Genomic DNA, 288,358 nt, shown 5'->3' on the forward strand with positions numbered 1-288,358 from the left:
TCAAACCATTCAGTGATCACTTGTGCCCTGTGGATGGGGGCATTGTCATCCTATGTGTGCATAGCCATGGTAGCCAAAATAATGGCCTGCCCTAAGCATGATGGGATGTTAATTGCTTAATTAACTCAGAAACCATGTGTGGGAGCACCTGCTTTCAATATACTTTATATCACTAACTTACTCAAGTGTTTCCATTATTTTGGCAGTTACCTGTGTCTTAGCTAGCATGCCTACTGGCAAGATTGGTAGACTTTAGAAAAACAAGCAATAACTAGTCACATTAAAGGGTTAGAGGAAGGGTTAGCTTAAGGGTTAAGGTTAGGAGAAGGTTTAGCTAACATGCTAAGTAGTTGCAAAGTACCTCAAAAGAAGTAAGTAGTTGAAAAGTTGCTTATTAGCTAAAATTGTCAGTGATGAGATTCACACTCGCAACCTTTGGGTTGCAAGACATTTGCTTGATACAGCTCCCATCCACCCGTACTTAAATTGTTGCCTTATGTAACCATCTGTCTTGTGTAACCCTTCCAAGCTTTACATATCATGCTAATTTGAGTGTCCTGGATTGACATTTACTATGTTATTTCTAGTCTATCAGACCAGGCTGCTTTGAGGGAAAATATCAAAGTACACACTGTCAGGGAATGGTTTGAAGTTGGTACATTGTATTGCAGTTAAAATATATATTTTAGCTTATCGTCTAGACTTGGGAATGCTTTTGGTGGTACTGTTCGAAATTAAGGCCACATCAGAGGATTTATAAACAAATGTTAGACAGATGACTGTCAAAGGTTCAACTCTTTGTAATTACCTGAATTTAAAATGTGCTGTCCTTTCAACGGCTATTGTTATTGTGTTCACATCATGTATCTTTCGTGATGCAGTTCAATATTCAGTAGGTCCAAAGGACATTTCATTTCATTGTGAAGACAGTAAAGACATAACATTTACAACAGTTAATAAGCATTGACAAAAACCCTTTGGTGTCTGAAGGCTAAAGTGAATCAGTAAATCAGCCCTGACAGGGGGAATTCCTACCTCCCCCACCCCCAAATCTTCTCTAAAATGAAAGTAAACTCTGTCTCAAAATTTCAGTACCACCTAGTGGTGTAAACCTTCACCACTTTTCAGCCCAGTATGAGGCCAGGCCAGGGCCTCTGCTCCCTCCGTGGCTCCAGGAAACTAGATAATTAGCCCAGCCTCTCAGTCTCTCTGGCCTAGCCTAATGTGGAGAACAGATCTCAGTGCTGAGGTCATTGTCCCTCCCATCCTCCAGCATTTCCACTTTCCCACACCCCACCATGTCCCCTGTGAAAGTCTACTCCAGAGAAGGCCAGAGGGGGAGGAAAAAAGGTGGGGGGGAAGGGTGGGTGGGGCTTTTCAACTTGTTATTATTCCTAAAAGCTTTGTCGGTTATTATGGATTGTTATTGTGAGTGACATATCTGTGGATTGACAAAACAAAATTAGGTTAGAAGTACAGCCCTTATTGAAAAATGATCTTATGTGAAGTTAATGTGATAACATAGAACAACACGTGAAAACGTTTGAGCACATCTGAAAACACGATCTCAGGCGTCCTTCCTAACTCAGTTGCCGTAGAGGAAGGAAACCACCATGAGGCCAATGGTGACTTTAAGACAGTTACAGAGCTTAATGGCTGTGATAAGAGAAAACTGAGGATGGATCAACAACAATACTAACCTAATTAACAGAGTGAAATGAAGGAAGCTTGAACAGAATAAAAAATATTCCAAAACATGCATTCTGTTTGCATTAAGGTATTCAAGTAAAACTGCAAAAAACGTTTTGTCCTGAATACAAAGTATTATGTTTGGAGCAAATCCAACACAACACATCACTTAGTACCAATCTTAATTTTTTCAAGCATGTTGGTGGCTGCATCATGTTATAGGTTTTTTAGGATAAAAATAAATGGAATAGATCTAAGCACGTGCAAAATCCTGCAGGAAAACCTCATCCAGTCCGCTTTCAAAAAGACACTGGTAGACACATTTACCTTTCAGCAAGACAATAACCTAAAACACAAAGCCAAATATACACTGAAGTTGCTAACCAAGACAACATTGAATGTTCCTGAGTGGCCTAGTTACAGTTATGACTTAAATCGACTTGAAAATCTATAGCAAGAAAATGGCAGTCTAGCAATAATCAACAACTAACTTGATAGAGCTTGAAGAATGTTTTATTTTTTATGTGCAAATATTTTACAATCCAGGAGTGAAAAGCTATTAGAGACTTACCCAGAAAGACTCACAGCTGTAATTGCTGCCAAAGGTAATTCTATCATGTATTGATTCTGAGGTGTGAATACTTATGTAATTCTTAAGGCTAGGGGGCAGTATTCGGAAGTTCGGATGACTGACGTGCCCAAAGTAAACTGCCTGCTACTCTGGCCCAGAAGCTAGGATATGCATATAATTGGTAGCATTGGATAGAAAACACTCTGCAGTGTCTAGAACTGTTAGAATAATGTCTGTGAGTATAACAGAACTGATATGGCAGGCCAAAACCCGAGGAAAATCCATCCTGATTTTTTTTTTTTTTTAGGTCACATTCCATTCAAATGCTTGTCTATTCCTCCCATATTGCAGTTCCTATGGCTTCCACTAGATGTCAACATTCTTTAGAAATGGTTTCAGGCTTGTTTTTGAGAAAGTAGTTAGTAGTTGTAGTTTTTCAAGGTGGCTCTCATTTTGACTGTAGTCTTGTGGCGCGCGTGGATGAGGGGCGCACTTCGTTATTTATCTCCGGTATTGAACATACTACATTCCGTCTTAAATTGTATTGTTTATTTTCATATTAGGGTACCTGAGGCTTGATTAGAAATGTTGTTTGACATGTTTGGACGAAGTTTATTGGTAATTTTTGGGATTCCTTTGTCTGCACGTTGAACAAGTGGAACTGGTAGATTACTGAATCAAACATGCCAACTAAACTGACTTTTTGGGGATATAAAGAAGGACTTTATCGAACAAAGCAACCATTTTTTTGTGTAGCTGGGACTGTTGGGATTGCAAACAGAGTAAGATCTTCAAAGGTAAGTGATTTATTTTATCGCTATTTCTGATTTTTGTGACGCCTCTGCTGGTTTGGAAAATGTTTTTAATGCTGGTGTATGAGGGGCGCTGTCCTCAGATAATCACAAGGTATGCTTTCGCCGTAAAGCCTTTTAAAAATCTGACAACGTGGTTGGATTAACAAGAAGTTAAGATTTTAAATTATGTAGAACACTAGTGTATTCATGAATGTTTAATATTACAAATGTTGTATTTTGAATTTCGAGCTCTGCAATTTCACCGATGTTGTCGAGGTGGGGCGCTGGCGGCATGCCTAGCCCAAAGAGGATTTATGTAAATGTGATATTTCAGTATTTCATTTTCAACAAATGTGAAAAACAATCTAAAAACATGTTTTCACTTTGTCATTGTGGGGAATGGGGAATTGTGTGTAGATGATTGACAAAAAACACACATTTAATCCATTTTGAATTCAGGTTGTAACACAACAAAATGTGGAATAAGTCAAGGGGTGTGAATACTTTATGAAGGCACTGTACATGTGAACGGATGGTTTCACATGTGAACAACTGACCTCACATGTGTCTCATTTGTGCTCAATATGTGAAAACAGCTAGGCCTAAATGTGATTTCACATGTTTTGTAAGGGGAGTAATGACATGGTATGGGGGTTTTAAGGTAAGTGGTTAAGCTGTTCATCTAAAATAGCGTAAAGATCTTAATTCAATGTGTTTACATTTGACATGATCACTGGCTTTTCAATATGACTCCACCTGGGATTTGAATTCACGACCTCTGGATTTGGGGTAGGCTGATCTTTATCAGTTAATCTGGCTATTCTCTGATCATTGATGTAATTGACTTATTTCAGGAATTTGAGGAATTTTCTGTATGGTTGTCTAACGTTGATTAGGCATATTATTCTGTTTTAGTGTTACTCCTGAATCACTATAATAAATATTATCGTTTTTCTTGAGTGTATTTTTAACAAAGCTGAGATTTACTTTGAAGTCCAAACTGTAGGAATAAAGGGGAAATGTGTTATTGACACAGCCATGGTGGCGTAGCAGGAAGACTGGAATGCCTTAAACCAACAGGTTGTGAGGGTAATAACTACTGTAAAAATAGACATACGTCATGTACAGTATGTCAAAGTGTGTCAAATACAGTATGTACATTGGAAACACCGGAGATGTGTGATGTTCCGGGGACATCCTAACAACAAATTTTTGTTTGCAGGGCATCACCTGTGAAATCTCATTAAATATATCCACGTGAAACTTCATGTGAAATACCATCATGTGAAGTGTTCCAAAACCACATTGTTTCATATGATTTCACATGTGAAATCAAATTTTACATGCGCAAAACATGGGAAAATGTCACATGTGAAATCGTGTTTTTTCTATATCCTGTTGTTGCAGGAATTTTCTAGGAAATGCAAACTTGTATTGTATTCAAAGTTAAAAAAGGCTTCTCAAATCTGTAATTTCCTGACTTGATTTGCCCTAAAGATACAGTTGCAGTCAAAAGTTTGGACACATCTACTCAGGGTTGTTCTTTATTTATAATAATAATTATAATAATGAAGACATCAAAACTATGAAATAACACATATGGAATCATGTATTAACCAAAACAGTGTTAAACAAATCAAAATATATTTTATATTTGAGATTCTTCAAAGTAACCACCCTTTGCCTTGATGACAGCTTTGCACACTCTTGGCGTTCTCTCAACCAGGTTCATGAGGTAGTCACCTGGAATGCATTTCAATTAACAGGTGTGCCTTGTTAAAAGTTAATTAGTGGAATTTCTTTCCTCCTTAATGCGTTTGATCCAATCAGTTTTGTTGTGATAAAGTAGGGATGGTATACAGAAGATAGTCCTATTTGATAAAAGACCAAGTCCATATTACGACAAGAACAGCTCAAATAAGCAAAGAGAAACAACAGTCCATCATTACTTTAAGACACTGAAAGTTTATTCAAGTGCAGTCGCAAAAACCATCAAGTGATATGATGAAACTGGCTCTCATGATGACCGCCTCAGGAAATTAAGACCCAGAGGTACCTCTGCTGCAGAGGATAAATCCATTAGAGTTACCAGCCTAAGAAATTGCAGGCCAAATAAAAACTTCAGAGTTCAAGTAACATACACATCTCAACATTAACTGTTCAATGGAGACTGCGTGAATCATGCCTTCATGATCGAATTGCTGCAAAAAAAACACTACAAAAGGACCCAAATAATAAGACTTGATTGTGCGAAGAAACACAAACATTGGACATTAGACCGGTGGAAATCTGTCCTGAGATCTGATGAGTCCAACCACTCTCTCTCTGTGAGACACAGAGTAGGTGAACGGATTTTCCGCATGTGTGATTCCCACCGTGAAGCATGGGATAGGAGGTGTGATGGTGAGGGGGTGTTTTGCTGGTGACACTGTCTGTGATTTATGTAGAATTCAAGGTGCGCTTAACCAGCATGGCTACCACAGCATTCTGCAGCGATACGCCATCCCATCTGGTTTGCGCTTTGTGGGACTATCATTTGTTTTTCAACAGGGCAAGGACCCAACACACCTACAGGCTGTGTAAGGGCTATTTGACCAAGAAGTAGAGTGATGGAGTGCTGCATCAGATGATCTGGCCTCCACAATCCCCCAACCTCAACCCAATTGAGATGGTTAGGTATGAGTTGGACCGCAGAGTGAAGGAAAAGCAGCCAACATGTTCTCAGCATATGTTGGAACTCCTTCAAGATTGTTGGAAAAACATTCCAAGTGAAACTGGTTGAGAGAATGCCAAGAGTGTGCAAAGCTGTCATCAAGGCAAAGGATTTGAATAATCTAAAATATATTTGGATTCGTTTAACACTTTTTTGGTTACTAATGATTTCATATGTGTTATTTCATAGTTTTGATGTCTTCACTATTATTCTACAATGTAGAAAATAGTACAAATAAATATACTGTAAATATACCAACCTCTCAAAAAAAAATCTATTTATTATAATTCACATGATAATTCACATTTCCTGTTGCTGCAAGATTATTTGCCTGCTGTGAGAAACTGGGTCAAATGAAGATAAGGCATCTGTACTGATTACTGATAGAAAACATGATTTTCAGAAGAAGCATTAAGCCGTTTCTGGTGAATGTCAAAAAGCAAGCGGTGCCAAGCACAGCTAGTATTGAAGGAAACAAGAAACACATGGATCTGCTCAATCTTGAATTAAGTGGACTCAAGGGGAAGGGATTCAAAAGGAGCTAAATAAAACCAAAGATCAAATGGATGTCTCTAGGTAGGTGAGCGCTGTGATTTATGGATTTGGATTTGATTCCGTGAAGTGGCACATCAACAGCACCTCGGAACAAAAATAAGACCAATGACAAGACGCACACAAATCTCTCCGCAGGCAGGCAGGCAAGCAGGCGTGCAGGCAGTTAGCAACACAGCAAACACTTTGTTGTATCGAGCTGTCATTACTCACCTATCAGCTATTTGTAACATAACCTTCCGAGGCTCTGCTTTCCCTCTCCGTCCATCTATCCTTCTATCAATCAGCTCTGCTGCAGCAGCAATCAAGGTGATGTCACAAGGAGTTATGGCTTTTCCAACCACCCTAGGACAGAATACTTTACTTAGACAGGTTTTTAGGAAAAAGTAGCCCAGCTCACAATGCTCCAGTATTTCACCACATATTCACTGATTCATTTAGTACTTTCTTTTCTGGGTAAATGTTGCATATGCAAATGTAAGGTAGCCTGGGTTACTGGTAACTTTACCATGTTCATTACTTTTTCCGAAGGAAATAATAGATCTTGGTTCCTCGTGACTCACAGACATGATTAACCACACTGGCACATTCCATTATGGATTGTAGGATAGGGTACCCCCCTCTCACTGGACACATGGGGCTGACTAATGTATCTGTGGAAGCATCTGGAATCAACTTTTTTTCTCTCGCTTCAATGGAAAAAAGGAGCTCACTCACATGGCCCTGCTATAAAAGTTTGACATCAGCTGCATGCACATTAGTTTTATACTTAGTGATTATCCTGGCTTTTTGGAGGAGTGTAAACTATACAATAAAGGCTATACAATAAAGATGTAGGCTATACAATTAGATTTAGCCTAAGGTTTTGGTTTAGAGGGCAGAGAATCCTCTGCCAGTGAATGTTCCCAAGAACCCTGGAGTTTGGATTTGACCTCATTGATATGGCTTTATTACCACAGTTCCATGAAGCCTTAAGATTTTCTGCATCTGTTTGCAGAATTCTTCCTCAACTTGTGGCCACATGGGTTTGGAGGAACACGATGTTTGCCACTATGCCAAAAAACCCTAATTGCTCCCAGTTCTTCAGAATAGAAGAGCAGGATAGTCTGAGTATGTGCTGGGATCAAAGCAAACCACTCAAACCTCTGCCATTACTGAGGCAATAGAGATTGTATTCATTTTTTTGTGTTATTTGTGTGCCTTTTGAGCCAGCTTGCTACAGCAGGAAAATAATCCTGTAGACACAGGAAATATGGATTATAATTAATGGACATTTTTGTAGGAGTTTTTGTAGGAGTTGATACAAGTCTGAAATTTCTAAGTGAAAAATGCAAACATTTTAAACCTCAAAGACACTACAAGTTTTACATTTCTTGCATTGCAGGAAAGTTCTCCTGCAACAGGGTGATCAAATTAAGATCCTACATCTGTATGAAGTCAAATACCATAACAGCGCTTTATGTCCCATCATGACCATCTATCATTGTCAAAATCCTTTCTGCATGGTTAGTCTTTTCTCCTCTAGGGTTTAGTGTCAGATTAAGTTGAAGGATATGAACTTGAGTATTTCTTCAACTTTTCAAGTCAAGTCAGTCCCCTGTCAAATATCAGTAAACAGAAAACAGATAGGTTGCTTGCCAATTTCCTAACAGTCTCTGACAATTCTATTGGAAGCCTTGAGGACATTCAAAGTGTGTTAAGCCTTTATTAAATCCCCCGTTAGAACTCAAAAACATGTTCATTCCTGCTTTTCATGAATAGCTTGTAGCAAGTTTTTTTAATGAAAGTAACAGTCTCCTGCTTACAGCACTAACAAGTGATACTGTTTCAGAATAGTTCATATTGTAGGCCTACATACTGATTCACTGCTGTGTCATGGTTGTTGCTGTTTTCTTCTTAATTGCCTAGTATTTAGAAAAGTGAAGGTAAAATGTTATCAAGGCAAGACCCAAATGCAGACACAGGACGCAGATGGTTGGAGTGTTACAATGTTTATTAATCCAAAGGGGTAGGCAAGAGAATGGTCGTGGACAGGCAAAAATATCAAAACCAGATCAGAGTCCAGGAGGTACAGACATGCTTGTGGTCAAGGCAGTCAGAACGGTCAGGCAGGCGGGTACAAAGTCCAGAAACAGGCAATGGTCAAAACCGGGAGGACTAGAAAAATGAGAATGCAACAAGCAGGAGAACGGGAAAACCGCTGGTTGACTAGTAACATACAAAACGAACTGGCACAGAGAGACAGGAAACACAGGGACAACTACACTGGGGAAAATAAACGACACCTGGAGGGGGTGGAGACAATCACAAGGGCAGGTGAAACAGATCAGGGCATGACAAATGTAGTTTTTCTTTATCAAGCTTGTGGATATACTTGTGTTTCAACTGAGCAAAAAGTACCAAATTGTCATACTTGAGTAAAAGTAAAGTAAACTTAATTGAAAATTACTCAAGTAAAAGTGAAAGTCACCCAGTAAAATTCTACTTGAGTAAAAGTCTTAAAGTATATTTAAAACCAAATACTTTAAGTATCAAAAGTAAATATAATTGCTAAAATATACTTAAGTATCAAAAGTAAAAGTCTAAATAATTTAAAATTCCTTATATTAAGCAAACTATTTACGGATAGCCAGGGGAATGCTCCCACACTCAGACGTTATTTACAAACAAAGCATGTGTTTAGTGAGTCCGCCAGATCAGACACAGTAGGGATGACCAGGGATGTTCTCTTGATAAGTGTGTGAATTAGACCATTTTCCTGTCCTGCTAAGCATTCAAAATGTTTCAAGTACAGGGAAAATTTATGGAGTAAAAAGTACATCATTTTCTTTAGGAATGTAGTGAAGTAAACATAAAAGTTGTCCAAATTATAAATTGTAATGTAAAATACAGATACCCCAAAAAACTACTTAAGTAGTACTTTCAAGTATTTTTACTGAAATACTTTACACCACTGGTAATATCCCACGTCCCTTGTGGTGAACACGCCAGACATCTCAACAAAGATTTGGTTGAGTTCGCTGAGACTGTAGCGGTAGTCAACATTTCCCAGTCTGTTGCTCTGCAAATATGAACCATGCACTGTCTCGTCTGTCTCACAAAACATGATGAAACTCCACATGTCTTACTCCTCTGAGACAATCATGTTCCTCAATAAAATATTGGCTGGAGTGACAAAGACCAACTATCATAATTCTGCATAGATTATGCATGTTTTTTTTTACTACAATAAAGGTTTCTTCCATTTTTTTCTCAAAGATATTTCCAAGATCTATTTTCTTGCATGTCATGCTCCTTGACTTATACGACTGTGTGATAAGGCCAGCATAGCATTTGTTATACATTTAACAAGACTGGGCTAGTGCTTGAGCTGGAAGGCAATGACAAAACCTTTCCTGCTTATTACACTGTACGTCCTACATAATGCAGAATATGTACACCCCTACGTACAGGCCTAGCTTAAGCTGTAGCTTAGTGCTGACCCCAATCTCTGAGTCAAAGAACCCTGAAGAGTCATGTTCTTTTGCCCAGCAATATGGTTTCCCTCTTTGAGCCTCCTGACTAGACTGCATTATGGTTTCGCTCCTCGAGCCGACACTGTCTGGAAATTAAACAAAGGTCTCAGTCCAGCATCGAAAGACCTGGACGGCCCTCCATCCCCCCTCTAATAGCTGGGCAGTGAGTCATACTCAGTGGTTCCAACTTTCCTCAAGTTTTCCACAAGGTGCAAATCATTTCCCTACAACCATGTAAAACAAATTGTACATGTGGTTCTGAGGTTTAGCGATGTGAGCATTTGAACCAGTCTCTTCTGCTCTTTTATGTTCGTCAAACTGAGACATTTTGCGCAGCTCTCATTTTCAGCCTTAATGTATTAGTTTTACATTGTATTACCTTTAGTCCAGTTTCCATAAAACTTTCAGTTCATGATTGATGAAGGTATTCTTTGATCTTTTCATGATCTTTTGGAGGAACCATGTCTTCTCTTATAATTGAAGACTTTGTGCATGTTCTTTTTTTGTTTAGAATCATTCGTATGTGTAGGAATCTCGCATGTATAGTTCAACATAGGCATAGGATTAAGTTAATTAAGATAAACTAAGATGAACAAAAATGCACTAAGATTTCCTCATCTGTCACTGCAGACAGCCTTAGAGTCCGGTCTGTTTGAGAAGTCCTGTTTGGATGAGCTTCAAGGGCTCCAACAGCTCCATGAAAATCTGTTTTGGGTTGTCAGACCTCAGGTCAGAAGAGACTCACGTACTGTAGGCTACTTACTTTGTATATAGCAATTCCATGAACTTAATTGCAGTTTAAGATGAATATTCAAGGGGGACTCTTTTGGCTGTTTAGAAATACACTTACCACTAACCTATTAAAGGTAAAGAAAATATATATAAAATATATTTTTAAATTGCATAAAAAATTAACATAATATTGACAGTTAACTTACTCTTTGAAAATAAATCATTATCCGTAGCTACATGTGACAGAATCCCAATTTTCTTTATTTTTTAAGCCCAAAAACAAGTGGTGGGTAGTTTAAGAACAGTTTGATGGTTCATGAATTGCTGAAAATGCGCAGGAAGTTGCGCCTCGGTTCAGGAGGAAAGTTTAGGAGGAAGTTTTAATTTCTCATTGGGGAATTGTAAGTCAACGCTGGGTTCACTGAAGCAGGAGGTGTTCATATGTGGGCGCTGAAGGCCCCCATGTACGTTGGGGCTTGGGGGGCTTCCCCTGAACACATGCCTGACAGAAACATGCCTGGCAGGGGACAAAAGCAACATAATGGATGAGTTTCAAATTACATGATCAAAGCAGCCAATGAGGCAGAAAAACATTTTCATCTTCATCAATTACAATGGGAAATGCAGGTCACGGTTTCATGTTTACAATAATATTGGTTAATTATGAACTTGTGCATGTTCTTTTTTTTAGAATCATTCATGTGTAGGAGTCTTGCATGTATAGTTTGCTACTTTCGTGAGAACTTTGTGTGAAACATGACATGAATTAAAACCTGCCACAATCATTTACTTTGCGCCTTAGGGCCTCCATAGTTTAAGGATATTGGAAAAAGTAAGAACATACAGTTACAAAAAAATGTATGGGAGACTCCCCCCAAAATGTTGTGGTGTATGTTTACTTAGATACAAACCAAGGAGTATAAACAGGAGCACCTTGAAAATGTATTACTCTCCTCCTACAAAACACCTTCTTCCGGGTATCTTCTGTTTTTGTTCACTCATTTATTGGCCACACAGGTCCTCCGGGTTAAGGAGGTAGATGTCTTTCGCAGATGAACAAGGCCCTTGACACTTCATTTTGAAAGAGGGAAAGCGATTATGGTCTTGTTGGCAGGGCAGCTGGGCCATGTGTAGAACTGTTTCTGTGAACCTGGTGTTGTTGTGGAGGGGGTTGCTACAGGCAGGAGATAGCATGAGGGAGGTTTCCTCCATCGGAAGTCTGCTCACAGCTTACAATACCATGGAGAATGACCAATCCTACAATCCTTGCTGCAAGGAGAGACTATTTTTCCCTGAAACAAATGTTGTTGTTTTTTTACATGTTAGCATTTGTCACAGAAAGAGAATGTTTAATTTAAAAGTTTAAGAAACGGGGTTTTGGGGCACATTTTACAAAGGACAGGGTATGCACTCTGCAAAGACGATTTGACAATAATGTAGTAAAAAGTTGGTTACGGGTATATACAGTTTCTTCGGAAAGTATTCAGACCCCTTGACTTTTCCCACATTTTGTTACGTTACAGCCTTATTCTAAAAATGATTAAATAGTTGTTTTCCCTCATCAATCTACACACAACATCCCATAATGACAAAGCAAAAACAGGTTTCTAGACATTTTTTAAATATTATATTTAGATATGTATTCAGACCCTTTTACTCAGTACTTTGTTGAAGCAACTTTGGAAGCGACTACAGCCTCGAGTCTTCTTGGGTATGACACTACAAGCATGGCACACCTGTATTTGGGGAGTTTCCCACATTCTTCTCTGCAGATCCTCTCAAACTATGTAAGGTCGTATGGGGAGAGTTGCTGCACAGCTACTTTCAGATGCACAGCTATTTTCAGCTACTTTCAGATGTTCGATGGGGTTCAAGTCTGGGTTCTGGCCACTCAAGGACATTCAGAGACTTGTCCTAAAGCCACTCTTGCATTGTCTTGGCTGTGTGCTTAGGGTTGTTGTCCTGTTGGACGGTGAATCTTCGCCCCCAGTCTGAGGTCCTGAGTGCTCTGGAGCAGGTTTTTACCAAGGATCTCTCTGTACTATGCTCTGTTCATTTTGGCCTTGATCTTGACTAGTCTTCCAGTCCCTGTCGCTGATAAACATCTCCCACAGCATGATGCTGCCAACACCATGCTTCACCGTAGGGATGGTGCCAGGTTTCCTCCAGACATGACGCTTGGTATTCAGGAGAAGGGTTCAATCTTGGTTTCATCAGACCAGAGGATCTTGTTTCTCATGGTCTGACAGCCTTTTGGCAAAATCCAAGCTGGCTGTCATGTGCCTATTACTGAGGAGTGGCGTCTGTCTGGCCATTCTACGATAAAGGCCTGATTGGTGGAGTGCTGCAGAGATGGTTGTCCTTCTGGAAGGTTCTCCCATCTCCACAGAGGAACTCTAGAGCTCTGTCAGAATCACAATCAGATTATAGGTCACCTTCCTGACCAAGGCCCTTCTCCCGATTGCTCAGTTTTGCCCGGGCGGCTAGCTCTAGGAAGAGTGATGGTGGTTCCAAACTTATTCCATTTAAGAATGATGGAGGCAACTGTGTTCTTGGGGACATTCAATGCTGCAGAACGTTTTTGGTACCCTTCTCCAGATCTGTGCCTCGACACAATTCTTTCTCGGGTTTCTACAGACAATTCCTTCGACCTAATGGCTTGGTTTTTGCTCTGACATGAACTGTAAACTGTGGGACCTTATATAGACAGTTGTGTGCCTTTCCAAATCAGGTCCAATCAATTGAATTTACCACAAGTGGACTCCAGTCATGTTGTAGAAATGTCACAATTATGATCAATGGAAACATGATGCCCCTGAGCTCAATTTCGTGTCTCATAGCAAAGTGTCTGAATACTATTGTAAATAAGGTATTTCTGTGGTTTTGTCTTTTTTTGTCTTTAAATGTGCGAACATTTATAAAAAACCTGTTTTCACTTTCTCATTATAGGGTATTGTGTGGAAATTGCAGAGGAAAATGTTTTATTTAATCCATTTTAGAATAAGGCTGAAATGTAGCAAATTTTGGAAAAAGTCAAGGGGTCTGAAAACTTTCCGAAGACACTATTTCCTGTACATGTGTTTTCCATCTGCTGTATAAATCCTCTGCCCAACATAATGCATGTAAAGGAGAAAACAGGAGTCAAAAGAACCTTTGAAAATCTTTTTTTTGCTAAAAAAGTATTTGGAAACAATGCTGGTTTCTTGGTAGTAGACTGCCACAAAAGTGGGGTAATAAGTCACTTCATGATGGTGTGTTAGCTCTGGTTGGAGAAATTGTTTATAGCTATATTTGGCAGGCGTTCCCTTGGAGACCTAGCTAATTATTTCCCTTCTCCATTCAGGTCGCCTAGCTGAGTCTAAAGTTGTTTCGCCTCTAGCAAAGAAGCCCACTATAAAATTCCCAAACATTTGATCCACATGAGTCAACCATTTGTTGGAAGGAAGTATGGAATTTATGTTCCTAGGATTGAAGATACGTCCTACAGTAGGAACATACATTCTCACATACCTTTCCTGCAGTCAAATGACCAAATCTCCATTCATGGCCTCAAGGGTGGAGTGTTATTAATATTATTAATAATTTTAGAATTAATAAACATTCTTTCAAAAAGCCCACCGGAAATACAGTGTTTTTATGTCAAATGGTTTTGATATATTTCAGTCTATTGAAAAGTATATAAAGTGTAACATTGGGATTCAAACTAAAAATGTTGAACATTTCAACTCTATATCTGACATGGTAAAGGTGTTTCTTTTTTTTAAGACCATAACCATTTTTGTGAAGAATATACTTTTTTTTCAAAGTGGATTTGTTTAAGATTACCAAGGAACACTCTGTGTGACCCGGATTTACCCCACTGCAATAAAAGGTTTTAACGTAGTTTGCAACAGTAAAGAAAACAAAAAGTCAAAAAAGTTACATTTTAGGACATCTTTTAAGAAAAAACATTTTGGGGGGAAACATCTTTCTCCAGAAATCTTTAGGTTGGTAAACAGGTGCTCAATCTTCCACCATCTTGGAGCTTCCTTACAGTAAGGGGAGGTGCTAGATTGTAGAACAACCAATGGAATTAAGTGGTTTCTCCCGCTATTACCATTGGTATTCTACTTTTAGGGGCAGTTATTATGGGAGGATTCAGATCAAGGATGCAAGTCGAGCCCTATCATAGTTTTCATAAAATGCTTCCCTAATCTATCTGTGAAGGCTGGATGGGTGAAGATAGTATGGCAAAAGCTCTTCCTAAGACAACAATTTGTTAGCCTAAAGTATTGTTAGTGTTATCTATTGTTTTCAGCACACACTATTATTTCCGCATAACCCGTTTTTTCAAGTTGGTAATGGAAAGTGATTTTATGTTGCCTAACACTGTTCTCTCATAAGGAAAGGACAGGAATTTTTGAGAAAATATTAAAGGAGAATGCAAAGATGCATTATAGTTATTGACTAGGACTGCTATATGGGTTTAAATATCCCAAGATGTAATTGTAAACAAACACTGTATAGCCTCAAAACATGGTTAAAACTATACTTTTTAACTCATGGATAGTCAGTCAGTCCTTGCATTCATAGCCACATTCGTCACTGCACCCCTATCTCCATGCACAAATTAGTTCAACTAACCTGTACCCCCTTGTTATTGTTAATTTATTGTGTTACTTTTTATTATTTTTTACTTTAGTTTATTTGGTAAATATTTTCTTAACTCTTTCCTGAACTGCACTGTTGGGTAAGGGCTTTTAAGTAAGCATTTCACGGTAAGGTTCTGCACTTGTTGTATTCGGCGCATGTGACAAATAAAGATTGATTTGACATCTTGAAATTTGAGAGTGGTTACATTTCTCCAGCCCGTCCCTAAGCTGTCTATCTAAAAAAAAACGTGGCGGGGTGCCAGCTTTGTTGTTGTTTGAACAGCAGATTGCCCCATTAAAATGTAAAGGTACCACTCTCACAATCCCAGGACATAAGCATGCTCTCCTACATACAAAATGGAGCCTCTCCTTTGTAGCGGGCAGCATGGTTGGTATTTGTCCATATTACAGTCTCTTTCACATGTCTTTTCATCACATGTATAGTACAGTAGAGTGCTCTGCACAACCTGTCATGCTCAATGGAAATACCAGGCCTTGCATTTTTTTCTGGACATTGTTCCAACAGGTTGTCCTTCTACTGTATATTGACGTAGACTGTTCGCTCCTGTGGGACGACTCTGGGGACTATTTACATACAGGGCCTTCAGAAAGTCTTCACACACCTTGACTTTTTCCATATTTTGTTGTGTTACAGCCTGCATTTAAAATGTATCTAATTGAGATATTTTGTAACTGGCCTACAAACAATACGGCAATAATAGTGTTTTAACATGACCTTTTAATGACTACCTCATCTCTGTACCCCACAGATACAACTATCTGTAAGGTCTCTACAGCCGAGCAGTGAATTTCATACACAGATTCAACCACAAAGACCACAAAGACCAGGGAGGTTTTCCAATGCCTCGCAAAGAAGGGCACCAATTGGTACATGGGTAAAAATGCAGACATTGAATATCCCTTTTAGCATGGTGAAGTTATTACATTCACTTTGGGTGCTGTTTCAATACACCCAGTCACTACAAAAATGCATGCGTCTTTCCTAACTCCAGGGAGAAAGGAAACCGCTCAGGGATTTCACCATGAGGCCAATGGTGACTTTAAAACATTTACAGAGTTTAATGGTTGTGACAGGTGAAAATTGAGGATGAATAGACAACATTGTAGTTACTGCACAATACTAACCTAATTGACAGAGTGAAAAGAAGGAAGCCTGTAAAGAATACAACATATATAACTAGGCACCAAAGTAAAAATGTAGGAAAGCAATTACATTTTGTCCTGAATACAAAGTGTTATGTTTTGGGCAAATCCAATACAACACATTACGTAGTACCACTCTCCATATTTTCAAGCATACCAGTGGCTGCATCATGTTATGGGTATGCTTGTAATCGTTAAGGACTGGGGAGTTTTTCAGAAAAAAATAATAATTGGGGTGGAGCTAAGCACAGGCAAAATACTAGAGGCAAACCTAGTTAAGTCTGCCTTCCACCAGACACTGGGAGATGAATTCACCTTTCAGCAGGACAATAACGTAAAACACAAGGCCAAATCCACATTGAAGTTCCTTACCAGGAAGACAATGAGTGTTCCCGAGTGGCCGAGTTACAGTTTTGACTTAAGCCTATGGCAAGACCTGAAAATCAACAACCAATTCGACAGACCTTGAAGAATTTTGAAAATAAATGTGGACAATGTTGCACACTCCAGGTGTGGAAAGCTCTTAGACTTACCCAGAAATACTCACAGCTGTAATCCCTGCCAAACGTGCATCTACAAAAGTATTGACTCAGGGGTGTGAGTACCTATGTAAATGAGATACTTTTTTTCATTTGTAATACTTGTTTTTTTATGTACTTGTTTTCATTTTATCTTTATGGGGTATTGTGTGTAGATGGGTGATAAAACAATTTTAAGTAATCCATTTGGAATTCAGGTAGCACAACGTGGAAAAAGTCAAGGAGTATGAATATACAATATGAAGGCAATATGAAGACATCTAGCAGAGATGCTAATATTGACAGACAAGAGAGAGAGACAGCACACAGCACACTAGATGTCAGTTACATGACTAGTTTTGATTTACATTTAGTTGAGTTTTCAACTAACGTGAATTCAATAAAAAATGTCACCATGTCATTGTTTTTGGTGAAATAATGACAAAATGCCCTAACGTTGATGACTTTCTGCAAATCCAATCAGTTTGATTCAACTTCATCACATTGATTTGTTGTGTTGAGATGACGTGGAAACAATGTCGATTCCACCAGTTATTCCCCAGTGCGAGACAGGTAGGCAGGCAGACATTCAGGCACATACACTTACACAGACATTCATTTAACATCTTTGAACTTTTTCAACAAAAGAGGGCAAAAAAAATATTTTAGGCATTTGCCTTACTTTCAGCAATCCATTGCCAGACAGCCAGGAACATAGAGAAGGAGGGGAGAGAGGCCAAGATTCAGACTAATGTCTGCTCCCTGTGCAGCTACAATATAGCCTCCCTCAGGCTATCTTCTCTGATGACAGGCCTATAACAGCTGCCTTTCTCCTCTACTTCCGCCACAGTCCCAGTGGTTCACCACACATCCAGTCCTGATGGCAAGTAAATCACCTGATGCTTTCTACACCTTGAGAACACAGTCCAATGCTTTTCCTCTCATTAACTACCCACAACGTAAAACACAGCCAGGAGACTGAAGTGTGACTGTGACAGAGGAACTGTTACACATACAGTTGAAGTAGGAAGTTTACATACACTTAGGTTGGAGTCATTAAAACTAGTTTTTCTACCACTCCACAAATTTCTTGTTAACAAACTATAGTTTTGGCAAGTCGGTTAGGACATCTACTTTTTCCAACAATTGTTTACAGACAGATTATTTCACTTATAATTCACTTTATCACAATTCCAGTGGGTCAGAAGTTTACATACACTAAGTTGACTGTGCCTTAAAACAGCTTGGAAAATTCCAGAAAATTATGTCATGGCTTTATAAGCTTCTGATAGGCTAATTGACATCATTTGAGTCAATCGGAGGTGTACCTGTGAATGTATTTCAAGGCCTACCTTCAAACTCAGTGCCTCTTTGCTTGACATCATGGGAAAATCAAAAGAAATCAGCCAAGACTTCAGAAAACAATGGTAGACCTCCACAAGTCTGGTTCATCCTTGAGAGCAATTTCCAAACGCCTGAAGGTACTACATTCATCTGTACAAACAATAGTATGCAAGTATAAACACCATGGGACCACGCAGCTGTCATACCGCTCAGGAAGGAGACGCGTTCTGTCTCCTAGAGATTAACGTACTTTGGTGCGAAAAGTGCAAATCAATCCCAGAACAACAGGAAAGGACCTTGTGAAGACGCTGGAGGAAACAGGCACAAAAGTATCTATATCCACAGTAAAACGTGTCCTATATTGACATAACCTGAAAGGCTGCTCAGCAAGGAAGAAGCCCATGCTCCAAACCGCCATAAAAAGCCAGACTATGGTTTGCATCTACACATGGGGACAAAGATCATACTTTTTGGAGAAATATCCTCTGGTCTGATGAAACAAAAATAGAACTGTGTGGCCATAATGACCATCATTATATTTGGAGGAAAAAGGGGAGGCTTGCAAGCTGAAGAACACCATCCCAACCCTAAAGCACGGGGATGGCAGCATCATGTTGTGGGGGTGCTTTGCTGCAGGAGGGACTGGTGCACTTCACAAAATAGATGGCATCATGAGGAAGTAAAATTATGTGGATATATTGAAGCAACATCTCAAGACATCAGTCAGGAAGTTAAAGCTTGGTCGCAAATGGGTCTTCCAAATGCACAACAACCCCAAGCATACTTCCAAAGTTGTGGCAAAATGGCTTAAGGACAACAAAGTCAAGGATTGGAGTTGCCATCACAAAGCCCTGACCTCAATCCTAAAACATTTGTGGGCAGAACTGAAAAAGAGTGAACGAGGAAGGAGGCTTACAAAACTGACTCAGTTACAGCAGCTCTGTCAGGAGGAATTGGCCAAAATTCACCCAACTTATTGTGCGAATTTTGTGAAAGGCTACCCGAAACGTTTGATCCAAGTTAAACAATTTAAAGGCAATGCTACTGTAACAGTATAGCTTCCGTCCCTCTCCCCCGAACCAGGGACCCTCTGCACACATCGGGGCGGCAGTGTAGCCTAGTGGTTAGAGTGTTGGGCTAGTAACCAGAAGGTTGCAAGTTCAAATCCCTGAGCTGAGCTGACAAGGTACAAATCTGTCGTTCTGCCCCTGAACAGGCAGTTAACCCACTGTTTCTAGGCCGTCATTGAAAATAAGAATTTGTTCTTAACTGACTTGCCTGGTTAAATAAAGGTAAAATAAATAAATAAACATAAACAACTGACACCCACGAAGCATCGTTACCCATTGCTCCACAAAAGCTGCGGCCCTTGCAGAGCAAGGTGAACCACTACTTCAAGGTCTCAGAGCAAGTGACGTCACCGATTTAAATGCTATTTGCGCGCACCACCGCTAACTAGCTAGCCATTTCACATCCGTTACACTACCAAATACTAATTGAGTGTATGTAAACTTCTGACCCACTTGGAATGTGATGAAATAAATTATATTGAGAACACATACATAGGTAAGACATAACTGTTGAACTTCAGAACAAAGTATGTCTTGCTGACAGCATATTCCAGCACCTCACTCCTCTCTCGACTCAAGACACTTAAGGGGCTAGTGCTGAAAATCTTATTCACATCTGTTCAGCTCTTGAAAACCATAGTAGACATTTTACAGTAAATATAGTTTGTCACAGAAAATGAATCAAGAAAACTTTTCCATTTTCAACTTTAAATGAACGAACTCCATGGGGACAATATTTTACCCTGAATTGATGGTCATTGGGTCCCATGAAAACTTCTTCTGAGTTAAACAAATAATGAGTTTAATAAAAAATTGCCTAGGAATGATCATAGCTCATCTCAATATTATGCTAATTCCTGGAAAGGTTACTCCCGGTTTGTCTTGAATCTGACAGACGAGGCTCTACCAAATACAAGTGTAATATGCTCCTCTGATTCCAGGCCTGGTCCAGAAATATTTCCTCCCTCCTAATCTCAGCACTCAGAACCAAATAAGCTCAGGCTGTCTCAAGAGACTACTCCCTCCAGTCCCTCCCTCTTTGAGGTTTGCAGATCTGAGGGAATCAAATAGGTGAAAGCAATATGGCAGAGGCTTTCCAGAGCAATGAAATGATTCTCTTGCTCCATAAGGTTGTGTGACAAATTGACAAGGCTTCCCCTTCCCCTATCCCTTCTGTAATTTGCTGAGCCTTCTGAGTTCCATCTTGGATACAGCTGCTCTGCCACCTCCTCTACGTTGATATTAAAACCTAACATTTCAGGCATAGAAAGACTCTTGAGTGGATTTCCTGCTTCAGCTTTTCAGGGGAAAATGCTGTATCCCTGAAAACCGGATGTTAGCCTTTTCTGGCGAGTCTGCATTGGCTGCTGTTATTATAAAAGGAGAATCAAACTGTTATTCCTTTCATTTCTGAGGGCCCATCAATCAAAAGTCAAAGGGACCTGCCTAAGAGCATTTAAACAACGTTATTACATGTTTTCTGTTCAGATTTCCTATCACCTTTCGACAATGATAATGTTCCATGAACTCTATTCTTATTCTTCTAATAAAACGTTGCCTTTCAGACCCTGCTAAGTTTGGTGCCTTGAAGACAATAAAACAGCACTTTAACAGTCCTGCTTAGCAACCACTCCAGGGAGGGTGTGGGGAGGGAAGAGCAAAACAGTTTTAAACAAACAAAGCTTTTCTTATCTGTTTCTTCTCATCTTTGCTCTAATTCTGATCTTGTTGTTTAAGTAACAAAAACGTATCATTCATCATTCAAAAGATGGGAACAAGGGTGTAGTTTTCAGAGCCACAAATGCCTTTGATTGGATGGTTATGAGAGAGGACTGACAAAAGGGGGAGGAAAATTAGGGTTGCCAGCATTCTTCTCACTTAAAGCTGTAACTACCCAAAAAAGCACTCGTGCAGTCTGGGTTGGGTCTGCCTTGCTCGCTGCTTATTGGAAGTGTTCTCTGGCTACATGGTACAGTGATAACCTGGGCATTTCTCATCCCTTTTTTCCCACTTTGTGCACAAGTAGAGCCCATGTCTTTGTTGTAGACATGATGAGCTTTGTGCATTCAAGGATTTGCCTTTTTCTGGTTGTCTCTGTGGCTCAAGTTTTGTTTGTGAAATGCCAGGATGGAAACAGTGGTAAGTACATCCTTGTTAGTTTATTTGAACAATGAATTGCTGATTGGTGTAGCATTAAGAGTGTGGCTGTTGGTTCCAAGATGAGTTGAACTTTAAACATGAGCTTGTTGGATTAGGACTTGATTTTTTTTTCTGTTGTTGAATTTGAACATTTATCTGTGAAGAGCCTCGTTTGGTTCAAATTGTTGGATGTTAAGGTAGTTCTGGAGTGTGTTCTGCTAAATACAGATAACAATTAAACAATTAAACATAAAGCATGAATAATAATAATAGTGTATTACATTCGTAATGCACTTTTCATTATTCAGTGTTTTTGTTGTTGTTACCAAATAGAAGAAAAAAATGTTTATTGAATTGGATCTGTTTTTGCCAAAGTAGATAGCAAGGACAGTGTTTTTTTTTTTTTTGGGGGGGGTCTTTTTTACGTTCTCATGAATAGCAGCTGAAGACACAGTGAAGGTATGGAACATGTAAGATACATGTCTGTAAAGGATGATTGGCACAGACCTTAGCTGGCAGAAACTCAAAAATGAATTCCAGTTTTGGACGAGAGTAACTATAGTGTGGATTATCTTAAAGTGGGAAATCAGCTCTCAATCATATACTGTACTGTCCTGCATGGACATACAGTATGTCAGTGATTGCCAGTGATGTTACATGTTAATCTAAGGTGCTAGAAGAAAGCCCTGAGAGAGAAAAGAAGTGCCAGAGGACTAACTTTATTCCTCATCTCTTGTTCATTAAGTGTTACCAGCAACCAGATTTTTTTTCTCTGCATTCTACATCTGCCTAGACTATTTCAACACCATGTGTCTCGGATGGAACATAGCTTGCATTCTAATGCAGAGTCATTGGAGCTCTCTATAGGTAGCCTACAGACTAGCGACCCAGCACTTAAAAACCCAGAGCTGAGTGTTACTGTTGTAGTGACTTTATGTTTTTTAAATGCCATGATGTCATGGAATATTGTTCAGTGTATGATGTCATGAGGGGAAAACCATAAAGCAGACTACTGAAAAGGATCTTTGTGGCCTTTGAGTGGCCCCTGTTTTCAGCTCAGTGAGCTGTCAAAACAATATGTTTGATTTGTAGCTTAAGCTCAATTGGAGTTTGTTTTCCAAGTACCCATAGATACTGTATTTGTTAGATTTTTTAAAAAGTAATTCACCCAAAACATGACATCGGTGTAACCTAGACAGGGAGCCCTCTTGTGGTGGAATGAACAGGAACTTTAAAATGCCTGTTTTACGTCTGTGCATGTATGAAGTGTAATGATGTTCAACATGTCGGCACATTTTGTGTTGAGCTAATTACCGTTATTACAATGATGTTGCTATAGAGCCATCTCTTCCATAGTATTTATTACATTAGCTATTATAGGAATATATGGCCAACTGTGAAGCCTGACAAGATGGGAAAATAAATCCAATACTCTTGAAATACGCCATATTTAAGTAGGGCCCCTGACCTAATGCCTCTTCAAAATGGACAACTGGTGATGACTCCTCAGAGGAAAATTATCTTCCTCACATTTTATTCCATTTCAGAGCACTAGTCCCAGAGGGTCTATAGTTTTCCCCTCTGCTCTCTGTGGATGCAAGGGTTTCCATATTTGTCCATATGAAACAAGGCACTGAGAACCTGAACTCATGTTCCCACAGAACATTGACAAATTATGTCAGCACAGGGAGAAGACCATCAAAAATGTATTCCTGTCAAAGCAGCAGAATGTTGACTCAAATTCTTGCAACTAAGTCAAAAAGGAGTCAACTGCTTTTGAGGGATGTTTTAGTGTATGGCTTCATTAAATTACTATGTTAAGTATAGAGAGTTGGTCAGTGTTGAATGGATTACAATCTAAGCCACTTTACATCATTATGAGCAGGAAGGCATAGCCATCCAATTTTCCAAGGTGTTTATGAGTCCTTAGAACGTCAGCAACAAACCCTGTATTTAGAACTTTGTCATTTCAAGAACCCATCAAACTCTGTTTGACACTCTGAATCAGAACCAGACTACAGATGCAGTATCTTAATTTGGTCATACTCACAGACTAGGCAAGGAGGGCATTAATCGGAGAGGCAACAAAGAGACCAAAGATAACCCTGAATGAGCTACAATGCTCCACAGCGGAGATTGGAGTATCTGTCCATAGGACCACTTTAAGGCGTACACTCCACAGAGCTGGGCTTTACAGCAGAGTGGCCAGAAAAAAAGCTGTTGCTTAAAGAAAAAAGTAGGGGAAGACTCCCCAAACAAATGGAAGAAGGTACTCTGGTCAGATGAGACTAAAATGTAGCTTTTTGGCCATCAAGGAAAACGCTATGTCTGGTGCAAACACAACACCTCTCATCACCCTGAGAACACCCTATCCCCGCAGTGAATCATGGTGGTGGCAGCATCATGCTGTGGGGATGTTTTTCATCGGCAGGGACTGGGAAACTGGTCAGAATTGAAGGAAGGATGGATGGTGCTAAATAAAGGGAAATTCTTGAGGAAAACCTGTTTCAGTCTTCCACAGATTTGAGACTGGGACGGAGGTTCACCGTCCAGCAGGACAATGCCCCTAAGCATACTGTTAAAGCAACACTTGAGTGGTTTAAGGGGAACATTTAAATGTCTTGGAATGGCCTAGTCAAAGCCTAGACCTCAATCCAACTGAGAATATGTGGTATGACTTAAAGATTAAGGTACACCAGCGGAACCCATCCAATTTGAAGGAGCTGGGGCAGTTTTGCCTTGGTGAATGGGCAAAAATCACAGTGGCTAGATGTGTCAGTCTTATAGAGACTTACCCCAAGAGACTTGCAGCTGTAATTACTGCAAAAGGTGGCTCTATAAAGTATTGACTTTGGGGTGGTGAATAGTTATTCACGCTCAAGTTGTCAGTTTTTTATTTATTTATTGTTTGTTTCACAATAAAAAATATTTTGCATCTTCAAAGTGGTAGGCATGTTGTGTAAATCAAATAATACAAATGCCCGCTAAAATCTATTTTAATTCCAGGTTGTAAGGCAACAAAATAGGAAACATGCCAAGGGGATGAATACTTTCGCAAGCCACTGTAATTATAATCCACATAACATTTCACATTTCCTGTTTCTGCAGGATTATTTTCCTGCTGTGTGAAACTGACTTTAAATTGAGATCTGTGTATTGCAATTATATAAAGATTTTATGAAAAATAAAGTCTCTAATGTGGTGACAGCAATGAGCTGCTGAATATGTTGAGGTGTTACTGAGGAAACTCTAGACACACCCAATGATTCATTGTGCTCTTTTGCACATTTTAAAGGCTCTTTGTCAAAAGTGTAAATGTATTGTATAATATTCCAAGATTTGTTTTCAGTTTAGTAAGCATATAAGCATATATGATCTATAATATGCAGTGTGACTGGGTTTAATTTAGATTTTATATGGAGAAAATGCCAACTTGAAGTTCGGTGTGGTTGAATATTGATGATAGTGAATAATTGGAATATAACAGTAATATGTATCTGTTCTGGAAAAAAGACTGTAACCGTGAAGAGGACGATTGTGGAGGGTATTAAAGTGTTTTTTAAAATAAACTGGCTATATTTCTGAGGGAGAGACTTGGAAAGAATTTGGGAGAGTTCAAGATGTACCTTTGAAGGCTGGAAACATGTTTAGAGCAAATGTTTGAAATACAAATGTTGAGTTTTACAGTTTTAGATGAATGTCATACTGTATGTGTATGCGCTTGTTGGAAGTTTGCTTGCTGAAGGGTCTCAAACTCTTGATAGTCTTGTGACAAACGAGTGGTGAAAACTTGGCACACACATGCAAACACCATCGTTCCTCTGACAGGTAGATCTTTACTGGCACAATACAAGATGTCCTGTAAGTCTTTTTCTGAGTATATACTGTGCAAGGATCACTGTCCCAAGTGACCAAAAGCAGCAGTTCGTGCCCAGCAGTAGAGCTGTGAGAAGCCATTCAAGAATATGTTAGTGTGTGAACACTCCCCCTCCCAAAGGGCAGACTGATTTGCCTGCAAACCATTTTCAAAGATGGCCACTTAACACTGTACATCAAAGGGACTTCACTTTTCACATTAAACCATTTTAACCTTTGTGGAACCTTCTTTTCATTTACTTATAACTGTCTTTATACTAGATTTGTTATTTTTTTGTGAACCTTTTGGTATTTATTTAGGACAAATGCCAAAGAGGCTGATAACTTTCTCTCTCTCTCTCTGCGGGTAATTTGCAACAGGCAAACAAAGCTGGTATTCTGAATCAAGAAACCTATAGAGTATGAGGTAACTTTGACTCGCAAATCGGTTCCAGGTGTTATTGCCACATCAGTTTCAATGCATCAAATGGACGGTTTTCTCAGCAAACACTAAATGTCCAAACTTGAATTCAACCAGGTCCACCAGACACGACACTGATTAGAACCATGTGCTGCCTTTTTGCCATATGACTTGATTACATGCATCTTTTATTCCCCGTGTTGGACTAAAATAAATCCAGATTGTACTTTGTGGGTTACATCTCAACCAGAGTGCCAGATATCCTTGTTTTATCAACTGCCTGGCATGATAGCCCATGGCATTGAACCTGGGTGACTCAGCGGCACCACAGACTGACGGAGCAGATAGATTTTTAATGCAGCTCGTGCCCAAGAGGCCACTACTTATAAACCAAATGATGGCAGTCAGCAAACGGTGGAGTGGAGGGGGGATGATTTCCAGATGTTAAAATAGTTGCTTTGGCAGTATTTGGAAAGTATTAAAACAAGCATTGGCTGAAAGGATGGAGGCTGGGGAGGAAGTTATAGAGCTGATGTAAGATGTGGTGTGTCAGGGTATGGCTTGGGGCCTAGGTGATGTGGAAATTGTGGATATGTAGGTTCATTGCTTAAGGGCGGGAGCCCCCTCTCCTCTTTCCAGCTCCCAAGCCTCCACTGTTTTAAAGTGAGAAAACATCAATTTTGCACATGTTGCGTCAGCTCTGAATGGCACTTCGTTCTCAATCGTCTCTGTGATCCATTCAACAACCTGTCCAGACAAGATGGTCTGTTAGCACCTGCTTCGTTCAAGAACACAAACTGGCTGGCAAATGGTGTGCGTCTGTCGTTTTGAGTTGCCTTTGCAGGTTTTGAATGTTTATACAGCTGGTTGTATTTTGTCAGAGGAGATCAGGAGGGGTGTCTGCCCTCTGGAGTTGATCCACTGGAGGTTGGCAGTCTTAAATATACTGTTCTCTTCCACTAAGCGTGTTCTCTATTTGTCCCCTGGTGACCATTTCAAAGCCTGCGTAATTGGTTTAAATCGTCCAATTTCATGATATGTCATGTCACATTATGGGAGGTTCTGCCATGCAGGTCCATTGCTTGAGACCCAGGTAATGAGTCAGCACTACATACCTGGGTTAAAACCGTATTTGTTTAGCTGTGCTTGGTTGAGCTTGCCTGGCATAATGAAACCAATAGAATAGTCCCAAAAGTGCCCATCTGGCACTCAGGCAGAAGTCAAATATTTTAGACACTATTTGAACCCAGTTCTGCAGCACAACTAAACATATACTTTCCTGAATTGATCATTGCAATTATTAAACCTTGTTACTATACATTATACTCTTTAGATACTGATTGTATGATGTCAGAAGTGGTTTCCTATAGGTTCTTGTCTGTAGTGTGCCTTCTGTGGGCCACGTGCTGCCCGATGTTTGAGTACATGTGGCCTGCACAAACCTAAATTCTAGGCTTGATTCTGTGGTTAAGGTCTATGGTTGCTGCTTGCAAAGACTAGTATGTGGCAATGGTCATGTTGGTCATGTTTAGGTTCCATGCTCTTGTTGTGTAGGAAACTTAATTGACAGCTGACTGGGGTTAGAGGTAGGTTCCTTCCATGTGCACGGTCCTCCTCTCGTGTGTCAACATGGAACAGTTTTAAATCGGTGGAGGCTGCTGAGGGGAGGAAGGCTCATAATAATGGCTTGAACGGCGCGAATGGAATGGCATCAGACACATTGAAAACATGTTTGCTACCATTCCACCTATTCCACTCCAGGCATTACCACGAGCCCGTCTTCCCCAATTAAGTTACCACCAACCTCCTCTGTTTTAAACATGTCACACATATGGAAACCACATTTGACTCCATTCGATTAATTCCATTCCAGCCACTACAATGAGCCCATCCTCCTATAGCTCCTCCCACCAGCCTCTGCAGAGCACTTACCCAGAAGAACATCTAGTGACTCAGTCAGGTACATGACACAGTATATGACTAATGAATAAAGGAATGGAAGTCGAATGGAAGTCAGACAGACTGATATGTGTTAGCTCCCTTTAAACTCAGCTTGTCCCCCCCATGTTTGCTCAATATTTAAGTATTAATTTTAACAACTCCATTCAACTATTTAAATCAGGTGCCAGTTGCTCGTCTGTTTCCTTGCCTATGTAGGGCATGATCACATTTTTTCACAGGTAAAAGTTCATGGGTGAAAGTTTACTGGCACAAGTGAAAAGGGTTCCAATATTGTCAGTTAGCATGGCAAATATATGACCCTTCCATGAGTAGTTTAGATTCTTCAATTACCTGAATGATTTTCACTGAAGCACTATTATGTTGGCTAATTTGCTAATGTGGACATCAAATGTAAACTCTGTGTGCATGACTTTGAGACCCAAAGAGCTATATAGACAACATAATTAGGGTCGGGACGATACCAGTATCGCAATCAATTTCGTGGCAAGGAAGCAAAACATGAAGAGGATTTAACTAAATTTAGGAAAACAGCCCTAATGTTGGAAACAAACATCATTATTTTGTCATCCAGGGTCACATTTATTTATTTCCCAAGCTATAGTGCACAACATTTTACATATAGCAGGTTTTTAAAGGACCAAAGAGTAAGGTCTGCTTCGTGTTTTCATTTTTGCCATGGCAAAACATATTGCGTTGCAGATTGCATGGTTCTAGAGTTCCTGGTCAAATACCAGAACAGATTTGCCAAAGGGATGTTTCGGGTGATTTGGAACACATATGTTCAGAGAATTTCTTGGCATTGACTCAAGCCAAGGATTCCAACTGTTCTGTGTCTACTGTACTACTTCTGACTGCTAAGATTCTGGTAGGTTGTCTGTCTGTTGTTAGGTGTCATAATGGTCCAACAGCAAGTGCAGAATACTTTACTTCTTTTCCAGTTCCAAGTATGACCGTTTCTGTAATGTCCCTCGCAATTACACTCATATGGTAGGAAAAGCAGATCCATTTCAGACTCAGCACAGAGTTAAGTACTGAGTGCTGTGACATGTAGGTTATATCAGATGTGGTGAACAGTGGGATTTTAGATCCATTTCTGGCTCTCATTACTATACAATGGATCTGTTAGTTGATTAACTGTTACTGAATGACACTACTTCATACACATAATCATGAATGTACAAATGTACGATCTTAATTTGATCACTTATTGCTGAGATATAGGTCAAATTAAGATCCTACATCTGTAATGATGCACACATGCACATATGCACATGCACAAACACACACACACTCATACAAGGCATGAGAGATCATTATTTGGGGAGATGGTGTATCAGATATACATGTAATAAGGGAATTTAGATTCTGCAAAACTACACAGCAATTTAAATGAAATAAACAGGATTCAACACCAGGAGTGTTAAAGGCGCTACATGTAGAATGTCTCACCCATGTGGAAGCTAGGTGAATTGCAACAACACTAAAGCTAAATATAAACAACTCTCCTCCGTCCCCCCCATCCCATTTCCCAGCAATACGGAGGAAAGGTTCGTGCTATCCGACATCCCAAGATTCCATCTAGCATGGACAATGGTGGAGATTATTTTACTTTCAGTTTCGTCCACCAACTTCAAACAGCCTGAAGAATTATATATTTGTTGTTGACAGTGGTGGGAAAAGTATCACATTTTCATACTTGAACAAAAGTAAAGATACCTTAATAGAAAATGACTAAAGTAAAAGTGAAAGTCACCCAGTGAAATACTACTTGAGTAAAAGTCTAAAAGTAGTTTGTTTTAAATATACTTAAGTATCAAATGTAAATGTAATTTCTAAAGTATACTTAAGTATCAAAAGTAAAAGTATATATAATTTCAAATTCCTTATATTAAGCAAACTAGGCAGCACAATTTTCTTGTTTTTAAATTGACAGATAGTCAGGGGCACACTCCAACACTCAGACATAATTTACAAGTTAAGCATTTGTGTTAGTGAGTCCACCAGAACAGATGCAGTAGGGGTGATCAGATGTGCGAATTTAACCAGTTTCCTGCCCTGCTAAGCATTCAAAATGTAAAGAGTACTTTTGGGTGTCAGGGAAAATGTATGGAGTAGAAAGGACATCATTTTCTTTGGGAATGTAGTGGAATAAAAGTAAAAGTTGTACAAAATATTAAAAGTTAAGTAAAGTATAGATACCACCCCAAACAATGACTTAAGTAGTACTTTAAAGTATTTTTACTTAAGCACTTTAAACCACTGGTTATTGACAATTCGATATTAGTCCTGTATTGACACTTTGCCTGTTTGATGGTCGTCGGAGGGCATTGCAGGATTTCTTATAAGCTTCCGGGTTAGAGTTTGCTCCTTGAAAGCGGCAGCTCTAGCCTTTAGCTAAGTGGGAATGCCTGTAATCCATGGCTTCTGGTTGGGGTATGTACGTACGGCCACTGTAGGGACGACGTCATCGATGCACTTATTGATGAAGCCAATGACTAATGTGGTGTGCTCCTCATTGCTTCGGGAAGAATATTCCAGTCTGTGCTTGCAAAACAGTCCTGTAGCTTAGCATCTGCTTCATCTGACCACTTTTTTATTGACCGACTCACTGGTGCTTTCTGCTTTAATTTTTGCTTGTCAGGAGGAATCAGGAGGATAGAATTATGGTCAGAGCTTTGTACACATCTCTGTGTGTGGAGTAAAGTGGTGTATAGTTTTTTTCTCTCTTGTTGCACATTTAACATGCTGATAGAAATTTGAGAAAACAGTTTTCCCTGCATTAAAGTCCCCGGCCACTAGGAGCGCTGCCTCTGGATGAGCATTTTCCTGTTTGCTTATGGCCGAATATAGCACATTGAGTGTGGTCTTAGGGCCAGCATCGGTCTGTGATGGTAAGTAGACAGCTATGAAAAATACAGATGAAACCTCTCCACATTGGTTTCTCAACTAAAGATTTTGCGAGTATGCTGCGGTACTTAGAGGTAATTTGTGGCTTAGTACGGTACCCTGCATCACCACTTCATTGCTCCAGACCAGCGCAAGGGGGAGTTAGAGCACTGATTATGCTTTTGGGGCCTACTGTGTCTCTAACTGACAATGTATGGGTGACATAAACCTAAATAGAAACTGATAATTGTGCACAACTTCAGTATTATGTAGCTCACACCCGACCAGTCATGTTGTACACTGCCTGAGTGGCTAAACGGTGTAAGAGACTGCATAGCAGTGCAAGCTGTGTTGCTCCAGATGCTAGTTCAATACCTGTGCTTTCCTCGACTGGGACACCCATGAGATGACTGTAGGATTTTGGTTTCCCTCCCTCTAAAAACAGAAATAAATAATTCTAAATAGTAATCTGGATTTATTTATATACAAATTAGTAACAATGTCTCACCCCATATTCAAGAATGGGCTTTTTCTCGCTCATTTTACGTTATTTGAAAACAAAATCACATCCTTAATATATATATTTTTAAACAAAGCAGTTATTATTATTATTAATTTAGAATTATATAAAAGCCCCTTGGATAGTCACACAGATATATTATTAACCCTGTTATTAGCAGGACAATATATATTGGTCATATTGGTCATGGCTCCCGAGTGGCGCACAATGGGAGGGCAGGGGGCACGGGATGGGCAGCAGAGTCGCGCACAGAAGAGTGACCTAGCCCATGGGGAAGGGAGGAGGAGGAAGGGAGAGGGGGGATGGACACCCACCCTGCCACACTGGGTAGCACAGACCAACACTTTAAGGGGCATTGCACTAAGAATGGCGCTGACTAGGGAAACGTTCCCTCTGTTCTTATTGCCAATCTGCATGTTAAAACTAAAACAATGTAATTAAGGATGGCATCTTTATGCTTTCGTTAATAAAATAATGATAAAAATACTCTTTCAAAATGCCGATGTTTATTTGGCTATGGATCCATAACGAATTACTATGTGATTAAAGTTCACTGAATTACAGAAATATCCTCCAATCCTCCAATCCTCTATATGTAATTATTGGAGGAGAGGCACGTCATATTTTTCAATATACTTTAGGCCTACCGTAGGTGACATGAGTCTCACTAGTGTTGAGTAATGTGCTGTTAAAAGTGGTGTAGGTCTTATTTATTTAAAAAGCTAATTGAAGTTAGAAGCATTACCCTACAACTATTTTAGTACCTTTTCACACTGCTCTGGGACAAGCATGGGGACTGGTCTTGATAAATCAATGATCATTGTTATTTTCACTGAATCTCAATTTGGGTAGGCAAGTCAGTTAAGAACAAATTCTTATTTACAAGGGCAGCCTACTCCTTCCTCCCCATTGGGGAATTGAACCCCAGTCTCCCTCATGACACAGGGATTCTTTAGCTAAATTGCCAAGTACTGTAGTCTACACCCGGCAGTCACGTTGTATAGTGCCATATCTTCCATTCCATCCTAATGGAAACCCAGAAGGTTTTTTGTATTTCTTGGAATCGATACACCAATCAGTCCCATATACTATGTTCTTACAAAAAAAGGTTTTACATTCTCTAGTTCAGCAACAATTGAAAGATATCAAATTATTCTCAAAGATGCCCTCTGGTGGTCGAACTAGCACTAACTAGCATTAGTGGTACCATTGGTTAGCACTTAATAATGTGCCATAGAATTCTGCGGCCCCACGCAAGCTATGTTTCAGTACGCTGCAACTTTTAAAGGATGAACCACTGTAGGTAGATAGTGTGGTCTACAGCTTATCATGAGACACTCTACCTCAGGCAATCAAAACCTTGAGACTTCCTTAGATATTGTGCACCAGCTGTTGTTTACATATATGCATAGTCCCTTGTCTTACCAGACGCAGCTGTTCTATCCTGCTGATATAACCAGCATAATGTCATCGTTCAGCCACAACTCCATGAAGGATAAGATATTACAGTTTCTAATGTCCCATTGGTAGTTTAATCTTCCTCGTAGACCGTCGATTTTATTTTCCAATAATTGCACGTTAGCTAGTAGAACGGAGGGCAGAGGTGGTTTATTCCATTGCCTACAAATTCTTTGAGCAAATGATGGGGATCTGGGCCTGTTTCCGGGAAAGCAGTATGTTGTTCATGTCGGGCTCGTCGAACTCGTTAAAGGAAAAAAAAGCTGTTCGCTGTTCTGATGTCCAGAAGTTATTTTTAGTCATAAGAGATGATAGCAGCAACATTATGTGCAAAATAAGTTACAAACAACGGAAAAAAACAAACTCAAAAACACAATCGGTTAGGAGCATGGCGCCGTCTTCCCTCATCTTTGTATCTGTGCCATTATAGCATCCGTCACAGAAATGGCAGCGCCATTATGGTTATCTACATTTTATAGAATTCAATTTTCTTCTTCACGATTGGCTGATCCCTCCTGATGGCCCAGTTGGAGATGACTCCAACAGGGTCACTGGGAGGGATCAGCCAATGAAGTTGGAAGCCCCACTGAGTTAACTACATTAAAATGGTGGAAGCCTTTTGGCCACTAGAGGCCTCTATCATTCTCTATTCGCTTGCCCCAGTATGCCATTGTTAGTTGTGCTCGAGGGGTAGATGACCACACTTTATAGTGATGCAAATATAAGTGAGGGAAGGTGCCGTTGTGAAACAGAAATTTGCATTTTAAATTATGATTTTGTATTGGCCCAAAAAGTTATTGTGAAACACTTTCATTCCACTATTACTGAAGATATATTATGGAGGTTTTCTGAAATTACAATGCTAAAATTCTACATCTCCTTTAAAATCAACACTTTCTTAGTGTTTATATTGATCTAGGTGTTATGAAATGTAAATTTTAGCTATGTTCATATTTGAAATCAACACTAAGCAGTGTTGTGCTCTTAACACTCATGTACTTTCTTACAGTGTTAATCCATATACCAATGACACTTTTCAGTGTTGTCAGGCGTAACTCTCAGGGTGTTGGGAAATTAACATTTATAGCATATTTTGGGGGGATGTTGTTTTAACACTGTATGTTGAAAACTGATCTTGCATATTTCACAGGGTGCCTTTTCTTTCCGAGTGAATTGTAGAGTTTCCACTCATGGTTGTATTTATTAGTGACAGAGACATGGTTATGGAATTCTTATGGCTTTCACCAAATGAGTACCTAGGCAAATGCTATCATTAAACTGTAACTTGATGATTTCTACATCAGGTATTACTTTGATTGGCTAAATTGTATGTATAACAGTGGTGTTAGTAAACTACTGGTTTACAGGCCACATCAGGCCTGCAAGTCACATTATGCTGCTGTGTAATTCCAACTGCAATCCACCCGGAGTTAGGATATCTAACAGTTAGAAGTTATTTTCACCTGCAACCTGCATTCAGAAAGTTGATAAGAAGACCTAAACCACTTAAACTGGAACAACCATTTCAGTAACGGGCACAATATATTTAACTAACTGTTTGGATTAGTTTAGAAAATGTAGGATATTTATTTTTGTGTTGCATGAGATGAATCAATCAATTTACATGCAAAAACACAGATATCCCCCTCCCACCAAAAAACAATGCAGTAGAGCATGTTGGGGAATATGATAATGATGGGAGTTGTTTTGATGGGACTGTTTTACCTTCCAAAGTATAAAACAATAACTCTGGTTATTAAAACCAACACTGAGTTTTTTTTACACCGATGAGTGTTGTTTCACGAGAAATGTTACACTAAAATATCAACACTGACCAGTTTAGCATGCTGCCAGTTTGAATCTGGGTCGTTCTCGGTGGACATTTTATTGCCGTTTTAAAGCAAATCTCCTGCAATTCGACACATATTGCCATGGGGCAAAGAGAAAACTATGCAGTTTTAGAGCTCATTTCCTGCAATTCTACACATTTTGCCATGAGAATGAGAGAACATTTAGCCATTTTACAGCACATTTCATGTAATTCTATATATATATATATTGCCATGGCTTATGATGTGTTCAAATGCTACCCGGTGAGGGGGGGTACTTTTTTTGCACAATGTACGACTGTTTTGTTAGTCACAAACGATGTCCATTCATCTCCCAACAAGCAGACTACACAGTAAGCCAGACCAATGTGAATGTCTGACCATGGAAATGTCTGCAAGTTTCACTGTGAGTCATGGGTACTAGGAAACTAAATTGGATGATTTCACCAGAGTTGCTATGATTTGAAAGAGCCGGGCTGTTAACTGATACGTTTGGTTTGTTTAATAACTTTGAAAACCTCACAGGCTATGTTGCCTTTTCTTAGGCGGAGATGTCATATTATAACTACTTTATATGACACATGATACATTAGATGTGACATTTAACCACATGACATAGACTTATTAACCTATACAACAGCCATTAAGAAAGATTGATGGCTGTTTTCAGCGATCAAACATCTGAAAGCAGTCATTTACTGGCAAAAGAAAAGACTCAGTGAGTGAAGTATTATTGAGTGCAGCTTTTGGATGCCTGCTGTAAATGTGTGCAGTGGTCAAAGCGGTTCCACATGTTTTTTCTGTGGGGAACAATTGCTTGCAAAATTGCCTCATAATTGCCATCGTGAAAAGACAAAACTATTTACATTTTCCGTTCAAGCTTCGCTTAATAGGCCGTGGATAATCTCTAGTTAACACAGCATCTACACAACCGTACAGGGTTTCTGGCTCCAGTCAGACAAATCTTTATTCACCCACCCAGACTCAGTGAGGCCACTAAAGTAGTTGATATCTGATTTTAATGGTTTTATCTGACTGATGACGTGGTCATGCTGTCTTTTCCATCCCCAGTTATGTGTGTTGGCAGGTTATTAAGGTGTGTGTGTGTGTGTGTGTGTGTGTTTGGTTTTACTATCCTTGTGGGGACCAGAAGTCCTCACAAGGGTAGTAAAACAAGGAACATTCAGACATTCCGCTGGTTCCCACAAGGAAAAAGGCTATTTTAGGTTTAGGGGTTAGGTGTAGGGTTACAATTAGGGTTAGGGCTACAATTAGGGTTAGGGTATTAGGGTAAGGGTTAAGACATAGGGTTGAGTTTAGGGTTAGGAGATCAGGTTAGGGTTATGGTTGGGGTTAAGTTTAGGGTTAGGTTAAGGGTTAAGGTTTAGGGTAAGGGGTTATGGAAAATAACCCCTTAAGTCCCCACATGTTAAGTCCCCACAAAGATAGTAAAACAGATATGTGTGTGCGTGTGTGCATGTGTGTGTGTGTGGTTTTACTATTCTTGTGTGGACCAGAAGTCCTCACAAGGATAGTAAAACAAGGAAAATTCAGACATTTTGCTGGTTCCCACAAGGAAAAATGCTATTTTAGGCTTAGAGGTTAGGTTTGGGGTTAAATTTTGGTTAGAATTAGGGTTAGAGGTAGGAGTTAAGGTTAGGTTTAGGGTTGGGTTGGGTTGGGGGGGAGCTGTGCTTGTGTGTGCATCCATGCGTGCATATGTGGTGGGATAGCTCTGTGTAGCACATGTTGTCCAGGGCAGATTCCTTCTCTCTCAGTCCAGTCTCCTCCCCACAGGCTGGGCTAGCTCCATCACAGGAAGCCCTGTCACAGCGGAATTTCCTCTGGAAGAGTTCCGTGCTTGCTCTCTGGGATGGGGCTATTCATATCCACAGTCGTTTATCCCCCTGTAAATCCTTGGAGAGATAAAGGAAACGTTTATTTTGGGTCTATGCAGATATGTGTTAAGAGGATGTATTACTTAGATTCTATAATCTAGAGTTCAAGCATTCTGTTTGATTTAAGCATACCATTTGGAGCATGATATTATGGGCATACCAATCATGTTGTTTTGATTGCAACAATGTTAATGCTATTGTGAGTGGGTGAGTCAACCATTTTGGTGTATATACTGTACCTCAGCATCAATAGGATTTATTACTGGTTATCCATGTAATTAGGTCTATTTCTAAAAGGCGATATGGATGAACTCTCCCTTTAAAACTGAAGAACATACTTGTTTCCTAATGGGAAAAGGTCCACCCTACTCTGAATTCAGACCAGACATTTTAGAATTGTTGAAGCTCACACAGCTGCTGATGACATATTCAGAAAATATGCAATGGCTGCTGATAGAAGGGAGGAGCTGCAGCAAACAAAGTGGAGACAACTTGCCAAGAATGAATTCAAAGTTTGGCAGTAATACATTATATTGAGAGAGTGGTTCACTAAGTAAGTGGTGGAATATATTGATTGATTGAATGCAAACTTTACAGTTAAGAATACTTTTTTACTTTTCATAAGAGGAGAGGAAAAGAGACATTTCCTGGCCTCCATTGAGGCAGTTCTCTTTAAGTTAGTATGTTTGGAATGTAACTTTCATGTCACTTTTTTACCTTACTTTCACTATCAAGAGGTCAGTAGAACATATAGTTTAAACTGTTCCACCCACAGCTCTCACTCCTAGAACTCCTAGAACTTAATGCCAGTGTGTTTGTGACTTGATGTCAACATTTAAATTATGACTTGATTTGCTCTCAAAACATGAAATTCTATTAAGTCCTTGTTTTGTGTTTTATGTATATCTTGAGGCTGACTCTAGTCAACATTTTTGGGTCTCACTACTGGGAAGTGAGAACATGTACTGTATCTTTATGCTATGTGGGATACTGCAATTGCAGAATCCGTTAATTATATTGTTTTAATGCAAAAGAAATGTAAGCACCAATTGTGTGCTAGTATTTTAAAGAGAGCAATTTGGAGTCTCTGATACTCTGTATCTACAATAACATTATTTTGACTGCTCTAGATCTGTCACCACGTTTAACAGAGATATACTGTAGGACGCCGTAAACTTGAAGGGGTCCATTTACTAATAAAGTGAAAACCATACATTATGTCACTCTCCCACCCCAGGGTTTAATTTGACTGATGTCACCAGAGGCAAGGGGGGCTATCACTAGATTGTGGGTTGTTGTTCTTACAAACTGCCTTCTATCTCTTCTTCCTTCTTCCTCTCTGAGTTTTGGTCAGAATTCCTACACAACATATTCCCCAGTGTTAAATGAACACTGAAAGAGTGGACCCTTGTAGACACTGAACAGTGTTGAATTAACACACTGCTTACTGCAAACCTTCATTTGCATATTTTCCTAAAGTGCTTACCCTTTCGAGTGAATTGTAGAGTGACTGAATTTGTTAGTGACAGACATACATTTTCAGTCCTAAGTGAATATGTTATCATTAAAATGTTATTATAATTATGAAATGTAATGTACGGGACTGTTTGGATGACTCAACAGCTGGGTTGCAGACAATGGGTCACTTAGTTGGGTAGTTTTTTAATGCTGGGTTATTGAGATATGACCAAGCGGGTCAGCTCAAAAGACCGGAGGCTTGGCTTAGTAGGGGTGTCGATATCGGTAAATGTCATTCTGATTCATCTGTCAGTAGAATTGCTATCACATGTTATGGCCGAACACAGACAATTTAGTTGCTTTAATAAAGCTTACAGTAGTGTAGGAGTTCCTTAAATGCCTATGTAGATTCCAATTTGAAATCCCTCATCGGATAGTAACCACTTTGGTGCAATATTTAAATAATAATGGTAATTCAGTATTTTTGTATTAGAGTATGTAATGTGTGTACGAACCTAACATGATCAACAGTAATTACATTTACTCGCCAAAAAGAACTAAAACCACACTCGTAATAAGCCACACCTCCTGAAAAATTAACCCACATTTGGGTAATCCAAACAACTCAACATGACGGGTTATTCACGCAATCTGTCAAATTATGATGTCGTGCAAAATGATGTATGATTCCTATTGAAATCCAGCCAGAGAGTGGATATCCAAACTTGATCATTTTTAATCACCCGCAACCTGCATTCAGAAAGACTGCCAGCATTGAGAAGACTGAAATATGAGACTAGCTAAAGCATCTAAACTGGAACACCATTTCAGTAACGGATGCAATAAATCCAAGTAACATATTGGATCAGTTTAGAAAATGTATGTCATTTAGATTGGAGAAGCATAGATTAGTGAATCAGTCAATGTAAATCCCAAAACATAGATATTGAAACAAACAATTCTTAAAAATCAACCTGCAATAGAGCATGCTGTGACATTTGATGTGGTTTTGGTTCAACTGTTGTTATCATCACCAACACTGGGCTTATTTTACACCAGTGAGTGTTAATTAAACACTTACAGAGGTAACTGTTATGTTTAGAGTGTAGGCCTTTAAGATAATGAAATACGCATTGCATTGTGTTCAATAATAACATTTTAATGATAACATATTCACTCAGGATCTCACTTGGTGAAGTCCATAGGACTGAAAATGGATGAATGCAACAGCCATGTCTCTGTAACTAACAAATACAATTATTAGTAGTACCGCTGCATTTCACTCGAAAGGCAAGACACTAGGAAATAAAGCTTTACACCAAGCAGTGTGTTAATTTCACACAATTTCAGTGTTCATTTAATGAATGAATCGTTTTGATTTAACACTGGAGAATTTGCTGTGAACAAAAAGCATTCCCATTCATTCCTAGACTGTGCATGACTAAAGTGCATGACTGAAGTGCATGAACGTGAATGACTAAAGTATGCACATTTGCGGTGCAGTTGTGAGATGTAAATATTTAGAGCACATCTTTGCCTTGCCCTAGGTTGTTCTGAGCAACACACTGTAATGTAATTCAGTGTCATTGCAAACCAGCTGCATCAACTCTGCTAGCTTTCAGACCTATCAAACAAAGAGAGATGGAATGGAAAAGAGGGAGAGAAAGAGAGAGCGAGACCAAGATAATTAGCATTAGAAGGAAACACCAGGCAAGGATGTTTCCCTCGCTAGGGAGAGAATAGGGGTCAAACGAAAGGTTGTGAAAGTACACTATATGTTCAGATTTCATCTTTTGACTGGAGTTTAGCTTATTCAAGGTTTAAGAAGTATAGCCAGATAGAGGTCCAGCTTGAGTACATTCTCTGCAGTTGTAGTTCTTTGTTCCAGAGAAGGACAATTACGAATCCGCACAGACACTTAGACAGCTCTGTGAACAAATCAAGTCCTTTGAAAATGTTTTTTAAAAACTCTGATTTGTTGTCTGCTTTGTGGCATGCATAAAGAGGGTTTGAGGTCAGCTGGAGCTGCATTACCACTGTAAAAATCTATGATTGGTTTTATCCCAAGCATCAATTAGATGGTAATTACACAGTACTTACTATGTTCTTAGTTCAGGGAGGCCAATGATCTGAAAAACCCTATTGTAGAAGTAGGCCTAATCGAAGACAGGGGAGCAGTTTTCTTGGGGGATGAGTTGCAAGAGCTGCTGCTCTGTTATAAACACGCTGGTGATTGTTTACTTTTCCTATTGTCACTGATGTTTCTGGGTAGCATGTGAGCCATTTTGGTTGGTGTCAGTTGACATATTATATCCTAGGATGCGGGACATCAGTTCCCATGACTGACATGTTTTCTTAGCCATTCAGTGTTATTGTGTCATTTAGAATGATATCACCCTGAGCCTGATGACATGGTGCTGGTAGTGCATATTCATTATATATATTTTTGTGTGTTTCTACTGTATATCAACTAAAGACATTGGGATGTTGCTAAATAATAATCCCTGGTAGCCATAATGACTTCCCAACTGACATTTAAAATGGGACAGATGACAAACTATATGCTGTAGAAAGAGACCGTTATAGGTGGAGTTGTTAGGGAAGGATCAAGTGAAGACAGGATTATCTTTCAATGATCAAATCATGTAGATTTATGCTTCTACCCCCCTCAGTTGTTCAAGTTCAGTGAGTTGTTTCAGTGAGTGTTGCAGTGAGTTGTTGCAGTGAGTTGTTTCAGTGAGTTGTTTCAGTGAGTTGTTGCAGTGAGTTGTTGCAGTGAGTTGTTTCAGTGAGTTGTTTCAGTGAGTTGTTTCAGTGAGTGTTTCTGTTAAGATCTTCATTTATATCAAACATTTACTCTCACTCCATTTTTTATGTAAAAAATATGTGCAACATCGCGGTAGACATCCCCTTACTGTTCCTCCTCTTCGCTGTAGAGCAGAGAGTTTATTCTCCCACATCTGGATATTCACTTAGTTGATATAAAACACCAGGATCCCATGACCTTGTGTATTTGTTAAAGTGCCGGCTGGTAAACTGGAATGTTGTACGTCACCATGCAAAGTTTCCTTTGCATTGTGGGTTGTCCTCATTTGGCTGAAACTGAAACTGGGAGGAGCTACCTCCAATAAGAAACATTCATTTAAATGTTCTGTTCCAAAACGTTTTTAAAAAAAGAATGAAAAGAAAGTCTATTACAAGCCCTAATATATATGAACCTGGTGTGATGTATGGACTGGCTGGGTTCTCATGCATGCAAGATGGAAGGAAGAAATTGAGCTTGAAATCACTATCGAAGTAACGAGGAAGTTCATTCCAGCTGTGTCGTAGTCAATGAGGTGCTTGTTATTGGTTTTTAAGGTGTACATTGTGTCTGTTGATTTGGTGCTTGCAGTCTTTGAGGCTCAATTGACACCAAATGAATTATTGTATCTGAGTTTGATTCAGAATGTCTGTTACAGGATAGCCTGTATGTAATCACAAAGAGAGAAAACGTGCCCAGCTACACTTAAAGAGTGTCAACATGTTCTGCTTGGTTTGATCTAGTGTACGAGTGGACCCACCTGAGAGGATGTGGAAACCACATGTTTTACTGCTAACCCGAACACTATAGAAATAACACATGGTAACAAATCAAACAGGTAGTCTACACCTGTGGAAACAAAATAACATCTTGTACCTGTATATGGTTCACACCAAAAATGTATGCAAATGATGATATGACAATGATATGACAAATTGTAAGATATGCCATTTAAGACCACTTTGGAGTGAAATGGAAATTGATAACAGTAATAGACATGCAAAGTATAGCACAGCTGATTCAGGTTATGGAGTGTTTAATAAGGGCTTTTACATAGAGATGAATTATATGCTTTGATCTGGAATTCTTCTTCATGCCTGCTTTTATGTGCCAGGTGTGTTATAATACCATAAATTATATGTTATATGCTCAACATCATTGGCTTTGTGGTCAGAGTGCTGTAATTCATCTGAAAGGGAAAAAAGCAAACACACAAACCATACACGGTTACAGAGCTAGCCAAATGCCATCGTGAGGTAAACCACATGGCCAGATAAGGTTGAAGTCAAGTTGATGACTTGAACATTTGATTATTTTCAGCAACAGGCATATTGTTGTGCCTTGCTAGTAGAAGTGTATACATATTTATTTATTACTATTCTCCCTTTTGAGCACTACTGGTTTGCAGTTGGATGGTTTGCTGTACATTGGTCTAAACTCACTGTATTTTGCAGAAAGCTAGTAGTGCAAAAGAGAAAACCTAGCTTGTTACTGTAGCTTCCAGTCATGTTTGATATGATTATGTGAAGGATTAATTACCATACTGATCTTATCCCACAACCTTCCCCAGGCGCCATTACTTTCTGTTCTGGCTTGCTAGGGCTGTATTTTTAATCCAGTGAAAGTATGTGTTATAGCCGACTAAATACGTTTTCCACATATTATAGTTACTCGAGCCATCTTTGGACACCACAGTATTACTGTAAATATTCTGCATCTACTTAAGAGGGACATCTCAGTGTGGCAAACCTGGGTTCAAATAGTATTTAAATCATTTCTAAGATTTGTAAGTCTTCGATCGTTTCCTTGAGCCTGCTTGGAGTGCCTGGAGGCAGGGTTTGCGCTTTTAGGACCATGCCATTTTTCCCAGGGAAAGCTCAATGAAGCAAAACACAAGTAAATTGTTAGATTTCAATACTATTTAAACCCAGGCCTGCAGTGTAGATGGTACTTGACCACAGACGAGCTCTGTGGAACAAAGACAATTGAAAACTAGGAGTCAGTAGGAGGGGGATAGGAGTAATTTAGAATGACTGCATCCTCCCAGGCAAACATGGTTGGAACCACTCGAGGGTTTCATTTTTCTTTAAAGGAAGCCCCGGCCATCGGGGACAGCTCCAGAAGAAAAAGAAGCACAGACATGTAATCAGCTACTTATTAATTTAACTCCTCATCCCCATCCCTACCCAAGCCTAACCTTGTTTGTGGAACGGAAGGGAAGGTGAAGTGCGTGTTCAAACCAGAAGCAACAGTGTTCTGTTGTGCCAACAAGGTTTCCCTATAATCCCCAGCTCTCATACCTCACAACTTTGGAATATGAAATAATGTTGTCTTTTTTTACACACACATTACTTCATAAAATGTTTTTAACCTTCTGAAGGGAGGCAACTCCTCTGCACACCCCTAACAAAGCTCAGAGGGCCAGGTATCATAGGGTTTATGTGCACTTTGAACTGTTTCTATGTAGACACTTTTTGATGACAAGACATTTCGGTGTCCTCAACACCAATTTCAACACTGAAAATGCAAAGGCAGTTGTTGGTTCCACTTTACACACGGTATATGTAATTTAAGTGATAATCCCAGAGAAGCCAATGTTTGGAGGATATATAGGCCCGAGACAAAGTCGAGGACCGACAAACCGTGCCAATATATCCTCCAAACACTGGCTTCGAGGGCATTATCACTTTTATACAACGGGTTACCAGCATATTCAAAATAATGATAGACATATTTTCATCAAAAAATGTATTTGTATGATTTTATTCATACTATTTCATCTTTCCACAAGATATAGACCCGACACAAATCTAGGGTTGCTACCCAAGCCAGCTAGTCTTTCATTCTATTGGTTCGGTTGCCAGAGACGCTACACGTTCAGTATTTTTTGTTCTGTATCCAGTCGTTCGTTCTAAATGTTCTATTGCCATACTGGCTAGCAATGTTCTTATCCCTTGCTTGCTAGCAAGCCAACTACGGCTAACTTACAGACACGTCAAACACTACCGCCAGAATAACAGAAATGTAACTGCATTTGCATTTGTTTAAGCTGTTTTCTCGTGACATTTATTTTAATACATCCATAACAATGAGCTAATGATGCGATATTTCACCTGGCATAGAAAAGTGCTCTCTCATCAGGACACTGTTGTTCTGAGCAAGCCAACATCACAGCTAACACAATCACTTCAAACTGAAGCTGGAAAGACTGCAAACTAGCTGCATCTCATTTAGTTTGACTTGTTTTCTATTGCCGTTTCTTTGTATATATCCATAAAAATTATTCTGATTCATGATTTCGACTGGCTGAGAAAAGCTGCCTATCTGTCTCGTCCCGAGTCCCGACCCCTACACATTCATTACTATGGGACAGTTGGAGATTGAATTTCAATATTTAAACAATGTTGCAAATGTCAGGGAGATAGACAGCAAGGTTTATACACATTTTTGCTTCTGAAAACCCATTGCTAGTCTAAAAGAAATGGGAGAAAATGTCTAGATGCTTTTTACAGTGGGGATCAAGTTTATTAAATTGCCTGGCTGGGCTGATGAGACAGTGGATTGTACAGTGAGATGGAATAGAGTAAATAGGCAACGTCATCGCTTTGGCTGGTGGTAATTTGGGGATTAAACACCGGCTGAAATTTGATTTTAACCAATCAGCATCCAGGATTAGACCCACCCGTATAAAAAGGCTTAATGAAGCCTTCCAAAGCTGCACACATAATACGCCATCTGCCACGTGGCAATAATGCCAGGTGTAAGGACCTGTCATATCGCCCTTTATAGTATGGCATTTGCTTATAAATTATTTGTGAATCATCTACCTAGGTGTTAAAAATGGTTATGAGCCTTCAATAAGCTTCATAGATACAATTGTGACCCAGTTGTTTGTGACCAACCACTGTCCTGGATAGCTTTTTCAGTGAACCAATGACAGGAGGGTGTCAAAGGGGAGGAGGAACTTGGAGATTTATGTAGGCTCTGACACCAGAGGGTTCAAAGCAGGCACCACAGCAGCCGCAAAGCCACCCAGCATCTGTAACTCATCTGCATGACTTGGAAAAAGCAGGCAGTACTCTGACAGTATTCCTACAGGATCAACACTGTCAGCAGGAACACTCTGGTCTTCCCAAATGGCAGATCTGTTCAGGCCTACAAAGAAAACCAACAATAATAAAATGAGTAAGTCATATCAAAAGGATTAGGCTGCTTTTGGATGCGTCTGACACCTGACAGAGAATTCGGGACACCTTGCTATTTGAACAAGAGTAAGCCTACTATCTGAAACAGTTTGGCTGGCATTGAGTCTTTTTTGCTCTTGGGAAAGAGAGAGTTGAGTTTAAATAACTCATTGTTTCCATCAGGTCATTTTGTAACCTCTACACTTCTGGCTGTACTAGTCTACTCCCCAAACACAATGTGTTATGAGTATTTCCACGTTAGCCAAGGAAAATCCATGAAGTAACCATTCATGTTAACCTTCTGACAGATTCACTGGAATTTGATCATAGATGTTTGACATTGTTCAAGTTTGGATGCTGCGGTTCACTTTTAAGGTTTTATAAGGTTTTAATACTTTTAAGCTCCACTCCATTGATCTACAGCTGAAGTCGGAAGTTTACATACACTTAGGTTGGAGTCATTAAAAATCGTTTTTCAACCATTACACACATTTCTTGTTAACAAACTATAGTTTTGCAAGTCGGTTAGGACATCTACTTTGTGCATGACACAAGTCATTTTTCCAACAATTGTTTACAGACAGATTATTTAACTTACAATTCACTGTTCACTGCTCACAATTCCATAGGTCAGAAGTGTACATACACTAAGTTGACTGTGCCTTTAAACAGCTTGGAAAATACCAGGAAATTATGTCATGACTTTATAAGCTTCTGATAGGCTAATTGATTTCATTTGAGTCAATTGGAGGTGTACCTGTGGATGTATTTCAAGGCCTACCTTCAAACTCAGTGCATCTTTGCTTGACATCATAGGAAAATCAAAAGAAATCAGCCAAGACCTCAGAAAAAAAATTGTAGACCTCATCCTTGGGAGCAATTTTCAAACGCCTGAAGGTACCACGTTCATCTGTACAAACAATAGTACACAAATATAAGCACTATGGGACCACACAGCCGTCATACAGCTCAGGAAGGAGACACGTTTTGTCTCCTAGAGATGAAAGTACTTTGGTGCGAAAAGTGCAAATCAATCCCAGAACAACAGAAAAGGACCTTGTGAAGATGCTGGAGGAAACAAGTACAAGTATCTATATCCACAGTAAAATAAGTCCTATATTGACATAACCTGAAAGGCTGCTTAGCAAGGAAGAAGCCACTGCTCCAAAACCGCCATTTAAAAAGCCAGACTACGGTTTGCAACTGCACATGGGGACAAAGATCATTCTTTTTGGAGAAATGTCCTCTGGTCTGATGTTACAAAAATACAACTGTTTGGCCATAATGACCATCGTTATGTTTGGAGGAAAAAGGGGGAGGCTTGCAAGCCGAAGAGCACCATCCCAACCCTGAAGCACAGGGGTGGCAGCATCATGTTGTGGGGGTGCTTTGCTGCAGGAGGGACTGCACTTCACAAAATAGATTGCATCATGAGGCAGGAAAATGATGTGGATACATTGAAGCAACATCTCAAGACATCAGTCAGGAAGTTAAAGCTTGGTTGTAAATGAGTCTTCCAAATGGACAATGACCTCAAGCCTACTTCCAAAGTTGTGGCAAAATGGCTTAAGGACAACAAAGTCAAGGTATTGGAGTGGCCATCACAAAGCCCTGACCTCAATCCCATAGAATATTTGTGGGCAGAACTGAAAAAACGTGTGTGAGCAAGGAGGCCTACAAACCTGATTCAGTTACACCAGCTCTGTCAGGAGGAGTGCGACAAAATTCACCCAATTTATTGTGGGAAGCTTGTGGAAGGGTACCGAAACGTTTGACCGAAGTTCAACATTTTAAAAGCAATGCTACCAAATACTAATTGAGTGTATGTAAACTTCTGACCCACTGGGAATGTGATGATCTGCTAACCATGTGTATGTGACAAGTTACATTTAATTTTATTTGATGAAAGATATAACAGCTGAAATAAATCATTCTCTCTACTATTATTCTGACATTTCACATTCTTAAAATAAAGTGGTGATCCTAACTGACCTAAGACAGGGAATTTCTACAAGGATTAAATGTCAGGAATTGTGAAAAACTGAGTTTAAACGTAGTTGGCTAAGGTGTATGTAAACTTCCGATTTCAACTGTAAGTGCATGTGCATGGGTGGAGTGGGATTTTTGGAGCAGCGGACACCTTTTGGAAACATGATATCCTCACCAGTCCCACTTCCATTCACAAGGGGATGATAGCAAAGTTTTGTTGTTGTTGTCATTTCATTTTGTGAACGCACGGAAGAGTTGCCTTCCCTTGCTGGGACACACTTTTCACGTCACTTCGATACAAAGTGATTTTCTTAACAGGTTAGGAGAGAATTTTCCTTGACCCTAACCTTAACCTCAGTCTCCTAACCTGCTACATGAATTACCCTAGCTAGCTGCATAAGTTTTCCTATACTGCTAAGGAAAATTCACTTCAGTATCGAAGTGGCATGAATATAGTGTTTCCCTTCCCTTGCCAGTAGTAGCTGGATAGCAGCCTGTCTATCTGGCTTCAGCCTGGCTAAAAATATCTAGCCTTATTAGCTTCCCACATCTCCATGAGAAATAATCAGATGTATAATAAAATAATATGCACTGGCAAATATTCTTATTCTTGCTGGTGTAACCTAAAACATTATCCCAGTTTGATGTGCTGCTGTGTATTACTTCCCATATCAGCTACAAATAGAACGTCATCATGTATTGGTCACGGAGAAAAAAAATACATGGCTAGCTAGTTGGCTACAGCAGGTTCAACCATTTCACAATAGCCTGGAATCATTCGTTTTTACTTCAAAATATACCTTTTTGGGTGGATTCTTGTTTGGTTTACAGTTTGAACAGTCGCTGAGATTATATTTGGTTCAATCAACCAATGCAAAATTGTGCATTTTATTATTTTTTCATCAATGCAAAATGGACAACTTTGATGAATAGCCTATAAAGCCTATTGATCAGATCAAGGAACCAAGCGCCAACACTACCCCCCACGGCTGTGGAAGGAATGATACATCGAGTCTCAATTTTCAGGTAGTACAGAAGTATGTTGAATTCTGGATAGTATTTTGTGACACAAAGACATTGCTACACTCCGAATCTTGCGTCTCCATAGAGCTTGTAGTAAGCTTTATCTGGCTTTTGTTCCCCCTGAGGTAGTTTAACAGTCTAGGGAGTCTTACTAAGAACACAACTAAACATTCTCTCATTCTCTCAGTAACCTAGAGAAATTCCATGTTCTCAAACAGGTGTGGTCAATCTGAGTGAGAATACTAGTGGGAAATACATTAGTATTCAGACGAACTCCACAAAAGGGGGGCAGCATGTTTTTTCACTGTTAGCAGGTTTTTACCTGTCTGAGGAAAGTATGGAACCAGCAATGATTTAAGCTTGCATTTTCCAAGCTCTGCACTGACTAGACCTGGCACGCACATATGTCCGCATATGCCATCACGCGCATGTTGATTTTGTCTGTTGCTAGCTAATTTGTCCTGGGATATAAACATTGGGTTGTTTTTTGACCTAAAATGCATAAGGTCCTTTTTTCTGGACCTTTTAGAATTTTGACCCATGTTGAGTCACACAAAATGCGATGCATGATCTCAACAATTAATCCATCGTTAAAAGGGGAAACATAGTTAGTTTCTAGTAATCTTTCCTCCATCTTTCCTCCATCTTTTTCTTTTTCTTCTTCTTCTGTGGATTTTATATGGCAGTTGGCAACCAACTTTAAGGTGTATTACCATCACCAACTGGACTTGAGTGTGAACGTAATTTCATCTTTCAATCATGCACGTGGGTATATGCTCCTAAAAACCAATGAGGTGATAGGAGAGGCGGGACTTGCAGTCATAGAACCAAGTTCTATTTTAGAGCCTGGCTACGCTAACACTCATTGACGCGCACGGGCAGTTTGGATTGAATAGCATGTATGTGTACATTTATTCTACAACGCTCGCGCATGTAATGTGAGCGGTGTGGTCAACATGTCAGTTTAGATAGTGATAGCGCTGACATCATCCACGTATTCCTATGGAAAACCCTCGATGGCACATGAAGCTGGAAGTATTTGAATTTGAATCATGCCATATTGCTGAATGGGGCTGAATGGTACCAAAAAATTGCTAAGGATCATGGTGAAATTGGCCTTAACTAGCAAAGGATCATGGTCGATGTAGTTGTTTTCTTCCTGCCTGCAAGAGTCAACCCAATGCTGCTGGGTACACTTGCAAAGAGCGTTTATGAGGGCACGAGTAGGCCGGGCTCCAGGATGAGGTGCCTGAGAGGGCATTTTAAATTTCATCTTTCAATCATGCACGTGGGTATTTGCTCCTAAAAACCAATGAGGTGATAGGAGAGGCGGGACTTGCAGGGGGGGGGGGGGGGGTGCACAAAAAGTATTGCTTTAGCGCTCAAATAAAATAAAACAAGGTAGATTTGCCAAACTGCTGTTCAGATATTCAAAAATGGATCTGAAATGTACATCTGAACAACTATTGTTTTACATAAAAACACAAGAAAAATATCGGCCTCACTACAACACACAAGTGTATCCTTTTTTGCGCCTACCAGCACTCACCGATCAGCTCGACAGGATGAGCACAACTAGGCTATCAAAAGACTCTTACATGCTCCATAGCTTAAATGTCATTGATTATAACTATTGGCTACATATCTGTCATATTTGTGACATTACACAATGAGTGTAACCTATAGTAAGCCAAGCCGCCATATCTCCAGTTGCGCAATACTTTCTGTGGGAGAGTTTCAGAAAAGCGAACTAAATCAAACTATGTGCATATTTTATATAGCCGATGTGAAATGTCCTACATGACAGTAGGCCATTTCAATCTGCCGCAAATAATAATTATACATCTGCAAGGTTACAGAAACACAGTAAAGACATGGGGACAGGAATCCAAACCAAGACCTTTTCAATCAAAGTCAGTTACGGCAACAACAACAAAAATGTCATTGTGCTTTGCAAAAAACATCTTTGATGTATGAATTCATGTGAAGATGAGTTTCTTCTTTGTTTGTTCCAGTGTTTTATTGATTAAATTGATCCAAATGTGCATTCTCACAGAGCAATAGCCTGGAAACGGGTTATCATTGACGAAAGTCACGGCTTTAGTTATGGATGGTACTTGGAGGAAAGACAGCAGAGCTTTTAGCAAGCAACTTACCCCATCCCGGGACTTTTTAGACTCATCAGATGTTTAGAACATGGACGACCTAGAAACTTTCTTGAGGCCCTACTGTTTAAGTAGCCTAGACCAGTGTAGAGTGAACGGCTGGTTCCACAGAGAGGTCCAGAGATAACGAATGGAGACATGGTAGAGGACCGGCTTTACGGATCAACGCTGCCACGGAGGGGGAGTGATCCACCACCACCACCGCCATACGGCTTTCTGAGACATAAGGGTGGGTGTCGGTGGGGGGTGGCTGTGTGTGGCGGCTGATGGGGGCGGTATGACTCATAACCACAGAAATTCATTGGGGCAGGGGAGAAACCTTTAATTCTGCCACAGTCAATCACTTAAATTGACTTACAGTATATTTGATCATGCCATATTGTAGCTGGACAAGACTGTAGTTCCTTCTAATTTGAGATAGCCAGGTGGTCCTCATTGTGTCTTGTTAAGGCATAAGTGATTGATGGTATCAGTAACATCATCTCACTGGCTTTCTACGCGGTTATCATGGACTTATTTGCCTTTGTTTGATCCAGTTTCCAGAATAAGAGTCTTAGTTTCTCATTATCTGTTCCGTCTTCTTGTTGCTGAGTAGTCAGCACAGCACTGTAAAGTCAGACTCTTTTACACACTATCTTCCTCCAATATAGAAAATAAGATCCTGGTGAATCAAATATTCCAGGATGATATTTTTGTGTATGGTTTTTGTCATAATCTTTTCATACTTTTGTAAAAATGTTGGTCAAGGTCTACGACATCCATTTTAGGGAGTCTGATTTCAGGGAAAACACTGCCTGTGGTCATTTTGTATATGTTGTGGAGTAAACTAACACATGGTTCATTTAGAAGATTAGCTTGGATCTGGAATGATCCATTATCCCCACAATGCCAAAGTGATGACATAGCCGACTGCTCAGTCTGTTTCCTACCAGTCAGACCTCACAGCACAGGTTTCACTGAAGAACATATATATATATGCATGGAAACATTTGACTGCTATAAAAGTAGTATCTTGTAAGAGCTGTTGGGCTGGTAGACATGTTCCAGGCAGTCTGGCACTGACCAGTCTGTGAGGTGTGTTCTTGTCAAGGGGTTACCTATAAAGCTCAGGGGTGCCACCTGGTGTTGACAATGGTAACAGGTAAAGGATCTGCATGCCACTTCTACTCCATGAGCTTACAGTACTTAGCCCTTTGATAAATTAGCTTGTTTTGTTTGTCAATGATCATGATTACCTAGAAATGCTAATGCAGCTCACAGTACAGTACAACCACTCTCCTTTCCCCTGCATCTCTTCATCAGGTGTAGCTGTAAATGAGAATGTGTTCTTCTCAGTCAACATACTTACCTGGTAGAACAGAAGTTCAATAAGTAGATAAGTAGATAGAAAGATAAATCATAATGAATAAGTATTTGGTTGTGACTGTGGATACATTGTGTTAAAACGTATGGGAACTTATCTTGATATAGCCTACTCTCTGCTGCCTTTGGAGTAGTTAAATGAGGTAAACCTATGAAGATTTGCTGTAAATTCACATAAGAATTCAAGACGTAGAGTGTAATAAAAATGTAATATTTTAATGTTAAACAGTACATTCGGGAAATATTTAGACCCCTTGACTTTTTCCACATTTTGTTACGGTACAGCCTTATTCTAAAATTGATTAAATTATATATTTTCCTCATCAATCTACACATAATACCCCATAATGAAAAAGCAAAAACAGTTTTTTTTAAAACATTTTTACAGAACAGACATACCTTATTTACATAAGTATTCAGATCCTTTGATATGAGACTAATTTGAGCTCAGGTGTATCCTGTTTCCATTGATCATCCAATACAAAGTATTGAGATAAACTTTTGTTATTGACCAAATACTTATTTTCCACCCTAATTTGCAAATAAATTCATTAAAATCCTGCAATGTGATTTTCTGGATTTTTTTTTCTCATTTTGTCTGTCATAGTTGAAGTGTACCTATGATGAGAATTACAGGCCTGTCTCATCTTTTTAAGTGGGAGAACTTGCACAATTGGTGGCTGACTAAATACTTTTTTACCCCACTGTATATACAGTTGAAGTTGGAAGTTTACATACACTTAGGTTGGAGTCATTAAAACTTGTTTTTCAACCACTCCACAAATTTCTTGTTAACAAACTATTGTTTTGGCAAGTCGGTTTTCCAACAATTGTTTACAGACAGATTATTTCACTCCAACCGACGGTCACCTTTTCCAGAACCTTCTTTTCCCTGCAGTTGAACTGAGATTTTATCCAGTACCAAATGGAAAAGATATGTTCCACATTAATGCTTAACGCACCGACACAGTTAACTGTTGTTGATTTATGATCATTTATTTTTTTACCCCCTTTTTTCCACAATTTCACGATATCTAATTACAGTCGTGTCTCATCGCTTCAACTCCCCAATGGGCTCGGGAGGGGCAAATGTCAAGTCATGCGTCCTCCGAAACATGACCTGCCAAACTGCACTTCTTAACCCCCGCCCATTTAACCCAGAAGTCAGCTGCACCAATGTGTCAGAGGAAACACCGTTCAACTGACAACTGAGTCAGCCTGCAAGCGCCCAGCCTGCCACAAGGAGTAGCAAGAGCACGAGGTGCCAAGGAAAGCCCCCCCCCCCCCCCCGGCCAAACTCTCCCCTAACCGAAATGTGCTGGGCAATTTGTGCACCGCCTTATGGGACTCCTGGTCACAGTCGGTTGTGACACAGTCTGGGATCGAACCCGGGTCTGTAGTGATGCCTCAAGCACTGCGATGCAGTACCAGGAGGCCCTGCATTAACTCTTCTGTGTTTAAAGTGTCCATTTGGGTTTGTGTAATTTTGTTGTTGGTGATACTGCATGATAGCAAAGAAAGCAGAAGTTTTAGCGATGTCAGAGTCTAGGGAGGAAACCTGTAATCTATTATAAAGCTACATAGAAAGCCAGTAGGAAATGAGCTATGAGAACATGTCTGAAGTATAACATTTAACCAGGGCTTTGCTTTAAATGACTAATTTCTTCATGTTACTTGCTCTTTTTCAACATTTAACATCTAGCCTATCTTAATATAGTAACTCAGAACTGGGTATCCTCTGTGCCATCTCCCTTTGGTTTGGAGCATTTAGCTATAACATATTGTAAAAATGAAAAATGACACCACATAATCTTTAAAGTGAATTTCAAGAGCAGTGGTCTAATTTTGAGCGTTCAATTTCTTCCTGTCTCTATTCTCATACATTTTTTACACAGAAAAGCAGATCTCCTTAATATGCTCCTTCCCATCAAAGTTCCTTTGAGTTACTCACTTTGACTTTTTAATATAATTGTTTTTATTTATCTTTCTTAAAAAAAAAAGCTAAACATACATATGCAAATGACAACACACAGACACACACAACCATCAACGACATCACACCTCCCCATTCCCCCATACCCACCCTCCCATCTCCAGCGCCTGCATCACTCTCCGCCACATGATCTCAAACTGCACCGTTTTGTTTCTCTCAGTCGCCCACTCACTTTCTACATTTAGATAATTACGGATTTTACCTTTCCATTGTGTTAACGACGGTGGATTGTTGATTACCAATTTTTAAGTATGCATTTTTTCAAGATGATTGATGGGAAAGGTATAGTCCATCCCATGCCTCATATGCCATATCTTGAAATATGCAGACAGGTGAATAAAAATTACGTTTACATTGGAATACTTCTGACAGCCAACTATTCTAACTCTGCCCATAACTTTTGGATATTTTAGCATTTCCAGAAGGCATGGAGTATTTTCATTTTTATTTCACCTTTATTTAACTAAGTAGTCCAGTTGAGAACAAGTTCTCATTTACATCTGCGACCAAGCCAAGATAAAGCAAATCAGTGCGACAAAAAAACAACACAGAGTTACACGTAGGATAAACAAAAGTACAGTCAATAACACAATAGAAAAATCTATATACAGTGTGTGCAAATGGAGGTAAGGCAATAAATAGGTCATAGTAGCGAGGAAATTACAATTTAGCAAATTAACACTGAAGTGATAGATGTGCAGATGATGATGTGCAAGTATAAATGGTGGTGTGCAAAAGAGCAAAAAAGTAAATAAAAACAATGTGGGGATGAGGTAGGTAGTTGGGTGGAATATTTACAGATGGGCTACGTACAGCTGCAGTGATCGGTAAGCTGCTCAGATACAGTAGCTGATGCTTAAAGTTAGTGAGGGAGATATAGGTCTCCAACTTCAGCAAGTTTTGCAATTCGTTCCAGTCATTGGCAGCAGAGAACTGGAAGGAAAGGCAGCCAAAGTGGCTGTTGGCTTTGGGTATGACCAGTGAAATATACCTGCAGAGCCAGTGGGTCTGGCAACGAATATGTAGTGAGGGCCAACCGGCGAGAGCATACAGGTTGCAGTGGTGGGTGGTATATGGGGCGTTGGTGACGAAATGGATGGCACTGTGATAGACTGCATCCAGCTTGCTGAGTAGAGTGTTGGTGGCTATTTTGTAAATGACATCGCCGAAGTCGAGGATCAGTAGGATAGTCAGTATGTTTGGTAGAGTGAGTGAAGGAGGCTTTGTTGCGAAATAGGAAGCCGATTCTAGATGTAATTTTGGATTGGAGATGCTTAATAGGAGTCTGGAAGGAGAGTTTACAGTCTAGCCAGACACATAGGTATTTGTAGTTGTCCACATAGTCTAAGTCAGAACCGTCCAGAGTAGTGACGCTAGTCGGGCGGGCGGGTGCGGGCAGCGATCGGTTGAAGAGCATGCATTTAGTTTTACTAGCATTTAAGAGCAGTTAGAGGCCACATAAGGAGTGTTGTATGGCATTGAAGCTCGTTTGGAGGTTTGTTAACACAGGGTCCAACAAAGGGCCAGATGTATACAGAATGGTGTCGTCTGCGTAGAGGTGGATCAAGGAATCACCCGCAGCAAGAGCAACATCATTGATATATACAGAGAAAAGAGTCGGCCCGATAATTGAATCCTGTGGCACCCCAATAAAGACTGCCACAGGTCTGGACAACAGGCCCTCCGATTTGACACACTGAACTCTATCTGAGAAGTAGTTGGTGAACCAGGCAAAGCAATCATTTGAGAAACCAAGGCTGATAAGAATATGGTGAATGACAGAGTCGAAAGCCTTGGCCAGGTCGATGAAGACGGCTGCACAGTACTGTCTTTTATCGATGGCGGTTGTGATATCATTTAGTACCTTGAGCGTGGCTGAGGTGCACCTGTGACCAGCTCGGAAAACCGGATTACACAGCGGAGAAGGTATGGTGGGATTCGAAATGGTCAGTGATCTGTTTGTTAACTTGGCTTTTGAAGACTTTAGAAAGGCAGGGCAGGATGGATATACAGTGCCTTGCGAAAGTATTCGGCCCCCTTGAACTTTGCGACCTTTTGCCACATTTCAGGCTTCAAACATAAAGATATAAAACTGTATTTTTTTGTGAAGAATCAACAACAAGTGGGACACAATCATGAAGTGGAACGACATTTATTGGATATTTCAAACTTTTTTAACAAATCAAAAACTGAAAAATTGGGCGTGCAAAATTATTCAGCCCCTTTACTTTCAGTGCAGCAAACTCTCTCCAGAAGTTCAGTAAGGATCTCTGAATGATCCAATGTTGACCTAAATGACTAATGATGATAAATACAATCCACCTGTGTGTAATCAAGTCTCCGTATAAATGCACCTGCACTGTGATAGTCTCAGAGGTCCGTTAAAAGCGCAGAGAGCATCATGAAGAACAAGGAACACACCAGGCAGGTCCGAGATACTGTTGTGAAGAAGTTTAAAGCCAGATTTGGATACAAAAAGATTTCCCAAGCTTTAAACATCCCAAGGAGCACTGTGCAAGCAATAATATTGAAATGGAAGGAGTATCAGACCACTGCAAATCTACCAAGACCTGGCCGTCCCTCTAAACTTTCAGCTCATACAAGGAGAAGACTGATCAGAGATGCAGCCAAGAGGCCCATGATCACTCTGGATGAACTGCAGAGATCTACAGCTGAGGTGGGAGACTCTGTCCATAGGACAACAATCAGTTGTATATTGCACAAATCTGGCCTTTATGGAAGAGTGGCAAGAAGAAAGCCATTTCTTAAAGATATCCATAAAAAGTGTTGTTTAAAGTTTGCCACAAGCCACCTGGGAGACACACCAAACATGTGGAGGAAGGTGCTCTGGTCAGATGAAACCAAAATTGAAATTTTTGGCAACAATGCAAAACGTAATGTTTGGCGTAAAAGCAACACAGCTCATCACCCTGAACACACCATCCCCACTGTCAAACATGGTGGTGGCAGCATCATGGTTTGAAAAAAATTTCAGTCTCTCGATGTGCAAAACTGATAGAGACATACCCCAAGCGACTTACAGCTGTAATCGCAGCAAAAGGTGGCGCTACAAAGTATTAACTTAAGGGGGCTGAATAATTTTGCACGGCCAATTTTTCAGTTTTTGATTTGTTAAAAAGGTTTGAAATATCCAATAAATGCCGTTCCACTTCATGATTGTGTCCCACTTGTTGTTGATTCTTCACAAAAAAATACAGTTTTATATCTTTATGTTTGAAGCCTGAAATGTGGCAAAAGGTCGCAAAGTTCAAGGGGGCCGAATACTTTCGCAAGGCACTGTAGGTCTGTAACAGTTTGGGTCTAGAGTGTCTCTCCCTTTGAAGAGGAGGATGACCGCGGCAGCTTTCCAATCTTTGGGAATCTCGGACAATACGAAAGAGAGGATGAACAGAGTAGTAATAGGGGTTGCAACAATGGCTGTAGATCATTTTAGAAATAGAGGGTCCAGATTGTCTAACCCAGCTGATTTGTACGGGTCCAGGTTTTGCAGCTCTTTCAGAACATGAGTTATCTGGATTTTGGTGAAGGAGAAGCTGTGGAGTCTTGGGCAAGTAGCTGTGGGGGGTGCGGAGCTGTTGGCCCGGGGTTGGGGTAGCCACGAGGAAAGCATGGCCAGCCGTAGAGAAATGCTTATTGAAATTCTTGATTATCGGGGATTTATCGGTGGTGACAGTGTTACCTAGCCTCAGTGCAGTGGGCAGCTGGGAGGATGTGCTCTTATTCTCCATGGACTTTAGTGTCCCAGAACGTTTTGGAGTTAGAGCTACAGGATGCAAATGTCTGTTTGAAAAAGCTAGTCTTTGCTTTCCTAACTGACTGTGTGTGTTGGTTCCTGACTTCCCTGAAAAGTTGCATATCGCGGGGACTATTCAATGCTAGTTCAGTACGCCACAGGATGTTTTTGTGCTGGTCGAGGGCAGTCAGGTCCGGAGTGAACCAAGGGCTATATCTGTTCTTAGTTCTACATTTTTTTAAAGGGTTATGCTTATTTAAGATGGTGAGGAAATGATTTTTAAAGAACCAGGCATCCTCAACTTCCAGGATACCCAGGCCAGGTTGATAAGAAAGGCCTGCTCGCAGAAGTGTTTTAGGGAGTGTTTAACAGTGATGAGGGGTGGTCTGACCGCAGACCTATAATGGATGCATTATTGTCACTTCAGACATGATTCTACCGTTGTGCTGTAGAATTTGTGCATTTTGTCTCTTCGGTTCTATATTTTGGTTTATACTGGATTAAGCTTAGATTTTCATTTCATTTTCGTTAGATATATTCCAACATTCCCTCCATTTTGTGCCAATATCAGTTATTTTTAGTCTTAGTGCCAAAGGTTTATATTTTTTCAAAGAGATTGTCAGTTGGATATGCTCTCTGCAAGGTTTTGTATATCTTAACTATCATATGAATATCCTTTTCTGAATCAAATAGGATCCCCTTAAGATTGCTCTGATGTCCAAAAGATTTCAGATAAAAATGTTGTGCATTTATTTGAAAATATCTACATCGGTCAGTCCAAAGTACTACTAAGCTATATGGAATTGTTTTAAGACGGTCATTCCAAGGATCATTTTTCTATTTGATTTTGAATTTTAAGACCTCTTGACTTATCAAAAAAATATATTCAAAAATTATTGGATGAAAATATTTATTTGACCTTACTGTTATTATGCCATATAAATGCATCAATTAACAGAGGAAGTACATGGAACAACAGATAGACCCAAAAGGAAGTTTGTTCTAATGTGTCTATCCTATATCTAAGAGATTTAAGAAAGATCGAGAAACCTTTGTTTGATTTTTTACATGTATGTAACCCCTTATTTTTATTACTAAACAGTCTCCATATTCACTACCGTTCAAAAGTTTTAGAACATCTACAGTACTCATTCAAAGGTTTTTCTTTATTTTTACTATTTTCTACATTGAAAAATGATAGTGAAGACATCAAAACGATGAAATAACACATATGGAATCATGTAGTAACCAAAACAGTGTTAACCAAATCAGAATATATTTGAGATTTGAGATACTTAAAATAGCCACCCTTTGCCTTGATGACAGCTTTGCACACTCTTGGTATTCTCTCAACCAGCTTCACCTGGAATGCTTTTCCAACAGCCTTGAAGGAGTTCCCACATGTGCTGAGCACTTCTTGGCTGCTTTTCCTTCACTCTGCAGTCCGACTCATCCCAAACCATCTCAACTTGGTTGAGGTCGGGGGATTGTGGAGACCAGGTCATCAGATGCAGCACTCCATCCCTCTAATTATATGTAAAATAGCCGTTACACATCCTGGAGGTGTGTTGGGTCATTGTCCTGTTGAAAAACAAATGATAGTCCCACTAAACCCAAACCAGATGGGATGTTGTATCGCTGCAGAATGCTGTGGTAGCCATGCTAGTGTAACGGATGTGAAACGGCTAGCTTAGTTAGCGGTGTGCGCTAAATCGCGGTTCAATCAGTGACGTCACTTGCTCTGAGACCTTGAAGTAGTTGTTCCCCTTGCTCTGCAAGGGCCGTGGCTTTTGTGGAGCGATGGGTAATGACGCTTCGTGGGTGACTGTTGTTGATGTGTGCAGAGGGTCCCTGGTTCGCGCCCGGGTATGGGCGAGGGGACGGTTTAAAATTATACTGTTACACTGGTTAATTGTGACTTGAAAGCACCCAACACCATAACACCTTCTAGTTGAAGAATCTCAAATATAAAATCTATTTTGATTTGTTTAAGTTAAGTCTACCCCTTCCTTTTTCGAACATTCTGTTAAAAATCTCGCAACTTTTCAGCGTCCTGCTACTCATGCCAGGAATATAGTATATGCATATGATTAGTATGTGTAGATAGAAAACACTCTGAAGTTTCTAAAACTGATTAAATCACGGCTGTGACTATAACAGATCGTGTGTTTCATCGAAAAGCGCAAGAAAAACTGCTCTCTGAAAGCTAAAAATTATTTCCATGCGTCACTTTCATGGGTTGTTAAAAGGGCACAAAATTAATTATCGACCTGCATGCAATTCCTACAGATTCCACACGATGTCGCCATTGTCGTCATTTTCCAGGGACTTTTTTCTTGGTAAATCCAACTAACTGGATTCAATTTCTTCCGGTCTCCACCAGGATGTTTTGAATGTGCACATTGGCAGCCATTGATTTGAAAACGAGGAGCTATTGAATATACATCGCCCTTTAATCATTTTGATAGATTATAAACGTTTACTAATACCTAAAGTTGGACTACAAAAGTATTTCGAAGTGTTTTGTGAAAGTTTATCGTCAACTTTTTTAATTAAAAAAAATGACGCAGCGTTTAAAAACAATGTTTTTTTCTGAATGACACAGCTTCCATAGAAAGCTATTTTGGGTATATATGGACCGATTTAAACGAAAAAAAGACCCAATAGTGATGTTTATGGGGCATATAGGAGTGCCAAGAAAGAAGCTTGTCAAAGGTAATGAATGTTTTATATTTTATTTCTGCGTTTTGTGTAGCGCCGGCTAAGCTATATCTTTGTTTACATCGCATTCAGTCATTTTGGGGTGTTGCATGCTATCAGATAATAGCTTCTCATGCTTTCGCCGAAAAGCATTTTAAAAATCTGACTTGTTGGCTAGGTTCACAACGAGTGTAGCTTTAATTCAATACCCTGCATATGAATTTTGATTAACGTTTGAGTTTTAACGAGTACATTTAGCATTTAGCGTAGCGCATTTGCATTTCCAGGTGTCTACTTGAGACATCTGCGTCTCAAGTAGGAGCAAGAAGTTTAACACTTTTTTGGTTACTAAGTGATTCCATATGTGTTATTTCATAGTTTTGATGTCTTCACTACTATTCTACAATGTAGATAATAGTAAAAATAAAGAAAAACCCTGCAATGAGTAGGTGTTCTAAAACTTTTGACCGGTAGTGTATAATTCCTTAATTTTGTTTTGACTGGTACCAGGGGACCATCAGATGAGTCTTGTGAGGTCAGTGGGCATCCTACCTTTACCTAGAAGGGTCATTTTACTATGTAGCTCAAACCGTTCGAACGCTACAGACAGAAGTTGGCAGATCGGCCTGTACCGACTTCAGACAATTCCAAAGACGCTTGTGGGATTCGTAAAGCAAAAACGTGTTGATGAGAGTCTCATCTTTCCAATAGTTTGTAGGCCAACAGACAAAAAATTGTGAGAAGACTTATTTTCGGGATGTCTCATGTTCTTACAAGCACTGCTCTAGCTCTGTCACCTTTCACCGCAGATGCAGAAGTGTTACATAAGGGGATGCAATGAATTGAGACTCATCCAATGTAAAAAAAAACAGATATTTAGTTTAAACTGATGGATTTTTATGGGGATTTTTTTATATTATGCTAATTCCATTCCCTTGGTGCGTGAACATTGGCCTTATTTTTATTTGATTTTTATGTTGTCAGCTTTATCCTTTGAAAATATACACTTAAAAAGATTATGGGGACAAGCATGCGTATCTTCAATATGTACCTATTGTTCCTCTTTAGTGCATTTAACTATATTTCAAAAGTAAAAGCATTGTGTGGTGAGTTGATACAATTCCATGTCTGAAAGCTTAAAATTCTAGACTTTTATTTGCACATATAAAGTCTGTTATGACCGAGTATACTTTTTAAGGAATGTGTTTGCTGGGGTCATTGCTATTAAAAACTTTGGGAGCCATGCCTTTCTGAAGAGTTTTATTCTACATAGATTTATTGGAATTGTGTTCCATTTAATTAGATCTGCTTTCATATTTTTGAGAAATGGGATAAAGTCATCTTTATATATTTGTTGTTTGTTGTCACTTTAAGCATCCCAAGTATTTAATGTTTAAAAGATTTCTGTAGAGCATGAGTTTTTCTTTTTCTTTTTCCTATTGCCATTATTTTGTATTTTTCCACATTCATTTTATATCCTGGCATTTGAGACTATTCAGAAAATATTTTTAGGAAGGGGGCATTAAGTTTGACTTTCCATGGCTGAACTCTGACCTTTGTCTGACCTGTCCTGTCGGTCCCGCCTTCCACAGGAGATGACGCGGGCTGCACGGTTGATGGCCAGGTGTACACCAACCGAGACATTTGGAAACCAGAGCCATGTAGGATCTGCGTGTGCGACAGCGGCTCCGTCCTATGTGACGAGATCCAGTGCGATGAGCTGTCCAACTGTGAGAAGGTGACCATCCCCGAGGGCGAGTGCTGTCCCATCTGCCAGAGCGAGGGCGGCTCAGACACCACTGGCAACGGCAGACCCGGTGAGTTGTCGGAAAGCGTGACCTGAAATTTGTTGTGACCCCAAGTCATGAAAAACATTTCTTATGAGAGAACCCAGTGTGAACTGTTCATGAATGTGTAACTATTAATGTAACTACGTGTGAACCCAGTGCTTTGCTATGAAGAAAATAAGAATCAACTCCCCTCATGACAATTAAGTCATCGTAGACTAGATGCTTTTGTGACTTGATTCTTTATGTCTGCTATGTTCTGTCATTTTCAGAAGGTGGCAGAGTCTACAGGGTAAGCTTAATATATCATTGTGATACATCTTTATAATATCGTATTACTAATTTAATTTAAACGGTGGAGCAACTTCTGCCTTCTTGCTCTTCGTTTGTAGGGTCAGAAAGGAGAACCTGGAGAAGTGCCACAGGTGACAGGGATCAGAGGTCGTCCTGGGCCTATGGTAAGCTTATAGTTCACTTTGTTTTCAAAGTCTATTATAAACTGAGTTTATGATATGGAACTTTGTTGCGATTCAACAACATACAGCTTTGTTGGTGCATGTAGCTTTAACCAGCTGTTTCTCAGTTGTGGTGTTGGTTTTGTAAAACTCTTTGAGTCGACACTAGATGGCAGAAGAGAACAGTTACCTTTGACTTGACCTGAAAGGATTCCTGTGTAGTACAACTGTATTTGACAGAGCATCCGGAATGACTTTACTCTGTTTCTATAGTAATGATATTATCATGAAGGATTTATGAAGGAACATTATTGTGCCTACGCTATTGTGACTTTTTCATCCCTTCTTTTTGTCCTAAAAACAGGGGCCTCCCGGATCGCCAGGATTCAGAGGGGACCGAGGACAGAAAGGAAGACCTGTACGTTCCAAACATGACTCACAGAGCAAATACATTATGCTTTAGCAAGGCTTGAGTTCTGTACTGCATAATTATCTCCATTGGCACATTGACAAAAAAAAAATGTTTTGATTCAAAAGGGATCTTTGCCAAATCTCAAATCCTTTATCATTCCTTGTCCTGGGACTAAAGCAATAGTGACAGCCCCTCAGAAGTAGTATGATCCATGTGGACCCGCCTGTGCAGTCAACACAGTGACTATCTTGTAAAAACATTGATTGATTTGGGAAAGGCGTTTGAGGTAAAGTGCATTCAGAAAGTATGCAGAACCCTTGACTTTTTCCACAGCCTTATTCTAAAATGGTTTAAATAACGTTTTCCCATATCAATCCACACAGAATACTCCATAATGACAAAGCGAAAACAGGTTTTTAGAAAGTTTTGCAAATGTATAAGTATTCAGTCCCTTTGCTATGAGACTCGAAATTGAGCTCAGATGCATCCTGTTTCCATTGATCATCCTTGACACGCATTTACTTGATTGGAGTCCACCTGTGATAATTTCAATTGATTGGACGTGATTTGGAAAGACACATATCCCACAGTTGACAGTGCGTCAGAGCAAAAACCAAGCCATTTTTTTACTTTAATTTTTATTTTATTTCACCTTTATTTAACCAGGTAGGCCAGTTGAAAACAAGTTCTCATTTACAACTGCGACCTGGCCAAGATAAAGCAAAGCAGTGTGACAAAAACAACAACACAGAGTTACACATGGGGTAAACAAACACAATAACACAATAGGAAAATCTTTATACAGTGTGTGCAAAAGAAGTAAGGAGGTAAGGCAATAAATAGGCCATAGTGGCGAAGTAATTACAATTTAGCAATTAACACTGGAGTGATATATGTGGAGATGAGGATGTGCAAGTAGAAATACTGGTGTACAAAAGAGCAGAAAAACAAATATGGGATGAGGTAGGTAGCAATCGGTAAGCTGCTCTGACAGCTGATGCATAAAGTTAGTGAGGGAGATACTGTATGTCTTCAACTTCAGTGATTTTTGCAATTCGTTCCAGTCATTGGCAGCAGAGAACTGGAAGGAAACGAGGTGTTGGTTTTGGAAATGACCAGTGAAATATACCTGCTGGAACGCGTGCTATGGGTAGGTGTTGTTATGGTGACCAGTGAGCTGAGATAAGGTTGAAGGAATTGACTGTAGAGCTCCTAGACAGGATTGTGTCGAGGCACAGATCTGGGGAAGGGTACCAAAACATTTCTCCAGCATTGAAGATCCCCAAGAACACAGTGGCCTTCAACATTCTTAAATGGAAGAAGTTTGGAACGACCAAAACTCTTCCTAGAGCTGGACGCCCAGCCAAACTGAGCAGTCGGGGGAGAAGGGCCTTGGTCAATTAAGTGACCAAGAACCCGATGGCCACTCTTACAGAGCTCCAGAGTTCCTGTGGAGATGGGAGAACCTTCCAGAAGGACAACCATCTCTGCAGCACTCCACCAATCAGGCTTTTATGGTAGAGTGGCCAGACAGAAGCCACTTCTCAGTAATAGGCACATGACAGCCCGCTTGGAGTTTGCCAAAAGGCACCTAAATGATGAAACCAAGATTGAACTCTTTGGCCTGAATGCCAAGATCACGTCTGGAGGAAACCTGGCACCATCCCTACGGTGAAGCATGGTGATGGCAGCATCATGCTGTGGGGATGTTTTTCAGCAGCAGGGACTGGGAGACCATTCAGGATAGAGGGAAAGATGAATGTAGCAAAGTACAGAGAGATCCTTGGTGAAAACCTGCCCCAGAGCGCTCAGGACAACGTTCCAACAGGACAACGACCCTAAGCACACAGCTAAGACAATATATCAGCCCCTATACCACTGATATGACAAAACATTTATTTTTACTGTTCTAATTACATTGGTAACCAGTTTATACTAGCAATAAGGCATCTCAGGGGTTTGTGGTATATGGCCAATATACCACAGCTAAGGGCTCTATCCAGGCACTACGCTTTGCGTCGTACATAAGAAAAGCCCTTAACCGTGGTATGTTGGCCATATACCACAACCCCTCAAGCCTTTTTGTTTAAGCATAGCACAGCCTTCATTTTTTTTCTTGAGGCTAATCAAGCTGAGACATGATAATAAACTTACTTCTTAGTCTCTATTGAATTAGGATATTTCAAAGAAGCAACTACTTTATGTGATAACTATAATAGAATTAGATTGATTAATTTATTAATGGCTTTTATTGTCATGCTTAAATATAATACAATGTCTTCAAAGATAATGGAGACTACATGACTTGAAGATAGTTCAAATTGATGTGCTGTGCACTTTCTGGAGATTTGTCTCTTTGATGAATTACGTCTTGATGATCAAGAGATTGCGCAAACAAAAATGGACAATACATTAGCGTTATTAGCATTGGAAAACATTCCGATAGACCCATTCCGTAAACGTATGTATTTTGTTTAAATTCAGTACACGACAAAATAATAAATTATGCATTTATATGCTGCCCTCATTGGAATGCTGATCATATTGAGGGCATACATTAAGCAGAATCTTATTTAGCAGAACAACATTAGTCTTTATGATTTATGACATATGTTGCTGGTCTGCCTCTCATATTATGTTTAACACCCTTGATTCAATTTATCCGTTTTGTCAAGCATACACTGTAATCATTTTTTTCTCTCATTTTTGGCCATTTTCATCATCCACTGTCATTGCATATCAACTAGAAAACATGCTTTAGAACCAGAAGGCAATATGAATGTCTACACATATATTACTAAACCTAAATGGAGATCCGTAACTCAAGTGTCACTGATATCAATACATGGTTTGAGCAGAAATGTAGGTCGCACATCAAGTTATGATTTGGCACATAATGAATGACACCATATGAACCTGTAATGCATTACTTCGTCCTGTTTATATTAACATGACATTATCTAATTGAAGGGGCTACGTGGAGCAGCAGGATATGACGGAGAGCCTGGTGTGCCTGGAAATCCAGGAGAACCCGGACCTGCAGGAAACCAGGGTCCACCAGGGGTAAGTACTACAATACCCACCCCTCATAAACAATGTATAATGTGAATTAGAAACTGGGTGGCCCTGAATGCTGATTGGCTGACAGCTGTGGTATTACACGGGTATGACAACACATTTATTTTTACTGCTCAATTAAGTTTCCAACCAGTTTATAATAGCAATAAGGCACTGGGGTTTGTGGTATATGGCCAAAATACCACTGCTAAGGGGTATATCCAGGCACTCCACATTGTGTTATGCATAAGAACAGCCTTTAGCCGTGGTATATTGGCCGTGTACCACAGCCCCTCGTGCCTTATTGCTTAAATATACACTACCGTTCAAAAGTTTGGGGTCACTTAGAAATGTCCTTGTTTGACCCAGACGTCTTGCTCTTCATTGTAATCAGAGGGCTAATATAAATACAATGCATGCCAGTCTCTATTGGCTAAGAGTTGAGGAGAGACTGACTGCATCAAATCAAATGTTTACTTGTCACATGTGCAGAATACAACAGGTGTAGTAGACCTTACAGTGAAATGCTTACTTACAATGCTTAACCAACAATGCAGTTTTAAGAAAACGACCCTAACCATAAAACATTAGCAGATTGATTATCTGGACATTATCTGGCCTAATTGAGAAACAAAGTATGGGGACAGGACAGCACCCCTGGCTGTTAGCTGTCCCATTGAGATGCTGAGTGTTCTCTGAGTTGCAGAATGCATTTCCAATACTCTAAATCACTGTTCTGTTTCTCCAGGGACTGGGAGCTCAGATGGCTGGAGGCTTTGGGGATGAGAAATCTGCCGGCCAAACGGCCATGGTGCCAGGAACTAGTGTAAGAAGCAGTGACACTATCTTGGGTCACAGAAGTCTTGTGTCATATTTCTTTGCTCTGGCTTGGATAATTAAACTTTTGTGATGTATCAAATATTGAGTCTGTGGGGCCATACTTTTTAAAAGTAATGATTGTGTGTGCAATGATGTTATCTGTGTTTTAGGGGGAAGCAGGAGCAAGAGGACCTCCTGGGCCAAATGGAAACCCTGTAAGTTAAAAGCAACCCATGAAGAAATCATTTCAAACAACTTTATTTGGAGTTAGCCGTTCACCAACCTCTCTCGCTCACTCTCTCTCTCAGGGCCATGCTGGACCACAAGGACCCCCTGGGGAAGTCGGTGATCCAGGTCACATGGTATGACATTCTCCTTGTCACATGTCATGTTTCTAGTCAGGTGTTCCCTGTTTGTTGCAACAATTCTCAACAACGTGTCTATGAGAATAACACCTTGAATCATGTTGGCACCACAGTAGTCACATTCATCTTCTCAAACAACACAAAACTGACAGATTGTAGAATGTCAGAAGGCATACATTGTCGTGGACACAATTTCTGTGCAACTGTTTACGTTGACCATTTCATCTCCTGGTCACACTTTTCACAAAGCAGACAGGTATAATAAATGATGATGCAGTTCTAGTGCATTGTAGGGCTTGTCATAAGCATGTATAACCCCTTTATTCAAGGTCTTATAATTCTCTTCTGTTGCAGGGTACATCTGGACAAAGGGGACCTGAAGGGCCACCGGGAAAGCCGGGTGAAGACGTGAGTAAACGCTCATCTCTGTTCAGCCGAAGTACTGACGCCACCCTGCGTATCAAAGACATGGTTTTAGTGGGCTCGTGGTAATGTCGTCTGCCTCACGAGTCTGTTGTGTTGTGGGAAATGCTTCCCAACAGAAACCATCTCGAAAGACGTGAACATACTAGATAGGAAGTGTACTAACCAGGACCATTTGGAATGAACACGACTTGTGTGGTCTCAAGTATGATGTGTAAGAAACATCATACTTTATACATAGCAAATGGCCATGTTACTAACTTATTATGATGTCATCCTAGGGAGAAGGAGGAAAATCAGGAAATTCTGGAGAGATGGGATTCCCTGGATCAGCGGTAAGTTATATATAACAACGGAAGTGTTAAACTTGAAATTATGACTAAAATGACTGTAATACTGTATTGACACTGTACTAAAATACCATGTATTTCAGGGGGCTCGAGGATTTCCAGGGACACCTGGGCCTCCTGGATTGAAAGGCCATAGAGTAAGTATGACTCCCCAACAAACATTCAAAGAACCTCACTGTGAACTCATGTGTCACGCCATTATTGTCCACTAATGGAGAAATACACTTTGTTGTTTCAGGGTCACACAGGTCCAATTGGTCTAAGAGGTGAAACTGGAACTGTAGGATCCAAGGTACAGCCTCTATACGATGTTATATCCATAACTCGCTCACTATGTTTTCATGATTCATATTGACATCATAGTCATTTCTTGTCATGATATGTCAGTGATATTCATATGATATAGATGAGTGTATAATATATACAGAACCTAAGCTTTTTGTGCGTATGGAACATTTCTGGGATCTTTTATTTATTTATTATTTATTTCAGCTCATGAAACATGGGACCAACACTTTACATGTTGTGTTTATATTTTTGTTCAGTATATATTAAGTATATGCATACTGTAAAGTTTTGAAAGGCATGTATTGATGAATGCAATGTTTTTGTAATTGATCTCTTAGGGTGCATTAGGTCCCACTGGTCCGATTGGCACACCTGGCCCTATGGTAAGTGGAAAATATTTTAAATATACAGTATTGTGTACTAGCAACTTATGCAGTCACTGACAAAACGCACTGAACCTTATTGTGATGTTTTATTGATAAGGATCTATTGGTTCATTGGAAGACTCCTCTCTGTCTGCACAGTTCACAAAATATATGATAGGTTAAAGCAAAATGGTGGATGCCTACCTAGTGTTAGCTTTGACCAGTCTAGATTCTTCATAGTGTAGTGAAGAATGAAAGGAGACAAGCATTGGAAGGCACTATATGGATGCAGCCCATGATGAGGAGCCATGCCTGTACTGTACATTACCTTTGGATAGATTTATTTCGGCTGTCTAAAATAAACAGTGCAATGTGCTTAATGTATTAAAAATGAACAAATTGAATATTACATTTACCTAAGTATTCAGACCCTTTACTCAGTACTTTGTTGAAACACGTTTGGCAGCGATTAAAGCCTCAAGTCTTCTTGGGTATGACGCTGCAACTTGGCACACCTGTATTTGTGGAGTTTCTCCCATTCTTCTCTGCAGATCCTCTCATGCTTTGTCAGGTTGGATGGGGAGCGTTGCTGCACAACTATTTTCAGGTCTCTCCAGAGATGTTCGATCGGATTTAAGTCCGGGCTCTGGCTGGGCCACTCAAGGACATTCAGAGACTTGTCCCGAATCCACTCCTGCCTGCATTGTCTTGACTGTGTGATTAGGGTTGTTGTCCTGTTGGAAGGTGAACCTTCACCCCAGTCTGAGGTCCTGAGCGCTCTGGGGCAGGTTTTCACCAAGGATCTCTCTGTACTTTGCTACATTCATCTTTCCCTCTATCCTGAATGGTCTCCCAGTCCCTGCCGCTGAAAAACATCCCAACAGCATGATGCTGCCACCACCATGCTTCACCGTAGGGATGGTGCCAGGTTTCCTCCAGACGTGAAGCTTGGCATTCAGGCCAAAGAGTTCAATCTTGGTTTCATCAGACCAGATAATCTTGTTTCTCGTGGTCTGAGAGCCTTTAGGTGCCTTTTGGCAAACTCCAAAAGGCTGTGATGTGCCTATTATTGAGGAGTGGCTTCTGTCTGGCCACTCTACCATAAAGGCCTGATTGGTGGAGTGCTGCAGAGAAGGTTGTCCTGGAAGGTTCTCCTATCTCCACAGAAGAACTCTGGAGCTCTTTCAGAGCGAACATCGGGTACTTGGTCACCTCACTGACCAAGGCTCTTCTCCCCCGATTGCTCAGTTTGGCCGGGCAGCCAGCTCTAGGAAGAGTCTTGGTGGTTCCAAACTTCTTCCATTCATGAATGATGGAGGCCACTGTGTTCTTGGGGACCTTCAATGCTGGAGACATTTTTTTGTACCCTTCCCCAGATCTGTGCCTCGACACAATCCTGTCTAGGAGCTCTACGAACAATTCCTTCGACCTCATGGCCTGGTCAAGTTGTAGAAACAAAAACCTGTTTTTGCTTTGTCATTATGGGGTACTGGGTGTAGATTGATGAGAAAAAAAATGTAATCAATTTTAGAGTAAGACTGTAATGTAAAAACAGTGGAAAAGGTCAAGGGGTCTGAATACTTTCCGAATGCACTGTATGTGTGTTTTTTTCCTTTGTATTGAAAACAGGCTCTACTGCAAATGAGACGTTGGTCTCAGTTGATCCCCCTTATAAATAAAAGTAGAATAATAACATGGGTCTGTTTTCAGCATCTTTTGGTATTTGCAGGACTAGTCCTAGTTTATCAACTCTCTGCCGTTTAACAACTATTTTCAACTTTTACTTTTTCCTTACATTTATATGTTTATTGCTTAATGGTAATTTTGTCAATACGTTCATATGTTTATTGCTCTGCCACACTAAAAGTAATCATGATTAATTGCTCCTTTTAGGGCCCTAGAGGCATGCCTGGGGAGAGAGGTCGCTTAGGAGCAAATGGAGTGCCGGTAAGAATGAGAACAATTAAAGTTAGGGGGTTAACGCCATCTTGTTCGTGAGAGTTTCCTCTCTCGACAGTGGGTTTATTTCAGTTCATAGCCCAAACGGTTCGGATGCTACAGACAGAAGCTGGCACATCAGTTTTACAGACTTTAGGCAAGTCCCGTAGGGCTTGTGGGGTCGGAGAGCAAAATGAAGAACACCATCGCGTTTGTGAGAGTCTCATCTATAGAGTGGTCTGTTGGGACGCGACAGACGTTTTAGTGAGAAGACTGATTTTCGGGATGTCTCATGGTCTGACAAACACCACTTTAGCTCGACCACCTTCCAAAGCAGATGCAGAAGGCCGACATAGGTGGATGTGGTGGATCCTTGAGACGCAGCCCATTCAACAAATATCTCTAGCTTAAACTGTTGGATTTTGATGGGGATTTTTAAAATTATGTTACTTAGATCTTAAGGTTAATATCATTCTCAATTGTATTGCTCATTTGTATATACAAAAGTATAAATGTAATGACTCCAGATAACAAGATATTGTTACATCCACTTACACCATTACAAGTCCTCAATTATTTTTTCAAATCTATTTTATGTATTTGAGAAGTGTACATGATACAAATTTCCGATGCATGTCTTTACAAGAATTGTAATTGTAGATTGTATTACGTGTGAATCCAATTTTTGATTTGATTTTTTTGATTGTAGGGAATGAAAGGTCCTCCTGGGAACATTGGTAAATCTGGTCCGATGGTAAGTTGGCCTGCAGTTGCTACTAATATAATACAGCATTTGAGCTATTCGTTAATTCACTTTTCTGGTATTATACTTGCAGGGTCCATTAGGTATCAATGGTCCCCCAGGTTATCCAGGAATTCCAGGAATGAAGGCAAGTACTGTAGACTATCAAGTAGAACATTAAGTATTCAATACATGTTCAAATCAATGTGATTTAAATAGTAACTTCGGAGGCTGTATAGCAGTGTATGCAATATGTTGTAAATGCAACCTAATAACATACAGTATATAGCTAACTAATAAGGTAATGTAGGACTACTGTATGGACATAAAATGGACTCATGAGGATTTCTGTTTCTATTCTCCAGGGCCAACCTGGTGCCACAGGAGTGCGGGGGCCTGAGGGGCAACAGGGACAGAGAGGCGAGACAGGACACCAAGGCAGGGCAGGATCTACTGGCCAACAGGTAAGGGTCTTATTTATAACACCTACTCTCTTTGTTAAACATCATTGTGCTGTACTTTTAACATTAAATATTTGCTATATTTAGGGTCCTTCAGGAACAGACGGGGGGCCAGGTACTAAGGGTCCAGTGGTACGTATACTATCATGAATCTAGTACCTAATTTTCAACATAATTGTATTATCAACCTAATTGTATCATCACATAGCATACCTAGATTCATACGATCAAGATTGATGTCTATTGAGAGATATTCTTGTTGTTTTGTAGGGTACTATGGGTGTGCAGGGTCCCGGGGGTCACCTCGGCCCCCATGGTCCACCCGGACCTCAGGGAAGCACTGGACAGCCTGGGATCAAAGGTCAACTGGTACTGTGGCATCCTTTTACTTTGGATAGAAGTAATTTTCTACTCATGGGAGGTCCATTCATTCATGTACCATATAGATGTATACATACACTGTCAATGTTATGACATGCATGCGTGACTTTACCAAAGCACAGATAATATGGCCCTGATCACTTAACTAATGTACCATTACTGCAGAACAATTGTTTGACTGATTGACAAGATGGTAATATCGATTTTCATTTTATGATACATTATACATTATCTCAGGTGCAGAATATAATGTTACTATAGTGATACAGTATATTTATGGCTCTCGTCTTTTTTTCAGGGAGATGTTGGTATACCTGGGTACAAAGGAGAGGCCGGACCCAAAGGAGAACCTGTAAGCTCAAATAATATGTGACCATTCACAGAGAATATGTACAATATTAATACTATTATGTACAGTACGTGTTATATTGTACAATACTTGGATGTCTACACGCTCATTATTTCCCATTGAATGAAATTCAGACACTGTCATAATTGGAGCAAAGTGTATTGAGATGGTTAAACAAATGTTAAATATAGTTTGTTTTGATTCATAGGGTCCCCCTGGTTCCCAAGGAGTAATCGGGCCGCAGGGGGAGGAGGGAAAGAGAGGAACTCGGGGTGACTCTGGCTCACTAGGACCACCTGGTCCTGTTGGTGAGAGGGTGAGTCTAACGTTGGACTCTATTACTGAACACTTCTAGATGATTAGGATTTAGGTCAGTGACTGTAACTTAAGACTCCTCAGGATGGATTTCAGTCGTCCATCTCAAATGTATCCCACTTCATAATCCAATTGATTTAGCTGACATTGATATCCTCAATCCTGTGCAGAAAATATATTGTGTCATAGATGTAATCTTGGTGTATCGTATGTGTCCTCATTTCATATATGGATGGGCATTTGTATTGCAGGGGTCTCTTGGTAACAGAGGTTTCCCTGGTGCTGATGGATTACCTGGACCTAAGGTACAGACAGAGATCTATTACAGCTACATCGGTGGTCATTAGACTGGATTCTTAGGACAGGAGCCCCAGCCCGAACCTAATTCACTAATATGTTTCTCCTGAAGGGTGCTCAAGGAGATCGTGGACTTTCTGGCATATCTGGGCCTAAAGGTTCCGGAGGGGATCCCGGGCGCACTGGTGAACCCGGCCTCCCAGGCGCACGGGTAATGTGAAGATATCATGAATAGCTTTCCAAGATTGTTGTCTTTGTTTCTGAGGCTCATAATTTTGTCTGTTGTTTTGTAGGGTCTGACTGGCACTCCGGGAGTCCAGGGAGCAGAGGGCAAACCAGGACCACTGGTAAGGTTGACAAAAGAGTGTTTACACACATCCAATTTAGGTCAGAGCTGAACAAAAAATAACAACTGTAGAGAAAAAGGTAATGCACTCAGTGATTGCCACCTCTCCAGCAAGTGTTCTTAAAAATTAATGCTTTCAGTGATACACAAACAAGGCTTAGACCGACAGGCTATTTGTCAGGTGATCAATGACCGGAGAATACCTCTTTTCGAGGTTTGACCATTAGTATCAGTAGTCATAACACTGAATGAACAGCCAGAGGTAAGAGTTGTTTTCGTGCCCTCTGTCTGAAGGGTCCAGCAGGAGAAGATGGCCGCCCAGGACCAGCAGGGTCGATTGGAACCAGAGGTCCTGCAGGAACCATGGGAACACCTGGACCAAAGGGCTTTAACGTAAGGAACTTTGGAAGTTCTAACCTTCTCAAGATATCTTGCTATCACATTTTTCCTTTCTCCTCATGATTACTTGAATGACTTCTTGTCTTTTCAAATCATAGGGAGACCCAGGGAAGACAGGCGAACAAGGATCTCTGGGAGTGGCAGGACAAAGAGTGAGTACGGATGTCAATGAACACTAAATGCCCTCTGCCCTCATACGTGTTTATGGGGAAAATTGTGTTCATGAGGACGTTTACTAATGATGACTTCCTTTCTAGGGTCCTCCTGGGAAAGAGGGGGAAGTTGGCCCTGCCGGTCCCGCTGGCCCTTCGGTAAGTCAACTGTTTTTCTCTGATTGTTGTTATGACTGATATCTCGTACTAAACATTTTGGTACAGCATTTTCCTATCAGTCAATATTATGCAACGCCACTGCACATCTGATTTGTAAAGTGTACTCTCTCATAACATACTCTTCAACAAATGTTGATTCTCTCTTTGTCTGAAGGGCGTTGCAGGTGAAAGAGGAGAACAGGGACCACCTGGAGTGAATGGTTTCCAGGTAGGTTATTCTGGATTTTGTCATAGATGCATGGATGTTGTTCACAAGCAGCAGTTGATCACTGAAAGTGGCAACAAAGATTGTAACTCATAAGGGATGATTGAATCAACTGGGCACTGTTGTCGTTATCTAAAGTGTATATGCTTTTGTGTATTAGGGATTACCTGGACCCCCAGGCCCTCCTGGAGAGTCAGGAAAACCAGGTGATCTGGTGAGTTTCATGAACACTTGCATTGTTTGAATTAGCTGAAGTATATATCTAATGAGATAAATACTGTAGATCCTCTATTTCATGGGATGCAATACTCATTTGTGACATCATGACGATGGAGTATGAATTTCTTTATCTTGTTTAGGGTATCCCTGGAGAAGGAGGTGCTGTTGGCCAGATTGGACCAAGGGTACATTGATAATTTTACTAATATCAATATATATTGGAATATATTGCACATATATACAATGTAGTATTGCAGTAGACACAGCATGACTGACAGACATTTTGTGCCTAACAGGGAGAGCGTGGAATCCCAGGGGAGAGAGGAGAACTCGGACCTCTCGGTTTGGCTGGAGCCAAGGGAATCCCCGGAGCACCAGGACCCGATGGACCAAAGGTATTTGTTGTCCATGTATAGAGATATAGTAATATGGAGCCACTATGGAGGGTTATGTGTATTGGATTTTTTAGTCTGAAAATATGAATATGAACCCATTGCTTTTTTTCCTCCAAAGGGTAGTCCTGGTCCCACTGGTAGTCTTGGTGACCTAGGCCCTCCTGGTCTTCAGGGGATGCCTGGCGAGCGAGGGATCTCTGGTTCTCCTGGGCCTAAAGGCGACAGAGTAAGTATTCACACACTGCATCATCAGCTTCTCATCCTATCATATCCATGGGAGATGATGTATATCTATCTCAGTGTCTTTGTTTCCATCTTGCTGTATTTGTATGATTGTTTTCTACAGTTTCTTTTGTGTGGACCCCAAGAAGTAGCTATTGTTAAAATAACAAGTAGCTAATGGGGGTTGAAGTAAAACATTGCATATATATATATGAGAACACAATAAATAATATTAACTGTCGGATTTTGACACGTGACATTCTCCATCATTTAGGGGTCTGGTGGAGAGAAGGGATCAGAAGGTACACCTGGAAATGATGGCGCAAGAGTGAGTCAAATTTACACGTGACTTCTTTCACTTCAATGTAACACTAGCACACATTTTGTAATTTCTTATTCTGGTTTCTTATTCTGGCCTAAGACAAATAGTTTTGTGTCTTGATCATGTGAAGACAGAAAGCAGATTTGTCTCGTTTGAAAAGTGCTTGCCCCAGGTTCTCACCAAGCATATGCATACAGTTCAATCACTGCTGGCATGCAGTGATTGTGTCGGAACAGGATAAGTTATCTGTACTTTAAGGGTTGTAAAAAAATTAATAAAAAGAAGACACTTCTTGGATGAGTTATTCTACAGGGGATTGTTACAGTGAAAGTCCGTTTGGAAACATGTTGCTGCATATTCTGTCAGAGAAACAATTGTCTGCTCAATTCATTGCACGAGTCAAAAATGGTATGGCATGTATTTCCCCTAAAAATATGTTTTCTCACCTCAGGGTCTTCCTGGTCCTCTCGGCCCACCCGGACCCAATGGACCTAGCGGTGAAAAAGTAAAGACATAGTTTGCCAAAAGCTAAAAATGATTAGTTAGTTCATCTTTTGTTGTTACAGTAGAACTAAAACCTGTTGTAATTGCAGGGAGAAGCTGGACCTAAAGGTCCTCCCGGGCCTCATGGATCAAGAGCTATGCCTGTGAGTGGACAACTGGACATTGAGTATTAAAGCATACAATGACACATTTACCTTGAAACGATCATATCAGGAATTATGGCATTGTAATGCTCTATTTATATTCTGTTCCACCAGGGACCCCGTGGGGAACCTGGTCCTATTGGTCCCGTTGGGTTTGGTGGACCACCCGTAAGTCATTCTTTTCTGTAACCCATGCCTATGAGACGACAAACGGAGTCATAGTGATCATAACAATTCATGTCATGCAGATGTAGGATATTAATTTGAGCACCCTGTTGCAGGAGAACCTTCCTGCGATAAATGTTCCCTTATGAAAAATGTATAAAAATCAAATCAAATTTATTTGTCACATACACATGGTTAGCAGATGTGAATGCGAGTGTAGCGAAATGCTTGTGCTGACGTTGCTCTTTCTCAACCCATACAAAAATGAATTATAATACACATAATTATTCACATTACCCGTTGCTGCAGGATTATTTTCCTGCTGTAGAAAAGTGGCTCAAATTAAGATCCTACATCTGTACTGCATTCAATATACTGTATAATGCTTTTTATAATCTCATATTCTTAGACCCCCTTTTGTGCTTTCTAGTAAGAAAAATAGTGCATTTGGGCTGTTTCCAGCTCTCAGGCTTGGTGTGTTTTTGTCCTTATACAGGGTCCTGATGGTCAACCAGGAGTCAAGGGGGAGCCTGGAGAGCCTGGTCAGAAGGGTGATGCTGGTTCTCCAGGGCCTCAGGGCTTGGCTGGATCCCATGGACCTCCTGTGAGTTAACACGCTACATTATCTTGTGCTACATTATCAGACAACAGACTAAACAGGAGGAACTATCTCATTCAGCAATCTTCATCTCTCCGCAGGGTATTGTCGGTGTGGCTGGACTGAAGGGTGGAAGAGGAACCCAGGGTGCACCTGTAAGTTCATGTTATGAATTATGACTAAAGCCTCTTGGGACTGTGACAGGAATTGTGCCCAGGTATTGATACATGTGGTACAGATAGTATATAACCATGTAATAAATAGTAACCATGTAGATCTTCTCATCTTTTCACTCTTAGGGCCCCACTGGTTTCCCTGGATCTGCAGGCAGGGTTGGACCACCAGGCTCAACTGTAAGTAATCATCAAACCACTATTGGTTCTATTGGTTAATGCATCAATTTGGAAGTAGCCACCAGTTATCATTTCAATATGCCACTCGCTTTTGACTACAACATTATAACCACTGATCACCCATTACTTACACACTTCACATTGTTCTCAGAGATAAAGAACAACAACAACAGTAACAAAACAACATTCTCTTTGTAACAGGGTCCAGTTGGAGAGGCTGGACCCCTAGGTTCCCCTGGGAAAGAGGGTCCTCCTGGCCTTCGTGGAGAGAATGGATCCCCTGGAAGACAAGGAGAAAGAGGCCCCCCAGGACCAGCCGGGGGCTTAGGAGACAAAGGAGACTCTGGGGAAGACGGACCCACGGTAAACGATTACGTTTTGCTGAATAACAATGTTTCTCAATCCGTTCCTGGGAGAATCCCAAGGGCTGCACATCACCAAGTCCTTGATAAGTTGAATCGGATGTGTTCATGCCAGGTTAGAACATAAAAGTACACCTCAGGAATTGTTTGTGCAGAAACACATTGCTGTATAATAGTTTATCCAAAAACCTAAACAAAAATATCAGGAATCATCCAATTCATGAACAGAACTGAATTTGGAGTTTGAGTCTTGTTGAATTGGATTGACCACAACCCTGTTACATGGCAAAGCTAGACAATATCAACTGGATTTGTTTCCACAGGGTCCTGATGGACCTCCAGGTCCAGCCGGAACAACAGGACAGAGAGGCATTGTGGGTCTTCCTGGTCAGAGGGGAGAGCGTGGAATGCTGGGACTTCCAGGACCAGCAGTATGTTCTGATTTCTACACATTTGTTTGAATCCCACTAATGTGTCCGCAATCTGAGCTGCTTCCACATTGCATGTTACACAGTGCTCCTCAAGATTCCATTGTCCCTGTGGTGTTTGTAGGGTCCTCCAGGAAAACAGGGGACTGCAGGACCTGGGGGAGACAAAGGCCCCACTGGCCCGATCGGTTCTCCTGGTGCCAACGGACCTCGTGGTGATCCTGGTCCCAATGTAAGTTCCCCCTTACATTTTTTTTCGCCAAAACTTTTCACTTCACTATTTGTCCTCTTGTTGCTAGCAGTAAGAGAGTTTATACCATGGCATTGTCGAATACTAGTTTCTGATTGGCTAAAAGGGAATTCTAGAGAGTGAATTATTTAAGCAATAAGGCACAAGTGGGTGTGGTATATGGCCAATATACCACAGCAAGGGCTGTTCTTATGCACGACACAACGCTGAGTATACCACAAACCCCTGAGGCCATATACCACAGACGCCTGAGGTGCCTTATTACTATTATAAACTGGTTACCAACGTAATTAGAGCAGTAAAAATAAATGTTTTGTCATACGCGTGGTATATGGTGTGATATACCATGGCTGTCTGCCAATCAGCATTCAGGGCTCGAACCACCCAGTTCATAATTCCCTATAACGCATAGCCCCTCTTTGATTATCCCTCACATATTTCGTACAAGTTACAGTAGTTATTCACAATACGTTGTTTTCCTCCAGGGTCCTGCTGGATCTGATGGGCCGCCAGGCAAAGATGGAGTCATTGGTCAAAGGGTAGGTGCAACACTGTGTCCAGAACGTCTCATATTGTTTATTGTGCTTGACCAACCGTATTGAAACAGCAAGACAAATGCCTTACAACCTTCTGTAGCATATACATTTTATGGTTCTGATTTTGATGAGTTCAACAGGGAGATCGAGGTGACCATGGTCCAGAGGGTCTGGTTGGGACCCCAGGACAACCTGGAACTCCAGGTCCAGTCGGTGCCACCGGTGGTTCTGGAAAGAGAGGAGACGCTGTACGTAATATGCCCTTTTCATTTATGTAAGGAATTTCCTTGTCAATACATGAGAATCCCAAGATTAGATAAGATGGGGGGGGGGGGGGGGGGGTCCTGACAATGTGTACATGTTCCTTATATACAGGCATAAGGCTGTCATTGTAAATAATAATTTGTTCTTAGTTGGCTCGACTAGTCAAATAAAGGTTAAATAAACATAAAAAAGATATATATATCTAATTAACTCATGTTGGTATCCTATTCATACACAGGGTTCCAGAGGACCAAACGGTCCACCTGGTTCAGCAGGAAAGAGAGGGTTAACGGTAAGACCATCATAAACATAAATGAATAAAGGTTAACACTTCATTTTACTTTAATACCTAAACCACCAATAAATGTTTTTTTTAATGTTCAAACATATTCAATATCCAATAGAAATGGAGCCATCAAGAAATGATAACACAGCACGCTGTGGTTTTGACTACTAAAGCATTAGGCTTGACTCGTGTGAGAACTGACCATTTGCATATTTGTATGGTGACACGTAACCACAAACAGAAATTAGCTTTCTCGTTTTTCATTGGACGTCCCATAAAATGTGATTGCATGGTGTCGTTCGAAACAACAGGGACCACAAGGACCAAGGGGTGATAAGGGTGACCTCGGAGACCATGGAGATAGAGGACAGAAAGGACACAGAGGTTTCACCGGTTTGCAGGGTCTACCTGGACCACCTGTATGTCAAATCTTACTTATATAAATACTATAAATAAATATTTATCTTTAATTGAGTAGAACTTATATACAGTGAGTGTACAAAACATTAAGGACTAATATTGAGTTGCACAATAGCTTTCACCTGGATTCACCTGGTCAGTCTATGTCATGGAAAGAGCTGGTGTCCTTAATGTTTTGAACAATGAGTGTATGTGTACCCTTTTAAGTTGATATCAATCTCAATATTCATTATTTACTCCTTTATTTTTAGGGTACAACAGGAGAGCAGGGAGCATCAGGAATCATCGGACCAAGCGGTCAAAGAGTAGGTATCATATCAGACTGTTAAATTATGGTCCATGTTGTCAACCATAATGTATTTGTTTCATTATAATGGATCTTTATCATGGTATGATATAATAGGGACCCCCTGGACCAGTTGGACCTCCAGGAAAAGAAGGGTACATCGGACAACCTGGACCAATGGGACCTCCTGGAACCCGTGGAATTAGTGGCGAAATCGGACCTGAGGCATGTAAATTTCCACTCCAAAATCATTTCACCTACATGGACAACTGATATGGACATTTCCTGGGAAGTCAGCGCAAACGTCATTAACATTTGGCACATAATGTCAAAACACTTAATTTGTTCACACCTTGTAATTACTCTCTATTTACTATAACTCTTTGCTTTGCAGGGACCTCCCGGAGAGCCTGGTCCCAATGGTCCTCCCGGGCCTCCCGGACCCCCCACAGCTGCCATGGATGACCTATTTGGCGGCATGCACGACTATGATGCTGGCCCCCCTCCTCCAGAGTTCAATGAGGATGAGGCTCTGCCCAACAGCAATGCCACTCAGCAGCTGGACCCAGGTGTTCAGGCCACTCTGAAGGCCCTCAGCAGCCAGATCGACAGCATGAAAAGCCCAGACGGCAGCAGGAAGCACCCGGCTAGGACCTGTGAGGACTTGAAGCAGTGCTACCCACTGAAGAAGAGCGGTGAGTTGTTGTTTCCATGAGGCAAAGGGAAGTCCATCAATGAGGTGTTTTTTTTGGTAGTTTTTCAGTATTCAGACCATGTCTTATCATGCAGCCATTGCTTCATGTGATGTGGGGTGGTGTGTATTTTGGCAAAACTTATACCCCTAAGGATGCCTAAATCAAATTAGAAACATCTCTTTGGTAAAAAAAAGTCAATAGACCAGGGCAGATGGGACAATATTCTCTTTCTCTATTCCAGGTGAATACTGGGTCGATCCAAACCAAGGAAGCTCAGAGGATGCTATCAAAGTACATTGTAATATGGAGACGGGAGAGACTTGCATCTCAGCCAACCCCGCCAGCATACCTAAGAAAGTATGGTGGAGCACCTCAAGGAAGAAGCCTGTGTGGTTTGGAGCTGATATCAATAGAGGAACACAAGTAAGACCATTTTTCACCACAATAATAATTTATTACTGTGATTAGCGTTCTAATTAGAAAGGAAACTGCTCTGGGACCTGTTGGATCACTGGGTATTCAAAATGTTCCCCTTCAGTGGTTTAATTTCGGAAGTCTGCGGGAATTCTGCTTCCATGCATTCCACCAAAATTATGGGATAAAAGTATTTGATATGGTAGTGCAGTATTGCTGAGGAAAAATACTTTCTTTGTAAAGCAAGTCTGAAGACTAAATCTAGCAATGGACACACATTTGACAATCACAGATAATATTTGCTATGTAAATGTGACACATGTACATAACTACGACATGACCGATAACTGCTGATATTGAAATGCATCTGAAAAGTGAGTTCATCATTTGCCGCTGTTTTTTGTTTTCTCTTTTTGTGTTTTTGCAGTTCACCTATGGTAACAAAGATCAACCTGCCAACTCGGTCACCGTCCAGATGACATTCATCCGTCTGCTCTCCAAAGAGGCTTCTCAGACCATCACCTACCACTGCAAGAACACAGTGGGCTACAAGGATGAGGCGACTGGGAACCTAAAGAAAGCAGTCATCCTCAAGGGGTCGAATGACCTGGAGCTCAAGGCAGAGGGAAACAACCGCTTCAGATACACCGTGGTGGAGGACAGTTGTGGAGTGAGTATTTTCTATGGGTGTTTTGTGGCAGTTTAAGTTTGGTTCCTGAAACATTTCAATCTTTACTTACAAAAAAAAAACATGTCAAATTTGCAGTTTCACATATGAAATTGTATTTCCACATGTGAAATGGCTGCTTTCACATGTTGAGCTTAAATTTTGCATGCGAAACCATATTTTCACATGTATTAAAATTAGAGTTCACATGTTAACACGACCTGTTCATATGTGAAGAGAATAACATGCTTTCACCTCACATGTAAATTGCAGTTTTACATGTGAAATTTGCGGTTTCACATGTTAAAAACTTTCACGTGGAAATCGGATATGCAGTAGTACATCTTCCACGTGATTGTTTTTCACATGTAGTACTTTTTTTTGCAGTTGTAAGATGTAAGAAAACTCCACATCTAAAAATCGCACTTTAACATGTGGAATTACAGATTCACATGTGGGGTTGAAATAATGTTATTCTCCTCACATGTGAAAAGATGGTGTTAACATGCTGCAGTAGCAATGATTCCACTGTTGGAATTAGGGTGACCACATCTATAAAAGCTAAATGCGGGCCAGGGGAATGATTTGGCAAAGTAAACGTAAACAATCCCTGTATAGCCTAAAAACACGGTTAAAACTATCATTTCGATTTGATGGATGGTCAGTCCTTGCATCCATAGCGTAGTCTAAAAAATGATTCATATGCGGGGGAGTTTCCACATGAGGGAAAAAACATACGTGTGAAACTTCACACATCTGTGGTAGTCTGAAAACCAAGTTTTTTCACGTGATATACCATATTTGTTTGGTAAGTGTGGGTCCTCACTGGAAACAGTGACTTCCTGAGATCTTAAAATTAACCTTTGTAATTTCTTTCTCTTTAAAGCAATCCAATGGTAAATGGGGCAAGACAGTGTTTGAGTACAGGACACAGAAAACAGCCAGACTACCAATCATGGATATGGCCCCTGTGGACATCGGTGGTTCGAATCAGGAGTTTGGTATCGATATTGGGCCGGTTTGCTTCCTATAAAAGCCAACAACAACAGGGATGCATGGAAGAGAATCCAGAGAATCTTGAACTGACAGCTGACACGATCAGCCATGTACATACAAGTACTGGTGGACTATTCTCGCCCCGTAGCAAGATATTTATTGTGCCTTTCCAACCTTTCCAACCTTACGTTAGATGAATGTTTGGGAGAAATAAAGAGCAAGCAAGCAACATTTAGAAACTTTGCTTGCACTTGAGAAATATAGTATGAGCATGTTTCATCTGTAATTACCTTTAGTTCATGCCAAGGTACAAAGATCCAGTGCATTGATACAATATTAGGTTTTATGGAACGAAGATAAAAAGCTGCCAAAAGTCCTTGACAAATATGAATGCTTTACCAAAAATGTAGTCATTAACTGCTGTTCATAAGATGAGAGCTTCATTCTGTAAGGATATAACTACAATGGTTAATTCCACCTCTTAGATTTCCTAACCTCTTGTGTTACATAATTAGTTTTAAAAAAAATGTAAAGTGTTTTCAATGTCAAATGAACATTTATGGTGCTATTGAGGAAATTAATTCAGCTAAGTGCTTTCATTGGCACACATTGTTGTTTTTTCTTTCCAGAACAGAAAGAGTTTAATACAACTGATGTCTGCATCCAAGTTATCAACTCTGTACTGACTCCATTGAATACAAATTAAAGATCGAACCAGACGGTCGATTCCTCAGTGTTAGCTACCTCGTCGCCACAAACTGGGATGCCACAGGTTTGGTGTTGTCTGTAAGTGTTGACCATGTGCTCCTCTCCCAGCTACGGTACAGGATAGGGTTTGCGGCTAAAAATAAAGATGGAGAGGTCGAATCGGTGTCTCCTGAAAAGTGTGGTGATTGTGGAAGAAGAATTTCCTTTTTTAAAATGAATTTGTGGTCATTTTAAAACTGAGTGTGTTATATTTTAAATTCATGATCATTTTAACACTACAAGTGCGTAATGATTTTTCTGCATGTTGCCCTTTAAGCCACTTTCTCGTAGTTTTATTTTATAGCAGCTTGAGACATTCAATAAGATGAAAAGCCTATTTGCTTCATGTATTTTTGCTGTGCAACAAATTAAACAAAAAGCTTGTCCATCCCCAAAGCTCATTTCTTGTCACATTAATTAGCTACGGTTCTACTTTTTTTTTTAGGTAAAGCTGTGCCTTACTGCATTTACTAAGTAATTTGTTTGCACAGAGATAAATTAAATATTGCTGAAGGTAGAGTACACGTGGATTGAACATATTTTTAGCTTTGTAATTATAAATGTATGATGTCCATTGTCTTGTTGCTTCATGTCTCTTTTTAGTTGCATTTTTTCCCCTTAATCAACATTCTGATTTCTTTGTTTGAGGTAACTTACCATAGTGATAGTATTTATTAAATATTTCAAAACTGTAAATATTCTGGTGGCTGATAGGTCCATCTCCGAGGCAGATCAATAAGATATTCTATCCTGGAATCAAGTCAGTTTCATCCACTGAAATAAATAATGAAATTATTTTGTTCTGCTTGTTTTCATTTCAAAGTTTGTTTATAAGTCATTCTTTAGTATTGAATGTTGCTGAAAGCTGGAACAATATCTTCCGCGGCTCACCTTTGACGCTTAAAACTATAACAGTTTATATCTATATAATTCATTTTTTTTCAGTAAGCACACAAAAGGGCAAAGCTTACAAGTTAGGACCAATGGAAGTGTTCAAAAAGTGAAACTATCCTTTGTCTTTCATGCTTCAGCAACTCTCTTCTCCCCAAGCTCTTGGCACTTGATGGGGTACAGAAGCTTCATATCAAGCTGGCATAATACAGTATGACATACTTTATACATAATTAATAAGACTACCTGCAGAGGCAACTGTGTGACTGAGAGGCTGCCAAGCGTGAAGGAAAGAATGTCCTAAATGGATATGCTCATCAAGTCTTATATGTATACAAGCGACTCAAAAACAGTCTTACTTACTGTCAGTGTGATGCCACCTAGCAGAAAACAAACAATAGGCTTGTTTCCTCTTGATGCCTATCCATCAGTAGAGATCCATGCTTGAATACCCCCAGTACATATTCAGAATGCCCAACATGTTAACATTCATTTGCACTATTCTTATACTTTTTATTTTATTTAACCTTTATTTATACCTCTGTAGTAATGCTGTAATTACACTAGTAACATTGTAATATGTTGTTACATAGTATCTTTGTCATGATATTACTAAAGTGCTATGTAACAAATTGAATGTAAAGTGTTACCCAACATACTTAATCCCGCAGACTTTCACATATCAAATATATACATTTTTAAATGCATAACATTTTAAAATTACAAAAAAAGACACGTTTAATCATTGTATATCACAAAAAAATGATTGAGTGTTGATAATTGATGCCGTAATGTTTTCTTTAATAACTGTAACAGTAGTCATATTGCATACAAAGTAAAATAACAAGTATATAGTACTGTATATGGACAGAGGTTTTCCAAAAGTGCTTTCTGGTGCACGAGGATACTGACATATATCATAAGAAAGTAAATAAACGACAATACATACCTAAATGTTTAACAAGACAATAAAACTATTAAATCCGATGTCCGGACAAAACTAGCAGAATAAATGAATTACAGTTAACTAAAGATACATATGAGTAAAAATAACATAGAAGATATGTCAAATGAAGGGCAAGCTGAGAGTTTGGTATATGAGTGTTAATACAAGACTGACCACATTTACGTGTCTTGCGACTCGATGATCAGCAAGTCATGTCCGACAGACAAATAAGAATGTGCTAACAGCGTCGTTCTAAGTGGTGTATGTTCAATAAAACTGATTCTACACATAAGAAAATTCGGCCACAGTGTACCATTGCACATACTATTTACACCCATCATTGCCTGTACAAGCAAGAGGTCTCAAAACCAATTTCTTCCCATGTGAGTTCTTACAAAAATAGTGCTTTCTATATCAGATTTGAATATACCTTTGATTATTCTAAAACCAAATTCAAATACATATAAACCTCAAGATGAGAAGAACATTGACATCTTGAATTTTAGACCCAATTTTGGCACTTTTAATACAAATGATTTAACAGTATGTAAAAGCAACATGTCTACTTGGCATCAGCAGCGACTGTCTAGTGGGTCAGGAGAAAAGACAGTGCCCTCTAGAGTTAGTCCCATTTTGAACCCCTCCTGTAAAACAAGGGGGAGAATGGCTGTTAGAAAGAATCTATCCCATGTCAACCTGCTCTAAAGGAGGAAAGATAACAAAAGGAGGTAGTCGATATAATCAATAACAACGTTTCTTAAAGTCAGCAAACTTGAGAGACAATGCAGAGTCTTGGGGAGCTGTATAACCAAGACACTGTACATTAGAGTCATACTGGCCCCAAGTTTTTATTCTTGTTTGATCCAAAATAGCATGCATCCAAAGTCTACAGAATAATGGTTAGGGGATATGAAATCTAGAATGCCCAAGTTCTTTTCAGAAGCAGTCCGCGAAATGACAAGTTCTGAGGAAGCTTTGGTCCAAATCCCTCTAAATAAATGTAGAAACATCATATATAAACCACAAAGTACACAAGAATCTGTATGACCTATGTATGTATAAAATAACAACAACAGGGCTTTGAATAAATCTGACCCTATGTTACCCTAGAATGTTCTAGAGAGAACAAGGAATACAAATATGATGAAGCGGCATGACAAGCAATTTCACATTTGCCACACATTTTCAGTTGCAAAATGATGGACAAAGATAATACTAGCTGCAGCCAAGTACACCCAACGCAGTATTAGATCAGATTCGTTATTTATTCATATTTTGTTGTTGACACGAAAGATAAAATAAAAGAGAACTGACTGAGAAAAGTAAAACTTCCATAGCCAACCGCTTTTAACACATATGCATCATCTTGATACAAGTTCAAACAAGGTTAATGCATTTAAATCACATTGTTTACGAGAAAATGTAACTTCAACTCCATACAAAAAGATGTGCACGCATTATGAAAGGGTGACGTTTCAAAAAGCCTGCGGGGTGTACTTTACAGACGGACTGTATGCAGAGAGTATACAACAGAGTCAAACTGAACACAATCATTCACGAGGTCACAGTCACAGCACCGGCTGCCACAAGAAGGACTCTTATGGGTCAAAATAGTGTAAAGGTACAAACCATCTCTGACGCTGCAGCAAAAGGGACAAAAAGATATATGGAAACAGATAGTTAAGACAGAAAAAGGCAGGAAGGAGAAGAAAGAAGTGATGCTTAGCAGCATGCTAGCAAACTATTGCCTCCTACTGGAAGTACAGTAGCATCCCATGAACTTCCTTTCATGCAGAAAGGTTATTGTAAAGGTTTGCAGATAGCAATTTGCATTCGGATGCTAGGTTCCCAAAGTGCAATTGCAGTTAAAATAAAGAGTTTGAAATAAGACAGGAGCATTGCGGTTCAAACTGACATTGTATTTGTAATTACAGATAAGATGTGCTCCAACTATGATAATAATTAACAAAAGTATCTATTCATGTGTTGCAACAGAATGTGTTAAAGAAAAGCCCAACATGCCTATTCAATAAAAGGAAACATAATATAATATTTTTACTCATGCATCCTTAACACAACTACTAACAGTTGTTGTTTTGCATCGATGACGTGACAACAAATCTTTCTTTTTTTCCCCCATCTGTAATCAATCAGTGACAACTAATAATTTGTAACAATAGCTTTGAAATAGCTAAAATATAGAATAGTATTCCACTCAAGCCCTAAAATCCCATGGCTGATGTTACAAAATACTTAGAGTATATCCCATAAGGAATATAGAGAAGTGAATGAGGATTAGATTAAAATGATAAATGTAACACGCCTGCCCGACGGGGGCAGATGACGCTAGTACCTACTTCACAGTAGGGTTGTTTTGTTGTTGTTGCAGAAATGCCTACTTGAAGAAGTGAACTTTCATGTGCCTTAATTACAAACTTGTATGGGATCCGTAAATATGAATAAAACAATTAAATCATGGGCCTAGTTTAGCCAAGGAGAAAGAGCTTTATAGGGAGAAACACATGATCCTTCCTGGCTAGCCATGATTGGCTGAGATAATGGAGGAGTTGACCATGCTGACGGTTGGCCATGCATTTACAATTGAAGTCCGAAGTTTACATACACCTTAGCCAAATACATTTAAACTCAGTTTTTCACAATTCCTGACATTTAATCCTAGTAAAACTTCCCTGTCTTAGGTCAGTTAGGATCACCACATTATTTTAAGAATGTGAAATGTCAGAATAATAGTAGAGAGAATGATTTCAATGTTTATTTATTTCATCACATTCCCAGTGGGACAGAAGTTTACATACACTCAATTAGTATTTGGTAGCAAGTTGGTTGCATTTAAATTGTTTACCTTGGGTCAAACATTTCGGGTAGCCTTCCACAAGCTTCCCACAATAAGTTGGGTGAATTTTGGCCCATTCCTCCTGACAGAGCAGGTGTAACTAAGTCAGGTTTGTAAGCCTCCTTGCTCTCAAAAGCTTTTTCAGTTCTGCCCACAAATTTTCTATACGATTGAGGTCAGGGCTTTGTGATGGCCACTCCAATACCTTGACTTTACTGTCCTTAAGCCATTTTGCCACAACTTTGGATGAATGCTTGGAGTCATTGTCCATTTGGAGGTCCCATTTGCGACCAAGCTTGAACTTCCTGACTGATGTCTTCAGATGTTGCTTCAATATATCCACATACTTTTCCTACCTCATGATGCCATCTATTTTGTGAAGTGCACCAGTCCCTCCCTCCCTCCAAAAGGTACGATCTTTGTCCCCATGTGTAGTTGCAAACCGTAGTCTGGCTTTTTTATGGCGATTTTGGAGCAGTGGCTCTTCCTTGCTGAGCGGCATTTCAGGTTATGTCGATATCGGACTCGTTTTACTGTGGATATAGATACCTTTGTACCTGTTTCCTCCAGCATCTTCACTAGGTCCTTTGTTGTTGTTCTGGGATTGATTTGCACATTTCGCACCAAAGTACGTTCATCTCTAGGAGATTGAACGCGTCTCCTTCCTGAGCGGTATGACGGCTGCGTTGTCCCATGGTGTTTATACTTGCATACTATTGTTTGTACAGATGAACGTGGTAAATTTTTTTCTGAGGTCTTAGCTGATTTCTTTTGATTTTCCCATGATGTCAAGCAAAGAGGCACTGAGTTTGAAGGTTGGCCCTTAAATACATCCACAGGTACACCTCCAATTGACTCAAATGATGTCAATTAGCCTATCAGAAGCTTCTAAAGCCATGAGATCATTTTCTGGAATTGTCCAAGCTATTTAAAGGCACAGTCAACTTGTATGTGAACTTCTGACCCACTACAATTGTAATGCAGTGAATTATAAGTGAAATAATCTGTCTGTAAACAATTGTTGGACAAATTACTTGTGTCCTGCGCAAAGTAGATGTCCCAACCGACTTGCCAAAACTATAGTTTGTTAACAAGAAATGTGTGGAGTGGTTGAAAAACAAGTTTTAATGACTCCAACTTAAGTGTATGTAAACTTCCGACTTCAACTGTACATGTCAATTCTTAAAGAAAATGGTGGGTCTATGGCTTAAGAGGGATGCTGAATGGGCGTAAACAAATATGAGCTCTCTAGCACTCATCCAAATCTTTTAAGGGGTTTTTCTTCTACTTTATCAATTTGAAAGGGTAGGGGCCCCGCTACTAGGGTGGAGGTCTACTCTCCAAACCTTTATAATAGCTTAAGATCATTCACAGACATGCAGTCACCTGTATCTCGTCCAGCTTGGACTGGATATCCGGGGGGAAGTCGGCTTGCCCACAGGTGAACGGATCGAAAGGTGCTGCACCAAAAAGGTCTTTACCTGTAAGGGAGAGACGAGATACTGTTTGAGATGCCACAACGTAGTAGTGTTTAAATGGGCTTTCATTGGTAACACTTATTTATTAAGTAGGCATTGTTTATGTTCTCATAGTATAACCAAAACACTTTCTCCCTAACGACCACGACCGGTGTTTTATCCCTTATTGTGTGTGTGGTTGAATTCTAATTGGAATCTCACTGTCATCCTGGAACTGTAAAGTAACCAGAGCAGTGTACTCACTCATGTCTGAAGGAGATGTTGTAGGGGGCGGAGGGGGTGTGCCGTTGCTTGCGGGTATTGGCACCAGGGGTGTGACAGCAGAGAAGGGAACCATGTCAAAAACATCTGTGGATGTCTGGGGTTTCAAGGAGATGCTGCCAGCCTGTGAGTGTAGAGGAATTGGTTCATTCCAATTAGTCCCTTATGAAATGAGCATTATTCTGAGCTACAGTGAGCTCCAAAAGTAGTGGGAACAATGACAAATATTTTGTTGTTCTGGCTCTGTACTCTAACCATTGTAATATTTGGGGAGGTTATATTTTTTTGTTTTGGGGGGGGGTGTATGATATTTGTGCGTCGGTAACTTTCTCACTCATCATTATTCACGATTTATTCAGGATTATCCGTAATCATGGTAGCATCCACATTAACGTACAAGTGTTTACAAACATATTCTATTCTTATTTACAATAAAAGTGACTCCAAAATGACACAATACATAATTTATCATTAATTTCTATTGGGCACAAAATAGTCTGAAACACAACCAAAACAAACAGCAAATGTCCCCAACAACTGTGTAGATTCCCAAGCTTGATGTAGTCATTGTGTGCTGTGAATATAGGACCAAATACTAAACTTTTTATTACTTTAATACATATAAGTGGATTTGTATCTCCTAAAATGGAGGGACTATGTACAACAAGTCCTGTAATTTCTAAACGGTTCACCCAATATGGATGAAAATACCTTCAAATTAAAGCTGAAACTCTAGTCATTGTCTCATTTCAAATCCAAAGTATTGGAGTACAGAGCCAAAACAAAAATGTGTGACTGTCCCAATAGGTTTGAAGCTCATTTTATATTCTGAAGTCAGAGTTATGAAGATATATTAGAACTACAGTCCGACGTCAAATCTAACTTATTGAGATAAGACTTAGAAGTTGATGAAATATTAATGAGCATACTTTATGTACCTGCAATGTCTACTCTACATTATACATTGAGCATACAAAACATTAGGAACATCCCCAATATTGAGTTGCACCCCCTTTGCCCTCAGAATAGCCTCAATTCATTGGGGCATGGACTCTACAAGGTGTTGAAAGCGTTCCACAGGGATGCTGGCCCATGTTGACTCCAATGTTTCCCACAGTTGTGTCAAGTTGGCTGAATGTCTTTTGGATAGTGGACCATTATTGATACACACGGGAAATTGTTGAGCGTGTAAACTCAAACCGGTGTGCCTGGCACCTACAACCATACCCCGTTCAAAGGCACTTTAAATATTTTGTCTTGCCCATTCACCCTCTGAATGGCACACATACAAAATCCATGTCTCATTATTGTCTCAAGGCTTAAAAATCCTTCTTTAACCTGTCTCCTCCCCTTCATCTACACGGATTGAAGTGGATTTAACAAATTATATGAAAAAGGGATTATAGATTTCACCTGGATTCACCTGGTCAGTCTATGTCATGGAAAGAGCAGGTGCTCCTAATGTTTTGTACACTCAGTGTATACGAGTTAAAGTGAACTATTGTTAACAAGAAAATAAATCAAGAAAATCAAGAAAACTAAACGTGAATTAAGAATGAAATAAAAGGCAGGAGGAGGAAGGTAGTTGTACAGTACGCGAGGTCGGGGGATGCTGCATCCGTCGGCAGTCTTTGGAAGGAGAGCGGATTTAGCCGGAGGAGGGGTTAGTAGCCCTGCCGAGAGGTTGGACTCTGGCGAGCTCATAGGGGTGAGTGTGACCGAGGAGATCTCAAGACACGAGAAGGACGTCAGATTGTGACACCAGAAGAGCGAGGAGGGCCTTGAGAGCATGTAGGCCTCGTTAGTAGAGTTTATGTGCAGCAGCTGTGAAGAGATTGCATGCAGAAGATTTAGTGGAAGACTGAAAGTGGCTAGTTAGTTCACACAGAACATGACAAACATCTTATTTGGGGTATTATGGGTTACTTAGGGAAGTCTAGAGACTGGAAGGGATGTCCATGCAGTTCTTACTGGTGGTACAGGAGCAATCATCAACTGCTCCTCCAGATCCGAAAGCTGCTTCTTTAGCTCAGAATTTTCAGTTTCCAGTTCTTGAATCTGTGAAAAAGAAGGATGCTTGTTTTGGAATTGATCTATAGCTACCTACCTTCAATACAGATATAATCTGTTATCATCAATATTATTGAATGGGGGTGTAGTGTATATCCAATCCCTATCCCATAAGAAGGAACAGTCTCTCCCATATCACACTTGTCCAACAATTGAATCGTACTCTTTTCTGTAAGGTTCCTATCTGTTTCCGTGTCTCCACATCTTTTCCACCAGACTCAAGGAACTTCTTGTAGGCCAAGTCGAATGCCTGGCCAATAGTGAGCGTTATCTCCTCTGCCTGGAAGACAACAGCATCATCCATGAGTTTTTGTACAAGACTTCTTATAAAACGGTATTACTAACCGCATAGGAACAATTGTCCTGAACATAATTCTACATTTTCATCGATTATTCACCAGAAACAATTCTTAATTTTAGGTCATTATCTTTATAATTTACTAGTGATTGTCGCATATAGACGGATCTCTACAGATCGCGCGGAACAAGAACTCAAGTTGTTAACTCTCAAAGTTAATATTTCTTACACATTTCTCACTGTCAAACACGTAGCAGAGGTGTTTGTTTGACTCTGAGTCTTTACAGATGAAGGTGAATATCCTTTTATCCGTCTTGTCATCTGCACAGAAGGATATCCTATGCAACTGGCAGTTATATTGGACATCCTGAAAATAAAAAGAAACACAAATGCTTTGGTTTAAGACAACAATACCTCCTTGATAGCCCTTCACTCGAATGCTTCCATAATATGCGTTTAAAAAAAACTTGGAGCACTTATTAAATGTCATGTGGACATACTTTTGTCTTGGGATCTAAGATCTTTACTCCATAAATGGATATTTGCAGTTCCACTTTCGGGGTCTTCTGTCCCTCTGATTTCTTGATATGCCTTTGAAACTGCGGAGAGGGGAGAGTAGAAACATTAGAATTCACTTGTCAAAGCTACAGTCCGATGGTCATGGTACTCCAACTTGCCCTAGCTCATTCTGAAGTGTAGTCTTTTATTGAAAGTGGTGAAAGTCACGATATCAATATGATATCATAAAATAATGATAACCAGCCCCATTTACCGAAAAAGGATATCCAAAGTTAATTAGAAAATGGCATTCTTCCAACACAGTGCAATACTCATTTGAATTAGGACGAATGTAAATTGTGCGATCAGAGCTTTTTTTCACACTCATTTTCTGAGTACATGAAAATAAGTTTCCCCTTGAATGGTCTCTCAATTGAGATTATTACAGAAGAAAACAGCAGATTAGCTGACATGCTGAGAGCAGAACGAGGCAGAGCAAAGGAGATCGGTGGCAGCAAAGCTGGCTGAACTCTAGCTGGGGGAAACTATATTTCTAAAGATTATGAAAATTAGGTTAGCTATAAGTAGCGGTCTTTGTTAGTAGACTAGTAAGTAATTATGATTCATGCTATAGTAAATTCCTGGCTACAACATTCTACATGCTCCTTTTCACATCCTAAGACCTCAAAATGAAGGTATAACTTGGAAGATAGTTGCTATTAGTATACCTTGAATTCTGGCTAGAATGTGCACTATGGTTACATTTATCTGATTCTGGCTAGAATGTACAGTGTGGTTAAATTTATCTGATTACAGTTAACCACAAAATCCTGAGTTTTAGGGTATCAACGTGTGGAAATAAAAACTGACCTAAACTTCTAAGCTGTTGCTGGTGGGCGTAGAGAGGCCCGCCCTGGAGTGCACTTTTCTGTCCAATGAGGTCCAATTTCGGGGACCGTCTATATACTCACCAGCCCCCCTAGATGAAAAAGTGATGTAATACAGCTTTAATTCAGGTTTCCAAGGGGAAAAAGTGTATTGCTCACTTACCTTTAACTTTCTAACTGCATCTTTAACAATCTCTGTGCCTTTCGGTTGATCAACTTCTGTGTTTCCAAGAAACTAGAATCAAAAAGGGAAAAATAATAAAGTGTCATTTTACTTCAGGCATACAGCTATACAGGATTAAGTCACAATGCACTATAAGACTGTTAAAGTATCTATAAATGCCTTACAATGTCTCTTTATATTGCATATTAGAGAGAAAAAAGGCTTCAGATTATAGGAGGGGTTTGAAGGAATCTCGCCCCCCCCCCAAAAGGGCAGCACTACTGCTGCTATCCAACAGATGGAGCCAATGACCTTCAGACCTAAACTCCATCTGTCCATAGAAACAATTATTCTCGATATGGCTTGCCTGGTTTAGTAAGGAGACTCTGTACTCTCCCCGTTAGTGTTTCCCAATGGAATGGCTCCAGGTTGTTTCAACATGACATGGGAGCAATATCAAATAATAATACAGCGATTTAAGGTTTCCTAAGATTCTTCATTCAGCAACATAGTGAGATGCAACAATTGTTTAAAAATTCAGTGGTTCAGCCCATACTGTATACTGGTCCCTGACACTGTATCCACTTCCTTCCTTCATGATTTAAATCCACGATAGAACACACAGTGGGTACACAATGGGCAAACAATGCCAAAAATCTGGGCAAACGATGCCAAAAACGACACTTCACCCTCCTATCAATAGAGTGGAAAGACGGATGGGCCTGTATTCAAATGGTGTCAGCATTTGCACCGGCCGTGACAAATGCTGCCCGCACTCAAGGACACATATGAACGCAGCCGGGTTCTGCAAATAGGTTCAACAAATGACAGATACGCTACATGGGATGTAGAGAGTCTCGTTCCTGAACTATGCACTCTGTTCTGCTGGACTGTAGAGGCTGTTCCACTGTCTAAACCCAGCCTGTGGTGATCCATCACCTTGGGAAGGTTATTGGCACAGGGACGGTTCCCTGCTGCACCTCACTCCCATCCACTGCCTGATGTTAGGTTTGCTCTCCTCTCTGCTGTTCCAGTCTTGAGCGGCAGCAGATGTGTCAGTTTGGACATTCTACTTTAGCCTTTTTTCGGTTCACTTCAATAAGACATTTCGGGAGCTGCTGGATGTTCACCGACAGGCGCTCTGCCTCCAATATGAGGGGAGTCTTTGGGTGAAGTAGAGCAGAAAACACCTTTAGATGGGAGAATCTCTTCCCGGGAGTTTACCTTTAAGATGTGTGCAGCATAACAAAGACAGAGAAGACTAAACAAGTCAGTTGTTTTGTAACGGTCTGTGGGTTTCCAGTCAAAGTCTACTGTTGTGTTTACTTTGCAGTCAGTTCTTCTAGGCTGCCTGTGTGTGTTTTTGCTCTTTGACGGTAGTGTGAAGCAGACACCTTGTTCAGAGCTAGGGAAAAACTCAATAGCTTCATATTGAAAGGGTTTTATTTTTTGACAAAGTCAAAAACTATGTATAACAGAAAACAATCAGAGAACTATTCCCAAGTAAACATGACTTTTTCAAAGCCTTGGTTAGGTGTGAGACCTGTAAATAGGTATGCATTGAGGTATGCGGAACATCAATCTGAATCAGTGAAAGGTGAAAGGTATTTTTCATCTAACTTCCAAAAACCTGTGAGGCAACATGATTTTGATTGCTTTGGAAAGGGAGGTCATGATACGTACCTTGGCATTGTAGGGTATGTAATGCTTTGCCAGAGCTTCTGGAGTGTGCATCCAGGATTTATCTGAAAAGAGAGATCACAGCTGGGTTTATATACAGTGCCTTGCGAAAGTATTCGGCCCCCTTGAACTTTGCGACCTTTTGCCACATTTCAGGCTTCAAACATAAAGATGAAAAACTTTATTTTTTTGTGAAGAATCAACAACAAGTGGGACACAATCATGAAGTGGAACGACATTTATTGGATATTTCAAACTTTTTTAACAAATCAAAAACTGAAAAATTGGGCGTGCAAAATTATTCAGCCCCCTTAAGTTAATACTTTGTAGCGCCACCTTTTGCTGCGATTACAGCTGTAAGTCGCTTGGGGTATGTCTCTATCAGTTTTGCACATCGAGAGACTGACATTTTTTCCCATTCCTCCTTGCAAAACAGCTCGAGCTCAGTGAGGTTGGATGGAGAGCATTTGTGAATAGCAGTTTTCAGTTCTTTCCACAGATTCTCGATTGGATTCAGGTCTGGACTTTGACTTGGCCATTCTAACACCTGGATATGTTTATTTTTGAACCATTCCATTGTAGATTTTGCTTTATGTTTTGGATCATTGTCTTGTTGGAAGACAAATCTCCGTCCCAGTCTCAGGTCTTTTGCAGACTCCATCAGGTTTTCTTCCAGAATGGTCCTGTATTTGGCTCCATCCATCTTCCCATCAATTTTAACCATCTTCCCTGTCCCTGCTGAAGAAAAGCAGGCCCAAACCATGATGCTGCCACCACCATGTTTGACAGTGGGGATGGTGTGTTCAGGGTGATGAGCTGTGTTGCTTTTACGCCAAACATAATGTTTTGCATTGTTGCCAAAAAGTTCAATTTTGGTTTCATCTGACCAGAGCACCTTCTTCCACATGTTTGGTGTGTCTCCCAGGTGGCTTGTGGCAAACTTTAAACAATACATTTTATGGATATCTTTAAGAAATGGCTTTCTTCTTGCCACTCTTCCATAAAGGCCAGATTTGTGCAATATACGACTGATTGTTGTCCTATGGACAGAGTCTCCCACCTCAGCTGTAGATCTCTGCAGTTCATCCAGAGTGATCATGGGCCTCTTGGCTGCATCTCTGATCAGTCTTCTCCTTGTATGAGCTGAAAGTTGAGGGACGGCCAGGTCTTGGTAGATTTGCAGTGGTCTGATACTCCTTCCATTTCAATATTATCGCTTGCACAGTGCTCCTTGGGATGTTTAAAGCTTGGGAAATCTTTTTGTATCCAAATCCGGCTTTAAACTTCTTCACAACAGTATCTCGGACCTGCCTGGTGTGTTCCTTGTTCTTCATGATGCTCTCTGCGCTTTTAACGGACCTCTGAGACTATCACAGTGCAGGTGCATTTATACGGAGACTTGATTACACACAGGTGGATTGTATTTATCATCATTAGTCATTTAGGTCAACATTGGACCATTCAGAGATCCTCACTGAACTTCTGGAGAGAGTTTGCTGCACTGAAAGTAAAGGGGCTGAATAATTTTGCACGCCCAATTTTTCAGTTTTTGAGTTTTTGATTTGTTAAAAAAGTTTTTTAAATTTCGTCCCACTTCATGATTGTGTCCCACTTGTTGTTGATTCTTCACAAAAAAATACAGTTTTATATCTTTATGTTTGAAGCCTGAAATGTGGCAAAAGGTCGCAAAGTTCAAGGGGGCCGAATACTTTCGCAAGGCACTGTATATAAAGAATCAAGAGGATCTAAGACAAATCCAAAATAAAGAAATGTAACTTTAACCATCCTTGGAAACAGCTACGGCCAACTTAAAGTTATGGGAATTACATTGTAAAAGGCAGTCGAAGAATTAAATGATTTAAGACGATTATTCATAACTGAGGTTCAGCCTCTGAAGCTCCAAAATCTAAATCTCTCCAGGAACTGAGTTAGGAAGTACATCTGTATCTTTGTAGTGACTGGGTGTAATGATACACCATCCAAAGTGTAATTAATAACTTCACCAAGCTCAAAGGGATACCCAATGTCTGTTTTTTTGTCTGACCTACCAATAGGTACCTGTGTTTGTGAGGCAATGGACAACCTCCCTGGTCTGTGTGGTTGAATCTGTTTGAAATTCACTGCTCAACTGAGGGACCTTACAGATAATTGTATGTGTGGGGCACAGAGATGAGGCAGTTGTCACGCCCTGGTCTAAGTATTTTCTTTATTATTTTGGTCAGGCCAGGGTGTGACATGGGTTTTTTATGTGGTGTGTTTTGTCTTGGGGTTTTTCGTAGGTACTGGGATTGTGGCTTAGTGGGGTTTTCTAGCATAGTCTATGGCTGTCTGGAGTGGTTCTCAATCAGAGGCAATAGGCTGTATAGGTTTTCACGTTACGGCTGTTGTTTTGTATTGTTCGTGTTTATTCGCTTTATTAAACATGTATCAAAATTACCACGCTGCATTTTGGTCCGACTCTCCTTCGACGGAAGAAAACCCTAACAGCAGTCATTCAAAATCATGTTAAACACCATTATTGCACATAGAGTGAATCCTCGCAACTTATTATGTGATTTGTTAAGCACATTTATACTCCTGAACTTATTTAAGCTTGCCATAAAAGGTGTTGAATTCTTATTGATTCAAGACATTTCAGCTTTCCATTTTTGTAATGAATTTGTCAAAATAAAACATAATTCCACTTTGACATTATGGGGTATTGTGTGTAGGCCAGTGAAAATAAATCTCTATTTAATCCAAATTCAGGCTCTAAGGGAATACTTTCTGGAGGGGTTGTATGTCTTAATGAAGTGAAAAACAATTACACCTGCGAGTGGCCTTGGACAGCATAAACTTGTGGAGGTCTGGTCATTTAGATAGAACCTTTCCCTACAAGCCAATGATGTGAATGAAAGTACCTATACCATAGCCACAACATCTCTGACCAACACAGCTGACCCATCTGCTAAGCAGTGACACAGCACTAGCTCTATCCATAACCACCATACAACTTATCATCAAAGAGTGAATGAGTGAGATCAATCTCCTGGTAATGCCTCAGGGTAGTGCTGAGCGATTAACCAAAGTTTCTGGGGAGTTTTGCTTATCAAACTCTAGAGAGAAATCAAATAATTCACAAGATAAATTAAGACAAGAGGTATGTAGGTCGGTGGAGTGAAGGGAGTAGTAGTTTTCATTAGGGAAATGTTCAAGCTAGTTCAGCACAGAAACGTGGCATTTAACTACAATGACCATAATCCATTTGTACCTGTTCTTCCCTGATTGGACAGAGACTGATAACCTACACACAGACCGCATGTGAGAGGAATGTACACAACACAACAATGAAAGTTATGGAGACAGTCCGTGAAGTTCCTCTACCCGATTGGTAGTTGGTAATAAGCAGTCTTCAAAGTTTGCCTTATGTACTTTGAAGAACTAGTAAAATGATTTTGTAAGACAGCTCTGCAGCATACTAGCTATGTAGGATGACCCAAACATGGTATTAGGAGCACAGAGATAATGTTAGATGGTTGTCTCCTGACAAGCTGTTACTGCCTGAGCAGAGATGACCAAAAAAGTATTTTAAATAATGTTGTCAAATTTAAACTAAGTGATATACACAACTGAAATATTTTATTATTTTATATTAACTTTCTCTTTTTCTATTGATGTTTACCCAATGTGGACAGAGACAATGGAATTTTTTGTCAATTCAATGTTTGCTATTTTGGCCTTAAAAGCTCAAATCTTTTTAATGTAATTATTTCATGCATTTAAAGTTGTAATTATTTTTCAAATAGAAACCGAAATCCAACCCCCCCCCCCCCACCCCCACCCCCCCCTAACTATGATGAATTGGGGCAGGTCCAGAAGTCACTGCAGCAGAGAAGGCAGGAAGCCCAGACACTTTTTCTATGCGTCAGCACCCAGTCTTGATTAATAGAGGCGTCCCCACCTCTCGTGCCCACTTGATATAAAACTGCAAAAGGCGGACTGTACAGTCGCTCAAAAAACAGGTACAGTCGCTCAAAAAACAGATTGGCACCGGGGGGGAAACAAGTTGACGGGGGAAATAAAGCGCTGTGGGCATGAGAGGATGCGTCTGGGAGTCTGAAGGTCCGTTTCATGTGACGTGTGGGTCCTAAACAGTCTGAACCAGTGACAGCTTTAAGTTTACATGTCATGTCAAAAAAAAGGTGCCTGGTTGGAGACTACAGGGGATGATGCATCTCCACGCTTCATTCCTACAAAAAAAACTAACTGATTATATTCATATTGCTAGCTTGACAGCCTATACAGTACCACACAAGTAACGAGGTGATACAGTAATTACAGAGCTGGATTAAAATAGTGTCTGTTTTCTTTCAAACATTTGAGATGTGCTTTATTGAGCTTGCCTGGCACAATGACACCACTGTAATTGTCCAAATAGTACCAACCCTGCCCATCTGGCACTCCAGACCCGCTCCAATCAAACACATTTCAAAGTATTTGAAAGTAATCAAACAATAACAGTACTTTAAAGCTAGCGCTTTGTGTAAACTTAAAAACAAGTGCATTTTCAGAACTACAGTTAGTATAAAGCCTTCTGGAGTTCCAGACGGGCCGAGCCTGAGCTCATTATCTCCCGTCTATATACTGTATATTCACTTTAATGAATTACACAGGTCATGTTATCTGGGACGGCAGCAACGCATCGCTCATGGGCCAGGCTAGCCATTGCCAGAACTCGGCTCATGCAGCAAAACAATGTCCAATTCATCTCCCATTTGTCCCGTTTAGAGTTCAGCTGGATCGATCAGTACGCTCCGGGGGACTAGAAGTCTAAAATACCTCCAGCAGTATTTAACGCCTCTACATATCCGTTTCAATTAAATGGAGAGGACAGATACAAATGGATAAACATTAAGGTCAAATAAAATACAATGGACCTCCTCCAACAATGCAATACAATGAGGGGAGCGTATTTGCCAGTGAATAGGACTCAGAGTGGAGACCGTCCTTGTGTTCCTTTTGCACTTAGATTTCCAACCATCATCACCTGAGGGTAATGAAGATAGAGAATTTTGCCTCAACAGTCGATAATGGTTTTATATTTATGTTGCACTGATCTCAAGGCCATTTTTGAATCATATTTAGACATTTTCAACGTGTGGTTGTTTGTTGAAGCTACAAAAGTAAAGCCTTCCATTATCCCACAGGTTACTCATCATCATCCTTCCAGAGGAAGACTCAAAGGTCAGAGTGAGAAAAGCAAAACTTTGATTTTCTCAATCAAGAGAAAGCCCTCTAAAAACGCCTTGTAAGCTTAAACCTAATTAGCATACACTGTATAGGTACAGTGATTGCAGCACAATTGCTCCGATAAGGTTGTTCAATGCAGGAAACAGTAATTCACCACTGCGTTCTATCGAGTCAAAACTGACAATGAGTTTGCTGGGTTAGCAACCCCTTAGTCAAGTCCGTTTTCTCAGGGCTTCCCCAAACTCGGTCATGCCCCCCCCCCCCCCCCTTTTTTTTTTCTTTGACAGGGAAATTATTAATGAGCATCTTTCCTCTCTGGAAATGGTTTCCACTGTCTTAATGTCATTGTAACACTTACGAATGTCACCTAGCCTATGACATCTCCCTTAGCTTTAGATGTGAACCACTGCTTGCATGGCTGCTTTGCTCAGCTATTGCAGGGTTACCTTCCCAAACTTGGTCATGACCCCCGTTGCACATTTCGTTTTTTGCCCTATTTAAATCATCAAAACTTCATGATGAAGTTATTTATTTGAATCAACTGTGTAGTGCTAGGACAAAAAGCAGTGGTTCACATCTAAAGCTAAGGGAAATGTCATAGGCTAGGTAACATTCATAAGTGTCACAATGACATTAAGGCAGTGCCCTTTGAGGGAACCATTTCCAGAGAGATGCTCATTAATAATTTCCCTGTCAAAGAAACAGCAGCTTTTGAAAAGACAGTAGCTGTATAATGAATGAACCAAATGGTTTGTAGGGAATAGCTCTGTTGAAAAAGTATATATAATAATTTTATAGATGACCTGACATTTATCTACAGGTATACTTGTCATCTATGGGATGAATGGCATTCCAAATAAAATGAGACTTAACAGGCCCCAAACACATTTAGTACAATCACTCTTCCATCCCCATAAAAATGCGAGCCTATAATAGTTGTCAATAATTTTTACAAGACACAGCTCCCTATATTACTTGTCCAGCTGCCTCATTTGTCTGCTGTAGACACCTGGAAATGCAAATGCGCTACGCTAAATGCTAAATGTACTCGTTAAAACTCAAACGTTCATCAAAATGCACATGCAGGGTATTGAATTAAAGCTACACTCGTTGTGAACCTAGCCAACAAGTCAGATTTTTAAAATGCTTTTCGGCGAAAGCATGAGAAGCTATTATCTGATAGCATGCAACACCCCAAAATGCCTGAATGCGACGTAAACAAAGATTTAGCGTAGCCGGCGCTACACAAAACGCAGAAATAAAATATAAAACATTCATTACCTTTGACGAGCTTCTTTCTTGGCACTCCTATATGCCCCATAAACATCACTATTGGGTCTTTTTTTCGTTTAAATCGGTCCATATATACCCAAAATAGCTTTCTATGGAAGCTGTGTAATTCAGAAAAAAACATTGTTTTAAAACGCAGCGTCATTTTTTTAAATTAAAAAAGTCGACGATAAACTTTCACAAAACACTTCGAAATACTTTTGTAATCCAACTTTAGGTATTAGTAAACGTTTATAATCTATCAAAATGATTACAGGGCGATGTGTATTCAATAGCTCCTCGTCTTCAAATCAATGGCTGAAAATGTGCACCTCACAACATCCTGGCGGAGACCGGAAGAAATTGAATCCAGTTAGTTGGATTTACCAACAAAAAAGTCCCTGGAAAATGACGACAATGGCGACATCGTGTGGAATCTGTAGGAATTGCATGCAGGTCCATAATTCATTTTGTGCCCTTTTAACAACCCATGAAAGTGACGCATGGAAATTATTTTTAGCTTTCAGAGAGCAGTTTTTCTTGCGCTTTTCGATGAAACACGCGATCTGTTATAGTCACAGCCGTGATTTAACCAGTTTTAGAAACTTCAGAGTGTTTTCTATCCACACATACTAATCATATGCATATACTATATTCCTGGCATGAGTAGCAGGACGCTGAAAAGTTGCGCAATTTTTAACAGAATGTTCGAAAAAGGAGGGGGTAGACTTAAGCTAGTCTGGTGGACTGCCCTGATGTCTTACTCCCAAACGCATTGATGATTACATACACATGTATTTCCTGGCCAATCCAAACACTTATGATGCCTCTCTGAGGAATTCAAACTGACATATTTTAATAAGTATAATGTGACCTTTGTTTCAAAGGAGGTCATTCTCTGAGCACCATGAATAATTTGGACATTATATTCATTATATGGAAAGCCCATTGTTACAAGAACTGAAGTCAATTCCAAGTCAGAAGTGGAATAGCACATGGAATCAGGATCAAAACTTCCCCACTCACAGTATCAACGCTGACTAAAACTAATGGTGGACTGATATCTACACAACATCAACATACACCAAACGCCTATCTTTTGTTGTATACTTTCCAAGACTGTACAGTACATTATATTTTATTACTGCTCTGCAAGTCTCCAACTCTCCCTGATCATCTTCCTCAAAAGAAAGCTGCATCCAACATCATCGCAAGACCACCCAGTCTCCGGGCGTCAGGAATAAACATAGGTGAAATGATCAAAACCCCTCATGGCAGCACTTGCTAGATATGATAAACTCAACAAAACACAGAAATACCCCCCCCCCCCCCCCGTGTTGTCACCTCCAGATTGTCAACCAAACCTGTACCAGAATGATACTAGTATTACAATGACAAAAACATAAAATCGTTTGATAAGCATAATCATTTGGTCAGTTGAACACAGGGCTTCACAACGGGACACAACTGAGCAGCCAGACACGTACTGTATGGTTCCTTTGTGATTCCAAACATCCTCTTGCTTTCATTTATCTCTAAAATCACAGCAGTCTTGTCGTTCAATGTTCAGCGACTGGTAATTGGACGCACAAGTCCGGAAAGACATTGACGAGAGATTTGTACCCAATTATTTCTCTGTCATCATCAGATACAAAAGTGTCTCTGTGCCACGGGCCCCTGGTGACTACAGGATAGCACGTTTCACTTGGTGACAAGTATATTTTTTACCTGTTGAGTTTACAGTTGCAAAGTCTTAGAACATATCAAGACCATTTCAAGGACAGCTTTTTTCCATCTACGTAACATTGCAAAAATCAGAAACTTTCTGTCCAAAAATGATGCAGAAAAATTAATCCATGCTTTTGTCACTTCTAGGTTAGACTACTGCAATGCTCTACTTTCCGGCTACCCGGATAAAGTACTAAATAAACTTCAGTTAGTGCTAAATACGGCTGCTAGAATCCTGACTAGAACCAAAAAAATGTATCATATTACTCCAGTGCTAGCCTCTCTACACTGGCTTCCTGTCAAAGCAAGGGCTGATTTCAAGGTTTTACTGCTAACCTACAAAGCATTATATGGGCTTGCTCCTACCTATCTCTCTGATTTGGTCCTGCCGTACATACCTACACGTACGCAACGGTCACAAGACGCAGGCCTCCTAATTGTCCCTAGAATTTCTAAGCAAACAGCTGGAGGCAGGGCTTTCTCCTATAGATCTCCATTTTTATGGAACGGTCTGCCTACCCATGTCAGAGACGCAAACTCGGTCTCAACCTTTAAGTCTTTACTGAAGACTCATCTCTTCAGTGGGTCATATGATTGAGTGTAGTCTGGCCCAGGAGTGGGAAGGTGAACGGAAAGGCTCTGGAGCAACGAACCGCCCTTGCTGTCTCTGCCTGGCCGGTTCCCCTCTTTCCACTGGGATTCTCTGCCTCTAACCCTATTACAGGGGCTGAGTCACTGGCTTACTGAGGCTCTCTCATGCTGTCCCTGGAGGGGGTGCGTCACCTGAGTGGGTTGATTCACTGATGTGGTCATCCTGTCTGGGTTGGCGCCCCCCCCCCTTGGGTTGTGCCGTGGCGGAGGTCTTTGTGGGCTATACTCAGCCTTGTCTCAGGATGGTAAGTTGGTGGTTGAAGATATCCCTCTAGTGGTGTGGGGGCTGTGCTTTGGCAAAGTGGGTGGGGTTATATCCTTCCTGTTTGGCCCTGTCCGGGGGTGTCCTTGGATGGGGCCACAGTGTCTCCTGACCCCTCCTGTCTCAGCCTCCAGTATTTATGCTGCAGTAGTTTATGTGTCGGGGGGCTAGGGTCAGTTTTGTTATATCTGGAGTACTTCTCCTGTCCTATTCGGTGTCATGTGTGAATCTAAGTGTGCGTTCTCTAATTCTCTCCTTCTCTCTTTCTTTCTCTCTCTTGGAGGACCTGAGCCCTAGGACCATGCCCCAGGACTACCTGACATGATGACTCCTTGCTGTCCCCAGTCCACCTGGCCGTGCTGCTGCTCCAGTTTCAACTGACCTGAGCCCTAGGACCATGCCCCAGGACTACCTGACATGATGACTCCTTGCTGTCCCCAGTCCACCTGACCGTGCTGCTGCTCCAGTTTCAACTGTTCTGCCTTATTATTATTCGACCATGCTGGTCATTTATGAACATTTGAACATCTTGGCCATGTTCTGTTATAGTCTCCACCCGGCACAGCCAGAAGAGGACTGGCCACCCCACATAGCCTGGTTCCTCTCTAGGTTTCTTCCTAGGTTTTGGCCTTTCTAGGGAGTTTTTCCTAGCCACCGTGCTTCTACACCTGCATTGCTTGCTGTTTGGGGTTTTAGGCTGGGTTTCTGTACAGCACTGAGATATCAGCTGATGTACGAAGGGCTATATAAATACATTTGATTTGATTTGATTTGATTCTTAGGAAATCTTTGCATGGATGATAGAATCATATACCCTGAAAATTGTTGCTGGTGGACCCTAGAGATGTGTGTATTATTTCAATTGGCACCTCATTAGCTTAAAGGTTAAGGTTAGCATGACCGGGTTAGCCACATGCGGCGTATGCCATTTAAAGGGATATCTGCATACTTCATTATTATTATTTGGGCATAGCAATGTCAAAGCTACCATTTGATTCTGGTAATGTCAAGGATGTAGGATTAAACGAAAAATGCACATACAGTACTGTCACAAGCATTGAAAACACGTGCACTACTTTGATAATTACACATACTGCATTATACAATGAGTTAAAACAACCTCATTTTAAATGCAGTCTGAAAAGTGGGAATTGCTTGTATTAACACCAGGCCTGGGTTCAAATACCACTTCAAATATTTTCACATACAGTGCCTTCGGAAAGTATTCAGACCCCTTGACATTTCACACACTTCAATATATTCTAAATTACATTTTTTTTTAAACAACATATCAGCAATCTACACACAATACCTCACAATGATGAAGCAAAAAAGTTTTTTAAAAAGGCACAAATCTGGGGAAGGGTAGCAAAACATATCTGCAACACAACAATCTCTGCAGCACCAATCAGGCTTTTATGGTAGAGAGGCCACTCCTCAGTAAAAGGCACATGACAGCCTTTTGGAGTTTGCCAAAAGGCACCTAAAGACTCTCAGACCATGAGAAACAAGATTTTCTAGTCTGATGAAACCAAGATTGAACTCTTTGGCCTGAATGCCAAGCATCACGTCTGGAAGACCATCCCTACGGTGAAGCTTGGTGGTGGCAGCATCATGCTGTGGGAATGTTTTTCAGCAGCGGGGACTGGGAGACTAGTCAGGATTGAGGCAAAGATGAATGGAGCAAAGTACAGAGAGATCCTTGATGAAAACCTGCTCCAGAGCGCTCAGGACCTCAGACTGGGATGAAGGTTCACTTTCCAACTGGACAACAACCCGAGGCACACAGCCAAAACACATGAGTGGCTTTGGGACAAGTCTCTGAATGTCCTTGAGTGGCCCAGCCAGAGCCCAGACTTGAACCCGATTGAACATCTGTAGTGGAGCAGGTTGAGCAGGTTGAGAGCTTCAAGTTCCTTGGTGTACACATCAACAACAAACTAGAATGGTCCAAACACACCAAGACAGTAGTGAAGAGGGCACGACAAAGCCTATTCCCCCTCAGGAAACTAAAAAGATTTGGCATGGGTCCTGAGATCCTCAAAAGGTTCTACAGCTGCAACATCGAGAGCATCCTGACCGGTTGAATCACTGCCTGGTATGGCAATTGCTTGGCCTCCGACCGTAAGGCACTTCAAAGGGTAGTGCGTACGGCCCAGTACATCACTGGGGCAAAGCTGCCTGCCATCCAGGACCTCTACACCAGGTGGTGTCAGAGGAAGGCCCTAAAAATTGTCAAAGACCCCAGCCACCCCAGTCATAGACTGTTCTTTCTACTACCGCATGGCAAGCGGTACCGGAGTGCCAAGTCTAGGACAAAAAGGCTTCTCAACAGTTTTTACCCCCAAGCCATAAGACTCCTGAACAGGTAACCAAATGGTTCCGGGACTATTTGTATTGTGTGCCCCCACCCAACTCGTCTTTTACGCTGCTGCTACTCTCTGTTATCATATATGCATAGTCACTTTGACTATTCATTCATGTACATACCTCCTCAATTAGCCCGACCAACCAGTGCTCCCGCACATTGGCTAACCTGGCTATCTGCATTGTGTCCCACCACCCGCCAACCCCTCTTTTTACGCTACTGCTACTCTCTGTTCATCATTAATGCATAGTCACTTTAACCATACCTACATGCACATACTACCTCAATAAGCATGCCTAACCGGTGTCCGTATATAGCCTTACTACTGTTATTTTCAAATGTATTTTAACTGTTGTTTTATTTCTTTACTAACCCACACACACACACACCTTTTTTTCACCTGTTGTATTCGGCGCATGTTAAACTTTGATTTAACATCTCTGGAGAGACCTGGAAATAGATGTGCAATAACACTCCCCATCCAACCTGATAGATCTTTAGAGGATCAGCAGAGAAGAATGGAAGAAACTCCCCAAATACAGGTGTGCCAAGCTTGTAGCATCATACCCAAGAAGACTGGATGCTGTAATCGCTGCAAAAGGTGCGTCAACAAAGTACTGAGTAAAGGGTCCGAATACTTATGTAAATGTGATATTTCAGTTTATTTTTAATACATTAGCAAAAATGTCTAAAAACCTGTTTTACTTTGTCATTATGAGCCATTGTGTGTAGATTGATGAGAAGAAAAAAACATTTAATACATTTTAGAATAAGGCTGTAATGTAACAAAATGTGGAAAACGTCAAGGGGTCTGAATACTTTCCAAATGCACTATAAATTCGAAGTAAGTATTCAGGTATTTTAATGTATTTGGAAATAAACTTGGAGAGCACATTGCATTTGAAAATACTCAAATACACTGATTCAAATACACTCCCCTGCATTTAACCAAGGTATTTGAAAATATAATTTGAAAATATAGCTGCGAGCAGCAATGAATGGGGTTCACAGGATGACAGAAAGGACACAAGATCAGTTGGATAACAAAGCAAGCACTATTGTGTAGGAACTCTTTCATTAGGTGCAATTCTTCATGAGAAGAAAATATAAATATTTTTTGCATATTCTAGCCTTTTTGCATCATCTTCAAATGCGTCAACGTTGTTTTCTCAAACTCTTTAGGGACTATTGTGAGTACAAATACCAAATTTGGAGTGAATCTGACTATTGGTCCATGAGAAGATTTGATATGATTATTTTAAACGTTAGGTTTACATAGTCAAAAACGTAAACTGTTAATAGTTCTACATTTAAAAATATTAATGCCAAACTTAACATGGTTCATCATGGTAATGTCTTTGATAACCCTAAATGTTTCAAGTTATGGAGTCAATTTACAAAGGATTTAAAATGGACACGAAAAATCAGATTTCCTTATTTATCAATAACTCAGCAATCTCTTAACCAATCCCTTAGCTTTTCTCAAATGAAGTAATGAGATGTACCGTGGGCCTACATACTGAATTGGTGTTATTTGGACTTATGGTTCATGAGAAAATGTTTTTCAAAGGTTTTCAAAAATGTCCAAGATTGGTTCTTATTGGTCCTTGAGGTAAATGTGTTAATGAGGAAAGACACCTACATACTTACAAGTATCTAGGTCAAACCAGGCGGTGGATATGAGGGTTTGAAACAGCTTATAACAGCATCACCTATAGGCCATTGTTGCACAAATATCTAATTTACATAAGTATTCACACCCCTGAGTCAATACATGTTAGGATCACTTTGGCAGTGATTACAGCTGTGAGTCTTTCTGGGTAAATCTCAAAAGACTATGCACACCTGGATTATTCTGTACTATGCTGTACAGGCTTCCTTCTTTTCCTTCTGTCATTTAGGTTAGTATTGTGGAGTAACTACAATGTTGATTCATCCTCAGTTTTCTCCAATCACAGTCATTAACCTCTGTAACTGTTTTAAAGTCACCATTGATCTAATGGTGAAATCCCTGAGCGGTTTCCTTCTTCTCCAGCAACTGAGTTAGGAAGGACGCTTGAATCTTTGTAGTGACTGGGTTTATTTAATAACTTCACCACGCTCAAAGGGAGTGTTGCAGCAGTCTAAGGCACTGCATCTCAGTGCTAGAGACATCACTACAGACCCTGGTTCGATTCCAGGCTGTATCACAACCGGCCATGACTGGGAGTCCCATAGGGCGCCGCACAATTGGCCCAGCGTTGTCCGGTGTTAGGGTTTGGCCAGGGTAGGCTGTCATTGTAAATAGGAATGTGTTCTTAACTGACTTGCCTAGTTGAATAAAAGGTTCAATAAATGCAAATAAAATATTGTATGTCTGCTTTTTTGAAAACACTATTACTACACACAGAGTGAGTCCATAGAGACTTACCCCAAAACACTTACTGCCAAAGGTGTTTCTAGAAAGTATTGCCTCAGGGGTGTGAGTAGTCTCAAAGTTAATGGATGTGAACTGTGAGCTGGAAACTGTGACAAAATCTTTAGTATTACTAATCCATAAACATGACAGAAAGCAATTGTGTGTTCCCATGTCTTATCTGTCCTATATGAGAGATCTAATTCACAAATTGAAATGAGCTATTTAGCATTACCCATATCAATGTCTAGCTTTAAGATATGCTGTATTATATGTGGTTGACAGTTTATTGTTATGACATTATTTTACATTACGTGAGCCGCCACATGGAAATGCCAACCCTGACTTGCATAGGTACGTGGTGCCAAATTAGATCAGAACATCTACTGCTTTCTCCGTCAGGCAGGAGACTGCTTCCTGCTGCAGATGAGCAACCCAGAACTGTGTGAGTGTTTGTCTCAAAAAGCATCCGCTTCAATCGGTTTATTCCAGTTCAGAATAAAAAAATATTACTTGTAACAGCAACAGTTCCAACCTAGACTTATTTTTTCATATGAATCTGTACTATTTCTTAGGGTTGCACTATCAGTAGCTAGTTAGTTTGCTTTGGCTAACGTTAGCTATTAGCTCTAACATTGCAAAGCCGGGGAATTGTTTGAAAGAAAAACTCCCATCTACTACTATGAGAGATAGTACAGTCGTGGCCAAAAGTTTTGAGAATGACACAAATATTAATTTTCAAAGTTTGCTGCTTCAGTGTCTTTAGATATTTTGTCAGATGTTACTATGGAATACTGAAGTATAATTACAAGATTTTCATAAGTTTCAAAGGCTTTTATTGACAATTACATGAAGTTGGTTGCAAAGAATCTATATTTGCATTGTTGAACCTTCTTTTTCAAGACCTCTGCAATCCGCCCTGGCATGCTGTCAATTAACTTCTGGGCCACATCTTGATGGCAGTACAGTCGTACATAATCAAGGCTTGGAGTTTGTCAGAATTTCTGGGGTTTTCTTTGTATACCCGCCTCTTGAGGATTGACCACAAGTTCTCAACGGGATTAAGGTCTGGGGAGTTTCCTGGCCATGGACTTAAAATATCGATGTTTTGTTCCCCGAGCCACTTAGTTATCACTTTTGCCTTATAGCAAGGTGCGCCATCATGCTGGAAAACGTGATGTTCATCACTAAACTGTTCCTGGATGGTTGGGAGAAGTTGCTCTCGGAGGATGTGTTGGTACCATTCATTATTCATGGCTGTGTTCTTAGGCAAAATTGTGAGTGAGCCCACTCCCTTGGCTGAGAAGCAACCCCACATGAATGATCTCAGGATGCTTTACTGTTGGCATGACACAGCAATGATAGTAGCGCTTACCTTGTCTTCTCCGGACAAGCTTTTTTCCGGATGCCCCAAACAATCGGAAAGGGGATTCATCAGAGAAAATTACTTTACCTCAGTCCTCAGCAGTCCAATCCCTGTACCTTTTGCAGAATATCAGTCTGTCCCTTTCCTGGAGAGAAGTGTCTACTTTGCTGCCCTTCTTGACACCAGGCCATCCTCCAAAAGTCTTTGCCTCACTGTGAGTGCAGATGCACTCACACCTGCCTGCTGCCATTCCTGAGCAAGCTCTTTACTGGTGGTGCCCCAATCCCGCAGCTGAATCAACTTTAGGAGACGGTCCTGGCGCTTGCTGGACTTTTTTGGGAGCCCTGAAGCCTTTTTCACAACAATTGAACCGCTCTCCTTGAAGTTCTTGATGATCAGATAAATGGTTGATTTAGGTGCAATCTTACTGGCAGCAATATCCTTGCCTGTGAAGCCCTTTTTGTGCAAAATAATGATGACGGCACGTGTTTTCTTGCAGGTAACCATGATTGACAGAGGAAGAACAATGATTCCAAGCACCACCCTCCTTTTGAAGCTTCCAGTCTGTTATTCGAAGTCAATCAGCATGACAGACTGATCTCCAGCCTTGTCCTCGTCAACACTCACACCTGTGTTAATGAGAGAATAACTGACACGATGTCAGCTGGTCCTTTTGTGGCAGGGCTGAAATGCAGTGGAATTTTTTTGGGGGGGAGATTCAGTTCAATTGCATGGCAAAGAGGGACTTTGCAATTCATCTGATCACTCTTCATAACATTCTGGAGTATATGCAAATTGCCATCATACAAACTGAGGCAGCAGACTTTGTGAAAATTAATATTTGTATCAGTCCCAACTTCTGGCCACGACTGTACTCCCTTATTTCGGCTGTTACCAAATGACAACAATGATAATGCCTTGCTAGTTGACTTACTTTTCCACTTTCAAAGCACTGAAGCATTCTGCCCTGTTCTGAAAGAACTCCCTGGGTTTACCGTCATGTTGTGCCTGGATGTTTGGTCAGGACGTGTCGTTTTATTAATTTGTTCGTTTTGAGAGAATCATTACTACGTACTTCCCCACACAAAACACATTACGGGCACTCCTCATTATTTCTCAAAGTTTGTTTGAAAGAGACAAAAAGGCATCACTTGTGTTTGCATTTCATGATGATTGAGCTCAGTCAGAACTTGTGGCTAGCATGAGTCCATTTCATGACAGAGGTGAGTGATGGCGAGTGGGAATAACAAGTCCGTGGCTTGAACGATATCGCTGCAGCGTGTGGGTCGCGGAGTGATCTTCAAGAAAACTGCAGAAAAAAAGATCTGGTAAACAGCAAAGCACATGGGCATCTATATCTACCTCCCAGTCACGCAGCTGCCAAACTGAGCAGAGACTGCTGATAAACAGAGCGCACTGAACCGAGAGCGCAGTTGCGCTTGGCCAAATCAATTCCAGTAATTAATTCAATAATTATACATTTCCGTCGCGACCCACCATTAACAAGTCCGTGACCCACTTTGGGTCGTGACCCATACTTTAAGAAACGCTGGTTTAATCCATTTTGAATTCTAAGTATGGATACTTTCTGAAGGCACTGTATTTAAAAATAATATTTGTACATTTGATCTAATCAAGATGTATATTAGTGTTTTATTTTTCATGTATTTTTTTGTTTACATTTTTTTTATACGTTTTCTTCCACTTTGACATTACAGCATTTTGTGTATGTGTATCCTTGACAAAAAATGACAATTAAATCCACTTTGATCCCACTTTGTAAAATATGGAAGAAATCAAGGGGGGTGAAAACTTTAAGGCACTTTATGAAAAGAGGCAGTAATCTAATTGGAATTCATCAATGCCTTATAGGAACAGCAAGACAACGTCAGACAAAAATTATGCTCAGTATGTAGCCAGACAGACCAAACAAATAACTTGCATATTAAGGTGAATGAGGAACAGTAATTTACTTCGTTTTCTTTCTTTTTACAACCACATTTTGTCATTACATCAAATGAATAAATATAGGATGAAGGAACATAGAAAATATTATTTATTTCTTCTAACTACTAATTATAACAAAGTGATTGACACAGGTCTGCAGCAACTTTGCTCATAGGACACTAGAAATATAGATCCAATAATGCTAATTCCCAAATGCAATTGTGAAGGGATGAAAGTCCCAGTGTTTAAAGAGTACAATGAAGAATCTGCGTTCAAACAGTCTATAACCACCACAAATGCATGCGTGCTGAGAGTGCAATATCGACTCAACATATTGATGAATAGCTAGCGATGAATCTGCACAATCATGCACTGTAATGAGACCTGGAAAATAAAATCATAATCTGGATAAGAAACTTTAGAGCAACTAGATCTGTCATCCTCTTTTGTGTTTCCTTACCAAGCCCTATTCTTAAAATCAGTTATGAGCAATGCTCTGGTAATTAATGTTTGTCTCCAAAAGCCCTGTGTTCTGTGTCGGTCTGGTGTAAAATATTGTGTTCGGCGAGGGTTGGGAGGGACCTTTGTCCTTCGCTTAAAAGGCTTTAATGCCCTCTTTATGCCAGATGGCTGGATGTGCCTCTGTAGTTCTCTACAATCACACAGAACTGGACTGTGTGCAAGTATGTATGGAAGCACTTGTGGGCCGATCAGTGCAAGAGATGGGGAATGGTAACCGGGGCCACAGTTTCTAATTCACTGACTACTTTCTGTGACAGCTGTGAAGCAATAACTTCTCTGTTATGCGCAATCTTTCAATAGACTCCCTAAATGTGTCCTCTAGAGTCTGAGTTCAAAATATGACAAAGTATCAACTTAGATTCATGAGAAAGTAAAACCTATGAAAAAACAGTAGCAGCAGTAGCGGAGCACCTTAGCACCAAGCTGTATTTTAATATCATCCATGAATGGGAAATCTAATCTGAACCAGGAGTGGAGATCTGCCTAACCTGATAAGTCTTTATCTCCTCATTGGGTGCCTGACAGAGCTGAGGTCAATTTTAAAACTGAAATATCATAAGAACACTCAGGGCCACCTGGGCCCAAAAACTGTCCAGCAGGGTCTTTGGACATTTCCGGGTCTGTTGATTCATGTGAGTGGAGGGAGTTGGAGTGGTAGGACAGATGGCAAATACGTAAAGCTGTTGTCGCAAAACCGCAGTGGTTGCCTCAGACATTTTCAGTACGACAGTGCACATGTAGATTACGTAGTTAGCTCCAGGTATAAGAACAAGTAGCTCACCGAACATGCACAATCATAATATGAGCGACAGCGTGGAGAAACTGGGCTTTACAGATGGCTAACAGTACAAAAATCTGTCTGAGAGCTTACCTTTTTTCCTGTTAAAGGCCCGGTTCATACTGGAAAACCTTGCGACTTTGTGGTCCCTTCTGTGTATTTGCCAATACTCCACCTCAGGAGGGAAAAAACAGAGTTTTAGAATCGTTTAAAACCTCAGGCCTTCAACAAACAAAACCTGGAAAATGTGACTAAACAACTGGCCAGATGTCAGCCTCTGCTTTAGGAAACCCACCCTCTCACAGAAAGCTAATGTTTAGTCAGTCAGAATATACGCCAAAGAAAACCTAAACCGACCAGCAAAACACGTTGTATTTACCTTTGGGTTAAAGTGATTTACCATCTGAGTATGGGAGGTGACCATTTTTTTTTTTTGTGGCTAGACTTGTTAGTAGGAGAATTTGTCATTGTCAATTTAGCACACTAAACATGACAAAGATGTAAAGAACTCTACCACTGCTGGTCGATTTCGTAGTAACAGTGAATATTGCTTGAGACCATTTTCTGGAAAAGGTTTTAAAACTTAGGACTGTTTTACATTTTTCTCAGCCACAATATGTTGCATTGCAGTCTAATCTTCCTGAGGGAATGGCAATATATGCTTGTCGATGGCTGCCTGAATAAATCAAACCAAAGTAGATGCATTACTGTGGCAAAACATCAGTTCTGATATCAGAAAAGTCTGTTTTAACCTTCACATAAAGCGGAGTTATATGCTGTCATATTCTCTGCTGGATATACATGTATGAACAGTGAATAGGCATAGCACACTTTGGTTATCTCTTACCATTCACTGATAATCCCAACCAAGTGACACCTTTTAATGCCAAAGGTGCGTGTCAAGAAGGAAGGAAACCTTTTTGTTTGGTTTCAACCTTGCAATCTCCCCCCCCCCCAAAAACTACAACATAGTGTATGAATGAAGTTGTTGTGAGAAACATCAGGTGAGCAGCCAACACATTATGCATGCAATAAGGCATTATTAACAGCACATAGGCTATCAACTGTTTTTGGTTTAAATTATAAAAACAACTCTCGTACAGATAGCCAAATAAGTAAGTTCTGCCTCAGAATATGTTGACTCAATTATTTTGACAGTTGCTGTTTTTTTTTATCTCTTTCCTTATATATAGTGATATAGTTCCTTCTAAGCCAATTTATCGTTTGCTTTAAAGTGTTTTCATAAAAAAGGTTGAAACTCATTTCTAATTCCTCTTAATTTTCCTTAAATGTTTTCTCCTTCAAAACCTCTCACTCTGATAAAACTTAAATAGAATGAAGTACTGATTGATCTCCTTATTCATTAGGTAGGCTATATGTGATTCAAACAAATTCTGATAAACCATGAGAATCACGAGATGAGGAAGCATTGAGTTGATCATTAAGGTAGGTTATTAATCATTTCTGGTTCTGGTGTATCTTCCAGAGGCCAATTTCCTAATTATCTGCTAGGGAAACAAATGGATTACCTCAGATGAGTTCCAAGGATACAAATGACTTTATTGTCCAGACATACGAGCCATTGTCAATCAAATAATATAATTGAAATGTCCACTTGAATGAAAAGTCCACTTTGAAAGAATTAAGGCTTCTGTCTTTGTTATGTATCCTTTCGATACAACGGAAGGATGAGACCTTCCTTTCTAGATGGAAAATGTCGCATCGGGCTACAGTACTCTTTCAATGGTGAATTGTATGCATAGCAAATGAGGATGACACAGACCATTGTGTGTAACGCATCACACTGAAGAGTTCATGGGAGGCATATACTTTAGTAATCTTAAATCAGATGCTCAACAGAGATTGCATAGGATGAGTAAGTGTACTGTATAGGCCCTGAAGGTGATGTATTTTATTTGACACTGCAGCAGGCCAAGAACACGTGCTATACCATCTTCTGTGACACTAGCAGATATAATATGTAGCATATACTGCACATACCAATGCTTACAATAGTCCAGCTAAAGACAGTAGTTCCAGGCATTTCTCTTTTCATAAGTAGAGACAAACTAACTTCAGAAAGGACATTTTTAATTCGCTGACATATGCAGAGGAGCATTGCAACATTCAGGATATAATGACTCTTACATGCGGGGGAGAAAATCACATGTCTAGCTCTGTGAATAGGTCTATGATTTCAGAGCTACTTTTTAAAGAGCGGTGTGGTGCTAAATACACTGGGGCTCAAGCAACGCAGGAGTCTGAAGAGAGAAGACAAACATGCTATTTGACAGGCAGACCTGAGAGACTGAGCTGTTGTACAATAATAAAATGTGCTAATAGTGATAGAAATCAGAGAGCAGTAATGTTTCCTTACTCCATGCAGAGAGCAGTCTCAAAGTTAACGGCTGTGAACTGTGAGCTGGAAACTGACAAAATCTTTAGTATTACTAATCCATAAACATGACAGAAAGCAATTGCAAGTGTTCCCATGTCTTATTTGTCCTATATGAGAGATCTAATTCACAAACTGAAATGAGCTATTACATTACCCATATCAATTAGTCTAGCTTTAAGATACGTTGTATTATATGTGGTTGACAGTTTATTGTTATGACATCACGTGATTCGCCACATGGAAATGCCAGCTCTGACTGAGTGTTGTGTAACACCTTCAGCATGCCACTGAGAACCATGATTCCTCCCCATTATGAAAGGAAATATAGTTTTTAATTTAAAACAGAACTATAGCACCAACACCTATTTTCTTTCTGCAATTACATAGCAACAAGCTCCCTACAATAACTATGTAGCTAAGGATACTAGGATAAAGTCAAATGGATAATGTCAAATAGACAAAAAGATGATGCGATTAGACATGCAATTATTACGATGTATTTTTCACAGAGACAACTTTATTTTACAAAGGTCTAAAACCACATTGTGATGTTGGGAGATGTCTTCTTTCTGTGTATAAAAGTCCTTCAGGGGGCAAAGTTCAACTGAAAATGAGCTATAGAGTGTCGATTGGGATTTTTCCAAACCAGTATGCCAAAACAGAATAGCTTTGCTGCTTAAAAAGACAGCTTCTGTTTTTTTTATTTTTATGGCCAAATATTGTACCTGCCTCAGAGCAATGCAGAGTCAAATGAACATGGACAGCAGCCATGTCCCCAACTGAGGGGAGACAGGGTAACTTTTCTGCACATCTCAACACGTTAGGCTTGGCACCAAGTCACTTATTTATATCATCCCGAGCATGATGAAAATGGTACCAAAACTGCTTTTTAGTCTAATTTAAGAGTGGTAGAACTCTAGACCCATAGACCACAGCTATAATAACAACTTCCACCTCGACTTACTTCTGCAGGAAGTCATTTCTTTCAGGGATTAACCTTAAACCAACTCATGGCCTTGGGCACATCGGTATAACACCATAACTAATCAAATTAAACCTAAAGTATCCCTTCCACGATAAATAAATACAAATGTGCACTGAACTGAGCATGCATAAAGCTATATTCAAGTTCAAGTGAATTGATTAAGAACTGGGCTACACTTCAGTGTATTCAAACACACACTTACAGCATGGTGTGAGCCCTAATTCCCGTTTTCCCAAAACTCTCCCAAGTCACACTGCATTATTATGTCATTAAAGGTGAGAACTACATCAAAATAATGTGCCATGGATAGCTGGAGTAAGTGGCTGTATCTGTCTATTCAAGTGCCAATATCCTTTTCTCCCCCTTTCGTGGTTGGCTGTCTGTTTATGCCAATATGTTGCGCATTACTGCCTAGAATGCCTACTACTACACCATTCCATTTTGAATACGTCAGGACTAAGATACACAACCCAATTCAAAGCAATAACTTTTCTTCCAAAAGACTGACTGCAAAATAGAATTATCCAGAGGCACAATTAAGTGCTAGCCTATATCTAACAGCAACCACTAAGGGAATATAGGGGAGCAGACTGCTATACCCTCTAACAGTGGATGTTTTCTTACTATAGTGTTGGACTGTGTATGCCTGGCTGTGATGTCACTCCTTATGATTGACAGAAGCTGTGTTTGCTCTTTTTAATGGCTTCCTGGGCTGGTGATTCACCCTGTCTTGGGAGAACCGTATCCCCAGTCTTAGCACAGAGTCTCAAACTTCTCCACTGCTATTTACCATCTGCAGTGGAACTGTGTGAGCGTCGAGGTCAGGCATGTTTGAGCCCACGGTTGCGGTAATACACAGCCGCCTGGAGAATCAGGCAGTCCGAGTAATGCTTATTCTCACAGGCCGTTGCTCAGGTTTCAAATTCCCTGAGAGCATGCTTGTAACATAGCCTATAGCCGAGAGTGTTAAGAGTGAGAAGGAATGGATTGCACCAGAGGAACGCCAAAGACCATAGTTTACAGTACGCTCACATGGCCGAAAGCATCTGAAGAACCACTGATCCTCGTAGCACTTACAGTAGGGAATAAACACCATCAGGTCTGATTATCAAAGCAAATGGAACATAAATAATGCCATTTGACAGTTTAGGGGCATGGTTAAACAGCTTCCGATCAGCGTACAACACACAGTAAAAGTTGTATTAGTTGGGAGCAAAGATGTACAAACACATAAAGCTCAATGTTTGAAAGACTAAAAACGATCAATTCAATCTTTCAAACACTAATAACATACCAGAATGCATGTATTTTGCATTACTGCTACATAATGAGGCAAACACTTGTAAGCAAATGTTTCTCTAAACATGGCATAAACTCATTCATGAGGTTTATCATTGGCCATTTGCTCAGACAAACATGTTGTCAGTTGCGCAATTCAACTCCAGTAACTCAAACAGTTTGAATTTAGGTTGGGAAACAAACGTTTGGGAAACAAAATATACCTACTTTGACCCCAAGGAACAAGTAATCTCTCATGCCCAAAAAGCAATCCACAAACAAAAAGCAGTGTGAAAACATGTGACACTTTGTGGAAGAAAAAAAAAAGTTGAAAAACCCAAAAGTTTCTGTCCCCTATAAAAGCCTCTCTAGCAGCCGCTAATCTGAGCCATATGCATAGAAAGGCATCCAGCTTTTTGACATGGGATGAAAACACGCACTGCAGTCCCCTAACATAATGCCGCTCAGAAAACAACAATGCTTCTTTGTTTCCACACTCGCTTTCACGCACTCTGGAATTTAGCCCGGCTAAGCGCAACAGGTTAGACATTGCCAAAACAATCTGTTTATTAATTTAACCCGACATTCCACAGTTGAATCAGCCGGGATCCTAAGCCAAGCACAGCAATCCTTTACCCTGTTGCCGAGAGGAAGGAAAATAAGAGAGTGGCTCTAGAGTGGTAATACAGAAACATACAAAGACGACCAAGCGGCAGGACCAAAATAAAAGTGACTTACTTGCTTTGAAACCGCGTGGAATACTGAGAAGAAGGAAGTTCAAGCACCGTCTAATAGTTTTCAGCTGTGGACCAGATGGAGATACATTCAGGACTGCGGTAGAGGAGATGATGGGTTTGAAAAACTCCAACAAGGGCTTTTTTTGCAGAAACACGATAGCTGGATTTTTCAGAGTCAAAATACCTCCACCCACAACTTTTCTGGGAGGATGATAAAAAAAACGTCAGCACAAATAACAGCTTTCTAAAGAAAGAGGAAACATACCAGAGGTAACCTATAACATTCCAGTGGTTTCAGTCCAAACTGTAAATCTCTTTGACTTATATCACTTTTGGAGAGACATGCCAATATATATTTTGTCTTTAGATATTCAAATCACCATGTAATGTGCCTGAAAAGAAACGCTGAATCTATTAAAAAAAAGCAAAAGAAAATGCTTCGTTTTGAGAATTGGCGAAGACAACATCCTGTGAAAAAGTGTTTCCACTGCGGCTGTAGAAATACTTGAGCGTAGGAACAGTGGATCCTAGCAGCTTGAACTGTGCTATACCTTTGTGAAATCTGACACTTCCATGTCTTATTCAACGCTTGGAGATGAACTGCTCATCAGGCAGGATAACACGTCGCTGAAACTGACAAACACCATTGTGTTTCTTATTGGTGAGAGGTCCAGGCTATCTGACATTAGGGTCCCTATTCAATCAAAGTTGGTAACCAGGTTTCCTGGAATTCTTGCACAGCAAGTCAGGTTCGAAAGAAACCCAGTTTACAGTGTGAAACAAAAAGAAACACAATTGCATGTTAAAAGCCTTCTCGCTCTTGGGAACAAAATGTTGGATTTGATCTACTTCTGAATCCTGTGTATTGGTTTTGATTGAATACAGGCCACAAGGTGTTGCCATGATTGTTTTGGCTGGGAGTTCCCAGGTCTCTGATTTCTGAGTACCATTTAAAACAGGAAGGGACCTGTTCTCAGGATTCTGAGGTTCTGTTCACACTTTATTTTCCTAACGCTTTTCCCTGTTTCGCCCTCCATCATTTCATGTTTCGATCTTGTATGGACAGCTGGGGTGAGGTAGAGTGTTAAAAGGTTTTGGCAGACATTTTCCAGCTCTCAAAGTGGAGACCCTTCAACACATTGCAAAGTATAAGATCACGTATGGAAATAATTTACAGCCATTACAAGATCCGCTGACACCAAAGCACCTTCTCTGTAAAGTTAAGAGCTCATGATTAACTGAATCTTTAGTGTCTCACCACATACAGTCAAAAATACTGTATCAGGGATTTGTATCTATGAGTAAAAATATAAATGACTATGACCCAAATAACATTTACTCCAAACACTACAGTATAAGATTGCCACTTTTCACACTTTTTACCCGGACAATTTTTTTGTTGTTGTATAATTTCACTGCAAGAAAGAGTTCAAATTATATTATGCTACATGTGAGAGGTCATAGGCCTACAGTCAGTGTCCATATTTCACTTAGTATTCCATTTAACGATATGTTTTTAAATGAGGAATATTCTGTTTATTCATGGATACAGGGACACTCGTGAACGGGATATCAAAGTTGCATGTAAACATCTTATCCCGAATAAGTCCTTAAGTGGGATATGAGCTACTATCTGGAATACTGTGCACATCTAAATGTGGTAAGTGTACCATCTAAACCGCTCTGAAATATATTTTACCTTACCAAAAGTATTGTATTTTCAGCTGGTGTATAAACCCGAAAGTTAAAGACACAAAAACTCGACTTAAGAACAGGAAGCATATAATAGTGCAAATAGAACAGATCTACCGCTTCTTAGACTTGCTTTCAATGAGAACGACAGACCTATAACACACATTTCTATGTGAATTTGGTCAGGTCGCCCAAAAAGTGATATATTGCAGCTTTAAGTACTGCCACATAGTGATGGTGGATACAGTTACATATTGGGATACATTTTTTTGCAATATATCGTATAGTTTTGAAAACATCGCAATATTATTTTTGGACTAGTTGGCAAAACTCTAGTATTTTTCTTCATAGCTTCTTCTCCATCGTCTTTTTAAAAAGGGAGCCAATTTGTTTTCAGCACTTTTATTTCCATGACTGATCAAAATTCATTTTCTCTTGGCTGTCAATTGCCCTGCTGCAGCAGGAATATGGTGAGCAATATGTTTGGAACATCGAATCGCAATAAAAATCACAGAACCAAAACGCAATACATATAGAATCATAGGAATCACAAAGCATATCATATCGCCACCTAAGTAGTGTGATAATATTGTATTGTGAGGTCCCTGGCAATTCCCAGCCCTACCGCCACAGCAGCATAACATTTGATTAACATAATCATCAATATCAGTCTGGTTGGCTGATACGCACATCAGAGATAGGCAGAAAGACAGATTGGAGCGGCTACATCAATGACCCTCGCTCCAACCCAACTCCTTATCTTCTTCAGTCGACAGCAGCAAAACTGGTAGTCTTGTCTCTAACCACCATAATCTAAAATATCCCGCAAACCACTAGCCAGCCAGCCATATATCTTAAATTAGAAGATTATAAATATTACATTATGAAGTTATTATTTAAGAGCATTGAAGATAAATCACAATCAGTAAAAACATTGAGCTGCTAACTAGCACATTTACATCAATCATCAACATCAATGATCAGATGATAGCCCACACTCTTTTCCCGATGTCAATCATGAACTTAAGAGGCACGGTAAATAGCTTGCTTACAGTTTGTGATGAGTGAGTGTGTTGTCATAGATACAAATAGGCCTATGCTACAAACTGTATTTATTTTTGCTACAGAGGCAATTGGTATGTTTTGCTTTTCGCGATATGAATTATGAAAGACGTTTTGGGGGTGCCCTTTTTCAGTTTGAGAACCTGCCTCCTGAAAGGTCTGAGTACGGCCCTGTAAGACACGGTCTCGCTTTCTAGACAGCTCGAAAGGCCAGAGTGTCTAAGTCGAAGTGTGAGTCGTGTGACTGGCGAATAAACAATATACATTTTTATAAAGACCGGAAATGTCAGCCGAGTCTAATTCTAGAGTGCAAACAATGTTTTGCTTATGAGAGGCCAGTTGTCAGGAAACTCATTGGTACACTCCCTCGGTCATCACACATTGCACGGCCATGACATCAACCGCAGGTACAACAATAAAACACACTCACCATCTGTTTACACTTTGGTTTACCACAGACATGGGAGACATTTCGTGAACTGCAGATATATTTTGGTTGAGCAGTTTCCATTGTACAATACTCTATTACACCAAGAAAGCAAACAAACATGTTTTTATACTCTTATGCAGGAACCTGTGTACATATTTTCCACATAAAGTGACCAGGAGCATTTGGGCTTTGATTTTGTTTTCCACCCCCCAGTCTAAGTTTTCCACATAAGTCAACAAAGCCAGACGGTTCCTGAAAACTGCAGCACATCTTTGAGGTAAGGCTTCAGCTGTTTCAGCTGAGAATTTGTTTTCGACCATGGTGCGCTACAGGGCAGGAAAGGTTGTGTTAGGCCTTCATGTCACAGTCATAAACTAGAGCACACAAAGCTGAAAAAGGAAAGCTAGCTTATAGTCACGCGGTCTTTCTAACTATAGTTCTAAATGGATGCAGAATATGCTTTTTGAAAAACATGTCCTTACATAGAGCAAACATAATTAAAGTATAAATATTAAGAGGCAGAACATTTTTGACTGCTGAGCCAACTGTTGATTCTGTTTCTGATTCTGCATTCCAACACGGGTCCTTTACAACGCATGGCAACACGGGTCCTTTGCAACGCATGCCAACACGGGTCCTTTGCAACGCATGCCAACACGGGTGCTTTGCAACGCATGCCAACACGGGTGCTTTGCAACGCATGCCAACACGGGTGCTTTGCAACGCATGCCAACACGGGTCCTTTGCAACGCATGCCAACACTAGCGCTTTGCAACGCATGCCAACACGGGTCCTTTGCAACGCATGCCAACACTAGCCCTTTGCAACGCATGCCAACACTAGTCCTTTGCAACGCATGCCAACACTAGTCCTTTGCAACGCATGCCAACACTAGCGCTTTGCAATGCATGCCAACACTAGCGCTTTGCAACGCATGCCAACACTAGTCCTTTGCAACGCATGCCGACACTAGTCCTTTGCAACGCATGCCGACACTAGTCCTTTGCAACGCATGCCAACACTAGTTCTTTGCAACGCATGCCAACCCTAGCCCTTTGCAACGCATGCCACCACTAGTCCTTTGCAACGCATGCCAACACTAGCCCTCTGCACATGTCATAGAGTTGCTCAAATAATATGCTGTGTCAGGTATTATTGCAGTGGTGGAAAAAGTACCAAATTGTCATACTTGAGTAAAAGTAAAGATACCTTTAAAGATAATGTCTCAAGTAAAAGTGAAAGTCACCCAGTAAAATACAAAAAAGTATTTGTACGCTTGTTGGATGTGGCAGTCTAAAAGTATTTGGTTTTAAATGTACTTAAGTACAAAAGTAAATGTAATTTCTAAAATATTCTTAAGTATCAAAAGTCAAAGTTAAAGTATAAATCATTTCAAATTCCTTATAATAAGCTGTATTCCTCAATGGCACGATTTTCTTTCTTTATAAATATCCAGGGGCACACTTCAACACTCAGACATCATTTACAAACAAAGCATTTGTGTTGATTGAATCTGCCCGATCAGAGGCAGTAGGGATGACAGGGGATTAGTGCACAAATTAGACAATTTCCTGCTAAGCATTCAAAATAAAAGTAAAATTAGAAGTAGTTAAAAATATAATAGTAAAGTAAATTGCTTAAGTAGTACTTTAAAGTTTTGTACTTAAGTACTTTTAACCACTGTTTTATTGTCTAGGTAGAAGCTAGAAAACACTACTTTATCCAACGGTCACTAGGTATTTGGCTGCATCTCCCTCCAACAATAAAACATGACAGCCAATCAGATAAAGACATCCACATCCCAGGGCCAATTCCCAAGCTGTCCCAAGGTCATGCATGCTGATCCAGCAGCATAAGCAGTCCTAAATGCTCGTAACAACAACTGGTTCCCCCCACATCCAAAACATCTTATCGTTAATGGCAAAACCACCATCTGCTGGGACTGTCTTACTATATCAATACACAGCTGTTGTGTCCAAAGCTTTAGTTAATCCACCACTTCCAGAACAGGGAAATTGAATGTAGGCCTGCATATAGAATTCTCAGAGAATGTTAGTGTCCATTACATGGAGTTGATGTAGCAGAGGGGTTATCGGCTGCTATTTCTTGATGAAATAATTTGTCTAGCTGGCTGCTCTGCTATGGAACATAATGAGGGAGGAATGTGAGAGAAGTAAACACTGAGGGTGAGGAGGAAACCTAATTGGCAATTAGCAGTAGTTTAGGAGGGAACCCTGGACTGGACATGAACCAAATGCGGGGAGAGGACATTTTCATCTATCGCAGTGTCATTATAATGGGTTTGATCAACCATTTGCCCAAGATGGGAACAGAACTATGAAAATGGCGCAGGAGGGGAGGGCTGCTGTTTTATCAGCTCTTAACCAACCATGCTATTGTTTGTTTTTTTTGCGTTGTTCGTAACTTGTTTTGTACATAATGTTGCTGCTACCGTCTCTTATGACCGAAAAGAGCTTCAAGACATCAGAACTGGGATTACTCACCTCAAATTGGAGTCAGACGGGAGGGATACACTACTACAGACACCAGACCAGGCCCAGATGCCCGTGATTAGCTGGAAAAGGAAACTAAGATTTTGTGGAAAGAGATCAGGGTGCCTTGTGAGGATCAGGCGATGAGTGGCTAATCTGCCCTTGCCATCCATCCCGCTAGCTAACGTTCAGTCGCTGGAAAATAAATGGGACGAACTGAAAGCACGTATATCATACCAACAGGACACAAACTGTAATATCTTATGTTTCACCGAGTCGTGGCTGAACGCCGACATTAAGAACATACAACTGGCGGGTTATACACTCTATCGGCAGGACAAAACAGCAGCCTCTGGTAAGACACGGGGCTGGGGCCTATACATATTTGCAAACAATAGCTGGTGCAAGATATCTAAGTCTCAAGGTTTTGTTCGCCTGAGGAAGAGTTTCTCATGATAAGCTGTAGACCACACTATCTACCTAGAGAGTTTTCAGCTGAATTTTTCGTAGCTGTCCACATATCACTACAGACCGAGGCTGGCACTAAAACAGCACTCAATGAGCTGTATTCCGCCATAAGCAAACAGGAAAACACTCATCCAGGGGCGGCGTTCCTAGTGGACGGGGACTTTAATGCAGGGAAACAAATCTTTTTTACCTAATTTCAATCAGCATGTTACATGTGCAAACCACCTTTACTCCACACACAGAGACGTGTACAAAGCTGTCCCTTGCCCTCCATTTGGCAAATCTGACGCTGATCCTCAACACAGGGGCCCCTCAGGGGTGCGTGCTCAGTCCCCTTCTGTACTCCCTGTTCACTCATGACTGCACAGCCAGGCACAACTCCAACACCATCATTAAGTTTGCTGATGACACAACAGTGCTAGGCCTGATCACCGACAATGATGAGACAGCCTATAGGGAGGAGGTCAGAGACCTGACCTTGTGGTGCAAGGACAACAACCTTTCCCTCAATGTGATCAAGACAAAGGAGATGATTGTGGACTACAGGAAAAGGAGGACCGAGCACGCCCCTATTCTCATCGAACGGGCTGTAGTGAAGCAGGTTGAGAGCTTCAAGTTCCTTGGTGTCCACATCACCAACAAACTAACATGGTCCAAGCACACCAAGACAGTAGTGAAGAGGGCACGACCAAACCTATTCCTCCTCAGGAGACTGAAAAGATTTGGCATGGGTCATCAGATCCTCAAAAGGTTTTACAACTGCACCATTGAGAGCCTGACTGGTTGGATCGCTGCCTGGAAAAGCAACTGTTCGGGTCTCCGACAGCAAGGCACTACAGAGGGTAGTGAGTACATCACCGGGGCCAAGCTTCCTGCCATCCAGGACCTCTATACCAGGCGGTGTCAGAGGAAGGCCCTAAAAATTGTCAAAGACTCTAGCCACCCTAGTAATAGACTGTTCTCTCTAATAACGCACGGAAAGCGGTACCGGAGCGCCAAGTCTAGGTCCAAGAGGCTTCTAAACAGCTTCTACCCCCAAGCCATAAGACTCCTGAACAACTAATCAAATGGCTACCCAGACTATTTGCATTGCCCCCCCCCCCTTTCTTTACTGCTGCTACTCTCTATTATCTATGCATAGTCACTTTAATAACTCTACCTACATGTACATATTACCTCAATTACCTCGACACCAGTGCCCCCGCACATTGACTCTGTACCGGTACACCCCCTGTATATAGCCCCGCTACTGCTCTTTAATTATTAGTTATTATTAACTCTACTTTATTTGAGGTATTTACTTAAAACTGCATTGTTTTAAGGGCTTGTAAGTAAGCATTTCACTGTAAGTTCTACAACTGTTGTATTCGGCGCATGTGACAAATCAAATTTAATTTGAACTTCTGTAGTCTTAAATTTGTAATTGTGGTTACTTTGTATGTATGTGGTATTATGCATTAAAGGGTGATCTCTTTCAGAAATTATGAAATGAGTTTCACCTTTTATCTGAGCTGCGTTTACACAGCCAGCCCAATTCAGAGCTGATCTGATTAGTCAAAAGACCAATTAGTGAAAAAAATACCAGAATTCAACTGCCCGTGTACAAGCAGCCAGAGAGACCCATTGATGTCACTCTCAAAGTAGCTTTTGCTTTCACACTGCTTAGATCAGGGTTTGATCTTATCCACAGAGAGCCAGTGTGGGTGCAGGCATTTGTTCCAACTAAGCAGTTACACACCTGATTAAAAATACACCGGCCCTCTGCAAATAAATATAAGTATTAAACATTTTGCCCAACAGGAGTTATGAAGTTCTCAGATATTCCTCAGAAAATAACAGATGTCTTCAGGGTATGTCAAGGGTTTGAAGGCTTTCAGAAGGTCACAGTTTTGTATCTTCTTGGAATCTCATATTTATTTTCAGAGATCATATCTACCACCACTCACCATAAAAGTTTGAAAAGTTTCTGAGATGAGATAACAGGGATGGCACAATAAAGTGACTTGAATGGAGAATGAAAGATGTTTTGTTATTGTCTGAGGTAATGCCAACAATATACAGTGCCTTCATAAAGTATTCACACCCTTGACTTTCAACACATTTGTTGTGTTACAGCAGGAATTTAAGATTGATTAAATTTATATTTTGTGTCTCTTGCCTATACACAATACACTTTAATATTAAAGTCGATTTTTTTTAAATAAATTACTTAAAAATTAAAAGCTCATCTCTGTACCCCACACATTCAATTATTTGTAAGATCCATCAGTTGAGCAGTGCATTTCAAACACAGACTCAACCAGAAAGACCACCAAGGTTTTCCAGTGCCTCGCAAAGAATGGCAGCTATTGGTAGATGGGTCAAAATAAAAAAGGCAGACATTGAATATCCGTTTGAGCATGGTGAATTTATTAAATAACACTTTGAATGGTGTATGAATACACCCATTTACTACTAAGGCACAGACGTCTTTTCTAACTCAGTTGTCGGAGAGGTAGGAAACCTCTCAGGGATTTCACCATGAGGCCAATGGTGACTTTAAAACAGTTAGAGTTTAATGGCTGTGATAGGATAAATTGAAGATGGATCAACAACATTGTATTTACTCCACAATTCTAAACTAAATGACAAAATAAATTAAAACTGTATTTTTGGGTTAAAATTAATTGAAAAGACATTGATTCAATGAATTTTTCCCAGTATGTTGTTGCATTGTTGCTCATTATTCCGTAAATCAATTAATATTTCTATAAATTCCTTGTACTACACTGTTAGTATCAAAGTTATGAAAAGTGCTGGCATGTGTTGATTTTTCTATTATAAAAATAAATCACAGCTGTGATTGAAATCTATCAACATATAACTAATACCTTAAAAGAGAAGTGGAAAATATGCTTCTCACATCCCAAGGTTACTCTATGACTCCTGCCAATCATTATTATACTCCCATTCACTGTGTGATCTGAATAGCATCCCTTCAATTAACTTAGTAAAATCTATTAAAAAAAACATCAACTAACAAATCCTCATCTTTTTATCATTATTTAACAAGGCAAGTCAGTGAAGAACAAATTCTTATTTTAAATGACAACCTAGGAACAGTTAACTGCCTTGTTCAGGGGCAGAACGACAGATTTTTACCTTGTCAGCTCTGTGATTTGATCTTGCAACCATTCGGTTACTAGTCCAACGCTCTAATCACTAGGCTACCTGCCGCCCCGTCACGTTAGACTGTTCCATGATATGATACCGTAACTCAATATCAATGTACTTTATCAATGTACTTTATCTGTACTTTTACAATGTACTTTATCTGTACCTGGCACAGATAAAGGGTAACTCAACACGAGTCTAGAGTTAATACAAAAAGTCAAACAAATCACACAGAGAGAATTATTAATTGGGAGTAAATAGTTAAACAGTTATTAGGCCATCAACATTCCAGAAAGCACTGTCCTCCTGATACAGTAAGTCAATGGGGGTGAGGGGGGATTGAGTCACTGCTCAAAAAAAAAATGCAATTCAAAATTAGATGTAGAATTTTTTTTTTTAAGTCTTGCTCAATGAGGTCATTTGAATCTTGGAAACAGAAAGTGGAAACAGCTGACAAAGCACACCATTTCTGGAAAGGCATGTCAACTTCTCTGAATTGTTTGAACAAAATTATCTAATCTGTCAAGGGTCATTGTCCGGGAGCCCTGATAAATTGAATGCTTCCCTTGTATCTTGCTTCAGCTTCATCACGAAATCCACAGATAGTTTCCCCCTCAACCCCCACAGTCAAGCATCTTAGAAAATGCATTCACCAAGGTCAGATATTCTGCAGAGTAATTTTGGTAACAATTCATTGACATTGTTACTTTTTGCTGACATCGTGATTAACTCCAAGCTTAATTCACATTCTATCAAGTTTCCAACTTACACTGCCTTAGGACCTCTGGGTACAAACTGTGGGACACATTGCATTTGACACTTGTGCTAAAAAGTTTCTGCACATTTACCTTGACGTTGCATGACAGGAACATTTAGTTATTAACCCCCATCAACTTTCCTAATGGTTCTTAATCTCAAAATTGTACGCAAGTTGCTTGATATAACAACAGTGATGTGAAAATCACTTATTAAATTATACATGTCAGTTCCACTTTCTCTGCAAGGCTTAAATAACGCATTCTAGATTGGATGATTGCCATGATTATACCTGACAGGATTTCAATATGTTCTACTTTGTAGTTTATAATGCATATTCATAGAATTCTATGCATTCAAGTGAGTGTAAAGAGATGGCCCACTTTCAATATGTCAAAGCAATATCTGATGAAGACGAAGAGGGTTCAGCAGGAATAGAGGTTAGAGGTAACACATCTTTGCATTAGTTGAATGGAGCCTTGCTTTATAGAGAATGGTATCTAATTAGATGCCTTCATCATAAAACCTTTCATCTTATTCTAATATTTACATATGAAAAATGTGGGCCTACCTTGCTGCTGAGGTTGGCCAGTAATCTTGAACAAATTAAAAAATATTAATTCAATGACTATATTTGAGAAGAAAAGGTTTGGCAGATAGCAACAACAACAAAAAACTGTTGCTGTCAATAATGCAAGCTGAACACTCAATTTTGTCTTTATACATTGTTTTGGACCAAAATTTGTGTTGGTTGGCACTAAATACACATGCACAAACACGGCAATGTTGGTTCTCTCATGTTGTGACATCATCATGTTTATAGCGTTTGGGGAAGTGGAGGGTGGGCTGTGTATCATCACTACAGACCCATTTCACAAGAGCCATCACACAACCACGCACATAACTGGAAAAACACTAATCTCCACTTGCTCCCTTTGTTTTCTGTCGTTAGAAAACCCAGCACCCGCTTCCATACACACACTCTCCATCATACACACACACACTGTTGAAACTATTCATCTGCACCACGTAGTGCAACTTTTGATTTCAATCCATTGCCCATCTTCATATTAACCCGTCCCCCACAGTGAGACAAACATATTTGCATGACGGGGTGTAGCAATTGATAAGATTTATTTTGGATTTTTGCATGTAGCCTATTGCTTCTCAATGGGATCTAATGAGTGAGCCAATTCCATATAGGATTTTTTTTTTAAAATCAACTTAACCTATTTGGGAGCCTTTTATTAAGCACATTAGCATTGCAGATTTGCCTGTGTAGTCATTGGAAATCCGATTACCTCCCGCTGATGCATTACATGGAGTTCCAAAGCTGTGGGAGCACTGCATGCAGGCAAGCAGGCAGGCTGGCAAGGTGTTGTTCACCATATCCTAGTAGTATATACGAATGGACGGGAGGGATACCATGAGTGACCTCTGGGATCACTCGCGATTTGTCTGACTAAATTGGAGCGGCAGGGGTAGAGATTAGGGGTGTATATTTTCCCGGTATTTTTCAAATGTTCCATCCCTAGAATAAATCACCTATTTCCAGCCCAAACCGGAAATGTCATTCTAAAGCACATACATATGTCTGGATTTGACGAGAGCTTTGATCGGCATGAAAATTCAAGCCTGATGCTACCTGAGCCCGATGAGCCATAAATTATACATTTTATGAGCCCAAGCCCAAAAAAGGCCAAATGAAATGATTGTGCCTTCATATTACATGTGACAGAAAAACATAAAAGCCCATAGATGTAGCTATGCTTCCTTAGGTAAACAAATGAAAATGAAAGCTCCAGTAGGCTAATCTTTTTGAGTGTGGACTGTATTACCGTACTGTATTGTATACTACTGTATTATATGGACTGGAATTACGTACCTCGTTCAAAACCATGAAGCTGAGAGAGAACATGATATGCTGGTGCAGGACATGGGACTTACAAAGTTACAATTTTAGGCCAGCAAAGTGATTTAGGATTTGGAAACGTTTTAAATGTTGATAATTATTGGGCTAACATTCATAATAATTCCCCTGATGTTGTGTGACGTCGGTATTAGCCTACCTTCTCTTTCTTTCGATTGTTGCTTCATTCCTTCCTTACAACAGTTAAATGAAATACCTTCTATCGTCCGCATCTTCATCATTGTAATGACAAGATCGAATCATTTAGGACTGCAATAAGATGCAAACGGCTTTCACTTCTCTTCACAAAGAAAGGTTATGGTCTGAATAAACAACTGCTATAGCCTACTACCATCATGCGTTCTCTCTTTCAAATTGCCTGTGACTTCTATTGGATGAGGTCTTTAACATTCAGTAAACAAGAGATTGCAAAAAAGGTCCTGCAAGCAATTGTAGTCTAGCTTTTCCTGGGACTCCAAGAGCCAAGGACTGTTTTTTAAGGAGAGTGGCCAGCGGAGCGCAAGTGTATTTTGTGCAAGTTAGAAGTTTATGCACAACCCAACATTCATTAGTTAAATCTAAGGCTAATACGGTTGCCTTCTCACCAAGCTGCTTGCCTATTGTCCTGTAGCCCATCCCAGCCTTATGTAGGTCTACAAATTTATCCCTGATGTCCTTACACAGCTCTCTGGTCTTGGCCATTGTGGAGAGGTTGGAGTCTGTTTGATTGAGTGTGTGGACAGGTGTCTTTTATACAGGTAATGAGTTCAAACAGGTGCAGTTAATACAGGTAATGAGTGGAGAACAGGAGGGCTTCTTAAAGAAAAACTAACAGGTCTGTGAGAGACAGAATTTTTACTGGTTGGTAGGTGATCAAATACTTATGTCATGCAATAAAATGCAAATTAATTACTTAAAAATCATACAATGTGATTTTCGGGTTTTTTGGTTTTAGATTCCGTCTCTCACAGTTGAAGTGTACCTATGATAAAAATTGGCAGTGTATCAAATACTTGTTCTCCCCACTGTATATATCTATACTGAACAAAACAGAAAACAAAAAACAACATGTAAAGTGTTAGTCACATGTTTCATGAGGTGAAACAAAATAAAAGTTCCCAGAAAAGTTCCATACCCACAAAAAGCTTATTTCTCTCAAATGTTGTGCACAAATTTGTTTAAATCACTGTTAGTAAGCATTTCTCCATTGCCAAAATAATCTATCCACCTGACAGGTGTTACACAACGCCACAGATGTTTCAAGTTTAATGGGACGTGCAATTGGCATGCTGACTGCACGAATGTCCACCAGAGCTGTTGTCAAAGAATTGAAAGTTAATTTCTCTACCATCAGCTGCCTCCAATGTCATTTTAGAGAATTTGGCAGTACGTCCAACCGACCACACAACTGCAGACCACATGCAACCACACCAGCCCAGGACCTCCACATCAGGCTTTTTCACCTGTGGGATAGTGTGAGACCAGCTAACCGGAAAGCTGATGAAACTGAGTATTTATGTCTGTAAAAAAGCCCTTGTGGGGAAAAACTATTTGATTGGCTGGGTCTGGCTCCCATGTTAGTGGGTCTTGCTCCCAGGCCCACCCATGGCTGCGCCCCTGCCCAGTCATGTGAAATCCATAGTTCAAGGCCTAACTAAATTATTTCAATTGACTGATTCAATTATATGAACTGTAACACAGTAAAAACTTTAAAATTGTTGCATTTTGCGTTTATATTTTTGTTCAGTATACACAGTACCAGTCAAAAGTTTGGACACACCTACTCATTCAAGAGTTTTTATTTTTACTATTTTCTACATAGTAGAATAATAGTGAAGACAACAAAACTATGAATTAGCTCATACGGAATCATGTAGTAACCAAAAAAAGTGTTAAACAAATAAAAATGTCATATTTGAGATTCTTTAAAGTACCCACCCTTTGCGTTGATGACAGCTTTGCACACATTTGGCATTCTCTCAACCAGCTTCATGAAGTAGTCTGGAATAAATTTAAATTAACAGGTGTGCCTTGTTAAAAGTTCATTTGTGGAATTTCTTTCCTTCTTAATGTGCTTGAGCCAATTAGTTGTGTTGTGACAAGGAAGGGTTGGTATACAGAAAATAGCCCTATTTGGAAAAATACCAAGTCCATATTATGGCAAGAACAGCTCAAATAAACAAAGAGAAGACAGTCCATCATTACTTTAAGACAGACAGTCAGTCAAGTCAAAAGGGAAATTTCAATAACTTTGAACGTTTCTTCAAGCGCAGTCGCAAAAACCATCAAACGCTATGATGAAACTGGCTTTCATGAGGACCACCACAGGCAAGGAAGACCCAGAGTTACCTCTGCTGCAGAGGATAAGTTCATTAGAGTTACCAGCCTAAACAATTGCAGCCCAAATAAATGCTTCACAGAGTTCAAGTAACAGACACATCTCAACATCAACTGTTAAGAGGAGAATGCGTGAATTAGGCCTTAATGGTTGAATTGCTGCAAAGAAACCACTACTAAAGGACACCAATAAGAAGAGACGCTTGGGCAAAGAAACATGAGCAATGGACATTAGACCGGTGGAAATCTGTCCCTTGGTCTGATGCGTCCAAATTTTATATTTTGGATTCCAACCAATGTGTCTTTCTGAGATGCATAGGTGAACAGATGATCTCCACATGTATGGTTCTCACTGTGAAGTATGGAGGATGAGGTGAGATGGTGCTTTGCTGGTGACACTGTCTGTGATTTATTTAGAATTCAAGGCACACTTAACCAGCATGGCTACCACAGCATTCTGTAGCGATACGCCATCCCATTTGGTTTCTGCTTAGTGGGACTATCATTTGTTTTCAACAGGACAATGACATAACAAACCACCAGGCTGTGTCAGGGTTTTTTGACCAAGACGGAGAGTGATGGAGTGCTGCATCAGGTGACCTGGCCTCCACAATCACCCAATCTCAACCTAATTGAGATGGTTTGGGATGAATTGGACCACAGAGTGAAGGAAAAGCAGCCAACAAGTGCTCAGCACATATGGGAACTCCTTCAAGACTGTTGGAAAAGCATAGGATGCCACCTTTCCAACAAGTCAGTTCGTCAAATTTCTGCCCTGCTAGAGCTGCTACGGTCAACTGTAAGTGCTGTTATTGTGAATAGGAAACATCTAGGAGCAAAAACGGCTCAGTCGCGAAGTGGTAGGCCATACAAGCTCACAATACAGGACCGACGAGTGCTGAAGTTTGTAAAAATTGTCTGTTGCAACATTCACTACAGAGTTCCAAAATGGCTCTGGAAGCAATGTCAACCGTTTGCCGGGAGCTTCATGAAATCAGTTTCCTTGGCCGAGCAGCCGCACACAAGCCTAAGATCACCATGCGCAATTCCAAGCATCGGTTGTAGTGGTGTAAAGCTCGTAACCATTGGACTCTGGAGTAGTGGAAACACGTTCTCTGGAGTTATGAATCACGCTTCAACATCTGGCAGACCGAAGGACGAATCTGAGTTTGGTGGATGCCAGGACAACGCTACCTGCCCCAATGCATAGTGCCAACTGTAAAGTTTAGTGGAGGAGGTATAATGGTCTGGGGCGGTTTTTCATGGTTCTGGCTAGTCCCCTTGGTTCCAGTGAAGGTAAATCTTAACGTTACATCATTCAATGACATTCTATGACGATTCTGTGCTACCAACTTTCTGGCAACAGTTTGGGGAAGGCCCTTTCCTGTTTCAGCATGACAATGCCCCTGTGGACAAAGCAAGGTCCATACAGAAATGGTTTGTCGAGATCAGTGTGGAGGCCTGACCTCAACCCCATTGAACACCATTTGTGACTCACCACCTGGATTCGGTCTTATGTAGCAAAATGTGAAATGGTGTTTTTTACATTGAATAAAAGTAGAGACTCAGAGCTACAAAATGTTATGTCATACACTGCATTTGAGGAACAATGGGAAAGTAATTCTGCTTTGAAAGTTGATCAACTTGTAAACTCACTTTTGAGAAAATGGCCTTTGAATGTTTTGGCATCTAGTGAAGAGCTCTTCGTTGTCTACACCCACTCAGCATTGTACACACCCTCTTAAGTTTTAGCCCCACCCACCTAATTTCGCTCTCGGAGCATTCAGAGCATTCAAAGCCCTGGATTACATGAAAACAGCCTAACCCGCTCTACTGGCCATAATGTCATTACGCTTTTTAGCAGACATTTACTGACACCGGCCATATTCAACGGGTGTTGTACACACGTCACATTAGCTAACGAGCCAGCCAGCTAACGTAAGCTAGTTAAACAACAATGAACAAAGTGCGAACAATGCTACAGTGCTGGGAGCTAACCAAACAGGTTCAATGTTAGCTAGCTAACATTAGACTAACTAGAAAAGCAAACAACTCTGGGAAACTAATAATAACGTCCGCTAGGGAGCCAGCCAGCTAACTTTAGCTAACTAACAGTACACTTTAGCTTAAGACATATAGCTAGCTAGCTAGCTAGCTAGCTAGCTAAACAATAAACCACGTTTAAGATCAGACACGTTAAGGAACGCTAGCTATCGAGCCAGCCAGCTAACGTCAGCTAGTTAAACAACAATGAACGTGCAAACAATGCCACAGTGCTGGGAGCTAACCAACCTGGTTAATCCGACAGCTCCACAGCGGATAAGGTGCCTTACCGATAATTTTGATTGTGAACGACCAGGATCCACTGTTGGGCCTCACTCATCTAATGGCCTCAGAATTTTCATGAGTGCTGTGTCTTCTGTGGGGGGGAAGAAGAGAAAGAGAAGAAAGGTTAGTCCTACAGCATTGAGGCTTTGGGAATACTGAATTGATTCTGTACCATCATCTGCCATTGGTCGATACCACACAAGAACAAGAGAATATAGCCTACATAAACAAAATAAGTGCAGATCTTTTTGAAAACAGTTTGAGTTGGTTATCCAGCTGAAACCTGTAGATTCTGGTAATGTTTAAATAGCCCCCTGTGTCAAATACCTCAGAAAAGAATTGACAGGCATACAGTACATACAGTACGTACATATTCACACCTCTTTTCTTTTACCACATTCTGTTGTGTTACAGCCTGAATTTAACATGGATTAAATTGTGATTGTGTGGCACTGGCCATCACACAATATCTCATAATGTCAAAGTGGAATTATGTTTTTAGAAATAAAACCAACATAAAAAACCAACATAAAAAAAGTCCATAAGCATTCAACCCCTTAATTATGGTAAACCTAAATAATTTCCGGAGTAACAAAGTCACATAATATGTTTCATGGACTGTGTGAAATAGTGTGTAACATGATTTTTGTATGACTACCTCATCTCTGTACCCCGCACATCTGTAAGGTCCCTCAGTTGAACATTGACATTTCAAACACAGATTCAACCACAAAAAACAGGGAAAATTGTCCAATACCTCGCAAAGGGCACCTATTGGTAGATGGGGTATAAAAAAAAAAACTATCCCTTTGAGAGTTTAACGGCTGTGATAGGAGAAAAATTAGGATGTACACTATATACACACGTACAGTGCATTGCAAAAGTATTCGGCCCCCTTGAACTTTGCGACCTTTTGCCACATTTCAGGCTTCAAACATAAAGATATAAAACTGTATTTTTTTGTGAAGAATCAACAACAAGTGGGACACAATCATGAAGTGGAACGACATTTATTGGATATTTCAAACTTTTTTAACAAATCAAAAACTGAAAAATTGGGCGTGCAAAATTATTCAGCCCCCTTAAGTTAATACTTTGTAGCGCCACCTTTTGCTGCGATTACAGCTGTAAGTCGCTTGGGGTATGTCTCTATCAGTTTTGCACATCGAGAGACTGAAATTTTTTCCCATTCCTCCTTGCAAAACAGCTCGAGCTCAGTGAGGTTGGATGGAGAGGATTTGTGAACAGCAGTTTTCAGTTCTTTCCACAGATTCTCGATTGGATTCAGGTCTGGACTTTGACTTGGCCATTCTAACACCTGGATATGTTTATTTTTGAACCATTCCATTGTAGATTTTGCTTTATGTTTTGGATCATTGTCTTGTTGGAAGACAAATCTCCGTCCCAGTCTCAGGTCTTTTGCAGACTCCATCAGGTTTTCTTCCAGAATGGTCCTGTATTTGGCTCCATCCATCTTCCCATCAATTTTAACCATCTTCCCTGTCCCTGCTGAAGAAAAGCAGGCCCAAACCATGATGCTGCCACCACCATGTTTGACAGTGGGGATGGTGTGTTCAGGGTGATGAGCTGTGTTGCTTTTACGCCAAACATAATGTTTTGCCTTGTTGCCAAAAAGTTCAATTTTGGTTTCATCTGACCAGAGCACCTTCTTCCACATGTTTGGTGTGTCTCCCAGGTGGCTTGTGGCAAACTTTAAACAACACTTTTTATGGATATCTTTAAGAAATGGCTTTCTTGCCACTCTTCCATAAAGGCCAGATTTGTGCATGTCCTATGTCCTATGGACAGAGTCTCCCACCTCAGCTGTAGATCTCTGCAGTTCATCCAGAGTGATCATGGGCCTCTTGGCTGCATCTCTGATCAGTCTTCTCCTTGTATGAGCTGAAAGTTTAGAGGGACGGCCAGGTCTTGGTAGATTTGCAGTGGTCTGATACTCCTTCCATTTCAATATTATCGCGTGCCCAGTGCTCCTTGGGATGTTTAAAGCTTGGGAAATCTTTTTGTATCCAAATCCGGCTTTAAACTTCTTCACAACAGTATCTCGGACCTGCCTGGTGTTTTCCTTGTTCTTCATGATGCTCTCTGCGCTTTTAACGGACCTCTGAGACTATCACAGTGCAGGTGCATTTATACGGAGACTTGATTACACACAGGTGGATTGTATTTATCATCATTAGTCATTTAGGTCAACATTGGATCATTCAGAGATCCTCACTGAACTTCTGGAGAGAGTTTGCTGCACTGAAAGTAAAGGGGCTGAATAATTTTGCACGTCCAATTTTTCAGTTTCTGATTTGTTAAAAAAGTTTGAAATATTCAATAAATGTCGTTCCACTTCATGATTGTGTCCCACTTGTTGTTGATTCTTCACAAAAAATAAAGTTTTATATCTTTATGTTTGAAGCCTGAAATGTGGCAAAAGGTCGCAAAGTTCAAGGGGGCCGAATACTTTCGCAATGCACTGTATGTGGACACCCCTTCAAATTAGTGGATTTGGCCATTTCAGCCACACCTTTTGCCGACAGGTTTATAAACTCTAGCACCCAGCCATACAATTTCCATAGACAAACATTGGCAGTTGAATGGCCTTACTGAAGTGCTCAGTTACTTTCAACGTTGGACCGTCATAGGATGCCACCTTCCCATCAAGTCAGTTTGTCACATTTCTGCCCTGCTAGAGCTTCCCCGGTCAACTGTAAGTGCTGTTATTGTGAAGTGGAAACGCAGCCGCGAAGTGGTGGGCCACACAAGCGCACAGAATGAGACTGCCAAGTGCTGAAGCGAGTGATGCGTAAGAATCGTCTGTGCTCGGTTGTGCCAACTGTACAGTTTGGTGGAGGATGAATAATGGTTTGGGGCTGTTTCAGGGTTTGGGCCCCTTAGTTCCAGTGAAGGGAAATCGTAACGCTACAGCATACAGTGACATTCTAGACGATGCTGTGCTTCCAACTTTGTGGCAAAAGTTTGGGGAAGGCCTTTTCCTGTTTTAGCATGACAATGTACCCGTGCACAAAGCGAGTTCCGCACAGAAATGGTTTGTCAAGATCGGTGTGGAAGAACTTGGCTAGCCTGCACAGAGCCCTGACCTCAACCCCATTGAACACCTTTGGGATGAATTGGAATGGCGACTGCGAGCCAGTCCTAATCACTCATCAGTGGAAGAACAGAACATAAATATTCCAAAACATGTATCTTGTTTGCAACAAGGCACTAAAGTAGTACTGCAAAAAATGTGGCAAAGTAATTCACATTTGAGTACAAAGTGTTATTTTTGGGGCAAATCCAATACATCACTGAGTATTACTCTCCATATTTTCAAACATATTGTGGCTGCAACATATGGGTATGCTTGTAATCGTTAAAAACTGGGTAGTTTCCAATCTGCTTTCCACCAGACACTGGGAGATTAATTCACCTTTCAGCAGGTCAATAACCTAAAACACAAGGCCAAATATACACTGGCCAAAAATACACCAAGAAGACAGTGAATTTTCCTGAGTTAAAGTTTTGACTTAATTCTGCTTAAAAAATGTTGGCAAGACCTGAAAATAGTTTTGCCACTGCCAAATTTACCTGAATGTCAAGCCCTGAATATGTTCTTGGCCTAGAATAGTGGTAATGCGCAATTCTACTTCACAGTCACATATTCTGAAATTAACATTTCAATATTCATTTGAAGAGTTACATGGTTTACACCCCTAAGTTGGAAAAAGTTCAGGTTTTGCTTCAGTGCTGACATGCTATACATTTCACAACCAAGCCATATAGTTTGAAATTCAAGTTTCTTGTTGTTAAACTATTTGAGGGCCTCATTTGTTCAAAGGAGACTTTCGTATCTCAATACTGCCGAGGGACTGAGGGAGACCTCCAACACATCTGCTATTCAGTGGCTGCTTGTGTGTGAACAGAAGGAGCCTGCAGCATAGACATACCCAAAACTTCTACAGGGAGACATTGTTAATGCATTGTCCTGGGGCCCTCTCCCTGACTGCTTCGTTGGTCCTGCCGCAGTCATCACATTCACAGACCCTCCAGCTAACAGGACAGTGCGACTTAAATGTGAATCTGGCAGACCCTGACTCCATGGTTTCTTGCCGGCAGGAAATAATAAGGCGTAATGTTGCACAAGAACAAATCACATAGTTCTAAATACAAGCCCTGCTGAGCCAAGGCGAGCACCTTTCAGAGACGCTTTTAAATCCATTATGAGAATAGACCACCTGGGAGCAGAAGGGGGTTACATTTTCTAACAAAAACATGGAATAAAAGAACAAAAAATGCAGTTGCGTAAGTCTCTTCAGAAAATATAGGTAGTATGTGCATAGAATACTCTTAATGAAGAACGACACAGCAACAGGGTGAGAGTATTGCAACTACAACCACCAACTTGAAACTGTAGAAATAGAGTATCAAAACCAGATCCCCATAGTCCTTAGATGAGTTCTTTGAACATAGCAAAAGTCATTGGCAACATGCCAATATTCCACTCGGTGCAAGGTATCCATATGTGTATTTGTGTAAGTGAGGTATGAAAACCCCACAGGGACTTAAATATGCAGGGCCAACAGCACACTGGCTTTAAAAATAAGCGTTGGAATAAAGTTATTTCCCTTTCATCTCATTCTCATACATTGTGAAAGTGTTTCGCCTGCTGTTCTTTACATTCCAAAAGGTGTTAGACGTGATGTGGCAACATCAGTTATTCTTCCAAGCATCTGGACAGGTTTGTGTGTTTGAGCCCCAGCAGCAGCTCCACTGCCTGAGGGCTGCTGCCGGGGGTAGATAAGAGGCTGAGGCAGAGCTAGGCAGGCCATCCTTTAGCCAGCTCAGCTCCTGAGGGGAAGACCCTGGGCCTGCACTGTCAGGGTCCTACTAGTGTGGAGGGGGGCCAAGCATTCTAAAATACACCACAAAACTTACTGGAAGCTAGCTGAGGCTAAAACTGGCATCATACGCATTACTTTTGCCAATTATAAAAAAAATGACAAAAGTCAACCCATAAAACCATTGAAAATACACTGTTGTATAAAGCAATGTCGAGCAGATGCAGATGTATCGACTCGAAGCCCCAGAACTTTATAAATAGCTTATGCTGTTTTCCTTTTTTATAGTAGCAAATAAAACTATATTGACGATGAATAAAACAGCTTTTAAAGCACTGAGGGACAGTATGCGTGAAGACAAAGCAATGTGCTAAACGATATCCTGCATGGAAAACCATTCTTGAGCCTTCACTTATTCCTCCCAACCTGGGACTACAGAGGCTTTATAAAATGCATACTTTCACCATGCAAAACAAGTAGCCAATCTGTGGTGAAACGTAATCTACTTAATTTACTACCACCAAGTCAACAGGAGGATCGAGCAGTCATATTGCATGTATCACACATGACCTTTAAAGATATTAGCTCAACCCCCTGCTCCACTCGAGACTGCTCATCAAAAGCCAAGGTATGCTACACAACCCATTGCATTGCTCTTGCATGCATTAGAAGAGAGTTGGTTTTATACAGAGGTATGGGCCGCACTGCGACCTACCTGACCCATTTAAAAGATAATTGATTTAATATGTAGACTGCAGTCAAGAGAGGTTGGACTGTAGTTCCATGGGAGCAAAGTAGAATTAATCTAACTTAATCCTTCAATTGCAGACAGCGACCCAACAGATTTGTGTTATTGATTAAACACTACCTGCACTCTTTAATTTAGAATCAACAGAGCTGCCCGTGCATGTTGCTAGTTACAACAGTGTTCTTCTCTCCCACTGTGTTTAATGTGCAAAACTACAGTAAAAAAAAAATTGCCCGAAGCTTGTGGCGAACTGGATATTGCAAACTGAATGCTAAAAAGATGGATGCTCCATAGGTAAACATAAAACAACTACTGGCATATTCAGTACATCAGACACTTTACTTAAATAGCTAAATGACACATACTGAACTACCTATTTTATGTAAATTGGGTGAACGGCAAAACACTGAAACACATGCTGCTTGATCAAATCAAATAAAATGTTACTTGTCACTTGCTGAATACAACAGGTGTAGACTTTACATTTAAATGCTTACAGTAGCTTGTGAAAGTATTCACCCCCTTTGGCATTTTCCCTATTTTGTTGCCTTACAACCTGGAATTAAAATAGACGATCGCTGTCGTCGTGGAAATGACCGGACCAAGGTGCAGCATGGTGAGCGTACATTTCTTTTATTTGATAAATGTTGCCAACAAAACAAAGAACACGGAAACGACCGTGAAGCTTACTTAGGCTATAATACCACTAACACAGACAACTACCCACAAAACACAAAAGGAAAAAGGCTGCCTAAGTATGATTCCCAATCAGAGACAACTATAGACAGCTGTCCCTGATTGAGAACCATACCCGGCCAAAACATAGAAACACAGAACATAGAGTTTCCCACCCGAGTCACACCCGGACCAACCAAACATAGAGAATAAAAAGATCTCTACGGTCAGGGCGTGACAGTATCCCTCCCCCAAAGGTGCGGTCTCCGGCCGCAAACCTGACACTATAGGGGAGGGTACTGTGACAAGAGATGAAAAGAATCTGCCCACTCCATCAAGCAATGGGGACAACAACACAGGGCATCCACGGGACCTCCTGGAACCATGGACCGCACCTGCGGAAACTGGACAACAGGGAGAAGCAGAGGAGATACCTATCATAGACTTCTCCCAGCTGACGCTTGACATACCACCTACGCCACCTCCAGTGGTAGAAACAACCAGCTGGTATGATTGAGTCGAATCAGCCAACAGTAACACGGAAGCAGCAATGTGAGAGTCAGTAGTGCATGACCTTAAATGGGAAGCTTCCGTTTAACACACAGGCTCAAGGTTACGTAGGTCTACAGCACCAGTGGGAACTTCCCCTGTAAAAAGGTATATAAAGAGAACAGAGATCATAAGACAGTATGATCCTCGTTAACATATGAGACAGACTTCATATGGAGGATCATCACAGGTAAATGTACTATTGCACTATACTCTTTTTGTTAGACTATAACAATATTTGAGAACTGGATTATTTTGCCTAAGTATTTATTGGGTCACAATCTGAAGAAACTGGTTGAATCTTGTGAACCCGACAAAGCGGGCGTTCGCATTTTTGACACCAGGAACCCGAGGTGATTTGCAATTCAAGGAAAAACAGTCAAGTACCAGTTACCATATATTGAGTCTATGCAGAGTTGGAAGTGAATAGTATTAGGATATACACTTTTTGTTGGACTAGAACAATATTTTGAGAGCTGGATATTTTTGCTTAAGTACTTATTGGGTCACTATCTGAAGAAGCTGGTTGAATCTTGTGAACCCGAGTCTCCGAAAAACAGAGGTCTAACCACCTCTTGATCACACAGGCAAAGCGGGCGTTCGCATTTTAGACACCAGAAACCAGATGTGATTAGCAATTCAAGGAAAAATAGCCAAGTACCAGTTACAATATATTGAGTCGATACACAGAGTTGGAAGTGTATAGAGATATTGGAATTCGGAATCTAGCGTCATAGCTGTGAGAATACCAATTACAGGAAAGCGACCAAGGGGCTGAGCATTTAAGGTAATTGAACTATTTAGTCAATATTGTTAGAAGTGTTAACGCATTTAAAGTTTTGCAATATTATCTGGCATAGCTTAAAGCATTAAGGATTGATTGAGCATTATTGTTGTATTGAGAAACTGTATAACCATTGAATTGTAATGATGTGTATAAGACAAAAAACAGTGACTTAATAAAAGCTTGAAACTTTGACAACTAGGCCAGATTAACGATCTGGAGAGCAAACGCCTTTGACACTCTCACTGAACAGAAAGTAACCCTGGTTATAGGTTAAAGTGATTGCACTAAAGAATATTTCATTGTGTGGACAATATATTTTTAAGAGAGTCAAAACATATACCAATACTAGTTTCCAAGTGACTACTAGCTGACGAGCATAATAACTAATAGGAGTTGTTATTAGGCATTGATATATACATAGGTAAAGATGACTTGAAGGTCAAAAAATATAGGAGGAATCCATAACACTCTATCCAAGGCCTCATACTAGACCGGAAAATAAGGGAGTGACAACGTGAATGAAGGAACAAACCCAACTCACGCGAAGGGCCATTACGAATAAATAGGAGTGTTGGTAGGGCCGCACGGCTAGGCCCTTGTTACACCGAAGTAACTAAAGTCCCAATGTACTCTGCCCAGCCAGAGGGCAGGGTAGAGGCTTTTGCTGCAGGTATTGGGCAAAAGTCAGCACCGTGACACTACGGGTGGGCATCTACCTCGGTGGCGGCTCCGGTGCGTGACGCTGACCCCGATCTATGTCTGGCTCCCCCCACTTTGATAGCGCCTCTGGTGTGGGGACCCTCGTCGCCGACCCCGGATTGGAGACCCTCTCCGCAGGCCCCGGACTGGGGACCCTCGCCGCAGGCTCCGGACTGGAGATCGTCGCTGGAGGCTTCGTGCCATGGATCATCACAGGAGGCTTCGGGCCATGGGTCATCACTGGAGGCCTCCTATGTGGAGCCGGAAAAGGTCTCACCGGACTGAGGATACGTACTGGAAGCCTGGTGCATGGAGCTGCCACAGGGCTTACCAGGCTGGGGAGACATACTGGAGGCCGGGTACGTGGAACCGGAACAGGTCTCACCGGACTGGAGAGATGCACTGGAAGCCTGGTGCATGGAGCAGGCACCGGATACACTGGGCCGTGGCGGTGCACTGGAGGTCTCAAGCGTAGAGCCGGCACAACCCGTCCTGGCTGGATGGAAAAAGGCTGCCTAAGTATGATTCCCAATCAGAGACAACGATAGACAGCTGTCCCTGATTGAGAACCATACCAGGCCAAAACATAGAAACACAGAACATAGAGTTTCCCACCCGAGTCACACCATGACCAACCAAACATAGAGAATAAAAATATTTATACGGTCAGGGCATGACAATTTGATTTATACAACATGCCTACCACTTTGAAGATGCAAATGATTTTTTATTGTGAAACAAACAAGAAATACGACAAAAAAACAGAAAACTTGAGTGTGAATAACTATTCAACCCCCCAAAGTCAATACTTTGTAGAGCCACATTTTGAGGCAATTACAGCTGCAAGTCTCTTGGAGTATGTCTCTATAAGCTTGGCACATCTAGCCACTGGGATTTTTGCCCATTCTTCAAGGCAAAACTGCTCCAGCTCCCACAAGTTGCATGGGTTCCGCAGGTGTACAGCAATATTTAAGTCATACCACAGATTCTCCATTAGATTGAGGTCTGGGAATTGACTAGGCCATTCCAAGACATTTAAATGTTTCCTCTTAAACCACTTGAGTGTTGCTTTAGCAGTATGCTTAGGGTCATTGTCCTGCTGGAAGGTGAACCTCTGTCCCAGTCTGAAATCTCTAGAAGACTGAAACCGGTTTCCCTCAAGAATTTCCCTGTATTTAGCACCATGCATCATTCATTCAATTCTGATCAGTTTCTCAGTCCCTGCTGATGAAAAACATCTACACAGCATGATACTACCACCACCATGCTTCACTGTGGGGATGGTGTCTTCGAGGTAATGGTAGGTGTTGGGTTTGCACCAGACATAGCGTTTTCCTTGATGGCCAAAAGGTTCAATTTTAGTCTCATCTGACCAGATTACCTTCTTCCATATATTTTGGGAGAACGCTGAGCTGTAGTCAATGAATAGCATTATCACATAGGTGCTAATTTTGTCCATGTGGGAAAGGGCATTGTGGAGTGCAATAGAGATTGCATTGTGTTTAGATCTGTTGGGGCGGTATGCAAATTGGAGTGGATCTAGGGTTTCTGGGATAATGGTGTTGATGTGAGCCATGACCAGCCTTCCAAAGCATTTCATGGCTAAAGACGTGAGTGCTACGGGTCGGTCGTCAATTGGGCAGTATTACTTACCTCAAAGCAAGCATAGACTTAATTTAGCTCGTCTGGTAGTCTCGTGTTACTGGGCAGCTCGCGGCTTCGCGGCTGTGCTTCCCTTGTAGTCTGTAATAGTTTGCAAGCCCTGCCACATCCGACGAGCGTCGGAGCCAGCGTAGTATGATTCAATCTTAGTCCTGTATTGACGCTTTGCCTGTTTGATGGTTAGTCAGGGGACATAACGGTCACTTTTTTATTGACTGAGTCACTGGTGCTTCCTGCTTTAGTTTTTGCTGGTAAGCAGGAATCAGGGGGATAAAATTATGGTCAGATTTGCCAAATGGTGGGTGAGGGAGAGCTTTATACGCATCTCTGTGTGGGGAGTAAAAGTAGTCTAGAGTTTTGTTCCCTCTGGTTGCACATTTAACATGTAACTGTATCCTTGAAAAAAGTATTCCTGCAATTGCAACTACGGGCCAAATAAAGTTTAAAACTAAAGAAAAAGCACAGTGATATACTGATCAAAGCAGGTAATTCCTAACTGTCTTGTAATCTAAGGGTTTCAAAACCTTAGTTAAACCTGTTCCTTGAAATACATGTGAACACCTGTTTAAAAAAAAACAACATATATATATATATATATATATATATATACATATATATATATATATATATATATATATTATTTCATCTATATTTAACCAGGTAGACTCGTTGAGAACAAGTTCTGCGACCTGGCCAAGATAAAGCAAAGCAGTGTGACACAAACAACAACACACAGTTACACATGGAATAAACAAACATGCATTCAATAATACAATAGGAAAGGTCTATATACAGTGTGTGCAAATGAGGTAGGATAAGGGAGGTAATGCCCTAAATAGGCCATAGTGGCGAAATAATAGCAATATAGCAATTAAGCACTGTAGTGATAGAGTGCAGAAAATGAGTATGCAAGTAGAGATACGGGGGTGAAAAGGAGCAAAATAAATCAAATAAATAACAGTATGGGGGATGAGGTAGTTGGATGGGCTATTTACAGATGGGCTATGTACAGGTGCAGTGATCTGTGAGCTGCTCTGACAGCTGGTGCTTAAAGTTAGTGAGGGAGATATGAATCTCCAGCTTTAGTGATTTTTACAGTTTGTTCCAGTCATTGGCAGCCGAAAACTGGACGGAAAGGCGGACAAAGGGGGAATTGGCTTTGGGGGTGACCAGTGAGATATACCTGCTGGAGCGCGTGCTATGGGTGGGTGCTGCTATAGTGACCAGTGGGCTTTACCTAGCAAAAACATAGATGACCTGGAGCCAGTGGGTTTGGCGACGAATATGAAGCGAGGGCCAGCCAACGAGAGCAAACAGGTTGCAGTGGTGGGTAGTATATGGGGCTTTGGTGACAAAACGGATGGCACTGTGATAGACTGCATCCAATCTGCTGAGTAGAGTGTTGGAGGCTATTTTGTAAATTATATCGCTTGAGTCAAGGATCGGTAGGATAGGAAGTTCTACGAGGGTATGTTTGGCAGCATGATTGAAGGATGATTTGTTGCAAAATAGGAAGCCGATTCTAAATTTAATTTTGGATTGGAGATGCTTAATGTGAGTCTGGAAGGAGAGTTTACCTAGGTATTTGCAGTTGTCCACATATTCTAAGTCAGAACCATCCAGAGTAGTGATGCTGGGCGGGCAAGCAGGTGTGGGCAGCGATCGGTTGAAGAGCATGCATTTAATTTTATTTGCATTTAAGAGCAGTTGGAGGACATGGAAGGAGAGTTTTATGGCATTGAACCTCGTCTGAAGGTTAGTTAAAACATTGTCCAAAGGGTCAGAAGCATACAAAATGGTGTTGTCTGCGTAGAGATGGATCAGGGAATCACCAGCAGCAAAAGTGACATCATTGATGTATACAGAGCAAACAGTCGGCCCGAGAATTGAACCCTGTGTCACCCCCATAGAGACTGCCGGAGGTCCGGACAACAGGCCCTCTGATTTGACACACTGAACTCTGTCTAAGAAGTAGTTGGTGAACCAGGTGAGGCAGTAATTTGAGAAACCAAGGCTGTTGAGTCTGCCGATAACAATGTGGTGATTGACAGAGTTGAAAACCTTGGCCAGATTGATGAATACACTTGCACAGTATTGTCTCTTATCGATGGCGGTTATGATATTGTTTAGGACCTTGAGCGTGGCTAAGGTGCACCCATGACCAACTCGGAAATCAGATTGCATAGCGGAGAAGGTACGGTGGGATTCGAAATGGTCGGTAATCTGTTTGTTAGCTTGGCTTTCGAAGACCTTAGAATGACAGGGTAGGATAGATATAGGTCTGAAGCAGTTTGGGTCTAGAGTGTCTCCCCCTTTGAAGAGGGGGATGACCGCGGCAGCTTTCCAATCTTTGGGAATCTCAGACGATATGAAAGAGAGGTTGAACAGGTTAGTAATAGGGGTTGCAACAATTTCTGCGGATAATTTTAGAAAGAGAGGGTCCAGATTGTTTAGCCCGGCTGATTTGTAAGGGTTCAGATTTTGCAGCTCTTTCAGAACATGACCTATCTGGATTTGGATGAAAGAGAAATGGGGGAGGCTTGGGCAAGTTTCTGTGAGGGGTGCAGGGCTGTTAACCGGGGTGGAAAGCATGGCCAGCCATAGAAAAATGCTTATTGAAATTCTCAATTATCATGGATTTTTCGGTGGTGGCAGTGTTTCCTAGCCTCAGTGCAGTGGGCAGCTGGGAGGAGGTGCTCTTATTCTCCATGGACTTTACAGTGTCCCAGAACTTTTTGGAGCTTGTGCTACAGGATGCAAATTTCTGTTTGAAAAAGCTGGCCTTTGCTTTCCTAACTGCCTGCGTATATTGGTCACAAACTTCCCTGAAAAGTTGCGTATCGCGGGGGCTATTCGATGCTAATGCAGTACGCCACAGCATGTTTTTGGGCTGGTCGAGGGCAGTCAGGTGTGGAGTGACCCAAGGGCTATATCTGTTCCTGGATCTAATTTTTTTTGAACGGGGCATGCTTATTTAAGATGGTGAGGAAAGCACTTTTAAAGAACAACCAGGCATCCTCTACTATCGTAATGAGGTCAATATCCTTCCAGGATACCCGGGCCAGTGTCGATTAGAAAGGCCTCCTCGCTGAAGTGTTTAGAATGTTTAGAAGTTTAAATCAGCTAAAGATTGACATTGTGGCTTTTCTACATCACTTGACATCAATAACAGAGAAACATATAGGCCACCTTAAATCACTTTAGCCTTTTTCTATTATTTTTTCTGTCCAGCATCTAAACCAACGGCATGTGTAGGCCTATATGTGTGCGTGTGTATATTTTCTTTCATCAAATGTTCCTTGACAGCCATTTCTACTCTTCTTGGTATGGCTAGTCTTAGGTCCATTGCCTGATCCTTGGTCCTACAAGATAATGTGCGTTGACCATTTCACTACAATCTAATATGTACTTCCAAAGCCAGAACTTCAGTTCTGCATTGGAATTTGTATAGGCCTACAGGTCCTAGAGCAACTTTAAAGTTTAGTATACGGAGAGACAGACGCCCAACTCAATCTGCATTGGGGTTATCTTTTTTCAGTCAGTAAGCAGGCTAGCTTTGACAGAGTGTGGCCTTACAGCGAACTGTGTGAGCAAACACAACTTCAACTGATTTTCAACTTGTCTTGATTTGAACGTTAGCTTAAAAATAGGCACTTGAGGCCTAATAGAATCCTTGAAACATCAAAGGGGATGGTAGATGTGAGGCTGGACAAAGGACAACTTAGTTCAAGGCCTTAAATGATTTACTTGCCTTAGCAGAATTTACTAATCAATATCTCAGACAGTGTTTTTCATGTATCAGTTTAACTAGTGAAATATATTGTGCTTATGGCAAGACAGCACAAGGTCAAAAAGAAGCACAAAAACACTGAAAGGGCCACTTTGCCACCAGGAGTAAACCTTACAGTGCATTCGTCACTGACAGATATAACATACAAGATAACCTTGCCTACGTCTTGTTTATTTGTTGTGACACAAGCTCACGTGGCCAGTAAACAGTACATCGAAACATCTGGAAAATCCAACATAAAGTGTGCCCTTCAGTTTTGAGAAGGTCATATGCCGTACAAGAGATCTATTTGGGACCTTGAGACTTTTGAAGTGAGCAGCTATTTAAATGTGTATATTAATTACTGTCACTACTGTACACCATGCAGGCACTCCTAGAACTGGATTTCTGTAGAACATATGGCTCTATGGGGCATATTATGCATTATACCGTGCTATGGAAAACAGAAACATGGATAAGTTGATAAATAGTAAATCAATCACGGATCTATTCAAAGTGCTGCATAGGACAATTGCTTGAAGTTTTTAGATTTGTTAATAAATCATGTATTTCCCAACCAGGGTCATTTCAAATAAAACGCATATGGAAAACAGCCTGATATCTTTTTTTTTTTTTGCAACCAAATCTCAATTCTTTATGTAAAGAGATGTAATAGAATGATCCAGACATGTTTTCTTACAATTTCACTTGTTTTGAGAAACCTACCCCATCCAGGGATTCATTTCCTCATCCTATTTGTGCAGTACGGGGGCTCTGAAGAAAACATGAACAAAGGCTCCAAAAACACCAAATACGTCCTTTTAGAAACTGAAAAGGTATTAGTATAGTGATACAGTTGTACACATGAAATTGTGTCATTCCACACTTTATCCGTAAAGTTATATTCCATATTGTTGAAACTTCAGCGATACCTCTCTGTTCATTCTACAGGTAACTGCAAAAATAAAGGAAACACTTGAGTAAATGAGGGACACAAAGTATACAGAAAGCAGGTGCTTCCACACAGGAATTTCCAGACACTTGTAGAATCTATGCCAAGGCGCATTGAAGCTGTTCTGGCAGCTCGTGGTGGCCCAACTCCCTATTAAGATACTTTATGTTGGTGTTTCCTTTATTTTGGCAGTTAACTGTAGCAGAAGGCTACACAGAGAATGGAACAGCTGGATAGGGAAAACAGCTCTAGTCACACAAAATGGAATGTAACGTTGCAGATAAAGTTCGGAATGACAATTTCAGGGTGTACAACCTCTAAAGACCTGCATCACTATGCTGGGAGCATTTCCGTTTCTAAAATGATGTATTTTAGTGTTTTTAGAGCATTTTGTAATGTTTTTTTAGAGTCCCTGTATTACACAACTAGGCCGAGGAAATGAATCGCTGGTCAGGGTCAGTTTCTCAAAAACAAGTGAAATTGCCCAATAAAATAAGTAATTGGATGCTATTTACATCAAACATGTTGATTTGGTTGTAAAAAGAAAAAAAGACTTGAGATGACTGAGCAAGAAAACATTTGGGTCAAAATAAGACCAGTATTCTCATGGAAGGAAAAATATGTACATTAGATAGAGGGAGCTGAAAAGATGTTCAAACCAACAGGGACTCTGGATCATCTGCTTGGCCCATTGCCGATGTTACCGCATGGTACGTTGCATACTGTGACAAATAAACATTGCTATTTCATTTGACAGTCAAGGTGAAGTCATATCTATCACAGACTTTTAAACTCCAAGGCCACTAAGAAAAACCGACAGGGACAAATGACTGTGCAGCTTATCCACCCAGAGTGAATCCACTGAATCAGTGCAGAAGTCCAGTGTAGAATATAATAGTCCTCAGTTTCAGGTCATTGGGTTTCACTGAAAGCTAGAACAGCTGAATAAGTCCGAATGTAATAATTTATGCATTGTGTCCATGTTCTGAATCAAGGCCATGCAAAATGTGTATAGCAGCACCAACTGTGTACGACTTCACTAGGCAGCAACATTTTCTGGAGGACTAATGGTTCAAATGAGCAGTCCTCATTTTAGATGGTTAACTCTCTCCTTCAGCAATTGACATAGGACTCATTTTGCAGCAATATTTAATTGCCAGCAATATTTCTTAGCCTAGGTTCTCATTAGCCAACAGCTTAATTCTGTAGCTCATTACTTTAATTGATTTGATAACCTAGAACTGGTGTAGGGTTTCACAAAACATTGCAATTGATCAAATATAATTCACATCATGGTTAAGGATAATGAACTTGCTTTCTATTCATGATGTCAAAATACATTATTAGTTGCAGACCACAAAGCAAGCGCACATCTCATTTTTCCTTTACAGAGACACTAGCTAAAAAAGATTTTAATCAGTTAATCAGTTAGATGACAATAAATACGTGCCATCAAAATATTGCCATCAATATTTTAGATTGCTAATATTGTTAGCTCCAAAATAACAGGAAATAATCATGAGGACAGCTGGCAAGTCAACAAGTAGAACATCTCAAATAATTTGACTTAACTCATGATAATGTCAATTTGTGAAGATGAGCCAATTTTTTATTTATTTTTTCAAAATATTTTTTATTGAACACACACAAGAATGATGCAAGACAGGTATACAATTCTTATCTAAACATAAAAGAGCAGACAGGAAAAACAAGACCCAGAGTTTTAGGTACAAAACAAACAATACAAAACACGACATACAGAACAAGGACATGTAGAAAGAAAGAGGGTAGATGTAGCCCCCCCACTTATTCCCCCCCCCCTTATTCCCCCCTATCCCCCCCTCCCAACTGCTCGGGTGGCAGGGCCAGCACATGCTGCCCAAAGGTAATTAAAATATTACAATTGTGAGTGCGTTAATAAGTAAGATGAGCCAATTTTGACAGACCACTCACTAACGATTGGCAGACCACTCACTCACAGACCACATTACAAATCTGTTTCAAGTAATAAAACTCGAACAATTGCTCAAAGTGTGTCTGTAACATGTGTAACATGCAACCAAGCACAAAAGATGGCTTGTTTCCCAGTACTGCTGAAATTATTCCTTCCATTTCCTTTTGTTTATAAGCATTGATTTTTAAAGGCCGAAATGGTGAAAGCAATATGGTAGAAACTCAATTTACATTATTTTAACATCAAAGAGGGACCAGCAGGGAAAGAGTGACTTAACACCATATTGCTATTACCTGCTAAATTGAATCTATTGGAGAGTATTTGTATACATTGTACAGCCCGGAACTCCAACCCTGGTCGTAAACGCACCACATCCAGACCACCAAAGAAGACAGTATTAACACTTTATTAACGCGCCTTGTGCAAGCCAACAGCTGGCCTCAGATCTTGGACCAGCAGATTGAACCTTGGCAGCCATCAATCTGAATAACAGGGTGACCTACACCTAATGGGTATGATCGACCAGCAATGAGAAAATACTAATTTATTCATAGCGTGAAGTAGGAGCCTTGCCTGGGCTCTGTCTGTGAGGCAGCCTGGCCAGAGTGATTAGCATCCATCGCAGTCCATTACCTCAGACAGACAGATTGAGCTCTGACAGACGAAGGAGACAGTCCAGGGAGCACAAAATTGAGATGGGAAAAAGGGATGGAGAAATAAGACAAGACTGCCTCCCTAAACAAATAACACAATTTAGACACTGTCTACCATGCTAGAATTTTCTATGATCAAATGGGATCAAAAAGCTTGATGAGATCAGACATCAAACAATTCATCAAACGATGTACTGTATCTCATATGAGAAAGATGCATGAGATATATTTGCAATAAACACCACAGAAAGATGCAACATCCAATACTGTCACGCCCTGACCGGTGTTTAGGTCAGGGTGTGACTGGGGGGGGTTATCTAGTTTTTAGATTTCTAGGTTGGTGGATTGTGTGGTTCCCAAATAGAGGCAGCTGGTAATCGTTGCCTCTAATTGGGGATCATATTTAGGTAAGCTTTTTACCCATCTGCATTTGTGGGATATTGTTTGGGAACTACGACTTCACGGTCTTTGGAAGGTTTGGGTTTAGTTTCACTTTGTATTAAAAAGATGTGGAACTCAATGCAAGCTGCACCTTGGTCTGCCAATTTTGAAGAACGTGACAAAGACAGATCTATTGTGTTGATATACCAACACATGCACAGACTGAGGTAGTTTGAGGTGAGAAGAAAACATAGGAAGAATGTCTTTAAGAGTAAACTAACATGAATGATCAATTACCTCGACTAACCTGTTCCCCCTGCACATTGACTCGGTACCGGTACCCCCTGTATATACAGTGGGGAGAACAAGTATTTGATACACTGCTGATTTTGCAGGTTTTCCTACTTACAAAGCATGTAGAGGTCTGTCATTTTTATCATAGGTACTCTTCAACTGTGAGAGACGGAAACTAAAACAAAAATCCAGAAAATCACATTTTTAGGTAATTAATTTGCATTTTATTGCATGACATAAGTATTAACTGCACCTGTTTGAACTCGTTACCTGTGTAAAAGACACCTGTCCTGTCACACTGACCATTATTTGAGTTGTTTGTTTCTATGTTTTGTTTGGTCAGGGTGTGATATGAGTGGGCATTCTATGTTGCATGTCTAGTTAGTCTGTTTCTATGTGTTTTGGCCTGATATGGTTCTCAGAGGCAGGTGTTTGTCATTGTCTCTGATTGGGAACCATATTTAGGTAGCCTGTTTTGTATTGTGGTTTGTGGGTTATTGTCTGTGTCTAGTTGCATGTTAGCTGTGTCTAGTTGCATTTTGTTTTGTTAGTTTGTTCAGTTTACTTCGTGTTTTTCGGCATCCATTAAAATTATGCATTCACACCACTCTGCGCTTTGGTCCGCTTCTTAAGACGATCGATCGTGACATGTCCACACACTCAAACAGACTCCAACCTCTCCACAATGGCCAAGACCAGAGAGCTGTGTAAGGACATCAGGGATAAAATTGTAGACCTGCACAAGACTGGGCTACAGGACAATAGGCAAGCAGCTAGGTGAGAAGGCAACAACTATTGGCGCAATTATTCGAAAATTAAAAAAAAGTAACAAATGGTAACTAACTGCAACAAATTATTAAATACCTGGTAATTGAGCATCACTGTCAACGCAATAGTTGGCAGTAAACATTGAAAATGTGATGTGTTGTGGTTTTTTAAAATTTGATTTATTTGCGTTATTGTAGTCAGCCTATAGACAACCCAGAACACTGAACGTTTCCATAGGGGCAGTCTCTGCACACTAGTTGACTACACAACTGCTGTGGTTTGGTTGTCTGATTGCAATTGACCAATTCAAGGTCTGTGACTAAGGAAATCCAATGTGTAAGAGTGGCGCTAACAGTCTGGGAGTTAGCTCTTTGTGCAGGGGCTAGATACAGACCTGGAGGGTTCTTCCTCAGAGACTGTGCTCAGCCAAGCCTTAGCTGACACTCAGTAGCCAGATGTCACCCTAGCTGAGAGAGCTCCTTCGGGTGAAATTACAAACTCAATTGGCATTGAATTATATGTCCTTGAGCATTCTTTCTTTGTGGCACCCCACAAAGATGCAATATTCACTGAATAGCCCATTGACAAACCAGTTTCATACTGCAGCAGCCCTGCATTATGTCCAACATCTCAAATCTCTCAAGATAGCTATGGCAAACGATTGATTAACCCAGTGGATGATTACACACAGCTAAATTATACAGCTTTAATTATGTATTGCGACATTGTGTTTGCCTTTTTAAAACCATTTTCCTGTTTGTTGATTAAAATACCTGATATTAAATGTGATTTGTCACATGCTTCCTGACTAACAGTGAAAGTATTACTTAAAAACAATTCAGAGAGACAAATAATAGACAATAACACATAAATACACAACTTGGCTCTATATACACCAGTACTGAGTTTGAGCTTATTTCTCAAATGTTGTACTGTTAGTGAGGGTTTCTCCTTTTCTAAGATAATCCATCCACCTGACAGATGTGGCATATCAACAAGCTGATTAAACAGTATAATCATTACACAGGTGACCTTGTGCTGGGGACAATAGAAGGCCACTAAAATATGTTTGTCACACAACACAATGCCACAGATGTCTCAAGTTTTGAGGGAGTGTGCAATTGGCATGTTGAATGCAGGAGTGTCCACCAGAGCTGTTGACAGAGAATGTAATGTTCATTTGTGACAACATTCCACAGGCCACAATCAACAGCCTGATAAACTCTATGCAAAGGAGATGTGTTGCACTGCATGAGGCAAATGGTGGCCACACCAGATACTGTTCGGTTTTCTGATCCACGCCACTAACCTTTTTTTTTAAGGTACACTACATGACCAAAAGTATGTGGATACCTGCTCATCGAACATCTCATTCCAAAATCACGGGCATTAATATGGTGTTGGTCCCCCATTTGCTGCTATAACAAACTCCACTCTTCTGGGAAGGCTTTCCATTCAGCCACAAGAGCATTAGTAAGTTTGGGCACTGATGTTGGGCGATTAGGCCAGGCTCGCAGTCGGCAATCCAATTCATACCAATGATGTTCGGTGAGGTTGAGGTCAGGGCTCTACGCAGGCCATTCAAGTTCTTCCACACCGATCTCAACAAATCATTTATGTATGGACCTCGCTTTGTGCACAGGGGCATTGTCATGCTGAAACAAGAAACGGCCTTCTCCAAACTGTTGCCACAAATATTTCTAGAATGTCATTGTATGCTATAGCGTTAATATTTCCCTTCACTGGAACTAGGGGGCCAAGGCCGAACCATGAAAAACAGCGCCAGTCCATTATTCCTCCTCCATCAAACTTTACAGTTCGGGCAGGTAGCGTTCTCCTGGCCTCTGTCAAACCCAGATTATTCCATTGGACTGCGAAATGGTATAGCGTAATTCATCACTCCAGAGAACGTGTTTCCACTGTTCAAGAGTCCAATGGCGGTGAGCTTTACACCACTCCAGCCGACACTTGTGCATGGTGATCTTAGGCTTGTGTGCGGCTGCTCGGCAATGGAAACCCATTTCATGATTCTCCCGACGAATTCTTGTGTTGATGTTGCTTCCGGAGGCAGTTTGAAACTCAGTAGTGAGTGTCGCAACAGAGGACATACAATTTTTTCACGCTGCGCACTTCAGCACTCAGCGGTCCCATTCTGTGAGCTTCTGTGGCCTAACACTTCGTGACTGAGCCGTTGTTGCTCCTAGACGTTTCCACTTCACAATAACAGCACGTACAATTGACCGGGGCAGCTCTAGCAGGGCATTAATGTTCCAAACTCACTTGTTGGAAAGGTGGCATCCTATTGGGACACAGTGGTCTAAGGCACTGCATTGCTAGTGCTAGAGGTGTCACTACAGACCTGGGTTCAATCCTGGGCTATATCACAACCTGTCAGCAACGGGTGTGGCTGAAATAGTTGAATATACTAATATGAAGGAGGGTCCACATACTTTTCTATATATAGTGTATCTGTGATCAACAGATGCAAATCTGTATTCCCAGTTATATGTAATCTATAGATTAGTGCCTAATACATTTATTTCAATTGACTGATTTCCTTACATGAACTGTAATTCAGTAAAATCTTAGAAATTGCTGCATGTTGCATTTACATTTTTATTCAGTGAAGGTAGGGGTAAAGGGACACTGCAGATAGTCTACGAGGCTATTTGGTTAAATATTTAGAAGTCTTATGGCTTGGGGGTAGAAGCTGTTCAGGGCCCAGTTGGTTCCAGACTTCGTGAATCAGCTGATTTGGTAATTTCCCTCGAAACCTGCAATCATAGGCATCAGTGATGATATTTAACTGGGTAGGAAATGAGGTGTTCCTGAGCATCGGGGGCCCAGGTGGCTAATTCAAAGTTGGATCATCGGATAACGCCACAGATCTTCCCACGTTAATTTCAGCACTGCTTCCTTCATCTAAAAATCCCCCATTGTCCTTCGCAGCAGTGCGACTTAAACCATCTAAGGGGATTCATTCATATGTGCTGTATTGAAACAGAGCTAATTAAATGGGAAAGGATAACAGGTCATTGGATGCTTCTGTGGGTGAAGGATAAAATAGGGTGATTGATGAATGGATGCAATATATATCCAGGAAGTTGAAATATTTGGAACCCATGTTCAAGGCTACAACCCTGTCAAAAAGGTTGCTGTATATTTATACTGGTCTTATTTTTCTCCACCACTGAGCGATATAGAGAGTATAGAATTAGTGGTGGTTGGATGTAGAGAGCAATGACATAGATCATAGGCGTTGCAGTCCGCATGTTTCATGCTGTGGCAGGAGCGGGTGGTCAGACTGACAACTCTGAAATGTGTTTTTTTTTGTCCCGCAGATTGTTGAAACGATTGTCTTTCTGTTTTGTATTGAATTAACACTAGAAAGGCAGAGAGCGTCATAATGAAGCAAAACAAATGTAAAATGTTTTATTACTCTGCCATATTTAAAGTCATGTCCCCCCCATCCTTGACTTTTCCTAAATACATCTATATAAACACACTGTCATTGTTAGAATCTTAATATCACACACAGAACTGGCGTTATAACCAGTTTTAGGAAGGCATGTAATTTGTTGAATGGTCCCCCCCCCCCCCCCCCCCCCCGATAGTTGAAGGTGCCATGCCAAGATAATCACCCCGATAATTGCCTCGAAACTGAACCTAAACTACACCAAAGCTAATTTCATACATATAACAACAGAAATAAATGAAGTAAAGTATGACGAGGGCGAAAGGGGGGGAATGCGTGAGTTGATGAGTAAGAGGAAGCATAGAATGCATAGAAAATTAGCCTGATAGGCACCATGAACAAAGCGAGACTGGAGCTCCCTTCCTCTGCACAAAATAAAGCCAGTACACAGCAGCTATACTCCACACTCAGACTTGATCAATGCAAGGCAAGAAAGAAAGTTTGTGTCCGACAGTTGCCATCGACTGGGACACAATAAAGAGAAAAACGAAGACTATTACACACTACAACCCAACAAAGGCACAGTTAAGTTTACATACACTTAGGTTGGAGTCATTAAAACTCGTTTTTCAACCACTCCACAAACTTCTTGTAAACAAACTATCGTTTTGGCAAGTCGGTTAGGACATCTACTTTGTGCATGACACAAGTCATTTTTTCCAACAATTGTTTACAGACAGATTATTTAACTTATAATTCACTGTATCACAATTCCTGTGGGTCAGAAGTTTACATACACTAAGTTGACTGTGCCTTTAAACAGTTTGGAAAATTCCAGAAATTTATGTAATGGCTTTAGAAGCTTCTGAGTGGCTAATTTACATCATTTGAGTCCTCATGATGCCATCCATTTTGTGAAGTGCACCAGTCCCTCCTGCAGAAAAGCACCCTGACAACATGATGCTGCCACCCCCGCGCTTCATGGTTGGGATGGTGTTCTTCGGCTTGCAAGCCTCCCCCTTTTTCCTCCAAACATAACGATGGTCATTATGGCCAAACAGTTCTTTTTTTTTTTATCAGACCAGAGGACATTTCTCCAAAAAGTACGATCTTTGTCCCCATGTGTAGATGCAAACCGTAGTCTGGCTTTTTTTTAATGGCGGTTTTGGAGCAGTGGCTTCTTCCATGCTGAGCGGCGTTTCAGTTTATGTCGATATCGGACTCGTTTTACTGTGGATAAAGATACTTTTGTACCTGTGCAAACCAGCATCTTCACAAGGTCTTTTGCTGTTGTTCTGGGATTGATTTGCACTTTTCACACCAAAGTACATTCATCTCTAGGAGACAGAACGCATCTCCTTCCTGAGCGGTATGATGGCTGCGTGGTCCCATGGTGTTTATACCTGCATACTATTATTTGTACAGATGAACGTGGTACCTTCAGGCGTTTGGAAATTGCTCCCAAGGATGAACCAGACTTATGGAGGTCTACAATTTTTTTTCTGAAGTCTTGGCTGATTTCTTTACATTTTCCCATGATGTCAAGCAAAGAAGCACTGAGTTTGATGGTAGGCCTTGAAATACATCCACAGGTACACCTCCAATTGACTCAAATCATGTCAATTAGCCTATATGTAAACAATTGTTGGAAAAATGACTTGTGTTATGCACAAAGTAGATGTCCTAACCGACTTCCCAAAACTATAGTTTGTTAACAAGAAATTTGTGGAGTGGTTAAAAAACTAGTTTTAATGACTCCAACCTAAGTGTATGTAAACTTCCAACTTCAACTGTAGCCTACAGTATCATAAATGAATGAAAATGTTATTGTTCTCCCCCCCTCAAAATGTTGTATTCTAGTCACCTAAGACCTTCATAAACACAACCAAATGATTATTTTTCCAATAGATATATTCTATGTATTAGACTGTTAGAATGTTGACGGACGTGTCATTGGCAAAAAGGGGGTGGGGTCAATGAGGCCTAATGTTTACCTTTTCACATGTGAGTTCCAAATATCTCTAACGGTCACCCCAGTGTGAGTTGTTTTATACACGTGATGTCAGAATGCACTCACTGTTCCAAAATGTGATTATTACACAACAGGACAGTTAACCATCACTGCCTGCTAATTATCTATAGGCTGTTTCAACTTGTCAATTTCAAATTATTTTCTAACAACAGTTTGAATTGAGGTGTGTTCTGCCTCATTAATTCACATTGAAGTAGTCCATTTCAGTGTTGCGGACAATTTATGTTTGAGGCTTTACTGAGCTGGATAAACTTCTCTCTTCCAGGAGAACCCACCGCACTTCACTCATGTTTGCGCAGATCAAGTATGCATATATTTGTGCAGTTTTGCAAGAATTTGAATGTTTTCTTGCTGGTGCTCGCATTGCCTTCCTTGTTGTTTTCCTTACACATAATAACTTTGGACATGTGTGCATTCCTATCAGAGAAAGTTCCTTATTTTCTGTATATTGTGTTGTCATTTCTACTGTAGACACATACAGTATGTATGTAAATATGAATGTATGTATCGAGCATAATGTATTTACAATTTTATTCTCATGTTTTCAATTACTGATGACAAATAATACATTCTGATTATTTTGCATATATTGTAATGGACACCTACGATGTGTGTAAAATACTTTTTTGAAGGTTTTACTGATTATAATGAGCTAAGCTATTTGCCAGCTATGTATGTTTGTTGACATTATACAATGCATTCTGGGTGTCACGTAATCTGCCAGACCAAAGATGTTATAATGAGGTGAAAGAATGGTTCACTCATCTTTTGGGTAAACTTCCGGAAGTGAATGAAGGGAAGTGTATGATCGTAGACGACACACCCCCTTCAACATGCATACTATAAACAGACCAAACTCATCGTCTCCTCTTATTATCTTTGGTTGATGCGAAAAAAAAACATGACGGCGCGCACAAACTACCCATCGTCGGATTTCTTTTGATTTCTAGAAAGTGTTTTACTCAAGTATTTTGATCAATGGTGAGCTCACCCGTGATGTGATTAATTATAAATAGTCATTTCTATTAGCTCATTCATATTGTAGTTTCTGTCAGCCGAGAGTTATACAAATATGCCCGCCTGTGTTATGTCAATCTTTCCTCAGTTAGCGCTTGGACAAATGTCGCCTGTATTTTTCCGGTTTGGTCTGTGAATGTCTGAACATTGCATCCAAAAATAAACTGCTTGCATTCTGGACATAACTTTGTAAGTACTGTGTTTGTGCAAAATGTTTCTGGAAAAAAAACAGTCTGGCCAGCTCAAGTGCTGATTGTTGAGTCATTCCAAACTGGACGTTCTAAATACGCGTTCTAATCACACTGGTTCTAATCACACTGGTTTGATCGTATGCTACAGGGACCACTGTAGAATGATCGCACCCGTGTGATCAAATGCGTGATCAAATGCGCCTATGTTTGGTCTCAATTAAATAGCCTGTCGGCTGCATGGGCGAAGAACAATGTCGCAGTTGTCTTTCCAAGGCAAATCATTTCCTATATATGATAGGCTATAGTTAAAGTTCCAACATCGACTGGAATTAAATATTAAATGCACATTTACTCGATTTGTAAATCGTCCCGCCCCTAAAGGTTATGCAAAACGTAGTTCAAGTCAAGTGTAAGTGTCCGCTCACTTACTCTATATCGCCCCAACTCTGCTCTCTTTCAACATTTAATGTTCAGCTTATTGGCTGATATAGCCAGATAATACCGATAGCCTAATATAATGGGCCACGTGAGAATCTCTGGTGTTCTTAACCTCTTTCTGTATATGGGGCAAAAATACTGGTACCGGGGCTGCCAAGCGAGCTGCGACACATACGCTTAAAATGACATTTGCGAGACTGCCGGCAGGACCCGGGAAGAAGAAATCAGTCCTGCGCAGACCTCCAGTTGGACGTTGAAAGCATCTGCTTGGCCCCCTGGTAGCAAACTTAACACAACTTTGGAGAAATAGTGTATTACCCAAATATGTTTTGACAGATGAATAAATTCAGTTTTATTTGTCATTTCTGGTGTAATTGCATAGCTTTGGCAGCAGAAGGCGGTTGCATTCATGCCATTAACACTCAGTTGAATTGACAATTGTTTGTGTGTGTGTGTGTGTGTGTCAAGCACAAAACTCTGACCTGACCTCACCTTTGTCGACCTGACAAAAGCTTTTTGGCACCATGTTTCATCTTCCTATGGCAACTTCTGCCTCACAATCAGTACAAAAAAGACTGAAGTTATTTACCAACAGTGGTGGAAAAAGTTCCCAATTGCCATACATGAGTAAAAGTAAAGATACAGTGATAGAAAACGACTCAAGTAAAAGTCACCCAGTAAAATTCTACTTGAGTAAAAGTCTAAAAGTACATGGTTTAAAATATACGTAAGTATCAAAAGTAAATGTAATAACTAAAATATACTTAAGTATCAAAAGTAAAAGTATAAATCATTTTTTGTTCCTTATATTAAGCTAACCAGACGGCACCATTTTTTTTTTTAAATTTGTATTTTTTATTTTTATATACGGATAGCCAGAGGCACACTCCAACATTCCAACATAATTTACAAAACGAAGCATGTGTGTTTAGTGAGCTCGCCAGATCAGAGGCAGTAGGGATGACCAGGGATGTTCTGTTGATAAGTTTGTGAATCTGACCACTTTCCTGTTCTGCTTAGCATTCAAATTGTAACGAATACATTTGGGTGTCAAGGAAAATGTTTGGAGTAAAAAGTGCATTATTTACTTTAGGAATGTAGTGAAGTAAAAGTAGTAAAACATAAATAGTAAAGTAAAGTACAGATACCCTCAAAAAACGACTTACTTTAAAGTATTTTTACTTAAGTACTTTATACCACTGTGTACCAACCTGACCCTGGTAATCCTTACGTGGACCCAAGGCTAATGCAGCTTTTGGTCGCCTGCTAGATTCGGTGTTGGAAAGGACTGGCATCAAACTGGCAACAAAACTGAAGGTTTAGCAGGAAGTCATATTACAGATCATTACTTATGGCTGCAAAACCTGGACAGTCTACCAACCCCATGCCAGGAAACTAAATCACTTTTCACCTGAACTGTTTGAGGAACCAGCTGAGGATCAAGTGGCAGGACAGAATCCCAGACATTGAAATCTTCAGCCGTGTCCCGACATGACATTCCCACACTGCTTATGAAAGCACAGCTCAGATGGGAGGGCCATGTGACCAGGATGCCTGCTACCAGTCTCCCTAAGCAGATCTTCTTCGGAGAGCTGAAGAATGAGAAGTGAGCCAAGGTGGGCCAAATAAATGCTTTAAAGACACCCTGAAGGTTTCCCTCGAGCTTTAACATCAATCTAAGGTCATGGGAAAGCCGTACTCAGGATCGTCCCACCTGGCGGAGTCTCATCTGGGGTGGCGCTACTACCTATGAAACCAGCAGGACCAAGAATGCCATGGTGTAAAGACAACAGCGGAATACCAGTATTAACAGAGCCATCCCTCAGGAGACTGGTAACAAGATAACATGTCCAGTGTGCCAAACAGTGTTCCAGGCTCAGATTGGTCTCATCAGCCATCTGCGCACTCACTGTACCGCAGACTCATCCCAATGAATTGTGTCATAGTCATCAACTTATGATGGACGAAGAAAGGAAAGAAAATATGTGTGTGTGTGTGTGTGTGTGTGTGTGTGTGTGTGTGTGTAAGAGAAACAGAGAAAGAGAGAGAGAGAGAGAGAGAGAGAGATTCCTGCACTGCACTAGTTAGAGTGGAGAAGGACAATTTTCATTGTAATTCCACCCGAGGAGCTCTGTCTTCTAGGGTGTCGTCTGGCCACCAATCCTCCAGGTCTGTATCTAGCCCCTGCACAAAGAGCTCCCAGAATGTTAGCGCCACAATTACACACTGGATGTCCTCACAGACCTTGAGTTGGTCAATGCAATCAGACAGCCACTTCACACGGACCCCCAGGCAGACTGGAGCTACAGTATTTCGAAGGCTGGGCAAAAAAATAACAACAAAGCTGCTGTGCAAAAATGTGATTGACAAGGGCCCACGTATGACATGTTTGCAATGTCACCATCAAGGTACTTTGATATCGGTGACTTTATTGAAAGGCTTTTCTTTTTTGGAAGTTTCCTTATTACATTTCGGAGATAAGATCACATAGAAATGATAGGAGATATATTTTGATTTGGAGATGTGATTTGAAGGAAATTACCCCTGAAGGACTGGGATTGTATAAACAAATCTAGCAAACTGTCTAATATCATACAAACCAATCCATCTTTAACTGACATATACAGATGCTGTTTGAGATTTACAAAGAACATGAAGGGTTATTGCATTATTCTCTCACACAAAATTACACAAACACAGACCAATGAGATGTTTGTATCCATGATGGCGAGGTAACATAATTCAATAAGAGCCATTATCAAAACATATCCACATCCAAATGACATTTGGATCTGATGTGTACTGAATGAGCACACTGAAATACATCCAAATAACGATAGCCATGCAAATCCTGGAAAGTGCATCATCATCATCGATTAGTGCATCAATTGTTTGACCTAAGCACATTTTTCTATGTAAGGAGCAGCTCTAAAGAAATAGGACAAAATTACTTTGTGGGTCACAATATTGTTGAAAAATGCTATCATGCTCATGCATTCAGATATTGATTTAAAAAGTATCAGTCACTGACTGTCTAGTCCAGGCGGCATGGTCGGCAATTCCTGCTGCTTCTAATGATATTCATTAGTCTAATGATACAAAGGACTGATTTCATTTTCTGCCCTTTCTGGAGCACTGAGACAGGGCAACACAAATACGATTGTAAAGTCAACAAAATATGTCCATGTATGCATGTCTGTTGAGCATGTCTTCTACCACAACAAGCTGTAAGGTCAATGAAAACCATTTGATTGCAAGTCGTTCGCTGTTCAGTTAGCCGCCATGGGAAACTTCTCAAGGCGAATATGTCCATCTCCCATGGCTTGACTTGCATGCAGCCTAAGAGAAGTATGTTATACAGCTAGGTTCGGTGAAAAGATACAGAGAAGAGCAATCGGACAAGCTTGCTTTGCCATTTTACCATGCTCCCTTGTCATGTGTTGATGCATTCGTAGTTAAGACTATGGACACAACATGTATTTCCAAATGTTAGACAGTGGGGTAAACTGAGCTTTTTAAAAAAAATAAAAACAATTACATTCAGCATCACTCGGTCAAGAGAAACATAGTATCCTTCTACCAACAAAGATATCTACATATATTTCAGGATAGTGTGTATCCCTGGAAACAATCAGAATTAGTGTAAACATTACAGTTTTGAAAACATTCCTTGTTCCAAAAAAAGTGGTCTCTTGGCTCAATTTACCCCGTACATACTCTGGGTATGCGATAAGTTGAGCTGCAGTCAGTTGAGCTGAGGGACAGGGTAAGTTAAAACCCTGGATGTGTCAATATGTAGTTCATACATGCATAATCTATGAGCAGAGTTACTGTTTTACCTCAATAATTTTCCCTACATTGTCTCCTACGTGGGCTAGCCCCCTAGCAATTAGAGTTCTAGCCAATGATCTTCATTCCCTCGTATTTTGAGTGGCAATGAGGTTGCAGGGCGGGCCCAATGGCACAGTAGACACAGTAGAGAGAGAGCCATGACGTGGTGCACATATCTGCACATATGTGACGAAGTACGCAATTTTCGGGGACTACTTTTAGCTTGTGATTGTGATTGATTTACATGGTTTTAAAAGGTAGTGGTAATATTGTAAAGGATGGCAAATGTGCCAAATTTGCTTAATTTAAAGATAAAATAATGGTTAAAAGCCTGGGTAAAAGACTTGCTGGGACCAAAATTGGCATGTATGATCAGTTTCCGAAGGAAATTGCAGAACGGCGTAAAGTTCTGTATCCAATTTTCAAAGAAAATTGATTAAAAGGGAAACGAGTAACTCTCGTCGTTGATAAACTATATATTGATAACCAGTTCAGAGACACAAAGACGACTCCATGGTTATTTTAAAAATTACAAAGTTCTCATAGATGAGGAAAATAATGAAACACAATTCTAGTCTGGTTATGGATTGTAACAATACAAAAACAAAAAAAATAGTTTTTGTATATCTTCACATATAACTAATTGGAACACACAAGCACTAATTCAACATGGTGAAGATAAAAACTATGTAAACAGAATGCACAGTATGTGTGGATAGTGTGGTGTGTTTATTTTTTATTTTATTTGTTATGTTTGGGAAAGTTGAGTGAGTGAGTAATGAAATGGTTGCATATCCCAGAACCAATGTATTGCTGTGAGCCGGGGTATGAGAGGGCTTTCAATGTTGTTCAGATGATGGATATACTTTAATAATGAATTATACATCTTATTTATTTATTGCCCTATCATGGTGGAACCGTTTTAAAATAAATTATACATTTGATTTATTTATTGTCCTATCATGGGGAACTACATATTTTAAATAAATTATATCTAATTATTTATTTATGATCCTAATTTAATGGTACAGTCCACAACCCTATACCCTAGACACCCACCTGAATGACCCAGATACTAAGGAGAAGTCCCTAACTGTTTTATGGGCTTGCTGTAAGCGGTCTGTATGCAGCCAAAATGCGGTTAGAGACCAAGAGCAGCACTGCCCACTCAAGATTCTGAGCCTGCTTGGCAGGGTTGGTCCTGCAAAGCCAAAGCCCCCTAAAGGGAGAGCATACTATACAAGGAAATTTTCAAAGCTGCTAATGAGAACCTGGATGACCTTGTACCTAGCCGGTGGGGATTCTGGTGGGGTGCCCCCACCCAGGCAGTGGCAGTGCTAGCAACACTAGCTGCAGTAACCCATGGGGAGGGGTCACACTTGGACATTCAGAGAGGGGGTATATTATTGTGACCCTGGTGCCACAATATCAAAAGTCTGACTGCATGGAGATGCTTGGGAATATGGTCAATACGGGTGACCGTATTGTGGGTGTTTCAGGGAAACACATTTGACCTCCATCATCTAGGATGTGACAATGGTTAATAAAATCTCTCAATTTCTGCCAATTTTTTTGTTGCGGTCTTGCAGGCCTTCTCATGCAGCTGCAACAGTAAGTGCATTTGTAAATCAGGACCTTTCTTGAGTTGGGCTCTGGGATGGTGCAACTGTTGAGAATGTTTATGGTTGTGTGATGGGAAAGGGTTGAGTGTGTGTGGGTGTATGTGTGTATCCCACAACTGTTGCGAAGGAGTAAAAGATGTTAGGGACAATAGAGGATGATCCACAGCTATATATAATACAAATCGAGGTGAGGGCGATGGAAATGCATTTGGCAGTTGATCTACTTCAATTTGGTAAATGGCACTGTGTGCTCTTTTCGAAGGATGGATCCTAGTCTGTTCAGGGCTATGGGATGCGGGGGGTCAGAGGTGGTATGCCGGGCATTGGGATGACGGCCCAGCTCGGGATGAGGAGGACTTTTAGCGGGTGGAATGGTGGGGACCAATTGGAGGTTCACTTATTAGCAATGCAAATATCATGGTACAGCTATATATAGACACTCAATCATCATGTTACTTTTTAATGGTATGTTTACAAACATATATTTTGATAAATAACATTGAAAGTTGTGTCTCATTATGGTAAGTGGTGAAATAAGTACAGCCAGTTATAATTGTAATGGCTTAGCAGATAATAAGAAAAGACGATCAGTATTTACCTGGCTAAAAGAGATATCTATTGTTTACAGGAAACCCATTCAACAATTTTAGATGAAGTTTTGTGGAAAAAGGACAGGGGGGGTGAAATATATTTCTCCCATGGGCAAAGAAATTCAAAAGGGGTGATGGTTTTAATTAACAGTAATTTTGATCCAAATGTGCAAATTGTCCAAACAGATCATGAAGGTAGATGGATTATTTTAAATATGTTATTGGACAATAAACAGATATGGCTTATTAACCTATACGGTCCAAATAATGATGATCCAAGCTTCTTTGAAAATATATATAAGAATGTATCAACTCTATAAGCAACACTAGACTCTATTATTATGGTGGGAGATTTTAATATGGTCTTAAATACCTCTATGGACCGGAAAGGAAATCACACTACAAACTATCACCCTCATGAATGTCATGGATATATTGGAATTAGTGGATATATGGAGACTTAAATACCCTGACCTAGTGAGATATACATGGCGGAGGCTTAATCAAGCTAGTAGTCTTGACTACTTTCTTATGTCATTCTCTCTGGCACCAAAAGTTTTAAAAAGTGTTGATAGGGGACAGAATGCGGTCAGATCATCACATAATTGGCATATATATTACTCTTACAGAATTTCTACGTGGGCGAGGATATTGTAAATTTAATCAAAGCCTACTAGATGATAAATTGTTTAGATCTAGGACAGAAGAATTTATAACTGACTTTTTCAGACATAACATAGGTACAGCAGATCCCCTTATTGTATGGGACACTTTAAGTGTGCCTTTAGAGGCCATGCAATTCAGTACTCATCAATAAAACAAAAGCAGTTTAGATCAAAAGAGTCCATATTAACAATGGAAATTGAAGGACTAACAGTACAGTTAGATAGCAATAAAAACTGTACCATAGAGGCACAGAATAAGTTAGAGGACAAAAGAAAAGAAATGGAGGAATTTATTCAAGAAAGATCCAGATTATAAAAATAAAGCGAACTGGATGGAATGTGGGGAAAAATGCACCAAATTATTTTTCAATCTTCAATATAGAAATGCTACCAAAAAAATGTATTAAAACTTGTTAAAATACAAATTTTACATTACCATGTAGTTTACCAATAAAATGGTCTGACAGAGATGTGGACATACTCGGTATACAAATCCCAAAAGAAAGAAATGATCTCACTCCAATACATTTTTATAGAAAGTTAGCAAAAATAGATAAGATCTTGCTACCATGGAAAGGAAAATACCTGTCTATTTGTGGAAAAATCACCCTGATTAACTCTTTAGTCATATCAAAATGTACCTATTTGCTTATGGTTTTGCCTACACCTAGTGACCTGCTTTTTAAATTATATGAACATAAAATATTTAATTTTATTTGGAACGGCAAGCCAGATAAAATTTAAAGGGCCTATTTATATAACGAATATGAATTCAGAGGGCAGAAATGATTAAATATTAAAGCATTAGACCTCTCACTAAAGGCATCAGTCATACAAAAGTTATGCTTAAATCCAAACTGGTTCTCCAGTAAATTGGTACGAATATCTCATCCCATGTTCAAGAAGGGCCTTTTTCCCTTTATTCAGATTACACCTGCCCACTTTCAATTGTTTGAAAAGGAAATTATCTCCAAAATATATTTATTTTTTAAACAAGCCTTAGAAAGTTGGTTGCAATTTCAGTTTAATCCACCTGAAAAGACAGAACAAATTATACAACAAATATTGTAGTTAAATTCAAATATACTAATTGATTTTTAAAAAATGTATTTTTCGAAGACATTTTTAAAAAAGGTATAATTTTTGTGAATGATATCATAAATAGGACTGGTGGAGTTGTGTCACACATGCAGCTAACACAGACATGGAAATGTCTGATCTACCCAAAATTACAACCAATTAATTGCAGCATTACGCCAAAAATGGAAGAGGAAAGTAGAAGGGGAAAAAAGTAAGGAACTTGAATGTCGGCCCTGTATTAAAGAACATAAATGGTTAAAGAAAAGTGTGATAAATAAAAACATATACCAATTTCATTTAAAGGACCAACAAACTGACAGCTCTGCCATATTAATTGCAAAATAGTTGGGAAGAGATTTGCGATGTACCCACTCCATGGCACATGATTTATGAATTGATACGCAAAACAACCCCGGATGCAAACTTCAAATTTTTACATTTAAAATACTATACAAAATTCTTGCAACTAATAGAATGTTATATACAGTGCGGCAAAAAAAAGTATTTAGTCAGCCACCAATTGTGCAAGTTCTCCCACTTAAAAAGATGAGGCCTGTAATTTTCATCATAGGTACACTTCAACTATGACAGACAAAATGGCTCTCACAGACCTGTAACTTCTTCTTTAAGAGGCTACTCTGTCCTCCACTCGTTACCTGTATTAATGGCACCTGCTTGAACTTGCTATCAGTATAAAAGACACCTGTCCACAACCTCAAACAGTCACACTCCAAACTCCACTATGGCCAAGACCAAAGAGCTGTCAAAGGACATCAGAAACAAAATTGTAGACCTGCACCAGGCTGGGAAGACTGAATCTGCAATAGGTAAGCAGCTTGGTTTGAAGAAATCAACTGTGGGAGCAATTATTAGGAAATTGAGACATACAAGACCACTGATAATCTCCCTCGATCTGGGGCTCCACGCAAGATCTCACCCCGTGGGGACAAAATGATCACAAGAACGGTGAGCAAAACCTCAGAACCACACGGGGGGACCTAGTGAATGACCTGCAGAGAACTGGGACCAAAGTAACAAAGCCTACCATCAGTAACACACTACGCCACCAGGGACTCAAATCCTGAAGTGCCAGATGTGTCCCCTTGCTTAAGCCAGTACATGTCCAGGCCCGTCTGAAGTTTGCTAGAGAGCATTTGGATGATCCAGAAGAAGATTGGGAGAATGTCATATGTTCAGATGAAACCAAAATATAACTTTTTGGTAAAAACTCAACTCGTCGTGTTTGGAGGACAAAGAATGCTGAGTTGCATCCAAAGAACACCATACCTACTGTGAAGCATGGGGGTGGAAACATCATGCTTTGGGGCTGTTTTTCTGCAAAGGGACCAGGACGACTGATCCGTGTAAAGGAAAGAATGAATGGGGCCATGTATTGAGAATGGGGCCATGAGATTTTGAGTGAAAACCTCCTTCCATCAGCAAGGGCATTGAAGATGAAACGTGGCTGGGTCTTTCAGCATGACAATGATCCCAAACACACCGCCCGGGCAACGAAGGAGTGGCTTCGTAAGAAGCATTTCAAGGTCCTGGAGTGGCCTAGCCAGTCTCCAGATCTCAACCCCATAGAAAATCTTTGGAGGGAGTTGAAAGTCCGTGTTGCCCAGCAACAGCCCCAAAACATCACTGCTCTAGAGGAGATCTGCATGCAGGAATGGCCAAAATACCAGCAACAGTGTGTGAAAACCTTGTGAAGACTTACAGAAAACATTTGACCTCTGTTATATACCCTTTGTTGGCAATGAGTAAAGTATTGAGATAAACTTTTGTTATTGACCAAATACTTATTTTCCACCATAATTTGCAAATAAATTCATTAAAAATCCTACAATGTGATTTTCTGGATTTTTTTTTCTCATTTTGTCTGTCGTAGTTGAAGTGTACCTATGATAAATTACAGGCCTCTCATCTTTTTAAGTGGGAGAACTTGCACAATTGGTGGCTGACTAAATACTTTTTTGCCCCACTGTGTATGGGGGATACAATCTTCCCAGCTCTGCAGATTCTGCTGTGAGGAGGCAGAGTCATTAGATCATTTATTTTGGTATTGTCCATATGTAGCTCGTTTTTGGTCACAGGTCCTGGAATGGCTGAAGAATTGCAACATTTGCCTAGAACTAACGCTGCAGATAGCAATACTGGGTGATTTGAAAAGCCATAGTCAATCAATCAATAATATAATAATTATTTTACAATCTGTAGAAGCTATGAGAATAGAAAGGTTCAATTTGTTTGTGAAGCATCACAGCACAGTTAAAAAATATATGGGAAATAGAAATCCAAAATGGATAATGTTGAGAGATAGATGGGAGGGGTTGAATGGAGCTGAAGGGTGGGACTAATAGCAAGATAAACCATGTAAAACATACGGGGTCTGTAAAATGTAAATAGGTTCAGAACTGTTGTGAAATAGCACACTTACAAATAGAAATCAAACTGGATGGACATCAGAAATAGAAGGACTAAAAATAAACAAAAAATAACTATTGTAAAATAGACTGTCAGTAAAATGTGTATAAGATGTATAAATTGAAGGTAAAAGCCGAAGTGTTTATTAGTTTACTTCAATTGGGGGATCGGTGGTAGGGTTTGCGGGGAATAATAATAAAGGTGTTACGGTGCGTGAATGAGGACCCAAAAGCGAATTAACTTAAACAGAGCTTCTTTAATTACCAAACATAGGTAGGCTCAGACGGACCGGCAGATTCCGACAGGACAAGACAAGGTTACAGCAAACATGACGACAGTCTGGTTCAGGCATGAAACACAACAAACAAGAATCCGACAAGGACAGGAACAAAAACAGAGAGAGATATAGGGACCCAATCAGAGGGAAAAAGGGAACAGGTGGGAAACGGGGTGACGAGGTGGTTAGGAGGAGACAAGGCACAGCTGGTGGAAATTGGGGGAGAAAAGGTAACCTAACAACGACCAGCAGAGGGAGACAGGGTGAAGGGAAAGGACAGAGACAAGACACAACATGACAGTACATGACAGTACCCCCCCACTCACCGAGCGCCTCCTGGCGCACTCGAGGAGGAAACCTGGCGGCAACGGAGGAAATCCTCGATCAGCGCACGGTCCAGCACGTCCCGAGAGGGAACCCAACTCCTCTCCTCAGGACCGTACCCCTCCCAATCTACGAGGTACTGGTGACCACGGCCCCGAGGACGCATGTCCAAAATTCTACGGACCCTGTAGATGGGTGCGCCCTCGACAAGGATGGGGGGGGGGGGGGAAGACGAGCGGGGGCGCGAAGGACGGGCTTGATGCAGGAGACATGGAAGACCGGGTGGACGCGACGAAGGTATCGCGGAAGAAGAAGTCGAACTGCGACAGGATTAATGACCCGAGAAATACGGAACGGACCAATGAACCGCGGGGTCAACTTGCGAGAAGCCGTCTTAAGGGGAAGGTTCTGAGTGGAGAGCCAAACTCTCTGACCGCGACAATATCTAGGACTCTTAGTTCTACGCTTATTAGCAGCCCTCACAGTCTGCGTCCTATAACGGCAAAGTGCAGACCTGACCCTCTTCCAGGTGCGCTCGCAACGTTGGACAAAAGCCTGAGCGGAGGGGACGCTGGACTCGGCGAACTGAGATGAGAACAGCGGAGGCTGGTACCCGAGGCTACTCTGAAAAGGAGATAGCCCGGTCGCAGACGAAGGAAGCGAGTTGTGGGCGTATTCTGCCCAGGGGAGCTGTTCTGACCAAGACGCAGGGTTGCGAAAAGAAAGACTGCGTAAGATGCGACCAATAGTCTGATTGGCCCGTTCTGCTTGACCGTTAGACTGGGGGTGAAAGCCGGAAGAGAGACTGACGGAAGCCCCAATCAAACGGCAAAACTCCCTCCAAAATTGAGACGTGAATTGCGGACCTCTGTCCGAAACGACGTCTGACGGAAGGCCATGAATTCTGAAAACATTCTCGATGATGATTTGTGCCGTCTCTTTAGCAGAAGGAAGCTTAGCAAGGGGAATGAAATGAGCCGCCTTAGAGAACCTATCGACAACCGTAAGAATAACAGTCTTCCCCGCTGACGAAGGCAGTCCGGTGACAAAATCTAAGGCGATGTGAGACCACGGTCGAGAGGGAATAGGAAGCGGCCTGAGACGGCCGGCAGGAGGAGAGTTACCGGACTTAGTCTGCGCGCAGACCGAACAAGCAGCCACGAAACGACGCGTGTCATGCTCCCGGGTGGGCCACCAAAAACGCTGGCGAATGGAAGCAAGCGTACCCCGAACGCCAGGGTGGCCGGCTAACTTGGCAGAGTGAGCCCACTGAAGAACGGCCAGACGAGTAGGAACGGGAACGAAAAGAAGGTTCCTAGGACAAGCGCGCGGCGACGGAGTGTGAGTGAGCGCTTGTTTTACCTGCCTCTCAATTCCCCAGACAGTCAACCCGACAACACGCCCCTCAGGGAGAATCCCCTCGGGGTCAGTGGAGGCTACTGAAGAACTGAAGAGACGAGACAAAGCATCAGGCTTGGTGTTCTTAGAGCCCGGACGATAAGAAATCACGAACTCGAAACGAGCGAAAAACAGCGCCCAACGCGCCTGACGCGCATTAAGTCGTTTGGCAGAACGGATGTACTCAAGGTTCCTATGGTCAGTTCAAACGACAAAAGGAACGGTCGCCCCCTCCAACCACTGTCGCCATTCGCCTAGGGCTAACCGGATGGCGAGCAGTTCGCGGTTACCCACATCATAGTTACGTTCCGACGGCGACAGGCGATGAGAAAAATACGCGCATGGGTGGACCTTGTCGTCAGAGAGGGAGCGCTGAGAAAGAATGGCTCCCACGCCCACCTCTGACGCGTCAACCTCGACAACGAACTGTCTAGAGACGTCAGGTGTAACAAGGATAGGAGCGGATGTAAAACGATTCTTGAGGAGATCAAAAGCTCCCTGGGCGGAAACGGACCACTCAAAGCACGTCTTGACAGAAGTAAGGGCTGTGAGAGGAGCTGCCACCTGACCGAAATTACGGATGAAACGACGATAGAAGTTCGCGAAGCCGAGAAAGCGCTGCAGCTCGACGCGTGACTTAGGGACGGGCCAATCAATGACAGCTTGGACTTTAGCGGGATCCATCTTAATGCCTTCAGCGGAAATAACAGAACCGAGAAATGTGACGGAGGAGGCATGAAAAGTGCACTTCTCAGCCTTCACAAAAAGACAATTCTCTAAAAGGCGCTGGAGGACACGTCGAACGTGCTGAACATGAATCTGGAGTGACGGTGAAAAAATCAGGATATCGTCAAGGTAAACGAAAACAAAGATGTTCAGCATGTCTCTCAGGACATCATTGACTAATGCCTGAAAGACAGCTGGAGCGTTAGCGAGGCCGAAAGGAAGAACCCGGTATTCAAAGTGCCCTAACGGAGTGTTAAACGCCGTCTTCCACTCGTCCCCCTCCCTGATGCGCACGAGATGGTAAGCGTTACGAAGGTCCAACTTAGTGAAAAACCTGGCTCCCTGCAGGATCTCGAAGGCTGAAGACATAAGAGGAAGCGGATAACGATTCTTCACTGTTATGTCATTCAGCCCTCGATAATCTATGCAGGGACGCAGAGACCCGTCCTTCTTCTTGACAAAAAAAAACCCCGCTCCGGCGGGAGAGGAGGAGGGGACTATGGTACCGGCGTCAAGAGCTACAGACAAATAATCTTCGAGAGCCTTACGTTCGGGAGCCGACAGAGAGTATAGTCTACCCCGGGGGGGGGTGGTTCCCGGAAGGAGATCAATACTACAATCATACGACCGGTGTGGAGGAAGAGAGGTGGCCCTGGACCGACTGAACACCGTGCGCAGATCGTGATATTCCTCCGGCACCCCTGTCAAATCACCAGGCTCCTCCTGTGAAGAAGAGACAGAGGAAACAGGAGGGATAGCAGACATTAAACATTTCACATGACAAGAGACGTTCCAGGAGAGGATAGAATTACTAGACCAATTAATGGAAGGATTATGACAAACTAGCCAGGGATGGCCCAAAACAACAGGTGTAAAAGGTGAACGAAAAATTAAAAAAGAAATGGTTTCACTATGATTACCAGAAACAGTGAGGGTTAAAGGTAGCGTCTCACGCTGAATCCTGGGGAGAGGACTACCATCCAGGGCGAACAAGGCCGTGGGCTCCTTTAACTGTCTGAGAGGAATGTCATGTTCCCGAGCCCAGGTCTCGTCCATAAAACAGCCCTCCGCCCCAGAGTCTATTAAGGCACTGCAGGAAGCTGACGAACCGGTCCAGCGTAGATGGACCGACAAGGTAGTGCAGGATCTTGAAGGAGAGACAGGAGTAGTAGCGCTCACCAGTAGCCCTCCGCTTACTGACGAGCTCTGGCCTTTTACTGGACATGAAGTGACAAAATGACCAGCGGAACCGCAATAGAGACAGAGGCGGTTGGTGATTCTCCGTTCCCTCTCCTTAGTCGAGATGCGGATACCTCCCAGCTGCATGGGCTCAGCACCCGAGCCGGCAGAGGAAGATGGTAGTGATGCGGAGAGGGGGGCGACGGAGAGCGCGAGCTCCTTTCCACGAGCTCGGTGACGAAGATCAACCCGTCGCTCAATGCGAATAGCGAGTTCAATCAAGGAATCCACGCTGGAAGGAACCTCCCGGGAGAGAATCTCATCCTTTACCTCCGCGCGGAGACCCTCCAGAAGACGAGCGAGCAAGGCCGGCTCGTTCCAGCCACTGGAGACAGCAAGAGTGCGAAACTCAATAGAGTAGTCTGTTATGGATCGATTGCCTTGACATAGGGAAGACAGGGCCCTGGAAGCCTCCTCCCCAAAAACAGATCGATCAAAAACCCGTATCATCTCCTCCTTAAAGTCCTGATACTGGTTAGTACACTCAGCCCTTGCCTCCCAGATTGCCGTGCCCCACTCACGAGCCCGTCCAATAAGGAGAGATATGACGTAGGCGACACGAGCAGTGTTCCTGGAGTAAGTGTTGGGCTGGAGAGAAAACACAATATCACACTGGGTGAGGAACGAGCGGCATTCAGTGGGCTCCCCAGAGTAACACGGCGGGTTATTGATTCTGGGCTCCGGAGATTCGAAAGCCCTGGAAGTGGCCGGTGGATCGAGGCGGAGATGGTGAACCTGTTCTGTGAGGTTGGAGACTTGGGTGGCCAGGGTCTCAACGGCATGTCGAGCAGCAGACACTTCCTGCTCGTGTCTGCCTAGCATCGCTCCCTGGATCCCGACGGCTGAGTGGAGAGGATCCGAAGTCGCTGGGTCCATTCTTGGTCGGATTCTTCTGTTACGGTGCGTGAATGAGGACCCAAAAGCGAATTAACTTAAACAGAGCTTCTTTAATTACCAAACATAGGTAGGCTCAGACGGACCGGCAGATTCCGACAGGACAAGACAAGGTTACAGCAAACATGACGACAGTCTGGTTCAGGCATGAAACACAACAAACAAGAATCCGACAAGGACAGGAACAAAAACAGAGAGAGATATAGGGACCCAATCAGAGGGAAAAAGGGAACAGGTGGGAAACGGGGTGACGAGGTGGTTAGGAGGAGACAAGGCACAGCTGGTGGAAATTGGGGGAGAAAAGGTAACCTAACAACGACCAGCAGAGGGAGACAGGGTGAAGGGAAAGGACAGAGACAAGACACAACATGACAGTACATGACAAAAGGTATATTCTTTTAAAAAGTATGTATGTCTATATAGGTATGTATCTGTATATATGTGTATATGTATGCATGCGTGTATGGATATATATATTTACCCCAAAATATATGGGGATTGGAAATGATGCAGACAATTACATTGATGGAACCAATATTCTTTCCACAATATTAAGCTGATCCACCCCTTTGGAAACAGGCAGAATTTTGTCAATTTATCAGAGACCAGATTACATTTTTCTGTTAAACGAACTGTCCGTCCTCTCCCAATAGTTTTGTACTCTGGGATACATTAAAGGCCTTCTTAGGGGTCAAATCATTTCCTATACCAAAGGTCTCAAAAAGAAATGCCCTGCTGAATTGAATGAATTTTTGAATGAAATCCTATTACTACAGAAATAACACCAAAAATGTATCTCAAGAAACATACCGCTCATTGGTGAATAAAACAACTAAATATAATACCGTAAGTACTTACAAAACTGAAAAGGCTATTCTTAGAACTAGGCAAAGATATTATGAATTGGGGGAGAAAACACACAAGGTTTTGGACTGGCAGATAAAAGCTGAGGAGAATTCAAGAACCATCAACTCTATTGAAACACAGAACGGTCAAGTGTCTCACAACCCGGAAGAGATTAATGATCCACTTAATCAATTCTATTCTAAGTTATACACTTCTGATGGAACGGAACCAGTAATGATAGACACATTTCTGTCTACCATTGAACTACCGCACTTCACACAGGAAGACAAATTGAACTAGATCGCCCCTTTACTTAAACAGAAATCGAAAAAGGCAATTTCCCCCTCAACAAGTTTTACAAGAAGTTTAAGGATTTGCTTATTCCTCTCTTGATAAATGTTCTAAATTTAGCTGCTGAGACACAGAGCCTACCGGACTCCTTTTCCACGGGCTATTATAACAGTTATACATTTAAAAGAATAAAGATCCTCTACAATGCTCTTCCTATAGGCCGATCTCGCTCCTCAATGCCGACTATAAATCGATTTCTAAGGCGATGGCTAATAGATTAGGACAATATTTTCCAAACCTGATTAACACTGATCGAAAGGGCTTTATACAGAAAAGAGCCTCCATCAATAATTTGCGCAGGTTATTCAATTTAATTCATATGGCCAGTGTGTGGAGCGATCTTAGTATAGCAATATCTCTAGACGCTCAAAAGGCCTTTGATAGGCTGGAGTGACCATACCTATTCAAGATCCTTGCTTAAATGTAACGTTGGTCCTTCGTTTGTCAACTGGGTTAAGACTTTATACCATAAATCGCAAGCCAAGATCACCACTAATGGCATGATGTCAGCCACATTCCCACACTAGAGGTAGTAGACAGGGCTGTTCACTTTTCCCACTCCTTTTTGTGCTAGTCATAGAACCCCTGGCGGGGGCCAGGGGTTCTAATGCACGAGATCTCATTGTTCACAGACTACATTATTTTGTTCCTCTCTGACCCGACCGGATCCCTCTCAAAAATACAGATGCTTTTGGGTACATACAGCTCTATATCAGGTTACAGGTTACAGTCAACATGGACAAAAGTGAAATACTTCTACTGACTCGCTTTGACCATATCATCTGTAAACGAACAGGTCCCTTTAGATCACATATGTCAGAGTCAAGGCCCGCGGGCCACATCCGGCCCGCAAGAAGGTTTTTTACGGCCCCTGGGATGATCTTGATTTATTATTAGAACCGGCCCGCAGCAAGCCGGCAGCCCGCAGATCTTTTACACGCACCAATACTACATTTCCCACAATGCAAAGGTGACGCACCGAGCAGTAGGCTGCTTCATTTCAATATTTATTGGCACAGCAGTCGTCAGCATCACAGTAAAATTAACTTTCAGATACCCATCAAAAATGGCAAAACGGAAGGTGGATACTGAGAACCGGGGGTTTCAAACAAGGTGGGAGTCGGAGTATATGTTCACGAAGGTAGCTGGAAAACCTGTGTGTCTTCTGTGTGGAGAAAGTGTGGCGGTACTGAAAGAGTATAATCTGAGACGACATTATGAAACGAAACACGCGGACAAAAACAAGAATATGGACATGGAACAAAGGCTACAAAAGGCAGAGGAATTAAAACGAGGCCTCAAATCTCGACAGGCTCTGTTCAAAAAAGCCAAATCACAAGGCCAGGCTGCTGTCAAGGCCAGTTTTATTTTGGCAGAAGAGATCGCTAAATCAGCCCGGCCATTTACGGAGGGGGATTTCATCAAAAACTGCATGATTAAAGTTTGTGACGAAGTTTGCCCAGAAAAAAGGCAACTCTTTTTAAATGTGAGTCTGAGCAGAAACACCATTGCCGAGAGAGTAGACCAGTTGTCCATCAATCTAAAAGAGCAGCTTGTGAAAAAGGGAAAAGATTTTATTGCATATTCCTTGGCTGTGGATGAGAGCACCGACATTTCTGACATTGCCCAGTTGTCAATTTTCATCCGCGGAGTGGACTCCAACCTAAGCGTGACAGAGGAGTTTTTGGCTTTACGTCCTATGCATGGCACAACTACGGGGCATGATTTGTATGAAGAGGTGTCAAGATGTGTAAATGAGATGGAGCTGCCTTGGGAAAAACTCGTGGGTTTGACAACCGACGAAGCACCTGCGATGTGTGGACACAGGAGCGGACTGGTGGCGAAGATACGGGAAAAGATGCAAGAGGAAAACGCGACAGGTGAGCTGACAGCTTATCATTGTATCATACACCAGGAAGCGTTGTGCGGTAAAGCCTTGAAAATGGAGCATGTAATGAGCATCATCACGCGCACAGTTAACTTTATCAGAGCCAAAGGTTTGAATCACCGCCAGTTCAAGGCATTTCTGACGGAGTTAGAAACGGAGCATGGTGATTTGCCTTATCACACAGAGGTGCGATGGCTAAGCCAGGGAAAGGTGCTTCAAAGATGTTTCGAGCTTCGTGAGGAGATTTGTCTGTTCTTGGACAGCAAAGGGAAAGACACAACACAACTCCGAGACGAAATGTTTCTGTGTGAAATGGCTTTTCTGTGTGACATTACGAGTCATCTGAATGCAATAAACTTGCAGCTGCAGGGTCGGGATCGTGTCATCTCTGATATGTACAGTACAGTGAAGGCATTTAAAACCAAACTGACTCTGTGGGAGACGCAGATGCGGAAAGAAAATTTGAGCCACTTTCCCAGCTGCCAGACCATGAAAGAGAAGCTCTCTACCAGTGCGTTCCCGAGCACACAGTTGGCTGATAAAATAGGTATGCTTGCCGCTGACTTTCGACGCCGATTTGCTGACTTTGAAGCACAAAAAAGCAGGTTGGAACTGCTCGGTAACCCATTTGCTGTTGACGTGGAAAGCTCACCACCAAACCTCCAAATGGAGTTGATTGACCTCCAATGCAATGATGCACTGAGGGCAAAATATGCGGCAGTGGGTGCTGCGGAGTTCGCCCGTTTCCTCCCCGGCACAATGCCCCAGCTGCGCATCCAGGCTGCTCAAACGTTGTCTATGTTTGGCAGCACATACCTGTGTGAACAACTGTTTTCTTTGATGAACCTGAACAAAACATCACACAGAAGTCGACTTACTGCTGAATACCTCCACTCAATTCTGAGGATTTCTTCAGCTCAGAGCCTTACCCCGAACATTGATGAACTTGTGGAAAAGATGGGACACCACCAAGTATCACCCTCAACCTCAAACAAGTGAACATTACTGTGCAATCACATATTTAGAGTTTTTACTCAGTTCAAGTTTAAAAGTTAAAATTTAATATTTGTTTTCACTGCATGTTACTTCTCCTTAAACAAAGTGTTGTTTTTGATTAATAGATTTTTGCACTTTATTTTTTTGTATTTCAATCCAATTATATTTTAAAAATATTTCAGTTGAGTGGATGATAGAAAATTGCTATTATTGTTTTTTCTTTGAAGTAAATTTAGCCCACTTTTGCTAAAATAGAAAATATAGTCTACTGATGGTGCCTTGAATACCGGTTTCTTTCATTTAATGTTCATGTTATGGGGATATTTATATAAAGGAAATTTGTCTTTTGTGTCTGTTGAAAATTAAAGATTACTGACAGAGCCATAAGAAAATATTGCTTTATTTATCTGATCATATTGTAATATATTTGTTAGGTTTTCAGTAGGTTCAATTAGGTTCACTAGACTATATGCGTCATTTAAACATTTTTCAATGAACATTCGAACAGTCCGGCCCTCGTCTTGTAGCTGATTTTTTTATTTGGCCCTCCGTCCATTTGACTTTGACACCCCTGCTTTAGATGGTCGCCACAAGGGTTCAAATATCTAGGAATCACTGTTGATAATGACTTAAGAAAAGTCTACAAACTACTCTGTCTTGGTTCATAAGGTGGTGGATGACTTGAATAGATGGAGAGATCTGCCTCTTACATTATTTGGTAGAATTAGATCCATTAAGACAAACGTTCTGCCTAAGATGATGTATCTAGTTCAATCTTTACCCATATCCCTACCCAAGAGTTTCTTTAAGTCCCTTAACAAGACTAGAAGACAATTTGTATGGAACCATAAAACTCCAAGGGTGAGCCTGGACAAATGAATATGGGATTATAGTATTTGAGGTCTCTCCATACCACATTTCAAGATGTATTACTGGGCAGCGCAAATTAGATTAATTTCATTCTTATTTGAAACTGAACCAGCCCCTTCTTGGACTGGAATGGAGATGGAAATGTTTGCTCTTAATTAAGAGGTTGGGAGTAACATTATCTACAAGTGGAACCCCAAGACTATATCAACAAAAACTAGCAATCCCTGTACCATCAATTTAGTAAGATCTTGGTATGAAATTTGTAAGTTATTTGGTCTGAAACAAGACTTGTCACCCAAAACACCCTTGTGGCACAACAGACTCCTGCCAATAATCTTGGATAGCAAAATGTTTCAACGTTGGCATGAGAAGGGAATAACACATTTAGAACATTGTTATATAGATGGGGTACTTATGTCATTTGAGCAACTAAAAGAGAAATACCAGTTATCCAATAATCATTTATTTTGTTAATTACAGTTAAGAAACTTTCTCAGAAGCACTCATGGAGATATGGCTTTACCAAATCTATCAAGTATATGAACAACTACTCCATGATAACCATTACTAATATACATTGATATCCAGAGGGTACTCATTGCTAATGCAACAGTGCCCAAAACCAGATGTACATAAGTCAAGAGAGCGATACTACAATTGATGAGGGGCTATGGTTGGACCTATGCCAAGACAGTGTGTCAGTGACCATCAACTCTAGATACAGATTGTCACGTTTTATAATGATTGGAGACAGGCGCAGGAATACGTAATATGGGGTTTAACAAGTGCACGAAACGTAGCACGAAAGCCGATACAACAGAGCACAAGTGCTCACAAGACCAACGGACATGGGACAATAATCGACAAGGACAATGGGGAACAGAGGGCACATATATAACCATACTAAACAGGGGGAATGGGAACCATGTGTGCGTAATGAGGACAAGACAGTCCGGGGTTGGTGGTAATGAATCCAATTCAGTGACGCCTAGAGGGCCGGTGAAGTCGACCGGCCTGGTGAACTGAATGATCAGCAGTACAGGGGGATCTGTGACACAGACTTAAACATTACAACTTCCTCCACCAAATCTGACACCGCAGAGGATACATTGATAAAACCCTGAAATATCAGATGTGTTTTAGATGTGGAACAACATAACTTTTTTGCATTCTACTTGGCAGTGTACTAAATTAGAAGCCTTCTGGCATGATGTTTGTGATAACCTGGCCTTTATTGTGAAGGTCCCTTTCCCACTTGACCCTGAAATATGCCTTCTTGGTAACTTTGCTTTGCGTATATGTTGGTCTCTCTTGTCATGTGTCTTATTTAGTCATTATTAGTATTATTACAATTCTAATTTAATTAATGAATTATTTTATTTTTTAATTAGTCATTGTTTTTATACATTTTTTGTTTTGGGATTTGGGGAGGGTTGAATTACCTTTTGTTGTAGTACTTACTCATGCTGTATTGGAATGTTCTGTTGTTGAATAATTGAAAAATAAAATATGAAAAATAAAATATTCACCCCAAAAAATGTTGTGCATTCACCGCTTGAATACATGTTTCCCTCCTGTGTCTCTCCCAACTTGAATGCACCTCGAGATGAATATTACTCTCACATACAACACAACAAGCCGACTAGGTAAATAGGTAAACTATTATACTTTCGAGTTGTCTGATTTAGTTATAATGAAACATTACATTGCAAAAATTGTAGCACTGTAAAGTTACATCCTGATTGATAAAGTATAGGCTTTGAATTACTTTGCCAGGAGCTACAGTAGGGTACACACCGCTGCCTGAGTTGAGCACTGCTGTGGGGCACATTATAGATATAGATTATAGTATTTTGTGTTTATCTTCATTTATTTGGTCAGGCCAGGGTGTGGCATGGGTTTTTGTATGTGGTGTGTTGGTATTGGGATTGTAGCTTAGTGGGGTGTTCTAGTTAAGTCTATGGCTGTCTGAAGTGGTTCTCAATCAGAGGCAGGTGTTTATCGTTGTCTCTGATTGGGCACCATATTTAGGCAGCCATATTCTTTGAGTGTTTCGTGGGTGATTATCCTTAGTGTCCTTGTAACTGTCTTGTGTTAGTTTGCACTAGTTTAGGCTGTTTCGGTTTTCACGTTACGTTTATTGTTTTTGTATTGATTCGTGTTTACGTTGTTTTATTAAACATGAATCTCAATAGCCACGCCGCATTTTGGTCCGACTCTCCTTCTACCGAAGAAAGCCGTTACAGAATCACCCACCACAACAGGACCAAGCGGCGTGGTAATGGGCAACGGCAAAAGCAGCAGTGGGAGAGGCTGCACTACTTGGAGAAATGGACTTGGGAGGACGATTTGGACGGTAAAGGACCCTGGGCACAGCCTGGAGAATATCGCCGCCCCAAAGAGGAACTGGAGGCATGAGGAGGCAGCACGGCGACGTGGATGGAAGCCTGAGAGTCAGCCCCAAAAAATGTCTTGTAGGGGGGCTAACAGGGAGTATGGCTACGCCAGGTAGGAGACCTGCGCAAACTCCCTGTGCTTACCGGGGGGCTAGAGAGACCGGACAGGCACCGTGTTATGCTGTGGTGCGCACGGTGTCTCCAGTGCGGGTGCATAGCCCGGTGCGGTACATTCCAGCTCCGCGTATCGGCCGGGCTAGAGTGAGCATCGAGCCAAGTGCCATGAAGCCGGCTCTACGCATCTGGTCCCCAGTGCGTCCCCTTGGGCCGGCTTACATGGCACCAGCCTTGCGCTCGGTGTCTCCGGTTCGCCTGCATAGCCCAGTGCGGGCTATTCCACCTCGCCGCACTGGCAGGGCGACCGAGAGCATTCAACCAGGTAAGGTTGGGCAGGCTCGGTGCTCAAGAGCTCCAGTGCGCCTGCACGGTCCAGTCTACCCAGTACCACCTCCACGCACCAGCCCTCCGGTGGCAGCTCCCCGCACCAGGCTTCCTGTGCGTGTTCTCGGCCCAGTACCACCAGTGCCAGCACCACGCATCAGGCCTACAGTGCCTGTCCAGCCTGTCCAGCGCTGCCAGAGCCTTCCTCCTCTCCAGCGCTGCCGGAGTCTTCCGCCTATCTAGCGCTGCCAGAGCCTTCCTCCTCTACAGCGCTGCCGGAGTCTCCCGCCTGTTCAGCGCAGTTGGAGCCTTCCTCCTCTCCAGCGCTGCCGGAGTCTCCCGCCTGTTTAGCGCTGCCAGAGCCTTCCGTCTCTACAGCGCTGCCGGAGTCTCCCGCCTATCTAGCGCTGCCAGAGCCTTCCTCCTCTCCAGCGCTGCCGGAGTCTCCCGCCTATCTAGCGCTGCCAGAGCCTTCCTCCTCTCCAGCGCTGCCGGAGTCTCCCGCCTGTTTAGCGCTGCCAGAGCCTTCCGTCTCTACAGCGCTGCCGGAGTCTCCAGTCTGCATAGAGCTGCCAGTCTGCATGGAGCTGCCAGTCTGCATGGAGCTGCCAGTCTGCATGGAGCTGCCAGTCTGCAAGGAGCTGCCAGTCTGCAAGGAGCTGCCAGTCTGCATAGAGCTGCCAGTCTGCAAGGAGCTGCCAGAGCTGCCAGTCTGCAAGGAGCTGCCAGAGCTGCCAGTCTGCAAGGAGCCGCCAGAGCTGCCAGTCTGCAAGGAGCCGCCAGAGCTGCCAGTCTATATGGAGCAGCCAGAGCCGCCAGTCAGCATGGAGCAGCCAGAGCCGCCAGTCAGCATGGAGCAGCCGGAGCCGCCAGTCAGCATGGAGCAGCCGGAGCAGCCAGGGCCGCCAGTCAGCATGGAGCAGCCAGGGCCGCCAGTCAGCATGGAGCAGCCAGAGCCGCCAGTCAGCATGGAGCAGCCAGTCAGCATGGAGCAGTCAGAGCAGCCAGTCAGCCAGACTCTTCCAGATCTACCAGTCAGCCAGACTCTTCCAGATCTACCAGTCAGCCAGACTCTTCCAGATCTGCCAGCCAGCCAGACTCTTCCAGGTCAGCCAGACTCTTCCAGATCCGCCAGTCAGCCAGACTCTTCCAGATCCGCCAGTCAGCCAGACTCTTCCAGATCCGCCAGTCAGCCAGATTCTTCCAGGTCAGCCAGACTCTTCCAGATCCGCCAGTCAGCCAGACTCTTCCAGATCCGCCAGTCAGCCAGACTCTTCCAGATCCGCCAGTCAGCCAGACTCTTCCAGATCCGCCAGTCAACCAGACTCTTCCAGATCTGCCAGTCAACCAGACTCTTCCAGATCCGCCAGTCAGCCAGGATCTGCCGGATCCAACTACCTGCCTGAGCTTCCTCTCAGTGCTGGGTTTCCTCTCAGTGCTGGGTTTCCTCTCAGTCCCGAGCTGCCCCTCAGTCCCGAGCTGCCCCTCAGTCCAGAGGGATTCTGGGTGAGGACTACTAGGCCATGGTCGGCGGCGAGGGTGGACTATCTTAGGACGCGAGGAGGAGGGACTAAGACATTGATAGAGTGGGGTCCACGTCCCGCGCCGGAGCCGCCACCATGGACAGACGCCCACCCGGACCCTCCCTATTGTTTTGATGTGCGTCCGGGAGTCCGCACCTTAGGGGGGGGGGGGGTTCTGTCACGCCCTGGTCAAAGTATTTTGTGTTTATCTTCATTTATTTGGTCAGGCCAGGGTGTGGCATGGGTTTTTGTATGTGGTGTGTTGGTATTGGGATTGTAGCTTAGTGGGGTGTTCTAGTTAAGTCTATGGCTGTCTGAAGTGGTTCTCAATCAGAGGCAGGTGTTTATCGTTGTCTCTGATTGGGAACCATATTTAGGCAGCCATATTCTTTGAGTGTTTCGTGGGTGATTGTCCTTAGTGTCCTTGTAACTGTCTTGTGTTAGTTTGCACTAGTTTAGGCTGTTTCGGTTTTCACGTTACGTTTATTGTTTTTGTATTGATTCGTGTTTACGTTGTTTTATTAAACATGAATCTCAATAGCCACGCCGCATTTTGGTCCGACTCTCCTTCTACCGAAGAAAGCCGTTACACTGTATTTCCCTTCATCTTAACATCAGTGTCATCAACTATCATGCATAGTTCAGTGCACACAACGTAACAGAAAAAATACAATATTTGAAAAAAACAATTATTTGGGAATATATTTAGTAGAATATACATAATTCTGTGTGTACTACACCCTACCCCCCCTCCCCCTTCCCCTCTCTCCATGTCCTCTCCAGAATCAATATGTCGGAAATCCGTCTCAGTGATAGACCTTTAACCCTTGCGTTCGCTTTTTCTGCTGTGACTGTGCACCTTCCGATTTACACACACATACATGCACACACTAAGCTCCTTCCCCTGGTCCAACAGAATCGGTCATATGGACACTGAAACGCATTGAGACATTATTTTACTGTAATGGAGAAGTTAACTTGTTTAACATTACCGTTTTATGTCTCAACTGTTCAAATCAAATCAATGAACATTGATTCTGGACAATTTATGCTCAGTTTGTCATGCGAGCGGCATTTTAGCCAGACTGTTATACGAGCTGTCTAGTCTGTGTTTTGTACATGTGCAATAAGCATAAAACACAATTATATAAGGAAATGACAACTCGTTCTAATTCTGAGAAATAAGGTAGGTCCCGTGTGGCTCAGTTGGTAGAGCATGCCGGTTGCAACGCCAGATTCCCACGAGGGACCAGTTTTTTTAAAAGTAGGAAAAATGTATGAACTCTGAGCGACAACTGCTAGTCACTCTGGATAAGAGCATCAGTGAAATGACTAAAATGTATGATTTCAACATGTGGACAGGCTTGCATGCTGTTCAAACAGTTAGAGACAAACAGAAGCGTGTGTTCATAACAATTCAACTGTTCTGTCTTGTTAGCTAGAAAATAGATCCAAGTTGACTAAACATTTAATAAAAAGATTAGCTGGCTTAGTGCTTGAGAAATTGTTTATCAGACTGGTTTTAATCATTTCTATAATACCTGCTTAAATAAGCTCTCATTATTAGTGAATGTGCATTATGTATGGTTCTGGTTAAATTTGTAACAAAAAGGCATTTTCATAGACAGACATGAAAGCCAGATCAGTGATTATTGAAAAAAAATGAGCTTTTTTTTCTTTTTAATCATTCATTTATTAGTGGGTCTTATGGTTGTGGAAGGCTTTTATTTAGCCTAGGTAGAATTAATTTGATTATTGCTGACGCTTTGAATTGCAGGGTATTTTACATGTAATTGTACAACAAAACTTATTTAGAGAACTATTTTTTAAATGTTGATATATATCGTGTTTTAAAAAAAAATTATATGATTTTTAGGCCATATTGCCCAGCCTTAATGCAAACCAGGTATTTACGAAGTTCAAAGTCTTGGTTGAATATTTGTGAAAGGCAAAAAAGAATGGCAAATAAGTCTGGATGCACAGCCGATTGGCAAATATAATGTAAATGTAGAAATCATGTGACTAAACTGAACAAAAAGAAGAAGAAACTGTACTATGAAACAGATAAATAATGTAAAGAATGATACTAAAAAGCTTTGGAGCACCTTAAATGAAATTGTGTGCAAAAAGGCAAACTCGGCCCCATCATTCATAGAATCAGAGTGCTCATTCATCACAAAACCCACTGATATTGCCAACTACTTTAATGATTTTTTCATTGTAAAGATTTTTAAATGTAGGGATGGTATGCCAACAACAAATTATGAACCTACACATCCATGTTATGAAAGACAAGCACTGTAATTCTGAACTCCGTAGAGTGTGGAAAAGGTGAAAAAAATATTGTTGTCTATCAACAATGACAACCCACATGGGTCTGACAACTTAGATGGAAAATGACTGAGGATGATAGCGGACGATATTGCCATTCCTATTTGCCATCTCTTCAATCTAAGCCTACAGGAAAGTGTGTGCCCTCAGGCCTGGAGGGAAGCAAAAGTCAATCTAATACCTAAGAATAGTAAAGCACCCTTTACTGTCTCGTAAAGCTGACCAATCAACCTGTTACCAACCCTTAGTAAACTTTTGGAGAAAATTGTCTTTGACACGATACAATGCTATTTCACAGTAAACAAATTAGGGCTGACCCCCCGATACACTGTTGGTTGACTGAGATTACTTTAGTTGAACAGTAGCAAAACATTTTATTTAAAAAAATGTCATGGTGTACAAGACACCTGTCTGATTGACGCTGAGTGGACTGACCCAATGAGGAGGCCGTAGGGATGGCACAATCCATCAGTCTAAGACGTGCTACTGAAATTGTATATGGTTATATTACATAAGAACAATGGTGCAACACAAATAAAAATTATATTATTTTATGACAAACGCCCTTTCTCCCTCGTGGATAGCGGTCGCTGTCCACGGATCTGAAACACATCAGTGCGCTGTTGAATTTGTCGCCTATTCCTAGACCATGTTGCTATGTTCATAATGGCAAAGTTAACCAGCATATTGGTGTTGACAACAATGCTGAAGGCAGCAGCAAAATGTGGAGATGAGAAAACAGCCCTTGCCTTTTTGTCTAAGAAATCAATAGCCTAACTTTTAAATGTGCTTGGCTTTATTTATAAATCATCCATATATCCACAGAAACAAGACAGAGCCTGCTTCTGTGGCCTGTTTTGAGTGTTTGTTTAATAGCCTACTGATTCCGTGAGCACCAAGCCTAACGCAACGTGACGTTAGGCAGTAAAGAATTTCACAACTTCTGCTGTTTTGTATCTTTGCTTTTATGTAAAAGGCTTTACAGTTTTTTTTTTCATTAGAACAGTCTTTCTCATAATTGATTTAGTGTTTACACTGTTTCAAATATATAAAAAAAGAAATATAATACTTATAATAATAACGCTCCTTTTCCTTGATCTCCTTCTTATTGTTATTATTACTATAATAATAATAATAAGTTGTCATTATCATTAGTAGGCTTACTAATAGCAGCCTTGTTTACCCACCATCGACCGAGCTGTAGCCCTAAGAGAACATTCTGTTTAGTGTTAATACCGTAACTTACTTAGACCTACATTTTAATACTTCTAAAGGCTACTGTCCTGCCCTGGCCTTAGTTATCTTTGTTTTCTTTATTATTTTGGTTAGGCCAGGGTGTGACATGGGTGATTTATTGTGTTTCGTCTTGTCTAGGGGTTTTATTAGATGAATGGGGTTGTGTTCAGTTTAGTTGTCTAGGTAAGTCTATGGTTGCCTAGAGTGGTTCTCAATCAGAGGCGGGTGTTTATCGTTGTCTCTGATTGGGAACCATATTTAGGCAGCCATATTCTTGGGTATTCTGTGGGTGATTGTTTCCTGTCTTTGTGTTTTATGCACCAGTTAGGACTGTTTCGGTTTTCTTGCTTTGTAGTTTGTTCATGTTAAGTATCTCTTATTAAAGAACCATGAACTTCAACCACGCTGCGTTTTAGTCCGCCTCTCCTTCCCAGGAAGAAAGCCGTGACAGCTACTGTATCAATCATTAATTTGTTCATGTCATCACATGATTTAAAATGCAATCAAGCATTTTAGTTTTAAAATAAAGCGAGCCTTGAATAATTAGCTTAAACAATAAATAAACTGTTCCATTGCATTCAAGAATGAATGTGACTGTTTCTAATCTTTGCTGTAATAACGGCTTAACAAAAAAACATCACAATATTCTCTTTGGTACACTTGTACTTTATTAAGTGTTGTTCAGAGTTTGTTATAACCAATTTATGATGATATGCTACAGGCACGGCCTGCCTGCTCATTAGGCAGGATTGGGCGGCCTTCTATGGCAGCAGATTGACGAGGGTTAAACTGACCAAGACGCACCTCCAAGAACAACACATAAAACCCCACATAATTATGCCCAAAACCAATTTCTCTCAACCAGTGGCATATGGGCGTTTCAGGTGAGCGCTGATGCCGCCCTTTGATAAGCAGTGCCTACTTTGTCAAAGGCAGGGGAGCAAAATATTTTGCTTGTGATTTCCCAGCGTGCCTCTCCAGGGTGCTGTTGGAGAGGCGCATCTTTGCAGCGCTCCACCAACGTTCAGTCAAAACAATTATCGAAGATAAATCATGTAGCAGATATAGGATATGGTAGAAAGAGCCTTTTCCGTAGCATATAAGCTGGAGATAAAATGTATGATAATGTAATGAGACAGACACTTTTTACATCATGCAGGTCTCTCCGATCAAATAGCCTAACCTAAATGGCGCTCAATCAAATAAAAAAATGAGCTGTCATGTTAACAAAGCAACATATCCTAAAACAGGACAGACCAAAGTAAAATGGACATTATGGAACGGACAACCACGACTGTTGTCCAGGAGTTTCACCCCATTGTCATGATCAGTGGTTTCAAGTTGGTATCCGTACATATGTTGACAAGCTGATCACAGCGAAAAAGAAAACACTTCCGCATTTCCCACTGTGTAAACACATTGCAAATAATGTATTATAAGATAAGATATTCAGCGCTAAAATAGTCAAAATGATTAGTCACAGGAATCAATACTAATAAAGCCAATGAAATGGCTTGTTCTACAAACGGGTGGGCCTACCACATGGATGGGTATTCATAAAATTCCATTGTGGGCCGACGTGGTAGGCTACAACGTAGTAAGCACGAGCAGACGTATTTTGGACATCTTTTTTAGGTCCTGTCCAGCCGTCATTTTTTTGTGTTTTAAAAACGGTAGGCTTACCACAGATCGGCATTCATAACATTCCATTTCAGGCAACACTGTAGGCTACACATCAGTAAGCATGGACCGACGCCGATGCCTTTTGGACGTCTTTTTTTGGTGCAGTTCCGGACCAGCCTCGATTTCCACATCCACGGACATTGGTTTTTCGTCCAGATCTCTGGACCAAATCTGAATCAATCATAGATGTTTATGTTTGGTTCAGAATTAGTCCAGTCTGGACCAGCCTTGATTAGGTCCAAACATCGACATCTATAAATTACTTATTTTCAACTTTCATTCAGAACCAAAAATGAGCCTGATTTACAACACCGATAAACCCCATAGATTTTCAACATCTGTAAAATACATATTTTCAACATCAGGAAAATAAGAATGTTCAACTTTCATTCAGAACCAAAAATGAGCCTGATTTACAACACCGATAAACCCCATAGATTTTCAACATCTGTAAAATACATATTTTCAACATCAGGAAAATAAGAATGTTCAATTTTCATTCAGAACCAAAAATGAGCCTGATTTACAACACCGATAAACCCCATAGATTTTCAACATCTGTAAAATACATATTTTCAACATCAGGAAAATAAGAATGTTCAATTTTCATCCAGAACCGAAAATGAACCAGATTTCAACGTCTGGAAAATACGTATTTTTCATGTGTCCTGGAAAATATATGTTTTAAACATAAAGAAAATACCTTTTCACCTTTCATTCAGAACCCAAATTCAACCTAACTTCAATGTCTGGACAATAAGTATTTTAGACATCTTTTCAACGTCATTTTGCTTACTGGGCTTATTTTAGGTTTGCGGGAGGGCGACATTTTTTGGTCTTGCCTATGGCGGCAGAACGGCAAAGACCGGCCCTGGCTATAGGTCAGGTCCTATTGTGCCCTATCTGGATGGGATTAGTTTTACTTGGGAGGTCGGGCAATGTAATTATGTGCACAAGCACAAAACATCTGTCATTTTTGTCCCATCCGAATCTGCCATGTCAGTAACATTTGCATGGCAGGATAGTAACAATTCCAAATAAGAATAGCCTACTGTTGTTCGGGTAACTTCAATGTCCTCTAATAATACTAGTCCCGTGCGAATTGACATCCCTGTGTTTTGAGAAAAACGTCTGCGTTTGACAGGTGTTGCTCTCGGTTTGCACAAGAAAACAATAAGTGATTCAATAAATGCTGCACATTAGCTATATATGAATGGCCTACATGAAGCCTATTAAATTTTCAGTGAATATTTTTGGTCACTTAATTTTTTTATTTAATCAAACCATGTGCTTAAAGCATCAGACAAGCTCAGTGAATAGTGTTGATTTGATTAAAACACATAGAACGTGTCAATTTGTAAAAAAAATGTTGACCAAAACAGATTACTCTTGGTCGACCCATATTTTTTGTTGTGGTCAGAAACAGCCCTAAAACAAATTAACAACAGATTTTCAGCACACGTATAGGGAAGATAATTCAACATGTACGGCACTTACTTGCACAAATGACTGATGGTTGGCTGAGAAGATTTGATTTGTTAGACTTCAGTGCAGCTTTTGACATAACTGACCATAATTTGCTGCTGGAAAAATGTATGTGTTATGGCTTTACGTCCTCTGCTATATTGTGGATCAAGAGTTACTTGTTTAACAGAATACAGGTGTTCTTCAATGGAAGCCTCTCCAACATAATCCTGGTAGAGTCAGGCATTCCCCAGGGCAGCTGTCTAGGCCACTTAGTTTTTTAAATCTTTGCTAATGACCTGCCACTGGCTCTGAGTAAAAACTGTGTGCCTATGTATGCTGATGACTCAACACTATACATGTTAACTACCACAGCAAGTGAATTCACTGCAACACTTAACAAAGAGCTGCAGTCAGTAAATATTTGAAAAACTAAAAGCATTGTATTTAGGACAAATCATTAACTAAACACTAAACCTCAACTAAATCGGTTAATTTATCATGTGGAATTGACCAATTTGAAGACACTAAACTGCTTGGGGTAACGCTGGATTGTAAACTGTCATGGTGAAAACATATTGATGCAACAGTAGCTAAGATGGGGAGAGGTCTGTCCATAATAAAGCGCCGCTCTGCATTAACAACGCTATCAACAAGGCAGGTCCTACAAGCCCTAGTTTTGTCGCACCTGGACTACTGTCCAGTCGTGTGGTCAGGTGCCACAAAGAAGGACTTAGGAAAATTACAATTGGCCCAGAACAGAGCAGCACGGCTGGCCCTTAAATGTACATGGAGAGCTAACATAAATAATATGCATGTCAATCTCTCCTAGCTGAAAGTAGAGGAGAGATTGACTTCTTCACTACTTGTATTTGTGAGAAGAATTGACATGTTGAATGCACTGAGCTGTCTGTTGAAACTAATAGCACACGGCTCAGACACCCATGCATACCCCACAGGACATGCCACCAGAGGTCTTTTCACAGTCCCCAAGTCCAGAACAGACTATGGGAGGCACACAGTACTACATAGAGCCATGACTACATGGAACTCTATTCCACATCAAGTAACTCATGCAAGCAGTGAAATCTGATTTAAGAAACTAATAAAAATGCACCTTATGGAACAGCGGGAACTGTGAAGAGACACACACACACACACAGGCACAGACACACACACGTACAGTTCTTTTGGAAATGCTTTCACACCCCTGGACTTCCATATTTGTTGTACTACAGCGTGAATTTAAAATTGAGATTGTGTGTCACTGGCCTACACACTATTATGTTTTTAGATTATTTATTTTTTTACATGAATTACAAATGAAAAGCTGAAATTTCTTGAGTCAATAACTATTCAAACCCTTTGTTAGGGCAAGCCTAAATAAGTTCTGGAGTAAAAATATGCTTAACAAGTCACATATAATAAGTTGCATGACTCATTACATGTAAGGTACCTCGGTTGAGCAGTGAATTTCAAACTCAGATTAAAAAAGAAAGAAAAGTGAGGTTTTCCAATACCTCCCAAAGAAGGGCACTTATTGATAAAAAAAAAGGCAGACTTTGAATAACCCTTTGAGCATGGTGAAGTTATTAATTGGACTTTGGATGGTTTATCAATGCATCTAGGCCGTACAAAGATACAAGCATCCAATGTTCCCTCAAAAAAATGTCATGTCTGCTGGGCGCAAACTTGAACGTTGTGAAAATTCTGTGCAACTTCCAGCACGCATTTACTGTGAACACTGAGGCTGTACTTGCTTCAAGTTACAGTTTTAACAGTGGCAATGTAGGCTACTGCGGCGATTTGATCCTAATGTAGGCCTACCATAGTGCCTACCATAACAACACTATGGAGAAAATGCATCACTGAACATTTTAACATGGAAATAGCTGTTCTATCATTCAGCCCACAATAGTAGCCAATGTGTGGTGTACAATTTAGGCCTACGTTTGAAACAGTCCGAGACTAATAAAAAGAAAATAGGAAGGCTTTATCATTTGTTTTTTTACAGAAATGTAGGGCAATCGACTAGGAATGCCTTGTTCCGATTAACCGGTTGGTGACCATAGCTCTAGAAAGTTGAGTGAAGTTTAATCTTGTTCTTCTCTCTGTGGGCTGATAGTTCTGTGTGGCAGTCCCAGGGAGCTTAGAGAGAACATTGCAGGCATTCTTCCTAACTAACTTGCCAGAGAGGAAGGAAACCACTCATGGATTTCACCATGAGGCCAATATTGATTTTAAGACAGTTACAGAATTAAATGGCTGCAATAGGAGAAAACTGATCAACAACATTCTAGTTACGTCACAATACTAATCTAAAAAGCCTCCTTCACTCATGCCGTCAAACATACCCTAAAACTGACTATCCTACAGATCCTTGACTTAGGCGATGTCATTTACAAAATAGCCCCCAACACTCTACTCAGCAAACTGGATGTAGTCTATCACAGTGCCATTTGTTTTATCACCAAAGCCCCATATACTACCCACCACTGTGACCTGTATGCTCCCTTGGCTGGCCCTCGCTACATATCCGTATCCATATCCAAACCCATTGGCTCCAGGTCATCTATAAGTCGTTGCTAGGTAAAGCTCCGTCACCATAGCAACACCCACCCGTAGCATGCACTCCAGCAGGTATTTTGCACTGGTCATCCCCAAAGCCAACACTTCCTTTGGCCGCCTTTCCTTCCAGTTCTCTGCTGCCAATGACTGGAACAAATTGCAAAAATCTCTGAAGCTTGAATCTTATATCTCCCTCTCCAACTTTAAGCATCAGCTGTCAGAGCAGCTTACCGATCACTATACCTCTAAACAGCCAATCTGTAAATAGCACCCCCGGCTACCTCTTCGCCATATTATTACTTACCCTTTTGCACCCCAGTATCTCTCTACTTGCACATCTTCAGCTGCACATCTATCACACCAGTATTAATGCTAAACTGTAATTATTTTTGCCTCTAGGGCCTATTTTTATTGCCTACCTCCCTACTCTTCTACATTTGCACACACTGTACAAAGATTTTTCTATTTTTCTTTGATTTTGTGTTATTGACTATACGTTTGTTTAGGTGTAGCTCTGTGTTTTTGTTGCACTGCTTTGCTTGATCTTGGCCAGGTCGCAATTGTAAATGAGAACTTGTTCTCAACTGTCCTACCTGATTAAATAAAGGTAAAATAAAAACAAATTGACAGAGTGAAAATAAGGAAGCTTGTACAGAATAAAAATATTCCAAAACATGTGCAACGGTCGTTGTTGGAAGGATGGTCGGACCAAGATGCAGTGGGGTAGGTTTATCATTTTTATTTATGATAACCGGCACAAAACAAGAAAGAGTAACTAACGAAACGTACAGCTTTGTAGGGCTAAAAAGCAACAACACAAAAATCAAGGTCCCACAAACAGGTGGGAAAAGGCTGCCTAAATATGATCCCCAATCAGAGACAACGAGCTGCCTCTGATTGGGAACCATAACAGATCAACATAGAAAATAAAAAACTAGACTACCCACCCTAGTCACACCATGACCTAACCAATATAGAGAAATAAAAGGTTATCCAAGGTCAGGGCTTGACAACATGCATCCTGTTTGCAACCGGGGAGTTTCTCAGGATAAACAATAAATGGAATGGAGCAAAGCAGTCAAAATCCTAGAGGAAACCTGGTTCAGTATGCTTTCGGCCAGACACTGGAAGAGGAAGTCACCTTTCAGCAGGACAATAACCTAAAACACAAGGCCAAACCTTCACTGGAGTTGCTTACCAAGAAGATAGTGAATGTTCCTGAGTGGCCGAGTTACAGTTTTGACTTAAATCTACTTGGAAATATATGAAAATGGTTGTCTAGCAATGATCAACAATCAGTTTGACAGAGCTTGTATAATTTAGAAAAGAATAATGGACAAATGGTGCACACTCCCAGTGTGAAAAGCTCTTAGAGAATTACCCAGAAAGACTCCCAGCTGTAATCGCTGCCAGGTGTTTCTACAAAGTATTGGCTCAGGGGTGTGAATACTTTGAATGTAAATTAGATAATTTTGGTGTTTCATTTTCAATAAATGTGCAAAATGCATCAGGTGATCTAGTTACAGTATGGAATTCACAACTAAATGTTTGCCAGCTAGATATCTTATAACTATTAATTTAACTGTCTCAAATGGTCTTAATGCTCTGCAGTTGTGCATTTGGTTTGCTAATTTGGTAGCTAAATGGTTCTTATTTTTGGTAGCAGCGTATAATTCCCTCCTGGATCAAGACCCTTGCTTGCTGTCTAATATTTGTTTTGTGCTTGCAGAAAATTGTGAGTAGCATTTTTTGTTACTTGCATAACTTTATGAGCTGGGATTTCCGTAATTAAATTAGTTTAGGTCAGAGACTGTATAAAATGTCCATAATGCGCTTGTTCGCATTTAGTTAGCATTCTCTATGGGATTTTACATGTACTTGTTAGTATTGCCAACCTTCGGATTACAGAGGCGATGGGGTTAGAAAATAGCACCCCTTGTGTTCAGTGCCTGTATTACTGAATATCTCAGTATGGCATAAGGTCGGTATGACAATCTGGATACCAACCAAGCCAATTTGTGATGCACAATTCAGTCATCATGGAATAGCCTACCTTAATCAGATGTCCTGTAGGCTATTTGGTCATTTAAAAGTAATTTAAGATATGGTAGACGATTTAGAAGTTCTACTGCTCCAATAGAATTATTCTGTGTTTTAATTTCTGATCAGTTTGTCACTTTTCTTTATTTCCTGCTGTTTCAATTGAAGGGTGTTTCACCAGTCTGGTTCGCTTGTTGCGGTAAAACCATGTGCGGTTATTATGAGAAAGACAACATTGAAAGTTGGCTTCAACTTGTTTTTTCATACAAAGTGTTCCATTACAAAGGGAACCTGTTTTGGTTGTTGTTTTAAAGCATGATACAATAACCCCTCATTAACTCTTCAACATCTCAAAATTGCAAGACTGACTATCCTGTAGCTACCACATGGACAGCCTTCATTGTTTGTTTGGGTCGGGAGCATGCTGTCTATTTAGTCAGGCAATTCCCACATTATTCTGACATATTTTAGAAAGTAAAATTATGGAAATGTCAATTCATAAAGCCATTGGCTAGGCATATTAAAATATGAATTTTTGTTAAAGTGGTAATGCATATTTTTTTGCGTAATTTTTTTTTATAGGCTATTACAACAATTACAGTGCCTTGCGAAAGTATTCGGCCCCCTTGAACTTTGCGACCTTTTGCCACATTTCAGGCTTCAAACACACACAATCATGAAGTGGAACGACATTTATTGGATATTTCAAACTTTTTTAACAAATCAAAAACTGAAAAATTGGGCGTGCAAAATTATTCAGCCCCTTTACTTTCAGTGCAGCAAACTCTCTCCAGAAGTTCAGTGAGGATCTCTGAATGATCCAATGTTGACCTAAATGACTAATGATGATAAATACAATCCACCTGTGTGTAATCAAGTCTCCGTATAAATGCACCTGCACTGTGATAGTCTCAGAGGTCCGTTAAAAGCGCAGAGAGCATCATGAAGGAAAAGGAACACACTAGGCAGGTCCGAGATACTGTTGTGAAGAAGTTTAAAGCCGGATTTGGATACAAAAAGATTTCCCAAGCTTTAAACATCCCAAGGAGCACTGTGCAAGCGATAATATTGAAATGGAAGGAGTATCAGACCACTGCAAATCTACCAAGACCTGGCCGTCCCTCTAAACTTTCAGCTCATACAAGGAGAAGACTGATCAGAGATGCAGCCAAGAGGCCCATGATCACTCTGGATGAACTGCAGAGATCTACAGCTGAGGTGGGAGACTCTGTCCATAGGACAACAATCCGTCGTATATTGCACAAATCTGGCCTTTATGGAAGAGTGGCAAGAAGAAAGCCATTTCTTAAAGATATCCATAAAAAGTGTCGTTTAAAGTTTGCCACAAGCCACCTGGGAGACACACCAAACATGTGGAAGCAGGTGCTCTGGTCAGATGAAACCAAAATGGAACTTTTTGGCAACAATGCAAAACGTTATGTTTGGCGTAAAAGCAACATAGCTGAACACACCATCCCCACTGTCAAACATGGTGGTGGCAGCATCATGGTTTGGGCCTGCTTTTCTTCAGCAGGGACAGGGAAGATGGTTCAAATTGATGGGAAGATGGATGGAGCCAAATACAGGACCACTCTGGAAGAAAACCTGATGGAGTCTGCAAAAGACCTGAGACTGGGACAGAGATTTGTCTTCCAACAAGACAATGATCCAAAACATAAAGCAAAATCTACAATGGAATGGTTCAAAAATAAACATATCCAGGTGTTAGAATGGCCAAGTCAAAGTCCAGACCTGAATCCAATCGAGAATCTGTGGAAAGAACTGAAAACTGCTATTCACAAATGCTCTCCATCCAACCTCACTGAGCTCGAGCTGTTTTGCAAGGAGGAATGGGAAAAAATGTCAGTCTCTCGATGTGCAAAACTGATAGAGACATACCCCAAGCGACTTACAGCTGTAATCGCAGCAAAAGGTGGCGCTACAAAGTATTAACTTAAGGGGGCTGAATAATTTTGCACGCCCAATTTTTCAGTTTTTGATTTGTTAAAAAAGTTTGAAATATTCAATAAATGTCGTTCCACTTCATGATTGTGTCCCACTTGTTGTTGATTCTTCACAAAAAAATACAGTTTTATATCTTTATGTTTGAAGCCTGAAATGTGGCAAAAGGTCGCAAAGTTCAAGGGGGCCGAATACTTTCGCAAGGCACTGTAAATAGAAAATGTAGGTCTTTGAAAATTACAATGAAGTGCTTGATAAAATCTTCCCCAATGTTTCTATGAACCCTGTATAGTCTCCTTGCTCAGCCTGCAAATGAAAGAAATTCACCGACGGTTTAAATTATGCACGCATCATTAACTTTCCTGTCAGATATTGACCTTGGCCAGTATTTTTTAAATTATTTTATTAGGGCCAGTAGCTTTTAGTTGGCACTGATCCGGTGTGCCATTGGCAAATTTACCTGAATGTCGAGCCCTCTATGGGTCATTATCAGGTCATTATTATTTATATATGTTTTTTTATATAGGAAACATTAGTGCGACCAAATCATGTGCTGCTGCCACCAACTGAAAATGCTAGTAGCACCAGTGCTAAAAATTGGGGTGCATCATGTGACTTTAACCAAGTATGAGTTGGCATTACCTACTAATTGGTAGATGATGTCATTGGAAACACTTATATTCTTCTATAGTTTTACTACAAAACATAGAAACGCGCCATTTTCACATATGTTGATGTTAGGGTGGTGCTGGAGATTATGAATATGAAGTTGAAAAATGTAATTCTCCTTTAATAATTGCATAACGGTGCAAAATAGACACATTCATTATAGTTATACAGAGTGGTGATGCAAGGCTCTCTACCTTGACTAGATCCTCCAGAGATGCACAGGGCCTGTTGCATTTATTCACATAAAAATGGAGTCAGATTGATGAATAAAGATTATTTTCTGGTCAAATTTCTCCTACACTAATTCTCTGTCAACCTTAGTCGATGGGGATTTCCATCAACCTAGTTTCCTGGAAACAAGGGCAGCTCAACGTACCCCTTTGTTTCAACTTACCCCACTCTCCTCTATAAACACAGGCCACACCTCTCTTGGAGGCAAAAAAGAAAGGGGTGTGCAATCAACCGCAGTGAGAATAGGGTCTGAGCAGGAGAACAATGTCTGTTGGAGAAGGGCCAGACAGCCAACCACTCAAGACACCATTGAGTCAATACCTGCACTGACCCGAGCAGAGCAGAGCAAACTGAATCTCCCTTTCCATAGTCTGAAGAGATTTTAGATGACTGTTGAAGAAATTGGTTTTGAGGAGGTCTGCCCTCTTGCTTCCTAGTCATGGAATCCTCTTGAATCTCTTTCAAGCATTTGAGACTGAATGTCTTCCTAAAAGTGTAGTGGCCGGGACAAAAATGTGCGATCTCATGCTGACATCAGATTAGATTGGTTAGTGTAGGCTACATTTTGGGAGCGAATGAGAGACTTCTTTAACTTTGCTATACCCACTCTTTGTAAGACAGGTGGAAATCATAATTGTAATATATTTTGAAATCTGACGTTAAATATGTAGAGGAAATAGACACGGTGACTTCACGCCTAATAAAAGTTTTAGGAAGCAGTGGGATTTGGGATCACGTATATGTAAAAAAAAGTGTCACTCATACTCACACAAACTAAATCTTTAGGGAAAAGTCTGTTTATACTTCAAGTTTAATGTAATATTTGAGAGGGAACTGGATTTAAATTTGCCAGCTCATTATCCCACACGCAACCTAAAAATATTTGGATACAGAGAATACCATTGCAACTCAATAAGTGCAGCGGGTCTACTTTTTCTTACAGTACATCAATAGGAGGGAGAATCTAGATTGATAAGACACTGTTAGACAAAACAGAAGATAAAAGATGCCATGTTAATGAAGATGAGCTCAATACACAGTCCAAGTTCATAAAGATCCAGGCTCAAAATGTGTTAAGTGATTGAACGCAATGTGTCACGATGTGTGAGTCTCAAGGAGACAGTTCCAGGACACTCTTATTACCATTTGAAACCAAACCTCAGTGACAGACGTGCCATGCAAATCGAACAACCAAAATCTCTACTGAGAGGGGCCACTGCAAAGAATTCATCAAGGTCGGCTGCATACAGACGGAGTCCCTTGAGGGAGTGAAACTGTGCTGGCACTTAAGCTCTCAGCTCATCAGTGAGTGACAAGTCATCTGCCCCTGAGGATAATGTTATAATACCACTCTAATGCTGCAGCTCAAATAAATATTGTATCCAGTGCGAAGTGAAAATTACAATCTCGTCTCTCCCGAAACCTTAGTGGGTCAACACTGACAGAGGAAGTCTTTGATTTTGTCAGCATTTTCATGACGCCTAACTCCCTTATAGACAAAAATATGTGAATATGAGAATCAACACCCTGATATGCAGGCCTCCAGTATTGACAGGTCAACAGCAACAGCATTAAACAATGCAAAACCTGATTATATTGACAGGAGGAGGCAGCACTGTAAAGCCAACCCTATAAATCTAATTTGTTTTTATTGTGCATGAACTTTATGAGGGTATCTGCCTGGGAGGTCTCTCTCCTGCCTTGGCTGATTGGGGGGGGGGGGGTGGACATACGGAATAACTTACTTATCGAAGCTATGGATCACGCCATCCGCAGCCTTGCCAAAATATATGACCCACAGACGTTTCAGGCCTGCCACAATGAGATATGCAGTCTGGCTGCCCATAGAGGACGAATGGAAGTCTCAGCCCTTTCCCCCTGAAGCACTAAAAACCAATAAAATATAGATAATTCCCTGATTCATTATGAAGAGTAGGCTACTACAAACATGTTGTCAGACATCATAGCACCTCGAGGCCGGGGAGCTTGTCGCTTGAAAATGAATGGGAAATCTAGACTAATGATGTAATGACTGGCACCCGTCTACAAATAAAATAACCGAAAAAGGTCATTTTGGAATCATGTGGACTTTTAAATGCTACCGTTTTGCCCATACTGTGATATTTTCCCACATCCATTCCCTCTTAAAAGCTCTCTTTGACAAGATAGAGAAACTTTTGAGAAACACATGCCGGTAATTTCTCTAGGGGTGTTTGTCCATAAAATACATGCCTTGTTATGTCAGTGCCAGACTCTTTCTTAGCTCTGCTTAGCTGGGTTCGGTGAGCCACCAGCTCTGAATGCTGTTCGTCAACATCCTCCTCCTAAGAAATATAGATATTTGACACGTAATCCACTCCCTAATGGGTGGCTAAGTAATACAGTTCTCACTCTATACCACAAGAGATCTGAGAATGAGTGTGTCTGAATGAGTAAAACAAAACAAAAACATTTAGATGAAAAACAACATGTTCACAACTGAACAGGAGTAACATTCAACCTTTGAATTTTGAACCTCGAGTTATTTCAAATGCATAAAAAGAAAGGAAAACTGATTTAGAACAGGCAACCATCTTGAATTCTAACTAGATAATTGTGTAATGCCACGTTCCACATCCTATTATCTCATCTACAAAGTAACACATTCATCAACACATAAGATTTTGAAGATACCTCATTCATCAAAAAGCAATCTGAGGCAAAGTGTAGTCATAAGAGAAGACAGAGTAGTGGGCAGGTGGATTTGGAAGCGGTTAGAGTAAACCCCCCATTACAAAGCTTAGCTACACCCACACGTCTAATTCTGAAAACTGGAATCATCCACAGTACCCGTGAGGGGATGTAACGGCTGTTGGTTGAAGAAGGTGAGTACCAAAACACAGCGTGGTACGTGTTCATGTTATTTTTATGACACTTAACACAAAAATAACAAAGGGCATAACCGAAACAGTTCTGTCTGGTGCAGACACAAAAACAGAAAACAACTACTCACAAAAACCCAGTGGGAAAAAGCTACCTAAGTATGGTTCTCAATCAGAGACAACGATAGACAGCTGCCTCTGATTGAGAACCACACCCGGCCAAACAACAAAGGAATACAAAACATAGAAAATGAACATAGAATGCCCACCCTAGTCACACCCTGGCCTAACCAAAATAGAGAATAAAAGCCTTTCTATGGCCAGGGCGTGACAGGGGAGTAGTAAAAGTAGGTTCTTACAGTAGGCCTACTCACAACTGTGACTTTGTGTTTAAAAAAATAAAAAATCTAAGACTGTGTAAATACCGCAATGCAGGCTTTACTGAATTGAGCTGTTCATCTAAAACTGACACTATATAACCATGATGACAGAGTCTGTATTTATTAAACAGTACACATTTGACACCAAACTAATACAAGTTTCTTCCTGTTACTGTCAAAGATTAGGCAAAATAATTTCATTACAACTCTTATGTTTAGTTGGCTTGTTAACACTTCAGTTTTACAAGGACACGAGGAAAATGTGTTGCAGTGAACGTTCAATTCTGTTTAATTGAATGTTCACTAAAAAATGCACGCAGTCAAGAGTCATTCTATTCACGGTTGCTATAATTTATCATAACCACATCTCAACTTGAAACTTGAATATCACAAATTCCTATCCATTACGAGTAAGTGAAATAACTGTGTTCACACATTTGCTATCAACTCTAAATAATCAGTGATAGGCTATAAGACTCATGCTATTTGAACGGAGCATTAAAATCATGGCTAGCCAAGAGCTACAGGTATCCTGCGGCTATAAATTCAGACTCCGTAAATAATGGCTTCATCAAAAGGCCACTAATATAATGAGATTGATCCATTATGAAGCATGCCTTTTGTCCTTCAACTTGGGCTTGCTCAGAGGTCAGAATGACTTACTGAAGGCAGTATTACAAAAGTCTTAGAATTCATCACTGGTAGCTCTGGTAGGGTCTCACACATGACACTATCTACAAAGCCATTTCCCTGCTGAGAGTGTTGGAACAACAGAATCTACTGTATGCTAAGTGATTTCTTGTGTCTCTGTCCGCCCTGTAGAGGTTACCATATCCTTGGGATCAAGCTGTTGAGAACTTGCTATTAGAGGATATCCCTATAGTACAGTAGAGGCTGTGCCCAAAGCATTTTACAAATTTAGTAACATACAAAAGCATGTAGAAGTACACATTAAAAAGAACATTGTAACATGGAGATTGAAATATATTTTGGTAACATATTTAAAAATAACGGGTATAATGCGTAATCTCTTGCCATATACTGTATGAGCTCTTAAAAGTCTTATATGGCTTATAGTATATACTGTATATTTCTATACTACAATTTTTCAACAGATTGAAAATAGCTCTTACTTAGACAGGATCAAAATGAGAAGATTAAGGGGAAAAAACTGTTTTAAGTGAGAAGTAGGCATTGATCTGAAATTCACATGAGCACCACAATGCCTACTCCACCCATGCTCTACCAAGGTTTTCCAGTACACGTTCTCTGGAGTGATGAATCACGCTCCACCATCTGGCCGTCCGACGGACGAATCTGGGCTACCTGACGCAATGCATAGTGCCAACTGTAGAGTTTGGTGGAGGAGGAATAATAGTCTGGGGCTGTTTTTCATGGTTCGGGCGAGGCCCCTTATTTCCAGTGAAGGGAAATCTTAACGTTACAGCATACAATGACATTCTAGACAATTCTGTGCTTCCAACTTTGTGGCAACAGTTTGGGGAAGGCACTTTCCTATTTCAGCATGACAATGCCCCTGTGCACAAAGCAAGGTCCATACAGAAATGGTTTGTCGAGATCGGTGTGGAAGAACTTGACTGGCTTGCACAGAGCCCTGACCTCAACCCCATCTAACACCTTTGGGATGAATTGGAATGCCGACTGCGAGCCGTGTCTAATCGCCCATCATCAGTGCTCGAACTCACTAATGCTCTTGTGGCTGAATGGAAGCAAGTCCCCCGCAGCAATGTTCCAACATCTATTAGAAAGGCTTCCCAGAAGAGTGGAGGCTGTTATAGCAGCAAACTCCATATTAATGCCCATGAATTTGGAATTCGATTTTTGACGAGCAGGTGTCCACATACTTTGATAATTTAGTGTGTATTTTTATTTATTTTTGCAATAAAGCTGGTAATGATGTAACAATACACGTTAATAATAGGCCTATATCAATGACAAAATGTCTGAAATAAGTAAAGGGTGTTCTCCTGCTTCTACACAAAGCAGTGAAAACTCCTTTGACTCTATCACATAAGGCACATATATACAGTGCCTTGCGAAAGTATTCGGCCCCCTTGAACTTTGCGACCTTTTGCCACATTTCAGGCTTCAAACATAAAGATATAAAACTGTATTTTTTTGTGAAGAATCAACAACAAGTGGGACACAATCATGAAGTGGAAAGACATTTATTGGATATTTCAAACTTTTTTAACAAATCAAAAAATGAAAAATTGGGCGTGCAAAATTATTCAGCCCCTTTACTTTCAGTGCAGCAAACTCTCTCCAGAAGTTCAGTGAGGATCTCTGAATGATCCAATGTTGACCTAAATGACTAATGATGATAAATACAATCCACCTGTGTGTAATCAAGTCTCCGTATAAATGCACCTGCACTGTGATAGTCTCAGAGGTCCAATAAAAGCACAGAGAGCATCATGAAGAACAAAGAACACACCAGGCAGGTCCGAGATACTGTTGTGAAGAAGTTTAAAGCCGGATTTGGATACAAAAAGATTTCCCAAGCTTTAAACATCCCAAGGAGCACTGTGCAAGAGATACTATTGAAATGGAAGGAGTATCAGACCACTGCAAATCTACCAAGACCTGGCCGTCCCTCTAAACTTTCATCTCATACAAGGAGAAGACTGATCAGAGATGCAGCCAAGAGGCCCATGATCAGAGATCTACAGAGATCTACAGCTGAGGTGGGAGACTCTGTCCATAGGACAACAATCAGTCGTATATTGCACAATTCTGGCCTTTATGGAAGAGTGGCAAGAAGAAAGCCATTTCTTAAAGATATCCATAAAAAGTGTTGTTTAAAGTTTGCCACAAGCCACCTGGGAGACACACCAAACATGTAGAAGAAGGTGCTCTGGTCAGATGAAACCAAAATGGAACTTTTTGGCAACAATGCAAAACGTTATGTTTGGCGTAAAAGCAACACAGCTGAACACACCATCCCCACTGTCAAACATGGTGGTGGCAGCATCATGGTTTGGGCCTGCTTTTCTTCAGCAGGGACAGGGAAGATGGTTCAAATTGATGGGAAGATGGATGGAGCCAAATACATCCTGGAAGAAAACCATCCTGGAAGAAAGCCTGATGGAGTCTGCAAAAGACCTGAGACTGGGACGGAGATTTGTCTTCCAACAAGACAATGATCCAAAACATAAAGCAAAATCTACAATGGAATGGTTCAAAAATAAACATATCCAGGTGTTAGAATGGCCAAGTCAAAGTCCAGACCTGAATCCAATCGAGAATCTGTGGAAAGAACTGAAAACTGCTGTTCACAAATGCTCTCCATCCAACCTCACTGAGCTCGAGCTGTTTTGCAAGGAGGAATGGGAAAAAAATTCAGTCTCTCGATGTGCAAAACTGATAGAGACATACCCCAAGCGACTTACAGCTGTAATCGCAGCAAAAGGTGGCGCTACAAAAATTAACTTAAGGGGGCTGAATAATTTTGCACGCCCAATTTTTCAGTTTTTGATTTGTTAAAAAAGTTTGAAATATCCAATAAATGTCGTTCCACTTCATGATTGTGTCCCACTTGTTGTTGATTCTTCACAAAAAAATACAGTTTTATATATTTATGTTTGAAGCCTGAAATGTGGCAAAAGGTCGCAAAGTTCAAGGGGGCCGAATACTTTCGCAAGGCACTGTACGACCAACGGGACATTAAAAACTGTAATTTCTTATGTTTCACTGAGTCGTGGCTGAACGACAACATTAAGAACATACAGCTGGCAGGTTACACACTCTATCGGTAGGATAGAACAGCAACCTCTGGTAAGACATGTAGCGGGGGATACATATGCATTCATGTAAACAGCTAGTGCACGAAATCAAAGGAAACCTCAAGGTTTTGCTCGCCTGAGGTAGAGTATCTCATGATAAGGTGTAGACCACACTATGTACCTAGAGAGTTTATCATCTGTATTTTTCGTAGCTGTTCTACATACCACCACAGACCGATGCTGGCACTAAAACCGCACTCAATGAGATGTATACCGCCATAAGCAAACAGGAAAACGCTCATCCAGAGGCGGCACTCCTAGTGGCCAGGGAATTTAACGCAGAGAAACTTAAATCAGTATTACCTCATTTCTATCAGCATATTAAATGTGTAACCAGAGGGAAAACAATTCTAAACCACCTTTACTCCACACACAGAGATGCATACAAAGCTCTCCCTCCATTTGGCAAATCTGACCATAATTCTATCCATCCAATTCCTGCTTACAAGCAAAAATTTAAGCAGGAAGCACCAGTGGCTCTATAAAGTCACCAGTGGCTCTATAAAAAAGTGGCCAGAAGAAGCAGATGCTAAACTACTGGGCTGTTTTAATAGCACAAACTGGAATATGTTCTGGGATTCTTCCGATGGCATTGAGGAGTACACCACATCAGTCACTTGCTTTATCAATTTATTTATTTTATTTTTTTTACCTTTATTTAACTAAGCAAGTCAGTTAAGAACAAATTCTTATTTTCAAGGAACAGTGGGTTAACTGCCTTGTTCAGGGGCAGAACGACAGATTTGTACCTTGTCAGCTCGGGGATTTGAAGTCCAATGCTCTAACCACTAGGCTACCCTGCCGCCCCAATAAGTGCATCGAGGACGTCGTCCCCACAGTGACTGTACGTACATACCCATGGATTACAGGCAACATTTGCACTGAGTTAAAGGGTAGAGCTGCCGCTTTCAAGGAGCAGGACTCTGACCCGGTAGCTTATAAGAAATCCCGCTATGTCCTCCGACGAACCATCAAAAAAGCAAAGCGTCAATTCAGGACTAAGATCGAATAGTACTACACCGGCTCAGACACTCGTTGGATGTGGCAGGGCATGGAAACTATTACAGACCACAAAGGGAAGCACAGCCGAGAGCTGCCCAGTGATACAAGCCTACCAGATGGGCTAAATAACTACTGAAACATGCATGAGAGCATCAGCTGTTCCGGACTACTGTGTGATCACGCTCTCCGCAGCCGATGTGAGTAAGACCTTTGAACAGGTAAACATTCACAAGGCCACAGGGCCTGACGGATTACAAGGACGTGTATTCCGAGCATGCGCTGACCAACTGACAAGTGTCTTCACTGACATTTTCAACCTCTCCCTGTAATACCAACATGTTCCAAGCAGACCACCATAGAGCCTGTGCCCAAGAACACTCAGGTAACCTGCCTAAATGACTACCGACCCATAGCACTCACATCTGCAGCCATGAAATGCTTTGAAAGGCTGGTCATCAACACCATTATTCCAGAAACCCTAGACCCACTCCAATTTGCATATCGCACCAACAGATCCACAGATGATGCAATCTCTATTGAACTCCACACTGCCTTTTTACACCTGAACAAAAGGAACACATATGTGAGAATGCTATTCATTGACTACAGCTCAACATTCAACACCATAGTGCCCTCAAAGCTCATCACTAAGCTAAGGACCTTGGACTAAACACCACCCTCTGCAACTTGATCCTGGACTTCCTGACGGGCCGCCCCCAGGTGGTAAGGGTAGGTAACAACATCCGCCACGCTGATCCTCAACACGTGGGCCCATCAAGGGTGCGTGCTCAGTACCCTCCTGTACTCCCTGTTCACTCATGACTGCACGGCCAGGCACGACTGCAACACCATGATTAAGTTTGCTGATGACACAACAGTGGTAGGCCTGATAACTGACAACGATGAGACAGCCTATAGGGAGGAGGTCAGAGACCTGACCATGTGGTGCAAGGTAAACAACCTCTCCCTCAGCGTGATCAAGACAAAGAAGATGATCGTGGACTACAGGAAAAGTAGGACCGAGCACACCCCCATTCTCATCGACGGGGCTGTAGTGGAGCAGGTTGAGAGCTTCAAGTTCCTATTCCCCCTCAGATCCTCAAAAGATTTTTACAGCTGCACCATCGAGAGCATCCTGACAGGTTGCATCCCTGCCTGGTATGGCAACTGCTCGGCCTCCGACCGCAAGGCACTACAGAGGGTAGTGCGCACGGCCCAGTACATTGATAGAGGACCAGGCAACCCCCAGTGAATGGAGCAACTGTACTTCTGATGTACTGGAACCCCTACTGATGATTGATGCCAAACAATCTACTGGGCCTGATATGCTTGATCCCTTCTTATTACAGCTTTCTGATTGTGGAAGCGTGAACACATATCTTTAACTTGACATTTATATTGAGTACTCTCTCTAGAGTTTGGAAAACTTGTTTTCTTGAAATAGACAACCAATGTTCCTTATCCCCTTTCTATACCAATCTTTCCAGAAAACCCTGTGTCCCCCTATTTTCAATTTAAGGTTGTTCACTTCTCTTGCGTTCTGTGAAACAGAGTCAGGGTATATGTATCAGTTTGGGCCACCTGGCTCATTGCAAACTGTGTGAAGGCTATTTCTTCCTAACAAAGACAGCCAACTTTGTTACACATAGAAGTGTATTTTTTAAACCTGCATATTTAGTTAAAATAAATCCAGGTTAGCAGGCAATATTAAACTAGAGAAATTGTGTCACTTCTCTTGCGTTCATTGCACGCAGAGTCAGGGTACATGCAACAGTTTGGGCCGCCTGGCTCGATGCAAACTAATTTTCCAGAATTTTATGTAATTATGACATAACATTGAAGGTTGGGCAATGTAACAGGAATATTTAGACTTATGGATGCCACCCGCTAGATAAAATACGTAACGGTTCAGTATTTCACTGAATGAATAAACATTTTGTTATTGAAATGATAGTTTCCGGATTTGACCATATTAATGACCCAAGGCTCATATTTCTGTGTGTTATGTTATAATTAAGTCTATGATTTGATATTTGATAGAGCAGTCTGACTGAGAAGTGGTAGGCAGCTGTAGGCTCGTAAGCATTCGTTCAAACATCACTTTTGTGCGTTTGCCAGCAGCTCATCGCTGTGCTTCAAGCATTGAGCTATTTATGACTTCAAGCCTATCAACTCCCGAGATTAGGCTGGTATAACTGATGTGAAATGGCTAGCTAGTTAGCGGGGTGCGCACTAATAGCGTTTTAATTGGTGACATCACTCTGAGACCTTGAAGTAGTTGTTCCCCTTGCTCTGCAAGGACTGCGGCTTTTGTGGAGTGATGGGTAACGATGCTTCAAGGGTGGCTGTTGTCGATGTGTTCCTGGTTCGAGCCCAGGTAGGGGCGAGGAGAGGGACGGAAGCAATACTGTTACACTGGCAATACTAAAGTGCCTATATGTCACACCCTGACCATAGTTTGCTTTGTATGTTTCTATGTTTTGGTTGGTCAGGGTGTGATCTGAGTGGGCATTCTATGTTGGATGTCTTGTTTGTCTATTTCTATGTCTGGCCTGATATGGTTCTCAATCAGAGGCAGGTGTTAGTCATTGTCTCTGATTGGGAACCATATTTAGGTAGCCTGGGTTTCACTGTGTGTTTGTGGGTGATTGTTCCTGTCTCTGTGTTTGCACCAGATAGGGCTGTTTTGAGTTTTCACATTTCTTGTTATGTTAGTTATTTCATGTATAGTTGTCTTTATTAAAAGCATGAATAACCACCACGCTGCATTTTGGTCCGCCTCTCCTTCAGATGAAGAAAACCGTTACACTATAAGAACATCCAATAGTCAAATGTATATGAAATACAAATGGTATAGAGAAATATTCCTATAATAACTACAACCTAAAACTTCTTACCTGGGAATATTGAAGACTCATGTTAAAAGAAACCACCAGCTTTCATATGTTCTGCGCAAGGAACTTAAATGTTAGCTTTTTTACATGGCACATATTGCACTTTTACTTTCTTCTCCAACACTTTGTTTTTGCATTATTTAAACCAAATTGAACATGTTTCATTATTTATTTGAGGCTAAATTGATTTTATTGATGTATTATGTTAAGTTAAAATAAGTGTTAATTCAGTATGGTTGTCATTGTCATTATTACAAATAAATAAATACTTGATTTATTTATTTTTTTAAACCGGCCGATTACTCGGTATCGGCTTTTTTTGGACCTCCAATAATTGGTATCGGCGTTAAAATCATCATCGGTCGACCTGTAATAGTTATACTGTAAGCCAGGAAGATAAATTGTAGGCAACATTTGCAGCATAAACACAGAAAGTTCTCCTATCGGCTTAGAGAAAAATGGTAGTCCATCTGTAATGAACCACCACCATCATGTGAATCTTCCATAGCCTACCACGCTAGCCTACCACTCGGGCTCATTGATGTCCGTGACACATTTCTTTGCCTCCTTTGGGTCTGTGAAGGCACCGAAGTGTGTTTCTCTTGACTGTAATTTTCCTGGTATTGAAGTCCTTCCAGTTTTTCGATCACAGTCTTCATTTTTTCAACAGTGTCGTTTAAGTGGGTGTTCTTGGCCTCCAATGTTGATATCCTCTCTTTGGCGCTTGTAACTTGGTTGTCGAGTGTCGACTTTTGTTTTCAGCGCGCCCACGGTATGTTTTATTTCAGCCACATCTTTTCTCTTTTGAGATTTTTCTTCATTTTCCGCCATTTTCCTTGCTAGCAGCAGCTGCAGGTAGAGAGGTATTCTTTGTAAAACGTGTCTGCGTTTGAAAGTTGTTTTTCCATGTAACCGATATCTTGGACAATAAGTTTACAAAATGTGTAACTAGGCATTGAATAATTTGTTAAAATCAGGTTGGAGCTACACAGCCTCCTTAGTTAGCTGCTGCTCCCCGCCACATCGTCAGGGTTCGATTCTTGGTCCAGTTCTTTTCACTATTTTCTATTAACAGCATTAGTTTATCTGTACAAAACTGTAACTTTCATCTGTACGCAGATGACACTGATGTATACACTAATGCCCCTACGGCAGTTCAGGCTCTGTTGATTCTTCAATCTGCTTTTACTACCTTGCAGAAAGCATTGGTTGACCTGAAGTTGGTACTAAATGCTGGTAAAACCAAGTACAAGTTATTTTGCAAATAATGTAATAATGTAACTGGTGATTTGTGAATAAGTACATTAGATGGTGCCCCCATTGATCGTGTCCCCGCCTATAAATATCTGGGCATCTGGATTGACGAAAAGCTATCTTTTAAAATGCATGTTGTCGAGTTAGTCAAGAAATTAAGAATTAAGTTAGGTTCTTCTGTAGGAATAGGGCTTTCCTTTCATTAAATGCTGAACTGCTGCTCCGATTCCACCTGGCGATCTGTTCAGCATCTGCCCTGGCCTGTCTACCCCTGTCTGGTACAGGTACCCCCACCACACTCCCTCCTCTGTCCCAAGCTTTCGCTCGCCTCCAGAACACATGCACTGTTGGGGCGAGTGACTATGTACTTACACTGGCTAGGCTAGTGTTTATATATTTAATATTTTTCTTGCGCATTTTGCTATTTTTGCATCATGACTCCTGCATGCTTTGTTGACTATGAACTTTCTTGTTTACCCAACCATGGGACAGACTAGGTTTGTTCACACACTCGGGACTCTGACACTCTATTGGTTACACAAACTTTTGGCCTCCCATCCTATTCTAACCACTTCTTGCGGGCTTTGTATTCATGTTACCTGTTGAAATTGCTGTACAATATGACCTTGTTGCACATCTAATGCACATTCAAATGTCATAAATCAGCACTGCAGAGCTCTCCCTGTCTTCTGCCGTGCCTTGATTGTATTACTGCTGATGATATCTGGAAATGTGCACCCTGGCCCATCTACTGTTGCTAGCCCCAATTCTGACTTGTGCTCTGAAATCTGCTTCACTGATTTCTGCTCCCGTAAAAGCCTGGGTTTTATGCACGTTAACACTAGAACATTATTATGTAAAATGGATCAATTGAAAGTGTGGGTTCAGAGCTCCAATCCAGATGTGTTGGTCTTTACTGAGACGTGGTTAAGGAAGAGTGTTTTGAATAATGATGTTAACCTCTCTGGCTATAACCTTTTCTGGCAAGACAGATCTCCCAAAGGTGGGGGGGGTGGCAATCTTTACCAAGGATCCCCTTCGGTGCTCTGATGTCTGCACCAAAACTGTCCCCAAACAATTTGATTTGCTTGTTTTAAGCATTAAACTTTCAAATAGCTCTTTGTTGACTGTTGCTGGGTGCTATCGCACCGGCCTGTACCCTACCTGCCCTAATCTCTCTCTTGGCCCCTTACACTAAATCTACATTTGTCCTGCTAGGTGACCTTAACTGGGACATGCTCGGCACACGCATACTCAGGCTGATTGGCTCTCGTTCAGGCATATGATAAATAAGTACACTCAGGCTATCCGGAAGGCCAAACCTGGAGAATAAACCCTCTTCCTCACAGCTGCCCATGTCCCTTAATGTTGATGATGTGGTTGTTACTGCCACGAAGCACATGGCTGAACTCTTTAATCCCCACTTCATTAAGTCAGGATTCCTATTTGACTCAACCATGCCTTCTTGCACGTCCAACATTTCCTCATCTCCCACCCCTTCTAATGCGAATAGCCCCGATACTTCGCCCTCTTTTTCTGAGTCCGAGGTGCTAAAGGAGCTCCTGAAACTTGAACCCCAAAAAACATCTGGGTCAGATGGTTTTACCCCTTCATCTTTAAGGTTACTGCCCCTATCATCCCAAGCCTATCTCAGACCTTTTTTAGCCTGTCTCTCCTTCCTGGGGAGGTTCCCATTGCTTGGAAGGCTGCCACAGTTCGTCCTTTATTTAATGCGTGAGATCAAGCTGATCCTAACTTTTTATAGGCCTATTTCTATTTTGCACTGTTTATTAAAAGTGTTGGAAAAACTTGTCAATAATCAACTGACTGGCGTTCTTGATGTCTATAGTATTTGTGTGCTTTGGGGACCTTTAACAGAATGTGACTGGCAGAACGGGTGTTATGTGTGGAGGATGAGGGTTGCAGTAGTCAATAATCAACTGACTGGCGTTCTTGATGTCTATAGTATTTGTGTGCTTTGGAGACCTTTAACAGAATGTGACTGGCAGAACGGGTGTTATGTGTGGAGGATGAGGGTTGCAGTAGATAGCTCAGTTAGGGGGGAGTGCAGCCTAAGAGGGTTTTATAAATAAGCATCAACTAGTGGGTCTTGTGCCGGGTATACAGAGATAGCCATTTTACATAGGAGTATAGAGTGCAGTGATGTGTCCTATAAGGAGAATTGGTGGCAAATCTGATGGCTGAATGGTAAAGAACATCTAACCGCTCAAGGCACCCTTATCTGCTGATCTATAAATTATGTCTACGTAATCTAGCATGGGTAGGATGGTCATCTGAATCAGGGTTAGTTTGGCAGCTGTGGTGAAAGAGGAGTGATTACGATAGAGGAAACAAAGTCTACATTTAACTTTAGCCTGCAGCTTTGATATGTGTTGAGAGAAGGACAGTGTACCTTCTAGCCATACTCACAAGTACTTGTATGCAGGGACTACCTCAAGCTCTAAACCCTCAGAGGTAGTAATGACACTTGTGGGGAGAGGGACATTCTTCTTACCAAACCAAATTACATTTGTTTTGGAAGTGTTCAGAACAAGGTTAAGGGTAGAGAAAGCTTGTTGGACACTAAGAAAGCTTTGTTATAGAGCATTTAACGCAAATTATGGGGAGAGGCCAGCTGAGTATAAGTGGATGAGAGAGCTTCCTACTGCCTGAGCTATGTTGGTGATGTAAATTGAGAAGAGTTTGGGGCCTATGACTGAGACTTGGGGTACTCCCTTGGTGACAGGCAATGGCTGAGACATCTGATGTTTGACGATATACACTGCATTCATTGAGGTAGTTACCAAACCAGGCCAAATACCCCTCAAAAACACCAATCCGCATTAGCCGGCCCACAAAAATGGAATGGTCTACTGTATCCAAAGCTTTGGCCAAGTCAATAAAAAGAGCAGCACACCATTGCTTAGAATCAAGGGTAATGGTGACATCATTGAAGACCTTTAAGGTTGCAGTGACACATCCATAACCTGAGCAGAAACCAGATTGCATACACATCCCTGGGTCGCTTGTCTTTTCAGTTTGCTACAGCTACCAACTGGAACGAGCTGACAGTTGTGGCTGCTTTGCGTCATGTATTGTTGTCGCTACCTTCTTGCCCTTTGTGCTGTTTTGTGCCCAATAATATTTGTACCATGTTTTGTGCTGCTACCATGTTGTGTTGCTGCCATGCTATGTTGTTGTCTTAGGTCTCTGTTTATTTAGTGTTGTGTTGTCTCTCTTGTCGTGAATTGTGTTTTATCCTATATTTCTATATATATTTTATTATCCCAGCGCCGTCCCAGCAAAAGGCCTTTTGGTAGGACGTCATTGTAAATAAGAATTTGTTCTTAACTGACTTGCCGAAAATGTAAAAAAAGGTTAAATAAAAATAAACGTAACAGTTGAAATATAGAAACTTGGGATTACAACACAGGGTAGGTTCATGCTGGAGACCATGCAATTATGCCTTTTCCTACCAGGTAGGACTTTTCATTTGAGGTATTAACTTTTCATTTGGATGTGCTGTTGTCTCTGGGTCTATTTATGAGAAAGGCTAAGGATGTTTATATTGATAAAGGTGTTTGTTTTGTTTGATTGTTTATTGTGTATATAATATTTGCCATTTTGTGTTTTAAATTGTGTGTAATTTTATTTGATGTATTGTTCCCAGGGCACATTTGCAAATGAGACCTAGGTCACAATGTGTTTTTCCCTGGTTAAATAAAAGATGATTATTTATTTTTTTACAAATAACAAAAAATACATACAGCCTAATGAGATTGGATATATATATATATATATATATATATATATATATATATATATATATATTAATAGCAGTACACTGTAAAGTCCATTATTCCACTGAAGGGTGTGAATTAGGCTGTTCGAGAAGTTTTGAATACTAAGCAACCTGCATGCACATCGTTTGAAGTACAATAGACCAACATAGCTACTGTAGTAGGTCAAAGTTGTGTGCTGGAAAACCTTGGTAGAGCATGGGTGGAGTAGGCATTATGGTGGTCATGTGAATTTCCTTTCTTTTTTCGGCTTCAGACCAATGTCTATTTCTCACTTAAAATGTAGTGTTTTTTGTTTTTAACTTTCACGTTTTTTACACCGGAAGGTGATTTTCTGTTAACTTCTTGTTGCTACCCCTCCCGGTACCGGGATAATTGTCATCAGCAACCGCTGAATGGCATAGCGCCACAGTCAAATAATATTATAAAAAAATATTCATATTCATGAAATCACAAGTGAAATATTGCAAAACACAGCTTAGCCTTTTGTTAATCCACCTGTCGTCTCAGATTTTGAAATTATGCTTTACAGCGAAAGCAATCCAAGCGTTTGTGTAAATTTATCGATAGCATAACATAACATTATGTACACTAAGCATTAAGTAGCTAGGTCACGAAAATCAGAAAAGCAATAAAAAAAATAGTTTACCTTTGATGATCTTTGGATGTTTTCACTCACGAGACTCCCAGTTACACAACAAATGTTCCTTTTGTTCCATAAACATTTTTATACCCAAAATACCAACGTTTGTTTGTCGCGTTATGTTCAGAAATCCACAGGAAAGAGCAGTCACGACAACACAGACTTATATTCCAAATAATATCCATAATGTCCACAGAAACATGTCAAACGTTTTTTATAATCAATCCTCAAGTTGTCTTTGAAATATATATTCGATAATATATCAACCTAGTGTGTAGCTTTTTCAATAACAGCGGGAGAAACAATGGCCGCTTTACTCAGTTGCGCAAAACTCACTCTGAGAGCCCCCACCTATCCACTTACGCAATGTGATCCTTCACGCTTATTTTTCAAAATAACAGCCTGAAACTATGTCTAAAGACTGTTGACACCTTAGGGAAGCCATAGAAAAAGGAATCTGGTTGATATCCCTTTAAATGGAGGATAGGCATGCATAGGAACAGAGAGGTTTCAAAATAAGAGGTACTTCCTGATTGTATTGTCCTCCGGATTTCGCCTGCAATATCAGTTCTGTTATACTCAGACAATATTTTTACAGTTTTGGAAACTGTTTTGGAAACTGTAGAGTGTTTTCTATCCTTATGCATATTCTAGTTTCTGGGGCTGAGAAATTGGCAGTTTCAAATGGGTACGTTTTTTAGCCAAAAACAAAAATACTGCCCCCTACACGCAAAAGGTTAAAAGGGGAACTGCACTAGGCTTGGGTGATATCCAGATTGTGCTATACCGGGATATTCGGTGATAAAGGCACTGAACACAAGGGGCACTATTTTCAAATCCCACTGGGACTTTGATATCTGAAGGTTAGCAATACAAGTATATGTAACATCCCGTAGAGAATGTTAACAAAATGCTAATGGGCGAATTGCAATCATTTTATGCAATCTCTGACCTAAACTATTTTCAGGACAGACATCCCAGCTCATACATTTAAACAGTTTGCTGCAAGCACAAAACAAATATTAGACAGCAAGACTCTTGATCCAGGAGGATTTTTTCTGCTGTTACCGGCAAGAGAAGCTTGATTTTTGAAGAAGCTAACCAGCTACAAAATTAGCAAACCAAATGCACAACTGCAGAGATTTTAGCACATTTTAGACAGTTAATTTAATAGTTTCATGAGATCAGATTACATTTCTTCAAAAAGTATGACCCTTGTCCCAATGTGCAGTTGCAAACCATAGTATGGCTTTTTATGGTGGTTTTAGAGCAGTGGCTTCTTCCTTGCTCAGCGGCTTTTCAGGTTGTGTTGATATAGGACTTGTTTTACTGTAGATATAGAAACTTTTGTACCCGTTTCCTCCAGCATCTTCACAAGGTCCTTTGCTGTTGTTCTGGGATTGATTTGCACTTTTTGCACCAAAGTACGTTCATCTCTAGGAGACAGAAGGTGTCTCCTTCCTGAGCGGTATTACAGCTGCGCGGTCCCATAGTGTTTATACTTGCGTGCTATTGTTTGTACAGATGTACGTGGTACCTTCAGGCGTTTGGAAATTGCTCCCAAGGATGAATCAGACTTGTGGAGGTCTACAATTTATTTTCTGAGGTCTTGGCTGATTTCTTTTGATTTACCATGACATCAAGCAAAGAGGCACTGAGGCACTTGAAATACATCCACAGGTACACCTCCAATTGACTCAAATGATGTCAATTAGCCTATCAGAAGCTTATAAAGCCATGACATAATTTTCTGGAATTTCCCAAGCTGTTTAGAGGAACACTCAACTTAGTGTATGTAAACTTCTGACCCACTGGAATTGAGATACAGTGAATTATAAGTGAAATAATCCATCTGTAAACAATTGTTGGAAAAATGACTTGTGTCATGCACAAAGTAGATGTCCTAACCGACTTGCCAAGACTATAGTTTGTTAACAAGAAATGTGTGGAGTGATCGAAATACGAGTTATAATGACTTCACCTAAGTGTATGTAAACTTCAACTGTACATGTGTATGTGTAGCATGAGACAACATCAGGATCATATCAAGGATAGCGTCACAATTTAATTAATAAATACCACTTGGAAGCTTGATGATGACTTGATCATTTGAATCAGCTGTGTAAGTGCTAACGTAAAAACAAAAATGTGCACCCCTTTGAATCCCCAGGACCAGAACTGAGAAACGCTGCTCTTCATTGGGACATCTTAATCTGCAGACAGTCTTTCACAGCTCTCTGTATCTGAGGACAGAAAACCTCAAAAGAGATATACTACACAAAAGTAGCTTCTCTATCCAGAATAGCCTTCAATCTCACTTTGACAGCTGGGCCGGCTATCCTTTCACCCTCCTCCAAAAAATACAAATGTTTGCCATTATCAAGAGTGGCACTGGGGCTAAAACAATATTCTACATAGTGTGGGAGGACTGCACCTAAAAAGGCTAGAGACTCATAACTAATCGAAGAGCATGCATGGGTATGTCCTGACCAAAAGATGAGGAGTCAGTGGTAGGGTTCACTTGACGTTGCAGCACAGCGAGATTCTCAGTAGACAGGGGGCATGGGATGTCAGGAACAATGACCCCATTGTCAGTGTTTCCAGATTCCATATTATTCTCCTGATAAAACAGGTCCCCCCACCTGCTGAATCTGGAATACTCAAAATAAACAAATCTGTATTAGTGACAATAGATTTGGCAGCAACAGGGGCTTGATCGTCCAGTGAAAATGGCTGAGTGTTTATGTGGTATAAATCTTAAAATTAGCAGCTGACATCTTAAGGGTTTTTTAATTAACGCATGTGAGACAGGTTTCACGTACAACAAGACAGGCAGAGAGGAAGAGAGAAAAAGAACACAGAACAGTTTAATTACCTCCGGTTATGGACACTTTTGCCAGCAATAAAGCTTCCACGGCCTATTCCTCGGACAGTGAACATACATCTGGCAATATCTACATTTTCGACCCCTTGATCAGCTCGCACTCTGAAAGTAAAGAAAATAGCTTTTTTTTTGTAAATATGAAAACAATAACTGACATATGACCGTTCAATCAAAAGCAGCAGATGTCATTTTCAGGATACGTCAATACAGCCCAGAAAGCTGAACACCAGACTGGTATTGTGGTTGTTCATTGGGTGAAGGGAAGTATGCATAATGCATACAAAATAATAAACTTACCTTACTTGAAAATCCATCTATACCGCCAAAGATACAATGTTGTATCTTGAAAAAAAGCATTGGAATTAAAAGTAAACTGTTTAACCTATTAACCTGCTTCATTATTTATCTATTACCAGTTGATGATAAACAACTCCAATTTCATACATCATTAAAAATGTGTCTACGAATAAGTAGGAATAAAAAAGTTTAAATAGCTTCTTAGATTTGATGGAGACATTATACATACATAGTACCTTATCAATTTATGATTTGTATCAATGTGGACTAGAGACAGGGGAGCAGGAACAGAGTATTTTTGCCAAACAATGCAATGAAGCTGGATCATTCTGGCAATGATACCTGCACCATCTACACGCTGCAAAGACTCCTTAACTATCGCCATTGTACACGATGGCCCATTGCTCGGAGACCTCCTTTGACCATTCTAAAGCCCACATGGGGCATCATTGCCTTAATGGTGCTGACTTTCTGTACTTACTCTTCATCTGACATATCAGAATAGCATTCCTTGACAGACATATTGTGTACTTTCGTCCGTCTGTAAAAAAAAAGCTAACCGTTACACTGTCATGAAATATGACTATATATCGACTATGAAACAAATAGGACATGGCCTGCTTATGAGTTGCAATGAAAGATAGATGAATTCAACTGAAAATGGCGAGAACAGGCATTCGTAGCTAAATGTTTTTGGTTAGCTTGAGAATAATATTTGCATGATTTATAATTCTACGGTATGTATGTATGTATGTATGTATGTATATATATATATATGTAATATAGTAGAATGTTATGAACCAACACTGAATCACAGGAGCAAACTACTAGCTATGTAGAAGTTGGACGGAAGAACGCACTGGGCTGCTTACCTGAGATGCCATCATCACACAGTCCTTCGTAGGTGTCCACTATGACTTCCTCTATGTCGGAAAGAAAGGCTGAACAGTATTAGTTGTAGCCAAACTGGCACTCAAAAAATAACCAAAATGGAGGGTGGTTGATAGCGAAATTAAGTTTTGTTTTCAAATACATCTTTTGTTCTCTAAATATTTTTTTGAAATAAAATGCATAACGTTTTGCGCTCTACTCCAAAATATTTGAATGCAAAAACATTTTTGACCTTGAAAAATTTGCTTTCAGAAAAATTGTTATGATTGAAAATAAAAAAGTTTTGCTCTCGACAAAAAGACATTCATTTGTTGCAAGTTGGGGAGGGGGCTCATGGCTGAACAATAGACTATTCAAACTTTACTAAAGAATTGTCTAATAGCCGAGCTCCAGATGAAGTCGGAAGTTAACATACACTTAGGTTGGAGTCATTAAAACTTGTTTTTCAACCACTCCACAAATTTCTTGCTAACAAACTATAGTTTTGGCAAATCGGTTAGGACATCTACTTTGTGCATGAAACAAATAATTTTTCAATCAATTGTTTACCGATGGAGTATTTCACTTAAAATTCACTGTATCACAATTCCAGTGGGTTTGCATACACTAAGTTGACTGTGTCTCTAAAAATCTTGGGAAATTACAGAAAATGATGTCATGGCTTTAGAAGCTTCTGATAGGCTAATTGACATAATTTGAGTTAATTGGAGGTGTACCTGTGGATGTATTTCAGGGCCTACCTTCAAACTCAGTGCGTCTTTGCTTGACATCATGGGAAAATCAAAAGAAATCAGCCAAGACCTCAGAAAAACAATTGTAGACCTCCTCAGTCTGGTTCATCCTTGGGAGACATTTCCAAATGCCTGAAGGTACCATATTCATCTGTACAAACAATAGTACGCAAGTATAACCACAATGGGACCACACAGCATTCATACCGCTCAGAAAGGAGATGCGTTCTGTCTCCTAGAGATGAACTTACTTTGGTGTGAAAAGTGCAAATCAATCCCAGAACAACAGCAAAGGACCTTGTGAAGATGTTGGAGGAAACAGGTACAAAAGTATCTAAATCCACAGTCAAATTAATCCTATATCGACATAACCTGAAAGGACGCTCAGCAATGAAGAAGCCACCGCCATAAAAAAGCCATACTGCGCTTTGCAACTGCACATGGTGCACATGGGGACAAAGATCGTACTTTATGGAGAAATGTCCTCTGGTCTGATGAAACAAAAATAGAACTGTTTGGCCATAATGACCATCGTTATGTTTGGAGGAAATAGGGGGAGGCTTGCAAGCTAAAGAACACCATCCCAACCGTGAAATGCGGGGGTGGCAACATCATGTTGTGCGGGTGCTTAGCTGCAGCACTTCACAAAATAGATGGCACATGAGGTAGGAAAATGATGTGGATATATTGAAGCAACATCTCAAGACATCAGTCGGGAAGTTAAAGCTTGGTTGCAAATGGGTCTTCCAAATAGACAATGACCCCAAGCATACTTCCAAAGTTATGGCAAAATGGCTTAAGGACAACAAAGTCAAGGAATTGGAGTGGCCATCACAAAGCCCTGACCTCAATCCCATAGAACAAGGAGACCTACAAACCTGGCCAAAATTCACCCAACTTATTGTCGGAAGGCTACCTGAAACATTTGACCCAAGTTAAACCATTTAAAGGCAATGCTACCAAATATGAATTGAGTGTATGTAAAATTCTGACCCACTGGGAATGTGATGAAAGAAATAAAATCTGAAATAAATCACTCTCCACTATTATTCTGATATTTCACATTCTTAAAATAAAGTGGTGATCTTAACTAACCTAAGACAGGGAATTTTTACTAGGATTAAATGTCAGGAATTGTGAAAAACTGAGTTTAAATGTATTTGGCTAAGGTGTATGTAAACTTCCGACTTCAACTGTAGGTGTGAAAAAACCCCGTCCTATCACAGACCAGATTTGCCCTAACGACCAAGGGGGAGATAGAGCACTGATTATCCAAATGCACTACTTTGTCTCTAACTGACAAAGAATGGGCAATATAAACCAAATAATAAACTGATAATTGTGCAAGACCTCAAATGAAACAAGCAGGGAGCTGGTTTCGAACCCTTAACCTTCTTGCCCGAAGTCCAGCGCGCTATTGACTGTGCACCAAAAGCATGCTCAAGCTGCAGAGTCAATAGAGTGCGTCCTCGCGGTAGCTTGCTACTCAATTTAATAAAGTATTGACTTTTCAAATAAGTTACCTAACACGTTATGTCGGCTGACAATTTGTTAGCTACGCTGTCCTTACGAACCACATCATTACAGCAGTAGGTACCGGTATGTTAGCTATCTACCTAACGTTAGTAGTTATACTTCAAACCTGACAGTTTATTAACTATAGGCTATCTAACTACCCAAAGTTTATTGACTTGATTATTCCCGTCAATCTTAGCTTAGCTAAAACATGCTTATGCCAAGTCTTACAACTGCACTTTACCTATTGGTATTCATTAAAGTGTTATCAATATTTAATTTACATTGATAATTAACTATTTTGGTAAGGCCATTCGATGTGGTAACCCTTCCTCCTAGACTTACTGTGTAGTGTCAGAGGAACCAGACTGATATGATGCATAATTTATCATAATGAAAGTTTTCATTAGGCCTGCTGCCATACTTATTCCATATACATCTGGCAGATTTATTAACTCTATACCAGTTGGTGTTTTCAAGGATCAGTAGCAACTGCTGTAAACATTCTAGGCCGTAATTACAAAGCTGCACTCTCTAACCCAATAACTCTAAGATCCAGGTGATTTGTGGTTTGCAATATAACTTGGACACAAGATTTTAAGTAATATTCAATGCAACAAAGCAGCTATTGTCGTTATCATCTAGGTTTGGATATTTACCAAATTCTTGGTGACAAGTCTGTCCATTCTATGCACTTATAATGTCTGGACATTTTGTATTTTATTGGTTTGTTTCCAATGGCCATTTGAGAAGTTCCATCTACAATAATAGTCTACCTACAAGATCATAAGGTTCTTTATTGCATTCATAATGAGGTTTTTCTATGAGGTCATGGATATTAGAATGTCTTGTTTTCATTCCAACATAATTTCACACTCAATATATTCTGATATCTTTGCAGGAATGTAACACAATATGAAGTCTTTTAATCTATTACAACTCAGTTTTTAGCTGTACAATCCATGAGGCTATACAATGCTTTCCCATTAAAATTATTTACACAAAAGGGCAGTTCGAGGGTAACAGAATTACACTGACTCTCAGATTTCACTTCAAATTTTAACAAACAAAAACCATTGATTTCAAAGTTTAACAAAACACACAACAAATTATTTATATACACTAGATGACTAACAGGGGGCGCTGTGTATTGAAGTGTGACGCTCAACTTCTCCTCTGTGTTGGTGCCCTGGCTACCATGCTGTGAACAGTGTGAACCCAAACCCGTGCACATGCGCAGATACTGTGTGTGAATGTGTGAGAACAAAGTCTTGCATATCGGTCATCTCAATATCTGCAGTGCTGCTTGTGGCAACGTAATTTCACTAAGTCTACCTTTAAAATATCATTCTTAGATAGGTTTAATGTTACTGTCCCCACTATAACATCAAAAATGCTTACGGTGCATTCAGAAAGTTTTCAGACCCCTCCACATTTTGTTAAGTTACAGCCTTATTCTAAAATGTATAAAATATTTTATTCCCCTCATCAATCTACACACAATAACTCATAATGATAAAGTGAAAACAGGTTTTTAGAAACGTTTGCAAATATATAAAAAACGAAAATACCTTATTTACACAAGTATTCTGACTCTTTGCTATGAGACTAGAAATTGAGCTCAAGTGCATTTTGTTTCCATTGATCATCCTTGAGATGTTTCTACATCTTCATTGGAGTCCACCTGTGGTAAATTCAATTGATTGGACATTATTTGAAAAGGTACATACCTGTCTATATAAGGACTCACAGTTGACAGTGCATGTCAGAGCAAAAACCAAACTATGAGGTGGAAGAAATCGTCCGTCGAGCTCCGAGACAGGATTGTGTCGAGGCACAGATCTGGGGAAGGATACTAAAAAATGTCTGCAGCATTGAAGGTCCCCAAGAACACAGTGGCCTTAATCATTCTTAACTGGAAGAAGTTTGGAACTACCAAGACTCAAACTAGAGTTGGCCACCCGGCCAAACTGAGCCATCGGGGGAGAAGGGCCAAGAACCCGGTGGTCTCTCAGAGCTCCAGAGTTCCTCTGTGGTGATGGGAGAACCTTCCAGAAAAACAACCATCTTTGCGGCAATCCACAAATCAGGAAGCCACTCCTCAGTAAAATGCACATGACAGCCCGCTTGTAGTTTGCCAAAAGGCACCTAAAGGACTCTCAGACCATGTGAAACAAGATTATCTAGTCTGATGAAACCAAGATTGAACTCTTTTGCCTGAATGCCAAGCGTCACGTCTGGAGGAAACCTGGCACCATCCCTACGGTGAAGTATGGTGGTAGCAGCATCATGTTGTGGGGATGATTTTCAGCGACAGGGACTGGGAGACAAGTCAGGAACGAGGCAAAGATCAATGGAGCAAAGTACAGAGAGATCCTTGATGAAAAACTGCTCCAGAGAGCTCAGGACCTCAAACTGGGGCGAAGATTCACCTTCCAACAGGACAACAACCCTAAGCACACAGCCAAGACAACACAGGAGTGGCTTTGGGACAAGTCTCTAAATTTCCTTGAGTGGCCCAGCCAGACTCCGGACTTGAACCCGATCAAACATCTCAGGAAAGACCTGAAAATAGCTGTGCAGCGACGCTCCCCATCTTACCTGACAGAACTTGAGAGGATCTGCAGAGAAGAATGGGAGAAACTCCCCAAATACAGGTGTGCCAAACTTGTAGCATCATACCCAAGAAGACTCAAGGTTGTAATTGCTGCCAAAGGTGCATCAACAAAGTACTGAGTAAAGGGTCTGAAAACTTATGTAAATGTGATATCAGTTTATGATTTTTAATACATTTGAAAACATTTCTAAAACCCGGTTTTTGCTTTGTTAGTATAGGGTATTGTGTGTAGATTGATAAGGGGATTTTTTTTTTATCCTATTAAGAATAAGGCTGTAACGTAACAAAATGTGTAAGAGGTCTGAATACTTTCCGAATGCACTGTTAATACCTGTAATGTTGTACTTGGAACATTTAACTGAAATACTGTAGAATTCCATTCATTCCTATGGAGGACTGCTTCTTCTGGGGAGTGCCAATATTGGCTTCAAAGCCTTTCCTTGGCCAATACATAGCATCATCAATCCAGGGTGTGTATACATCTTTGCACATAAATCTATGCAGAACGATTTATTAGAACAATTGATTTGAATTGTGCAGATGCAGTTTCATAACAGAATTTTTGTCAAATCTTCCTGTTTTTTGTGACATTTTCCATAAACTCAGTTAAATATCTCCTCTGAATTAAGCTTCAAAGATGTCTGCAGAAAGATTGGGGTGTCAGCTCTGACATGACACCTTGACTTTGAAAAAAGTATCTTCTGGTAATTGAAATACAGTAAGTAAAAAGAATATACATCCGGTAACAGAATTACGGAACAAGAATTACATCATGGGTCCCTGATCTGTACCATACAAAAATGCGTAATTATGGATGTGAATATCATTCTTTTCATGGTAATTTATCCTGAGTAGATACACAAAGGTAGAAATATGCAATATGCTCCTTGTATAATTCTACACACATGCTAGTATTCTAATGAACTCCGCCCCCAAACAAGACCACATTTGGTTGGACTGGACCGAATCTGAACCAATCATAGACTATGTTTCACTAGTTTGGACGTCACAGTACAGCACAGTAGGGTTCAGTACAGTTCAGCACCGTACAGTACAATACATTATACTGTACTCTATTCTAGTGTGCTCTATTGTACCGTACTATACTCTACTTATCTCTACTGTTTGGTACTGTACTATTCTCTACTTTTCTCAATATACTCTACTGTCCAAACTTGTGAAACATACATGTAGACTTACATTATTGGTTCAGATTTGGTCCAGCCGGGCGGACTGATCCAATTTCAACTACTTTTCAAAGTCCATGGACGTCCGTGGTCGGTTGGTCCTCAGTGGTTGAGGATGCTTGTTACAATAAATGCTTAATTACAAGCCTTTAACTTCTCTAGGGTAGGGGGCAGCATTTGGAATTTTGGATGAAATGCATGCCCAAATTAAACTGCATCCTACTCAGGCCCAGAAGATAGGATAGAAGATTTGGATAGAAAACAGCCTAAAGTTTCCAAAACTGTTAAAAAAATGTCTGTGAGTATAACAGAACTGATTTGGCAGGCGAAAACCTGAGAAAAATCCATTCAGGAAGTAGGACGTTTTTTGTTGTTTTCTATTCAATGCCATTACAGTATCCATTTTATTTATTTGTTATTTTACCAGGTAAGTTGACTGAGAACACGTTCTCATTTGCAGCAACAACCTGGGGAATAGTTACAGGGGAGAGGAGGGGGATGAATGAGCCAATTGTAAACTGGGGATTATTAGGTGACCGTGATGGTTTAAGGGCCAGATTGGGAATTTAGCCAGGATACTGGGGTTAACATCCCTACTCTTACGATAAGTGCCATGGGATCCTTAATGACCTCAGAGAGTCAGGACACCCGTTTAACGTCCCATCCAAAAGACGGCACCCGGCACAGGGCAGTGTCCCCAATCAGTGCCATGGGGCAAACATTTTAGACCAGAGGAAAGAGTGCCTCCTACTGGCCCTCCAACACTACTTCCAGTAGCATCTGGTTTCCCATCCAGGAACTGACCAGGACCAACCCTGCTTAGCTTCAGAAGCAAGCCAGTAGTGGTATGCAGGGTGGTATGCTGCTGGCATTGGCTTAGGACTCAAGTTGCAGTTCCTATGCCTTCCACTAGACGTCAACAGTCTTTAGAAATTGTTTCAGGCTTGTATTCTGAAAAATGAGTGTGTAAGAGCAGTCTGAATAAGTGGACCCTGCCGTGTCACAGAGCTTTATCATGCGCGCGACCGGGAGAGTGCCTTTCTTCTTTACCTTTGATATTGACAACGTTATTGTCCGGTTGAAATATTATCGATTATTTGGGCTAAAAACAACCTGAGGATTGAATATAAACATCGTTTGACATGTTTCTATGAACTTTACGGATACAATTAGGATTTTTTGTCTGCCTGTTGTGACTGCGTATAAGCCTGTGGATTACTGAAGGAAAAGCGTGAACAAAATGGAGGTTTCCAGATATAAAGAGAGACTTTATCAAACAAAAGGAACATTTATTGAATAAATGAATGTCTTCTGAGTGCAAACATATGAAGATCATCAAAGGTAAGTGATCATTTTATCTCTCTTTTTAACTTGTGTAACTCTTCTACTTGGCTGGTTACTGTTTGTAATGATTTGTCTGCTGGGCTATGTTCTCAAATAATTGTAAGGTATGCTTTCGCCGTAAAGCATTTTAAAAATCTGACACCGTGGTTGGATTCACAAGGAGTTCATCTTTAAACCTATGTAAAAATAGTTGTATCTTTTCTGAATTTTCATAATGAGTATTTCTGTATTTGAATTTGGCGCTCTGCAATGTCACTGGAGGTTGGCCAGGTGGGACGCTAGCGTCCAGCCTACCCTAGAGAGGTTAACAATGCAGGTTCAAGAAAATCCCTAAAAAAAGTAATGGATGAGAATAACAAATAATGAAATGGCAGCAGAAAATAACAATAGTGGGGCTATATACAGGGGGTACTGGTACAGAGTCAATGTGTCAAAGTGCGGGGGGCACCGGTGTCAAGGTAATTAGTTACCTTGACACCGATTAATTAGTTAATTACATAATTAATTAGTTAATTATGTACATGTAGGTACAGTTATTAAAGTGGCTATGCAAAGATAAGATAATAAGCAGCGTGGAGGGGGGGGGGCAATGCAAATAGTCTGGGTAGCCATTTGATTAGCTGTTCAAGAGTCTTTCAGCTTGGGGGTAGAAGCTGTTTAGAAGCCTCTTGGACCGAGACTTGACGCTCCAGTACCGCTTGCTGTGCGGTAGCAGAGAGAACAGTCTATGACTAGGGTGGCTGGAGTCTTTGACAATTTTTAGGGCTTTCCCCTGTCACCGCCTGGTATAGAGGTCCTGGATGGCATGAAACTTGGTTCCGGTGATGTACTGGGCCGTACCCTCTTTAGTGCCTTGCGGTCGGAGGACGAGCAGTTGCCATACCAGGCAGTGATGCAACCCGTCAGGATGCTCTCGATGGTGCAGCTGTAAAACCTTTTCAGGATCTGAGGACCCATGCCAAATATTTTCAGTCTCCTGAGGGGGACAAGGTTTTGTCGTGCCCTCTTCACGACTGTCTTGGTGTGCTTGGACCATGTTAGTTTGTTGGTGATGTAGACTCCAAGTAACTTGAAGCTCTCAACCTGCTCCACTACAGCCCGGTTGATGAAAATAGGGGCGTGCTAGGTCCTCCTTTTCCTGTAGTCCACAATCATCTCTTTTGTCTTGATCACGTTGAGGGAGAGGTTGTTGTCCTTGCACCACACTGTCAGGTCTCTGACCTCCTCCCTATAGGCGGTCTCATCATTGTCGGTGATCAGGCCTATCACTGTATTGTTATCAGCAAACTTAATAATGGTGTTGGAGTCGTGTCTGGCCGTGCAGTCATGAGTGAACAGGGAAAACAGCAGGGAACTGAGAACATACCCCTGAGGGACCCACGTGTTGAGGATCAGTGTGGCGGATGTGTTGTTACTTACCCTTACCACTTGGGGGCGGCCCATCAGAAAGTCCAGGATCCAGTTGCAGAGGGAGATGTTTAGTCCCAGGGTCCTTAGCTTAGTGATGAGCTTTGAGGGTACCATGGTCTTGAACACTGAGCCGTAGTCAATGAATAGCATTCTCACATAGGTGTTCCTTTTGTCCAGGTGTGAAAAGGCAGTGTGGAGTGCAATGGAGATTGCATTATCTGTGGATCTGTTAGTGCGGTATGCAAACTGGAGTGGGTCTAGGGTTTCTGGGATAATGGTGTTGATGTGAGCCATGACCAGCATTTCAAAAGATTTCATGGCTGCAGACGTGAGTGCTACGGGTCGGTAGTCATTTATGTAGGTTACCTTAGTGTTCTTGGGCACAGGGACTATGGAGGTCTGCTTGAAACATGTTGGTATTACAGACTCAGACAGAGAGAGGTTGAAAATGTCAGTGAAGACACTTGCCAGTTGGTCAGCGCATGCTCGGAGTACACGTCCTGGTAATCCGTCAGGCCTAGCGGCCTTGTGATTGTTGGTGTTGCTCACATTGGCTGCGGAGAGCGTGATCCAGAACAGCTGATGCTCTCTTGCATGTTTCAGTGTCACTTGCCTCAAAGCGAGCATTGAAGTTATTTAGCTCGTCTGGTAGGCTCGTGTCACTGGGCAGCTCTCGACTGTGCTTCCCTTTGTAGTCTGTAATAGTTTGCAAGCCCTGCCACATCCGAAGAGCATTGGAGCCGGTGTAGTACGATTTGAACTTAGTCCTGTATTGACACTTTCCCTGTTTTATGGTCTGTCTTAGGGCATAGCGGGATTTCCTATAAGCTTCCGGGTTAGAGTCCCGCTCCTTGAAAGTGGAAGCTCTACCCTTTAGCTCAGAGCAGGTGTTGCCTGTAATACATGGCTTGTGGTTGGGGTATGTACAGTACGTACAGTCACTGTAGGGACGACATCCTCGATGCACAGTTACTGATGTGGTGTACTCCTCAATGCCATTGGAAGCATCCCAGAACATATTCCAGTCTGTGCTACCAAAACAGTCCTGTAGTTTAGCATCTGCTTCATCTGACCAATTTTTATAGACCGAGTCACTGGTGCTTCCTGCTTTAATTTTTGCTTGTAAGCAGGAATTAGGAGGATAGAGTTATGTTCAGATTTGCCAAATGGAGGGCGAGAGAGAGCTTTGTACGTGTCTCTGTCTGTGGACTAAAGGTGGTCTACAATCTTTCCTCTCTGGTTGCACATTTAACATGCTAATTGAAATTAGGTAAAACTGATTTCCCTGCATTAAAGTCCCCGGCCAATAGGACCGCAGCCTCTGGATGAGCGTTTTCCTGTTTGGTTATGGCGGAATACAGCTCAGGTTTGTGACTACTATGACGATTTCCCATTGTAGCCAATTCAATTGCAGTAACCCTGTTAGTGATTTTTCAGTAATTACGTTAACCGTTCTGTAAAACGATTTGGTAACAGAATTACAAGTTTAATCACTTAGTAATTCATAAACAAACTTGTTATCAGTAAAAACACTATAACTAGTCGGTAGGTCTACCTTTTCTTGTTACTTCTGTGAACTTTCATTATCCTCCCTCCTCATGAAGGAGAGAAATTAGAAAATATCTTAAAGATATGTGGGTGTTTGGTAATGGAATTACAAGGCACATTCAATGTTTCTTAAACGTAAAGAAGGCAAATAATGTGTCCAAAACTAAATATAAAAGTGTTGATATTAGTTGGCCTGGGTGTTTACTTCAACATTACTGTGTGAATACATTTTCTAGCAAAATACCCATTTTCCATCTGTTTGACAAGAAAACTAAGGCTTTACTTATTCAACATTTTTGGGATGGAAAATGGTTGAAGAATCCATATACACTAAACAAAAATAAAACAAAATATGTATAGTGATGGTCCCATGTTTCAGGAACTGAAATAAAAGATCCCCAAAATGTTCCACGGGCACAAAAAGCAAATGTCTCTCAAAATGCATGCACAAATTTGTTTACATCCGTGTTAGTGAGCATTTCTCCTTTGCCAAGATAATCTATTCACCTGACAAGTGTGGCATATCAAGAAGCTGATTAAACAACATGATTATTACACAGATGCACTTTGTGCTGAGGAAAATAAAAGGCCACTCTAAAATGTGCAGTTTTGTCACACAACACAATTCCACAGATGTCTCAAGCTGAGGTAGCGGGCAATTGGCATGCTGACTGCAGGAATGTCCACCAGAGATGTTGCCAGAGCATTTCATGTTCATTTCTCTACCATAAGACAAATCCAACGTTGTTTTAGGCCTCACAACCGCAGACCACGTATAACCACACCAACCCAGGACCTCCACATCCGGCTTCTTCACCTGCAGGATTGTCTGAGACCAGCCACCCGGACAGTTGGTGAAACTGTGGGTTTGCACAACCAAATAATTTCTACACAAACTGTCAGAAACAATCTCAGAGAAGCTCATCTGCGTGCTCGTCGTCCTCACCAGGGTCTTGACCTGACTGTAATTTGGAGTCGTAACCAACTTCAGGCCCATTGTTGTGCTATTCATCTACCGCCATCACCTCATGTTTCAGCATGATAATGCACAGCCCCTTGTCACAAAGATCTGTACACAATTCCTGGAAGTTGGAAATGTCCCAGACTCATTTGACATGTTTGGGATGCTCTGGATCCACGTGTACAACAGTGTGTTTCAGTTCCCGCCAATATCCAGCAACTTCGCACAGCCATTGAAGAGGACTGGGACAGCATTTCCCAGGCCACAATTAACAGCCTGATCAATTCTATGTGAAGGAGATGTGCCGCGCTGCATGAGGCAAATCGTGGTCACACCAGATACTGATTGGTTTTCTGATCCACGCCCCTACTTTGTTTTTTCGGGTATTTGTGACTAACATATGCATATCTATATTCCCAGACAAGTGAATCCATAGATTAGGCCCTAATGCATTTATTTCAATTGACTGATTTCCTTAACTCTGTAAAAATGTTGAAATTGTTGGATGTTTTTTCAGTGTACACTACAGGTTAAACATTTTGGAACACCTACTCATTCACAGGTTTTTTTTCAAAATGTTACTATTTTCTACATTGTAGAATAATACTGAAAACATCAAAACTATGAAATAACACATATGGAATCATGTAGTAACCAAAGAAATGTTAAGACATGAAGGTCAGTCAATAAGGAACATTTCAAGAATTTTAAAAGTTTCTTCAAGTACAGTCACAAAAACCAGCCAGCGCTATGATGAACCTGGCTCTCATGAGGACCGCCACAGGAATGGAATACCAGAGTTACCTCTGCTGCAGAGGATAAGTTAATTAGAGTTACCAGCCTCAGAAAATGCAGCCCAAATAAATGCTTCACAGTGTTCAAGTAACAGACACATCTCAACATCAATTGTTTAGAGGAGACTGTGAATCAGGCCTTCATGGTCAAATTGCTGCAAAGAAACCACTACTAAAGGACACCAATAAGAAGAAGAGACTTGTTTGGGCCAAGAAACACGAGCAATGGACATTAGACCGGTGGAAATGTGTCCTTTGGTCTGGAGTCCAAATCGGAGATTTTAGGTTACAACCGCCATGTCTTTGTGAGACTCAGTGTGGGTGAACGGATGATCTCTGCATGTGTATTTCCCACCGTAAAACTGGAGGTGTGGTGGTGTGCGGTGCTTTGCTGGTGACACTGTCTGTGATTTATTTAGAATTCACACTTAACCAGCATGGCTACCACAGCAATCTGCAGCGATACAACATCCCATCTGGTTTGGGTTTAGTGGGACTATCATTTGTTTTTCAACAGGACAATGACCCAACACACCTCCAGGATGTGTAACGGCTATTTTAGCAAGAAGGAGAGTGATGGAATGCTGCATCAGATGACATGGCCTCCACAATCCCCCGATCTCAACAAAATTGAGATGGTTTGGGATGAGTCAGCATACAGTTGCTCAGCATACAGTTGAAGTCAGAAGTTTACATACACCTTAGCCAAATACATTTAAACTCATTTTTTCACAATTCTTGACTTTTAATTCTACTAAAAAGTCCCTGTCTTGGGTCAGTTAGGATCACCACATTATTTTAAGAATGTGAAATGTCAGAATAATAGTAGAGAGAATTATTTATTTCATATTTTATTTCTTTCATCACATTCCCAGTGGGTCAGATGTTTACATACACTCAATTAGTATTTGGTAGGACTGCCTTTAAATTGTTTAACTTGGGTCAAGTGTTTTGGGTAGCCTTCCACAAGCTTCCCACAATAAATTGGGTGAATTTTGGCCCATTCCTCCTGACAGAGCTTGTGTAACTGAGTCAGGTTTGCAGGGCTCCTTGCTCGCACACACTTTTCAGTTCTGCGCACAAATGTTCTATAGGATGGAGGTCAGGGATATGTGATCTCCACCCCAATACCTTGACTTTGTTGTCCTTAAGCCATTTTGCCACAACTTTGGAAGTATGCTTGGGGTCATTGTCCATTTGGAAGACCCATTTGCAACCAAGCTTTAACTTTCTGACTGATGTCTTTAGATGTTGCTTCAATATATCCAGATAATTTTCCTCCATCATGATGCCATCTATTTTGTGAAGTGTACCAGTCCCTCCTGCAGTAAAGCACCCCCACAACATGATGCTGCCATCCCGTGCGTAACAGTTGGGATATTCACAAGGTCCTTTGCTGTTGTTCTGTGATTGATTTGCACTTTTCGCACCAAAGTACGCTCATCTCTAGGAGACAGAACGCATCTTCTTCCTGAGCAGTATGACGGCTGCATGGTCCCATGGTGTTTATACTTGAATACTATTGTTTGTACAAATGAACGTGGTACCTTAGGGCATTTTTAAATTGCTCCCAAGGATGAACCAGACTTGTGGATGTCTACATTTTTTTTTCTGAGGTCTTGGCTAATTTCTTTTGATTGTCCCATGATGTCAAGCAAAGAGGCACTGAGTTTGAAGGTAGGCCTTGAAATACATCCACAGGTACACCTCCAATTGACTCAAATTATGTCACTTAAATTGGAAAATTCCAGAAAATGATAGGCTGTTTAAAAGGCACAGTCAACTTAGTGTATGTAAACTTCTGACCCACTGGAATTATGATACAGTGAATTATAAGTGAAATAATCTGTTTGTAAACAATTGTTGGAAAAATGAATTGTGTCATGCACAAAGTAGATGTCCTAACCGACTTGCCAAAACTATAGTTTGTTAACAAGAAATTTGTGGAGTGGTTGAAAAACAAGTTTTAATACTCCAACCTAAGTGTATGTAAACTTCCGACATCAACAGTATGTGGGAACTCCTTCAAGACTGTTGGAAAAGCATTCCAGGTGAAGCTGGTTGAGAGAATGCCAAGAGTGTGCAAAGCTGTCAAAGGCAAAGAGTGGCTATTTGAAGAATCTCAAATATAAAATATATTTACACTTTTTGGTTACTACATGATTCCATGTGTGTTATTTCATAGTGTTGATATCTTCAGTATTATTCTACAATGTAGAAAATAGTCCAAATAAAGACAAACCCTTGTGTTCTAAGTAGGTGTTCTAAAACCTTCGACTGGTAGTGTATATGCTTTAATTTCTCAAAATTATAGACTCATAGCTTTCATTTGAAAGTTTGACATGTTCATATGAACTTTACATGTTAGTGCCCATGGGTCCTTTTACATGGAAATGCACAGAAGTAGAAAAACACAGAAAATGCCAATTGAATGTTAAAATACATTCTAATGTGTGCCTGGGAGTTGAGCAGTATTTACATTTTCTTTTATACTGTAGGCCTTTTAATTCTGTATCTCGGGTGTTCCAAATATATTTCCAGTTTGACACATTGTGTGACTAACAAAGGGTCCCATCACAGCTTGAAAAGCCTTTATTCAATAACAACAATACCCGTCTGCCTGAAAAAATTAAGACAAATACTTTGCACGCACCGAAGGGGGACTACAACAGGACCTAATCACTTTCCACCACCTCATTTGCAAGGGGCTATAATTAATTGAGATGTGTAATAAGTGCAGAGAAGATTTATTAACTCATTGCGTCTGTGAAATTCAAAGCTTTGACATTTAAGGTAGTCAATTTCCAAGTCAGGCAAGACACAAATATAAATTACCTCAGCTTCAGTGACTCACTCCTGCCAAACTATGTGCTGCATTAAAGGACAGACAATTCAGACATTGAAATGTCATTATCATGTAGTTTGCACATAGACATGATATTAATTATTAGCATGTGTGAGAGATATGCGCAGGTTCTCCATTGATTGTCCATTACCTTTTGCCTAATTGGTCGTTTTCCTGTGATAAGGATGAGGCCAAAAGTAAATTCTGATGAATAGTAGTGTTACACCCTATACCAAAACTTTTTTTTAAAAGTTTGGTACTAGAATTTTGGTTACGTTTGGTACTTCTGTCAAATGTGTCTCATGTGATTGAGAGGATCAAGTCTGTATCAGTGCAGCCACTTTATAGCGTGAAGAGCAAAGTGCCTGCTCCACTTACTTACTCATTGCTAGAGCTGTCTGGGATACATTGTTAGCTACCCATTCACGCTGCACAGAAGTTAACACACTTGAAGGATGCAACATAGCATGTAGGAATGTTGAAACTGTTCGTTACTGTTTGCAAAATAATGTCCGTACGGGCTAGAAGACTTTTACAATGGAAGACGACACCGGTAGTGTACAGCTTTAAATGTAGGCTAACTTTCCTTGGTAATATATGCAAAATATGCTGATTTGAAAGCTGATTGTCACCAAAAAGTGTTAATTCACTTTGTCTCCTTCGCCAACAAAAACTCATTCACTTCTTTGTCTCCTGACTGGTTTCCACTACATTCCATAGCCACAAAGTCATATCCCACAGCCACATTCTGCCTTGCAAATGAGTCATTACTTTCTTAAAGAGAGAGAAAAAACTTTTAGAAAAGAAGAGATTGCTTCTCCTATGTAAATGTTGTTGATCAGTACAATAAAATAATAATATGTTCTTCTAGCAGCCAATAAATAATTCCTAAATGGAAGGGAATAATTCCTAAATGTCATCTGTAGCACCATGAAATCAACTCAAACAAGCTCAATAACTCAATGCATGCACACACTTCTATTGAATAATATGCATTCACCTATTTTGTGAATAGACCTAGGCAACATCTTGAATTACAGTCTCAAAATGTTTTACATAACAATGTTAAATGTAATGATATTGAACAACGATTGAACAGAGCAGTAGCTGAGTTTATCTGTCTGGATCAAGTGCCAATCTGTGACTGTGGCTGATACACCTTTTTTTGTTGTGGTATCGTTTCGGGATATACAGTATCGTGATACTAAATCTGGCATCGAAGTCCAAATTCAATAGAATGCAGCAGTAAGTGCTAGAGAAGCAGCTCCCAGGCAAACTGTTTGAAGATTAACGGAGTGATGGAGATCTCAGTGACAGTGAAAAATAGGCAGCATCAGCTGATAGTAATGATGTTATCAGTCACTCTGAGTATGGTCTCTGACTCAGACAGACACATGAAGTGTCTGAACGAGAATGAACTGAACTGAACGAGAATGCTGAATTCACCGAGGAGAATACTGTTGTTGATATAAAGTCGGGCCAATGGAAATGCTCAACCTTGACACAATGGCTAACATGCTGACCACACCGCTCGTATCGTGTGCGCAAGTGTTGAAAAACAGGTATGTGTCAATTTATTTTGCAATCATTGCACCCACGCTGCTCGCAAGTGTCAACGAGCATCTGTGTAGCCAGGCGCTAAAATAGAACTTGGTTCTACTTGTGATGCTCGACGCGCTGCAAGTCCTGCGTCTCCCATCTCCTCATTGGTTTTTAGCAGCATATACCCTCGTGGGTGATTGAAAGATGAACTGAGGTCACACTCCAGTCCAGTTGGTTGTGGTAATGCACCTTAAAGTTGGTTGCCAACCTCCGTATAAAGTCCAAAGAAGAATAAGAAGCCTGAAGGAGAAGAGATTACTAGAAACAAACTTGGTTTACTGTTTATCTGTGGATTAATTGTCGGAGAAGAGGACCTTGTGCATTTCAGGTAAAATAAAAACCAAATGTTTATATCCCAGGACAAATTAGCTAGAAACAGCAAGCTATCTAGCTAATTTGCCATAAATTATTAATGTTTTTTGACCTGTCCCCAAATTAATATAATTGGTTCAGAGTTTGTTTTGATATTTCAACCTGCGTGTCCTGATCGCGTCTGGTGTGGGTGGACAAAATCAACTTGTGCAGTCTGGTCAGCATGTAAGTACCAAAACTATTAGGCTTGGGCGGTATACCATATATACTGTATACCAGGGTATTTGGAAAGAGCCACGGGATGGTTTGTCAATACCATCAATACTGTTGAAACTATTTCTTTGAAGTTTTTCAATACATTTGAATATTTGTAGAGTTAGGTTCTAAATAACAGGGTAAAAACTGACGGACAACTAGGAAAAGCTCAAACCAAGTTTATTCACCCAATGGGTCAGACAGCTGAACAGACAAAGACATGTTCCCACCAGCACAAGTATATATACCCCATTTTAGGTGAAGTCTCCTCCCTCCCTCTAAACATTACATGGTGGCGCACGCGCGCAGCCGGTTTGGGTTCCGTGTAACAATATTTCAAGTTTAGAAGTCAGAACCCATCAGTAGCTACAGGGTTTGTAGCTAACGGGTCTGAATACTTATGTAAATGTGATATTTTAGTTCTCATATTTTTATACATTTGCAAAAAAATCTAAAAAGCAGTTTATGATTTGTCATTGTGGGATATTGTGTGTAGATTGATGAGGGGGAATTTTTTTATAGCTATTTTAAAATAAAGCTGTAACGTAAGAAAATGTGGATTCAAGGGGTCTGGATACTTATGTTTAACTTTATGAGCTGGATTGCCTGTCTTTGCAATTAATTTATTCTCATTTACATATTTATGCAGCAGCTACTAGGGTTGCACAATTCTGGGAACTTTCAATAAATCCTTTCCAGAAATCATGTTTGGAAGATTCCAGATTTCCTGCTTATGTCCTCCTGATTCCAGGTTTCCTCCAACCGGGATTTCAGGAAAACCAGGAAATTTATTGAAAGTTCACAGAATTTTGCAACCCTAGCAGCTACCATGGAAATTCACTATTACTTGTGCTAATTTTGTTAGCATTCTGGTAATAGCCTCCCATTAGGCTTTTTCTGCGTTTTTTGGTGTCCCCTTGTATACTAAGACGGTAATACCGTATATCCCGATACAGTCCGTATGACGATATGCAAATCTGGATACTGCCCAACCCTAAAAACGTATCAATTAGTCACTGTCTAAAATGACATTTTGAAGACAATTATTGCCAGACACAGCATTCTCTAACATTTAAAACATCAGAAAAAAATGTGATGTATCAAATTACCTAAAAACATTTAGGCTGGTCAAGACTAAGATCTAGGAAGCAAGAGAACGAAAAGGACAACTTTGAGTTAACTTATGATCAAATCTGCACACTCAACTGTTGAATAACTCTACCAAACCTGTGTCAACCTAAATCACTGTGATTATCATCCCTCTACTGCACTTCAAACAAGTGCCATTGCAGACAACAACACACAACTGACTGACAGCGCTTGACTTGTTTCAAGTGCATCCTTCACAGAGCTCAGCATTAATCAGAACGGTATAATTCAGTGGAACGTTCCTAAACCCAGCAAAACCATGCTGCGGTGACACACGGTAGCCTACATGTCAGTTCAGGGAGTTTTAGCTGAATAAGATTGGGTTTTTTGTCACCTTGCTTATATTATGACCTTAATTTAATTCTGAATTTACTGTGTACAATAAAAGCCTAAAGGCATCACACATGGCATTAAGACTGACTAAAATGTGTGTTAACAAAATGGAACGTGATGAGATGAACAAAAGCATCTTCTGAGATCTTAGAACAGCAACAAGGCTTGGGAAATAGTCGGTAGCACTTTACCAAAACAAGTTCATCACAATGGAAACATTGTTTTCCCAGATACGGTAGGCTATATGCTGTAGATATCCTTGTTTCTCAGGTAATGGGCAATGTGTAGCACACACTGTTTGGGAGTTGGAGATATTTCCTAATAAACCAGTCAATCAATTCATCAAACGACCACAGAGACAGTACAATACTATTTCACTGATCAAAATCTACATCAATAGAAATTATGTATGAGACATGGCAGGTGAATAGGACACAGACAGCATCCAACAGTACTTGTACCATGTGAAATATGCCAACAAAGACATACTTACGCTAACCACATGTTCTCTAGTCTAATGGACAGAGTTAAATCTGACAATAAAAGCCAAAACCTGTTCTATCTGAGAGGAAAATGACTGCATGTCATTTCCATTCAGACCTCCTCTTTTGCTCTAAGGTGAAAACTGCAGTGCCCAAAGTATTTGTGCAATCTCTACACTGTCCAACCACCGGATGAGTGATCCAATTATATGACAAAATACTTCCCCATGGAGGAAATTGTCCAACGCATTGACCAGCAAGTAGCAATAGGCTTGTGAAGTGAAGGCACCATAGTGAACAGTGTGAAAAATAAAGCTTGCTGAGTGACAACGATTATTAACGGGACATCTGCAAACAGAAATATCACCATTATTGAAAACAGGTCCTAGTAACGGTAGTAGTAGACTAATAGTAACAGCAATAATATTTTATTAATCAGCTGTGGAATGTTTAATTTGGATGGCAATGACATGTGTGTTATCTGAAAATCTGAAAAATCGATAAACAAATGCTTTTAAGCAGTATATCAGAGTGAAAATGACCATGTAATAACAGAGTTATAACTGGTCTCTATAAACTGCAGCAATGAAAATAAAAAACAACTGAAACACTGAGCTGGTGTCCTGATTTATATGCATGCAGTTGTGGCACATAATTCCAATTAACAAATTGGCAATGCTGCCTTCTCGTGACGTTATGTCTCCCAGTAGTCAAACTTTCAATTCTACTTGTACTTGACGATCCCCGCATCCGTGTTGAAGCATAATAACCTGTCTGTCCACACGCGGTGCAAAGTTTCTTGACAACATCACCGTGCAAAACGTGGATGTGGTTAACATATAATGGCCTAAAATAAATGTAGACATGTTGCACTTGCAAGAAGTTAATCATTATTCTTCACTAGGCTGCGCGAAAGTGTTTTGAACAGTAAACAACAAAAAGGTTAAACAAACATGATGCGACTAAGCATCCGAACACAAAACTATTGAAAAGTGTTAGCCAAAGATGCATGAAAAATATCAACTCACTTACCTAACAACACGATACTTATCAGGCTGTCCGGTAAAATGGTAGTCGACGATATCACATCAACACTCTCATTCCGTCCTCTCATCTCCTCAACACAGAGCTGCTGGTAAAAGTTAGTGACGTCACGGACTCGGGTTAACGTAGCTGTTCTGGAATTGCCAGCAAGCTGCACATTTAAAGTGACAGATCATGGGTTCGTGGGTTCATTTGACATACTTCTGGACATCAAGTGCCACCTTTCAGGGTAATTTGCAGCTGAATTTTTTTAATCATCAACTGACAAATTGCAACTAAATTGCAGGTATTAGTCATTGTAATGTTTGTATAAGTCAATACATTATATATTTCGAACCAGACAAGTGATTGTGTAGAAATGTAAGCAAGATTTTAAATGATTTTGTTTTGCTCAAATATTATATCTGTTTCAGCTTTTTGCGGTCAATTTGCAGTCTACAAATCATTTCTAATTATGTTCCAGATACCCGACCGTTCTCTCAATAAAAAAATCGTCCCATGGCTGGATCTAGAACAAACTAATTTACCTTTATCTCACCTTTATCCCAAGGTCTCTATCCGTCACATTCTGACCTTAGTTATTTGTCTTTGTTTTAGTATGGTCAGGGTGTGAGTTGGGTGGGTTGTCTATGTTAGTTTTCTATGATTTGCTATTTCTGTGTTTAGCCTGGTATGGTTCTCAATCAGAGGCAGCTGTCAATCGTTGTCCCTGATTGAGAACCATATTTAGGAGCCTGTTTTCTATTGTGTTTCGTGGGTGATTATTTTCTGTTTACTGTTGTGTCTGCACCAGCCAGAACTGTTTTCGGTCGTGCTCTTTGTTAGTTTTGTTAATTCCGTGTTCATTTAATAAATATGGACACATACCACGCTGCACCTTGGTCCTCACCTTCTTCCACCAACAACGGCCGTTACCCTATCACAGATTAAAAACATATCTGGGGAATCTGTGGGGTTTACATGTTTTTATTATTATTAAGAGAGTAGGGCCATGGGATGGGATTATTTCAGAGTTCCTGATCCTTTAGGTTTATGGCTTAGATTTTTTTTCTGGAAATTGCACTCTTTTATCTCCTATTGTTTTTAACACATCCATTACAGTTCAACATTGCATTTCAACAAGAGTACTCAGAGGAAATGTACATGTGGACATTTTCCATTGGTGAAATTAAGAAGAGTGCGGAAAAGAACCGCTCAAGATATCCATCACCATCACAGCTCATCACACCAGCATTCAAAAGAAGACTCGCACAAAATATCTCTGAAATATTGATGGCAGAAATGTTCAGGTGAGACTATGAAAGTCCATTAGCAGGGACATTGCTTACATTTGGATGAGTTTTCAGATACACAGTGAGGGAAAAAAGTATTTGATTCCCCTCTGGATTTTGTTCGTTTCCCACTGACAAAGAAATGATCAGTCTATAATTTTAGTGGTAGGTTTATTTGAACAGTGAGAGACAGAATAACAACAAAAAAATCCAGAAAAACCCATGTAAAAAATGTTATAAATTGATTTGCATTTTAATGAGGGAAATAAGTATTTGACCCCTCGGCAAAACATGACTTGGTACTTGGTGGCAAAACCCTTGTTGGCAATCACAGAGGTCAGATGTTTCTTGTAGTTGGCCACCAGGTTTGCACACATCTCAGGGGAGATTTTGTCCCACTCCTCTTTGCAGATCTTCTCCAAGTCATTAAGGTTTCGAGGCTGACGTTTGGCAACTCGAACCTTCAGCTCCCTCCACAGATTTTCTATGGGATTAAGGTCTGGAGACCCACTAGGCCACTCCAGGACCTTAATGTGCTTCTTCTTGAGCCACTCCTTTGTTGCCTTGGCCATGTGTTTTGTCATTCTCAAGCTCTCTGCAGGTCATTCACTAGATCCCCCCGTGTGGTTCTGGGATTTTTGCTCACCGTTCTTGTGATCATTTTAACCCCACAGGGTGAGATCTTGCGTGGAGCCCCAGATCGAGGGAGTTTATCAGTGGTCTTGTATATCTTCCATTTCCTAATAATTGCTCCCACAGTTGATTTCTTCAAACCAAGCTGCTTACCTATTGCAGATTCAGTCTTCCCAGCCTGGTGCAGGTCTACAATTTTGTTTCTGGTGTCCTTTGACAGCTCTTTGGTCTTGGCCATAGTGGAGTTTGGGGTGTGACTGTTTGAGGTTGTGGACAGGTGTCTTTTATACTGATAACAAGTTCAAACAGGTGCCATTAATACAGGTAACAAGTGGAGGACAGAGGAGCCTCTTAAAGAAGAAGTTACAGGTCTGTGAGAGCGAGAAATACTTATTTTCCACCATAATTTGCAAATAAATTCATTCAAACTCCAATGTGATTTTCTGTATTTTTTTTTCTCATTTTGTCTGTCATAGTTGAAGTGTACCTATGATGAAAATTGCAGGCCTCTCTCATCTTTTTAAGTGGGAGACTTTGCACAATTGGTGGCTGACTAAATACTTTTTTGCACCACTATATATGTGCTTTCTTGAGCAGGGGGACCGAGGGGGCGCTGCAGGATTTCAGTCCTTCACGGCGTACTGTGTTTCCAATTGTTTTCTTGGTGACTATGGTCCCAGCTGCCTTGAGATCATTGACAAGATCCTCCCGTGTAGTTCTGGGCTGATTCCTCACCATTCTCATGATCATTGCAACCACGAGGTGAGATCTTGCATGGAGCCGCAGGCCGGGGGAGATTGACAGTTCTTTTGTGTTTCTTCCATTTGCGAATAATCGCACCAACTGTTGTCACCTTCTCACCAAGCTGCTTGGCGATGGTCTTGTAGCCCATTCCAGCCTTGTGTAGGTCTACAATCTTGTCCCTGACATCCTTGGAGAGCTCTTTGGTCTTGGCCATGGTGGAGAGTTTGGAATCTGATTGATTGATTGCTTCTGTGGACAGGTGTCTTTTATACAGGTAACACACTGAGATTAGGAGCACTCCCATTAAGAGTGTGCTCCTAATCTCAGCTCGTTACCTGTATAAAACACACCTGGGAGCCAGAAATATTTTTGATTGAGATGGGGTCAAATACTTACTTCACACATTAAAATTCTAATCAATTTATAACATTTTTGACATGGATTTTTTTGTTGTTATTTTGTCTCTCACTGTTCAAATAAACCTACCATTAAAATGATAGACTGATCATTTCTTTGTTAGTGGGCAAACGTACAAAATCAGCAGAGGATCAAATACTTTTTTCCCTCACTGTTCGTAAAATTTTTTATTTGCCACAGATGCTGAGAGCAGAGGTCTGTTCCCCGTTGTTTATTCTGAGGGAGGAAGGTGGATGGTAACCTTGTTGTGAACGAGGTTAGGTGGAAGGGGGTATCCCATAAATGTTGACTTAATACTCAAATACACCTAAAGAAACTCTGACTGCTGCAAACTTGTAAGGCTGGTTGTGATCCTTACAGTTTTGTTTGTCTCTTATTCATTGGAGGTAGACGACATCAGCCTGGTTCAAAATCACTGTTAGCTGAGGAGATTTTGATCTTGGTTTAAAGTGCATCATATATTAGGTTTGGTTTCGCTCAGCTTAGTGTTGTATAATGTAATAAGACCCTCCAGTTAGCGTTGATGAACCAAGAGAGCCTTCATAATACACTTTCCTATGGGAATATCATATTTGAGTCAGTGTCGACTTGTGCTCCAGAGGGAGAGACAAGGGATTAGTAATTAAGTCGTTTTATGAACAATCGAAAAAAAACCAGTCATTAAAATGATGAAATGGTAAGGCAATATAATAATACCCATGATTATACTGTATGCTTTCTTTCACTAAGTCAGTAGTTTAATTAACCCTCAGTTGTATACCAAGTTGAATTCGAACACATTGCAATTTACAGCAATGACTTGGGTAAGAATTTCAGAGGAGATGTAGGGGTTGAAGGATCCAATTGGGAACGGGAGATGATAAGGTAGCCATGGTATTATCATGACCTAAACTAGCTTCAATGCTAAACCTCAGGATGGTGGCATAATTACAGTACAAGAAACACAAACAAGGACACATACCATGAGAATGATGCTTGAGTCAGCATGAATGATATACTAAACCATATGTTTTTGTGTGCTTGAATGACCATCCCGTCACTGCTACAGTGAGATGAAATACTTACAGCACAAAAAATGCTGATGACTAAAATGGTGCTAAAACTGCACTCTCAAAGAACTGATAAACATCAGAGATTTGGGAAGTTGCCTATCAGTCAAGGCTCTGCCCCTCTGTCCCAGCTATTTTAAACACCAAGCCCTGTCAATTTAATTTACTTTCTCTAACGAAGATGCCATTTTCGCTCCTGTTATCGGAGCCTTGCAGGCAGAGCAATTCCTCCCCTCCTCTGCAACTGGGTGCATTTCCCATCACACAATGTGATAATCTGCCCGACAAAAAGCCCAGCATTCTAGGCAAATCTATGATGGCCTAAAACATCAATACATTTCTAATACAGATTACGTTCTGCACGGAACAGATTAACTTCACTGCACATAGACAGAGATGCATGAATTCTATGTAGCGAGCTCACAATCTGTAACATGAACATTTATAATTATGGCATCACAGAAGACAGTTATAACTTTATGTGGTTTGGATTTGTTCTTCACAATATTTTACTTGTACTTCAGATAAAAACATGATGAGCTACAATTGAAACAGACACATTTTGTGAATAACAGTGAGATGCGCTCAATGTAATACAATTGTGAGCAATAATACTTTAAATGATTTTCAACACATACTGTAGAGTCGAAATCCAAAGTAAGACCCAGAAAGATTTCAGTGTCATGAATAGCAAAAACAGTTGTATACTGTGAAGCTCTATGTTACTGTTCGGTGTGTTTTATGGTAAATGGGATTAAACTACTGCTGAATAAAGCTTACAGTTCTTACAGTCAAACACCAATATCTTTGCCTCGCTACCCAGACTCCTTGCTCTAGCCAAACACTACACCACGCCCAAGCACGTAAGTTTCCTCTTCCCAATGGGCTCCTGGTTCCAGTCTTTCTGTGCTCAGTGTCCCATCAACAGGGAAATGTCCATCTGTCCATCTTGTCCAGTCTTCCGTTTGGTTCAGTACCCCACTACCAATTTTTTTTGTTTCCATTACACTACACGGCCCTTATGGTTCCCAGCACGGATCCTCCATCCTACTCTTACTATTTCCGTTTCCCATGTTTAATCCCTTTGTTGAACTCTTTAGAAAAAAACATCCAGATACCACGTCATCTCACACAACTCTCACACCGGGGCTAAGCCCCTGTTCAGTGAATTAGTCTAGCACACAATATTCTCATCCACATTCACTTAGTACTATTTACAGACTCAGTAATCTCCCTTATTACTCGGCGTTACCTCCTGTGCATACATACAGTACCAGTCAAAAGTTTGGACTCACCTACTCATTCAAGGGTTTTTCTTTATTTTTTACTATTTTCTACATTGTAGAATAATAGTGAAGACATCAAAACTATGAAATAACACATATGGAATCCTGTTAGAATGATGGGTTGAGGTCGGGTGATTGTGGAGGCCAGGTCATCTGATACAGCACTCCATCACTTTTCTTCTTGGTCAAATAGCCCTTACACAGCCTGGAGGTGTGTTGGGTCATTGTCCTGTTGAAAAAAACAAATGATAGTCCCACTAAGCGCAAATCGAATGGGATGGCGTATCGCGGTAGATTGCTGTGGGAGCCATGCTGGTTAAGTGTGCCTTGAATGCTAAATAAATCACTGACAGTGTCACCAGCAAAGCACCCCAACACCATCACACCTCCTCCATGCTTCACGGTGGGAATCATACCGATGCTGAGATCATCCATTCACCTACTCACAAAGACACAGTGGGAGGAAAAAATCTCAAATTTGGTCAGCTGTCATCAAGGCAAATCAAATCAAACTTTTTGTCACATGCGCCGAATACAAAGGGTTTAGACCTTACCGTGAAATGCTTACTTACAAGCCCTTAACCAACAATGCAGTTCAAGAAAGAGTTAAGAAAATGTTTACCAAATAAACTAAAGTAAAAAATAATAAAAAGTAATACAATAAAATAACAATATCGAGGCTATATACAGGGGGTACCGGTACTGAGTCAATGTGCGGGGGTACAGGTTAGTCAAGGTCATTTGTACATGTAGGTAGTGATAGAAAAAGTAACCAATTGTAATACTTGAGTAAAAGTAAAGATACATTAATAGAAAATGACTAAAGTAAAAGTAAAAGTCACCCAGTAAAATTCTACACGAGTAAAGTCTAAAAGTATCTGGTTTAAAATATACTTAAGTATCAAAGGTAAAAGTATAAAGCATTTCCAAATCTTTATAATAAGCAAACCCAATGTCACCATTTTCTAGTTATTCTTATTTACGGATTGCCAGGGGCACACTCCAACATTCAGATATAGTTTACAAATGAAACATGTATGTTTAGTGAGTCATCTAGATCAGAACCAGTAGGGATGACCAGGTTTGTTCTGTTGATAAGTATGTGAATCGAACCATGTTCCTGTCCTGCTAGGCATTCAAAATGTAACGAGTAATTTTGAGTGTCAAGGAAAATGTATGGAGTAAAAAGTACAATATTTTCTTAAGGAATGTAGTGAAGTAAAAGTAGTCAAAAATAAGTAGGTACAAAAATGAGTAAAGTACAGATACTTGTAAAATCTATTTAAGTAGTACTTTAAAGTACAGAACAAACCTGGTCATTCAAGTACTTTACACCACTGTATGTAAGTAGGGGTATAGTGACTATGCATGGTTTTTGAGTTGCTGTGCGTTTTGTTGCCTACCTGTTTTGCTACCTGACAAATTTACGGTTTTTACTTTTTAATTACCGTTTATATTTTTGTTTTTTCCTACTCAACTTTTTCACTCCGGACGCTTTATCTGGACACGGTTCGTCAGGAACTCCAACAGCAGAAGCTAAGTAGTAACATTAACATGATGCCTTCTAATTGCAGTCGCTGTACTCGCCTTACGGCGAGGATAGCTGTGCTACAAGCCCAGCTTCAGACGCAATCGCTAGGCAAGGGTAATTTCAGTGTAGGAAAGGATGAAACCGCGTCTGTGCCACCAGTAAGTACAGATAGTAGTATAAATCCCCTGGCACAGTCCCCGCAGCCGGACAACTTTCTCACGGTTTCTGGAAGGAAATGCTGTAGGAACGCTCAACCGGTGTCGCTCATTCAGCCGACAGAAACTTTCAACCGGTTTTCCCCATTAAGCAGCGGGTCGGAGTCAGAGGCCGAGTCTTCTCTGGTCTCTACTCCTCCCGTTACGAGGTCTGAGACGCCGAAGCTTCCCACCATTAGCTCTGACAAATTGAAAACTCTAGTCATTGGCGACTCCATTACCCGCAGTATTAGACTTGAGAATCATCCAGCGATCATACACTGTTTACCGGGGGGCAGGGCTACCGACGTTAAGGCTAATCTGAAGATGGTGCTGGCTAAAGCTAAAACTGGCGAGTGTAGAGAGTATAGAGATATTGTTATCCACGTCGGCACCAACGATGTTAGGATGAAACAGTCAGAGATTACCAAGCGCAACATAGCTTCTGCGTGTAAATCAGCTAGAAAGATGTGTCGGCATCGAGTAATTGTCTCTGGCCCCCTCCCAGTTAGGGGGAGGGATGAGCTCTACAGCAGAGTCTCACAACTCAATCGCTGGTTGAAAACTGTTTTCTGCCCCTCCCAAAAGATAGAATTTGTAGATAATTGGCCCTCTTTCTGGGACTCACCCACAAACAGGACCAAGCCTGACCTGCTGAGGAGTGACGGACTCCATCCTAGCTGGAGGGGTGCTCTCATTTTATCTACCAACATAGACAGGGCTCTAACTCCTCTAGCTCCACAATGAAATAGGGTGCAGGCCAGGCAGCAGGCTGTTAGCCAGCCTGCCAGCATAGTGGAGTCTGCCACTAGCACAGTCAGTGTAGTCAGCTCAGCTATCACCATTGAGACCGTGTCTGTGCCTCGACCTGGGTTGGGCAAAACTAAACATGGCGGTGTTCGCCTTAGCAATCTCACTAGGATAAAGACCACCTCCATTCCTGTCATTATTGAAAGAGATCATGATACCTCACATCTCAAAATAGGGCTACTTAATGTTAGATCCCTTACTTCAAAGGCAATTATAGTCAATGAACTAATCACTGATCATAATCTTGATGTGATTGGCCTGACTGAAACATGGCTTAAGCCTGATGAATTTACTGTGTTAAATGAGGCCTCACCTCCTGGCTACACTAGTGACCATATCCCCCGTGCATCCCGCAAAGGCGGAGGTGTTGCTAACATTTACGATAGCAAATTTCAATTTACAAAAAAAAAAATGACGTTTTCGTCTTTTGAGCTTCTAGTCATGAAATCCATGCAGCCTACTCAATCACTTTTTATAGCTACTGTTTACAGGCCTCCTGGGCCATATACAGCGTTCCTCACTGAGTTCCCTGAATTCCTATCGGACCTTGTAGTCATAGCGGATAATATTCTAATCTTTGGTGACTTTAATATTCACATGGAAAAGTCCACAGACCCACTCCAAAAGGCTTTCGGAGCCATCATCGACTCAGTGGGTTTTGTCCAACATGTCTCTGGACCCACTCACTGTCACAGTCATACGCTGGACCTAGTTTTGTCCCATGGAATAAATGTTGTGGATCTTAATGTTTTTCCTCATAATCCTGGACTATCGGACCACCATTTTATTACTTGTGCAATTGCAACAAATAATCTGCTCAGACCCCAACCAAGGATCATCAAAAGTCGTGCTATAAATTCACAGACAACACAAAGATTCCTTGATGTCCTTCCAGATTCCCTCTGTCTACCCAAGGACGCCAGAGGACAAAAATCAGTTAACCACCTAACTGAGGAACTCAACTTAACCTTGCGCAATACCCTAGATGCAGTTGCACCCCTAAAAACTAAAAACATTTCTCATAAGAAACTAGCTCCCTGGTACACAGAAAATACCCGAGCTCTGAAGCAAGCTTCCAGAAAATTGGAACGGAAATGGCGCCACACCAAACTGGAAGTCTTCCGACTAGCTTGGAAAGACAGTACTGTGCAGTACCGAAGAGCCCTTACTGCTGCTCGATCATCCTATTTTTCTAACTTAATTGAGGAAAATAAGAACAATCCGAAATTCCTTTTTGATACTGTCGCAAAGCTAACTAAAAAGCAGCATTCCCCAAGAGAGGATGACTTTCACTTTAGCAGTGATAAATTCATGAACTTCTTTGAGGAAAAGATTATGATTATTAGAAAGCAAATTACGGACTCCTCCTTAAATCTGCGTATTCCTTCAAAGCTCAGTTGTCCTGCGTCTGCACAACTCTGCCAGGACCTAGGATCAAGAGAGACGCTCAAGTGTTTTAGTACTATATCTCTTGACACAATGATGAAAATAATCATGGCCTCTAAACCTTCAAGCTGCATACTGGACCCTATTCCAACTAAACTACTGAAAGAGCTGCTTCCTGTGCTTGGCCCTCCTATGTTGAACATAATAAACGGCTCTCTATCCACCGGATGTGTACCAAACTCACTAAAAGTGGCAGTAATAAAGCCTCTCTTGAAAAAGCCAAACCTTGACCCAGAAAATATAAAAAACTATCGGCCTATATCGAATCTTCCATTCCTCTCAAAAATTTTAGAAAAGGCTGTTGCGCAACAACTCACTGCCTTCCTGAAGACAAACAATGTATACGAAATGCTTCAGTCTGGTTTTAGACCCCATCATAGCACTGAGACGGCACTTGTGAAGGTGGTAAATGACATTTTAATGGCATCGGACCGAGGCTCTGCATCTGTTCTCGTGCTCCTAGACCTTAGTGCTGCTTTTGATACCATCGATCACCACATTCTTTTGGAGAGATTGGAAACCCAAATTGGTCTACACGGACAAGTTCTGGCCTGGTTTAGATCTTATCTGTCGGAAAGATATCAGTTTGTCTCTGTGAATGGTTTGTCCTCTGACAAATCAACTGTAAATTTCGGTGTTCCTCAAGGTTCCGTTTTAGGACCACTATTGTTTTCACTATATATTTTACCTCTTGGGGATGTTATTCGAAAACATAATGTTAACTTTCACTGCTATGCGGATGACACACAGCTGTACATTTCAATTAAACATGGTGAAGCCCCAAAATTGCCCTTGCTAGAAGAATGTGTTTCAGACATAAGGAAGTGGATGGCTGCAAACTTTCTACTTTTAAACTCGGACAAAACAGAGATGCTTGTTCTAGGTCCCAAGAAACAAAGAGATCTTCTGTTGAATCTGACAATTAATCTTAATGGTTGTACAGTCGTCTCAAATAAAACTGTGAAGGACCTCGGCGTTACTCTGGACCCTGATCTCTCTTTTGAAGAACATATCAAGACCATTTCAAGGACAGCTTTTTTCCATCTACGTAACATTGCAAAAATCAGAAACTTTCTGTCCAAAAATGATGCAGAAAAATTAATCCATGCTTTTGTCACTTCCAGGTTAGACTACTGCAATGCTCTACTTTCCGGCTACCCGGATAAGGCACTAAATAAACTTCAGTTAGTGCTAAATACGGCTGCTAGAATCCTGACTAGAACCAAAAAATTTGATCATATTACTCCAGTGCTAGCCTCTCTACACTGGCTTCCTGTCAAAGCAAGGGCTGATTTCAAGGTTTTACTGCTAACCTACAAAGCATTACATGGGCTTGCTCCTACCTATCTCTCTGATTTGGTCCTGCCGTACATACCTACACGTACGCTACGGTCACAAGACGCAGGCCTCCTAATTGTCCCTAGAATTTTTAAGCAAACAACTGGAGGCAGGGCTTTCTCCTATAGAGCTCCATTTTTATGGAACGGTCTGCCTACCCATGTCAGAGACGCAAACTCGGTCTCAACCTTTAAGTCTCTACTGAAGACTCATCTCTTCAGTGGGTCATATGATTGAGTGTAGTCTGGCCCAGGAGTGGGAGGGTGAACGGAAAGGCTCTGGAGCAACGAACCGCCCTTGCTGTCTCTGCCTGGCCGGTTCCCCTCTTTCCACTGGGATTCTCTGCCTCTAACCCTATTACAGGGACAAGTCACTGGCTTTACTGGGGCTCTCTCATGCCGTCCCTGGAGGGGGTGCGTCACCTGAGTGGGTTGAGTCACTGATGTGGTCATCCTGTCTGGGTTGGCGCCCCCCCCTTGGGTTGTGCCGTGGCGGAGGTCTTTGTGGGCTATACTCAGCTTTGTCTCAGGATGGTAAGTTGGTGGTTGAAGATATCCCTCTAGTGGTGTGGGGGCTGTGCTTTGGCAAAGTGGGTGGGGTTATATCCTTCCTGTTTGGCCCTGTCCAGGGGTGTCCTCGGAGTGGGCCACAGTGTCTCCTGACCCCTCCTGTCTCAGCCTCCAGTATTTATGCTGCAGTAGTTTATGTGTCGGGGGGCTAGGGTCAGTTTGTTATATCTGGAGTACTTCTCCTGTCCTATTCGGTGTCCTGTGTGAATCTAAGTGTGCGTTCTCTAATTCTCTCCTTCTCTCTTTCTCTCTCTCGGAGGACCTGAGCCCTAGGACCATGCCCCAGGACTACCTGACATGATGACTCCTTGCTGTCCCCAGTCCACCTGGCTGTGCTGCTGCTCCAGTTTCAACTGTTCTGCCTTATTATTATTCGACCATGCTGGTCATTTATGAACATTTAAACATCTTGGCCATGTTCTGTTATAATCTCCACCCGGCACAGCCAGAAGAGGACTGGCCATCCCACATATGCTCTCTCTAATTCTCTCTTTCTTTCTCTCTCTCGGAGGACCTGAGCCCTAGGACCATGCCCCAGGAATACCTGACATGATGACTCCTTGCTGTCCCCAGTCCACCTGGCTGTGCTGCTGCTCCAGTTTCAACTATTCTGCCTTATTATTATTCGACCATGCTGGTCATCTATGAACATTTGAACATCTTGACCATGTTTTGTTATAATCTCCACCCGGCACAGCCAGAAGAGGACTGGCCACCCCACATAGCCTGGTTCCTCTCTAGGTTTCTTCCTAGGTTTTGGCCTTTCTAGGGAGTTTTTCCTAGCCACCGTGCTTCTACACCTGCATTGCTTGCTGTTTGGGGTTTTAGGCTGGGTTTCTGTACAGCACTTTGAGATATCAGCTGATGTACGAAGGGCTATATAAATAAATTTGATTTGATTTGATTTAGATAATAAACAGCGAGTATCAGCATTGTAAAACCAAATGTGAGTGTGGGGGGGTGGGTGGGTGGGGGGTAGAGGGCGTCAATGTATGTAATCAGGGTGGCCATTTGATTAATTGTTCAGCAGTGTTATGACTTGAGCCTTTTGGTCCAGACTTGGCGCTGCGGTACCGCAAAGTCTAGGACTTGGGTGACTGGAGTCTTTGACAATTTTTAGGGCTTTCCTCTGACACCGCTTAGTATACAAGACCTTGGCACCAGTGATGTACTGGGGTGTACGCACTACCCTCTGTAGAGCCTTACGGTCAGATGCCGAGCAGTTCCCATACCAGGCGGTGAGGCAACCGGTCAGGATGCTCTCAATTGTGCATCTGTAGAACTTTTTGAGTATCTGGGGACCCATGCCAAATCTTTTCAGTCTCCTGTGTGGCAAAATGCTTTGTTGTGCCCTCTTCACGAATGTCTTGGTGTGTATTGGACCATGATAGTTCGTTGGTGATGTGGACACCAAGGAAGTTGAATCTCTCGACCCGCTCCACTGCAGCCCCATCGGTGTTAATGGGGGCCTATGCGGCCCGCCTTTTCCTGTGGTCCACGATCAGCTCCTTTGTCTTGCTCACATGGAGGGAGAGGTTGTTGTCCTGGCACCACACTGCATGGTTTCTGACCTCCTCCCTATAGGCTGTCTCATCGTTGTCAGTAATCAGGCCTACCACTATTTTTATTTTATTTAACCTTAATTTAACTAGGCAAGTCAGTTAAGAATAAATTCTTACTAACAATGACAGCCTACCAAAAGGCAAAAGGCCTCCTGCGGGGATGGAAGCTGGGATAAAAAAATATATATTTAGAAATATAGGATAAAACACACACCACAACAAGAGAGACAACACAACAATAAACATAAAGAGAGACCTAAGACAACAACATAGCAAGGCATCAACACATGACAACACAGCATGTCAGCAACACAACATGACAACAACATGGTAGCAACACAACATGGTAGCAGCACAAAACATGATACAAACATTATTGGGCACAGACAACAGCACAAAAAGCAAGAAGGTAGAGACAACAATACATCACGCAAAGCAACCACAACTGTCAATAGGAGTGTCCATGATTGATCTTTTGAATGAAAAGATTGAGATTAAAATGTCCAGTTTGAGTGTTTGTTGCAGCTCGTTCCAGTCGCATGCTACAGCGAACTGAAAAGAGGAGCAACAAAAGAGATGTGTGCTCTGGGGACCTTTAACAGAATGTGACTGGCAGAACGGGTGTTGTAAGTGAAGGATGAGGGCAGCAGTAGATATCTCAGATAGGGGGGAGTGAGGCTTAAAATGCCCTGCAAAATTATTCATCCACCTTGGAGTTTTTCCTATTCTGTTGCATTACAACCTGTCATGACCGGGGTGTAGTGGAGGAAGAAGTCAGGCGCAGGAAGCAGAGAGTTCAGGGTAGCGATACTTTTAATACACCACACTGGTGAAAACGACGCCAACCCAAACAAATGCCCCAAACACGGGGAACTAAACAGTTCAGCAAAACACACACACGGACGACAGTGACTTACAGTCGTGTACAACAGTACACTGAAAATAATCCCACACAACCAGCAGGCGGTCCGGCTGGTAAATAAAGCCCAAACAATTAACCGAACTAAACAGAGGTGCAACTAATAAACAGACAAGGGGAAAAAAAGGATCAGTGGCAACTAGTAGGCCGGTGACGACGACCGCCGAGCACCACCCGAACAGGAAGGGGAGCCTTCGGTAGGAGTCGTGACAGTACCCCCCCCCCTGACGCGCGGCTCCCGCAGCGCGCCGACACCGGCCTCGAGGGCGACCCGGAAGGCGAGGCACAGGGTGATCCGGATGGAGGCGATGGAAATCCCTCAACATTGACGGATCCAAGATGTCCCCCACCGGTACCCAGCACCTCTCCTCCGGACCGTACCCCTCCCAGTCCACGAGGTACTGCACGCCCCTCACCCGGCGTCTCGAGTCCAGAATGGCCGTATTGTGTACGCCGGGGACCCCTCGATGTCCAGAGGGGGAGGAGGGACCTCCGGCACCTCACCGTCCTGCAGGGGACCAGCTACCACTGGCCTGAGGAAAGACACATGAAACGAGGGGTTAATACGATAATAGGAAGGGAGTTGTAATCGATAACACACCTCGTTTATCCTCCTCAGGACTTTGAAGGGCCCCACACACTGCGGCCCCAGCTTCCGGCAGGGCAAGTGGAGGGGTAGGTTTCGGGTCGAGATCCAGACCCTGTCCCCCGGTACAAACACGGGGGCCTCACTGCGGTGGCGGTCAGCACTCCTCTTCTGCCGTCCACTGGCTTGTTTGAGGGATTCCTGGACGGCCCTCCAGGTCTCCTTGGAGCGCTGCACCCACTCCTCCACTGCAGGAGCCTCGGTCTGACTCGGATGCCAAGGTGCCAGGACCGGCTGGTAGCCCAACACAGACTGGAACGGAGATAGGTTTGTCGAGGAGTGACGGAGTGAATTTTGGGCCAACTCCACCCATGACTCTTACCTAGACCACTCCCTGGGCCGGTCCTGGCAATACGACTGCAGAAACCTACCCACCTCCTGGTTCACTCTCTCCACCTGCCCATTACTCTCGGGGTGATAACCGAAGGTCAGGCTGACCGAGACACCCATACGCTCCATTAATGCCCTCCATACCCGGGACGTGAACTGGGGACCCCGATCAGAGACGATGTCCTCCGGCACCCCGTAGTGCCGGAAGACGTGGGTGAATAACGCCTCCACAGTCTGTAGGGCTGTAGGGTGACCAGGCAACGGGAGGAGATGGCAGGACTTAGAAAACCGGTCCACAACCACCAAAACCGTAGTGTTCCCCTGAGACGGGGAGAGATCGGTCAGGAAATCCACTGATAAGTGAGACCATGGCCGTTGTGGAAGGGGGAGAGGTTGTAACTTCCCTCTAGGAAGGTGCCTAGGAGCCTTACTCTGGGCGCACATAGACAGGAAGAGACATAAACCCTAAAGTCCCTAGCCAAAGTGGGCCATCAATACTTCCCCCGGGGGCCCCGCACTGTCCTCACCACCCCAGGATGACCCGAGGAGGGTAGGGTGTGAGCCCACCGAATCAGTTGGTCCCGAACAACAAGCGGCATGTACTTACGCCCAGCCGGACACTGAGGAGGCGCAGGCTCCACCCGTAATGCCCGCTCTATGTCCGAGTCCACCTCCCATACCACTGATGCAATCAGCCTCGAGGCTGGAAGGATGGGAGTAGGCTCGGTGGACTGATCCTCCGTGTCACGAAGACGGGACAGCGCGTCAGCCTTTACGTTCAGGGAGCCTGGTCTATAAGACAGAGTAAACCTGAATCGGGTCATGGCCCACCTTGCCTGTGGATTCAGTCTCCTAGCTGACCGAATATACTCCAGATTCTGGTGGTCGGTCCAGATGAGATAGGGGTGCTTAGCCCCCTCAAGCCAGTGTCTCCACACCCTCAGGGCCTTGACCACCGCTAACAACTCCCGGTCCCCCACATCATAGTTACGCTCCGCCGGACTGAGATTCCTCGAAAAGAAAGCGCAGGGGCAGAGTTTTAGTGGCGTACCCGAGCACTGTGATAGCATGGCACCCACCCCAGCCTCGGACGCGTCCACCTCCACTATGAATGCTAGAAAGGGGTCCGGGTGCGCCAACACGGGTGCATCCGTGAACAGCGCCTTCAACCTATTGAAGGAACTGTTCGCCTCTGCTGACCACCGCAAACACACCGGCTCCCCCTTCAGCAGTGAGGTAATGGGGGCGGCTAATGGGGGTGAGTTTGGTGCTGACTCACCTGAGTGACCGAGAAGCGTTCCGCCTGCCAGCTCGACTCCCAGACGGGCCCCCCAGCACCGATCGGCCGTGTGTCCTCTCCGACCACAGCTGGTGCAAGGGGAGCCTCCTTCTCTGGTACCCCTCGGCACGGCAACCCCAACTCCATAGGAATGGGAGCGGGGGCGCTGGGTGGTGGAACGAACAGGACCCTCTCCGAACGCCCGCGGGCAGCCAGCAGATTGTCCAGCCGGATAGACACGCTAGCTCCCTGCGGACGTCCTCCCGGAGACTACACCGGTAGTGGTCTATCAGGGCCCTGTCGTTCCACCTAGACCCAGCGGCCAAGGTCCGGAACTCCAAGGCGTAATCCTGGGCGCTCGTCTTCTCCTGCCTAAGGTGGAACAGTCGCTCGCCGCTCGGCCCTCTGGAGGGTGGTCAAACACGGCACGAAAGCGGCGGGTGAATTCTGGGGAGTGCTCCTTCGCCGAGTCTGGGCCATTCCAGACGCATTTGCCCACTCCAGAGCACGACCCGTCAGGCTGGAGACGAGGACACTCACCCTCTCCGCTCCCGAGGGAGTGGGCCTCACGGTCACCAGGTACAGTTCCAGTTGCAGCAAGAACCCCTGACACCCCACCGCCGCTCCATCATAGTCCCTCGGGAGCGCAAGACGGAGAGCGCTGGAGCCGGGGGATGGGGAGAGAGGAGAAGGAGGATCCGAAGGGGGAGAGAGGAGACCACGGGCATACAGAGATGACCTGATTACAGAGGTGTATAGAGTGCATTGATGTGTCCTACAAGGAGCATTGGTGGCAAATTTGATGGCCGAATGGTAAAGAGAGCACCCTTACCTGCCAATCTATAAAGATTGTCTCAGTAATCTAGCATGGGTAGGATGGTCATCTGAATCAGAGTTAGTTTGGCAGCTGTAGTGAAAGCGCCACTTCCGGATGAGCATTTTCTTTTTGCTTATGGCCTCATGAGTGCGGTCTTAGTGCCAGCATTGGTTTGTGGTGGTAAATAGACGGCTACAAATAATATAGATGAGATCATTTGGTAGATAGTGTGGTCTACAGCGTTTCATAAGGTACTATACCTCAGGGGAGCAATACCTCAAGACCTCTTTAATATTAATCATTGTGCACCCTCATCTTATCAGACGTAACTTCTCTGTCCTGCCGATGTATGGAAAATCCAGCCAGCTCTATATTATCCATGTCATCTTTCAGCCACAACTCAGTGAAACACAAGATATTACAGTTTTTAATGTCCCGTTGGTAGGATAGTCTATTTTGTTTTCCAATGATTGAACGTTGGCCAATAGAACGGATGGTAGTGGAGGTTTACTCATTCGCCTACGAATACTCAGAAGGCAGCCCGACCTCCGCCCCCTTTTTCTCTGTCTTTTCCTCACATGAATGACGGGGATTAGGGCCCACTCCTGAGAAAGCAGTATATCCTTCGCGTCTGACTCGTTAAAGAAAATATCTTTGTCCAGTCCAAGGTGAGTAATCGCTGTTCTGATGTCCAGAAGTTATTTTTGGTCACAAAGAGATGGTAGCAGCAACATTATATACAAAATACTTTTAAAAAACTAGTTACGAGGAATCCTTTTTTGTTTTTCCACAATTCCTGACATTTAATCCTAGTAACAATTTCCTGTCTTAGGTCTGTTAGGATCACCACATTATTTTAAGAATGTGAAATGTCAGAATAAGAGTAGAGAGAATTATTTATTATTACATCTGGCCCATTCCTCCTGACAGAGCAGGTGTAACTGAGTCAGGTTTGTAGGCCTCCTTGCTTGCACATGCTTTTTCAGTTCTGCCCACACATTTTCTATAGGATTGAGGTCAGGGCTTTGTGATGGTCACTCCAATACCTTGACTTTACTGTCCTTAAGACATTTTGCCATAACTTTGGAAGTATGCTTGGGGTCATTGTCTATTTGGAAGACCCATTTGCGACCAAGCTTTAACTTCCCGACCGATGTCTTGAGATGTTGCTTCAATATATCCACATCATTTTCCTGCCTCATGATCAATCTATTTTGTGAAGTGCACCAGACCCTCCTGCAACAAAGCACCCCGACAACATGATGCTGCCATCCTCATGCGTCACAGTTGGAATGGTGTTCTTCAGCTTGCAAGCCTCCCCGTTTTTCCTCCAAACATAATGATGGTCATTCTGGCCAAAAAGTTATATTTTTGTTTCATCAGACCAGATGACATTTCTCCATAAAGTATGATCTTTGTCCCCATGTGTCAGCGCCGTGTGTATAGGTGGCAGGGAAGTCAGGCGCAGGAGAGTCAAAATGGAGTATAAATGGAGTCTTTTAATAAATGTCCACAGAACATGCACCATAACACTAAAAGTACAGACATGAACAAACATGGGTACGAGGACCCGTCGCGCACCAACACAACAATAAACAACACTGACAATAAAACAATCTCTGACAAAGACATGAGGGGAAACAGAGGGTTAAATACACAACAGGTAATGAATGGGATTGAAAACAGGTGTGTGGGAAGACAAGACAAAACCAATGGAAAATGAAAAATTGATCAATGATGGCTAGAAGACCGGTGACGTCGAACGCCGAGCACCGCCCGAACAAGGAGAGGCAACGACTTCGGCAGACACCATGTGGGTGCAAACCGTAGTCTGGCTTTTTTTATGGCGGTTTTGGAGCAGTGGCTTCTTCCTTGCTGAGCGGCCTTTCAGGTTAGGTCGATATAGGACTCGTTTTTATTGTGGATATAGATACTTTGTAACTGTTTCCTCCAGCATCTTCACAAGGTCCTTTGCTGTTGTTCTGGGATTGATTTGCACTTTTCCCGTTTGGAAATTGCTCCCAAGGATGAACCAGACTTGTGGAGGTCTTCAAAAAAAATTCTGAGGTCTTGGCTGATTTCTTTGGATTTTCCCATGATGTCAAGCAAAGAGGGACGGAGTTTGAAGGTAGGCCGTGAAATACATTCACACGTACACCTCCAATTGACTCAAATTATGTCAATTAGCCTATCAGAAGCTTCTAAAGCTATTACATCATTTTCTGGAATTTTCAAAGCTGTTTAAAGGCACAGTCAACTTAGTGTATGTAAGCTTCTGACCCACTGGAATTGTGATACAGTGAATTATAAGTGAAATAATCTGTCTGTAAAGAATTGTTGGAAAAATTACTTGTGTCATGCACACAGTAGATGTCCTAACCGACTTGCCAAAACTATAGTTTGTTAACAAGAAATGTGTGGAGTGGTTGAAAAACGAGTTTTAATGACTACTTCCTAAGTGTATGTAAACTTCCGACTTCAATTGTATCTTCTGCGGTTCCTCTATAGTCTCCATAGTCTCTACAGTATCTACACTCTTTACAATATCTATAGTCTTGCTTATCTATAGTCTCTCTGTGTCTATAGTCTCTTTAGTTTACGTATGTAGTCCATAGTCTATAGTATCTATACTATCTACAGCATCTTTAGTCTCGCATCTCCATAGTCTGTGTCTATAGTCTCAGTAGTTTGTAGTCATAAATTATATAGTCTCTATAGACTCAGCAGTCTTGCCACTTCCCATACAAATAGAATAGCACCTTGTGCACCTTACGCTATTCCCAGTGGTTCCCCGGCCACATAGAGACCTCTCAAATAAATACCTACAGACAATTGTCAGTGGGGCCTCTCCTGCCCTAACTCTAGCATTATCCTAAGACTAGCTCTAGCCTTCTTCTAAGACTAGCTGTACCCTTGTTCTACATCTTTGTGTTCAGTTTTATTGATTTTATCATTTGTACATTTTTTTAATACAAACTCATTTTAATTGACTCAATGAAATTCAGTAGACGTGTCCCTCGGAGGTTCGCGGATAACGTATCTTCCCCCGGGCAACTCACAGTAAAAGTTTGATCTGGGCGAGTCCACGTCTTTGGTCAGATGGGAATTTCCCTTGCGAGCCTTCACACGGAATGCGCCACCGGTGTTCCCTCGCAGACCTTCACTGGGGTGCTCCCCAATTGGAATCACCCAGTTTGTGGTGCCAAGATTGTAGTGGAAATTCAACACCAGGGACATCTGAAGTCAATCTTAAATGAATCACTCTTTATTATCAGCAAGCTGGAGATGTTTCAAAAAACTCTGCACACCGTAGAGGTCTATCAGAAGCTTGCTGGGGCTGTCCCAGCAGTTGTCCTATATTCAGCTATACACAGACAAGTTATATTTGCATGATTTGACATAAATCATTCATCATTACCAGTGGCTCGCACATGACTGATCAATACCTCACAAGGCTTTCGCTCTCCAAGTTGAGATCTTGAAACTGAGATACCTTGGTTGTTCTTATAGCAATATTCTGAGTGTACTGCCAAGTTGCTCTTCAGTGATAGTGAGGATTGCTCCATACACAATCATTCAGTCACCTGCATGAATCCATCTAATTGGTTATTAGAAAAGTAACATTGATTTCACACACTGGCATTCATTTCATACACAAACATAACATCTTCCCTCACAAGTGTACAATACTTACCTGGCCTTGCTCCAGCCAAATGCTACACGTTAGAATCACCTTTGGCAGAGATTACAGCTGTTATTCTTTATGGGTAAATCTCTAGGAGCTTTGCACACCTGGATTATACAATATTTGCACATTATTATTTTCTAAATTCTTCCAGCTCTGCCAAGTTGATTGTTGGTCATTGCTCAACAGCCATTTTCAAGTCCTGCCATAGATTTTCAAAACGATTTAAGCCAAAACTGTAACCAGGCCACTCAGGATCATTCAAGGTTGCCTTGATAAGCAACTCCACTGTATATTTGGCCTTTTGTTTCAGGTTAATTTCCTGCTAAAAGGTGAATTTGTCTTTCAGTGTCTGTTGGAAAGCAGACTGATCCAGGTTTTACTTCTAGGATTTTGCCTGTGCTTAGCTCTATTCCATTTATTTTTATCACAAAAAACTCCCTAGTCCTTGCTGATGACAAGCATACCCATAACATGATGCAGCCCCCACCATGCTTGAAAATATGAAGAGTGTTACGCTTTGCATTCAGGACATAAAGTTAATTTCTTTGCCACATTTTTAGCAGTTTTAAAATATGTATTTATAGGGCAAAATCGGTAGAAATGTTACAAATAGGGAGGTTCTGGACCCTTGCAAGACATCAAAGTCAAATGGAGGGATGTATTACAAAAGGAAACAGCAAAATGTCACTATACTGGGAAAGATGGGCTCTTCTGTGAACACCGTAGGGTTGGAGTTATGATCAAAATGAATTATGTACAGGCTTCCTTCTTTCACGCTGTCATTTGGGTTAGTATTGTGGAGTAACTACAATGTTGTTTAGCCATCCTGAGGTCTCCTTTCACAGCCATTAAACTCTGTAACTGTTTTGAAGTCACCATTGGCCTCGTGGTGAAATCCATGAGCGGTTTCCTTCCTTTCCGGCAACTGAGTTAGGAAGGGAGGACGCCTGTATCCTTGTAGTGCCTGAGTGTATTGATACACCATCCAAAGTGTAATTAATAACTTCACAATGCTCTAAGGGATATTCAATGTCTGCTTTTTTTTATTCCTATCTACCAATAGGTTCCCTTCTTTGCGAAACCTCCCTGGTCTTTGTGGTTGAATCTGTGTTTGAAATTCACTGCTCGACTGAGGGACCTTACAGATATTGAGTCCACACAACATGTGGCTTGTTAAGCACATTTTTATTTGTGAACTTTTTTAGGCTTGCCATAACAAGGGGGTTGAATACTTATTGACTCAAGACATTTCAGCTTTTCATTTTTTATTAATTTGTAAAAATGTCTAAAAACATAGTTCCACTTTGACATTATGTGATATTGTGTGTAGGCCAGTGACACAAAATCTCCATTTAATCAATTTTACATTCAGGCTATAACACAACACAATTTGAAAACAGTCCAGGGGTGTGAATAGGGAATTTTATTCAAACTCTAACGAGATAATTTACTCAAATATGTAATTTTACATTTGAGTATAAGAATAGGTAGCTACTCATTCCTTTAATTTCCCCATGCATTCTTGTCTCCACACAGCAGTAGGCGATGTGTTTCATGTTTCCCTCAGAAAACCTTGAATAAAATATAAGACCACATGGGGTTTATAGAATATGTAGGGAGCAGAAAATCAATGATTTAAGCCACAGCATTTAGCACAGTGCTAAGCTTTTCTCAGTGGGAGCACAACACAGCATGTGCTAAATACTGTAGGCACAGAAGCCTACAGTGGCAAGAAAAGTATGTGAACCCTTTGGAAATACCTGGATTTCTGCATAAATTGGTCATAAAATTTGATCTGATCTTCATCTAGGTCACAACCGTCTGCTAAAACAAATAACACACCAAAAAATTATACGTATTCATGTCTTTATTGAACACACCGTGTAAAAATTCACAGTGCAGGGTGGGAAAAGTATGTGAACACTTGGATTTAATAACTGGCTGACCCTCCTTTGGCAGCAATAACCTCAACCAAACGTTTTCTGTAGTTGCGGATCAGACCTGCACAACGGTCAGGAGAAATTTTGGACCATTCCTCTTTACAAAACTGTTTCAGTTCAGCAATATTCTTGGGATGTCTGGTGTGAACTGCTCTCTTAAGGTCATGCCACAGCATCTCAATCGGGTTGAGGTCAGGACTCTGACTGGGCCACTCCAAAAGGCGTATTTTCTTCTGTTGAAGCCATTCTGATGTTGATTTACTTCTGTGTTTTGGGTCGTTGTCCTGTTGCATCACCCAACTTCTGTTGAGCATCAATTGGCGGACAGATCAAATCAAATCAAATCAAATGTATTTATATAGCCCTTCGTACATCAGCTGATATCTCAAAGTGCTGTACAGAAACCCAGCCTAAAACCCCAAACAGCAAGCAATGCAGGTGTAGAAGCACGGTGGCTAGGAAAAACTCCCTAGAAAGGCCAAAACCTAGGAAGAAACCTAGAGAGGAACCAGGCTATGTGGGGTGGCCAGTCCTCTTCTGGCTGTGCCGGGTGGAGATTATAACAAAACATGGTCAAGATGTTCAAATGTTCATAAATGACCAGCATGGTCGAATTATAATAAGGCAGAATAGTTGAAACTGGAGCAGCAGCACAGTCAGGTGGACTGGGGACAGCAAGGAGTCATCATGTCAGGTATTCCTGGGGCATGGTCCTATGGCTCAGGTCAGTTGAAACTGGAGCAGCAGCACAGCCAGGTGGACTGGGGACAGCAAGGAGTCATCATGTCAGGTAGTCCTGGGACATGGTCCTAGGGCTCAGGTCCTCCGAGAGAGAGAAAGAGAGAAGGAGAGAATTAGAGAACGCACACTTAGATTCACACAGGACACCGAATAGGACAGGAGAAGTACTCCAGATATAACAAACTGACCCTAGCCCCCCGACACATAAACTACTGCAGCATAAATACTGGAGGCTGAGACAGGAGGGGTCAGGAGACACTGTGGCCTCATCCGAGGACACCCCCGGACAGGGCCAAACAGGAAGGATATAACCCCACCCACTTTGCCAAAGCACAGCCCCCACAACACTAGAGGGATATCTTCAACCACCAACTTACCATCCTGAGACAAGGCTGAGTATAGCCCACAAAGACCTCCGCCACGGCACAACCCAAGGGGGGGGGCGCCAACCCAGACAGGATGACCACATCAGTGACTCAACCCACTCAGGTGACGCACCCCCTCCAGGGACGGCATGAGAGAGCCCCAGTAAAGCCAGTGACTCAGCCCCTGTAATAGGGTTAGAGGCAGAGAATCCCAGTGGAAAGAGGGGAACCGGCCAGGCAGAGACAGCAAGGGCGGTTCATTGCTCCAGAGCCTTTCCGTTCACCCTCCCACTCCTGGGCCAGACTACACTCAATCATATGACCCACTGAAGAGATGAGTCTTCAGTAGAGACTTAAAGGTTGAGACCGAGTTTGCGTCTCTGACATGGGTAGGCAGACCGTTCCATAAAAATGGAGCTCTATAGGAGAAAGCCCTGCCTCCAGCTGTTTGCTTAAAAATTCTAGGGACAATTAGGAGGCCTGCGTCTTGTGACCGTAGCGTACGTGTAGGTATGTACGGCAGGACCAAATCAGAGAGATAGGTAGGAGCAAACCCATGTAATGCTTTGTAGGTTAGCAGTAAAACCTTGAAATCAGCCCTTGCTTTGACAGGAAGCCAGTGTAGAGAGGCTAGCACTGGAGTAATATGATCAAATTTTTTGGTTCTAGTCAGGATTCTAGCAGCCGTATTTAGCACTAACTGAAGTTTATTTAGTGCTTTATCCGGGTAGCCGGAAAGTAGAGCATTGCAGTAGTCTAACCTGGAAGTGACAAAAGCATGGATTAATTTTTCTGCATCATTTTTGGACAGAAAGTTTCTGATTTTTGCAATGTTACGTAGATGGAAAAAAGCTGTCCTTGAAATGGTCTTGATATGTTCTTCAAAAGAGAGATCAGGGTCCAGAGTAACGCCGAGGTCCTTCACAGTTTTATTTGAGACGACTGTACAACCATTAAGATTAATTGTCAGATTCAACAGAAGATCTCTTTGTTTCTTGGGACCTAGAACAAGCATCTCTGTTTTGTCCGAGTTTAAAAGTAGAAAGTTTGCAGCCATCCACTTCCTTATGTCTGAAACACATTCTTCTAGCAAGGGCAATTTTGGGGCTTCACCATGTTTAATTGAAATGTACAGCTGTGTGTCATCCGCATAGCAGTGAAAGTTAACATTATGTTTTCGAATGACATCCCCAAGAGGTAAAATATATAGTGAAAACAATAGTGGTCCTAAAACGGAACCTTGAGGAACACCGAAATTTACAGTTGATTTGTCAGAGGACAAACCATTCACAGAGACAAACTGATATCTTTCCGACAGATAAGATCTAAACCAGGCCAGAACTTGTCCGTGTAGACCAATTTGGGTTTCCAATCTCTCCAAAAGAATGTGGTGATCGATGGTATCAAAAGCAGCACTAAGGTCTAGGAGCACGAGGACAGATGCAGAGCCTCGGTCCGATGCCATTAAAATGTCATTTACCACCTTCACAAGTGCCGTCTCAGTGCTATGATGGGGTCTAAAACCAGACTGAAGCATTTTGTATACATTGTTTGTCTTCAGGAAGGCAGTGAGTTGTTGCGCAACAGCCTTTTCTAAAATTTTTGAGAGGAATGGAAGATTCGATATAGGCCGATAGTTTTTTATATTTTCTGGGTCAAGGTTTGGCTTTTTCAAGAGAGGCTTTATTACTGCCACTTTTAGTGAGTTTGGTACACATCCGGTGGATAGAGAGCCGTTTATTATGTTCAACATAGGAGGGCCAAGCACAGGAAGCAGCTCTTTCAGTAGTTTAGTTGGAATAGGGTCCAGTATGCAGCTTGAAGGTTTAGAGGCCATGATTATTTTCATCATTGTGTCAAGAGATATAGTACTAAAACACTTGAGCGTCTCTCTTGATCCTAGGTCCTGGCAGAGTTGTGCAGACTCAGGACAACTGAGCTTTGAAGGAATACACAGATTTAAGGAGGAGTCCGTAATTTGCTTTCTAATAATCAAAATCTTTTCCTCAAAGAAGTTCATGAATTTATCACTGCTAAAGTGAAAGTCATCCTCTCTTGGGGAATGCTGCTTTTTAGTTAGCTTTGCGACAGTATCAAAAAGGAATTTCGGATTGTTCTTATTTTCCTCAATTAAGTTAGAAAAATAGGATGATCGAGCAGCAGTAAGGGCTCTTCGGTACTGCACGGTACTGTCTTTCCAAGCTAGTCGGAAGACTTCCAGTTTGGTGTGGCGCCATTTCCGTTCCAATTTTCTGGAAGCTTGCTTCAGAGCTCGGGTATTTTCTGTGTACCAGGGAGCTAGTTTCTTATGAGAAATGTTTTTAGTTTTTAGGGGTGCAACTGCATCAAGGGTATTGCGCAAGGTTAAGTTGAGTTCCTCAGTTAGGTGGTTAACTGATTTGTGTCCTCTGGCGTCCTTGGGTAGACAGAGGGAATCTGGAAGGACATCAAGGAATCTTTGTGTTGTCTGTGAATTTATAGCACGACTTTTGATGATCCTTGGTTGGGGTCTGAGCAGATTATTTGTTGCAATTGCAAACGTAATAAAATGGTGATAGCTTTACATTCTCCTGCAAAATGTCTTGATAAACTTGGGAATTCATTTTTTCGTCGATGATAGCAAGCTGTCCAGGCCCTGAGGCAGCAAAGCAGCCCCAAACTTTGATGCTCCCTCCACTATACTTTACAGTTGGGATGAGGTTTTGATGTTGGTGTGCTGTGCCTTTTTTTCCCCACAGATAGTGTTGTGTGTTCCTTCCAAACAACTCAACTGTAGTTTCATCTGTCATTAGCCTAGGGGTTCACATACTTTTTCCAACCTACACTGCGAATGTTTAAACGATGTATTCAATATAGAAAATAAAATAATTTGTGTGTTATTAATTTAAGCACACTATGTTTGTCAATTGTTGTGACTTAGATGAAGAATGCGATGACCAATTTATGCAGAAATCCAGATAATTCTAAAGGGTTCACATTCTTTTTCTTGCCACTGTACATAGTGAAAGACCCAGTGATTGAAAAAGGGTCAATGAATGTAAAAATTGGAATGTAAAGGGTTGTGAATCGAACTGAACCCTTTTCAATGTTTGGTTGCCGGAAGAAAATCTCAGTAAGCAAAGATTAAATATAGAGTAATGGAAAAGGTGAGGCAGAAGAAAGTATGCAAGTACACAAGGAAACTGCCCCCAGCGCTCCAACTATGTAATTGGTATAGAGTCTGCCTCCCTTTCAGTTGACCTTATTCAAACATTCCCATTCAGAGAGAAAGGAAAGCCAATAAACGCATGTCATTACAGACATTCTGCAAAATTGCCATCAATTTAACCTTCTGAAATTTATCACAGCCAACATCTTATTTGGAGACTGAAAGAAATGCGTTGATGTGTTGGGATGTTTGTTAAATATGCTTTTTCAGTCAAAACAACACACCTACATCTGTTGGGTTAGTTTTTTTGTGTATTGGCACTTGGCAGAGGATCATGTACAAGATCATGTAGAAGCCTTGACCTCTCACTCACCTCTGAACTAAAGGCAGATGGACAAGATGCAGTCCAGCTGTGTGGGAAACATGTGTAGTCGTTCCCCAGTGTGAGACTGCTGTGAACATGCAGCAGATGACATCCAAGCGGGAATCATCAAGTCACCTCCAGAGGGGTGGAATTGGAAATCCATTTAAAATAGGTCAGTTGATAAAATAGGCATGTTTTGCACAAATTGGTTCACAATTTCACACCTCTTAATTTCCCATACCTAGAGGGAAGAAAAAAAAACAAGCTTGGGTGAAGGGAATTCATTGTTATTGCATGAGCCAATTCTTGATTATTGATCCAAGTAATAGGTATTAATTTGGGAGGAATACCTTATCATTAATACCTTATTAGTTAGGGGGAATACCGGATAATATTATTGTTTGTTCCTAGCCTTGAAAACAGGAGGGCCCAAATCCATCGTTTTGGGGTAACCTTCTTTACTTTTGGGGTAACCTTTTTTTCCCACCAGTTCCCCTGGAAAATGTTCCAGGGTGTATCTTTAACAGTTCTGCTGCTGTAATGCATCCAGACTCTACAGACCATTTCTTGCATCTTCTCTGACCTCTCATGTTTCCCATTTCCTGTGCCGAGGCTGTATTCAGCGTGAACCAGACCACAATAATGTTCTTCTTTAGACTGGGCTCCTCTGTGAAATTGCTCTCCATAATTTCACACAGATAAACACACAACTTGGTTAAATAAAACGCCTCTGCAGGGTGGATGCACTAGATGGCGGGAGCTTCTCTAAAAGCCACACTAGGAGTGCAGATATGTAAAAAAAAAGGGGACATGTATTCGCTCCATTATGTAAGCCTCCTCTTCTTAGTAGATTCCTCTGTGGTGAATTGAACCCCTCATCAAGGAGTCAAGGACACTGTATCTACAGAATAATCTCAAATGAATTAACTAAAAATTAAATCAGGAAATAGGAAATAGTGATAGGAATAACAGTGGATAACAGTGGATCATTGCAATATGTATGGGTGTGTAAAGGGCAACTCCACTACTTTTCATGATCATTTTAACAGTCTACATATGTGAAAATAGCTCATTTCTATGTTTTGTAGAAACATGTTTTAGTTAAATAGTTTTTTACCTGATGACATCTTCAAAAGTTAAAACATTTTAAAAACAGTGATTTTCAAACACTATTAGATTCCGGTTGATGTCGGGAGGAAGAAAATACTGTAGAAACTCGTTTCAGATTTTGAAAATCCTTGTTTTTGTTAATTTTAAATCCTACTCTGCGATGTCACAAACTATGTTTCCAACCACCATGACCGGGCTAATGGAAACATGAAATGCCACTACAATTTTATAAATGCTGACACGCAATTTGTTCATTCGACAATTGGATCTTTTTGTGTCAGTCAAATGAATTATGCAAGCAATTGCAGTGGAAATGCCTTTATGCGGAAATATTGATGTAGGCCTAATAACCATCATATCGAAGTGAACCTGGAGTCATGGGATGATATGTTGTGTGGTCCTCCCACTACAACTCAGGAAACCATGCAGTTTATTTGTCTACAGATTATGAACTTCACAGTGTGGTGAATGTGCAAGGTGAAGAGCTTGATGCTCGCTTCCAATAAATATCTGTTGCGAATTGGATGGAAACCTAGTTACAGAGAAAGATTTCTTTAGGACCTTCTTATCTTTTTAACCACATATAATAGAAACAAGCTGTTTTCACATATGTAGGCACTGGTTTGGTGCTGGAGATAATGAATAGGAGGTTGAAAAGTTGCAGAATTGCATTTTTAAGAGCGAGCTTTGGCTCATAAGAGGCTAAATTGTTTTTGGCGAGATATCAAATCAAATGTATTTGTCACATACACATGGTTAGCAGATGTGAATGCGAGTGTAGCGAAATGCTTTTGCTTCTAGTTCCGACAATGCAGTAATAACCAACGAGTAATCTAACCTAACAATTCCAAAACTACTACCTTATACACACAAGTGTAAAGGGATAAAGAATATGTACATAAAGATATATGAATGAGTGATGGTACAGAACGGCATAGGCAAGATGGAGTAGATGGTATAGAGTACAGTATATACAGTGCCTTGCGAAAGTATTCGGCCCCCTTGAACTTTGCGACCTTTTGCCACATTTCAGGCTTCAAACATAAAGATATAAAACTGTATTTTTTTGTGAAGAATCAACAACAAGTGGGACACAATCATGAAGTGGAAAGACATTTATTGGATATTTCAAACTTTTTTAACAAATCAAAAAATGAAAAATTGGGCGTGCAAAATTATTCAGCCCCTTTACTTTCAGTGCAGCAAACTCTCTCCAGAAGTTCAGTGAGGATCTCTGAATGATCCAATGTTGACCTAAATGACTAATGATGATAAATACAATCCACCTGTGTGTAATCAAGTCTCCGTATAAATGCACCTGCACTGTGATAGTCTCAGAGGTCCGTTAAAAGCGCAGAGAGCATCATGAAGAACAAGGAACACACCAGGCAGGTCCGAGATACTGTTGTGAAGAAGTTTAAAGCCGGATTTGGATACAAAAATATTTCCCAAGCTTTAAACATCCCAAGGAGCACTGTGCAAGCGATAATATTGAAATGGAAGGAGTATCAGACCGCTGCAAATCTACCAAGACCTGGCCGTCCCTCTAAACTTTCAGCTCATACAAGGAGAAGACTGATCAGAGATGCAGCCAAGAGGCCCATGATCACTCTGGATGAACTGCAGAGATCTACAGCTGAGGTGGGAGACTCTGTCCATAGGACAACAATCAGTCGTATATTGCACAAATCTAGCCTTTATGGAAGAGTGGCAAGAAGAAAGCCATTTCTTAAAGATATCCATAAAAAGTGTTGTTTAAAGTTTGCCACAAGCCACCTGGGAGACACACCAAACATATGGAAGAAGGTGCTCTGGTCAGATGAAACCAAAATTGAACTTTTTGGCAACAATGCAAAAAGTTATGTTTGACGTAAAAGCAACACAGCTGAACACACCATCCCCACTGTCAAACATGGTGGTGGCAGCATCATGGTTTGGACCTGCTTTTCTTCAGCAGGGACAGGGAAGATGGTTAAAATTGAGGGGAAGATGGATGGAGCCAAATACAGGACCATTCTGGAAGAGAACCTGATGGAGTCTGCAAAAGACCTGAGACTGGGATGGAGATTTGTCTTCCAACAAGACAATGATCCAAAACATAAAGCAAAATCTACAATGGAATGGTTAAAAAATAAACATATCCAGGTGTTAGAATGGCCAAGTCAATGTCCAGACCTGAATCCAATCAAGAATCTGTGGAAAGAACTGAAAACTGCTGTTCACAAATGCTCTCCATCCAACCTCACTGAGCTCGAGCTGTTTTGCAAGAAGGAATGGGAAAAAATGTCAGTCTCTCGATGTGCAAAACTGATAGAGACATACCCCAAGCGACTTACAGCTGTAATCACAGCAAAAGGTGTCGCTACAAAGTATTAACTTAAGGGGGCTGAATAATTTTGCACGCCCAATTTTTCAGTTTTTGATTTGTTAAAAAAGTTTGAAATATCCAATAAATGTCGTTCCACTTCATGATTGTGTCCCACTTGTTGATTCTTCACAAAAAAATAGTTTTATATCTTTATGTTTGAAGCCTGAAATGTGGCAAAAGGTCGCAAAGTTCAAGGGGGCCGAATACTTTCGCAAGGCACTGTACATATGAGATGAGTAATGTAGGGTATGTAAACAAAGTGGCATAGTTTAAAGTGGCTAGTGATGCATGTATTACATAAAGATGCAGTAGATGATATAGAGTACAGTATATACATATACATATGAGATGAGTATTGTAGGGTATGTAAACATTATATAGTGAGAGAACCGATGCAGTCTGAATTCACCGGCACATCCACGGCTCAGCTGGTACTGCCACAGACATGATGGCCAATGGATTTCATTAATTAGTTTGGCAATTGATTTTCCTTGGCCAGGAAGATACACTAGAGAAAATATGAGTGCTTTCAGGATGGATTGCCAGCCCCTCAGAGGGCGTGAGGGATATTGCGTTGTCAGATAAAACATCACGCCTGGAGATAAGGAGGGTTGATTTTTCGGATTAGCCGAACCACCAGCTATAATAAGTGTCATTTTTGTCTTCTGTTTTATTCAGAGGTCTGCGATACCTTGGTTCCCTTGAGACATCAGAACATTTCTGCTTCCATTTAATGAAAAATGACCATATATCCACCTCTTAATAGTGTCTTCAGGATGCTGCACAGATAACACATTCAATAGATAGCCAAAAGAGATTTGTCCATTCAACTTAGCCCTTATAGTGTCTCTAAATAAGCTTACATTGTTTCAGTGGACAAAGGCATTGTCGGGCCCATTTGTAATAGATAAGCCTTTATTAAACATGGCAAACTGGTTAACCAGCAGGGTGTCCGCAGATTGCTCCTCATTACAATACTAATGACACCATATGAGACTTAGAAGAGGACTATGGGAACTGTCACAGGTGGTAGATATCTTTACTGTTCTCTATCTCGCATCTACCCATAGAAAATTCCTCAGTAGCACATCTAGATGAATTGTGTAGAGCTGTGTATAGTTATATTTCATGATACACCCTATTGCTTAGATAACAACAATGACACTTACTGTGAGCTGGCAAATAGAAGCAGGAGAATGCTGTCAACTGTACCAGCTTTGCTGAAAATGTATTGGTCACAATGATTTCTTACTGCAGAGTGACAATATTATAACAGTTTATCAAGGCATTGGAAAACCAGCCAATGTTGGTTTATGAAGAAAAAGCACCATCGAGAGCATCCTGACAGGTTGCATCACCACCTGGTATGGCAGCTGCTCGGCATCTGACCTTAAGGCGCTACAGAGGGTAGTGCGTACGGCCCAGTACATCACTGGGGCCAAGCTTCCTGCCATCCAATAACTTTATTCTTGGCGGTGTCAGAGGAAAGCCCCAAAAATTGTCAGAGGCTCCAGTCACCCAAGTCATAGACTGTTTTCTCTGCTACCGCACGGCAAGCGATACCGGAGCGCCAAGTCTAGGACCAAAAGGCTCCTTAACAGCTTCTACCCCCAAGCCATAAGACTGCTGAACAATTAATCAAATGGCCACTGGACAATTACATTGACCCCCCCCCCCTCCATTTGTTTTGTACACTGCTGCTACTCACTTTTTATTGTCTATGCATAGTCACTTCACCCCTACCTCCTGTCTTGTTTTGCTTTGTGCAAAATAATAAAATGTAGTACTACAGGATATTTCTTAATGTAGCTCTTTATTTGCTAGCTACAACTGGCATGTTCACGTATCTCCAACCATGAACAACTGATCATGACCTAACCATCTGGGTGGTCTTAACCAATCATAGCACAGTATGATACGGCGGTAAAATGCATCCAATTACAATTCAGTATGTTTACACATATGAATATTACACCTCCATGTACAAATTACCTCGACTAACCTGTACCCCCGCACATTGAATCGGTACGGGTACCCCCTGTATATAGCCTCGTCATTGTTATTTTATTGTGTTACTTTTAATTATTTTTTTACTTTAGTTTATTTGGTAAACATTTTCTTAACTCTTTCTTGAGCTGCACTGTTGGTTAAGGGCTTGTAAGTAAGCATTCCACGGTAAGGTCTACACAGTATTTGGCACATGTGACAAGGTTTGATTTGGTTTGAAAATGGGCCTTCAGCAATAGCCTCTCTCTAGCCGGCAGAAATTCATTGTGTGTGATGACAGGTGTGCTTAAATTATATTTTCACTGTGTATTATACTTCCCTGAAGGCATTATTTATTCTGCATTAAAACCACACTGTAAAACATTTCCAGTAATTTTTCCAGTAAATTAGTGGCAGCACAGTAGCCAGTAGGTTACTGTAAATTTACAGTAAAAATACTGGCTGCACAGAATCCAATAAATTACTGTAGATTTACTGAAACACACATTTTCAGCATATTACTGTAACACCTGAAAACAGCAACATGCTGTATTTCTAGAATTTACAGTGCATTACTGGAAGCACAGTGGTTAGTAAAATGTTGCAGATTTACATTTCCTAGTTTGACAAGATATCTTTTGCTGTATCTTTGCCAGTCTCTGGTTAGTGCAAAATACATTACTGTAATATTTACACAGTGGTGGGCTGTCAGGGCCAGCAAGGCCTCCTCTGCTGGCCTAAACATCATCAGAATATATATATTTTTTTAAATATATTTTCCCACAAATATGTATTAAATTATTCCCCAGAGAAAGAGTTACACTCTTCATTTCAAAGCTTTCCTCTTGGTTGCACTGCTTCCAGCCCCAGGTTGAGATTTGGAGGGCTGGTCTTTATGTTAGATCTTTTATCCAATCATATTCAGCCATCATGTGTTGCCAGGGGTCTAAAATCTGCCCTCGGGCCTTCAGAATCAACAGTGCGGGCGCTTGTAGCTTAAAGTGAATGGAAATTAAAATGTAGTGTCAACCAATCAGCTTTAGAGTTGTCTATTGTACGCCTGCTGGCTGGCTCCAGTCTTACACAGGAGCCAGCTAGCAGGCGTAGTGCGTGCACGTCTTTTGATTGGATTACCAATATTGAGAGGCAGGTCTATGCAGAATCTCAGAACTAGGAAACTGAATTTGATAAACAAATTACTTTGCGTACTACTAAGCTGTTTTTTCAACCCACAATGGCGGAAGGAGAAGATATCGATTTGGTTGAGGATATAATTGTAACGCCATTCTCAAGACAAACTTTTCAAGAAAAGTTAGACATTGTCAGGAGAGGTCGACGCCGACGCTACAAAGCCTGTCACAGGCGGGAAAGGGGTTCGTTCACCACTTTGAAAGTTCCAACTACGGGCGCTATCAATGGCTCACAGGCTCCGAGAAGCACTGCAAACTGTACTGCTGGGAATGCCTATTATTTGCAAGTGATCGATTTGGTGTTTGGCGCCACACTGGCTTTGCAAACTTGAGTTGTCTAACCAAGGCAGCAACGAGACACCAAAGTACAGCTGGGCACTTACAAGCAATGGTGCTTTTGAAAATTTTTGGGGACACTGGAGTGGATCTACAGCTCAACGAACAAGCGCGCAGGGCAACGCAGCTGCACAATGAAAAGGTATTGTACTCTTCCCCTGCAATTCTCTGAATAAAAATGTCAATTTCAAGGTGACGCAACGCCTGGTTATACTGCGTTTCTGTCTAAATGTATAGTGTCTAGAGCCATGGCACCATAATGATGGTAATAAGAGGTGGATTAATTCGGGTGGGACTGTGTAGGACTTCACTGAAGGTCCAGGCCCCAGGCCCACGGCACACTACTGTATTTACATAAACTTGCCACCAGCTTCCTGTAAGTTAATGTAATATCAGAGCAATAGTACTGTAAAAATTTGCCTACTATACTGTAAGAAAGTAAATGCTATTATAATGTTGGTATTTTACTGTAATTATATGTGATTGTTGCATGCAGGTTTGCTGCTAGGTACTTGTATATTGTGGCATTTTTATGAATAGTTGGTGTTTTATGTCACTTCCCCGCCATAACATTTTAATCACAACGCCACATATTTTACAGAATGATGCAGTAAATATACAGCAAAACAGCATGCAATAAAATTACAGCAAATGCTAACAGCTAGTATGTAATTAAATATTACAGCATACTAATAAAGGCTTCTAGTCACTTCCGGGGGCCGATAGAGATGGCCGCCTTGCTTCGCGTTCCTAGGAAACTATGCAGTATTTTGTTTTTTTCCGTGTTATTTCTTACATTGGTACCCAGATAATCTTAGGTTTTATTACATACAGTCGAGAGGAACTACTGGATATAAGAGCAACGTCAACTCACCATCATTATGACCAGGAATAGGACTTTCCCGAAGCGGAATCTCTGTTTTGCCCACCACCCAGGACAATGGATCGGATCCCAGCCAGCGAACCAAAACAACAACACCGTAAAATGGGCAGACGAAGCGGTCTTCTGGTCAGGCTCCAGAGACGGGCACATCTCGCACCGCTCCCGAGCATACTACTCGCCAATGTCCAGTCTCTTGACAACAAGGTTGATGAAATCCAAGCAAGGGTAGCATTCCAGAGAGACATAAGAGACTGTAACGTTCTTTGCTTCACGGAAACATAGCTCACTCGAGACACGCTATCGGAGTCGGTACAGCCAGCTGGTTTCTTCATGCATCGCGCCGACGAAACAAGCATCTTTCTGGCAAGAAGAGGGGCGAGGGCGGGGTATGTCTTATGCCACGAGACGTGGTGTGATCATAACAGCATACAGGAACTCAAGTCCTTCTGTTCACCTGACTTAGAATTCCTCACAATCAAATGTCGACCGCATTATCTACCAAGAGAATTCTCTTCGATTATAATCACAACCCACCCCCCCCCCCCCCCCCAAGCAGACACATTGATGGCCCTGAACAAACTTTATTTGACTCTATGTAAACTGGAAACCACATATCCTGAGGCTGCATTCATTGCAGCTGGGGATTTTAACAAGGCTAATCTGAAAACAAGACTCACTACATTGTATCAGCATATCGATTGTGCTACCAGGGCTGGTAAAACCCTGGATCATTGTTATTCTAACTTCCGCGACGCATATAAATAAGGCTCTCCCTCGCCCTCCTTTCGGAAAAGCTGGCCACAACTCCATTTTGTTGCTTCCAGCCTGTAGACAGAGACTAAAACAGGAAGCTCCTGCGCTCAGGTCTGTTCAAAGCTGGTGTGACCAATCTGATTCTACGCTTCAAGATTGCTTTGATCACGTGGACTGGGATATGTTCCGCATTGCGTTAAACAACAACATTGACGAATACCCTGATTCGGTGAGCGAGTTTATTAGCAAGTGCATTGGTGATGTCGTACCCACAGCAACTATTAAAACCTACCCAAACCAGAAACCGTGGATTGATGGCAGCATTTGTGCAAAACTGAAAGCACGAACCACTGCTTTTAATCAGGGCAAGGTGACCGGAAACATGACCGAATACAAACAGTGTAGCTATTCCTTCCGCAAGGCAATCAAACAAGCTACGTGTCAGTATAGAGACAAAGTAGAGTCGCAATTCAATGGCTCAGACACAACAGGTATGTGGCAGGGTCTACAGTCAATCATGGATTACAAAAAGAAAACCAGCCCCATCGCGGACCAGGATGTCTTGCTCCCAGACAGACTAAACAACTTCTTTGCTCGCTTTGAGGACAATACAGTGCCACTGACACGGCCCGGTACCAAAACCTGCAGACTCTCCTTCACTGCAGCCGACGTGAGTAAAACATTTCAATGTGTTAACCCTCGCAAGGCTCAGGCCCAGATGGCATCCCCAGCCATGTCCTCAGAGCATGCGCAGACCAGCTGGCTGGTGTGTTTACGGACATATTCAATCAATCCTTATCCCAGTCTGCTGTTCGCACATGCTTCAAGAGGGCCACCATTGTTCCTGTTCTCAAGAAAGCTAAGGTAACTGAGCTAAATGACTACCGCCCCGTAGCATTCACTTCCGTCATCATGAAGAGCTTTGAGAGACTAGTCAAGGACCATATCACCTCCACCCTACCTGACACCCTAGACCCACTCCAATTTGCTTTCCTCCCCAACAGGTCCACAGATGATGCAATCGCAACCACACTGCCCTAACCCATCTGGACAAGAGGAATACCTATGTGAGAATGCTGTTCATCGACTACAGCTCAGCATTTAACACCATAGTACCCTCCAAACTCGTCATCCCAAGTGTTGAGGATCAGCGGGTTGGAGATGTTGTTACCTACCCCAGATGGTGAGGGTAGGTAACAACATCTCCACCCCGCTAATCCTCAACACTGGGGTAGTAGTAAGTTTTAAGTTCCTCGGCGTATACATCACGGACAAACTGAATTGGTTCACTCACACAGACAGCGTTGTGAAGAAGGCGCAGCAGTGCATCTTCAACCTCAGGAGGCTGAAGAAATGTGGCTTGTCACCAAAAGCACTCACAACCTTTTACAGATGCACAATCCAGAGCGTACTGTCTGGCTGTATCCCCACCTGGTATGGCAACTGCTCCGCCCACAACCGTAAGGCTCTCCAGAGGGTAGTGAGGTCTGCACAACGCATCACCGTGGGCAAACTACCTGCCCTCCAGGACACCTACACCACCTGATGTCACAGGAAGGCCATAAAGATCATCAAGGACAACAACCACCCGAGCCACAGCCTGTTCACCCCGCTATCATCCAGAAGGCGAGGTCAGTACAGGTGCATCAAAGCAGGGACCGAGAGACTGAAAAACAGCTTCTATCTCAAGGTCATGAGACTGTTAAACAGCCACCACTAACATTGAGTGGCTGCTGCCAACATACTGACTCAACTCCAGCCACTTTAATAATGGAAAAATGTATGTAAAGAATGTATCACTAGCCACTTTAAACAATGCCACTTTTATATGTTTACATACCCTACATTACTCATCTCATATGTATATACTGTACTCGATACCATCTACTGCATCTTGCCTATGCCATTCTGTACCATCACTCATTCATATATCTTTATGTACATATTCTTCATCCCTTTACACTTGTGTGTACAAGGTAGTTGTTGTGTATTTGTTAGGTTAAATTACTCGTTGGTTATTACTGAATTGTTGGAACTAGAAGCACAAGCATTTCACTACACTCGCATTAACATCTACTAACCATGTGTATGTGACAAATAAAATTTGATTTGATTTGAAACTGGCAGTGACTGCATGACAAAACAGATCAAAAAGACATGACTAAACGCTCAACCATTAATGTTTGAATCTTGCTACCACCCGGATTTGATCCCTACACACAATAAAATGTTAGGGAGCTACTACCACATTTCAGTCAAATTGACTCTCTAATGGGGTGCAGCAAATATAACCTCTTACAAGGCATGCCTCAAAATATGTTAATGAGCCAGAAACAACAATACCATGCACCCGCTGTTCAAAAGCTTTTTGGTAGTGATGTTAGGCTTGATAACATAGTCTAGAGGTATGCGTGAAAATGGCTAAGCAGTTAACTTCGAAGCAGTGTGCAGATGCTTGTATCACTTTATCAGAAGCACGTGATCAATGACGTCCAAAGCTTTGTTTTGTTCGAACAACTTCCTGATTGGTTTGGTAGAAGACAAAAAGGCTACCCTGCGCACACGCTACAGTGCCTTACTGTAAAATGGAATTGTACAATTATTACATTTTACAGCAGTGTAGTGGAATGCCATTGAGCTCCCATAGCGCCTTGCTCTTTACAGTACTGAAATATAGAATTTCAGTAGCTAACTGTAAATGTTTTTCACTTCCTTAACAGGGAACACATTGGGGCTGCTAAGTGTTGTGAGAAACCAAAATATGCTTAAAATCACATACGTTGATTCATTCGACAGGCTATGGTTCATATGGTCATGGCTGCCACTCCTCGCACGCCATGAGTTCTAATGTATTTTTATTTGGTTATCGTGAAGCTTCTGAGGTAAGTCTTCTGTCTACTGGGGATTGGTCAATACCTGCTCTGGCTTGGTGAGCTGCTAAGTGGGAACCGCAGTGGCAGTGATAGAGTTATATCATGAGCTTACCACATCCCTGAGTGTCATAGAGCATGCAAGTAAACAGGACCCAATAAGGGAAAGATAGAGACCAAAACAAAAGCAAAATACTCTGTGTCCAATGGATGTGCTGGAATGTAGAGCGCTTCTTTAATGATTCCTGGCAGAGGTCCAACTGAGCGTGTCCCCAGCAGAATGACCCAGTAAACAACAAAAGGGGGGAGTTTTGACCATCCTTGTTCCCAATGACATATCTGGACGCGGTGGAAGCTCAACTGTCTAGCATAGTGGACTGGATGCTCTTTGTGCCCGAACATGGCAGACTGAATTGCGGCTTTCAGTGCCGGCCAGCAATCAGCCTTCACCAAGTTCTCTCACATCAAGCGATACAGAATGCTTGTTATCTGTTTGCATGGCTGGAAATTACATACAGTGGAAGCGTTCTCAGTGAGTTTACAGTAGCAACAGCTCATTAGGTTAGCAGCATTTCATCTGCATAGGGAATGAGCTGTCCTCTTTATGGGCAGGAAATTACAAAACAGTTTCACATTGTTTGTTTTTATAATTATTTGATCAACCCACTGTTAATAGAGACCAACTAATGTAAAAAGATGAGTTTCTCTCTGAGTAACAATACTGTCTTTGACCAATGTCTATAAAAACCTATCTGAGACTAAAAGTATATATTTTAAGGCAGGTATTCTATTCATTGCAGATAGTAACTTTCCAGATAGCTCTTTCAGAAGTGTTAAACCCTTACAATACCCCCCCCCCCCCAAAAAAGTGTTTTTGGAAATACAATGCATATCCTTTACCTTAATCAGCTACTCTGCAATCTCTTATTGCTTGTTTTGAAGGACCTACTCCCAGAGCCATGGCTGTAACATGATTATTGAGAGAGATGCGCTTGTTTGGATTTTCAATCATCACACAGAGAGCATGAGAGCGAAGCTCCCTAGACAGTGAAGTGCACTAATTAAAAATCCAACCCGCTCAATAATATTCTAGAGTACTCAGGAAAAGGCCACAAACGTTACCTGGTTGCACTATACATTAAGTGGCTCTTTCACCCGTGTAGTAACTCAATTAATTATGTTAATACCAGCTAGTAATAATATTGTATTAACATGTCCATATTTTCTATTTGTAGATTTGTGACACTTGGCTCCCCCTTTTTCTACTACGTTTTCATGTTAAACGCTGTTCTCATTTGGTGAAAGTGTTCGGCTTTATACCTGCTTCAAAACAACAAACATTTGATTACAAAAATCAAAAATGGTCAACTCTAGTATTTTTGTAAAGGAATTGAGACTTAGGACATCTACTGTGTGCGTGGACACAAGTTATTTTTCCAACAATTGTTTACAGACAGATTATGTCACTTATAATTCAACGATAGGCTAATTGACATCATTTGAGTCAATTGTCAGTGCCCCTTTGCTTGACATCGTGAGAAAATCTAAAGGAATCAGCCAAGACCTCCGAAAAAAATGGAAGACCTCCACAAGTCTGGTTCATCCTTGGGAGCAATTTCCAAACGCCTGAAGGTACCACGTTCATCTGTACAAACAATAGTACGCAAGTATAAACACCATGGGACCACGCAGCCGTCATACTGGTCAGGAAGGAGACGCGTTCTGTCTCCTAGAGATGAACATACTTTGGTGCGAAAAGTGCAAATCAATCCCAGAACAACAGCAAAGGACCTTGTGAAGATGCTGGAGGAAACAGGTATAAAAGTATCTATATCCACAGTAAAACAAGTCCTATATCGACATAACCTGAAAGGCCGCTCAGCAATGAAGAAGCCACTGCTCCAAAGTCAAATTTCACCCAACTTATTGTGGGACGCTTGTGGAAGGCTACCCGAAGCGTTTGACCCAAGTTAAGGCAATGCTACCAAATACTAATTGAGTGTATGTAAACTTCTGACCCACTGGGAATGTGATGAAATAAATAAAAGCTGAAATAAATCATCCTCTCTACTATTATTCTGACATTTCACATTCTTAAATTAATGTTGTGATCCTAACTGACCTAAGACAGGGAATTGTTACTAGGATTAAATGTCAGGAATTGTGAAAAACTGAGTTTAAGTGTATTTGGCTAAAGTGTGGCTAAATTTGGCTAAACTCCCGACTTCAACTGTGTGTTCTTATTGAGAATAAGTGGCAACAGAGAAAATTGCATCCACTTACACAGTAAATTCATTACTTGTTGTAGCATGTCAACATAAGATACAGGGAAATGACTGTGCATTCAATACAAGACAGTAGGACAATCAGAAACCAACACATCCTTGGATGCACATCCCCCATGGCTTGTCATTTAAATGTGCAATTATTGCAGTGTTTACCTACTACCTCAAATACAAAACTTCTCTGTACCCCCCTGCATTTTTGTAAAATTATATTGATGTCCACATTTTTGTATAGTATTGCCGTTCTTGGAGCAAGTCAAATTTCGATGTTATTAGGTATTTAACATGAACTGAGAACTGATAGGACATTGAGAGCAATTCCGAAATGCTGTCCATCTCTATGCTGAAACTGTAGGACTGCTGAGTGCTCATCAAACAGTACAGGGTTCATTTTCCAGATAGCAACAGGGTTTCAGTGCCGGTCAGTGCCCGTCTCTCAAAAGTACAGGTTCACCATACAGAACTTTGCGCTGGCCTTAAATATGGAATAGAATTCACAAGTATTTAGTGACCATGTTTATCTCTCTTTTGGGAAGAATGGGTTCTTGGGAGTGGTGTAGATATAGGAAATCGATACCAGCAAGACATTACCTCAAGCTGACGTGCACTGAAATTTCATACATTTGCATACCAAACTGGAATTTATGACCCTTAACTTGTGCCATTAATAATCATGTTATTTATTTGTCATCATGCTTTAACGCTTAATGGTGATATTTGTATTAGATTCCAATATCTGAGGCGATGACAGTTAGGTGGGCCCACAAAGTACTAAAAAAAATACCTGACCTTAGGGTTAGGGCTATTGATACTGATACTGATATTTCCAAGACTGACTTGGCCACCACTGAAATCAGATTATCTCTGTATCAGATTATCTTGCTTTTAGATCAATATTATGGCTTCAAACTACATTTATGTTAATGTATAGGTTTACAGTACTTCAACAAATACATTGATTTCAGTCAATTGCTTATGCATTTCGAAAGATATGAATACACCATTAGCCATAATGCAACCCATTGAATGGGCTGAAAATGGTCACCTCAGATGCAAGTTCAGATTGACCCCTAATTGAAAGGATAGTACAAATATGGCATGAGAGACTTGCACAACCAAGTGGAACACATTTGTTTTAACATTTACAATTGCCAATCATGTGTAGGGAGAAAAAAAAATGGGAAGGGAAAGCATCATCGAGTATGTCATTCACATGATACTATATATCAGACACAGATGTGTAACGGCTGTCTTCCTCCTCCCCCGACGAGGAGGAGTAGTAAGGATCGGAGGACCAATGCGCAGCGTGGTACGTGTTCATGCTCTTTATTAAAACAAGTGAACACTGAAACAAAACAATCAAGGACACGTGAAATAACAAACCGAAACAGTCCCGTGTGGAACACACAGACACAGAAAATAAACACCCACTAAACACAAGTGGGAAAAGGCTACCTAGGTATGATTCTCAATCAGAGAATTAATGACAGCTGCCTCTGATTGAGAACCATACCAGGCCAAACACAGAAATCCCAAATCATAGAAAAACTAACATAGACACCCATCCAGACCCTCCTTTATAGGTTCAGGGTTTGCGGCCGGAGTCCGCACCTTTGGGGGGGGGGGGGGGTACTGTCACGTTCTGACCTTAGTTCTTTCGTTATGTCTTTGTTTTAGTATGGTCAGGGTGTGAGTTGGGTGGGTTGTCTATGTTAGTTTTTCTATGATTTGGGATGTCTGTGTTTGGCCTGGTATCGTTCTCAATCAGAGGCAGCTGTCAATCATTGTCCCTGATTGAGAACCATACTTAGGTAGCCTGGTTTCACTTTTGAGTTGTGGGTGCTTATTTCCTGTTTGTACTTTTGTCTTTGACCTTACGGGACTGTTCGTTTGTTATTTATTGTTTTGTTCAGTGTTCTAGTACGTCATTAAAAGCTATGAACACCTACCACGCTGCGCATTGGTCCTCCTCTCTTGCTCCCAACGACAAATGTTACAAGATGTGAAATATTTTGTTGTTAAAATGATTAAGCCACAGCCAACTCATGTTCAAATGACATCTGAAGCCACAAGGGCCTTGTAGTTCATCTGTTGTAACGATGTACACCGAGAGGTGGGAAGCAAGTTTAGGGAGTGAGTGTTTTAAATAAACAGAACATAATACAAAACAAGAAAAACGAACAACACACAGACAAGAAACAGAAACAATGATGCCTGGGGAAGGAACCAAAGGGAGTGACATATATAGGGCAGGTAATCAAGGCGGTGATGGAGTCCAGGTGAGTGTCATAATGCACGTAACGATGGTAACAGGTGACCTAGAGGTCGGAGAGGGAGCACACGTTACAGTACCCCCTCACCTCCGCTGAGGCGCAGAAGCCTGATGAACCGGCGTGAGAGCCTGATGAGCCGGCTGAGACCTCCCCAGCTGAGACCTCCCCAGTTGCCTCGGTCGAGGCACGTGAACCTGTTCCCCCAGCTGAGGCATTGGAGCCTGTCGATCCCGCTGAGGCAGGGGAACCCGTCGACAAGCCGGCTGAGGCCTCCCAAGTAGCTCCGGTTCTGACACCCGGACCCGACATCGCCTCCAAAACACAAAAACGCTCCCTGGTGCTTCCCTTTAGTGAGAAGTCATTCTGTAACAATGTGCGCTGAGAGTCGGGAAGTAAGTTCAGGGGGTGAGTGTTTTAATAAATACACGGAGCATAATACAAAACAAGAAATTCAAACAACACACAGAAGAAACAGAAACCTGGGGAAGGAATCAAAAGGAGTGACATATATATATATATATAGGGCAGGTAATCAAGGGGGTGATGGAGTACAGGTGAGTGTCACAATGCCCGTAACGATGGTGACAGGTGTGCACCATAACGAGCAGCCTGGTGACCTAAAGGCCGGAGAGGGAGCACACGTGACATCTGTGGTGTCATAACTTTCTGTGCTTTTAACTACAAGTATGTGTTGTGTGTGTGTTCTTCGACAATTCACCTTTTCAATCTCATATTTCAAATAGTCTTGCTTATATAATTCTCAAAAGGAAAAATGTTCTGTTCAACAAAAACATAACCCCAAAACAGAGATATTTTAAAATATGTAGAAACTCAGTCTGTAAAATGCTAAATAAATGTACCTATTGAATCCTGTTTCTGCTGGAAGTAGTCAATGGCCTAACAGCAATACGATTCTAACAGGGTTGGATAGGTGAAAACAAGGGTTCCTTATCACTGCAAAGGTAGAGAAGATGGGAGTATGCAATGCAAGTATTCAAAGTGCCCCATCTGTACTGTCTGCTATTTCCTGAAGACCCTACTCTGCTGGTGTAGCTCCCTCGAAGTACTGCTCCTGACAGGCTGACTACACCGTGAGCTAGCATTGCAAAATAAATTTAGAAATCTATATTATTCAATTATTGCACCCACACTGCTCGCTCGTGCACGCCAACAAGCATCTGCATTGCCAAGGGCTAAAATAGAAGTCAGTTTTATTTGTGATGCAGATCGCGCTGCAAGTCCTGCCTCTCCTATCTCCTCATTAGAAGCAGGTACCCATGTGCCGTCTCCTCATTGGTTATACACACGTGGGTGACTAAAAGACAAACGAGGTCAGTGGCGGTAATACACCTAATTTATGAAAGTTGCCAAACGCAATATAAAGTTAAGAGAAGAAAAAGCCTGGAAGGAGGAGAGATGACTAGAAACGATTTGGTAGACCGTTTTATGTGTGGATTCATTGGCGGAGTAGAGGATCTTGTGCATTTCAGGTAAAATAACAACTCAATGTTTATACCCCAGGACAAATTAGCTAGCAACAGCAAGCTAGCTAAATAGGACAAATTAACTAGCAAGTGCAAGCTAGCTATCTAAATTGCCATAAATGTTTAAAACCTTTTGTGACTAGGGGGCAGTATTTTGATTTTTGGAAAAATAACGTTCCCGTAGTAAACGGGATATTTTGTCAGGACAAGATGCTAGAATATGCATATAATTGACAACTTAGGATAGAAAACACTCTAAAGTTTCCAAAACTGTAAAAATATTGTATGTGAGTATAACAGAACTGATATTGCAGGCGAAAGCCTGAGAAAAATCCAATCCGGAAGTGCCTCATGTTTTGAAAGCGCTGCGTTCTAATGCGTCCCTATTGAGCAGTGAATGGGCTATCAACCAGATTACTTTTTCTCCGTATTCCCCAAGGTGTCTACAGCATTGTGACGTAGTTTTACGCATTTATGTTGAAGAATACCCGTAAGCGGCTACATTGCGCAAGTGGTCACCTGATGCTCTGAGTAATTCTCGCGTAAAATACCGAGGTAGCCATTATTCCAATCGGTCCTACTGAAAAACTGGATATATTATCGAATAGATATTTGAAAAACACCTTGAGGATTGATTATAAACAACTTTTGCCATGTTTCTGTCGATATTATGGAGCTAATTTGGAATATTTTTCGGAGTTTTCTAAGATTTCTCAGCCAAATGTGAAGAATAAACGGAGCTATTTCGCCTACAAAAATAATATTTTTGGAAAAAAGGAACATTGGCTATCTAACTGGGAGTCTCGTGAGTGAAAACGTCCGAAGCTCATCAAAGGTAAACAAGTTAATTTGATTGCTTTTCTGATTTCCGTGACCAAGTTACCTGATGATAGCTGGACAAAATGCTATGCTAGGCTATCAATAAACTTACACAAATGCTTGCCTAGCTTTGGCTGTAAAGCATATTTTGAAAATCTGAGATGACAGGGTGATTAACAAAAGGCTAAGCTGTGTCTCAATATATTTCACTTGTGATTTTCATGAATAGGAATATTTTCTAGGAGTATTTATGTCCGTTGCGTTATGCTAATTAGTGTCAGTCGATGATTACGCTCCCTCATGTGGGATGGGGAGTCACTAGTGCTTTTCAACCTGTCCCCAAATTAGTGTAATTGGTTCAGAGTTTGTTTTGATATTTTAACCTGTGTGTCGTGATCGTGTTTGGCGTGGGGGGACAAAATACATTTATGCAAGATGGAGCACGCGCGCAGCCAGTTGGGGTTCCGTTTGAGGCTCAATACAATTATTTATGCTACTCACTTTGGTATTCGAACTACATCCCCAATAGAGGTTGAATCCACCTACTGTATGGTTGAAAGAACCAATGTTGCATCCAATAATTTCTCTTTTTGCCAGTATGAATAGGAACTAGATAACCTCTTGATCCCCCGTCCTTCTAAAAGATATTGTCAGCAGAGGCTGGTGGGAGGTGCTATGAGAGGATGGGCTCATTGTAATGGCTGGAATGGAATCAATGGAATGGTACCATACACAACAAACACAGTGTTTGGCTCCGTTCCATTGATTCCATTCCAGCCATTACAATGAGCCTGTCTTCCTATAGCACCTCACACCATCCTCCTCTGATTGTCGGGTTGGTCGCATTTCAGGTTCCTTTCCAAAAATAGATTTGTTATTGCAGTAGACTAATTCTATGATACACTGTGAATTACAATGTTGGTGATGGGATATCCGTAACCCAAAGCTTAATCTGAGCCAAGCTGTTTATTGGTCAGTGAGACATCTACAGTGCCTTGCGAAAGTATTCGCCCCCCTTGAACTTTGCGACCTTTTGCCACATTTCAGGCATAACATACAAACAAACAAACATATACAAACATAAAGATATAAAACTGTATTTTTTGTGAAGAATCAACAACAAGTGGGACACAATCATGAAGTGGAACGACATTTATTGGATATTTCAAACTTTTTTAACAAATCAAAAACTGAAAAATTGGGCCTGCAAAATTATTCAGCCCCTTTACTTTCAGTGCAGCAAACTCTCTCCAGAAGTTCAGTAAGGATCTCTGAATGATCCAATGTTGACCTAAATGACTAATGATGATAAATACAATCCACCTGTGTGTAATCAAGTCTTCGTATAAATGCACCTGCACTGTGATAGTCTCAGAGGTCCGTTAAAAGCGCAGAGAGCATCATGAAGAACAAGGAACACACCAGGCAGGTCCGAGATACTGTTGTGAAGAAGTTTAAAGTCGGATTTGGATACAAAAAGATTTCCCAAGCTTTAAACATCCCAAGGAGCACTGTGCAAGCGATAATATTGAAATGGAAGGAGTATCAGACCACTGCAAATCTACCAAGACCTGGCCGTCCCTCTAAACTTTCAGCTCATACAAGGAGAAGACTGATCAGAGATTCAGCCAAGAGGCCCATTATCACTCTGGATGAACTGCAGAGATCTACAGCTGAGGTGGGAGACTCTGTCCATAGGACAACAATCAGTCGTATATTGCACAAATCTGGCCTTTATGGAAGAGTGGCAAGAAGAAAGCCATTTCTTAAAGATATCCATAAAAAGTGTCGTTTAAAGTTTGCCACAAGCCACCTGGGAGACACACCAAACATGTGGAAGCAGGTGCTCTGGTCAGATGAAACCAAAATTGAACTTTTTGGCAACAATGCAAAACGTTATGTTTGGCGTAAAAGCAACACAGCTCATCACCCTGAACACACCATGCCCACTGTCAAACATGGTGGTGGCAGCATCATGGTTTGGGCCTGCTTTTCTTCAGCAGGGACAGGGAAGATGGTTAAAATTGATGGGAAGATGGATGGAGCCAAATACAGGACCAT

The 288,358-nt window shown here is 41.2% G+C and overlaps 2 protein-coding genes across 5 annotated transcripts; one reads left to right on the forward strand and one right to left on the reverse strand.

Annotated features, from left to right (window-relative positions):
- The first annotated feature begins 21,194 nt into the window (after positions 1-21,194).
- LOC139380532 (collagen, type V, alpha 2a) lies at positions 21,195-83,846 on the forward strand. Its single transcript, XM_071123271.1, has 52 exons — positions 21,195-21,432; positions 61,285-61,526; positions 61,872-61,937; positions 62,299-62,352; positions 65,317-65,409; positions 66,152-66,229; positions 66,393-66,437; positions 66,531-66,584; positions 66,942-66,995; positions 67,292-67,345; positions 67,444-67,497; positions 67,599-67,652; positions 67,987-68,031; positions 69,907-69,960; positions 70,661-70,705; positions 70,788-70,841; positions 71,059-71,157; positions 71,242-71,286; positions 71,425-71,523; positions 71,834-71,887; positions 72,093-72,200; positions 72,451-72,504; positions 72,609-72,707; positions 72,790-72,843; positions 73,137-73,235; positions 73,340-73,393; positions 73,499-73,552; positions 73,728-73,781; positions 73,939-73,992; positions 74,138-74,182; positions 74,294-74,392; positions 74,511-74,618; positions 74,889-74,942; positions 75,388-75,441; positions 75,530-75,583; positions 75,698-75,751; positions 76,245-76,352; positions 76,448-76,501; positions 76,646-76,699; positions 76,901-77,062; positions 77,385-77,492; positions 77,614-77,721; positions 78,225-78,278; positions 78,416-78,523; positions 78,778-78,831; positions 79,137-79,244; positions 79,497-79,550; positions 79,649-79,756; positions 79,926-80,226; positions 80,468-80,649; positions 81,068-81,310; positions 82,194-83,846. Exons 1-52 carry the CDS (start codon positions 21,342-21,344, stop codon positions 82,338-82,340), a joined length of 4,485 nt encoding a protein of 1,494 aa, XP_070979372.1. The 5' UTR covers positions 21,195-21,341; the 3' UTR covers positions 82,341-83,846.
- A 10-nt stretch (positions 83,847-83,856) lies between these two features.
- On the reverse strand, positions 83,857-240,946 carry LOC139380533 (GULP PTB domain containing engulfment adaptor 1a). Of its 4 annotated transcripts, none has more exons than XM_071123274.1 (12): positions 240,842-240,946; positions 135,622-135,707; positions 113,685-113,766; positions 95,080-95,141; positions 93,397-93,468; positions 92,349-92,447; positions 92,078-92,215; positions 91,714-91,830; positions 91,452-91,538; positions 89,463-89,604; positions 89,128-89,222; positions 84,715-85,531 (listed from the first exon to the last, which is right to left on the reverse strand). In XM_071123274.1, exons 3-12 carry the CDS (start codon positions 113,710-113,712, stop codon positions 85,460-85,462), a joined length of 912 nt encoding a protein of 303 aa, XP_070979375.1. In that variant the 5' UTR covers positions 113,713-113,766; positions 135,622-135,707; positions 240,842-240,946; the 3' UTR covers positions 84,715-85,459. The 4 variants fall into 4 exon arrangements, with proteins under 4 accessions (XP_070979374.1, XP_070979375.1, XP_070979373.1 ...); XM_071123275.1 differs by lacking the exons at positions 135,622-135,707; positions 240,842-240,946 and adding exons at positions 91,077-91,304; positions 118,481-118,674 and having other exon boundaries at positions 85,227-85,531; XM_071123273.1 differs by lacking the exons at positions 135,622-135,707; positions 240,842-240,946 and adding an exon at positions 118,991-119,511 and having other exon boundaries at positions 83,857-85,531.
- Positions 240,947-288,358: the final 47,412 nt, after the last annotated feature.

Source organism: Oncorhynchus clarkii, chromosome 22 (assembly GCF_045791955.1).
Source record: "Oncorhynchus clarkii lewisi isolate Uvic-CL-2024 chromosome 22, UVic_Ocla_1.0, whole genome shotgun sequence".
Lineage (NCBI taxonomy): Eukaryota > Metazoa > Chordata > Actinopteri > Salmoniformes > Salmonidae > Oncorhynchus > Oncorhynchus clarkii.

Bases quoted from the DNA above. Each gene is read 5' to 3' on its own strand.
- LOC139380532 (XM_071123271.1), top strand. From the start codon at position 21,342: ATGATGAGCTTTGTGCATTCAAGGATTTGCCTTTTTCTGGTTGTCTCT. The intron at 75,584-75,697 runs GTGAGTGGACAA...CTGTTCCACCAG, and splicing joins ATGGATCAAGAGCTATGCCT to GGACCCCGTGGGGAACCTGG. The intron at 79,245-79,496 runs GTATGTCAAATC...CTTTATTTTTAG, and splicing joins AGGGTCTACCTGGACCACCT to GGTACAACAGGAGAGCAGGG.
- LOC139380533 (XM_071123275.1), bottom strand. From the start codon at position 118,552: ATGTTTTCACACTGCTTTTTGTTTGTGGATTGCTTTTTGGGCATGAGA. The intron at 113,767-118,480 runs GTAGGTATATTT...TTCCCTCCTGAG, and splicing joins ACTTGTTCCTTGGGGTCAAA to GTGGAGTATTGGCAAATACA. The intron at 92,216-92,348 runs GTATGTCCACAT...TTTTATTTTCAG, and splicing joins TCTTAGATCCCAAGACAAAA to GATGTCCAATATAACTGCCA.